Genomic DNA, 224,055 nt, shown 5'->3' on the forward strand with positions numbered 1-224,055 from the left:
TATATCCATTGTGTCACAAGCGTTTCAGGAAAGCTTTCTCCATCATACTTCAACTAAGAAAGTAAACAGTTAATGTTGGGAATGTGTCAAGCACAAGAATTCTGGTGGATAAAAAGGCACAAAAATAAGGGTTTGTTACTTTGGCGCTTATATTGACTTTTTCACCACTTACTCCACTTTTGAGTAGCTGGAAAGCGTGTATGTGTAACCTATGTAACTGTGTGACCACTTCAATAAGGATGTGACATAGAAGGTGGAGTAAGATCTCAGGACAGAAGGGTTTGGCTAAAAGACACGCCAAATTTATCAAACGTTGCGCAAATTATAGCAACAAAGACTCCAGCAAAACTGACTTTAAATTCTATCTCATGATAAAGTTCCCCAATGTGGTATTGTTTAGAAATGAGAAAATACAGCTTTAAGCAAATGTTTGCTTTAATTCACTTTGTCCTTTTAAGTTACAGTATATTTGGATACATAGAAACAAATAGAATAAAAACATATTAAACACTGAAATTGGAGTGTTTTGTCTGAATGAAGATATGATAAGATCACATCTACACCTAACACCCTTAGTTCCAATGGTCACAATGTAATGATGAGTAGATGTAGTGACAATAGACGCTGGAGGCACTCACCCGCAGTTTATAACGTTTTACTAGGAAGTCTTCTCAATATCAGGAATAACAATCATGAACAGAATACATAATACTTGGTATTATACAGGGTGTCCAGAAAGTAAGTACACAAAATGAAAGGGTGGAATTTAGCCGGTATATGAAGCATTTTTTATTAATAAACATGTGAACGGAAATGCACCGTTGTGGCGCTGCAGGTAGACTGAGATGGTTTCCTATCCCTCGCTGTGCCATGTGAAATGAGAAATGAAGAAGAGAAAGCGCTTTAAAGGGGCTCTATCACTGGGAAAAGTCATTTTTAACTAATCACATCCTTGCATAGCCTTTAGAAAGGCTATTCCACACCTACCTTTAGTATGTAGATTGCCTCAGTGGTGTCTGAATAAGTCCGGTTTTATTCATATGCTAATTAGACTGTGTGCACGATGCATTGTGCACCCCTTTTACTATTGTTTCCTATGGGTGTAGACCGAACAGGCTCCTGCTGCTGATGATGACTCAGCTTCCTGTTTATACACACACATAGGAGATAATAGCAGAGACGAGTGCTGCTGGGAACTTCCTGTGCTGGCTGGAAGCTCATTAGTATATGAATAAAAACGGACTTATTCAGAAACCACTGAGGCAATCTACATACTAAAGGTAGGTGTGGAATAGCCTTTCTAAAGCCTATGCAAGGATGTGATTAGTTAAAAATGACATTTCCCAATGATAGAGCCCTTTTAATGGGAAATCAGTTTAATCACTGTTACTTATTACAAGAATTGCTGGAAGTACTGGCCGCCTGCCTCAATGCAAGCAGTGCAACGCAGGGAGATGGATTGACGCACCCATTCACAGAATCCTGGCATGGCCCTCACCGCAACAAACGTAGCATGGATGCGGTTCACGAGGTCTTTGCTGGTTGGTACAGGCATTGCGTACACAACAGACTTGACATGTCCCCATAAGAATTACTGTTACATTCACAATTACAAGCTTACATTCACTGTGTCGTCTACCTGCAGCTCTGCCACGGTTCTTTTCCAGTCACATGTTCATTAATAAAAAACGCTTCATACATTGGATGAAGTCCACCCTATACCTGATCCCCATCCTTGCATCTTTGATGGTATATTTGTTGGAGGGTCTCCCAAGGTCCCATCGACGTGTTGAAGAAAAATAAACGCAGTGGAAATGCTGCGATTTCCAAAACCATTGCATTTTTGGAAATAGCAGCATGTCAATTACACCTACAGAAATGCTGGCGGTTTCTCTATAGGTATAACAAACAGAAAGGGGTTTTTTTGCTACAGCCCGCTACGTGGGGCCTTAACCTTACAAATATATGTAAAAAAATGGCTTGTTCTAAAGATCTGATTTCCAGCATGGTATATCCATAGGAAGCTGCCATTGCAATAAGTCAGTTCATGAAAATACTTCCCGTTCTAATATTCAATGATCAGCTGTGAGTGGTATTACTAAAAAGTGGAAGAATTTAGGAACCACCGCAACTAAGCCTAGGTTCACACCTGCGCTTTCTGTATGTTCGGGGGTTTCTGTGCCCGAGTCCGCTTGAAAAATGCAGACAGAAAAGTCCTGTTTCTTTTCTCTCTGGACTTTTCTGCATTTTTGTTATAGTCTATGGGGTCCACAGATAACCGCTTTTTGAGCGGATTGGGTTTCTGTTTTTCTGGTCCCCAAGCGGACCTGAAGAACGGAAACCCAAATGCAGGTGAGAACCTAGCGTCTGCTGACTCAATAGCTACAGTGTCCCAAACCTCCTCTGGCATTAACATCAGCACAAAAACTGTGACATACCAATATACAAACAAAAACAACATTGGTCATACATACAGACAGAAGGAAAGCATGCATCCAAACTGCAGGTCATTACACTGAAAACTGAAGCAACCAGAATAGAGCTTTGCTCAGCATACAGACAAAAAGATGTATGTACACAGGGATAAATAGCAGAGGCTGAAGGGCTGCTTGGCATTCAGACAGATAGAGACCTGGCAATACGCAGTCTATCCTGCTATATAGACCTAAAACCCAGCTATATTTTGGTCTATCTTGTTACATAGACCTACACTGAGATGTGGATCTATTAAGTCTCAGCTGTTTGTTGGGCCAGTTTGACTCCTGTGTGCATAATACAGGGCTTTGTCTGCTATATATTCCTATGTATTCCACCTACATATGAGATACCCCGACATATATTGGAGGGGTTTCAAACACATATTGTATCAGAGACAGAATACTGTTGTCCTTTGTTGTATTTGCCTCTGTGTATATCCAACTTTCAACTGTGTTGGATATCTACTATGGAGTTGTTTTTAACTCTTTAGGGCTAGTTCACACGGACACAGAGCAGGCGGATTATGGCGTGGAATCCACGTCATAATCCACCCCCTCTCAATGGTGGTCTATGGTGGTCTATGGAGAAGCGAGCTGCCCTTTCTTCAGGCGGGTTCTGTGGCTCGTTGAGCTACGACGTCTGCCTCGTGTCAGCAACCTCCGAAGTCGGCCCATTCATTTGAGCCTACTGCAGAGGAGGAAGCTGCAACTATCGGAAGCCGCGACAGCCGTGGCAGGCATTTTTTGGCCCGAGAGTGACGGGGTCTTACTGTTTGGGATCATGTATTGCATATACTAAATACAGGACTTGCGCATTCTCATAGTCTTAGGGAGCACTTGTGTCACTAATAGTGTCCGTTTCACCCCATGTATAGAGTGTGTATTTATCTTATATCACACATATCATATACTAGCATCTGCCCGCGACTTCGTCTGCTGGTTGGAGTTGGCGCTGAGCCGCTGATATTTAGGCATTCGCCGTTGGTTATGATCCGCCGTGTGCCGCCACGTCCACTCCTGCGAGCCCCTGTCCCATTTGCTCCTCGCCTGTCCCCGCCGGCTCTTTACCAACCAGCTGCTCCTGGCTCCCCGTAGCCACCCTCGTCCCCCGTGCTCATGCCTCTTCCCGCCCCGGCATCCCCTGTCCCCCTCTCTCTAACATGGCCCCGGCCACACCCCCATGGCACCCCCTGCGCCCCCATCCTCTCCATCCCCCCCCCCCCGCGGCACCCCTGACCCCCTCTCCCTACCACGGCACCACTGTCAACCTCCCCACCCCACCATTTCCTGCAGACTCCCCATGGCCCCCACCTGTTGGGCACGCTCTGCACCCCCCCCCCCCCTTTAGCAGGACCCCCTCCGCAAAATTCCCTAACTAACCTGCCGACACATACACTGTCCCACTGCCGAATGACACGGCATACTCAGCAGAGCTAAGCTGGAGGGTCGGGAAGGCGCAAGACCAGTAAGTTGAGTGCCGCATCGGGGACTGTCGCGGGCTGCCAAGGACTTCCTATGCAGCGGTCTAGGCTACAGCCGCAAATTGGTGGCGTCCTGGAAGACGTTGTGAACATCGGCAATGTGCGCATACAGTGTAGTTGCTGTGGCTGGCCGGGCGGTGTCGCGGATCTCGATTGCGCTGGTATTTATGATACTGATCCCATTATTTATTTGTGGTATTTATATACCTATTAGGGTGAGGGATTATTTGATTTTTTTATTTTATCGATATTAAAGGTTATGCAGTACTTTAGCCTTATTTAGGACTCTAGTTACTTTTTTGTGACTCCATTTTTAATAGGTGGAACAATCCCTCTGTGATAGTAGTTCAGACAAATAGACAAGTGTGCATACAGAGATGCATAGGAGACACCGAACCATCAACATACAGACCACAATATCCGTGCACACGTGATATGTAACCGAGACTGAAGTATTGCTTTGGCAAGGTGAGGCTAGAGAAGCAGACTTATACACATAGACAATGATTGGCAGAAGGAAGCTTGAAGGTGAATTCACTAATTCTCACATAAAATCAGTCTTGGACAGATGGGAGGAATGCAAGTCCATAGTGGAGGAAGCTGGATAGGACCAGACATGAGATTATTATACCCTGGGGTCTCTTCCCAAGTCATATTTTAAAACTTCTTTCTAAATCAGACATGAAATGTAAAGATTGAGAGTCCTTAGTAGTTGATACATTTTTAATGGCTAACAAAAAATGATGACATATTGCGAGCTTTTGGAACAACTTGGTTCCTTCATCAGGCTAGTACAAAGATACATTTTTCTTATACATAAATTAAACGTATTTATAGGAAACTATCTTCAAAAAAGTGTTGGAAGAGACTAATTTTAAAAGATGTATAAGAGTATGAGGTTGGGGCTCCATGTGGTGTAAACACCTGGATAAAAACGTGGTGTTTTACAGTCACTGCAAAGTGGATGGGATTTTGTGGAAAAATACAGGGAGCGGACACGCTGCAATTTCCAAAACTGTCGCGGTGTGGAAATCACAGCATGTCAATTATACCTACGGAAACACTAGCGATTTCCCTATTGGTATAATGGAAGCAGAAAATCTGCAGTGCTTTTTTGTGGCAGCCCGCTACATGGGTCCTTAGCCTAAAATGTCACATAGTCAAAGAGTTACGTTAGAAAGGCTTAACCCCTGCCACCCTACAAGCTGAAATCCAAAGCTTGTAATCTTGTGGGCTGTTTTTTTTTTTTTATCTCCAAAATACATGTAAATCAATCATAAAAAGGGCTTCCCATGTGTATATAGTTGTATTATCTTGTATAAAAAAAAATAAAAAACTTGAGAGTCTTCAGTAGCTGATACCTTTTTTAATGGATAACTAATAATGATGAGAGATTACAAGCTTTCGAGGCTCTTGGCTTCTTCCTCAGGTATATTTAAAAACAATTTCTGAAGGGTACATATTTATGTACATATACCTGAGGAAGAAGCCAAGGGCTTCGAAAGCTTGTAATCTCTCATCATTATTAGTTAGCCATTAAAAAAGGCATCAACTACTGAAGACTCTCAAGTTTTTATATATATATATATATATATATATATATATATATATATATATATATATATATATATACACTCACCGGCCACTTTATTAGGTACACCTGTCCAACTGCTCGTTAACACTTAATTTCTAATCAGCCAATCACATGGCGGCAACTCAGTGCATTTAGGCATGTAGACATGGTCAAGACAATCTCCTGCAGTTCAAACCGAGCATCAGTATGGGGAAGAAAGGTGATTTGAGTGCCTTTGAACGTGGCATGGTTGTTGGTGCCAGAAGGGCTGGTCTGAGTATTTCAGAAACTGCTGATCTACTGGGATTTTCACGCACAACCATCTCTAGGGTTTACAGAGAATGGTCCGAAAAAGAAAAAACATCCAGTGAGCGGCAGTTCTGTGGGCGGAAATGCGTTGTTGATGCCAGAGGTCAGAGGAGAATGGCCAGACTGGTTCGAGCTGATAGAAAGGCAACAGTGACTCAAATAGCCACCCGTTACAACCAAGGTAGCCAGAAGAGCATCTCTGAACGCACAGTACGTCGCACTTTGAGGCAGATGGGCTGTAGCAGCAGAAGACCACACCGGGTGCCACTCCTTTCAGCTAAGAACAGGAAACTGAGGCTACAATTTGCACAAGCTCATCGAAATTGGACAATTGAAGATTGGAAAAACGTTGCCTGGTCTGATGAGTCTCAATTTCTGCTGCGACATTCGGATGGTAGGGTCAGAATTTGGCGTCAACAACATGAAAGCATGGATCCATCCTGCCTTGTATCAACGCTTAAGGCTGGTGGTGGTGGTGTCATGGTGTGGGGAATATTTTCTTGGCACTCTTTGGGCCCCTTGGTACCAATTGAGCATCGTTGCAACGCCAAAGCCTACCTGAGTATTGTTGCTGACCATGTCCATCCCTTTATGACCACAATGTACCCAACATCTGATGGCTACTTTCAGCAGGATAATGTGCCATGTCATAAAGCTGGAATCATCTCAGACTGGTTTCTTGAACATGACAATGAGTTCACTGTACTCCAATGGCCTCCACAGTCACCAGATCTCAATCCAATAGAGCATCTTTGGGATGTGGTGGAACGGAAGATTCGCATCATGGATGTGCAGCCGACAAATCTGCGGCAACTGTGTGATGCCATCATGTCAATATGGACCAAAATCTCTGAGGAATGCTTCCAGCACCTTGTTGAATCTATGCCACAAAGAATTGAGGCAGTTCTGAAGGCAAAAGGGGGTCCAACCCGTTACTAGCATGGTGTACCTAATAAAGTGGCCGGTGAGTGTATATATATATATATATATATATATATATATATATATATATATATATATATATATATTTTTTTTTTATTTTTTTTTTTTCATACCCACTGGCTAACACAGTACAAAAACAAACGTTTTTCTTGTATTATCTTAGTATTTGTGTGGCTGTATAGTCAAATAACCAACATGTGATGCAATGGGTTGACTTAGATGCACAATGAATTCTAAATTGTTGTAATTATCTTCTGCTAAATTAAATGATAACTATACATAATAAGCAAATCCTGCCAGGTCATTATATTTGATTGGATAAGTCTCATAAGGAATGATCCCTAGTTGAACCTTTGGGTTATATAAACATGTCAGACAAAGCCCCACTCAAAAATTATTAACAACTACAGGCTGCTCGAAGCTGTAAAATCTTAAGGTTCATTGAAATATGTGTATTTGTCTAGTAAGTTCTGTCTGCTGTATTAACCTGAATATTCTAACTTCACCATGTATGTTTTACAGTCAAGAAGTGACATCCATATCATGCGTGCCTATCGCAATAATGGATCCTGGGACTATGTTGGAGATAGTGTGATATTCACCAGCAGTAACGCTTCCAGCCAAAGTTACACTATGAATGATGTGACAATCTTCAGATCTGTTCTGATATCTTTCATGATCAGTGTGACGAGCACAGGCAATGCATTAGTTATACTTGGGTTCATCACCAATAAGAAACTTAGAACCCCAAGCAACTACTTTCTTCTAAACTTGGCCATCAGCGACTTTCTTACAGGTAAAAAAAATATATATATATATTATGTGTGTATATATATATATGTACTGTGGTTTGTATTTTTTCAAGATACCGTGCATATAGTGGGTAAGTTCACACAACGGAATTTGGAGCTGATTTTGAGGAGGATTCTGCCCCAAATTCAGCTTCAAATTCCATCCTGAATCTGCCTCTTATCATTTTCAATGGGAGGCAGAGACAGAAGATATACACTCACCGGCCACTTTATTAGGTACACCTGTCCAACTGCTCGTTAACACTTAATTTCTAATCAGCCAATCACATGGTGGCAACTCAGTGCATTTAGGCATGTAGACATGGTCAAGACAATCTCCTGCAGTTCAAACCGAGCATCAGTATGGGGAAGAAAGGTGATTTGAGTGCCTTTGAACGTGGCATGGTTGTTGGTGCCAGAAGGGCTGGTCTGAGTATTTCAGAAACTGCTGATCTACTGGGATTTTCACGCACAACCATCTCTAGGGTTTACAGAGAATGGTCCGAAAAAGAAAAAACATCCAGTGAGCGGCAGTTCTGTGGGCGGAAATGCGTTGTTGATGCCAGAGGTCAGAGGAGAATGGCCAGACTGGTTCGAGCTGATAGAAAGGCAACAGTGATTCAAATAGCCACCCGTTACAACCAAGGTAGCCAGAAGAGCATCTCTGAACGCACAGTACGTCGAACTTTGAGGCAGATGGGCTACAGCAGCAGAAGACCACACCGGGTGCCACTCCTTTCAGCTAAGAACAGGAAACTGAGGCTACAATTTGCACAAGCTCATCGAAATTGGACAATTGAAGATTGGAAAAACGTTGCCTGGTCTGATGAGTCTCGATTTCTGCTGCGACACTCGGATGGTAGGGTCAGAATTTGGCGTCAACAACATGAAAGCATGGATCCATCCTGCCTTATATCAACGGTTCAGGCTGGTGGTGGTGGTGTCATGGTGTGGGGAATATTTTCTTGGCACTCTTTGGGCCCCTTGGTACCAATTGAGCATCGTTGCAACGCCAAAGCCTACCTGAGTATTGTTGCTGACCATGTCCATCCCTTTATGACCACAATGTACCCAACATCTGATGGCTACTTTCAGCAGGATAATGCGCCATGTCATAAAGCTGGAATCATCTCAGACTGGTTTCTTGAACATGACAATGAGTTCACTGTACTCCAATGGCCTCCACAGTCACCAGATCTCAATCCAATAGAGCATCTTTGGGATGTGGTGGAACGGGAGATTCGCATCATGGATGTGCAGCCGACAAATCTGCGGCAACTGTGTGATGCCATCATGTCAATATGGACCAAAATCTCTGAGGAATGCTTCCAGCACCTTGTTGAATCTATGCCACGAAGAATTGAGGCAGTTCTGAAGGCAAAAGGGGGTCCAACCCGTTACTAGCATGGTGTACCTAATAAAGTGGCCGGTGAGTGTAAGTATCCTGCTTTGTCTTGCTGTAAGCCGTGTACCGAGGTGGGCTCCCCAGGATACAGCGAAGTCACGAATAAAGGAAGTGAGTCCAATTCAATTTAACCAAGATAGGGTTTTACTTAGTTTAGATAACCTCTTTTGTCCAAAAGAACACTCCCAGGTATTACATTTACACAGCCTAGAGGCTGGGACCCTGGTGTTATACAGCACGGTGCCCACTAGTGTGGCCTTCAATATACTCCAAGCTTTTACCTACCTGCAAGCTGCGCCTATGCAGCTGCCTGTTACCTGTTATTACCCTATTACACAGGAACAATTCAGTGTGTGTGACACAGGCATCCGGCGGTGTAACACCAGGGTTTACAATCTTATCACAATACTACTAAATTCCCCCCAAACCAAGTACAACTAAGCAAGTATAATGGTTAGTTAGCTTGCAAGCCAAACAGTGTAAAGTTAAACTAAATGTTGCTCCCAGACTTCCTTAAAAGTCCCTCTCTGGGAGATATAACTCTGTAGAAATCCTCTGTGACTTAGTCCTTTTACCAGACAGGTAGATAGTTCACCAGTATTGCAGCCTGGGGTGATGATTATACCTAACTAACTAACTACAGGCTTTTTACTCAGTCCCAGCAATATGGTGCAAAACTTGCAGTGTGGTGCGTGCACGCTTACTTCTGTTGGGTACCTTTTAGTCTCTGTTAGCATCAGGGTGAAGAGGAGCTCCTCGGACAGCATGCGGTCTCACTGACAGTCTCACTTCTCAGCCAAGTCTCTGACAGTAATCTTCTCCTTAGGATGGTGTCTGGACAGACTCTGAAAGTCTCAAATCCTCAGCTATTCTTGCTGTGGCTTCTCCCTCCAAGGACTCTCTCTGCACAGTGATGTCTCCACAGCTCTCTCTTCTCCTCTAGAGTCTAGCACACTCTGACTCAAAATGGCTCCTAGAACCTTCCTCCAACGATCAGGGTCTCCACATCAATCTTCCAGGGGCATGCAGCCTTTTTCCTTTTACTTGTTATCTCGCAACAGCGACCTCTTGTGGTCAAACAACAAAATGTCAGGTTATGAAAACACCAACTCAATTACACATTGCACATTCACTACACAGGGGCTGTTTCACCCTCTTACATTGCTATGAAATCTGCAGTAGATTCAGCAGCAGAACCTGCGGTGATACACTCTGCTGTATCTAAGACTAAACAGTGAGCTGCAGAAACCTGAAGCACTCCTTTGGCTTTCCACCATGGGAAGTGAAGGGTCATGCCATGAGTAAGGGATGTTTTGTTCCATAACGCGTAGGCTATCTGTGTATCTACCACTGAACCTATGGATTGTTGCCGTATTTTCTTTTTTATCCTACATGATTAAAAGTTACATTTTATTTTTATAATATCGAATATTGACTGCGTTTAACCCCTTGGTGTTCGGTCGCTTACACGCATTCCTATTGGAGTGAGGTATTCAATCGAATACTATTTGCTCATCTCTAAGTTCGGTGCTGATATACTGTTATCGATAAGTTGTGAGAATCCAACAGTCTTTTGTCCAGGACTTTTTTCGTGCACCGCCTCTTAGAATACGGAATTTACTCTACCACGTTGGTCAGTGAGCTGTGTTGTTTTTTTTTTTTGTTTTTTTTAACTTCATCTCAATTATGATCATAGAAAGTAGAGGGTAAAAGAGATAATGACTATAACACTGATCTGATCATGTCGCTAATTTACACTTATTATTGCCAGGATTGTACATTTTCGTTGGATCATTATGTAAAGTCAGCCTATATATCAAATCTATCAAGGTATTATGTGGGCAGACTATATGAGGGTTTAAGATATTCAGCTACTAAGCTAATATGCAGCTCACACAAGATTAACTCATCTTTCTGTAGTAAACAGGTTATACTGATACTCACATTTCAGGAAACTGTATCCCTGTAATGGTGCTGTGAATTTTTTATGATCCATACAAATACAAGCCAAAGCTTTCTTATTTTTCTGTTGATATAAGTGTATGAGGCTGAGTCTTCTTCTCTTAGGCCACCATTATGTCCTAATGATTATGGTGATTCCACTTTTATTTATTTTCTCTACTAATGCAGAATAAAAATACTTCTATTCCAGTCTGGTTATGTCTCACTGCATTCAGAGACCTATAGCCTACAATGGAGCTTGTAATTTTGTGGGATGAGCGGTAGTTTTCATTGATTCCATTTTGGGATTATACACTTTTTGCACACTTTTTATTGAATTAACAAAAAACATCACTTTTGGCATTATTTTTAATAATTTATTTTTAACAGTGTTTAACACTGTGCAGAATAAATAATGTATTAGTTTTATGGTACGGGTCATTAGAAATGTAGTAATACCAATTATGTATGAGTTTGATTTTATTCTTCCCCTGCAAAAAAAAAAAAGAGTAGAGGATGGTATTGTCCATCTACAGGGACTAAATTTTTTGGTGATCATATTCCGGTAAAGGCCCATCTCGATTTAAGACAACTCAAGGGTATTTTTTTTCCCTATGCAGAAGCAATGGTTTGTTTAGTAGTAAGGAAAAAGACATTCATTTCTGTCAGTTAGAGGAAGTTTTCCCAAGTCCCTTAAAGAAGTCATTCCAGGGATTCACCTGGATATTGTGGCCAGCAACTGAATAGATATGATTATAAACAATTTTCAGTTTTATAGCATGGGTACAAGTCCAGCAGATGTATAAGATGTTTGCTGATGATGGGCAATACCTGAATTACTTAGTAGGGTATCCAGGCATAGTGTGTATAATTCTGGTGGAGGGGGCAACACGGTGGCTCAGTGGTTAGCACTGTAGCCTTGCAGTGCTGGAGTCCTGGGTTCAAATCCCGCCAAGGACAACATTGGCAAGGAATTTGTATGTTCTCCCCGTGTTTGCATGGATTTCCTCCCATACTCCAAAGACATACTGATAGAGAAAAAAAAAATCAGACACCACCCAAACAAAGCTTTAAAAGAGGTCTCCAGCATCAGAATATTGGGGGTACAGTCTTCCACATCTGTACTTGTTGGTACAGATGGAAGAACCTAAATCTATTATTCTTTTAGAAATGGACCTGCAATCCTTATTTGAGCATTACTGTATAGTCTCTCTCCGTGTACTTGTATCTTTTCATATGTTTTTTTTTCTGTATAATCTAGCATATTCCAGCCATCTAACAAACTTCACTTCAAATAAATTTATAGAAATTATTTCTGATCATATGAAACCACAATTTGCAATAAGGTATCTTTACAACCTCAAAATATAACTTCTTGTGTTCCATCAAAATCAATAAGTATTGATCTGTCCATTGTCTTAATAGACAGCCAAGTACTAATTAGATGTAGGGTTTGGTTCTCGTTACTGAAATGGAGTCAGATGAGAGACCATTAATTACCTAAAAAATAGATCTGACAGTCCCTTTATAATATTTCCATACATATCCAACTGCAACTCACTGCCATGCCTCAACAGTTGTCTAGTGCACCATCCCGCTAGCAATGTTGGACATTTCCTGTTAGCCATGTACTATATAGCTGTCTTTTTTTTTTATAAATTCTTTATTTATGAAAACAAGGTCACAGAGGAGAGAAAATAAAAGATATATGACAAAAAGCAAACACCTGCTAGAACCGAGCTTAGCTAGCCCAAGCTCGGGCAAACACCAATCAGTGGGAGAAAACCCACTAGAGCAGGTCTCAGGGGCACGCCGCAGAATGCGCCCAGAGAGCCGCTAGAACTAACTAAGTGGGGGAGAGGTAGTTCAGAACCCAGAGCTACCCATTCCCACACCGGCAACACAGCAATAATGAAAAGAGAAAAGGGGGTCGCAATTGAAAGCCAGCTGAGGGGGCCAGCCACAATTATAGAGAAGCAAACAGCCCATACCCCGGCCAACCCGGGTGCCCCGTGGAAGAGGCAAACAAAAGGAGCACTCCCAAGCAGGCCACCGTACGGCGAAGCCTCAAAATGTAGAGACAACGACGCAGGGAGAGCATACACGGAGCAACCCTGGCAGGCCGGGGGGCAGGAAAGAGGGCGGGCAACGCCGCGAACACACAGGGGGGAGGGGGGGACAAGAATCCACCCCATGCACCCCCAGGGCACAAAACTTAGCATGAGGAACAAATCGCGGGGGAGACAAAGATACAATAACGATGAAATACAAAAGAGCATAAAACAACGAAAGTCAAGTGGCCTCGGAGGGCCCAGCACAGTCTAGACTATCGGCCCAGATGAAACGTTCTCCAGAGGGGCCCCCAAGGGGTCCATCCCACGGCGTCCCTGTCGAGGCAGTGGGGGTGAGGAAGGGCCAGCAGCAGATAGAGGAGACGGGAGTGGGAACTCCAGCCAGTCCGGCAATGTTAAGTCAGAGATGTCAAGAAAATGGGCGAGATCCTCCACCTGGTCAGGGGAATGTAAAGCGAGGTTGGCGCCATTTCGGCGGATCAGGAGATGAAAGGGGTGACCCCAGCGATAAGTAGCTCCAGAGTCCAGGATTTTGCGGAGAGTAGGCTTCAGAAGACGCCGCATCGCCAGAGTGCGGCGGGAAACATCAGGGAGAAGGGTAATAGAGCCATCTAGGAACGGAACCGGTCCATGGCGCCAGGCCGCCTGAAGAATGTCCTCTTTCTCTTTGTAAAAATGCACCCGGCATAGGACATCCCTAGGATCGGAGGAGGAGGTTCTTTTAGGTCCGAGCACGCGGTGGATCCTATCGATATTGATCTCTGTATCCATCGGTCGGGACAGAACGGTGTTGAAAACCGAAACTGCAATAGAGCGGAGCTCTTTGGTGGCAACAGCATCAGGGATGCCCCTCAGTTTAATATTGTTCCGGCGACCCCGATTCTCCTGATCGTCTACTTGTAGGATGAGATGGCGATTAAACGTGCGTTGAGTAGATAAAGAGTCCTCCACTGCAAGGAGTCGTTGATCGATAGAATCCGTGCGTTGCTGTTGAGACGTAACAGAAGATGAAAGGGAGTGAAGGTCCGCCTTGAACCCTGTCAGAATCTTGTCTTGTTTCTCCTCCACTCTGCGCACCATAGCCTCTATGTCTTGTTTAGTGGGCATAGCACGGAGCAATTCCAAGATATCCGATAACTTAGGGCGTTTAGGTCTCCCCTGAGACAGGGAGGCATGTGAGGAAGAACCAGAGGAATCAGAGTACACGGGGGCCCGAAGGGCCGCCGGAGTAGAAGAAAAATCCAAATCACAATCCAGGGGTCGCTGAGGCCTTTGGGGGTCATCCCAGGTGGATAGGGAGGAATGCAGAGTCAGAGAAACTGACCCAGGGGGGGTCCCAGGGGGGAGAACCGCAGGCAGAGTGGAGGAGGCCTGGAGGGTCAGAACCTGGGCCACCGGAGCCAGGGGATCATCAGGGCCAGGGACCAGAGCTGTGGAGGGGGCCAGGAGAGGAGGCAGACCAACAGTGTCCGGGGGGAGAGGGGAGCCATGTTCCTGGGGCATTCCACCACACTGGGGCACAGGGGCAGCAGGGATCGTCCAGGGACAGCCAGGGCCAGGCACAGTGGAGAGTGAGTGGGGGAGGGGGGCCGCCATGCGGTCAGAGGAGACAGTCCCAGATGCAAGGCATACCTTGTCAGTAGCAGCCCCAGGAGTCCCCATGCCAGGGGAGAGCAGAGCGGAGGCAGGAGAGGAGCCGGACAGGTCCGTAGCTGGAGCCGACCCAGACGGACGGAGCGAGGAGGGAGCCGGAGCTTCAGGCTGCAGGCAGGGGGCGCGCGCCGGCGCCATTTTGGAAGTCCCCGCTGGAGAGCTGGAAGAGGCTGCAGCGAGGAGAAACCTCGCTATCGGGGGATCCATGCGGGCCGGAGTGGAGGATTTTCGGCCCACCCGTCGGACCATCGCGTGGCTGGAGGCAGGAGAACGTTGGGACCGGAGAGAAGAGGTGAGTTGCCGACGGGGTCCGGGAGCTCAGAGAGACCGCGTCTTCACAGCGCCATGTCCTAGGCCACGCCCCCCTATATAGCTGTCTTATGTGCTAATAATGTAGCATTTTTTATTCCATAAATGGAACAGTCCACTAAAATATGAAAATCATGCGTTCCCTTATTTTAGGTACTTTCTGTCTTCCACTCTTCTTGAAGAATTTTATTATGAATAGAAGATGGGTCCTTGGAAAAAACATCTGCAAAATTTGGCTTACTGTTGACTGTACGCTGTGCCAGTGTACTATATATAATATTGTTCTTATCAGCTCTGATCGTTTCCTAGCTGTCACCAAAGCTGTAAGTACCTTTAATATACATTAACTATATAATAACTAGTATTTAATAATATTAATACTGAGGGAGAGGGTTCGTGGTTTGTGGCCATCAGAGATTTATGAGGGGTTTTAAATCAGAATTGGGCCACTTTCACACAATCAGTATTTGGTCAGGATCGATATAGAAAACACGTGAGTAGTAAAAATTTGTTGTTCATTTTTTTGGGGACCAAATCCTGGTTTCGACTTGATAGTACAAATGCAAATTACTGACCAAATAATAACCGAGTGACAACATTATAAACCATTTGAACAGTTTGCAAAACACCTGCACCAGTATAGATGCCAGTATATGCACCCTAAAGTGGTTGTCTTGGGTTACTTTTCTGCTTTCTTGCATAGACTTTTCCTAGAAATAAAACTACTTGCATATTATCTTAGAAATTAAATGTTCTCCTCACTTTATCATTTCTGACATTTCTTCTGCAACTGCAGCTCAGCCCATACATGGCTCCCTGCCCATACACAACATGTATAAGGAAAAATATACCTGTGTACCGTATTGGCCAGTAGATATGAAATATAAAGATTGAGAGTCTTCAGTAGGTGATACCTTTTTAATGGTTAACAAAAATGATGACAGATTACAACCTTTCAAGGCTACCAGGTCTCTTCATCAGGCACGGTACCATGCCTGATGAAGAAACCTAGTAGTCTAGAAAGCTTGCAATCTGTTATCATTTTTGTTAGCCATTTAAAAGGTATTAACTACTGAAGACTCTCAATCTTTATATTTCATACATAATATGGTAACAGATCTGCCTCTGTATAATTCCAACCCCTGATCAATTTGATAATATGGAAATTTGACAAGGTGCCATGCCTACTGAAATGTACATCGTACAGCGAGCAGCCATGTATGTGCTGAGCTGTAGCTGCAATATATATGTGAATTTCTTCATTCACAAAACCAAACATGAAACAGAACTTTACATTTTTATCTTAATTTTAGCATGATGATGTGCTCTTATACTCCACAGGTAAAATATCGAGATCAGCAACATAATCTGAGACCAGCTTTCATGAAGATGGCAGCAGTCTGGATTTTAGCCTTCCTGACTTTTGGGCCAGCGATCATTATTTGGGAGTATGTAGTGGGTTACAGTGTGATGCCAGATGGTGCATGTAGTCCAGAATTTCGCTTTGGTAGCCGATACTTACTCTATTCATCTGTTTTTGACTTTTTCACGCCAATGTCTGCAATTGCATTTTTTAACTTTAGCATTTATTTTAATATAAGAAATCGAACGAGGAGTAAAGTACAAAACACTGATCATATCTCAAATGATTTATATGAACACAGGAGAAGCAATAACATATACACTATAGATTGTACAGACAAACTTTCCAAATGTCCGCTATCTTCAACACAATGTAACCAAGAGATTGGAGCAGAAGAAAATAAGAAATTGAGAAATGAACAGACAAATGGAAATGGAGTTCTAGATCAAACCAAAAATTCTGCATTAGCCAGGGATAAGAAAATTGCTAAATCTTTAGCAGTCCTTGTGGGTACCTTTTGTATCTGTTGGGCACCAAATGCTCTTTTAACCATTATTTCGGAGGTGGTGTGTGCTTTTTGTGTGTCACCAGTTGTGTATGATATCACATGCTGGTTACTATTTTTTAACTCTTTAATTAATCCGTTCTTGTATCCTTTTTGCCACCCTGCATTTAAGAAAACCTTTCTACAAATGATCTGTATTAAAAAAAATATATAGGTGAAGTAAAGAATAAGTAATCTGTTTGATTTTACATTGTGTATTTTAGGCAATGTCATTTAGGACCTATAACTATACAGATATCACCGGATCTAGCAGCACCAAAAATGTATATATTCACATAAGGGGTGTCCTCAAGACAAACATTAAAACTTAACTTTTATTGTAAAATCAAGTAAAAAGTCAGGGCAGGCGGCCCCTATTGTTATAAATACAAGAATATTTTTAGGAGTGTGATATACATTCCAAACACTAGGGAATCTGGTTGTAGTCCCCTTATTCTGGGATTAAGACTGCCTAGTGAGTATATATTCAATTAACTTCTAGACACCTAATGTTATTGATAACAAATAAAACTACTTTGTACCATAGCCTAGCAATCTTAGCTCTGATACACTGTCTCCTATGCTAGTAGTGCTCCAGTGTTCCAATAGATTAACCCTTATATTCTCAGATCCACTCCCCTACTGATGCCTAAGGGAGATTGAGAGCCATGTGTTTTCAGCCCACACCCATCTCCTACATGGGGTTAACAATGAGTGTTCCTAGGTGCTAGAAGGACTCCAAAATCTAATCCCAGAGTCTGGTTATGATAAACCGGTATGGTGATATTGTTCCTCCCACCATTCTCTATATATTTGTCTCAACGCGTTTCTTTAACTAAAAATCATCAGGAGACAATAAAGTTCTTGATAGCACACGATGTGCGGTCAAAACCGCAGTTCTCGGGACCAACGGTCTGTTTAAAAACACAAGAAGGACTTTTCTCTCTGCATTTTTTGGGCAGAAACGCTTTGTCCCCATTATAGTCTATTGGGTCTGTGTATATAACCGCTTTTTAAGCGGATTAGGTTTCCGTTTCTCGGGTCCCCAAGAAGCCCTGAGGAATGGAAAGTCGATTGCAAGTGTGAACTTAGTGTAAGCTGGTGCTCCCCCAAACATACCCCATTCTCATATAATGCCAGTTTTTACTGGCTTGTGATAATATGGAGAAATCTTCCTTATTCTCCTTCCTGAGACATAAGAAACCTTGTTGCTCCCAGAATCCACCTAAAGTCAGATGTCTTTCAGCCTTGTGACACATGACTCCAATATAATGGAACACACTTCCCACCATAGCGTGTAAGTCTTTAGATATGGACATACAGTGAAAGTTTTCCAAGAGACCACCTCTTTGAGACTATCCCCTTTTCCTAACACTCCCATCATATATTATGCATTTTTTGTTACACTGTTTTTAAAAATATATATTGGCTTATGCAGTTGTATGGAAATCATCTGAAACTGCTTTCTAACAGCGTAATATTTACTACTTACATATTATATGCAGAGACTTGGTTATTAGTAGAGAAAAGCATTATGGAAAACTGTATTGTATGATAATGATAGTATGATTGTGAAAATGGTTGTCATATACAATAATTATTAAAAAGAAGCTATTTGTCACATATGGGGAGTCCTAGCACATGACACGGATGGGGCTGTCAGGGGTCAACTCACTCCAAAAATACAATTCAGAAAATCACATTGTATAAATTTTATAAATTTATTTGCATTTTGCATAGAGAAATAAGTATTTGAGCCCTCTGGCAAACAAGACTTAATACTTGGTGACAAAACCCTTGTTGGCGCGCACAGCAGTCAGACGTTTATTGGAGTTGATGAGGTTTGCGCACATTTGAGGAGGAATTTTGGTCCGCTCCTCTTTGCAGATCATCTCTAAATCATTAAGATTTTGAGGTTGTTGCTTGGCAACTCGGAGCTTCAGCTCCCTCCATAAGATTTTGTATGTGATTAAAAGGGCTCTATCATTGGGAAATGTCATTTTTATCTAATCACATCCTTGCATAGCCTTTAGAAAGACTATTCCACACCTACCTTTTGTATGTAAATTGCCTCAGTAGATTTTGAATGAGCCTGTTTTTATTAATATGCTAATTAGGTTCTCGGTGCACCCCAGAAGTCTCTTCGTGCACTGTGTTCTGTATATACAGCACAGGCTGCTGCTGACTCCTCCTCCCTGCACACAGCACAGGGAGAGGAGAGCTGGCTGACAACTTCTTGTGCACCGAGAACTTAATTAGCATATGAATAAATACAGCTTCATTCAAAATCCACGGAGGCAATTTACATACAAAAGGTAGGTCTGGAATATTCTTTCTAAAGGCTATGCAAGGATGTGATTAGTTAAAAGTGACTTTTTCCAATGATCGAGCCCCTTTAAGGTCTGGAGACTGGCTAGGCCACTCCATGACCTTAATGTGCTTCTTTTTGAACCACTTATTTGTTGCCTTGACTGTATGTTTTGGGTCATTGTTCTGCTAGAAGACCCAGCCATGAGCCATTTTTAATGTCCTGGGGGAGGGAAGGAGGTTGTCACTTAGGATTTTATGGTACATGGCTCTATCCAATCTCCTAATTTCCTTCACTATATGGTTTACAGGACACAGGAGGACCATCTCTTTTAATCAATACTGCCTAACAGACTCTGTGGAGCCTGAATAATCAGCAATATACATGGACAAACATCCCCCAAAGAGGGATGTAGATTAAAGGGCCATCACACTATTTATCTCTCTATGTAAACTACAAGAACCCCCCTCCTCCCTACTTATTGAACTCTGGTGTTGTCAGTACATTTGCAAACAATGGAACATACTCAAGCTCACAACTATGCAATCTCTATAGACAAACAGCAGCAGTATTGTTCCTAAGGTAAATAACTTTAACCCCTTAGTACATCATGGGTATAGAAGCTCTGCCAGTGAAATCAACACTGGGAATATGCTGGGACCAGAGAAACCCATGATCCTGAACCCTTTACATTAGTGATGGCCATTGGCCAACCTTTTGAGATTGGTGTGTCAAAATTCATACAAAGAAATCCAGCATAATTGCAAGCAGTACTTTTCTCTCCGCATGTTTCTAGCGGTAACCGAGCGGAAACCACAAGAACCCCATTATAGTCAATGAGGTCCATGTTGTTTCTTAGTAATTCTTAGTTTCTTTCTTTTTAATGCGTATAGGTTTCCGTTTGGGGGTCCCCAAGAGGACTGCCCGAACAGAATACCGAACACAGATGTGAACCAAGCCTAAGTGACTTTTTTTGTTGCTAAATTTCATTTGCTAAATCTGAATCAGGGATGGTTGGCAGGTATGTCATGCATACTGTGACCAAGTAAGATAATGGTGGTATCGGAAGATGTAGTTAGGGCACTTATGCCATCTTTATACCCATATTTACCCTCTTTCAACTCTTCCTTTTAACCTACAGTTAACAACAAAAAAATGTAGATGGAAGACACATGCAACTCAACACCCAGTATTAGTCTACAGGGTTTATTTGTCATGTGCTGTCAAAACATACTGTAGGTCTACATAGGAACTATACACACAAGATAGAATATTATTATTATTATTATTATTATTATTATTATTATTATTATTATTCAGAATCAAGACCATTTGCAAAACTTTGCAAAAAAATCTGTCTGCAGTTCTAGATTGTTGCCTGTAGATGACGCTGTAGATATGAGAAAATAAAAACACTCATGAGATAGCCGTAAACTAGCACAGGTTGTTCCCCAGTCTAACATTATCTAATGCTCACTAGTAAACAGCTATGGAAATCCCAGTCACCAGCAATCCCATTTGTTATGCTGAAGTCACATTACCTTAATCTTGGCAGTAATCCCATTAGAGATAATGAGTACCAGACATAGTCACAGTTATAATTCTACATAAATTCCATTACATACTATAAAGTTGTAGCAATAAACAGTATTGGTAAGTAATAGTTACTGAGTCAGAAAGGGTGTGTTAATGGAGAAACTGCAGCAAACGCACTAGAAACATGATATTACCCAGAATAAAGGGCATGTCTTGCGTTCTGGGATCTCAGCTAAGGTCACACACAGTACTCAGAAGCTGCTTATGGGAGAGCCTTATAATACTGTATATTGCCTTTCAAAGTCTATTATGCAGGGTAATTTTCTGTCTGACTTACACACATGGACAGAATTGTTGGTCCCCCTCGTTTAATGAAAGAAAAACCCACAATGGTCACAGAAATAACTTGAATCTGACAAAAGTAATAATAAATAAACAATTATATGAAAATGAACAAATGAAAGTCAGACATTGCTTTTCGCTTCAACAGAATTTTTAAAAAAAGCAAAAAAACAACTCAAACAGGCCTGGACAGAAATAATGGTTCCCGTAACTAAATATTTTGTTGCACAACCTTTTCAGACAATCGCTGCAATCACACGATTCCTGTAACTGACAATGAGACTTCTGCACCTCTCAGCAGGTATTTTGGCCCCCTCCTCATGAGCAAACTGCTCCAGGTGTCTCAGGTTTGAAGGGCGTCTTTTCCAGATGGCATGTTTCAGCTCCTTCCAAAGGTGCTCAATAGGATTTAGGTCAGGGCTCATAGACCCACTTTGGGTCATTATCCTGTTTCAAGACCCATGACCTGCGACTGAGACTAAGCAGCACATTTCTCTCTTGAATCCCTTGTTAGTCTTGAGATTTCATTGTACCCTGCACAGATTCAAGACACCCTATGCCAGATGCAGCAAAGCAGCCCCAGAACATAACAGAGCCTCATTCATGTTTCACTGTAGGGACAATGTTCTTTTCAAGATATGCTTCATTTTTCCATCTGTGAACATAGAGCTGATGTGCCTTGTCAAAAAGTTCAAATTTTTTTACCTTTTTATTTCCACGTCTGCCTTAAAAAGCAGAGAGGCTAGGTTCACCACTGTCTACAGCCTTAAGAACAGTAATACCGTTGAAGTTAATGGGGAGAAATTTAGAAATTTTAGTAGAAATTTGCATAAAAAATGGTGGTCAATTATTATAATTATTATTTTTACAAAAACAGCTCTGAGCATTAAAGGGGTTGTCTGAGCAAAAATATATATTTAAAAGAGGCCAAAGGAGGAGAGAAAAAATCCAGCGCTCCAGTTTCCTCCATGCGCTGTGCTGTTCTGCTGTTCTGGTGTCTTCTCAAAGTGAAACTGCTCACTGGCTGTGACTTCGTGGATCCCTTCAGCAGCCTCAGGAAGAGACCCTGAGATGTCACAGGTAGTGATGTCACATGCCCTTTTTTGCGGTCACTGATTGTGTGATCGTTTAGTTCAGCACATCCCCTTATTGTTTGATTAACATCTTCCTCTGTCACACTTTGCCTGTAGTTAGGGATGATTATCTAACGGAGAATGAAGCCCCAGCAGGAGAAGGAGCGCCCGTAAAGCCCTTTTAAGCTAATTTGCATTCTATACTGGTTTTTGTGAAAATGGAGCTGCAATGCAGAATAAGAAAGACATCTTTGGAAATTGTAGCAGCTGCCATAATAGATACTGTCATTAGTTTGTCAGTAGAAAAATCACTATCAGACTCCCTTTAAGAATACATATGATACATGAAGTATTGTCCAAAAGGGTTGACCAGGATAAATGATAAACATTATGTGTGACTTGTGGAGTACCCCTTTAATATCTTATACAGTACTTACCTTAAAATTCTTATTCTCGTACACATACTTTTTTCCATCCTGGTGTTAGAAACATTACCTATCAGGCACTCTCACCTGTGGAAATGTGCCAGATTTTTTATAACCACTTGGCACACCTTCTCACTGAATCAATATTTCTTTCCTTTATAAGTGATTAATGTTAGATAAAAACGGGTAGACGTCATATGTCACCACCTCGCGAGTAGTAACAAAATCAAATATACAAGGATGTTGTGCAAACTTTAAAGAGCAGGGCTGGGCTCATTTTACAGTGGTGTGATAAATAAGTCCTCCTCCAGACTCCTCCTCAGGCACCAGGGAAAGAAGAGAACAGCAGAGTAAATGCCCTGCAGTGCTAGGCAACATGAAGCTTGTGATGCCAATACACATTGTAAGAATATGATCACATGAGACATACAGTATATGCTTTGGATTTGTAATGCAGAATATCTGCAAATAGTAGCAGAAACGTGGATGTGATTTATCAAATTTCATCCTCATGCTAAAACTATGTAATACACTACATGTCAATGTAGGCAGCTGATTTTCATCAAGGATAATTTATTACATACCTGCATTTTTGGAATACATATTTATTCCACTACATATAATCTGTTCATTCCATAACCAGGAAGTATAAGGAATTCCTTACATGCATGTATATGTGGATTATGTGTTCATTGCACAATTACCTACATATAATCTGTTCATTCCATGTTTAGAAAACACAGATAAGGCTGTTCGTGAGTAATATGTATTTATATTTTACTATAAAGTACACATAAATTGTTCGTTCCAAGCCTAGAAAGCAGAGGGAATTCGCTACACGCCTGAATATTTGTTCATTCCACTATAAACTACAAGAATAACCTTTGCATTCCATGTCTAGGAAGAACAGGAAACTTATTACACTTGCCTTTTCAGTTTTGCCAATTAATAACATTTTTCATTCTTTTTTTTCAATTTCTTTTCTATTATGATGTGTTTTCGCTGTTGGGGATTTTAGGCAGATAAAAATAGGAAAATCTATAGCATATAACTTCTGGAGATGTCCTAAATTCCCCAGAAACAAGTAAATACCTTTCCTTGTAGGAATCTTTAGAATTACTTATACATTAACCATTGTTTACTTGTTGCTATCACATTGTGTTTTTTTTTCTTTTGCTGCAAGATTGTATCAAAACCGCCCTCATATGGCCACAGTCTGTAAACAATCCTCAAAGAAAGTGGATCAATGAGTAGCCAGGGATGGATTTAGGCTACCGATAGCCCTGGGCTGTATGAAGACCCTAAACTTCTTAAAATGATCTGACCATTGCTTGGAACCAAAGTTTACAAAAATGCAGGAATCTTACAGTTGGCTCTCCAAATGTTTAGATAGAGAGAACTGCAACATACTGTGTTATTTCCATCAAAAGAAAAAAAAATCCAACAGAAGAGTATTTCTGTTTTTACTTTAGAACTGAAGTCAATAATGACAGATGCAAAAGAAAGTCTTGTGTTTGTATCCATTCATCTGGAACTTTTTTATCCATTGGTCTGAATGTTTGAGAGATGAAAGACTGATGTAAAGATATTTTACTTTGAGCGCAATTTGCTCTAAGTATCACCGTATTGATGTCCATATTAATTAAGTTGGTGTATAAGCTAGCTTAGAGAAACACACAAAGCTATTGTTATAAAGTGGATTCTCCTACCTTTAGATGTCCTCTCCGCGCTGCTGTTCAGTAGAGATCCTGGTTTTTGTCTGTATGCAAATCAGTTCTCTCACAGCACTGGGGACGGTCCCCAGAGCTCAAACAGCACTGGGGGCGTCCCCAATTCTGCGAGAGAAATCTCCAGTGCCTCCTCCATCTTCTTTAGGAAGGGCCTCTTCACGCGTCTTCTTCCACAGCTGGGTTCAAACTTCTAGGCCTCAGGCAGAGCAGACCAGGCCTCAGGCAGAGCAGACCAGGCCTCGGGCAGAGCAGACTGTGTATGCCCACGGACACAAGAAAATGGCCGCTTACCCTTTAAAAACAAAGCCTGCAAGAAAGTTGCACAAATACAGTTTTTCTCCAGTTTCATCCTATTCTGATTTTGTTTCCCAGTATATTATATGGAATATTTATTGGTATCATTAGTAAGTACAATATGTCCTGCAAACAACATTAAATCTCTTGTCTATGAACAGAAAAATTAAAAAAGTTGAGGTTTGCAAGGTGGGGAGATGAAAGCTACCTGTGGCAGGAAGGGGTTAACTAATATACTGGCTGTAATAAACTGTGCCAGTCCTGCTATATGGCTGCCAACTGTACAACACCCCAGTGCCCTGCAAGACTGTCCAGAGGATATTACCTGTGACAAGTTACGGCTCGGACTGTAAGAACACGCTACAGAGGTTAGCATATCTCCCAACTTTTGAAAAACAGAAAGAGGGACCAATTGCACGTCGAGGCAAATTTAGCTCCACACACTTTTACATTGACTCCACCCATTCACACTCATTTTTCAGGTGCCCCCACACAGAATAATCTTCCTACAGTCACCCGTAAATTATATTCCCCCACATTATAATGTTCCCTTTCAACTGCCCCACAGTATTAAGTCCCTCTCCTGGTGCCTCAGTGTAAACTGGCGGAAACTAGAGGGGGGTATGAAACTGGAGCAGCTGGAGTGGGACATTAACAGTGGGGGTAGTTGGAGGGGGCAATGAATTAATGGCAGCTGAGCAGGACATGAAACTGGGGTCAACTAGATCCCCCTCCAGCTACTCCCACGATTTAATGTTCCCCTCCAGAGACCCCCATTGTTCCCCCTCCAGTTGTCCCCATTTTAATGTCCCTCTTAATCCCCCCAGTTTAATTACCACCATCATCTGTCCCAAGTTTAATTTTCCCCTTTCATCTACCCCTGTTTAATATCCCACCTTCATCTGCCCCCAGTTTAATGTCCCCCCATGTCTTCCCCCAAATTAATGTCCCTCCATGACTGCCCCCAGTTTAATGTCTCCCCTTCGTCTGCCCTCAGTTTAATGTCACCCCTTTGTCTACCCCCAGTTTATTGTCCCCCATCTGTCTCTGCCCCCAGTTTCATGTGCCCCCTCCATCTCTGCCCCCAGTATAATATCCTCCCTCTCTCTCTGCCCCCAGTATAACGTTCCCCTTCCATCTCTGCCCCTAGTATAATGTCGCCCCTCCATCTCTGCCCCCAGTATAATGTCCCCCTCCATCTCTGCCTGGCCCCCCAGTATAATGTTTCCCATCCATCTCTGCCCCAAGTATAATGTTCCCCTTACAACATTCCTGGATTCAGGGTCATGTCCTGCAGAATCCGGGACTTTTGGGACGTATGCTGATGTAGTCTTAAGAGATTAGAGAAAAATAAAAAATTGTAAACATATATAGCTGTGAAACCACCATGTGTGCACCAATGTCTGAATTCAGTGTATTGTCCGCTTTCTAGCGGTATATAAAACCGCATGTGCCTGAGGACATGAAAGGTCCTCTTTAATGTTTAATTCCTGGGTAGTAAAAGGATCACTGAAAGGGGTATTTTGATTTTATCTCTGGTACATGGCATCTCCAGAATAGGGCTTTCTTGCCCCACCTCCTGATATAGCGGCTATTGCCCATATCCAGGTGTGGGGAATAAATAAAGGGAAGGTCACACATATTCACATGTGTTCTTTATTCACATCTTTGGATGTCACAGAAACAACCAACATGCAACCAACAAAATATATACTGGGACCTTGTGCTATTTATGAGACACCAAGAAGTGACCTCTCTTTTCAGAATTCTCACAGATGTTTCGAGGATTAATAAGTATGATGAGATAGATATGCGATAAATGTCTAAGACTGGAATACACCCATAACTATAGCTGCCCTGGTGGTCTAAGTACTTAAGGGATTTATGCCAACAACCTTGATAGTCTACTGCATTGAAAAAGTCAAAGCACAAATCCCTGGTGTTGTAGGGCAGGGAAAGCAATAATATTAGCAAAGTGGTGGCTTAATCTAGGGACGGGGTTACCCTGGGAGAGCCCTGCATAGGGTCATTCGGGAATGGCAAGATGTGGCAAAAGTAGAGGACTTTTAAAAGGTTACACATATCCAGATCCAGGGGTTTAACAAGCATTGACTAGACCCCATAGCAAATTTTTGACTTAGACCCCCTCACCCCCTCATGGCATAGTGCTCCCTTTCCTGACCCCCACATGGTATAACACCATATTTGCACACACTACAATATCCTATAATGGCCCCTTCACCAAGAGACCCCGGAGGATAATATTAGCAGTTTAGGTTCGGATGTTATCGATCCAGAGGAATGCCTAACAAATATTCTTGCCGCGGGCCTGCAGTGCTGCATACATGTCCCTGCCCCTGCCCGCCTCTGCTTCCACTTCAATACTTTTTTTCATTAGGTTTTTTTTCTCTCATACCAAGCTTTTTCTTTCCCTGCATTTATGATTTATAAGAAATATCTCTCTATGCCAGTACATTGAATGCTCCGGATAAATATTATTAAGTATACAATGTACTGGCATATAGAGATCTCTGCACAAAAAAGCAGAAGAAGGGCAGAAATCAGACCTTACTGAAGATGATGGGGAAGACTCACCAAAACCGGCAGAGAAGTGAGCCCAGAAAATAGTCACTGCTAGAACTTGGGAGTCACAGAAAGAGGAAAAGTAGACTTGGACCTCCAACCAATCAAATATTTGCCAAACACCCAGTGGACCAATGATAAATGATTCCTGCTAGAGTCACACTTTAAGTCAAGCTAAATGGTAAAACAATGACAGGAAAGTAAAAGACTAGGTAGATTAGATAAGGACTATCGATGAGCAAATTGGTTCAGATTAGACCAGAGTTGACCTGAATTGTCCAAAAGTTTAAGGTTTAACTCCAACTCAAAACTGTAGGGGTTCGTCATCCCCCGAACTGGAAGTTATGTTATTATACTTAGGGGTATCTTCAGACTCCATAATATAATAGGTGGAGGCCCAGGAGAGGTGTTAAAAAAAGTACTAAACAGTTACCTTCCCTTACCTCCTCTGGCCTCTGCTGTCCTCCTAGGTGACATCATGTGCCCCAAGGTCATGGGGAACGCCAAGTGTCATGATTTTGAGCATAAGTGTAAGCGTTGTGATTGGTCCTCAGCGGTGATCCCAGGATGCATAATACAGTCCTATTAATCTTAATCATTTTTAGTTCTAAATATTTTGGTGTTTATAACAGCCATTTCAGTTTGATATATCTAATAACTGATGGACACAGTAATATTTCAGGATTGAAATGAGGTTTATTGTACTAACAGAAAATGTGCAATATGCATTAAACCAAAATTTGACCGGTGCAAAAGTATGGGCACCTCAACAGAAAAGTGACATTAATATTTAGTACATCCTCCTTTTGCAAAGATAACAGCCTCTAGTCGCTTCCTGTAGCTTTTAATCAGTTCCTGGATCCTGGATAAAGATATTTTGGACAAACAATTCAAGTTCAGTTAAGTTAGATGGTCGCCGAGCATGGACAGCCCGCTTCAAATCATCCCACAGATGTTCAATGATATTCAGGTCTGGGGACTGGGATGGCCATTCCAGAACATTGTAATTGTTCCTCTGCATGAATGCCTGAGGATTTGGAGCGGTGTTTTGGATCATTGTCTTGCTGAAATATCCATCCCCGGGGTAACTTCAACTTCGTCACTGATTCTTGAACATTATTCTCAAGAATCTGCTGATACTGAGTGGAATCCATGCGACCCTCAACTTTAACAAGATTCCCGATGCCGGCATTGGCCACACAGCCCCAAAGCATGATGGAACCTCCACCAAATTTTACAGTGGGTAGCATGTGTTTTTCTTGGAATGCTGTTTCTTTTTGGACGCCATGCATAACGCCTTTTTTTATAACCAAACAACTCAATTTTTGTTTCCAAAATGAAGCTGCCTTGTCCAAATGTGCTTTTTCATACCTCAGGCAACTCTATTTGTGGCGTACGTGCAGAAACGGCTTCTTTCTCATCACTCTCCCATACAGCTTCTATTTGTGCAAAGTGCGCTGTATAGTTGACCGATGCACAGTGACACCATCTGCAGCAAGATGATGCTGCAGCTCTTTGGAGGTGGTCTGTGGATTGTCCTTGACTGTTCTCACCATTCTTCTTCTCTGCCTTTCTGATATTTTTCTTGGCCTGCCACTTCTGGGCTTAACAAGAACTGTCCCTGTGGTCTTCCATTTCCTTACTATGTTCCTCACAGTGGAAACTGACAGGTTAAATCTCTGAGACAACTTTTTGTATCCTTCCCCTGAACAACTATGTTGAACAATCTTTGTTTTCAGATCATTTGAGAGTTGTTTTGAGTAGCCCATGATGCCACTCTTCAGAGGAGATTCAAATAGGAGATCAACTTGCAATTGGCCACCTTAAATACCTTTTCTTATGATTGGATACATCTGGCTATGAAGTTCAAAGCTCACTGAGGTTACAAAACCAATTTTGTGCTTCAGTAAGTCAGTAAAAAGTAGTTAGGGGAATTCAAATCAATAAAATGATAAGGGTGCCCATACTTTTGCACCGGTCAAATTTTGGTTTAATGCATATTGCACATTTTCTGTTAGTACAATAAACCTCATTTCAATCCTGAAATATTACTGTGTCCATCAGTTATTAGATATATCAAACTGAAATGGCTGCTGCAAACACCAAAATATTTAGAACAAAAAATGATTAAGATTAATAGGGGTGCCCAAACTTTTTCATAGGACTGTATCACCTATGAGGCCAGAAGAGACCCCAGAGTATAATAATAATAATGATAATTTCACTTCTGGACGTGACAAACTTTTTCAGCATAAAACAAATGTTTGTGCTTAACCCAAAACAAATCTTCACGCATCTTTAATAAGGACTGATGCTCCCAGAATAATTTTTGGAGAAGCCACTCATAGACCCAGTCCCGACAAGTGAGTTTATACGTCTGTTGTGGAGCTTTAATTGATAAAATTCCTGGCCTGCACTTTCATGTATCACTGACTACAGATATAAATGTGAGGTTCTTAGCGCACAGTTTCATGAATTGTGCGAGCCCATCTGCCACGTCACGGCGACCTCATTCAGATGGGTCCCTACACTAAGACTTTACTCCCCCTATAGCCAAGACCCTAGTGGTCAAGTTCTTAGAGACTGCCGTGTAACAGAGAGTATATAAGAAGGTCGTCTCCTGTCCTATATATAAAGTGTTAGTGTAGGGACCCATCAGAATAAGGCCACTAAGTGGTCGATGGGATCAAATACATCATGTAATGTGCGATATAAGATCACTATGGATCCTAGTTTATACAGAGGATCTATGGGGAACAACAAAAGACTCAGAGAAGATGTTTCACTGTAAATGTATTAGACTTTTTTTCCTATTTCTTAAAGTTTTATCCTACAGTAGTATGGGAATTCTCTAAATCTCAATAACCTTCTTAGAGGAATATATCATGAATATAACCCCTGCCTGTATGTATCGTAGTATATATAACGGTCTGTGACTTGGGTCCCCCTCCTATGATGCTGTGACTATCTTTAGGGAAGGGGTTATGTTCATAAAACACTATAATAATGTTATATTAACAGTCTACAATAACTAGTATACACTATAACTTAGCACTATTTTCTATCTTCCACCAGTCCACAGTTTCTGCAGTCCTGTCCAAGAGAAGCTACTTAATGTCAGTCTTATCTTATTTATTCTCACTATTAAAAGGGTTTTCTATGACTTATATATTGATATTATATCCTTAGGATAGGTTGTGAATATATGATTTCTGCAGGTCTGACACCCGGGACCCCCACCAATTAGCTGGTCAAAGAGGCTGCAGCTGCAGTTCTGATGAAACTGGGGCCTCTTCAATGAATACCAAGCACAGTGTCGTATATATCATAAGGACTGATTTGTAGTGCAGCTCAGCCCCATTCACTTGAAAGGGCCTGCGCTATTTTTATACCATGTGGCCAATGAACATGACATGATTGGCCCAGAGAAGAGGCTATGCTCATATATATATGTGTGTGTGTGTGTATGTATATATATATATATATATATATATATGTCCTGGAAAACCCTTTTAATGCTACTAGGTTCAAACCTGCACAGGTTTCCATTCTTTGGGTCCACTTGAGGACCTGGAAAATAGAAACTCAATCCGCTTACAAAGCGGTTACCCGTGTAAGCCTGCACACCCCATAGACTATATGGGGTCCACTGAGTTTCTGCCCTAAAAATGCAGAAAGAAAACTCCCGCTTACAGGACTTTTCTCTCCATACTTTTCAGGCGGAATGGGAGACAAAATCCCTGGACGGAAACCAAGTGCTAGTGTGAACCCAGGCTTAGTTAAATTCCCACTATATTTTATATAAAAGGTTGCACAGTTAGGGTTAAATTCTTATTACAATAACTATTACTATTGTATACTATATTATATTATATATTATTATATATTATATATACTATTGCATATAACATAAAATATTATATAACATTAAATATATAACATGCTCTTACTAACGTTATATAGCTTTATACACTACAACTAGCACTAGTATATTACTGACAGCCACGGCCCCTCTGACTTTTCCTTGCACATGGCTGCTCCAAACCAGACCCTGTACAGAGAACTGCAACAGAGCCCCATTCAGGTGAGTAAAGAAGAAGCTGCAGGAGCTACATAGGGCTGGGGCAGGAGTTGTAATGGGCAAGAAGAAAACCTACAGCTGTGCTTCACTAGTGCTGCAGCTCCTTCATTCACTATAGTGATAAGTGGGGAACAAGAAGTCCCAGCATCACTGACCAGCAAGCTATAACTTGTCCTAGTAATATACTATAATATATACACCAAGAAATGGGGAATAGATTAAGACTGGTGTATAAAACGTCAGTCTTAACAAATTCATCCTGAATAGAGGGTATATGTCCCATGAGTAAGGGACATATTATCTTGAAATGCGTAGGCTACCACTGCATCAATGTAATCTTTTTTTTTTTTTACTATGGAATTAAAAGATATTTTATTAAGTATATTTTGTGCATCTTGGTGCTGATTTTTACTTTTACCAAACCTAAGAATATATATATATTATTTTTCTGGAATTAGCCCAAATCCACTTTGCAGGTACTGTATAACGCAGCGTTTTTTTGATGTCGGGCTTCAGCCTAAAGGTAGTAAAAGTGTGAGTGTTGTGTATATATATATGTGTATATATATATATATATATATATATATATATATATATACACACACACAACACTCACACTTTTACTACCTTTAGGCTGAAGCCCGACATCGAAAAAACGCTGCGTTATACAGTACCTGCAAAGTGGATTCGGGCTAATTCCAGAAAAATAATTACAGCATGTCAATTATACCTGCGGAAACTATGGTGTTTTCCATATAGGTATAATAGGGGCATAAAGACCGCAGAGAAAAACTGTGAAAATGCAATTATTTATTTTTTAATTTGCCTACTTATGCAGTGGATAACGCTATGGGAAAAAAAAACGTGATGTGTTTCCACCGACTGTTTTTTCTGCAGCCTTTTTTTTTTTTTTACTGCGTTTTGCTACCTGAGGCCTTACCCTTACAAACGTACTAAATTACAGCTCTGTCTATCTATCTATCTATCTATCTATCTATCTATCTATCTATCTATCTATCTATCTATCTATGTAACAGTAAACACATCCTACACATACTGTATGCAGATATACTTATTTCATACGTGACAGTACTTACAGACATGTCTAAAAAATGGTTTACACATATATGAGGGATAAGTGAACTGGTTCAGATCAAAGCTGATTTGACCTGAAGTTTCAGGCTCAGCCACAACCTGAATCTTTTGGGATTTCTCAAACACGAAACACTATTATACTCTGGGTCAGGGTGAGGACACCTTGGGACATCCTGTGTACATCCATATATGATATACTGACATCCTGTACACATCAATATATGACATATGAACATCTTGTACACATACATATATGACACACGGACATCCTGTACACATACATATATGACACACTGACATTCTGTACACATACATATATGACACACGGACATCCTATACACATCCATATATGACACATGGACATCCTGTACACATACATATATGACACACTGACATCCTATACACATACATATATGACACACGGACATCCTGTACACATCCATATATGACACACTGACATCCTGTACACATACATATATGACACATGGACATCCTGTACACATACATATATGACACACTGACATCCTATACACATACATATATGACATACGGACATCCTGTACACATACATATATGACAAACGTCCTGGGTAGATAGAGAGGTATAACTAATAAGTGTCAGATATCAGTACAGAGTATGATAGAAGTCATAGTGGCCATACATATACTCTGTATACATGGAGGGGGGGGGGCAGTCATAGTAATGTCCTCTGGGGGTGCAGAGACCCCAACTACCATTAACTGTGGCAGAGAACAGACATAGACTCAGTCTGTGCCAATTCCCATTGACATGATGGATGCCACATATCTTCCCTCTTGTCTGATTACTTATGTAAGAGAAGAAAAAGTCCTTCATGCAGATGACAGCAACGGACATTAACAATGGTAGTGTGAATCCAGCCTTACTGTAATGAGTGCAAATGTTTTGTGTTTCTTCTGAAAATGATAATAATAATAATAGCAGAATAGCAGAGAGAAGTTCATGTGAATGGAGGCTAATACTGGACATTTACTAACAGTCGCCCCCTATCTGCCATCTGTGATGTGTTCTGTCAGTATTAGGATCAGACGCCGGTGTCTTACCAGTCTTCACCACTATGCTGAGCAGAGCCGATCGTGTAGACGTCCATCTCCTGCATTACTGAGGAGCAACTGACAGACGCCAGCTGTTTTATTGAAATTACATCCTGCAATCCTATTGGTTGTTGGTGGTTACCACGGTGTTATAAACAACCCAGAGTTTAACCCTTTAAGTTACAGTACTGATTTTGCATTAAGACCATTTATATATTTTTTCCATACACATCACTGTATGAAGCTTGAGAAATATTTATCACTAAAATAGTTTTATTATGTCCCCACATTCCAGGAGCCATATATTATTTCTATTTACAGCTGATATTGCCTTATGAGGTCTTGCTTTTTAGCAGATTGAGTTATAATGTTTTATATAACCTATAATATGTGTGTGTGTGTATATATATATATACAGGGCCGGCTCCAGGTTTTTATGGGCCCTTGGGCGACAGAGCCTCAGTGGGCCCCCTTGTAAAGGAGGTGGGGGAGTCGAGACACTGTGCGTTGCAGATGAAGCGAGTGACGTCATGCAGGAGTGTGGCGTCACCAACGCCATACCTCCCAATCTTTTAAAGAGTAGAAAGGGGGGCAAAATGTGTGGCGCGCTCTGCAAATTTAGCTCCACCCACTTTTATGTTGATTCCACCCATTCTCATTCATTATGTGCTCCCACACAGTATAATCCTCCTACAGTCACCTGTAAATTATATGCCCCCCCTCCATCTCTCCCCAGTTTCATATACACCCTTCCTCTGCCCTCAGTTTCATCACGTTCTCCCCCTTCATCTGCCCACAGTTTCATGTCCCCCGTCTCTGCCCCAGTGTCATGCCGTTCCCCCCCTCCCCTTCAGTATCATTGGGCCCCCTCCATCTCTGTCCCCAGTTTCATGCCGTTCTCTCCCCACCCCCTTCATCTTCCCCAGTGTCATGCCGTTCCCCCCCTCCCCTTCATTTGCCCCTTCAGTTTCATTGGGCCCCCTCCATCTCTGTCCCCAGTTTCATGCCGTTCTCTCCCCACCCCCTTCATCTTCCCCAGTGTCATGCCGTCCCCCCCCCTTAATTTGCCCCCTCAGTTTCATTGGGCCCCATCCATCTCTGTCCCCAGTTCCATGCCGTTCTCTCCCCACCCCCTCCATCTGCCCCAGTGTCATGCTGTTCTCCCCCCCTCCATCTGCCCCAGTGTCATGCTGTTCCCCCCTCCCCTTCATTTGCCCCCCAGTTTCTTTGGGCCCCCTCCATCTCTGTCCCCAGTTTCATGCCGTTCTCTCCCCACCCCCTTCATTTTCTCCAGTGTCATGCCGTTCCCCCCCTCCCCTTCATTTGCCCCCCAGTTTCATGGGCCCCCTTCATTATGTTTCACCTTAATATGTAATACAAAACAAACACTTACACTCACCTTCTATCACTCACCTTCCATCGTTCCCCCGACGCTCCTCTCTCCCTCCAATCACATACGCGATGCAGGAGCTGTGAGATCAGCTCCTGCTTAGCTCCGGACCGGCTTGCGTGTGTAGGCGTGATGCGATGACGTCATCGCGCATACACACGCAAGCCGGGCCGGAGCTTTAATAAAGCAGGAGCTGATCTAACAGCTCCTGCATCGCGTATGTATTTCAGCTCATCGGCGGACGGACGCCGATGAGCTGAAATTGTGACAGGCAAGTGCCGGGGGGCCCCCAGAGGCTCTGTGGGCCCCGGCACTTGCCCGACTATGCCGTGCGCTGACGCCGGCCTGTTGACCAGCTCATTATTTGACAGGAGACAGTAGTTTCTCATTGATGATACTAGGTCAGACCTCAACATCAATGATTCTTACAGCTACTATTGACTTCTATATTAGCTGGATCACGTCCTTTGTACTGAGCTCCCCCTATGGTGGCATTGGGCAGACAGAACTTTATCATCTATTATATGAAGGGACACGGTGGGTTTGGAGTTCACTAGGAGGAGGTTTATTAGTGGCTTTTAGAGGTCACTTATTTATTAACATTAAATCATTTATTTATTATATCTATTATACCTTTATACACCTTTTGGGCTGAATGTCATGTCCCAGACAGTGCCATCCGTAAAGGGGTTTTCTAGGAAAAGTCAAACACTTTTTTTTTGACAGCTAGGAATGCTATCCCCTCTCCTGGCTCTTCTATCATACCAATAGTGGGTCCCAGGTCCACTCTGTTTATTTGGTCCCTGACTCTGGGTTTCCAGCAATCATGTCAGTGATCATCAAAACTAAAGACTGGCAGAGAGGATGAGCACCTAACCAGTGAAATAGTGGGGAGAGATAGGTTAGGAAGGGGCAAAAGATAACACTGTTGTTTACTGACTACATCATTCCCAGAAATTTTGCCTGCAAAACCTCCATACCTGCTGCTTGGATTCACCTTCTGAATATATGGCCTGGATTTATGGGTCATATGTACCTTACTGACATTTTTAAGAAACTTCCACCCCACCATGGAAAAACTTGCATTGCAAAGGAGCAATGTGGATCCCAAACACTTACTTGGACTATAGCACACTATGGAGGATGTCAGCAACAACTGGAAAGTGGCTTGTGCAAAAGAAAATTGAGACTGACCGATACTGTACAGTTCCTTAGGCTTTTGCATAGGCGGAATACTGAGCGTGTCACAATGAAGCTCCTCAGTTGACAGGCTGGAACGATGACCTCACAAAGGACCCCTGTCTACTGACTGGCCATTATACAGTTAAAGGGATATTCCCACGTCGCATACTTACCAGCCTTCACTGCTGTAAAATCTTTCTTCCTGGTTTCTTGCGTCATTTGGTGGGCGGGGTTTCACATGCAACCTGCCGTTTAGCTCTGCCCCCAAATTAGCGTGTAGCTCCGCCCACCGCATAGCGTGATCCTATGGGGTGGCTGAAGGGCCTGTGATGTCATCAAAGGTCCTCAATATTGGACTATGAAGTACAGGCAGGAGCAACTCTATTCTGTGTTACATACAGAGACTGCCTGTCTCTGCCATAATGAACACAATTGAATTAGCTAGCCTGATAACTGGGAGAACAGAAGACGAGTTTAGAAATGAAAGCAGCTCCTCTCCCCTATCTGAGATTAGGAAGCTAGGTCACATGGTGTAGACACAGGAATAGCTAGATACACAGGCTCGCTCCCGTGTCCTTAGCCCCTCCTCCCTCCCCCTTGACAGCAGCAGATACATCACTCGACTTTTGAGCAGATAAGTCAAGGGCTGGGTCAACAATGAATTGAATAAAGTAAGATAGTGAACAAACAAAGCAGTTTTGCTGAAGCAATGTATTTAGGAAAAGTCTTAAATCCACATTAACAAGCAGTATAGATAGGATCCTTGTGATGGGACAACCCATTTAAATTATGGGGTATATAGCCATCCAGGGCAGCTAAGCCATCGCGGGTAGGGTGTAAGAAAGGGGCATGTGCATGTAAAACAATTAAAGGGTTTGTGCAGAGTTAATGGGACTGAGCTACAGTATTGCTGTGTGACCAAAGGATGAGAAATCACTTTCTGAGAACAGACGTGCAGGTTTCCTGGGTATCGGCCCCCCACAATCTTCAACTGATGGCCAATCATAAGGATAGGTCATCAATTAAAAAGTCTTGTAAAACCTTGTTAAGAGTACCAGACTCATGTTTGTTTATCCCACCAAGTAAGGCTCACCATACAGATTAGATTGTCACTGAATGAAATGGCAGATTCCGGTCATGTCAGCCAATGATTGGTTATAAAATATACCAAAAACAGTTTCAACAGTCAGCAACTGACTGTTACCTGCCGGAGACAGAGGTTGGCTACAAATACAAGAGTGCTTATGAGCAATCCCATAGACTGTAAGCCTTTGGGGAAGGTTTTCACTTGTATAAACAATCCCACCATCAATCGAACAGCTGCATCTCACCCATCCACACTGCCATTCTATGGGCCCAATCAGATAGCCAACATTTGTGGCTGTGGTACAATTTGAGACAGAGGGATTACCTGTACATGGACCTACTGATAGTAAATGGGGACCTATGCACATGACCACAGTTTTTTTTTATGCAATTGTGGGTCAGCAACTGTGAATAAAAGTATGGACCCTTTGATTTCTATGGGCCCATGCACACAGCCATAGTTATTGCAGATGTGGGTCTGGGCTGTAAAGAGCTGCAAAATACTGAGCAGCTCCTCTACCTGTCTGTATGTGCGGGTCAATGAATGGGTCAGTGTAAACTACTGATAACACAAGGTACCAATCCATGTGTCATCTGGGCCATTGTTACTGACCTGTACACTACACAGGCCTCAGACTTGCATCCACCTTTTTTTCAAAAAAATAAAAATAATCCTTTGTGGTTACTGGAGGCACCACAGAGCATGAAATTGTAATGTCTGGGAACACTTAGCGGACATTCTACTGTCTGGGGGCCAATGAGGGGGCATTATAATGTCTATAGACACTTAGGGGATTTTATACTGTTTGGTGGCCCAGTGAGGTTGCATTATAATGTCTAAGGACTCTTAGGGGACTTTATACTACTTGGGGGCACTAAAGTCTCATTCACATGGCGGAAACCTTTTCTGCTGTGTGACTGTTCCGCATGGCTAGCATTGCATTAACATATCGCTAATGATTAGGCCTGAATGAATGGGCCTAATCAGGAGCGAGTCTCGAGCCGTGGAATCCACAGGAAGATAGGGCATGTCATTTCTTTTTCCTGCTAGCTGAAAAAAAATCGCTTGTGGGAAAAAAAAAAAGCAAGTGACTACCATTGAAATGAATGGGAGATATTTTTGCAGGTGGAGTTTGAGGTGGATTACGCCTCAAACTCCGCCTGCAAAAGACTCTGTGTGAACATACCCTTTAGGCTGCGTTCACACAGAGTTACCGTATATATTCGAGTATAAGCCAACCCGAATATAAGCCGAGGCCCCTAATTTTACCACAAAAAAACTGGGAAAACTTATTGACTATAAGCCTAGGGGGGAGATGCAGCAGCTACTGGAAAATGTAAAAAATTAAAATGGTCTTAGTTTTTGGGTGCAGTAGTTGCTGGGTGCTGGGAAAGGGGAGGGGGTGTTTTGGTTGTCTGTCTGCCCCTTCCCTGAGCTTGAGGACTGTTTTTTCTTCCTCCACTTGGAATTCAGCCTGGCTGAATATAGGGGATCTGCAGTGCTCCTATTATCCCCTTCCCCACGGAACAGGAGCACTGCAGATCCCCTATATTCAGTAGACCGGGCACTGTCAGACACAGAATACCTAATGTGCAGCGCTGCACATCTCATGAGGCGACGTGAAGCGAGCGCTTCAGGTGGCGCTATGTCAGGGCCCCAGGGAGGGCGGCATTTTTGCTTACCTAAGCCAGTCCAGGACAAGCTGTCCTGAACTGGTTTAGCACCGAGCGGTGGATTGGGGAGGCCGCTCCAGCAGAGAGCAGGTCCTCTCCCTGCCTGCGAACGCTGCTAAGTCCCGCCCCCTTCGCTTTGTCCTGCCCCCTTTGCTCCGTCACGTCCCCCTCCTCCTCCGGGGGGCGGCTTTCTGACGTCCGCCTCGGGCAGCGAAAAGGGCAGGTTCACCCCTGCTAATGTGTTTGTGTTTCACAGTCATTCTCTACTTTTATATGTGTTCTAGGGAAAGGAGGGATTTAGAACTTTTATTTTTTAAAATCTTTTTTTTTTTTTCTCCACTATTTTATGGGTGATTCTATACATTAATATTGTGGCTGGTCATAGACCCACCCTCCTAAAAAAAATAAAAAATTTTTTTTTGCTGACTGGAGTATAAACCAAGGGGGGCTTTTTCAGCACAAAAACTGAGCTGAAAAATTCGGCTCATACTCGAGTATATACGGTCAGGAATCTGCCTCAAAAGCCTCCTCCAAAAAACGCCTCACCATACAGTCCTATGTACCCTGCTTTTTTTTTCCTGCTAGCAGAAAAAAAGAAGCGACATGTCCATTCTTCAGGCGTTTTCCGCAGCGGCTTCTCCTATATACGTCTGACCCTGTATATACCGTTAGGGTCAGTTCACACGTGAAAACCGCCTAGCTTATTTGTGCGAGGTAAAAAACCTCGAGGAGTTTTTTTGACGCTGTTTTTTGCATTCCACGCGGTTTTTGACGAGGTTTTTGACGCGGTTTTCGCTAGGGTTTTTTTTTCTTATATGTGCTATAGAAACTGCAGGCGAAAACCGCGCGTTTTTTTGCAAAAAAACGCGCGGTTTTGTGTGCAAAAAACCGCGCGGTTTTTTACCGCGCGGTTTTCGCCTCCCATTCACTTCTATGCAATTCTTCAGGCGTTTTCCGCCTGAAGAAAGGTCATGTCGCTTCTTCAGGCGGAAAACGCTAGGAGGAAAAAAAAAGCTAGTGGTCTACATAGACCACCATGTTAAAGGAGAGGTTTTTGAAGCGAATTCCGCTGTCAAAAACCTCCCCTTTGCCCACGTGTGAACTAGCCCTTACACTTGGACGGGACTATTAAAGCTTAGTTCACACTTGTGTTAGTATTTTATTCACATATCAGACGGAAAAACTCAAGAACGACAGGACGTATGACAGAGCTGGGGATTGGTCTATAGATTCTCAGGAGTCCCACAGAAGCTCAGCAACACACACAGACTCGCGGGAGGACACCCCGGCACCCCCGCCCCAGCACCGATACCACACCACCCGGGTATCACACCGCCGCCCCCTGCCAGGCCGCTCACCCCACCACTCCTCCTCCTCCACTGATTGGCTGAGGGCCTTGTGACGAGCCAGGGGGGGGGGAGCGCTGACTGGACCGGAAGAGGAGGAGCTTGTGCAGTCCTAGTCCAGTGTCAGTAAGGACCGGCCAGGGAGCGGCTTCCTGCTCACTATACCGAGTGCTGTCCGTGTGACTGCTGTGAGTTGTGGTACTACACAAGCATGGCGGTCTGCAGGATCGTGCTGCTCAGCCTTTGCCTGCTCACACTGCTACTTCTTCCTAGTCAGGTACGTGCTGTGTTATGGTATGGGGTGTAGTGCGTGTGTGTAGTCTCTGCTGTGGTATTGGGGGTTGTGCCTTTATGTGGGCTCTGCTATGTTACCATGTGTGTTTGTGGCGGCGACCGTCTGTTCTTACGGGTAGTCTCTTCACCTTATAGTCATAATCCATCTGTGTGTGTATACAATGTTATCTGTACGGACCAAAGTCTATTAGATGTCTGACTCTATAATGTCTGGGCACTTCTAGTATAGCACTGCTTATAAACACATGGCAGTGCTGCTCGTGGTGGCTAGCTCTCCCTAATACACAATGTAAATATAGGCAGAGGACACACTGGGGGGTGGGGGTGGACATGAGACGCCGTGTGCAAGTGTCCAGACCAATAACCTACAAGGGTCCACCATTCTTGTGACAATAAGACATTGATCAACTCTCATAAAGAAGTGATTTGTCAGTCACATAGAAGTGTATGGAGTGGTGGTCACACATAGGCAGTACTGCTCCATTCATACTGGGGGATTGGGAAATCCTGTTCATGTGAGTACAGTGCATTCCAGTGATCAGACACTGATTACCTATCCTGTACTGTTTACTGGCAATATTCCCATCATAACTCAGCAAATGGATTTAATGTGAACAAAACTTAGTTACAATGAATAAGAAATAGTTGTTCTCACCAGCCATCACTCTGTAGGACTTGCTGCATAACAGAAACAGCCTAGTAAAAATCCTACAAAGGGGTTACAAGCCTTGATATTGATGAGCTAACCTGAGGATAGGGCTTAAGTATCTGATCTGTGTGTGGCTTGACACCCATACTGATCAGCTGTTTTCAGCACACTGTATGGGGTCAGAACCAGGTAATTCCGTAGTGAATGGGAGCTGAGCACAAGAGATGAGCGAACACTATTCGAAACAGCTGTTTCGAATAGCACGCTCCCATAGAAATGAACGGAAGCGGTCGGCACACCGACGGCTGGACGCTTAACCCCCGCGTGCTGGCTACGTCCATTCATTTCCATGGGAGCGTACTATTCGAAACAGCTGTTTCGAATAGTGTTCACTGATCTCTATTGAGCACAGTGTATGGCCCCATTTTTAGGCCAGTTGCAGACGACTGTGCTGCAACCGGCCTGCTGTAATTTAAAAGCATGGGCTGGACATGGGGATATCCCTGTGTGCTGCCGTGTTTCATTGGCTCCTTTCATTAAATTAATAGGAGCCAAGGAAGCACAGGCCACAAAATAGGTCAGGAATAGGACCTGTCCTATGCGATACAGGACTGTGGAAATCACTTTTGTGTGTACAGACCCATAGAAAGGAATGGAAATACGTGGACAGCACACTGACCTACAGCCGGCCTCTGCTTACAGCTTTGTACACTACCCTGAAACCTGATTGGTTTATTGGTCTTCTCTGTGTAACTGTAACTCTGTGAGTCCCATGATAAATCCTTGCATACTCATCTCAATTGTATGTACATTCACCCTGCCAGGGTCATGCCCCTCTGGATCAGTGAATATTAGTTTAGTACTGTCTAGTGCAGTGTTTCCCAACCTTTCCAGGCTCTGGACACCCGTTGAAATTTTTCCTTGGGGCACACCTACCAAATAACTTTTATCAAAAGGCAAATAACTACAGTTTTGATGGGGGTTTTTAGCACAGTTTTTGGAACTGCAACTGAATGCATTTATCTCTTGCAGTTTTGATGCTGTGTCCTCAAAGCTACACCATCCTATACTTTCCACCCAGCACTTAAAAAAAATCACTTTTTTCCATAATCAAGTACCCTTTGTCGTCCCATATAGTATTATATTCCCCAGTGACCCAACATGCAATACATACTCCCTAGTGGCCCTCAGGCACCAAGTAATGGTGCCCAGTGGCATCCCGGGCAAGCAGTAATGGCACTCCGTGCAAGTGGTAATGTCGCCCAGTGGCAACAACTGTGGTTGTGCTGCATAAATACAAAAACAAAACACCACTTACCCCTCCCCTGCAGATTGATGTAGCAGGTCTTCAGCAGGCATCACTAGCTGATGCCTAAGTAATAGAACAGTAAGATAAAGCCTTGGTGCTCCATTATATTCCACTGCATTGACATTTGTCTGGGCCTAATCCACAACAGAAAGCAGCAAAGGAATGCAGTTGCCCTGGATCATCATCCCGTTGCGGGTAGCCCGAAGCCAAATATGGCGGTGGAAAATGAAGACGAAATCCTCTTCATTTTCCATCGTGTGAATGTATCCAAGGGAGAATAGCTCTCTAAAGAGTCTGATGAAGCATGGTATATATAGTTTTTATTTTTTCTATTGGATTTGTAAAAAAATAAGTCTTTGAACTGTATGTACCACATGTAGAATACATTACATCAGAGGGTCATAGACTTCTTTGGATGACGTATTACACCCCTGAGTATGACTCCTAAATGTTATACTATTGCCAGGCACTTGTATTGTCTATATTCTTCTGGTACACCTGTATAAATACATTTGCATAGTAACCCTGGACTATGTATCGTTGCTCTACTAGCAATCTCATAATACTGGTTATGCTTGTAGTTCTACTAGCCTGCTGGTAGGGGAGGAGAAATTGTTGGCCTGGGTTTGGCGCTTTCTTCTATTGGGTCCATGTTTTGATTACTCATCGCTTTGATGTCCAATACATAACTTAATCTTTGTTTAATAACTCAGGCTTCATTCACATTTGTGCGGGGTCTGTTGAAAAAAAAAATTGCAGAGCGAGAACTTTTTTTTAATATTTTTTTATAATGTAGATTGTGAGCCCCATATAGGGATCACAATGTACATTGTTCCCTATCAGTATCTTTTTTTTTTTTTTTTTTTTTTTTTTTTTTTTTGGCATATGGGATGGAAATCCATGCACAGGGAGAACATACAAACTCCTTGCAGATGTTTTTTTTGCCCTTGGCGGGATTTGAACGCCAGGACACAGCGCTGCAAGGCTGAAGTGCTAACCACTGAGCCACTGTGTGGCCCCTGAGACAATTTTTTTTTTTTTGTCCATTGATTTCACTTAAAAGAAAGCGGTAGCTAATGGACCCCATTTTAGTTAGTTCGGTCCTTCAAGCTCCGTTCTTGTCTGTTATTGTAGGGACCTGTATTTGTCCATATTTCCATTCTCCTTGTCTTCCAATTTATGTAAGAGAAAGTTTTAACCAATAAAGAGGCTTAATATAGGGATATTATAGACACTAAACTACTGGTTATAAGGACCTGCTAATAGTTTTGTGTTCCCAGTTACATGGTGGGTTCCCTTTAATGAAATCTGTAAACATGTTGGACTCCATATGAATCAGTTAGGAAAAAGAAATGTGCCATGTAAGCCCTAGACTGGCGATGCGTCAGGTTTTGTCATCTGACTGATCCAGGATTACTCAACTAATTTTAGTAACCAAACAAAAAGAGGGAAATGTTCCACTCCGTTAACCCTACAGTGTAAGCTTGCTGCTTTTCCAGTATCCTATAAAAATCTACATATAAATCATATATATGTGTGGTGTTGTGATGGGCTGCAGTGTAGTCTGAGGTCCAGGGTGATTGTAATTGCATTATAAGCTGCTGGGGTATGAGTCCATGTATTTCAGCTGACAGTCATGTGCCCTGCTGTCACTGCTGACTATTAAAGAACTGCAATTCAATGGGAGCAGTGTTTGTGCCTAGTCACTGCTTTCTCAGCCAGGGCATGACGTTTGTTAACCATCCTTTAACCAGTTCTATACACTTTTTTTAAAAAATTTTTCTTAATTCTTTTGAATGCAGCACATATTAACATTAAAGTGTGTGTACTACGTATCACGCTGTTCTTCAGTGAAGCAGGTGGAGTACACTTCGCCTTAAAGGGATTGTCCAGGATAAACAAAGAATTAACTCCTGATGTGCAGAAACCCCTTCCCCTAGGGTGAGGGGGGTTCTGCATCTCAGGAAGGCTCACCATGTACACAAATGCACAGGATGCCAGCAGCTCTGAGAGACACCCAGCAATCACGAGCCTTGTACCTCCGGCACTTACGCAGTGAAGTCAGGGTGTATATCCTTGGCTTCACTGAAGAACTGCACAGACGCTGGGAGCACCAGAGTACTTTGTTAGTATAAAGGTCTGTTTTCTTTTAATTGCAGGTATGGATGGCTTTAAAATGGCGATTTGGGACGCTAAATCTCAGGTCTATAAGGATCTGTGGGTGGTTTGGTGTCCCAACTTGACCTGACAAGTTCTCTTTAAGACACTTATACAAAATACAGACCAAATCAGCAACGTGTGAAAAAGGCCTTATAGAGTATTTTCAGTTCAGCTGGCTACAACAGTCTGTTGGTTGCTATTTTAGGTTAAGGCTATATATGGCAGTTCTGATATGCATAACTCTCCCCAATACAGCTACCCGTTGGAAAAGGTAGCCAGAATTGGCTATAATTTGCCAATGGTTTTAACCCTGTATTGGGACGGTTTTAAAGGGATTCTACCGATAAAAACTTTTTTAAATTTTTTTTTTTCTCGTTGACATGGCTGACTATCCTTAAGAAAGGCTATTCCCTACCTTTTGATGTCTTCTCCGCCCCACCGTTCAGTTAAAATCCCGTTTTTCTTCGGTATGCAAATGAGTTCTCTCACAGCACTGGGGCTTCAAACTTCTAGGCCTAGGGCAAAGCCGACTGTGCATGCCCGCCGGCCACAAGAAAATGGCCGCTCACACAGTATTGTAAGTATTCCGTCGTGTCAACGAGAAAAAAAAAAAAAGGGGTTTTAATGGTAGAATCCCTTTAAGCCTTTGTATTGCAAAAGTTGAAAACCATGCTGAACGCGCAAGCAAGAAATTGAGATGCTGCAGGTTCAGCAGTTTTTCAATCGGACTTGTTTAAATCCCATCCACTACACTCTGTACTGTACACGCAGCATCTTAGACACCTGCGATTCATCCAGAAACTAACCTGCAACTATGCAATGTCTGCCCCCTGACCTTAGGATAAGAACACAGGATTGAAATGCTGAAAATCTGCATAGTTTCTACACAAAATCTTCTCCAGAATAAATGCACCGAGTGTTACGTTATTTGTTGCAAATTTTGTTTACGAAAAGTAGAAAAAATCCATATGCTAGGTTCCCACCTGTGCCTGCCCCCCACTGGGGGATTCCTTTCCATTTTAAAAATGTGGAGAGAAGAGTACAATGAGCAGGGCTTTTCTCTCTGCGTTTTTCACCCTTTTTGGGTGGAAACCTGGCGGACCCAATTATAGTCTATGGGGTCTGCGGGCTTCCGTGGATAACTGCTATTTTTTAAGTGGATTAGGTTTTTTCTTCAGGGGGTCCCCAAGCGGATCCATTACATATTCTAATGATGCCTCCAGTGTGAATAGACTGTAAATGCAGCTTCACTTCCAGCAAGATCAGATAAGTATTAGGAGTATGAATGTGCAGTTTTATTTTGCTATTCCCATGCTTAGTTTTTCTGTATTTTTATTAACATTCTATCATTTTCCTCTGTTGGAACTTTTTAGTGGGCAGGCAATGTGCTGTGGTCTCCAGGAATGTTACTCCTACCATGTTTGTCTATTATTCCTTGAGTATGTAGCATTGATGCCTATTCTGTGCTGCTCCCTCTGTAAATGCAGCCATGCTGGGGATCAGCCACATACTCTGCTGCTGTTACCCCTGATATTACCAAGGTGAACAGTGGACGGATATGTAATATATGGCCCTGCCAAGCAATCCAGAATGAGGTGCACGCTTTCCAGATAAGGACTTAGTATGATGTTATACTTACACCCTCTAGACAACCTTTTACAATGCCTCCTTGTTCTATCCAGTCAGTAGGAGCCAGTGCATCTGCTGTCTATTGGAACCTGTCACATGTAAAATGCAGGCCCCTTGTTTTAAGGCAGGAATTTCTCAGTAGTTTAATGATATGGTTTTGTGGGAGAAGATTATAGTGTATAGTATATAAATAAGTATAATTTGTCTTTGCTCCCTCTATGCTTAGCAGTCATCTAGTGATGGGGCGGTCCGATCAGTGATTGACAGCGATCTCTGTGCACATTGCGGGCTGTCAATCACTATATAGCACCACCCTCATGACTAGATTATGGTTACAAAGGATAGATAAAACAAGTATATAAATGACTGGCTGTACTGCCCTGTATATCGAAAACAAAAAGAAAGTGACTGGGGCACCAGAAATAGTCAAAGTACAAAAACTTTATTAGACAAACCGTTTTAAAAATTGTAAGAGGGAGGACAGCATACCAACAGACTGGAGGACCGACTCAGGTAAGTATAAGACAAGTATATACGTAGGTAAGTACGGTATATGGAAAGTGATTGAATATAGCAACAATGATGCACAAATGAGTGAAGTCCAATCCAATAAATATATAAAACGGTCAGCAGATCCAAAGATGTACGGTAAACATCATACAAATAAGCAGACAAAAGTTAATGAATATATGGTTAAAAATCCTGTATCACCATATTCCAACACCACACAAGACCAAATAAAAAGGAGAGCAAGTAGAAAGTCAAGTGGTAAAGTAGGCTAACAGGATCCACAAGAATACCCCAGAATTAAGAGATTTATTTAAGCCTCGGGGAGACAAAGTCCCCAAGGTCCAGATCCACCTTGCCTCACAATGGGCAAGGTGTCTTTTCATATTACCCCCCTTCCCTCGTGCTGTTAGAGGGATACAGTCAATCCCTCTAACCTTCAGACCGGATGAATCACTTTGGTGACAGAGAGCAAAGTGTTTGGCAATAGGCAATATCAGTCTGCTCAGCTTCACCTGCTCTATAACATGCTGCCTGGAGGTTGCATTGCATTTCCATGTGACAGATTTCCTTTAAATGTAATCTGCTGCTATGGTCCATGTTATGTGCACTGGTTGTCAACAACCTTTTACTCTGTAGGTGTCCATGGTGGGAGTGTCAAAGGTTGCTGACCTCTGACGTACAACACTATTACACAGAATTGTCACAATTCCTCTCTAGTGTTAGCATTGTGTAAAACTGGCAGTAACATGAAGTTATTACCTTTTAGTTTTCTACATAGGCCAAAGGATACTCTTTGTACTGCGGTGGTTGTACAGAGTCGTAATGTCAGCATTAGGACCTAATTGTGACATACACCATACAAACCATTACTGTGACGTAAAATGGGCCTAAGATTATTTTCAGGGCTTTGGAGTCCAAACCTGTTATTAACTCCTACTCAAGCTCAAAAAATGGTTTTAATTCTACTATACAATTATTATTAGATACATAGTCTTAGATACTGTATTTACTTTCATAAGACTTCAGTCACTGGCTTTTTACTGAATGAGAGGAAGTTCACAGATTCTGACTGACCATGGTGTCGGCCATTTTTAAAGGAGTCTGAGTTGACTTGGAGGAGTTGGTGCTTTGGCCTGCTGACTCCACGGCCCTGCTTACATCTTTAGCATTGTTCTTAGTAGTGTTTGGATGTATATGAAGATTCAGGGTAGAGACAAATTTTGCAGTGGCTAAAGGTGGATGAACCTGGCTTCTAAATTGTTAGTTAATAGCTACATGTATTATTTTTGCTGATTATACTGTAATTTTACATGAATATGTAACTATTTGAGAACCAGCCTATTGTATGTAGACTTGGCCCCAGCTCGTATCCATACTCGGAGCTATGAATGGACACTAATGTTAGATCAGTGTGCACTGAGCCTGCTTCACTACCATATGCGAGCACTGATAGTTCCTGCACGGGAAGGGGAAGTTTCCCTTTAAATATAGCAACAGTTATCGAAATGCCAATGTCCTTTATTAAACATACAAGGACAAGAGGGGGCAATTGATGCCTTGTTGTAGACACAAGTACCTTTGCTAAGTATTTTGCAGTCAAAAGAATTACTGTTAAACATTTAAGAAATTGCTTCTGGTGCCCATATCTTCTAGAAACCACTTTCTGATGTCTGGACATCTCTAGGTTGTTATACTTGGCTCAGTTTTAAAAATGTTGAAACTGCACATTTTAACTCTTCAACCACCCATGAGATCTTTGTAGTCAGACTCCCGCCTGTCAGCTATATATCCTCTCTTCTATGGCTAGAAGATAAATATTCGATGCAGCATAACCCCTTTAAGGCCAGTGACTCGTTGGGTAAGTTCACAATAAGTTAGCTGCGGCAGAATCGTGTGGTGGTTAATCCACTGAGCGAAAGTATTAGTCTGATGTACAGGATTTACACACACTGCAGAAATAAGCCAGAGGCATAAAGTGTCTTGTGCTGCAAATTTAGGATATGGAGTATGTCAGATTCTGCTGCATGTCCTCCGTCCCCACTCCTCATACGTTGTTTGCCATGGTATGTCTACTGTGGACATGCTGCAGCAGACCCGGTACATGGGGAATCAACTGTAATGTGCCTTCAAACCACATTTCACAGATTACTTCCACATAAGTCGTAGTAACTTTGCAGATGCTGTGCCTTCCTGTCTTTGTTCCCTTTTTTTTTTTTGTACTTTGAGTTATCCATACATGTTCTTAAAAATCTATACTATATACAATAACCATATTTATACAGGATTAATAAAGCAATGTATTTAAATAATAAGAGACAGTGAAGCATGGGATATTCAAAAAAACAAAACAATTAGAGATGAGCGAACAGTGTTCTATCGAACTCATGTTCGATCGGATATTAGGCTGTTCGGCATGTTCGAATCGAATCGAACACCGCGTGGTAAAGTGCGCCATTACTCGATTCCCCTCCCACCTTCCCTGGCGCCTTTTTTGCTCCAATAACAGCGCAGGGTAGGTGGGACAGGAACTACGACACCGGTGACGTTGAAAAAAGTAGGCAAAACCCATTGGCTGCCGAAAACATGTGACCTCTAATTTAAAAGAACAGCGCCGCCCAGGTTCGCGTCATTCTGAGCTTGCAATTCACCGAGGACGGAGGTTTCCGTCCAGCTAGCTAGGGCTTAGATTCTGGGTAGGCAGGGACAGGCTAGGATAGGAAGGAGAAGACAACCAACAGCTCTTGTAAGAGCTAAATTCCAGGGAGAAGCTTGTCAGTGTAACGTGGCACTGACGGGCTCAATCGCCGCAACCCAGCTTTCCCAGGATCCTGAATGGAATACACTGTCAGTGTATTCCCGTATACCCGATATATACCCCGATACCCGTTCCAACGGTGTGCCCCCCCACCTTCACCCCAGAAATACCCTGCAAGTCCCCTAGCAATAGAATTGGGGCTATATACACCCACAATTTTTACTACTGGTATACAGTGCCATTGTCTGACTGGGAATTCAAAGAATATATTGGGAATACAAATACCCTCATTTCTTGCTACTGCCATATAGTGCCAGTTTCTGACTGGTAATTCAAAGAATATATTGGGGTTACGTGCACCCACAATTTTTACTACTGGTATACAGTGCCATTGTCTGACTGGGAATTCAAAGAATATATTGGGAATACAAATACCCTCATTTCTTGCTACTGCCATATAGTGCCAGTGTCTGACTGGGAATTCAAAGAATATATTGGGGTTACGTGCACCCACAATTTTTACTACTGGTATACAGTGCCATTGTCTGACTGGGAATTCAAAGAATATATTGGGAATACAAATACCCTCATTTCTTGCTACTGCCATATAGTGCCAGTGTCTGACTGGGAATTCAAAGAATATATTGGGGTTACGTGCACCCACAATTTTTACTACTGGTATACAGTGCCATTGTCTGACTGGGAATTCAAAGAATATATTGGGAATACAAATACCCTCATTTCTTGCTACTGCCATATAGTGCCAGTGTCTGACTGGTAATTCAAAGAATATATTGGGGTTACGTGCACCCACAATTTTTACTACTGGTATACAGTGCCATTGTCTGACTGGGAATTCAAAGAATATATTGGGAATACAAATACCCTCATTTCTTGCTACTGCCATATAGTGCCAGTGTCTGACTGGGAATTCAAAGAATATATTGGGGTTACGTGCACCCACAATTTTTACTACTGGTATACAGTGCCATTGTCTGACTGGGAATTCAAAGAATATATTGGGGTTATAAATACCCTCATTTCTTGCTACTGCCATATAGTGCCAGTTTCTGACTGGTAATTCAAAGAATATATTGGGGTTACGTGCACCCACAATTTTTACTACTGGTATACAGTGCCATTGTCTGACTGGGAATTCAAAGAGTATATTGGGAATACAAATACCCTCATTTCTTGCTACTGCCATATAGTGCCAGTTTCTGACTGGTAATTCAAAGAATATATTGGGGTTACGTGCACCCACAATTTTTACTACTGATATACAGTGCCATTGTCTGACTGGGAATTCAAAGAATATATTGGGAATACAAATACCCTCATTTCTTGCTACTGCCATATAGTGCCAGTGTCTGACTGGTAATTCAAAGAATATATTGGGGTTACGTGCACCCACAATTTTTACTACTGGTATATAGTGCCATTGTCTGACTGGGAATTCAAAGAATATATTGGGAATACAAATACCCTCATTTCTTGCTACTGCCATATAGTGCCAGTTTCTGACTGGTAATTCAAAGAATATATTGGGGTTACGTGCACCCACAATTTTTACTACTGGTATACAGTGCCATTGTCTGACTGGGAATTCAAAGAGTATATTGGGAATACAAATACCCTCATTTCTTGCTACTGCCATATAGTGCCAGTTTCTGACTGGGAATTCAAAGAATATATTGGGGTTACGTGCACCCACAATTTTTACTACTGGTATACAGTGCCATTGTCTGACTGGGAATTCAAAGAATATATTGGGGTTATAAATACCCTCATTTCTTGCTACTGCCATATAGTGCCAGTTTCTGACTGGTAATTCAAAGAATATATTGGGGTTACGTGCACCCACAATTTTTACTACTGGTATACAGTGCCATTGTCTGACTGGGAATTCAAAGAATATATTGGGGTTATAAATACCCTCATTTCTTGCTACTGCCATATAGTGCCAGTTTCTGACTGGTAATTCAAAGAATATATTGGGGTTACGTGCACCCACAATTTTTACTACTGGTATACAATGCCATTGTCTGACTGGGAATTCAAAGAATATATTGGGAATACAAATACCCTCATTTCTTGCTACTGCCATATAGTGCCAGTGTCTGACTGGGAATTCAAAGAATATATTGGGGTTACGTGCACCCACAATTTTTACTACTGGTATACAGTGCCATTGTCTGACTGGGAATTCAAAGAATATATTGGGAATACAAATACCCTCATTTCTTGCTACTGCCATATAGTGCCAGTGTCTGACTGGTAATTCAAAGAATATATTGGGGTTACGTGCACCCACAATTTTTACTACTGGTATACAGTGCCATTGTCTGACTGGGAATTCAAAGAGTATATTGGGAATACAAATACCCTCATTTCTTGCTACTGCCATATAGTGCCAGTTTCTGACTGGTAATTCAAAGAATATATTGGGGTTACGTGCACCCACAATTTTTACTACTGGTATACAGTGCCATTGTCTGACTGGGAATTCAAAGAATATATTGGGGTTATAAATACCCTCATTTCTTGCTACTGCCATATAGTGCCAGTTTCTGACTGGTAATTCAAAGAATATATTGGGGTTACGTGCACCCACAATTTTTACTACTGGTATACAGTGCCATTGTCTGACTGGGAATTCAAAGAATATATTGGGAATACAAATACCCTCATTTCTTGCTACTGCCATATAGTGCCAGTGTCTGACTGGGAATTCAAAGAATATATTGGGGTTACGTGCACCCACAATTTTTACTACTGGTATACAGTGCCATTGTCTGACTGGGAATTCAAAGAATATATTGGGAATACAAATACCCTCATTTCTTGCTACTGCCATATAGTGCCAGTGTCTGACTGGTAATTCAAAGAATATATTGGGGTTACGTGCACCCACAATTTTTACTACTGGTATACAGTGCCATTGTCTGACTGGGAATTCAAAGAATATATTGGGAATACAAATACCCTCATTTCTTGCTACTGCCATATAGTGCCAGTTTCTGACTGGTAATTCAAAGAATATATTGGGGTTACGTGCACCCACAATTTTTACTACTGGTATACAGTGCCATTGTCTGACTGGGAATTCAAAGAGTATATTGGGAATACAAATACCCTCATTTCTTGCTACTGCCATATAGTGCCAGTTTCTGACTGGGAATTCAAAGAATATATTGGGGTTACGTGCACCCACAATTTTTACTACTGGTATACAGTGCCATTGTCTGACTGGGAATTCAAAGAATATATTGGGGTTATAAATACCCTCATTTCTTGCTACTGCCATATAGTGCCAGTTTCTGACTGGTAATTCAAAGAATATATTGGGGTTACGTGCACCCACAATTTTTACTACTGGTATACAGTGCCATTGTCTGACTGGGAATTCAAAGAGTATATTGGGAATACAAATACCCTCATTTCTTGCTACTGCCATATAGTGCCAGTTTCTGACTGGGAATTCAAAGAATATATTGGGGTTACGTGCACCCACAATTTTTACTACTGGTATACAGTGCCATTGTCTGACTGGGAATTCAAAGAGTATATTGGGAATACAAATACCCTCATTTCTTGCTACTGCCATATAGTGCCAGTTTCTGACTGGTAATTCAAAGAATATATTGGGGTTACGTGCACCCACAATTTTTACTACTGGTATACAGTGCCATTGTCTGACTGGGAATTCAAAGAGTATATTGGGAATACAAATACCCTCATTTCTTGCTACTGCCATATAGTGCCAGTTTCTGACTGGTAATTCAAAGAATATATTGGGGTTACGTGCACCCACAATTTTTACTACTGGTATACAGTGCCATTGTCTGACTGGGAATTCAAAGAGTATATTGGGAATACAAATACCCTCATTTCTTGCTACTGCCATATAGTGCCAGTTTCTGACTGGTAATTCAAAGAATATATTGGGGTTACGTGCACCCACAATTTTTACTACTGGTATACAGTGCCATTGTCTGACTGGGAATTCAAAGAATATATTGGGGTTATAAATACCCTCATTTCTTGCTACTGCCATATAGTGCCAGTTTCTGACTGGTAATTCAAAGAATATATTGGGGTTACGTGCACCCACAATTTTTACTACTGGTATACAGTGCCATTGTCTGACTGGGAATTCAAAGAGTATATTGGGAATACAAATACCCTCATTTCTTGCTACTGCCATATAGTGCCAGTTTCTGACTGGTAATTCAAAGAATATATTGGGGTTACGTGCACCCACAATTTTTACTACTGGTATACAGTGCCATTGTCTGACTGGGAATTCAAAGAATATATTGGGGTTATAAATACCCTCATTTCTTGCTACTGCCATATAGTGCCAGTTTCTGACTGGTAATTCAAAGAATATATTGGGGTTACGTGCACCCACAATTTTTACTACTGGTATACAGTGCCATTGTCTGACTGGGAATTCAAAGAGTATATTGGGAATACAAATACCCTCATTTCTTGCTACTGCCATATAGTGCCAGTGTCTGACTGGGAATTCAAAGAATATATTGGGGTTACGTGCACCCACAATTTTTACTACTGGTATACAGTGCCAATTTCTAACTAGGAATTCAAAATGCGCAAGGCTCCCGGAAAGGGACGTGGACGAGGCCGTGGGCGAGGTCGGGGGAATGGTTCTGGGGAGCAAGGTAGCAGTGAAGCCACAGGGCGTCCCGTGCCTACTCCTGTGGGGCAGCAAGCATTGCGCCACTCCACAGTGCCAGGGTTGCTTGCCACATTAACTAAACTGCAGGGTACAAACCTTAGTAGGCCCGAGAACCAGGAACAGGTCTTGCAATGGCTGTCAGAGAACGCTTACAGCACATTGTCCAGCAGCCAGTCAGACTCTGCCTCCTCTCCTCCTATTACCCAACAGTCTTGTCTTCCTTCCTCCCAAAATTCCGAAGCTTTACAGAACAATAACCCAAACTGTCCCTGCTCCCCAGAGCTGTTCTCCGCTCCTTTCATTGTCCCTCAACCTGCCTCTCCACGTCACGATTCCACGAACCTAACAGAGGAGCATCTGTGTCCAGATGCTCAAACACTAGAGTCTCCTCCATCTCCGTTCGATTTGGTGGTGGATGACCAGCAACCCACCCTCATCGACGATGATGTGACGCAGTTGCCGTCAGGGCATCCAGTTGACCGGCGCATTGTGCGGGAGGAGGAGATGAGACAGGAGTTGGAAGAGGAAGTGGTGGATGATGAGGACACTGACCCGACCTGGACAGGGGGGATGTCAAGCAGGGAAAGTAGTGTGGATGTTGAGGCAGGTGCAGCACCAAAAAGGGTAGCTAGAGGCAGAGGCAGAGGTCAGCAGCTTAGGCGAAGCCAGGCCACACCCGGAATCTCCCAAGATGTTCCAGTTCGTACCCAGCCCCGAAAAACTCCCACCTCGAGTGCACGTTTCTCGAAGGTGTGGAGTTTTTTCAAGGAATGCGCCGAGGACAGATATAGTGTTGTCTGCACAATTTGCCTCTCGAAATTGATTAGGGGCTCTGAGAAGAGCAACCTGTCCACCACTTCAATGCGCCGTCATTTGGAATCCAAGCACTGGAATCAGTGGCAGGCAGCAACGGCAGGACAAAGGCCGCCTGCCGTTCACGCCACTGCCACTGCCTCTGCCACTGCCTCTGCCTCTGCCACTGCCACTGCTGACTGTGCTGGCGATGCACTCCAGAGGACGAGCCAGGACACCACTTCATCTGCCTCCGCCACTTTGTTGACTTCTACCTCATCCTCCCCTGGTCCTGTCTTATCTCCTTCTCCTGCACCATCAAAGGCACCATCAGGCGTTTCTTTACAACAACCCACCATCTCTCAGACATTGGCGCGGCGGCAGAAATACACTGCTAACCACCCACACGCGCAAGCCTTGAACGCCAACATCGCTAAACTGCTGGCCCAGGAGATGTTGGCGTTCCGGCTTGTTGAAACTCCCGCCTTCCTGGACCTGATGGCAACTGCGGCACCTCGCTATGCCGTCCCTAGCCGTCACTACTTCTCCCGGTGTGCCGTCCCCGCCTTGCACCAGCACGTGTCACTCAACATCAGGCGGGCCCTTAGTTCCGCGCTTTGCACAAAGGTCCACTTGACCACCGACGCGTGGACAAGTGCATGCGGACAGGGACGCTACATTTCACTGACGGCACACTGGGTGAATGTAGTTGAGGCTGGGACTGCTTCCCAAACTGGCCCGGTGTACCTCGTCTCCCCGCCTAACATTCCTGGCAGGGACACGAGAAGAACACCCCCCTCCTCCTCCTCCGCCACCGCCTCCTCCTCCGCCACCGCCTCCTCCTCCGCCACCGCCTCCTCCTCCGCTGTTAGATTGACCCCAGCTACGAGTTGGAAACGTTGCAGCACTGGCGTTGGTAGACGTCAGCAGGCTGTGCTGAAGCTGATCAGCTTGGGGGACAGACAGCACACTGCCTCCGAGGTGAGGGATGCCCTCCTCGATGAGACGGCAATATGGTTTGAGCCGCTGCACCTGGGCCCAGGCATGGTCGTTTGTGATAACGGCCGGAACCTGGTAGCAGCTCTGGAGCTTGCCGGACTCCAACATGTTCCATGCCTGGCCCACGTCTTCAACCTAGTGGTGCAACGTTTCCTAAAGAGCTACCCCAATGTTCCAGAGCTACTGGTGAAAGTGCGGCGCATGTGCGCCCACTTTCGCAAGTCGACAGTAGCCGCTGCTAGCTTAAAATCTCTCCAGCAACGCCTGCATGTGCCACAACACCGGCTTTTGTGCGACGTCCCCACACGCTGGAACTCAACGTTTCAGATGTTGAATAGAGTGGTTGAGCAGCAGAGACCTTTGATGGAATACCAGCTACAAAACCCTAGGGTGCCACAAAGTCAGCTGCCTCAGTTTCACATCCATGAGTGGCCATGGATGAGAGACCTTTGTGACATCCTACGGGTCTTTGAGGAGTCCACAAGGAGGGTGAGCTCTGAGGATGCGATGGTGAGCCTTACAATCCCGCTCTTGTGTGTTCTGAGAGAATCCCTGATTGACATCAGGGATAACTCAGATCACACAGAGGAGTTAGGGATAGCATCCGATCCGTCACAGCTGGAGAGTAGGTCCACACATCTGTCCGCTTCACTGCGTTTAATGGAGGAGGAGGAGGAGGAGGAGGAGGAAGAAGAGTTGTCCGATGATGTGATGGTGATACAGGAGGCTTCCGGGCAACTTCGAATCGTCCCATTGTTGCAGCGCGGATGGGTAGACATGGAGGATGAGGAGGAAATGGAGATTGAACTTTCCGGTGGGGCCAGAGGAGTCATGCCAACTAACACTGTGGCAGACATGGCTGAGTTCATGTTGGGGTGCTTTACAACCGACAAGCGTATTGTCAAAATCATGGAGGACAACCAGTACTGGATCTTTGCTATCCTTGACCCCCGGTATAAAAACAACATCTCGTCTTTTATTCCGGTAGAGGGGAGGGCCAATCGCATCAATGCTTGCCACAGGCAATTGGTGCAGAATATGATGGAGATGTTTCCAGCATGTGACGTTGGCGGCAGGGAGGGCAGTTCCTCCAGTAGGCAACCAAGTTCTCACCGGTCCACACAAACGAGGGGCACACTGTCTAAGGTCTGGGACACCTTGATGGCACCCCCTCGCCAAAGTGCCGCCACGGAGGGTCCTAGTGTCACCAGGCGTGAGAAGTATAGGCGCATGTTGCGGGAATACCTTTCCGACCACAGCCCTGTCCTCTCCGACCCCTCTGCGCCCTACACGTATTGGGTGTCGAAGTTGGACCTGTGGCTTGAACTTGCCCTATATGCCTTGGAGGTGCTGTCCTGTCCTGCCGCCAGCGTCCTATCTGAGAGGGTGTTCAGTGCAGCCGGTGGCATCATCACTGACAAGCGCACCCGTCTGTCAGCTGAGAGTGCCGACCGGCTCACTTTGATAAAAATGAACCACCACTGGGTAGAGCCGTCATTTTTGTGCCCACCTGTGTAAAGCACCCCAACATGAAACTCCATGTCTGTACTCAACCTCTCCAATTCCTCCGCATCCTCATACTCATCCACCATAAGCGTTGCACAATTCTGCTAATACTAGGCTCCCTCCAACATGATTTCCCCCAACTCTGCTGGTTAGAGGCTCCCTCCACCCTGATTTCCACCAACTCTGCTGGTTAGAGGCTCCCTCCACCCTGCTTTCCCACAACTCTGCTGGTTAGAGGCTCCTTCCACCATGAATTTGCCCAAACTGGGCTGTTTAGAGGCTCCCTCCACCATGAATTGGTCCAAACTGGGCTGTTTAGAGGCTCCCTCCACCATGAATTTGCCCAAACTGGGCTGTTTAGAGGCTCCCTCCACCATGAATTGGTCCAAACTGGGTTTTTTAGAGGCTCCCTCCACCATTAATTGGTCCAAACTGGGCTGGTTAGAGGCTCCCTCCACCATGAATTTGCCCAAACTGGGCTGTTTAGAGGCTCCCTCCACCATGAATTTGCCCAAACTGGGCTGGTTAGAGGCTCCCTCCACCATGAATTGGTCCAAACTGGGTTTTTTAGAGGCTCCCTCCACCATTAATTGGTCCAAACTGGGCTGGTTAGAGGCTCCCTCCACCATGAATTTGCCCAAACTGGGCTGTTTAGAGGCTCCCTCCACCATGAATTTGCCCAAACTGGGCTGGTTAGAGGCTCCCTCCACCATGAATTGGTCCAAACGGGTTTTTAGAGGCTCCCTCCACCATGAATTGGTCCAAACTGGGGTTTTTAGAGGCTCCCTCCACCATGAATTGGTCCAAACTTGGCTGTTTAGAGGCTCCCTCCACCATGAATTGGTCCAAACTGGGGTGGTTAGAGGCTCCCTCCACCATTAATTGGTCCAAACTGGGCTGGTTAGAGGCTCCCTCCACCATTAATTGGTCCAAACTGGGCTGGTTAGAGGCTCCCTCCACCATGAATTTGCCCAAACTGGGCTGGTTAGAGGCTCCCTCCACCATGAAGTGGTCCAAACTGGGGTGGTTAGAGGCTCCCTCCACCATTAATTGGTCCAAACTGGGCTGGTTAGAGGCTCCCTCCACCATTAATTGGTCCAAACTGGGCTGGTTAGAGGCTCCCTCCACCATGAATTTGCCCAAACTGGGCTGTTTAGAGGCTCCCTCCACCATGAATTTGCCCAAACTGGGCTGGTTAGAGGCTCCCTCCACCATGAATTTGCCCAAACTGGGCTGGTTAGAGGCTCCCTCCACCATGAATTGGTCCAAACGGGTTTTTAGAGGCTCCCTTCACCATGAATTGGTCCAAACTTGGCTGTTTAGAGGCTCCCTCCACCATGAATTGGTCCAAACTTGGCTGTTTAGAGGCTCCCTCCACCATGAATTGGTCCAAACTGGGTTTTTTAGAGGCTCCCTCCACCATGAATTTGCCCAAACTGGGCTGTTTAGAGGCTCCCTCCACCATGAATTTGCCCAAACTGGGCTGGTTAGAGGCTCCCTCCACCATGAATTGGTCCAAACTGGGGTTTTTAGAGGCTCCCTCCACCATGAATTGGTCCAAACTTGGCTGTTTAGAGGCTCCCTCCACCATGAATTGGTCCAAACTGGGGTGGTTAGAGGCTCCCTCCACCATTAATTGGTCCAAACTGGGCTGGTTAGAGGCTCCCTCCACCATTAATTGGTCCAAACTGGGCTGGTTAGAGGCTCCCTCCACCATGAATTTGCCCAAACTGGGCTGTTTAGAGGCTCCCTCCACCATGAATTTGCCCAAACTGGGCTGTTTAGAGGCTCCCTCCACCATGAATTGGTCCAAACTGGGTTTTTTAGAGGCTCCCTCCACCATGAATTGGTCCAAACTGGGCTGGTTAGAGGCTCCCTCCACCATGAATTGGTCCAAACTGGGGTGGTTAGAGGCTCCCTCCACCATGAATTGGTCCAAACTGGGGTGGTTAGAGGCTCCCTCCACCATGAATTGGTCCAAACTTGGCTGTTTAGAGGCTTCCTCCACCATGAATTGGTCCAAACTGGGGTGGTTAGAGGCTCCCTCCACCATTAATTGGTCCAAACTGGGCTGGTTAGAGGCTCCCTCCACCATTAATTGGTCCAAACTGGGCTGGTTAGAGGCTCCCTCCACCATGAATTTGCCCAAACTGGGCTGGTTAGAGGCTCCCTCCACCATGAATTGGTCCAAACTGGGGTGGTTAGAGGCTCCCTCCACCATTAATTGGTCCAAACTGGGCTGGTTAGAGGCTCCCTCCACCATTAATTGGTCCAAACTGGGCTGGTTAGAGGCTCCCTCCACCATTAATTGGTCCAAACTGGGCTGGTTAGAGGCTCCCTCCACCATGAATTTGCCCAAACTGGGCTGTTTAGAGGCTCCCTCCACCATGAATTTGCCCAAACTGGGCTGGTTAGAGGCTCCCTCCACCATGAATTGGTCCAAACGGGTTTTTAGAGGCTCCCTTCACCATGAATTGGTCCAAACTTGGCTGTTTAGAGGCTCCCTCCACCATGAATTGGTCCAAACTTGGCTGTTTAGAGGCTCCCTCCACCATGAATTGGTCCAAACTGGGTTTTTTAGAGGCTCCCTCCACCATGAATTTGCCCAAACTGGGCTGTTTAGAGGCTCCCTCCACCATGAATTGGTCCAAACTGGGGTTTTTAGAGGCTCCCTCCACCATGAATTGGTCCAAACTGGGGTGGTTAGAGGCTCCCTCCACCATGAATTGGTCCAAACTGGGGTGGTTAGAGGCTCCCTCCACCATTAATTGGTCCAAACTGGGCTGGTTAGAGGCTCCCTCCACCATGAATTGGTCCAAACTGGGGTTTTTAGAGGCTCCCTCCACCATGAATTGGTCCAAACGGGTTTTTAGAGGCTCCCTTCACCATGAATTGGTCCAAACTTGGCTGTTTTGAGGCTCCCTCCACCATGAATTGGTCCAAACTGGGGTGGTTAGAGGCTCCCTCCACCATTAATTGGTCCAAACTGGGCTGGTTAGAGGCTCCCTCCACCATTAATTGGTCCAAACTGGGCTGGTTAGAGGCTCCCTCCACCATGAATTGGTCCAAACTGGGGTTTTTAGAGGCTCCCTCCACCATGAATTGGTCCAAACTTGGCTGTTTAGAGGCTCCCTCCACCATTAATTGGTCCAAACTGGGCTGGTTAGAGGCTCCCTCCACCATTAATTGGTCCAAACTGGGCTGGTTAGAGGCTCCCTCCACCATTAATTGGTCCAAACTGGGCTGGTTAGAGGCTCCCTCCACCATGAATTTGCCCAAACTGGGCTGTTTAGAGGCTCCCTCCACCATGAATTTGCCCAAACTGGGCTGTTTAGAGGCTCCCTCCACCATGAATTGGTCCAAACTGGGTTTTTTAGAGGCTCCCTCCACCATGAATTGGTCCAAACTGGGTTTTTTAGAGGCTCCCTCCACCATGAATTGGTCCAAACTGGGCTGGTTAGAGGCTCCCTCCACCATTAATTGGTCCAAACTGGGCTGGTTAGAGGCTCCCTCCACCATGAATTGGTCCAAACGGGTTTTTAGAGGCTCCCTTCACCATGAATTGGTCCAAACTTGGCTGTTTAGAGGCTCCCTCCACCATGAATTGGTCCAAACTTGGCTGTTTAGAGGCTCCCTCCACCATGAATTGGTCCAAACTGGGTTTTTTAGAGGCTCCCTCCACCATGAATTTGCCCAAACTGGGCTGTTTAGAGGCTCCCTCCACCATGAATTTGCCCAAACTGGGCTGGTTAGAGGCTCCCTCCACCATGAATTGGTCCAAACTGGGGTTTTTAGAGGCTCCCTCCACCATGAATTGGTCCAAACTTGGCTGTTTAGAGGCTCCCTCCACCATGAATTGGTCCAAACTGGGGTGGTTAGAGGCTCCCTCCACCATTAATTGGTCCAAACTGGGCTGGTTAGAGGCTCCCTCCACCATTAATTGGTCCAAACTGGGCTGGTTAGAGGCTCCCTCCACCATGAATTTGCCCAAACTGGGCTGGTTAGAGGCTCCCTCCACCATGAATTGGTCCAAACTGGGGTGGTTAGAGGCTCCCTCCACCATTAATTGGTCCAAACTGGGCTGGTTAGAGGCTCCCTCCACCATTAATTGGTCCAAACTGGGCTGGTTAGAGGCTCCCTCCACCATTAATTGGTCCAAACTGGGCTGGTTAGAGGCTCCCTTCACCATGAATTGGTCCAAACTTGGCTGTTTAGAGGCTCCCTCCACCATGAATTGGTCCAAACTTGGCTGTTTAGAGGCTCCCTCCACCATGAATTGGTCCAAACTGGGTTTTTTAGAGGCTCCCTCCACCATGAATTTGCCCAAACTGGGCTGTTTAGAGGCTCCCTCCACCATGAATTTGCCCAAACTGGGCTGGTTAGAGGCTCCCTCCACCATGAATTGGTCCAAACTGGGGTTTTTAGAGGCTCCCTCCACCATGAATTGGTCCAAACTTGGCTGTTTAGAGGCTCCCTCCACCATGAATTGGTCCAAACTGGGGTGGTTAGAGGCTCCCTCCACCATTAATTGGTCCAAACTGGGCTGGTTAGAGGCTCCCTCCACCATGAATTTGCCCAAACTGGGCTGTTTAGAGGCTCCCTCCACCATGAATTTGCCCAAACTGGGCTGTTTAGAGGCTCCCTCCACCATGAATTGGTCCAAACTGGGTTTTTTAGAGGCTCCCTCCACCATGAATTGGTCCAAACTGGGCTGGTTAGAGGCTCCCTCCACCATGAATTGGTCCAAACTGGGGTGGTTAGAGGCTCCCTCCACCATGAATTGGTCCAAACTGGGCTGGTTAGAGGCTCCCTCCACCATGAATTGGTCCAAACGGGTTTTTAGAGGCTCCCTTCACCATGAATTGGTCCAAACTTGGCTGTTTAGAGGCTCCCTCCACCATGAATTGGTCCAAACTTGGCTGTTTAGAGGCTCCCTCCACCATGAATTGGTCCAAACTGGGTTTTTTAGAGGCTCCCTCCACCATGAATTTGCCCAAACTGGGCTGTTTAGAGGCTCCCTCCACCATGAATTGGTCCAAACTGGGGTGGTTAGAGGCTCCCTCCACCATTAATTGGTCCAAACTGGGCTGGTTAGAGGCTCCCTCCACCATTAATTGGTCCAAACTGGGCTGGTTAGAGGCTCCCTCCACCATGAATTTGCCCAAACTGGGCTGTTTAGAGGCTCCCTCCACCATGAATTTGCCCAAACTGGGCTGGTTAGAGGCTCCCTCCACCATGAATTGGTCCAAACTGGGGTTTTTAGAGGCTCCCTCCACCATGAATTCGTCCAAACTTGGCTGTTTAGAGGCTCCCTCCACCATGAATTGGTCCAAACTGGGGTGGTTAGAGGCTCCCTCCACCATTAATTGGTCCAAACTGGGCTGGTTAGAGGCTCCCTCCACCATGAATTTGCCCAAACTGGGCTGGTTAGAGGCTCCCTCCACCATGAATTGGTCCAAACTGGGGTGGTTAGAGGCTCCCTCCACCATTAATTGGTCCAAACTGGGCTGGTTAGAGGCTCCCTCCACCATTAATTGGTCCAAACTGGGCTGGTTAGAGGCTCCCTCCACCATTAATTGGTCCAAACTGGGCTGGTTAGAGGCTCCCTCCACCATGAATTTGCCCAAACTGGGCTGTTTAGAGGCTCCCTCCACCATGAATTTGCCCAAACTGGGCTGGTTAGAGGCTCCCTCCACCATGAATTGGTCCAAACGGGTTTTTAGAGGCTCCCTTCACCATGAATTGGTCCAAACTTGGCTGTTTAGAGGCTCCCTCCACCATGAATTGGTCCAAACTTGGCTGTTTAGAGGCTCCCTCCACCATGAATTGGTCCAAACTGGGTTTTTTAGAGGCTCCCTCCACCATGAAGTTGCCCAAACTGGGCTGTTTAGAGGCTCCCTCCACCATGAATTTGCCCAAACTGGGCTGTTTAGAGGCTCCCTCCACCATGAATTGGTCCAAACTGGGGTGGTTAGAGGCTCCCTCCACCATTAATTGGTCCAAACTGGGCTGGTTAGAGGCTCCCTCCACCATTAATTGGTCCAAACTGGGCTGGTTAGAGGCTCCCTCCACCATGAATTTGCCCAAACTGGGCTGTTTAGAGGCTCCCTCCACCATGAATTTGCCCAAACTGGGCTGTTTAGAGGCTCCCTCCACCATGAATTGGTCCAAACTGGGTTTTTTAGAGGCTCCCTCCACCATGAATTGGTCCAAACTGGGCTGGTTAGAGGCTCCCTCCACCATTAATTGGTCCAAACTGGGGTGGTTAGAGGCTCCCTCCACCATTAATTGGTCCAAACTGGGCTGGTTAGAGGCTCCCTCCACCATTAATTGGTCCAAACTGGGCTGGTTAGAGGCTCCCTCCACCATGAATTTGCCCAAACTGGGCTGTTTAGAGGCTCCCTCCACCATGAATTTGCCCAAACTGGGCTGGTTAGAGGCTCCCTCCACCATGAATTGGTCCAAACTGGGGTTTTTAGAGGCTCCCTCCACCATGAATTGGTCCAAACTTGGCTGTTTAGAGGCTCCCTCCACCATTAATTGGTCCAAACTGGGCTGGTTAGAGGCTCCCTCCACCATGAATTGGTCCAAACTGGGTTTTTTAGAGGCTCCCTCCACCATGAATTTGCCCAAACTGGGCTGTTTAGAGGCTCCCTCCACCATGAATTGGTCCAAACTGGGGTGGTTAGAGGCTCCCTCCACCATTAATTGGTCCAAACTGGGCTGGTTAGAGGCTCCCTCCACCATTAATTGGTCCAAACTGGGCTGGTTAGAGGCTCCCTCCACCATGAATTTGCCCAAACTGGGCTGGTTAGAGGCTCCCTCCACCATGAATTGGTCCAAACTGGGTTTTTTAGAGGCTCCCTCCACCATGAATTTGCCCAAACTGGGCTGGTTAGAGGCTCCCTCCACCATGAATTGGTCCAAACTGGGGTTTTTAGAGGCTCCCTCCACCATGAATTTGCCCAAACTCTGCTGGTTAGAGGCTCAATCCACCCTGATTTTCAAAACAAATGTTGGTGCCAACCTCAACTTACTACATGGGCCAAATTCACTGCTGGTGACAAGCTCTCCTCACTGCAAGTGCCAAATACACATGTTTCAAGGTGTTTTCCTACTGTCAGAGAGGTGGTATTGAGTGTGTAAAGTGTGTAGTTGTTAGGCTGTGATGTTGGGGTAATAGAGGGTCTTTGGTGTGTTAGATGCCCCCAGACATGCTTCCCCTGCTGTCCCAGTGTCATTCCAGAGGTGTTGGCATCATTTCCTGGGGTGTCATAGTGGACTTGGTGACCCTCCAGACACGGATTTGGGTTTCCCCCTTAACGAGTATCTGTTCCCCATAGACTATAATGGGGTTCGAAACCCGTTCGAACACACGAACATTGAGCGGCTGTTCGAATCGAATTTCGAACCTCGAACATTTTAGTGTTCGCTCATCTCTAAAAACAATCAGACTTGGTGAAAAGAAATCCAAAGTAGTTTATTTTAGGAAACCCAATATAAAAATATCAAAAAAATAAAATAAAATCAGAAAATATCCATATTGTGTACAACCAAATCCTCAGGCTATTGCAGTCCCACAGATATTCACTATGTTAAATCCACCAACAAGGGGAAAAACCCCCCAGCACCAACCCAGATTGCTGTCTGAGACATTTTCCATAATGCTATGCAGTTTTCTCTATAAGGCTGGGGCCCCACAACACATAAACGCCACGATTTGCCCATGGCGGAAATGCTTCGGGAAAAATCATGTCTATACACAGGGCAAAGTGGATGGGGTTCTAGAGAATATCACGCATACTTTGCGGATAAAAACCGTGGTGAACCTCAATTTCCAAAATGGCGTGGTTTTGGAAATCACAGCATGTCATTTATACCTACAGAAATGCCGGCTGTTTCCCCATTGGTATAATTGTAACAGAAAGTCCACAGAGGAAAACTCAGCAAACTTTCTGCCTAAAGCACTGTGGGAAGAGCTGCGAAGCGTTGCTGCGCCTTTTTTTTTTTTTTTTTTTTTGCTGTGGGATGTCCCTTGTGGTGTTAGCCTAAAACACTGCTCCAGACTTGCCTCTTATAAGGTCACGGCAGACACACCCTGCTCCACTATTGCAGGTAACTAAATCAAAACACCTCTTTATTAATCCATATTGTTATGAACATTTCCTTAGTTTTGATACTTCGTTCCCAGATGACAAGACCAATAAGGAAAGAAAGAAAGAAATGGTAATGGAACATCCACACAGATTTTTCTAGACCTGGGGAACTCTTGTACCACAGCCACTAGGTTCACACTAGTGTTTGGGGACCATTTGGGAACCCAAAAAAACGGAAACCTAACCTGCTTAAAAAGTGCTTACCTACAGAAACCTGCGGACCTTTTAGACTATAATGGGGTCTGTCGAGTTTTTGCCTGAAAACTGTTTTTTAAAGCTGATTCTGGGATAGAAACCCCAAACGTAGAGCAGAGGTGAACCTAGTTTTACAAAGCGGAAAGCTGGTGTAAATCCAAATCAAATTTTTTTTAACCTTCTCACAGGGACCTTATACTTGACTTTATTACAGATCTCTATCAGTTCTGTGCATCAAGGATATGGTCTAAGGCCCTGTTCCCACAACAGAAGCTTCCACCAATTTCTATTTTTTGTGGGGAAATTTGTCCCAAAGTCTGCGTCAAAATCCGCCCTGACTCTGCCATTCCTACTCAATCCTTCCAAGGGGGAATGGGTAAGAGGAATCTGTGGTGGATATGGAGGTTTATGTATTTCTATATGCTGCTGAATCTTTCTGCAGTCATATCATTTTTTTTTTTTTTTTTTTTTTTTAAAAACTACCCTCAATGTAAATGGAATTTAAGAAATGTTATCTGTTTGCAGGTCCATGAGAGAACTCTACACATGTACCTATTTATATTGAAAATATATTTTCTGTTTTACATTTGATACCCATACTGAGCAGATATACCGTAGTTTGGTGCAGTTTGCACACCCACACAGGGTTGAGCATGCACTCATTCATACAGTCATGTGCATAAGCCGTGAGTCACTTCTCATATGTTCTTATTACATACTCATATACGGATGTGTAAGGAATGCATTGCCAATAGAGCCTTCCCCATAGAGATCACTGACTTTTCACCTTATTCTGTGCCTCAGAGAGGTTATAGCCCTTATGGTTGCACATATTGCCACAGTTGGGGATATAATACAGTGCAAGGCAGCATTTATTTTATATAGCATGTGTCTGCTTAGTACACTGCTTCTTAGTGTTACTTACATAAAACCCTCTGAAAAATGTTCCTTTCCCAGTATTCTGCCATAAAAATTACCATCAGTACGATTTTTCTGAGCCCGAGTAGTTTTAATAATCTGATGACGGGTAATTTGTGATTATGGGTTCAGCCTTTCTATGGAGGTAGGACGCCAGTGACTGTGTTATATGCTTACACTGTATACCCTCCTATCCCTGCTACTGTGCATCCTGAGAATCAGGGACCGAATTGTAACCAATTAGTTGGTATATGATTTGGTTAACTAGTATGTAGTTTGTGTGAAGGCGACGTGCTTTGTCGCACAGCATACTCCATTGTGGCTCTGCAGTGACACACATTCTGGCTTCACGCTGGCTTCTAATTTTATGGCAGGACAATGGCTGTACACAGTACTTGTATTGTGTGAAGCCATCTCCTCTCCTGAACAGACAAGTGTTGTGCCCCCCCTCCCTTCAGGGGTTGACGATAGCTTCAGTGATTCTCCCATAGACTACAATACAGCTTCAAGCCTTTTTTAATCGCACGCACATATATATATATATATATATATATATATATATATATATATATATATATATATATATATATATTAGAGGAAGTGCCAGCGTTTCTGCAGGTACTAGTGACATGCTGTGATTTTCAAAAACACAGCTTTTCGCAGTAGATACTGTAACATGCTGCGTTTTGCTGTGGTATTTCCATCGTGGCCATAACGCTGCATTTTCACAATGTGAGGCTCAAGCCTTATTACGAACTTTGAAAATTTTTTCCCAGAAGAAATATGACCTGAACTCTGCATGTACGATATTTTTATGTATGTATATATATTATATGTATTTTCATAAATCTGCCCCATTGTGCATTATGAAGGGATTTACTGCCTTTATCAGGAGTCTCTTCTTGTTTCTATACAAAGTAGTTACAGTATGTGAGGTAAAATATAAGGAATATATGAGGAAAAGCTTTAACTATTCTCAGGAAACTGGTACACTCTGGCACTAGTAAAGCAATAAGGTATACAATAGCTTACAAGCCTGTCAGCCTATATATCTTACACCGTGCCGGCCTGTGTCAGGACTATACATATAGATTAGGTTCCCTTTCTGACTCATGGTTTACCTGCTAGAAAATATTTACACAGGTCAAGTAGGTCGCTCCAAAAGTTACGGACCAGCCACAGTAGCCTGTAGTGCCAGCTCCACCCTGTTACATGTAAGCCTGGCTATATACTGCTGTAAATACGTGTGATTTCTCCTGTGAGCAGCTCCTACGCGCACTATTACCACCTGCGATATATGTACCCTAAATATTGGGGCAGCTTGTAGTGTGCCATTTCTGGGAGACGTCTGTGTGCCAGAAACTGAAATTTATGACGGCTAGATACTGGTGCTGGCCATAAATAGTAAATGACTTGGGGTTCGTGCTGCCTTCATGTTCTCTCCGGCCACTTTTTTACCCCTTCAGCACCGGACCACCCACTATTCCCCTTTCTCATTAATGGGTCCCGACTCAATTTCCTCTTTATTTCCTTCAGGCTACCTGTGGTAGAATAACGTAGCAGAGTTTCTCCTTTCAGTCACTGATAGGGCAGATCATCTTGACTCTTGTCACGGGGCCCACGGCAAGCTTGAGAAGGACTGTTATTATTTCAGCATCCACCCATCTTCCTCCTGTTAAATTCCTCACATGTATAAGCTGTATGAGTATTGGCCGGCATTTCATATATATTAAATTGATTGACCAGTTTTGCTGTGACGTTTATGGCTTTCTTAAATTTCTAAACTTAAAGGGATTGTCTGGGAGTAATAATTTACCTACCTGGTCCTGAGGATCTCTGATGATGGACCTGGGGGTCCTGGTGATGTCATGTGATCTCATATGTTACCTGTTCTATGACTAGTGTATGGGGCATGTATTTGCTTCTTCTTTATGTGTAGTTTCCTCACACTCCACAAATGTTTACTGACTTTCTATGACCACGGCACGTATCCCCTTTTTAGAAATCGCCATTACAAGAAGAAACTATTAGCACTGCAGACGAGTGTCTTTGCTTATCCTTAGTGTATTGCTCTCCTCTGCAGGATTTCAGGCTGTGATGACCAGGGGAGGATTTTGTTGTGCTAAGCAATAATAAGAATCAGTACTTGTGTGACCTCCTGATAGTCACATGTACAGTGTTGGCTGCTCTGAGTTTACTTCTGTTACTAGTGTTTTTATATAATGTGCCTATAAGCCAATGACCCTTTTACTATTTTTGGTTTCCATAGGGAAATAGAGCCATAGTTTAGGTTTATATCCATTTTTACTTTAAACTGGAGTACTTGCTTCAATAGAAAGTGTGTTGGCGAATGGATGCCAGTGTCCTGTAGTGCAGCCTATTGGCATGGGCAGTGTCATTAATATTTCATTTTAGGGACAGAAGGATGGAAAAAAAAATCAGCTAAATATATACACACTCTCAGCCTTTGTCTTGTAGGTTGTTATGGATGTGGCACTAGGATTGTTCTACAAAAGTAAAGGTCACTCAAGTTAAAAATTATCATCTGTTTGTCATGTTAAGTGATACTTGTCATTTCTCTTACACTCTATCCATACACTGTTATATCCGTGTGTCTATGTAATGTAAGTGCTTATGTACTGTTTTCTGGGACACTTGCAGTAATAACTTTATCAGAGGAGCAATGATCTGTAATGGATCTGTTATTTGTGCAATGTACATAATCCTTTCACCATGTAACTTGTCCTTAGTTCCCTGGGCTGATATTGATGATTATTCTTATCTTTAGACAAAAGGGAATAACTGAGTGTTTACATGTCTGTTTGTTAGACCTTGTGAGGACTGATAGTTGTGGATGGTATGGGTCAGAAGTACACTTGTGTTATCAGACCTGACTAGATAAAAGTGTATGTCTGGGGAGAGACTTGTTGTGCTCCTTTGTATATATTACATGGGTACAGATTTGGGCATGGATCTATACCCAGGCTTTTTCTCCTGACGTCTGCTGTTATGGGGTGTCCTCATACACAGTAGACAGTTTGCTGCACTTGCTGAATCAGCTGGGAATGGTCAACTTTTATCTTGTATATGGAAATCCTAAAATGTACCAGTGTTTATAAGTTTCTGTGGGTGTGATGTGGGTTGTAGAAGTCTAGGTTCACATCCACGTTGGGGCCAAAAATCAGTGGAGAGAAAAGTCCTGCAAGGAGTACTTTTCTTGCTGCCTATTTCGGTATAATCCCAGCAGACCCCAATATAGTCTGTGGGATCTGCTAGTAACTGCTTTTTAAGTGGACAAGCTCTCCTCTCTTTGGGTCCCCATGTGAACCCGAATGGTGGAGATCCAATACTAGAATGATACTAGAATAACTATTTTGTGTAACTAACCTTTTAATGTGAATGATATGTAATAGATGATAATGTGGATGATATGTATATAGAGAAATCCAGACCAATAAATTTTTTTTTTCTGTATTGTAGGTATCTTCCCAGCATTGTGTCTGGTATGGAGAGTGTGGACAAGCATCAGAGGGCAAGAGGTACAACTGTGAATACCTTGGCCCTCCAATACCCCTACCCGAAGAGGGGCATGAACTTCTTCAGGTATGCTATCAAATCCTTAACTTCATGACTTTGGTCTGTATCTGCTTACTGGGCAGCACACGATTGCATTGAGACAGAAAAAGTTCAATTCACACAATTCACTATAGGAATATTTTCCTGCCATTATGTCCCCGACTTATTTCTGGATACAGGTGATTTTTTCCAGAAATAAATGATCATAAATGGCAGCTGGTAAGAGGAGGATATAAAGACATTTTAAGGATAAAGGTGCATTTGATTGTGTAATTTATGGTCTACACTTTACTCCTAATCTATAGTGCACATAGGGTAAATGTAAAGTCATTTCTTGGCATTGACAGATAACTGGCAGCAGATTAATTTTGACCCATGTTTTACAGCAACTGTGCCCGTCCTTATACTATGGGAATAACAGCCTGTGCTGTGATGTGCAGCAGCTCCACACTCTGAACAACAACCTGCAGCTGCCTTTACAGTTCTTGTCCAGGTAAGTGCTGATGGTTTTCTAGAGCTGAATGAACCCTGTAAATATTTCCAAACAAATTGCATAAGAGTAAAAAAAAGAAAAAAAAAATCTAATGAAAATGCACAAAAACACTGTTGCACCTTGCATGAAAGCTTTATCGTTTTGAACACCTTTTACTCCATAGATTTTTGAGGAGGTGGCATGACTTAAAGGCTATTATCCCCTCCACTAACTTTGTTTTTTTCTTGTTAAAGCGGCTCTATCATTGGGAAAAGTCATTTTTAGATATGCACATCCTTGCATAGCCTTTAGAAAGGCTATTCCACACCTACCTTTAGTATGTAAATTGCCTCAGTGGTTTTTGAATGAGCCCGATTTTATTTATATGCTAATTAGCTTCCAGCCAGCACAGGAAGTTCCCAGCAGCCTCCTCTCTACTATTCTCTCCTATCTGTGTGTGCAAACAGGAAGCAGGAAGTAAGCAGCAGCAGCTTGTGCTGTATACATAGGAAAGAATAGGCAGAGGGTGCACGATGAGACTTCCGGGGTGCACCGAGAGGCTAATTAGCATATGAATAAAAGCGGGCTCATTCAAAAACCACTGAGGCGATTTACATACAAAAGGTAGGTGTGGAACAGCCTTTCTAAAGGCTATGCAAGGATGTGCTCCTTTTAATAAGCTCCCCTCCACTATTTCCAGCTTAGAATCTTTATTATCAACAAACCTTTCCTGAACAATCATTTCAGTTTCAGCGCCTAATATGCTAATTAGGGTTTTTATTGTCAGGTGGGTGGTCCCTGGATCCCTGCTCCAGCCCAGGACTGTCATCTGACAGTAGAGAGCCTAATTAGCATATTGGCTGCTAAAACAGCACCAATTTCTCTAGTCCCCACTGTTGCTGCGCAAGAATTTTAATTGCATCGTAATCTATTGAAGGTTGCAAAGAAGTGGCATTGTGCAGAAAAGCCTTGCCAACAAATATATGGTGCAAGGTTGCACTGGAAAGTAACAATGTGCCAGATTTATCATTCGGCATCAGTCACTGTGATACATTTGGCACAGTTTACATTGCCTAAACATTAGTATTAGTTGAGATTATTACTAAATCTGCCCCTGTTTCTCTCAGCTTTCACTTTCACGTGCATGTTGTGCAGTCTGCTGTATTCGATGTTAGTGTCGTTCCAAATCATATTACTACTGGGTAACATTTATTAAAGCATTTATTTTGCCTAGTGCAGGGCCTGAGGGGTACATTTGGTGAAACTGTCATGCAGCTTCCCTAAAGGCTGTGCTCTTGTGTCTGGCTGAGCTGCAGCATAGGAACATAAGGATCATAGGATCCTGAACATAAGAGGGTAGTAAAAATAAGCCAATGTAATAGGAGTATGCTCTCCATTTCACTCAAACTCAATAACAGTTTGTAAACCTTGCATCATTGCTCAGACCACACATTCTTTACTTAAAACAAGCCCAGAAGACCCCTATAAGGGTAGGTTCACAGCTGTGTTGGTGACTCCATAGGATCCACAGAATCTGCTTTAATTGGCGGAGGAGGACATTTCTCACTGCAAGTGTCAGTATAAAGCTAGCGGAAACCCAGCGGACTCCCCATTATACTCTATGGGGTCCATGGGTCTCCGTGTGTAACAGCATTTTAATCGGACATAGTCTCCCATCTTTCAGGTCCCCTTTCAGACCCAAACTATGGAAATCAGAAAGCTAGTGTGAACTTAACCTAATTGTTGAAGTCCCTTTCCTTACTAGGGATGTGTATTCATATCAGTTATATGTAAGTGAGTTTTTGTAAGATGGCAAAAATTTAAAACTCTCCATTTTTTTTTCCTCTCCCCCCCCCCCCCCCCAGGTGTCCTTCTTGTTTTTACAATTTAATGACTTTGTTTTGTGAGCTGACCTGTAGCCCTCGACAGTCTGACTTTCTGAACGTTACTGAAACCATAAACTCTACCAGCGTGGCTTCACGCAAAGAGAAAAAAAGTATTACAGCAATGGAGTACTACATTGGGCAGAGTTTTGCTAATGGTAAGGACTACAAACAATACAATCCCTGTCTGAGTGGGGTTTATCTAATGTTTTATGCAAGAAATGGTTATGCTCTTTAAGACTTGCATTCCATCTTCTAGCTAAGTACTGTTGATTATGTGAATTATATGCAAGTTTTTAATTTTTTTTTGTTCTTTCCCTTTCCTTTGTGATGTCCTTCAGCAATGTACAATGCTTGCAAAGATGTGGAAGCCCCATCAAGTAATGTGAAAGCCCTGGGTTTAATGTGTGGTAGAGAAGCCAAAGATTGCAATGCCACTAACTGGATCGAATACATGTTTAATAAGGACAATGGACAGATTCCTTTTACCATCACTCCGATATTTTCAGGTAAAGCATTTTTTATACAACTTTTTTTTTTTTTTTTTTTTTAAACTATCTAGTATGCAGCCATGCTCACAAGCAGCAGACAAGTTAACAATCACTAGTTCATTTGCTGAGCATGTCTTTTACATGGAGTCATCTGATATTGGTAGTACATTGCTGTTATGTGAACATGGATGGCTGTCAATATCAATGAAATGGTATGCACTCGAGCAATTGCACGAACTTTATTCAGCCACTGAAGTTTGCCCCAGGTCCTTTGCAATATATAAACCTGACATTCTTGCAGATAGAAATGCACCAGATATGACACGGGCCTTCCTTTAACACTATGCTCTAATTGGGATTTGTTAACTACTAGAGATGAGCGAGTAGTATTTAAAACGGCAGTTTCGAATAGCACGCTTCTATAGGAATGAATGGGAGCGGCCAGCGCGCAGGGGGTTAAGCGGCAGGCCGCCGGCCCTGGCTGTGTGCCGGCTGTGTCCATTCATTCCTATGGGAGCGTGCTATTCGAAACTACCGTTTCGAATAGTACTCGCTTATCTCTATTAACTACTCCTTTTAAAGTAAAAGTTCTCCAATATATTATGGAAATATCCCCCCTTATAAACAGGAATAACATACAAAGTTCATAACTTTTCGCATCTGAAAATGTTTGACTGCACTGTGACGAGTTTTAGCCTCTCCAACCTAATATAGGTCAGGATTGATGGAGCATATTTTCAGAAGCTTGATAAGATCCTGACTGTAGAATTCTACATTTACAGATGAACCCTTCCTTCAAATGATTCCCATGAATAATGCAACCAAAGGATGCAATGAGTCAGTGGATGAAGACGGAGCCCCATGCAGCTGCCAAGACTGCACGCTGGTGTGTGGGGATAGGCCTGTACCTCCTCCAACTCCAGAGCCATGGATGATCTGGGATTTTGATGCAATGGTTGTCATCATGTGGATTTTCTATGTTGCCTTTTTGTTGATTTTCTGTGCAATTGTCCTCATAGCTTATTGTTACAGGTATGTGTATATGATTTTTAGGTTGGACCTGTATTTGGGTTAATGGTTTGACCCTCTTTTTATGAGATGTTATGTGAAATGCAATGTTTTGAAAGATACTGTAACCACTAAGACAAGAATCCACAACCTTGGGCACTCCAGCTCCAGAATCTTCACTTCTCTTCCTTAGCAGTTGTCATAACTCCCATAGAAGTGACTGGAGTCTGCTGAGAGTTGTAGTTTCACAACAGCTGGGATGCGAAGGTTGCTGATCCCTGCATTAAGATAGTGGAGTAAGACTCTTGTCTGCTTGAATGTATGACCATTGACCTCAGAAGCTGTTTCTAACCCTTGTAAGCTTTCTGGTATTTTGGTAAGCAGTGAAGGGGTTGCTGGGATTTGATCCCTCACTAATAAGGGTGAGGTTATTTTGGCTATAGTATAGCCCTTTTTCATTATTCAGTAGCAAAAACTGGAAATACAGATTATTACAAGGATTCAATGTACCTAACACAGCCTCAGTTTTTTTTGTTTTTTTTTTGTCAATGGAGATGAGCGAGTGTGTTCTGGCAAATGGATCCCCATCTCTGGCAGTGGTTGTCCTGACTTGTACAGGATGTGAGCTATTGCATGCACCTGTTTGGTGGGGGATGTGAAAGTGTCTGCAAATACAGCTATTAACAGTAACCTTTTAATCTTCATAGCTGTCAGTGTGATTTTTATTTGTCATTTTCTTTTGCAGAAAAAGGAAAATTGTTTCCGAGTACGCCCCAATTGACAGCACTTTAGCCTATTCAGTCAACGCCACTCCTACATCAGGTATGACTAAAATACAGAGCTGCAATTCTAGAGTAGTTAAGTGTGATCAAAGGCCTATAAATGTTAATCCCCATGTGCTACACCATGACATAGGAGAGGATTGGCCCATGCATGTAATTCCTTACTGTTTTGTAGGAAAGAAATCCAATAACCTATGTTAATCTCACACCAGCACATCAGATACAAAGCATTTTCATAGCCGTATATATTGGACTTTGTATTTACTGTACTTGTATTTCTGCAGGTGAGCCGTCATGCTGTGACAGATTTGGAGAGCGACTTGAGAACTGTCTGCGAGTAGCTTTTACAAAATGGGGCTCCTTCTGTGTCCGCCACCCCTGGATTGTTATCTTCTTCTCCCTTGCTGTTATTGCTGCTTGCTGTTCTGGGCTGAAGTATATGCGTATTACTACAGACCCTGTAGAGCTGTGGTCTGATCCACAAAGCCAAGCTCGCAGAGAGAAGGAATACTTTGATACCCACTTTGGACCTTTCTTCCGCACAGAGCAGTTGATTATCACTGCTCCTAATAGTACAGGAGATATCTACTCCCCATTTCCATCTGGGAATGATGTGCCATTTGGCCCACCTTTAACATTTGACATTCTGTCCCAGGTAACAAATTTTTATTCTCCTGATAATACTTGTCTATGGGCGAGCACTGTGAGTAGAGGGAGGGGGCGTTCCTCCCCGCTCACACTGTACAGCGCGATAGGCTCTGCTGTGGAGAAGGACGTACCTGACTGACTGTCAGGAACGCCCTTCTGACTGTAAAGAGCTACAGTACCGGGACCGAAAGCTCTTTGTCCGGGGCACAGATCAGGAAAGCCGACAGTGCACTGAATTCAGCACACTGTCAGCTTTCCAGCAGTATATAGATCCGCCTGTGCCCCAAACCATGAAAGGTCCTCTTTAAGCTGTGACATTTTTCCCCTTCACTGTTGGCAGAGTATTCACCAGTAATACTTTGTCTTAGCTTTAGTCGTAGCTGACCAGAGATTTGGCCAAGAGACTGAGCTATTCTATTCATCTGATCTCTGCACTGAAACTGAGGAGGATTGTGTTGGACTGTTCAGATTGTCCTGCTCAGTAGGATTGTTAGGGGCACATCCACATCATATCTTGACTATCTGTTTAGTGGGTCCGGTAAAAAATGGATCATATTGAAATGGCATTAGTTCAAGTAAGGTTCTTGTTAACCATGACGGTTACAGATCCTTATTCATTTTCCTTTTTTTAACACGGACCCCTCTATTGGTGTTTGAATCAGGTTTCATGGATAAACAAAATGTCATGAGAACTTAATAGAGATGAAAGAAGACTGGCTGGATTTACAATATCTGTTTTTTCACCTGTAAATTGTACACTTTCTATATAACTTGAACTTTGTCGAACTAGTATAAGAGTTGCCCAGTACTTTTCATGTAAGTCGTAGCATTCATGTGAATGGCAGCAAACATATTGGTGAATCTAATTTTGCGTCCACTCATGCGTCATATTTTTTGGTTTTTCTATTGCAGGTTTTAGAATTACAAAATGCCATTGAAAACTTAACTGCTGAATACCAAAATGAGACAGTGATGCTGAAAGACATCTGCTTGGCTCCCCTGGCCCCGTATAATAACAACTGCACAATCCTGAGTGTGCTGAACTATTTCCAGAACAGCTACTCAGTGCTGAACCATACCTTCCGGGATGATTTCTTCCTTGAGGCAGACTACCACACCCACTTCTTATACTGCGTACAGTAGGTTATTTTTACTTCTATGTATCTGTCTGAATTTCCTTTAATTCCCCTAATGCAAACCAATTTGTTCTGCTATTGCAATGTTTATTATAGATAATGTAGAGAATAATAAATGTCTTTAACCGTCCTTGTGACGTCAGCAGTGACCCTGGTGTCCTTCACTAGCAATTTTCTCATGAAAAAAATGTTCTGTGACATAGGCTTTTATTTTTTTTCCCCCCAAGAAAAGTAAATCTGAAGAACGTTTACTACAATTTAGCAGAGTTTTTACATATGCCTTTTACTCTGCCAACTTCTCTTGCTCTTGTACGACATTTGTATATTGTTTGCCTTGTATTACAATTAGACCTCCTGCACTATGGGGATGTACGTAAGCGCTTTTTTTTTTTTTTTTTTTTTTTTTTTTTTTTTGTAATCCTGCAAATCAGCCATATGCATTAACTACCCAATATAATGACTCATTTTAACCACAGCATCCCTATTCTTTGCAGATCTCCTGCATCGCTGAATGATACTTCTGTCCTTCATGACCCGTGCCTGGGTACATTTGGTGGGCCAATCTTCCCTTGGCTTGTGCTTGGAGGCTATGATGGTATGATAGATGTATTATATAACTTTGTTCATAGCTTGCATGTACACTTGGCTATGCTTATATGTACTGTATGCTGTCATTTACATGGAAGTATATAGAAGTAGCCTTGTATTATTTCTTATCATGGATTATATGTTATGAGCTGTCATTAATGTTTTATAACGTTACTGTTCAATATTGTCTTTTAAGAATTTGCAACTTACTGATAAGGTGTTTTTTTTTTTTTTTTTTTTTTTTTTTTGTTAACCACGTTACATCTGGAATTTTAGCTGTTTGTCAGTAGGGATTTACATATGACAAAGCAATGCATTTTTCCATTACATCCCCATAACAGCATTTATACACCATTTCTTGCAGGAGAGAATTACAACAACGCTACAGCGCTTGTGATTACATTCCCTGTGAACAACTTTCACAACGACACAGAGAAGATCAATAAAGCGAAAGCCTGGGAGAAAGTGTACGTATATTCTATAGTCTAAGTAGTGTCATTGACCAAGGGTAACCTTGGCTCCAGTTATCTGTCACTTCCTGAATCTTGGAAAAACATAAACTTACAAAAACACATTAGCACAGCTGTTTTTTTTTTTTTTTTTTTTTTACACATACAAAACCCTTTTATTTTTCTTGACTTTTGTTTTTTACTATATTTTTCTTTTCAGATTTATCGAGTTTGTTCAAGGTTACAACAACACAAATTTATCAATAGCCTTTTCTGCCGAGAGGAGCATTGAGGATGAAATAAATCGGGAAAGCACAAGTGATGTCACCACAGTTGTTCGGAGCTATGCGCTGATGTTTGTATACATCTCCCTTGCCTTGGGTACCATTGGCCAATGCAGCAGCATCTTGGTATGTGTCGTATAACCCTGGTTAGCTGTAGGTGCTGTTAGAAGAGGAACCTGCAACCTAATAACGTTTAACTGATAATTTTTAAAATTGTTTTTTTTTTTTTTTTTGTCATTTGTGCAGACAATTTTATTGCTCCAATACAATGAATTGGTTTTGGTTGAGTCCTCACTTGGGAGGCTGTGTGCCTACATGGTCTTGGGTGGTCCCAAAAAATACAAATTCTCCACAAACAGTAAAAAAAAAAAAATTAAAAAACTATCCACCTGGTGATTAGACATGCAAGAGAAAATGTAGAACTGTAAATGGAGAAAATAAATCCAACAGTCCTGGATTCTTCATGAAAGAAGCCTCTATTAAAAAGCCCGTGTGTACATAGCCACTCCAATTCATTTCTATCAGACACTGCCCTTAGGCTGGAGGTTGCTTTTAGGTGGAGGACTTGTATGTGAGTCCTAGTAATGGGACCAGCTGTATAAATGTGGACAGCCTTTAGTGGTAGCACAAGTTGTCTTCTGAAAGAACCCTATAGCTTTTAGTAATGCCTGAAGAGGGGCCGACAATGTGATAAGTTTCTTATCCACATAGTACGCTAGCAGTATTTGATGGTATCTGATTTACCACAATAAAGTAAAAACATGGGTTTGCTGTCCCAACCATTTATGATGGATTACTGCGAAGGAGTTCTTCTGAGACTTTGTACCCACTACAGAGTCTGGAGAGATCTGCTACCTGCTAAATACAGATTATTTCTAGACTCTCTTCCCTATCAATAGCCTCCTCTGAGAACACAACATAGCAGCTCTTAAAGAGGACCTTTCATCAGATTGGACACAGGCCGTTTTATATACTGCTGGAAAGCTGACAGTGCGCTGAATTCAGCGCACTGTCGGCTTTCCCGATCTGTGCCCTGGGTAAAGCGCTATCGGTCCCAGTACCGTAGCCCTTTACAGTCAGAAAGGCGTTTCTGACAGTTAGCCAGGGACGCCCTTCTGCCCAGCAGTGCCTATCGCGCTGTACTGTGGAGCGGGGAGGAACCATTTAATGACAGAATAGGGTCAGACTCTAAATGAGAAAAATTTGTGCCTCTGGCTTGAAGCGGACACACAACCTGAAAAAGGGTTCAGGCCAAAAATACCTCTAGGTCAAGACCCCACGTAGTGAGTCTTAGCCGAAAAATGCTGCACAAATACAACAGCGGAAACGCATAGCGTTTTCTGCAACGATTTCCACAAAGTCTGCTGTTTTCTTCTGCGGACTTTTTTTTTTCTTTTATACATATAAAACACATACAGAAACCGCCAGCATTTCCGTAGGTATAATTGTCCTGCCGTGGTTTGCAGAAACACTTGTGATTGCCACATGAAGAAATAATTTTTTTACAATCCTATATTTCAATTTTGTTTCTTCATCTTACAGGTGGACTCTAAAATCTCACTTGGTATTTCCGGCATCTTGATCGTCCTGGCGTCGGTGGCGTGTTCTCTGGGGGTCTTCAGTTATGTCGGTATCCCACTCACTCTCATAGTAATAGAGGTCATCCCGTTTTTGGTTCTTGCCGTTGGAGTGGACAACATATACATCATTGTACAGACTTTACAGGTGCAGTAAAAAATGGCAAAAATAAAAAAAAAAGTTTATGCAAGATGTATGTTGTATCACTTTTTTCTGATTAAAATTTTGTTTTAAGATGTGTCTTTGGCAAATAGTACTTAGGTTTCTAAAACAGATTTATTTGATTCTAATAAAAATGCATTTATTTGTGTAGTACAGTATCCCTGCTCTTGCCATTAAAGGGGTCTTCCAGCCATGTAAACTAACCAGACAACCCTCAATCTTCTGACCATCAGGGATGAGTTTTACTTGCCTTACCATTCCTATAGTAATACTTCCTGATCCTCACGCATTTCTGTAACCTGGCCTCAGGAGTATAGTCCTGACAGACACACAATTCACTACAGCAGTGTCAGTGTAATGCTATTTGGATCTTGCCACTGGAGCAGAAAGAATTGAGACTACAAGAAAACAGAAAAATGAGCTGTGTTTAAAAAAATCTTTCACACCCCTTTAAGGTGAAAAACCCCAAAAACTGCAATCCTGTTAGACCCCATTGTCAATAGACTACTGTATATCAGAATGCTTTGAGACCAGTTAAAAACCAATTCTTCAAAGCTACAATTGCTCTGTGACATTAATGAGAACAGAGTCCAGTATTCCTGACTGGCATTGGCATGGGGCATTTCCTTTTACATTCATGAACATGTTTTCTTTACAGAGGGATGAACGACGTGAAAGGGAAAAACTTGATCAGCAGATTGGCAGGGTCCTGGGTGACGTAGCTCCAAGCATATTCCTGTCCTCCTTCTCTGAGACTGTGGCCTTTTTCTTAGGTAATATGTCATTGCGTTATCCATTTCTGGAAACTAAGAATGTCCTTTTTCGGCACACTCGATTTATCATCTTTTTTGTTTTTTTGACATAAACCTACATTACTGAACATCTTGTGTTAATTTTAACATTCTATTCCTCTAGGGGCGCTGTCGTCCATGCCAGCAGTGCGAACTTTTTCCCTCTTTGCTGGGATGGCTGTCTTTTTTGACTTCCTGCTCCAGATCACCTGCTTTGTGAGCTTACTTGGCTTGGATATCAAGAGACAAGAGGTGAATATGGGAATAGTTAAGGCATGAACAGACTAATAATTATTTAAAATGTTTGCGTTAAATTTTTCATAGCAACATCTATCTAGGTTAATTTATAACTAATGATGTTGCTTACTGCCCCTAGAGGCAGGAATAGTAATCTATCAATTTATTGGGACCTGTAGACCCCCACCAATCCTGAAAATGTAGAGGGTGCAGACTTGGCTCTGTGTCCTGTTTGCAGTCTTTCCCGGCACAGTGGAAATTCCCCCAACAATAGTAAAGTTGTGACATTTCCCAGCAATATCTGTGAAGTATATACAGAAACCAAAAGGTTACAGATACCGCTAGGAGTTCACTGCAATGCCTTAGTTTTAAAGAGGGATGAAATTTACAGGAAAGGGTTTATTATATATTTATTTTTAAGGGGAGTAAAATCTTCATAAATGTATGCCTGGGGTTCAGTCAGGACATGGGAAGTTCTGTACATTTTCTGTTAAACACGCTTGTAGGCTAAAAGTGCATATTATTGCTGAACATTTTTTTGTTCTTTGGTTGTATCGTGGTTCAGTTTTGTAATTTCGCAACTGTCTAAAGTTGTTACTTCCTCTGTCCTTAGTAGCGAGTGGCTTTTAGTTGTATCTGACGTTGATGGGTTTCCAGCAAAGGTTGATGCAGACACACGTCATAGAGATGTTACCATAATTCACATATCTTATCCATTGCCATCTTAGGGCACAGACAGCTGGGTGTGGAGTAAATCACCCCGGTTCCCCTGAGCTTTATAGAGAGTAGCTATTCCATAGAGCAGGCCGAACTCTCCTGCAGCCACTCACAGCTCCCTTGTTGCTGCTTGTAGATAGATTTTTATTTTTTCTGTATATTACAGAGAGTCTACACTTAGTTTTAAGACATATTTACATTAGTATGGAAACCTTTTCATATACTATTGAAACTAATGGTTCAGCAGGTTAGGGATGGTCTAAAAAAAATTTTTTACCGCTAACCCAGTGTTCTTTGTCCACAGAAAAATAGATTGGATATCCTCTGCTGTGTCCCAGGATGTAAGAGAGACCGGAGCTATGAAAAACCAAAAAGCTGGCTTTTCCTGTTCTTCAAAAAGGTTTACTCCCCATTCTTACTTAAAGACTGGGTGAGACCAGTAGTGGTAAGTATTGTACTCCTGCGTAAAGATATTCTGAAAATGTATTCATGTGCCAGGCATATAATATGGCTGCTTACATCTGCTTGGTAATCTCTTACAGGTGTCGGTCTTTGTAGGAATGCTTTCCTTCAGTATTGCAGTGGTTAATAAAGTAGACATCGGTTTGGATCAGTCATTGTCTATGCCAGATGTAAGTTTACACTCACTTTTCCTTTTAGATGCCTGTGACTATATGCGGTTGTATTACATCATGTTTCTATTATTCTTATAGGATTCATATGTGCTGAACTATTTTGACTCCTTGAATAAATACATGCACAGTGGTCCGCCGGTGTATTTCGTGGTGGAGGAGGGACATGATTATAAGTCAAAGGAGGGGCAAGATATGGTGTGCGGTGGAGCCGGCTGCAATAACAACTCCCTGGTACAACAAGTATATAATGCAGCACAAATAGACAACTAGTAAGTAATGCAGAAGCTGTAGACTTCATCTTTTTTATCCCGTATAGAATTCTGCAAATCTTTACTTCGGTCATAGAAAGGGTAACTTTGTCCTTAAATCTGTTTCAATATCTTTTATATCATTGTAGCACAAAAATCGGCTACGCCCCGTCCTCCTGGCTTGATGACTACTTTGATTGGGTGAAGCCTCAGTCTACTTGCTGCCGAGTGTATAATAACACTGAAAAGTTTTGCAATGCTTCAGGTATTATTGTAGCTTATATTACACCTCTAAAATTCCTATTATATTGTCCTGGAGGTCAGCCTAACAAATATATGGTTAGTCATTGGAAATATTTCTATAGAAAGTTATAGATCTTGTATGTGAAAGGTTATTTATCTTGTCGTCATTTCATATAAAGTGGAATAAAATGCATGAGAAACCTAGAAGTGGTTTATACGCTGAATTGTACCAGGCAGCGAAGCATCTCATAGATGAGGTGAATATTAATGCAAGTAATTGCAACCGTTGTGCCCTCAACTACTGATAAGCGACCATTTTTTCAGATGGATGACATTAAAACTAGTCTGTCTAGTCTCCATTTAATGTGCAGATGCATGCTGCTCCTTACATATGTGCCGTGCTTTCAGTATATGTATAGCTATTACCTTATAATCTTATGGTCTTTTAGTTCGAACCATCTCTGAAGTTTATGTATGATGTGGCTCAATAAAATGGTGCCCAATGATTACTCTACTCTTTGTTCTAGTTGTGGATCCGTTATGTGTTAGGTGTCGCAGCTTGACTCCAGAAGGCAAACGCAGGCCGGAAGAGGAGGACTTCATGAAATTCTTGCCCATGTTTCTTTCTGATAACCCCAATCCCAAGTGTGGTAAAGGGTAAGTATATGGCATACACCAGTATTAAGACACAGTCAGATCATGTCTTACTAGTGTCTGATATTCCTTTATTTATGCTGTTGAGATGTTTCCCAGTTCTCTTACAACTCTAAAGAGGTTCCAGAGTTATTGGTGCTGTTGGTTTCATCTGCCGATATCTCTACACAGAGGGGCGGGTCTCATGGCTCAGTGCCCTTTAGGGTACAATACTAAAGGAGTATATTGGGGGGGGGGGGGGCATACCTCACTACGCTACAATGATGCTGAGCTGTAAGGCCGGCCCCTCTGACAGTGCAGCGATATTGGAAGCTTAAACTAACGGCGCTGACATCTCTAGAATTGGGGCAAATTGCTTCTAAACTGAATGGCATTGCCAGCTTTGTGGTATATAACATGGCCCATCTTAGAGGATATGAAAGGTCCTATTTAAAGTGGCTCTATCATTGGGAAAACTCTCTAACTAAGCACATATTTGCATAGCCTTTAGAAAGTCTATGCAAGTATGTTTAGTTTAAAAATGCGTTTTCCCAATGATAGAGCCCCTTTAAATGAATTGTGAGATTTATTTCTGGAACAGAATGTCTGGCAATCCTTCTGTATTGGAGAAGTGCTCTGTAAACAATTAACCCGCAAGTGGGGGAAAGTTTAGATACAAGGTTGAGCTTAAGTTTTAATGTCAAAGGTTGGATATTGTTGTGAAGCGGTGAGCAATCTGATTCAAACACTAGAATAAATCTATATATAATATGTATGTCAGGGCTACATATCAAAGCAGCAAAACTTCAAGTATTTCCAGTGTTATAAATCACACATGTGATAATGTATATAATCTTATGAAGATGGAGCAAGCCCTGTTTGGGTGCCATTCTCCTGATTGCTGGGGTTCCAGCCATCATACTACTAATGGTTACTGTGGTTTCTCTGATTTAATTTTTCCCCTTGTATTCTATATGTAGGGAAATAAATCACAATTCCACAGCTAAAATGAACATGGGGCTATTATGAAAAACGCAGCGTTTCCACTTTTTTTTTTTCTTCCACAATGTGTGGATGAGATTAGTGAAATTTCATTCACTTCTCTGGTGCTGTAAAGCTCAGCGTTTTTGATATGAGACCATAGCCTACAGAAGTCCTCCCCGCCGCAGATGTTCTGCTCAAGATGCAGAGAAACTCACAGAATGCCTGAAGTGATATAAGCACAACGCTTTAGTAACGGCACTGCTACAATGGCGATTATTGGTGTATAACTTTTTTATTTTGTTTTTAGCGGACATGCAGCGTACGGCTCTGCGGTTAACTTGCTCTCCAATAACACGGACGTTGGGGCCACGTATTTCATGACTTATCACACCATCCTACATAACTCCTCGGACTTCATTGACGCTTTACGAAAAGCACGAATAATTGCACAAAACATTACCGAGTCCATGGATGCTCCAAGCAAGAATTACAGCGTCTTTGCCTACAGGTAGTTCCCAAGATGATGTGTTTTGTCTGTGTTGATTTGTGTTATTTGTTTGACTTAAAGACTTTGTGGGAATTAGAGTTGTTTTTTTTTTTGTTTTTTTATAAGATTGTAAGCCCTGTATGGGGCTCACAATGTACATTTTTCCCTATCAGTAGGTCTTTGGAGTGTGGGAGGAAATCCATGCAAACATGGGGAGAACATACAAACTCCTTGTAGGTGGTTTGTCCTTGGCAGGATTCAGGGTACACTGTATGGACAGTGGTCACCGTCCATAATGCAGGCCCACACTTGGTACTCCAAACTGAGAAGACCTCTTGGCTAATAAAAGTGTGGTCTCAGCATGGGGCTCTCTATATAATGTGGAACTTATGTAAACGGGACAACTTCTATAGTTAGAGAACATCATGGATGAAATGTCTGTGTATTTGCCTTGCTTCTGTGCACCTTTACTGTTAGAAGTTACAATCTCTGATTTTCTCCATTCTTTGCAGTGTTTTCTATGTATTTTATGAGCAGTATTTGACTATTGTGGAAGACACAGTGTTTAACCTCTGCCTGTCGCTGGCGGCCATATTCTTTGTGTCTGTGATCCTGCTGGGATTTGAAGTTTGGTCGGCTGTTCTGATGTGCTTCACCATAGCCATGATCCTTGCCAACATGTTTGGGGTCATGTGGCTATGGGGCATCAGCCTAAATGCGGTTTCTCTGGTGAACTTGGTTATGGTGAGTTTTTTTTTTTTTTTAAACTTTTTACATGTTGGATCTGAACTCTTGATCACACAAGTTTAGTTGTGCCCCTAGTAAACACTTCCATGTACCTGCACACTATTTTTTAAAAAATATAATAATTTATAGGCAACTGGGTACAGTACAGAATGACCTAAATTAAAGTTGCCTCAGTAAAAAGATATTAAAAATTCCAGGAAACGTCCTACCCAAACTACTAATGATCTAACTATATAAAATTTAAAAAATACATAAATAAATAAAAATTATATATATATATATATATATATATATATATATATATATATATATATATATATAATTATTTTTCTATTTTATAGCATAAAGTACCACTGAAATGAACTTTAATTTCTAATTTGTGGCCCCTTTCCATTATGCATTATGGGTGGGTTTACACAGATGATATGTCTGGGCTTTTGGGGGGGTAGGACTACTAGGACCAGTAACTGGTTGTGATAGCAGACTCTCCTCTCATGTAGATGCAGGAGTTCTGTGCAGAGCTCCGATCCATGGAGACACATTTATAAGGCATCTCTTTAGGGTTCTAGATTAGCCCAATGTCTGAAGATGTCGAGTGGTGACCTAGAAGTTATAAAGCATATTTTGGTCTAGAGGAGTAGGGAACAGCTGCAGTAAAGTTCTGAAATAGACAACCAAACCTTGTTAGATTTGTACAAGCAGTGACCATCGCGTTTCTCTTACAGTGTTGCGGTATCTCTGTGGAGTTTTGCAGTCATATAACAAGGGCATTTTCAGTGAGTACAAAGGGAAGTAGAGTGCAACGTGCTCAGGACGCCTTGGCACATATGGGCAGCTCGGTGAGTGTATCCTGCAATGTTTTGACATTGATTCACTTTTCATTTACATAGCTGAACTTGCAACACAGCAGCCGGGGTCTGGTCAGGTAACTGGATGGAATCTATAACACATTAGCACTAAGGTGCAGCATTATTACAATGGCTGCTCACCTAGTCCTGTAATCTGGTTATTGATAAGGCCTGCACCCTGCTCTGTGATGTAGAACGCTTGTATTTCTTATGTAAGGAATATGTCTCTGATTTTGGTGTTTCTTCTAGGTCTTCAGTGGGATCACTCTGACAAAATTTGTAGGTATTGGCATGCTGGGCCTGTCCAAGTCTCAGATATTCAAGGTCTTCTACTTCAGAATGTACTTGTCCATGGTACTACTGGGAGCTGCCCATGGCCTCATATTTCTGCCAGTTCTACTTAGTTACGTAGGTGAGTGTGAGAACTTCGAGTGTGGGAATTGTGACCTGTGGATGTCCCCAACGGATGTATATTTTGCGTAGCTCATAAAAATTGCATTTCCCTATAGACTTTTATCACTGTAAAAATAAAGCAAGTATATGTCATTGCAGCCCGGAGAAAATGTATCTCTAGTAAGCTACAGTATGTATGAGGCAGATTCCATGACCTGAAACTTAGCTGCCGACAAATGTCTTCCTGTAAAGCCAAGGATTTTGTTTTATTACTTTGTAATTTTCAAACCTTACTTTGGCATTAAACAGTACAAGGAAAGTGGGTGGGATTCAAGCAAGTCCTATGCCCAATTTGTGGTAAAAACCATGGTGTGGACATGAAATCACAGCATGTCAATCACATGTATGGAAATGATAGTTTCCTCTTAGGGCCCCTTCACACTACGGATACGCTGACTGATTCTGAACGTTAAAACACGTTCAGAAACAGCGCGTATAAAGCAGTGCCCATTCATTTCAATGGGAGCCGGCATACGAGCGCTCCCCATAGAAATGAATGGGCTGCTTTTTTCTCTACGAGTGCTCCCATTGAAGTGAATGGGAAGCGCTCGCGTGTACGGCTCACTCGGCTCATTCCGAGCTGTACATGCGAGCGCTTCCCATTCACTTCAATGGGAGCGCTCGTAGAGAAAAAAGCAGCCCATTCATTTCAATGGGGAGTGCTCGTATGCCGGCTCCCATTGAAATGAATGGGAACTGCTTTATACGCGCTGATTCTGAACGTGTTTTAACATTTAGAATCAGTCAGCATATCCGTAGTGTGAAGGGGCCCTTACATATAATTGTAACAAAGTCCCACGGAGGAAAACTGCAAACTTTCTGTTTAAAACACTGCCGGAAGAACCGTAATGCGTTGCTGCCGCGGTTATTCTCGCAGCACTTTTTAGCTGCAGAATGTCCCGTGGGGCCTTAGCCTCAAGAGGTTTTCCAGGCAGAAAATCTCTGGTTGTTGCTGGCATCCTTTTGCATTTGTTTACATGGTGTACCTGCCACATTAGTTCCCTCTCACTTAGCCCACCCTCCTATTATTCTGTACCACCACCCCCCTCCCTGTCTCCCTAGCTAAACGGTTCCACCCACTACTAGCTCCTCCCTGTCTCACTAGCTAGGCTATTCTGCCCATTACTAGCCCCTCCCACCTTTCCTCAGACTCCCTAGATAAGATATTACACCCATTACTAGCAGAGGGGAAGAGCCATTCCTGGACACAGGAAGACTGGTAAGTATTGATGGGAAGGGGGGAGTAATGGTGACGTTCTGCTTTGGAAGTGGTGAAATAGAACGTCATCTGATTATCAGAAAGTGTCCCTGGGGTGGTCACATAACTGCTCCAGAGATATGGGTACTTACAGATTGTGTGTTTTTTTTTTTTTTTGTTTTTTTTTAATAATTGAACTAAATTAGAAGTTACGTGGGGGAGGGGGGATTAGTTTATTGGTTAATTCTTAATTTATCCCGGACAAACCCTTAAGTCAAGAGGTTGTGGATCTGACATTGTATACAGCCATGACTCTACATGCCACCTGGGAATATGGGAAACGGTATGATAGAATTTTTCTACCTGGAAATAATTTACATAAAGTGCATGTGTCCATAGAACCCCCCCCCCCCTTTTTTTTTAGGGGGGGTGTCACTTTTTCTTTAAAAATGTTTTATTTAAATTTAATATAAGTAATGTGGAAGATGGCATGGCAGCAGAGCAGACCCAAACAGACAGTGCCACAAAATCTAGTGAAGATGGGTTTTACCCAGTTATGTTTAGTTTGCAAAAACAAAATACAGCCTTAACTTGCCTTAACTTCAGGCAAAGCATATATGAAAACCTGCTCGTCTGAGCCCTAATACAGAACCAGACCTAACTATACGTGTGGCTTGCTTCAGCCACATGAACAGAACAAAATGGCATACAGCTCTCACCAGATACTAGTCCTCAGGACAGATCCAGGCGCCTCCTCTAACTCCCAGGATCGCTCCAGAATGTAGGTTTTTTTTTTTGGCCCAGATATGACTCCTGACACGTGTGGAACCTGGGGGAATACATAACATGACTCCAGCACCCTGCCTGTCAGTCACCTTCTCACAATATATGTAAAATACATGTTGTGGTGATGGGGTGCCATTTAAAGTGACCACCTTTTTACACCCTGCCAACTTTGGTTTAAAATTCACTTCAATGGAGCTGAAGTGCAATCCATGGACCGGTGTGCTGCTGTTTTTTGAAGAAAGTTTCTTATCCTGGACAACACCTTTAAATTCTTAATACAGTTTTATGGGGGAAGTTAAACATGATTTGTTTTTGTTTGTTTATTTTTGCAAGGGCCTGAGGAGCGTTATTGCCCAGGGGAGTTCACACTATCAGCATGAACATGTGCTCTCATCCTGACTAATGAGCAAAATGGACAAAGGACTATCGTAACATTAGTAGAGTGACTGATTCATATGGACGCCCCCCCCCCCCCCTCCTCTATCTGAATCTGTTCCTATTGACCTGCACAAAAAAAAAAACCTACTGAAGCTTTCTCCTATCATATGTTGCCTCTTGTAACAAAGTCCTGATGGAGAAGAGTTAAAAAAAAAAAAAAAAAAGGAATAGATTTTGGGGGTGCATCAATCACTCTTTTATTATGTGTTGCTCAGCATATGACTTGTGAACCTACCTTTACTGTTTGAGCTGAATATACTGTATAAACTATATGCAGTTGGCTCTTAAGCTCCCCCTGGTGGTCACAGGTATGTTAAGATTTAAATCTACAGCCATGCAGGGGATTTGGAGCGCTAGATATCCGGTACATAACAAGTCCATGGTATATAAAAAATAAATAAAAAGGAAGAATTTTTTTTTTTTTTTTAATAAAAATCTAATGCTTTTTCCCCCCCTAATCTATATAATCCATCACCACTGTCCCTGGAAATATTCTTGTTTGTGTGAAGATCCCCTCTTTACTAGTCCTGCACACACAACTGAGTGCGTGTTACAGAGTATCAGAAGAGATTCAGGGAAAGTTTAGCTCTTAGAGTCCGCAGCAGTTTGTTAGGCGCCGTTCCCACGGAGCAACGCATTGCGCATTCAGACACGTATACACGTGTGAGAGCTTAAAACAGATCCCATTCACTTCAATGTGTTCCGGCTCACACATGCTACACCTCGAAATCAACGAGTTAAAAAGCCTTCCATTGATTTCAAGGTGTAGAGCCCGTAAGCCGGCACACATTGAAGTGAATGGGATCTGTTTTGAGCTCTCACACTCTGACATGTGTATATGTGTCTGAATGCGCAGCGCATTATACGTGGGAATGGAGCCTTACAGTGCAGACATTCCTCTGTTAGGACGAGGATCTGACAGGTTTTCAGCCTGTGTGGTACTGACGGTGAGGAAAGGATATTTGTCGCATAATATATTACAAGCTGCATTATTTCATGGAATAATTATTAGCGCCATTTATGTAAGGCATAACACTAAGGACTAGAGCTCTATGAAAAGTTTTATGTTCTGTCAGGGAAGGGGGGGAGAAGCTGCAGCATGTTACTACCCTCTCCCTGGTGTACAGCCTCCAATGACCACAGGAGCGCACTGAAATGTTCATGTTATCACCACTCTCTCCAATCAGAACTATACGCCATATATCCTACTGAGTTACACAGAAAAGTGCATGCAAAAACCTGAAAAAGTGCACCTTAAGCCTTTCCCACCATATCCATTTTTTAAAAAGTCCATTTACAAAACTTTGAGGGCTTTTTTTTTGTGGGACAGGTTTTAATAATCCCTGCAATGTCCTGGGACACTGCAAAAACAAAAAAAACCTGGGGCATGTTGGCTTTTATTTTTACGGTGTTAACCGAATAGCCAAATGACATGTTCCCTGTATTCTATGGCTTATGATTAAGATGATTTTTTTTTTTTTTTTTAATGCTCTAACACCTTTTAAAAAGCAAAAACTTTGGAGAGTTGCCACACTCTCTGACTGAAGACTTGATCTTTATTTTTTCTCACGCTGATGTTCACCATATTGGAATTTTTTTTTTGTAGCAGTTTATTTTCATTTATCTAGCTTGATTTACATATTTATAATATAAACTTTTTTTTAAATGATCTATACTCCTCCCCCATAACTCCATTACATTTTCAGCCTACAATTGCTAGTATAACTGCTTTACTAGTGAAAAACTACATTTACCAGGTGCATCTTGCTCTGAGTATTTCCATTACCCTACATTTTGCACCTGAAGCGTTTTTTCTTTTCATGGATCACTCACATATTAGTGTATTAAGGGGTCTATGAAAGTAAGACATGACATTTTGACTATTTGCTAAAACTGCTCATGTGCATAGACCCAATCCAAAAGAGAAACAGTATGATAGTCCTGGATCAATATGGGCTGTAGAATGTATCTAGTGACAATAATACCACTGAATTCTGGTTAGTGACCTAACAGCCATCCTGATGGTATACAATAAGTCACAGATTGTTTAGCCAAGGGCATTAATGCAAAATTGAAATGGTGAGTGAATTCATATTTACTAACTTCCCCAGCCCTAGTGCCTACACTTCCCAAAGTACCTTTATATCAATGACTGCTTGTGGGAATATTCTTTTTACGGTAGTCATGTAAAGGTATGGGTATGATGACACAAGTGAACTCTTCACATCTTGAACTTTTTGAGTTTTCAGACTTTAGTATCAGCTGGTAACATGGTTGTTCCCCTATACTTCTCTTCTCCCTGTGGATAAGTGTCACACTGCTCAGGAGAATGAAGTATCAGGGCTGCTGGAGGTTATAGTGTCAGGAGCCCTATAGCAGTGTATACAGTGCACACTGGATGATCAATCTGTTGGATCCAAGCCTCTCTGGGTAGGGAGATAAGTGTCTGTAATGGGACAAATACTTTGAGGGGAAAAAAAACCAGAACCCTGACTTATTCAAGTCTATGCACATCCAGACTGTGGAGTCAGTAGGCTGAGCATCCAACCCCTGTTTTTTCCTAGAGCCCTGCTGGATGTACTTTATGCAGCAAGTCTCATTTTTTTTTTTTGTTTTGTTTTTTCAGTGCTCATGATGGGCCCCAGCTATGTGCTCTATACAGAGACAGATGCCAAATTGTGAACATACCTGTAGATTCACCAAGATTGTCACATACCATTCCAATCTCTAATGGGTCCCTTTCCCTTGCAGTACATTGTTAGTGAACCATTATATTACACATATGCCTGCCGCTTGGTTTTGAAGTGTCAGTACTAATTTTTCACAAACTTTTTTTCTTCCAGGGCCACGAGTGAACAAAGCTAAAGTACAAGCTGCCCGGGAGAGATTAAGAGGCACAGAAGAAGAGCGACTTATAATCCATTAGGGTGACAGTGCACAATGCAGATTTCTATCACTGGGAAGAGTGCATGAGCCCGTAGGGGTTACATCCACTGAACAAACATTGCCGCTGTCACTCAGGAACAGACTCTACCAGGACAGCAGTGTTAGAACATATATGCAGAGTTTTTCACCTGTAGAAAAGTTACATTTTGGTTTTTTTTATTCATAGAATAATTTATGAGGAAGTCAGATGTTTTATAAATGCAAGAACCAATGCAAGTTCCCCTGCCCCTTTTATTTTACATTCGTATGTTTCTCAGACACAGATGGTATATTTTACTAATTCAGTTGCTAAATCATTAACTATTTTACATAAGAAAATATATGCAAGACGAAGAAAAAAAACAAGAGACCACCATTTTATACCAGACTGTGCATGGACTTTTATTAATAAGAGTAATAAATAAAGTTTCTACAGCTTTTGTATGTCGGCTAGGACGCAGCGCTTTTCAGCAGGGACTGTTCACCAAAGAGTTGTTTGAAGAAAGTGATGTGTTCTTCACAGTGTTCTCCTGGACGGGACACAAGAAGATGTGAGAAGAGCGGCCCTGTCTGACCACCGCATGGCCTATCCGCAGTGTTTAGAATGAAACTCTAGAGTGGATGGACACTGACCACACGTAACTTCCAATTTGTTTCATTTTTAAGGGAAACTAAACTTGTATAGTTTTTTTTTTTTTTTTTTTATTAAATAAAACCTGTGAACTGAACAGTCTGCTCTTCATCATTTACTGGATGGGGGTAAATAGCTACATAACACTACAGTATTAGATAAATTTACCAATATTGCAAATACTATACATTGTGTACACCACTTAAAAAATAATATATAGCAATTATGATAAAGCATAGATGCAATATATTACTTAGGCTCCTAATGACACACACTGACTGTAATGGGGTCTGTAGGGCATCAGTTACTTTCTCACAGATATCACCAGGCAAACGTTAGACTTGCAGGACTTTTACACCCATAATTTCAGACTGTATTAAGCTCCCCCTTGCAAGGAACAGATTCAGAACTAATTGCATGACCATGTACATTGAGGATTTAGGAAAGGGGGGGGGGTTAAAATGGACAGAGCTTAGTCCTCAATTCATAAAGTGAGAGGACAAACTAAAAACATTCCATCAAAAAAACCTACATGGTCTCAAAGGAAACCTTTCCACTCTTCTGTTTACACTCCCCATTTCCTAGCCAATAACTGCAGACTGGGAAAGATTCCTTTGGAGATCAATTTTAATTTTTTACAAAGTGTCTTTAGTTTATATTGTAATGCTGTTCTGAACTAGTCAGATTCTTCTCCCAGGAAATTTCAGATTTGTGGACTAAGCTCAATTTTTCTACTCCAAACTTTTCCCACATAACTGTATGACATATGCATTGAAGATTAAATTCTGCATCTTTTGCTCAGGGAAGCTTAATGTGGTCTGAAATCAGAGATGAAAAAACCTGCAAATTCATCTTTTTTTGGTCTGGTGATAGCAGTGAGAAAGTTATTGACACCCTGCACATCGCTTGTGGTTTTTGTTCATCATTAGGCAGACTAGTTCTATGAATCTATTCTTCTGGGCCTGTGACTGACCAGAAAAACAATGAAATGACACCCTTATAGAGATCCCATTGTACCCTGTCCACAGTAAGCTCCATCTAGTGGCAGCTACATGCTCCCAGTTATATCATTTAGACCTAGGTTTCAGGAAGTGGTTTGTTTTGGGGGGTTTTGCAACTGAAATCAGGTTAATTTCAGTTATAGCATTACAGATGTATTGTATTCCGTGTAATCTTTTGGGCTGCAGCTGCCACTTATTTAAACCAGTGCTGTAGAAAGTCTGTGTAGCTCAGGCCTCAACTTTGACTGTGGTAATGCTGGCATAGAATATGAAGGTCTGAGCACTACAATAATCTTAACGTAGCATAGCTCTATTTAAATGGGAACACACAACTAGTACACATTTTACGATATTCACGGGTGTCCATTGGAGGACCAGGACACACAATATGGACTGTTAAAACTGCAGACATCAGTGGCACCTGACAGACCCGACTGACTATAATAAGATCAGTCATGGGCGGTTTTTGGTTTTTTTTTTTTTACCACAAACAAATACTACTCAGTCCAACTAACCTGGTGTGAAATTAGGATTTCCACGAAGACGCAGATTTCTTTGCTCAAAGAAGCGGAAGACTGTATAAAATAGCATGTCATCGCTGGTCTGCTTCGCTGCATCAAGGAATTTACGGGCAGAGGCACTGTCATGTCCTCCAATACTGCGCACAAACCTCAGCGCTGCCAGCACTTGATGTTTTGATAACAAAACTTCTACAATTTCATCATTGGCTGTGGAAAGTCTCTATTTAAAAGGGGGAAAAAAAAAAAATATATTAACTGAAAATCTCCTTCTCTTCTAGGTATCATGGTTATAGGCTACAGATAAACCCTCCTTGGGCTTATTAGTATTTGGTGACTTAATCTACTGGTATCAAAATTTGATTATGATCCAGAGACAAAGTGAATGGTCTGACCATCTCCATTTTACCTTTAACATGTCGAGTGAAAGCTGATGTGCTGGAGGATAGACACTTTCTAATGACAACAGGAGACAGGCCTGTGAACAAAGAACCATAGCACATTAACATACTGGAGCCCATTAAATGCACTTTATTTCAGCTATAATATAGAGAAATGGCAACTTGTAAAGCCACAGGAAAATAGTGACCATAATAACCAAATGGCACGCATCTATAACAATCTATCGTATGCCAAGGAAAGCCAGACAGGAATAACTTCACTACAAGGATCTACCCCTCCTAACAGTAGAGTTCATAGCGCTGTACTGTCAGAGGGGGCGTTCCTTACTGCCCAGCGATGACACGTATTGTTGCAGATAAACTCATTTACATAAAGGAGAGAGAAGATATTTCTCAGGAACGGCGGCACAGATCAGAATAAAGGTAAGAGAACAATAGACTTTCTGAAGGCTATCTCTATGTGTATTTAGTTTAAAAAGGGAATTCTAATGATAGCATCCCTTTACAGGTGTTGTACCAGCAATGGCAAAGTCTCTAAGAGTACATACCAGAGGCTTGGAGTCGCTGAGCACGTGATACTGCAGGAACTGATGAAGCATGTAGAAAAGGTTGTGTTGCACCAGCGTTTTGATCACCAGTTCATATAGATAGTGCTAGAACAGACACACACAGACTGAGTGTTATAATATGAACGACTTTACAAAGGGCATGAAGTTAGTTGATGACATTAATAATGACCTTTCATATACCATTTCTATATATCTGTACATAATTCTGGATATTGGCACGTGTACGTGCTGTACAAAGTGGCTGTACAGAATGCAAATCATAAGGACAATCTTTTTGTAGAAACTTAAAAGGGAATTTGTTAGAGATGAGCGAGCACTATTCGAAATGGCCGTTTCGAATAGCACGCACCCATAGGAATGAATGGAAGCTGCCGGCACGCAGACTTTGCCGGCGGCCACTTAAATCCCTATGTGCCGGCTGCATCCATTCATTCTTATGAGTGCGTGCCATTTCAAATAGTACTCACTCATCTCTAGAATTTGTCAGGTCCAAAATGCCTCCTAAACCAATAGTAGTATTGAGTAGTGGCCTTCAACAGAAGCCACCACATACTGTACTTTTGTGCCCACAAATTGATGAAGCAATGCCGATATAATCATCTTTTTATGTATATGCAAATCAGCCTACAAAAGCATCGGGATGGGGCCTGATCTGTCAGATTTGCCTACACACAGTTGCAAATGCTTTAGTTTTTCCCTGGAATTGGTGTCCAATGTCTTTAGGTATAATTGACATTTTCAGCCTCTGCCCACATCACAGCTGTCTTAAGGCTAATCTGGTAAATCAGGCCACACCCCTAATCCACATTCAGGCCGATTTGCATATCCATAAAAAGATGAGTATCTCTGCATTGCTTCATCAGTTTGTAGCCCATAGGTATGCTTCTGTTCCTATAAAAGGCCCCTAAAACCATTATTCGTTTGGGTGTTATTTTGGATTCTTTTAAGTAAGGAATGCTGCATCTACTGTGTTTCCCTGAAAATAGGTCACCCCCCGAAACTAAGGCATGCCCAAAAATCTTTGCAGCCGACTGAACACTGCGATGTGCTCGGTGTGCACAGGAAATCCGGCTGCTGCCTCTGCTGTTGTGTCCACTGTCCCTGCTGCTGTAGCTCTCCCAGCTCATCCCAGAGGCAGAGGCAGCAGCCGGCTTTCCTGTGCACACGGAGCTCAGAATCCAGAGCTCAGAATCCAGCCAGCTGATGTGTCAGTGAAGTGAGGATCGCAAAGCCCTGCCCACGAAAGGCCCGCTAAGTCCCACCCACCAATGCTGGGACGAACAGCAGCACCAGCGCTGCTACGAAGATGGGAAAGGTAAGTATGATACCTTCCCCCCTTCCACTACCTACAACCGGCAGTCATGCTGACACTCCGCTAAGGAAGTGCCAGCATGACTGCCGGTTGTCATAAGATGTTCCCCCGAAAATAAGACAGGTCCTATATTTAGGACGACAATTTAATATAAGACACTGTCTTATTTTCGGGGAAACACTGTATGTACTGCAATACATGATAAAGTGAAATAACTAACAGATAAATATGCAAGATATGTATTTACAAAGATGTTCAGACCCTTTTTGTAGAATGACTGTAGATGAAAACTATAAAAAGAGACATCAATGTCTGACTGACCCAATTTATAATTCAGCATTGTATAAGGAATAACACTCGTGAACATCTGAACACCGTCTATTATTTATAGGATTTATCTTATAGTAACGGTAAGACCAGTGTATACAGACCACCAGTGTATACAGACCACCAGTGTATACAGACCACCAGTGTATACAGACCACCAGTGTATACAGACCACCAGTGTATACAGACCACCAGTGTATACAGACCACCAGTGTATACAGACCACCAGTGTATACAGACCACCAGTGTATACAGACCTGTACAGGAATCTGGAACTGGTTCAGAGAGCGGATGTACTCCATGAGAACAGCAATGATGAACTTATGTGGCGCCTCCTGATCAGAAGGAAAAACATATGAATACATTCTGCTCCTCATACATCCTCAGGAAGCTATGAACAAATCCCTTCTAACTTTTCAATGATTTTTCATTGGTTTTAGTTGTCTTCTGTGATAAACAGCAGTTTAACCAATTGCAGAAGTTCAGGTTGAGCTCTGCTACATCTGTCCATTTTATTGTAATCAGATTTTATGAGTCTATTGAGGGATACGAGAAATCACATGTTCTAGAATTTAAAGGATTGGTCGCATGGACGATTACAAAAAGACAGAGTGAATAGATCCATTATTTTCTATGGGGCTGAAAATGGAGGATGGTTCTGTATAACTAAAGAAGCCTGAGAGAAGAGGAGGATGAGGAGAGGAGTCTAATAGGTGGAGGGGATAGGGTTAACACCAAGCGTCCATCTAGGAAAGAACGCTAACAGGAAACCGAAGGTAGGGACAGAGAATGTGGAAAACAGGAACAAAGAGAGGGAAAAAGAGGGGGGATGGAGAGAAGGAAACAAAGGGGAAAAATAGAACAAAAGAAAAAAAGAAGAGCGAGAGAGGGGTGGTCAAGGGAGCCGTGGCATAATCTGCGCCAGACAGCAGGGACTCTGTGGCACAACCACATCTCCCATATTATAGCATCTACAAAATCAGGTATATTGGACTCCTGAAACAAAGCCATGGCAGCCAAACAGCAGTGAGTTTGGACTCCTCTGACCCCTCCAAAGAGTCCTCTGCCAGCAATGCCTCCATGAAACATATTTCTTTAATAAGATATATTAGAATATATATTACAAAGGTTCCTATATATACCTACACTATTGAATTATGAAATGTGGTGTTATAACTGGCGGCACACATGAATGTATACAGTTAGGATAAAACATCAGGAAATCTCCAGACATCAATCCTAAAAATGTAACCCCCATTTTATATATTTTTTGCTATTTTGTTGAGGGGGTTAAATTAATGAAATCTATCAGAAAAAGGTGAACTTTGTTTTTAAATAGATACAAGGCAGTAACCTTCTCCTTAGTAACTCTAACTGAGCTCTTACTATGGAAATTACACAGTTGTATTTCCAGTATGGAGAAACCTAGAAAAAAAGATTCTGGTATAACAGGAAAGCTGAGATTCTCATCAGTCATGTGCCACTGAAGTACTAGCTTATAAATGAAGCCGAGATATCCCTAGTTAAAAACACATCTGGTAATTTGACCTTATTATGTCTCAATAGGTCAGCTTTCTTGTGATACCAGTGTGATTCTCTGTGCTATAAAACCAGAGATAGAGCCATTTGTAGTGTCCAGTGGTAAAGGCTTCAGCTCTAGATGCTACACTGAGTACAGGTATACAGGACAGACTCTATAGAACATAGCATTGTAAGTGGGAACTCTACAGCCTGTTTTCTATTTTTTTTTTTTTTTTTTTTTTTTTTTTTTAAAGTTAGATAGGGTAATAAAGTGTATTATGTTAACCCCTTCTCTCCCTAGCAAAAAAAAAACCCCAAATAAAATGGAAGTTACACTTGCAATGCGTCCAATGTATGGTGTTTTGACCGATGTAGGTTTTATATGATTTCTAGCCAAGGTATTGAACAGTTTTTGAATTCTGAATGATGGATGTGCTGGTCCATAGGCTTAGTACTGAATCAGATGAATCAAGGTACTTGGTCTTAGAGTGTCTGTGTACGTCTTTGCCATAATTGTACTCACCTTCAGATCTGTGAAGACAGATAACACATGGGTGTACATATCAGACTGATCTATGACAGCCTGTCCTCGTATGGGTCTCTTCATAAGTGTATTACTTCTCCCCTGACTGCTCTCCACAGCCTGCAGCTCAGAAATAATAAAGAAAAGCTTGTAAATATCTGTATTTATTCAATACATAATCCAGAAGCCTGAAGAGGGTTGATGTGTCAGAAGGAAGAGGAGAACATTTTTCTTACCACTGTGTAGCTGTGCTCAGCTTCCAGATATTTCTTATATTCGTAGTTGAGCTTATCAAAGACTGTGGCAATGACAGGCAGGGACGCTCTATCCTTCTCAGATAAAACTGAAGAACAAAAGCAATTAGCAGAGAGCGCACCCCTACACAAATACACCTTGTCACAAAGAATAGACGTGAACACTTACTCTGGGAGCAAACTGATAAAATGACAGATTTACAGTCTTTGCGCTGTAGCAGGAAATCCATCAATCGACCTTTGTCTGTAAGCAAGTGTACAATCGGCTGAAGTTTGATGCGCAAGTACCAGAGGTATCCTGCGTATAAAAGAGAAATAGGACATTTTATACATAGGTAGGATATACTGCAACACCTCCCACCTGAGCATTTCTGGCCTCCCTGAGTTGGCTGGGAAATATATAAACTGCTGAATGTGGCTGCTCCATGTGGTTTATGGGCCTCTCTGGTAACCAGGAGTCAACTACTCTGTTTCTGTAACTTTCAAAGCCGTGAAAGCAGGACATCTTATCGTACTCCACTGTTTCTTATAACTCAAACTTACTTCCATGGGAGTTATGGAAATAGCATAGACAGACTCACACGACTATTTCCAAAACTCCTACCTTGGTGGTCAGGTGAAGGAGCCGCGTACTCATCTCAGCCATATCTGGCTGAGATAGGAATAACCCTTCAAGGCAGCAGTTACTGGACTACTCTGACGTGATGATGTTGCAGAACATAATGGCTTCATGTCACCACTGAAAAAGAGCGGAGGACTTCTACAGGGGTCCATGCCTGTCTCTATTTCCTGGTCCATCTTGACACAGACACGTTGGTCGCTGGCTGCAGATTTGCTCAGTAGTGACCTTTCCTATCTTGAGAGGGACCAGTAAACAAGACCTAGCCATGGATAGGGGCAGCACTGTAAACCAGTATAATAGCTTCACGTACCCTCACACATTGTAACAACTCACATCTGCTACAGTAACATGTAGTCAGTATGGCTGAAAGTTTCCATCCCATGTATGAACAAATACTATGAAGCGTACCAAGACAAGACATGGAATATCTATTCAGTTTAGAATTGGTTTTCGTCTCAGACATCCATGACAAGTTTCTGGTAGAAAGTGGAAGCCCAAGATGTTATCTTTCTGGTCAGTAACTGGTTATCAACATCTCATGTATGTAAAGAATATTTTAAGATATTTTCAAAACACATAAAATCACGTCCTACCTTCACTAGCGCTGATGATGATGTCTGGCTGAAAAACAATCCAGGAAGAGGAATCTGTTCCAGTGGTTAAGAAACGGTTTAATAACACATCCACATCACCTTAGGCACAAGGGCTGGGTGGCGTCCACTACTCACCTACTCCATATAGCTACAGCCTTAACCGTAGCCATGTTACTAAACTTATGGACTTTTGCTTTTCAAATCAAACAAACTAAGATACAGTGATATATAAGTATAAATACCGTATGTATTAGTATCGAAAACATTCTCCTCTAAATCTGTAAGTGCAAGCTAATAACTGATGGGTTTAAAGCAGTGGTCCCCAACCTTTTTTCCACCAGGGACCAGATTCAGCAAGACAATTTTTCTATGGCCCGGTGGGGGCGGGAAGGGGTGTGGTTGGGGCAGGATTAAGCAAGGGGGTGTAGATTAGAATCATGTACATATGAAAACACAAGAGAAAGTGCAAACTATATAATTTATATTATTTTTTAATGTGACTCAAGTCACCATAAGGCAGAATCAGTGGGATTTTGGGCAGAGGTGTAACTAGGGGTTCGGCACAGGGAGGTGCTAAATGCCTCAGTGGGCCTAAGTGCGCCTAAGATGGCTACTGATGACGGACTGCAGGTTATGAAGATGGATACTGATGACGGATATCACTCCTAATGCTGCTATTAACTTCACTACAGCTACATTACACATCACAGGGACCAGTGATGTGTAATGTAGTTGCCAAAAGTTTGGTAGGTGAGTGCGGGGTGGAGCCAAGACCCGCTGCATGTCCTGCATAGTACTAGAATCCCGGACATATTGCAGGTCACGGCTCAACCCCGCAGTTTGCTCACCTTATCCAGATGAGCAATAACTCCTCACCGCCGATACGCAGACCGGTGCAACACGCCCCAGTACTGGTCCGTGGACTGGCAGTTGGCCGTACATGGCTGGATTAAAGGATACATAGCTTACACTGTATAGGAAGCTGTGCGGTCACAGCTGATGGACCTGCAGGGATACAAACGTGTTAGTTTGTAGGTCTTAAGAGGAAGGTTTAAGCACAAGTGGCTGTAATACAAATTACACTTATTCTCTATCCATAGAAATAGGGGCTAAAATTCAGGGATACGACTGCTGGGACCCCCAATAATCAAGAGAATGGGGACCAGAAAGTTTCTCTGAATGCTCCATATCAACGCTCCATTCATTTCTATGGGGTTGCCAGCCCAGATCCCAATGATCTGACCAGTTCTCCCTTATCCAGATGATACAGGATAAGTGTTATTTGGGATGGCACAACCCTTTTAAGGAAATACATTTATGGATGGAACTGAAGTTACCATAATTTTGAAATCCCACAACAAAACAAATGTCTATTGTATCCACTACCAAAAACTGCTATATGTTCCTTAGCTTTGAGAGCATGGTAGCACAAATGTATACCTGCTATGGGTATCTGATACGGGTGTATAGAACGAGCAGGAAGCACTGGCTGGTGTGAGGTCACTGCGCCATCAAAGTCCCCCCGTAAGCGGATATCAAAGATTACAGATGACTGAAAGAAGCACAAACAAGAAACAGTTATTGTCAACCTCTGTCAACTTTACAGCAACATTTATTACCTAAATCTAATGTACCTCTGTATCTTGGTGATGGACAACAACCAGGTTATCAACAACATTCAGGGCAAATTTTCCTGTTCGGTTAAGTTTCAAGATGTGCATCTTTTTACATGGGCCCTCCCTAAGAGAGGAAAAAGGGAAATGAAACTATTCATACAGATGAGATACTAAAACTTGATAAAAGAGGAACCGCTATGTATCTGCTCAAGGACATCCCCTTTAAAAACTGCATTTGTAAAAAGCCACTTTGAGAATTAAATCTTGCCTTTTTTTGGGCAGAGCCAAATTCCAAAAGAAAATGTTGTTAAAATCTGTGTTGACGGAAGTAATTTCTGCCTCCTATTCATTTCAATGGGAGTTCTCAGGTGAAATCCACCTTAAAGGTGTTGTCCAGGAGTAATAGAAACTCCTACTCTAATCAAAAAACCCTCCCCCGCCTACTTTCTAAATTACATAATTCAGCAAAAATGTATAGTTACCCATATCCCCGGGGCGGTCACGTGAGGGACATTTTCTGATTATTCGGTGACTATCTGTTTCTGGAAACGGAGCATCTCCAATACCCCCCTCCCCAGTGACAGTAGGTACAGATAAAAAGATAAAGGTAAAGAAAATAGTAGAAGGGATATCACAGGTTAAGGATCTTTCATTTCCCCGTATGGAGTGATCTATGCTTAGCCAGGTGTTGATTGGACAGCCTAACCGCAGTGAGGAGATAAGACTTCCGATAGCGCTCCTTCTCACTGAAGCAGCTGGTCACTGACAGAACTGCCCAGTACTATCATGATCTCATACATGGGATGGGAGTTATTCTCTAGCATGGAACTCACCATAGACAGTGTCCTTCTGTCACCCACCCACCTGTACTGGGTCCAGGGGCTCCCCAGGACAGAGCTGGCCCTTCTAATCAGCTTGTCGAGCCTATTCCTATCCCTGGTTGGTATGCTACCCCCCAGGAGGCCACTCCAAAGAAGACGGCTGATGCCACCAGTATTACAGTGCTACAGTGCTGAAAAAGGCCCTAAGAAGTGTCCCCTGGACTCCAAAGGCCCTCAGCCTCCTAAGCAGGTAGAGCCCACCCAGGTACTTATAGCTGTTCACTATCCCAACAATGCCTGTCCCCTGGATGTCCACTGGTTTTGGAGCATATCTCCAATTGTGAACGTCCACCACTATCTTCTGATAATGGCATAGTTATGGCAACAACAATATATTGGGAAAAAAACATGAATGCACAGTTGTTGTACTGATCTCAAAAACTAACTCCTGACAACCCCCTTAACATATGCAGTTGTCAGCCATTTTCGCTGACAAAAGTCTAATATGTATGGCCAGCTTTAGCTCTGAGCAGAAGTTTTAAAGCAGCTCTTGGCTAGATTATAGGATTATTACAAAATAACTAATGCTAAGTTGCACAATTACAATTGAAAATTAATACAAAAAGGTTGGAAAAACAGAGAACACATTACAGCACAAGAATGAACAGGGCTGATAAAAATAAGAACAATAGTTACCGAGGTAAGTGGTAGAGGACAACCTCAGCTCCCGGGCTACTAGATGCTTTTGCATGATGTCTTAAGAACAACACATAAAGCTGACCATATCTGAAAATATGAACAAACAGCAACAAATGAGCAATAACTGTATGTAAAAGGCAACAATCTAGCTCTGTACAAACCATGACCTGATCTTGCAAATCTCATGACCAAATCTAACTGAATTAATGGACTAAAGGATCATCATTTCCAACAATAATTCAACTGTTCTGGAATTTATGAAGAAAGCAGAATAAAGTAGATCTGATACCAGAAAATGATTTTTTAAGCACCGCATAATACACAGTCCAGTCATGTTAATGTGCCCACCGCCTACTTTTGACGTAAACGTTAAATAACCAATCTCAGAAGGCACGTGTCATCAGTCATCTTGGTGCACTCATCATTGTGGAAAGCACGATGGATCAACACAAGTATGCATCTATCCTTGCGGACCATGTTCACCCCTACATGCGAATTGTTTCTCCTCAGGATGATGGCATCTACCAGCAGGTCAATGCGACGTGTCATAAAGCTCGCAGTGTATGTGCGTGGTTCAAGGAGCATCAGGATGAGTTTACCGTACCCCCTTGGCCAGCAAACTGTCCGGACTTGACCCCAATCGAGAATCTGTGAGACCAACTCGATCGAGTTGTTCAGACCATGGATGCTCAACCGCGTAACCTAGCGCAGCTGGCTATGGCACTGGAGTCAGCATGGCTCAACATCCCAGTGAACATCAACACAACAGCCCCTCTCTTCCTGCACGTCTTGCAGTGGTCCGCTCTGCCAAAGGTGGTTAGTCTGGATTCTGACAGGTAATTTTAATGTGAGTGGACTGTGTATAATAACAGGCCAGTGTGCTACTACACATAACCAACACAAACATATCCAACACAGCTTGGTAGAAAACAAGGAGCCACAATTATCTGAATGGGTTACAATACCAGGCCCAGTTACTCTGTAGAACGGAGATGCTTCATAAAGCTGCAGTGCTGATATAGGGGATGTGGGAAAAAAGTAGCTAATAAAACTGGCATTGTAAGGGTGTTACTAGTGATCTGTTCACCAGCAGACATTGGCCACACTTGTCTCATCTATTATCATATTGAAATAACGCTACAATTTGCCAATTCTTGTCAAGTGGGCTAATAAAAAAAACAGAGGCAAAACCAGGAGAAATGCAGGGAGTTACTGTATAAACATAACCATGAAGATTGAGTTGGAGCCAATGGAGTCGGACTACAGAAAAGGTAGGTTTGGCTGACCAACCCCACAGCCCTGCATTTATCATTCCACACTCACATAGTCGCCATTGCTATATCTCTTTCAGAAATCTTTGCCATCTTGGCTGTAGACGCTGGCAGCTCTATTTCAAACTTTGTCATTTTTGCCACTGTTCCACTCTGTAAGAAACAAAACAGAAAAATAAAATTAATATTCTACAGCAACATGATAGTTATCAAAAGGTTTGGGTTTTGAGAGTTTTAGCTTGTAGGCCGTCATGTCACTACATTCATTTTCAGTACTTGCAAGGAAGAATATGCAACTGATCTTTAGCCACAAAATGTGGGTCACAATCCAAAGTCAGTGTGTAGCCCTAGCCTCAATAATAGATACCTGTTATCAGCAATCACAGGGGGTGACTACCAATCAAAAAGGGTATTCACAAAAATATTCAGTTCTCAAAATCAAATTAAAATATAACTTTTATTAGGAAATAGGCTAAAATAGTATCCATACATATATATAATGCTAATTGAGCAAACTGTACAAGTCAGATAAGGACACACAACTAGTTTTTGTTTTTTATTGACAGCTCCGAAACTGTGCAAACATTACACCCAGTGCACGCAAAAAAAGTGGGATTGCCACAAAAAAAAAAGAAAAAAAAAAAAGAGAATGGGCTCCTAAACAAAAGGCACCAAGAGGCCTGGGGCTACAACTGCCTCCTGACGAAGCAGAGAAGTGACCTGCGAGGGACTCCCATTTAAATGTGGCAGATTTTGAGGCGGAAACAGCGTCAAAATCCACCTGCAAGATACTCCGTGTGAACATACCCTTAGGCAGCATTAGTTTTTTTTTATTGAAGCTAAAGCTTTAATGCTTCTGACTGACCATGGCAGTCAGCTATTTATGAGAGGAGTTGGAGCCGCAGTAGAAGCAAGAGTGCTGGGGGCTATGGAAAAATAGAGTCAGTGGAAGTGTCGAGATCATTTTATGGTGTTCATTATTTTACCAGCAGCATGCTGTGCCATTTTATCCTACACATATGATGTAATCTGCAAGGGAGGCTTTGAATGGAGCCTTCAGGACAAATGTGAAAAGAGCCAAGAGTGGGATTTAGTCTTTACTGTAGAGTTGTGAGCCTCTGACCTTTCACCCTACATGCTATCATGGAGATTCCTTTGGGAAAAGTAAATCAAAATAATATAAATAAAGGAGATTAAAAGCATCAGGCTCACCTTGAAATGAAATGGCTGCAGCACATTGCAGAGGTTAGCAGTAGACAGCAGGATGACGCAGCTCTCAGGACAATACATGTACCAGTTCACATTAATACTCTGACTCTTTAAGAGCTTTAAGGATCGCTTCTCAGCCAGTACCTGAAACAAAAAACACTATTTAATAGAGGTGACATATGAATAGTAAAGGGCTCAACAATTTCCTATAGCCGAATTATACATACAAGCAGTAAACAACAGACTAGTCAGAAGCTTCCAATATGAATATATCATAAGAACGTTAAAAGGAAAATGTTTGTTTTGATACCGTGTTAGCCAGTGGTTATGAAATATGAAAAAAAACAAAAAAACTTTTTAAGTCTTCAGTAGGTGATACCTTTTTTAATGGCTAACTCATAATGATGACAGAATATGACGTTTCGAGCTACCTCTGAGCTTCTTCTTCAGATAACTAAAAACACCTTCTAGAGGCTGCATATTTATGTACAACAGGACACATAGGGGTAGAGTTACAGGAGGGAGGGGGGGAAGAGGCTTATTACTATATACTTATAACAACAAACAATCAATTGCCAGATCCCAGGTTATCTTAATGGCGGTCTTAATGATTTGTATAAGAAGACATAAACCCACGTGAGATGTTAATTCCATTGTCCAGCGTCTGGAATAGGGTCATGGCCTTGTACTCATAAATCAGTCGCTGTTTCCTTGATTTAAAGTTCCCTTTTAAGATCAAGATTTTCATGTCATTGATGATGTTGTGGTCTTCCTGGCAGAAGTGTTTTGGCACGGGAAGATCAGTTCTCTGTTGTTTGATTGTATGGCGATGTGAATTAAATCTCATTCTGAGTTTCTGTCCAGTCTCTCCAACATACAGATTTTCAGTGGAACATTTGGTGCAAATGATCAAATACACCACATTAGGTGTGTTACAGGTGAACACACCTGGGATTTTATATTCCCTGTTAGAGTTTGGTATCTCTATCCTGTCAGTGGTCAGTATGTGCGGGCAGGTCTTGCACCTCTTCTGTCCACATGGGAATGTTCCTTTGTTATTTGGAGGTGACATACTGACCACTGACAGGATAGATACACCAAACTCTAACAGGGAATATAAAATCCCAGGTGTGTTCACCTGTAACACACCTAATGTGGTGTATTTGATCATTTGCACCAAATGTTCCACTGAAAATCTGTATGTTGGAGAGACTGGACAGAAACTCAGAATGAGATTTAATTCACATCGCCATACAATCAAACAACAGAGAACTGATCTTCCCGTGCCAAAACACTTCTGCCAGGAAGACCACAACATCATCAATGACATGAAAATCTTGATCTTAAAAGGGAACTTTAAATCAAGGAAACAGCGACTGATTTATGAGTACAAGGCCATGACCCTATTCCAGACGCTGGACAATGGAATTAACATCTCACGTGGGTTTATGTCTTCTTATACAAATCATTAAGACAGACATTAAGATAACCTGGGATCTGGCAATTGATTGTTTGTTGTTATAAGTATATAGTAATAAGCCTTTTCCCCCCTCCCTCCTGTAACTCTACCCCTATGTGTCCTGTTGTACATAAATATGCAGCCTCTAGAAAGTGTTTTTAGTTATATCTGAAGAAGAAGCTCAGAGGAAGCTCGAAACGTCATATTCTGTCATCATTATGAGTTAGCCATTAAAAAAGGTATCACCTACTGAAGACTTAAAAGGTTTTTTTGTTTTTTTTCATATTTCATAAGAACGTTAGTAAATCACAATTTACCAATATATGATGAGATTACCTGCCTAGATTTTACTAGATCAAGGGTTTTTTTCAATCCACAGTTGGGATGATACTGACTTGGCAAAATCCCACATCATTACAAATAAAGGCTTGTTGGAAAGTCCGGAATGATGTTCAAGAGAGCGGCTTCCAATAGAGGGCAGCATACTGAGGCAGTGTTTCCTATTTACATCCTTGGAAACACATTTGCATATTCTTCCCACTATATTTTACTAGTGTATGAGCCAATTTATCTGACCATGTGTGGCCTGGGTATTGTGATACACATGACGCCCTCACTTCCCAGACCAACTGTGGTTCATTTGAACTGAATTTGTTGCATGGTAGTGACATTGGATGCTGTAAGCTCTAGCCTCACCGCAGATTTAATATCCCTTACTCAAATGATACTGTGAGTATGAGACAAATACAATTGGCCTGGAACTCAGAGTATTATAGATTACTATAATGTAGAGAGATCAGCACAAACCAGCCACAATCAGAATGGGAAACATGGTCATCACACAGACCACATAACCACAACCAAACATGGCTACCTGAATCCCAGAAACTGACCCAAAATTATGCAGTGAACTTCCATACATAAAATGACTGTGTAGAATTTGCCTTTAAGGGTTCATTTGTAAAAACATTGATAAATCTAGAGAATCTGATTTGTTTTCTGCCACGATGCAGAATCCTAACTGAATATCACCCTACCTGCTGTACACCAATCCAAAATATCCCTAATGGATTAGCAGTAAAAACATCCATACCTGATAGAACTCAATTCCTTGGTCTGTTATGAATACAATTTCTGTAGCGCTGGTCCAGCAGAATCCCAGAATCCTAGCATTTTTCGTCTTATGAAAAAATAAAATAAAAGGGATAGAATATTAAAATGTTCTCAACCAATATCCGGTTTAGAAGAATTTGTCCAAAATTAACATTTATCTGTAGGATGGGTTATAAGTATGTATAAAGCCCTACACTGGAACCCCCAAGAGCGCCAATCCCCAATGTCTCCTCACTGCACAACGCTGTAATGAGCAGTGTGAATAGAGAATACAACCTACCACACCATTCATAGACTATGGGACCGAGGAGATAGAAGGGGATTATACATCTGTGATATTCTCAATATGTTACAGTCCATTTACTACTATACTGAAATAACATAATTAACATGCTAAACAAGTTATAAAATGCAACCTCTGGCTGTGACCCTCAATAATGAAAGCCCTTGATCTTTTGAGCAATGTATAAAACATGAAAGGCAGATATTGAGATTATAGATTTTGTTCAGCTTACCTTACATTCCTGAGAGTATTCCAACTGAGAATAGTCTTGAATTAAATTGATAAAATCCTGTAAATGGAAACAAAGTACACCCAAAGATTAATTCATATATGGAGGCAAAAATAAGAAATGACTGATGTTGAATCATCTTCCTCTGCTGCCATCCTACAGAAGAGCTCTGCATACCTGCATATATACTTCATCTTCATGTATGTATACCTTATCTTGGATATTTAAGCATATAACATCAGTCATGTCCCAGAGATCTGCTCTCTGGATACAAGTCACATAGTACATATACTGCTTCCTTTATCTATTATAGTTATGAATTGCAGCAAAATATCATGACAGCAAGACGTTCTATTACTATGCCACAAACTACAGACCACACACTCACCACTGTCTTATTGGTCCTTTGTACAGCCAGAATTTTGTTTCCCAGAGAAAATTTGATGCACTTCACCTCCCCTTTGTCTTCCATCCTATCAAAGATCAAAAAGTGATATTAAACCAACTGGACAATACAACCACAGTATATGGAAGGGTGTACTCTGACTATGTGTCTGATTATGGCTCTATATCTTTATAGCATACACTACAGTGCTGCACTGTCTTCTCAGAACTAGGCACGTGTCCTACATGGGTTTTTTGCCAGTAATTCTATGAATGCACAGAACAGTCAGTAAGTCACCAGGCTGAAGTGGGCCAATACTTTACAAATAAGTAAGAAGGAATTTCATATCTCCGTAGTCATAGTATAAATGGTAATTTATGTAAAATGATCATTTCCAAACTTTACACATGACTTTCTGGAGCCATAATGTTACTGGTCTATACTTAAGACAGGCCATGAGTATCAGATCAGCAGAGGTCTATTTCCCCCACCCCCTCTGTCTGATGAGCTGATTGAAGGAGTTGCAGCCTCCTTATTGCTCACCAGGCACAGCTGATGTTATAGTGGCTGTGCTTGGTACTGCAGTACAGTCTGTTTCACTTAAAGGGGTTGTCCAGTTTTTATTTATTTATTTTAATTGATTTACACATCCTGAGGATAGGTAATCAATAAAAAAAAATCTATGGGAGTCTAACACCCAGGGCACCACTGATCAGTTGTGTGAAGGGACTGTAGCACTTGTGCGAGTGCCATAACCCTTCACAATTTACATCACGTTCCCCTGAATCATGGTGGGGGTGCAATATAATTAACGCCTTGGCCCATAGAAGTGAATAGGATGAGGCTGGAATTACATTGTAAACAGTGAGGCAGTCACAGTGCTTACAGGAGTGGCTGCTGTCCCTTCAAACAGATGATCAGCAGAGGTCTGAGGTGTCAGACCCCTCAGTGACCTTTTATTGCTGACCTATCCTTGGGATCGGTCATCAATAAGAAAGAATTGGACAATACTTTAAATAGGACCAAGCACTAGACACACAAACTATACAAAGAAAGAACGGCAGCCAATTCAATTAGCTGATCATCGGGGTGCTGGGAGCCACAACCCCTCTGATATTGATGGCCTATCCTAAAGACAGAGTCTACCATTTAGCAGTTTCCCATGATACAGTTTTATTAGAGTATTTTATAGACCCATATAGAGTACCTCTAGTATTCAGGAAGCCCTCTCTCGTATTCTAGAATTTGTGATATAATAACATGAGGCAATAAACAAACAAGTATGTTCTAGCACTGGAACAACATTACCTGAAAGAGATGGGAATTCTGTCTTCTGGCCCCTTCACCACCACACCAGTGGCTCCTCCAGAGCGCACAGCAAATACCTTCAGGGGAATAATGTTCTTGTTATAGCAAAATCCATTTAGCATCCTCTAAACTATACACGACAGCCTATAGCAAGTCACATACAGCTCATCCGCTGATAGTAAATAGATTGTAGAAATTAAAATTGGTCACTCGAAAAAAAAAAAAGCAGACAAAAACAGTTTACCATCCTAGACCACCACAGGGGTAAATATTAAAGGGTAACTCCTAGCAAAGCCAGTGTTTAATACAGCGATATGTCTTCAAATGTGTACACGCACCAGATCACAATTTTGCTAAAAGATTCACTTCACCACCACAGATTTATACCGTTAAATTCTGATGGCAGCAACGGACATGATGCTGGCACTATTGTTTGTGGAGTCACTCTGCTGGCACTACTGTGTACAGGGAACACTCAGCCGCAATGGAGGAGCATTAAGGCTAAGGTCCTCGCTTTGCAGATTTTGTGGTGATTTTTTTTTGAGCCAAAGGCCGGAGTGGCTTGATCAGAAGGAAGAAGTATAAACATTTCCTATATATTTCCCATTTGGCGGAAAAAAAAAGCATAAAAATCTGCCACAAAATACACAAGCTTTCTGCAAAATGCGGCCTTAGCTTAAGGCTGGGGCCCCACGGGACATAAACGCCGCGATTTGCCTGCAGCGGAGATGCTGTGGGAAAAATCGCAGCGTTGTACAGTGCAGGCAAAGTGGATGGGATTCGTGCGAATCCCATCCCCACTTTGCGGAAAAGATTGCAGCGTGTAAGCCGTTGCGGCTTTGCAAATCGCAGCATGTCAATTATATCTACAGAAACGCTGGTGGCTTAGATATAATGTTAAGAGAAAGTCTGCAGAGGAAAACTGCGATCACGCAGCGGTTCTTCCTGCAGCGCTTTATCACTGCGTTTAAGGCCCGTGGGGCCTTAGCCTAAAGGAGTTTTCCAGAATTGCGTTTTGAAAGAGCTTAGTATTGCACTTCAATGGGACTGAGTTGCAAACAAGCCATGTGAGGAAAGAGATCATGTTACTGGTCTGTAAGGCAGAAGTAGTGTTGCCAATTCAAACAATTGGATCTCCTGTGTGTCACATCTCCTCCGATCAGATATTGGTGTGCTATCCTAAGAACAAATCATTATTATAAATGAGAATTTTCTGTTATTGGCATCTATGGGGACCCTACCTGTCAGTATTTGGGTATCTTATACTACTTTGTACAGAATGGCTGTGTTTATCTTTACAGCATGATGGCATTAAAGGGGTTATCTGGTTTCTAACATTGTTGGCCTCTCCTTAGGATACACATTAGATCTTCAGAGTCCAACTCCCATGACCCCTGCAGATCAGCAGTACCCAGAAAGAGCGGTAGATACTGCAGCGCTGTCCTATTAAAATCTATAGTGAGAGATGCACTGTCTGGGTACTACTGATCCTGGGTTCAGGCCATCAATGTTAGAAAGCAGATAAATCCTTTTAGTACAGCATGGCAGTGTATTTTATGTGTATGACATTATGTACAGTATTATATGTACATTATGACAGCTATCACTATATGATATCAATATGTAACCCACTGAGGGCTAAGCTTGTGTCCAGCGGTGCATTCACAACACAAGCTTAGTAAGTCAGTCTATCCTGCAGGTTATCAGACAGGTCACTTTGGAAGTTACAGGCTCTTTCCATGTAGTCTAGGGGGCGTTAGCCCTAGTTGTAGCTGCGGGGGTTTGTGTTGTGTGTGTATATACTGTATATATATATTTCACACACACACAATGTACAGCACACATGTTGTCACCTGTTTATAAATATATAGTCACACACAATGTACAGCACACATGTTGTCACCTGTTTATAAATACATATATATAATTCACACGCACAATGTACAGCACACATGTTGTCACCTGTTTATTGGCCTCATCGAAGAAGACGCTGTTCACATTGGTGGCTTTTTCAAACAGCACCGGCCTGTCACTGAGCTCCAGGTAGAAGTCGTGGCTCTCCATAGCTGAGTAATGGCTCCTCACACCGGGTAAGTCACGGGCTCTGGCTGCAGGGATCACGGCGCCGCCATACACAGCCCACAGCTACGGACAGGCGCTCTCTCCAGCCCCGAGGAGACCCGAGGACTACACAGTCATGCGCCACCCCCTCCACAGTGCAGGAACCCAGATGACGGAGAGTCACATGACCGGCCTCTTCCGCGACTCTGGAGTGTCACGTGACCGCACTGACTAGACCGCGCGCCAGTGTGTGGGACAGTCCACTGTTGTCCCAGCTGTAGGGGGTGGTTGTTATGTCTTCTCTGATAACTTAGTCTATCTTAAGATATTTCCCTTAGGTACAGCACAGAGAAGAAGCCATTGGAAGACTAGGGTTACATGGCGACGTTGCTCCCATGCAAGTAGAGCAACCAAAATATGTACGTGCAGCTTGCTGTTGATGGACTATTTTAGACTGAAAAACAGGTAAAAATCGCATGTACAATCATATGCAACTTATATTGAGGTGTATGATGGCAAAGAAGCTTGCTGCAACAAAAACGTATACAGGTTTGGTTGTGCTATAATCATGTGTTGGAACAAACCATATTGCAGAGGATTCAAATCTACAAAAGTGGCGTAAAATAGTCACAAATCAGAGACTGTAATGGTAGACGCTAGAATGGTGTAAGTAGAATGAGGCTTCAGATATTGCCCACTCCATTCTAACATCTACCGTAAAATCAGGTACTGCCAGGTATGCTGTGCATATAGGAGGTGGCCACTGGCCATGACTATTTAATGCCACTTCCAACTAAAATAGTCACCACTACCCTCGCCATATTCATAAACATGTACACCACAAAGAGGCGTAAATACCGCCACAATCTACGATAGCCATAGATTTGTGCCTAGGTGTAACGGTGCCAGATGGAAGTGCCCAATTCATGATGTAGCGTCATTATGAACTAAGAGCGCCCTCCACTGGTGTGGAAGACATTGAAGGGGTTGTCCAGGATGTGAACATTTTTCATACTGGTCAGCAGTATCAGATTGGTCGGGGTCTGACAACCAAACCAAATACTTAGTACACAAAGTGAAGAATTTGTGGCACTCGAGAAAATATATTGTAATTCTTTATTATACACAGAACACGTGATCCAGACATGGTTCAGGTGTTATTATATGCGTATGGGAGCGGGTGACCTTCCAAATAGGAAACATATATAAAGAGAGAGTAAACGTTCAAAGTCCCAAACATTTCGGTCAGATGACCTCCTTCAGTGGTGGGTATGTCAGGATTAAATCTGTAAATAATCATGGTGGGTATTAAATATGATAATCAAAACTCCATCACCCTAAAAAGCAACCTCATTGGGCAGTGTGCTACAGAATCAACCAGTAAAGGCAGTGTTATATGTTATACACGGAATAGGACAAATGGCACGTTAAATTAACTCTTTATTGTGTCATCTGTTATATTCCGGTCAGGCCAACTGGGGGAGCTCAAATGTTACATGCAGATACCCCAAGCTATACAAGATAATTCACAGATGGTGCGAACATGTCAATATCTTTATTAAATGAGCGGTCTATTATGATATTCACTGAGCTTAGATACCCTTCTGTCCCCCATTCCTAATTTATGGATAAAAATAGACCCTTCCTGAAGTTAGGAGAAGACACTAGGGGTTATCTATCAAATGCGCCTCTTCTGGACAAAACTTTGCACAGTTACACCTTGTGTGTGTCCTTTCAGTTTCTGGTGTGATTCACTAATTGGGCACAAACAGTTTATCAATTTCATGCACGTCCTCACCATGTGTCTTGTACCAACATAATAATTAAGGCGCTGACATAGAACAGAATTGTATTTAAAGAAGCAGAAACAAGAGACTTCTGCAGATCTGAAAAGATGGCTTCAAATCCATTCAGCTTGTCCAATGAAGAGAGTGTCTCTGATTTTTCTGTCTTTAAAGGGGTTGTCCAGGATAAAAAAATGGAACGTCACCATTACTCTTCCCACCCTTATCCCCATCAATACTTACCAAGCCTTCCCGTGTCCAGAAACGGCTCCTCCCCTCTTCTTCTCTGCTAGTAATGGGCAGAATAGTTTAGCTTGGTAGATGGGGAAGGGTGAGAGGGGCTAGTAATGGGGAGGGAGGGAATCGCTAGGCTAGAGAGACTGGAAGGTGGGAGCGGCTAGTAACGGGTAGGATTACTAGGCTAAGGAAACATATAACGGTGGAATTATTATCTAGGGAGACAAGGGTGGGGGAGTGTAATGGAGTTAGAGAGGAGGGGCGCAGAGTGAGAGGAAACTAGTGTAGCTGCTACACAGAAAGCTGCACAGCAGGAAGCTACAACATGTAAATAAAAGCAGAGGGTGCAGCCAGAGACACCCAAAAATCACTCCAAACCAAAAGATTTTCTGCCCGGAAAAACAAACTTAAGCAAACTTTGGCAATCAAATCAAATATGAAAAAGATTTTCATAAAAGCAGCATGTGGTCCAGTCCGCCACACCCTCTATCGCTTCTGCTCTGTATTCTTGATTCAGTCTGTAGCCCTGCAATTATCCACTTGAGTTGGCAATACATTTTAGGATATATGATTTGGGGAATCCCTTTAAAAGCCGTACAATGTCAGCCATTTAATATTAGTGGGAGAAAACGGACAGTTCTATGATGAATTCAGTGTGGTTACATAGGAGTGAGATATATTGTATATTACATGTTTTACTTATTTTTTATATCCCAAGATGTGTGGTTGAAAAAAATAAATAAAAATTTGTGATTGTGTCACAAGACGTCCATCCTATAAGTGTCTATTTTCAACCACCCAGTGGTTGTGTTAAGTGGATGTGAGCTAATAGTAGGGAAGACACATCTGTAATAATAATAATAATAATAATAAAAAAAAAAGGCCTACAGCCAGAGACAAGCAATGCTTAGAGTAAATGAAAACAGACAAAAAAAGCCAGTTTTGGTTTTAAAGATTTATTTATTTCTCAATCCTATTACAGGCCTTGTACACAAATGACTCCACACAAAGACTGAAGCATTTAATAAATGCTGTATGATCACATTTGCCACATAGAGCACTACCTGCACATTACAACAGGCCGCGTTTCATTATCAATGCAGTTAATGAAGCTAAATATGTTCCTATCTCACATAATGTGGCAAATGTCTAGTCCAGGTCTGACTGATGGCAGACTATTTAAATCTGCCAGATCTGCTGTCAATAAAGAGATGAAGAAGACACTTTTTCTGTTGAGAGCCACCCTAAATGCACAGCACTCTATTGATCCCTTTAACATCAAACACCACCATTTTAAAGCATTTAAAGCATTATAACTAAGCTTTCATTAAAAACACACAGCACTTTTTGCTGCTTGCACCATCTCATTCTCATTTTGTGTTCAAGTTAAAAACATTATCAGGAGTTTTGTTCTCTAGGGTGTACACAGATCTGGTTCACCTCTTCCATCCCGCCTTAGGCGGGACGTTGACCGCTGTATTGATGCTGTAGGAATACAGCTGGCTGGTTTTTTTTCAACTTTTATTTAATGCAAATGAACCATCCGGGTTATTCATCAAAGATTGGTGGAGGGCCGTCATCATCCTTCTGGAACATGGAAATCTTCTTTCCTCGATTCTGGACATGATCTTCATTTGTTTTCTCCAGAGCTTCAATCTAGAGAGAAAGCAAGAACTTTTAGAAGGACATATACATTTTAGTCACTACAACATGGTTTACTTCACATGCAAAAACCTCCTGGCTTATTTTGGTCCTGAAAAAAAAAACGCTTCCTAATTAGGAAGCTTTTTTTTTTTTTTTTTTTACCTTGAGGCGGTTTTGACCTTGAGACGTTTTTCACATCCCATTCACTTCTATTGCTTTCCATTGCAGTATCCATAGACCACCATTGTATGGAGGCAGATTTTGAGGTGAAATCTGCTGTCAAAATCTGCCTCATTGCCCTCGTGTGAACTGGCCCCAACACCAAAGTACTGTTTCCTAACTGTATGCACATAAAATACATAGCCAATATAGAGGTGTCCATCCTTACCCTTTTCCCTTGGTTGGACATGCCCAGGTGTATGTTACAAAATGGCCAAAGGAAGGAGGGGAGGGGGGGTATATTTATCTGAGGTCTATACCCATATACCCAATTTACTACAAAGGCTCAACTGTGTAAATTTCGCGCAAATTTACCTCAAGGAAATTTTTTATTTTATCACTCAGATATCTCAGCCTTTTATGCTGACCATGTACCACTGTCACTTTTTTTTTTTTTTTTTTTTTTTTAAGGCATTGTAAAAGGTTTTACAGATCTACCATGCCACTTCCCCAACTAAAGTGATGAGCCTTGAGTAAAAGCCTTCAAAATTGGTGTAAAGGGGAAGAATTACAGGGAAAAAAAATATGGCCACCAATGTTTCATGCTGTTTGAGTATGTGTGACCACCTACTGGTTGTGAATTGCAGACGTTAAAAGATTCACTAGCATGCTGTGATCATATTTAGAAATTGTAGTCCTTAAATGGATTAACCGGGGTTTTTATTGCCTATCCTCAAGATAGGCCATAAATACCTGACCAGTGTGTCTGACAGCGATCCACCAGGCAGATCTGCTTCCAGTGGCCATATTGTACAAAATACAGAGCCAGAAAGACAGAAAGTTCCACCACCTATATAGCTGCGGGTGCCATTATTGCAGCTCACATCCCATTGAAATCAGTGAGACCTGAGCTGCAGTGACTGTACCTGAACACAACATAGACATCACGTTGAAGCTTCAATGGAAGCACAACTTTATCCTGTTCACCAAATGGTAATGTATAGTACGGATTAAATAAATTATTTACCTCTGCCATGAAATCCACTTGATTGTCAGATGTAATATTCAGACCAGACACCATATTAAATAGTGCACGTTCATTCGGAGTCTCTGAAACACCACATTTCTGGAAGAACTATGAAGGAAGGAAGAAAAAAGGTTACCAAGCAGATTCCACCTTGTGTAGGAGATCTCTTCAGTGGTTACCAATATTGTTACTTAGCTCCTCATTGACCATTACAATAGTTATAATTTACAGCACATACATAATACTAAAAATCTACCTATATCATACAGCACCAAATCATACAGCATTAAATCTGAAATATTCATCAGGAGCCCATAAACAAGTCATACATAACTTTGGGTCTCTGGATAAATAACACCTACATGAAATAATCATCCAAAAGAGGTTTATTATCAGGAAGATAATTCAGACAGGAAGCTAGAAAGTGTGCTGCATTTACTATACAAGTCCGCTGCTCCATTACAGTTACATTACAGATTTCTATCAAGAATTGTATGAAATACATGGAGGAGAAAAAAAAAATAAAAAATGGGAGCCACGGAAGCACGCCCATAAAACTGGACAGGAATGGGACCCGTCCTGAGTAAAGAGTTAACAAGATTATAATGAATAAAGCAACAGCTAAGAAGTGAGACCAGCAAATAACACCTTACAATATCACGGAACTTAAATATCTTAACCAAAACAGTATCTGTTAAAATTTCGGCTCATGCTTACCTGGGAAACATTCCTACAGTCTCTGTACAGAAACTCCAGGCCATGGGGGTGAGTGGGCTCCACAGACTGACTCACATCGATAAGCCAGACCTGCGCAGAAACAAGTGCTGTCTTAGCAATGTTCAGGATATCGCAATGTAACAATGCAAGAATTGGGTGCGCGGTCTTTACAGGTGAGCCATGTAAAATTAATCTGTCTGACCTTTATAAATCACACACATACATGTTGTTTCTAGGACATGGTCTTAACTGTACCTAAATCACTACATATAAAGATATCAAAGTAACTCCCATTGCATAAAGTTTTTAGTTTTTTTCATGCGTGCGTGTGTATGTTACTGGGAGTTTGGTGGTAAACATTTTTTGTGATATACTTTATTAATCTATCAAACTTTTGACACCTTTTAATAGAAAACAGGCAGCAAAGTTCCCTTTGCAATGCGCTAACTAAGCCGTGCCAGGAGTCTGTACACATGTACTCAATGTTGTACATACAGATGACGCATTGACGAAAAGGGGGTTGGTCCCTTAAAATGGCTGTATGTTCAGTTTTATAACACCTACAAAAATGGTTCTAGAACAGAATCACCTAACAGAGAATTTGGGAATTTCAGCTTAATATGCAGTTAGCTCACACTGCATATATAATCACATTCCTGACTGTATTTAATTAATGATATCTGAGATTCTGTTATAATTAGTGCTGAAATCTTGGCATTATATAAAAACTATGAATCTCTTCGTTCTTATGATACCAGAACCATGAAATGAAAACGAGTTTGTCAGAAGTAAAGTGACATGTTGACATACGAAATCTAAGTTTATTCGGTCATCATGTCACTAACCAGCCTTACAACAGCATAGAAGTGGTTAAGAAATATTTTTTGGTGACACTCTTTAATATGGTTTAGCGCTAACGAATTAAATTGTAATTGCAAGTCAATATGTATTTCTGGTCAGTTCTATAAATGTATTTCTCTGCCTGTTCTAGTAATGTATTTTTTATATATCATATTTTATAAATCTTCATGTACAATCACTAATGGGCAGAGACCACTTAATAAAACCTGACCAGTGAAGGATAATCTGTGAAAACAGGCAGCAGTTTAATATCTGAATCTACGTTCTTTCCGCTCCAAAAACTTAAGACAGTTTAACAAAGTATAGTTACCTTCCCATCGTGCCATAACATGTTATATTCACTAAGATCAGCATGTACAAGGTTGCACTGTTCATAGAGTTGCTTCATCAGCTGTAGAAGAAATAGTTACAGCTTTTTCAGAGCTTTACACAAATTATGTTTCATGAAAGATAAAATATTTCCACTGATCAATACAAAATCGACAAAGAAATCAAAATCAGCATGTATTCCGCTCAGTGGGGTACAAATGTCTTAAACATGAAGTCAGTATAAGAGTAAATTCAGGTAAAGAATGTTCTGTACCCAATAAACATACAGGAAGCTGTGCGTGCACATTCTTATTCTTTACCCCATGGTAATACAATGCTTACATATGCAACATTTATTCATTTATTTTTTCCCCCTATCAGTATGTCTTTGGAGTGTGGGAGGAAACCCACGCAAACATGGGGAGAACCTACAAACTCCTCGCAGATGTTGTCCTCGGCAGGATTTGAACCCAGGACCCTAGTGCTGCAAGGCTGCAATCGACTGTGCCTCCAAATCGGCAACATTTATATAGGGAATCCTTAATAGTGGAAGCCACATTCATATGTGGAATCGTGGATAGTTTGCAATTTCAGTAACAGTTACTATATAAAAAGGAGGTGTTCCAGGCTATAGACATTGTTGACCTAGCCTTAGGATTTGTCATCAATAGCAGATCAGTGGGTATCCAATGCTGCCTGTCAGCAGCTATGGTGCTGGACCTACACAACATTAGGGCCCACAAGCAGACTATTTGTAGTGGCTGTGCTGGGTTGCTACCTCTCATTATCTTGAATAAGAGCAATTAGCAATTACTAATGAATATCATCAATATCTAAACAATGCTACCCCCCCCATAAGTATAATGAAAAATATGGGTTACTTACAGCTAGCACCTGGTAATAAGCTGTTTTAGAGTCCTCCAAACCTAATTTTGCTTCTTTTAGTGTGGGAGCAGGTATCTGATCCTTTCCAATAAAGGACATGACCAGAATGTGCTTCTTTAGCATGACAACTTCTGGACAAGGAATGCCAGCCTTTTGCATTCTATTAAAAAAGAAAAATAAGCACTTACTCATAAATACACATCCGGAACAGCTTGTACCTGTAAGTGGCATTCTTTACAAAAAAAAAAAAAAAAAAAAAAAAAAAAAAAGGATTAAATATAACATGCAGGACTTTGCGTCTGTGCAAAAGAAAACTATTTTTAGTGGGAGAGGTCGCATATGGACACTGGCGGTCACCTTTACAAAAGCCATTCAAATGAAATGGTGAAATGAAACATCACTGGATTATCAGAAAGTGTCCCTGGGGGCGGTCACATGACCACCCCAGGGATATAGGTAATTATACTGGACAACCCCTTTAACTAATATAACTGGATAGACATTTACAATTAACATCAGTTGTCTATCCACTGATAGTTATTTGTGCCTTCATTATCAAGATATTCATCTACTTCGCAATTTTCAAACGAGTAGTCTGGAGCACCAAGGGCTATGACCCCGACCACTCTAATTTGTTGGGTCGGCACGAGCATGCAGGGCCAGGCGAGATTTCAGTATACCTCTCTGGCCCAGTCTCTCAAGGGAGGAGGGAATAAGGACATATTAGAGCAGTATAGGGGAAAATCAGGTTGGAGCAACAGAGCTGCCCCTCCAGACTGCTCATTAGCATATTGTGAAATAAGTATCTCTGTAATATGTATATGAGGCATTAGTTTACTTGGGGGAAAAAAGTGTTAGATGAAAAAAATGCCTGATCTATCTAACCGTGTGGCTGGTTTTATATGCTTCACCCTGTGACAGACTCCCTTTAAATGGGATTACTGCAGGTCCAATAACCAGACCCACACTAATAAGTAGTATGAAGGTACTGCAGTGTTCCAGGGTTCAACAGGTGCGCCCGTGCCTGTTACTGCAGCTCAGACCTAATCACATGGCCCTGTCATTCTCCTGATTTGTGAGGCTTCCAGGGGTCATAGTCCACCATTGTTTGTTTGTTTTTTCTATAGGTTACCAGGATGCAGTTCCATATATCAGCTTACCTCTTCAAGTTATGTTTTTCCTTTTCTGCCCACATGCGAATGATTTTACGTGGATTGAGCTTGCTGAAACGATCCTTGAATCTATAGTCGTCCTTGATATATTTATCCCGATTCTTAAACTCATTCAAGGTGGTCTTGAAAACTTTGATGGCACATTCAGCAGGTACTTCTTGATCTTCCATACTGAATAGAGAAACAAAAGCAAAGATAAGACAAACCCTAGTTAAGGCACAAGAGCAGAGCCACATAAAATCCATCCACCTATAAAACTAAAGCTCATCATCATCAGATACATTGCTCTTGGAGTCCATCATTCAATATTAAGCAAAGCCCATTTGCAATGAAGATAACATACCTTCCTCCATTTGCGTGAAAAACGACTGACTCTTTACCAGTACTGACGCAGCCATTGATAGTATCCAGAACCCCAGCATTTACCATCTTATACAACTGCAGTCTTGTCTTTGGGTCCACTACTTTCTCCTGTTGAACAAAAGAAGATAAGGTATTGCAATAAAGCAGTTATAAACAGTAAAGATCAGTCACAGGAAGAAGACAGCCATACTTACAGCAGTGGAGACTTCCTTCTTGTCATGGAGTCTGGCACTCTTACGCTGCTCAGAAATGGAGTGTTGCTTCAATACATTAAAAACTTGGTTGGACAGTTTTAAGTCCATTCCAATCCCATCTCCGACCTGAAATTCTGGAGTAAACTAGAAAAGACAGAATTTAAGTTAAAAGCTGATATTACAACTGGTCGTAGCCTCAAGTCTCCTAGATGAGAGAGTAGCATCTCCAGGCACGTATTCTTATAAGTGCAGATAAAACACCAGACTGGGAATCTACAAATACAACGCTGGGTTTTGAGAGGATCACAACTATTCACCATTCAGACTTACAAATTTCTATGCACTGAAAAACCAGTCCAATAAATTGTGCCATTTATACTAACTCACTAATATCTTTAATATTGCCACAATCATTGCTTATTTATGACTTTCTAATAAAATAGCAAGAATGATGAGCGAAGTGGATTTGGCATTTTTGGACAATTAGTTTACCTCATTCACAAGCCCCTCCAGTCATAACCCAAAGGAGTATAACAACATTTTTTTTTCTTCTTCAAAGTGATTAAAAATATGGTTTCTACTCTCTTAACCATAACATTCCCTTGCATTGCTGGCGCTGCCAGGCGGGGGTGGGTACACTATATCATGTTTTTTTGTAAGCATATGCTGATTGTGCCCTTTCAGAGGGAGGTCAAGCTCCTTATGGAAGCTCTTTTTATACAGGGTGTGCCCCTAGATCTCTTCATTTACTTGCTTGATCTCCCCCCTATACATTTAGGTAAACAGACTTCCAAATTGTTTTAGTTCTCATGCACTGCTGCCAAAATGTTAATTGCCCTTCATTGGAGGAAAACGTCCCATTCCACTGTTTCTGAGCTCATTGCCTTCATTATGTCCATAGTTCCTGACTGCTTCCCTTAACGGGCCTTCATTGCTGTATGGTCTTCCTGGGATACATATTGCACCTTACAAGGTCTCTGACTCCCCCCCTCTTCTTCTCCCTTGTCACTGTTTTAGCGTTGTTCATTGCTTATACTTTGCACTCTTCCTATATGGTTGGTGTGCCGTCTATATATTATGGCAGCTTGCCTTTTGTTCTCGTTTCCTTTATCCATTTTTCTTATTGTATGCCTTGTTGCAAAAAATAAAATATATATAAATATATATAGTTTCTATGACCTCTGTTACACAAAGACTTACATTTTCCATGCGAGCGGTGTTCTTCCTGCCACAGACCACTTCATCATGTTTTGTTGTTATGTCCTTCCCTTTTCCTATGAATCCTCTCTTTGGTGTGGTGGTGGGTTTATCTGCAGACACAATGAAGTGTCCAGTAAAAGATTTATCTCATTTATAGACTATACACACCTTGGAATTTTTACAAAGGTTTGTGGTTACCCAAAGTTAATGTTGCACTAAGTTTCAGGGTTCAATCTTGATTCATTTTCAGACCCCCTGATATTCAGTTTGGCAGCCTGCTTATAGTTTCATGTGGAGGGTCCCTCCATATAACACACACTGGATGAGAGTCCTGTGCCCCCAAGATACTGCTGCCTTTAATAGCTCTCATGTATCAGCACACTGTGATTCCTGAACTGATTTCTCTTCTGATCACCATTATGGGCTATAAAGAGTGTGTGATACTATCCCCAACCAGGCAGGAGTTCTCGCTCCTCTCTCCATTTTCATACAAAGTACATTGTGATTCCTTCCCCCTAGGATTTTTCCCTATGTACAGCCTGTGTGATCAGTCCTCCCTGATGACTTCAATCCTTCCCCCTCTCTCTATATTAGAATACGTAGAGTACAGCTTCCTCCCAAACACTGAAAGGAGAGGAGAGCAGCAAGCAGACAGACCATATCTGTATCCTTAAAAGAGGTTCTTCAGTTATGTAACAATTACTCCAAAAGGTACAGAATAAATTGGGCCATAGAAGAGATAGCTTGGAGGCTATTTTACTGAGCTCCACCATAAACGTGCAAACTCTGCCAAGTGTGCATGTCTATTTCACGTGGGAGAGGAGACTAAGCAGCTACCTGATCCCTCTATTTCACCATTTGTTCTTGGTAGATAGTTATGGGCCACACACAAACAACACCACATGCTCTGTGCAAAAGCTGCATTTATATCATTCGCCCTTGCACAGTACATGTTTTATCACAAGAGAAAAATACTTCCTGCAGTTATAATTTAAAGGGATTCTATCATTAAAATCAATTTTTTTCTCGATAACACATAGAATAAGCCTTAAGAAAGGCTATTCTTCTCCGCACCGCCGTTCGGTAAAAATCCTGGTTTTCATCAGTATGCAAATGAGTTCTCTCGCAGCACTGGGGGTGTCCCCAATGCTGCAAGAGAACTCTCCAGCGATGCCTTCATCTTCTTTAGCAACAGCCTCTCTGCGCACCTTCTTCCACAACTGGGTTCAAACTATTAGGCCTTGGGCAGAGCCGTCTGCGCATGCCCAAAGGCCACAAGAAAATGGCCGCTTACACAGCTTACTGTGTAAGTGGCCATTTTTCTCGTGGCCGCAGGCATGTGCAGTCGGCTCTGCCCGAGGCCTAGAAATTTGAAGCCAGCTAAGGAAGAAGCGCAGAGGCCGTTCCTGAAGAAGATAGAGGCGGCGCTGGAGAGTTCTCTCGCAGCACTGGGGCCCACCACCAATGCTGCAAGAGAACTCATTTGCATACAGATGAAAACTGAGATTTCTACCAAATGCCGGCGCGGAGAAGACATCTAAAGGTAAGAGAAGAATAGCCTTTCTTAAAGCTATTCCTACATGTGACAGAGAAAAAAAAAAAAAAAAAAAGTGATTTTAATGATAGAATCCCTTCAAGAGAGCAAACTGCAGTATAATATATTGTCTCCTACCTGCTTTGTATGGGTCATGGCGGGTGTCTTGCCAATCCACTTCATCCTCTGAACTCTCACTATCTTCACATGGGTGTACCTTCCGATAGTTTTCAAAAGATATTGAAACTAGAACAAGAAAGAGTCCAGTCATTGTAATAGCCATTTGTGCAGTGTACCTGCCTTTGCTTGTACTACCAGTTGTGTTCCTTACCTTTACTGTCGCCATTAAACTTCTTCTCCTCTCTTTTGAGTTGAGCATCGTATTCTTTATCAAACTGCATTTGTAGCATCTGCGCCAATACTGCATCACTGGAGGTATCAATGTTCTCAGAAGTCAGGAAGGGCCCATCATCTGAGCTACAATGTGACAAAGATCAGACATTAGGGTCCATCAATGTTGTCTAGAAGAACATGGTAAGCCAGGCAGGCTGAACTGGTTTTGTTAAGACTTTTAGGTCACTTGAACAATCTATAAATCTAAATTAATTTACTACCCCTCAAAATATTGCAACATCACTCATACACTTGTGGACCACTCATGAGACTGAAGGTATAACTTACACGACTTCTGGTGGGAACACATGGCTCTCTTCTTCTAGCTGAAGTTCTCTGGCGAGCTCCTCGCTCATGACATCTGCTAGTGAGCACTGGTTCACAGGTTTCGCAGGTAAACCCCATGGGCTCTGTAAGAGAGAATCACGTCACTTATACACAAATTCAGAAGAACCAGCTCCACACAAATGTAATAACTTACTAGTTCCTTATTACACAAATGGCAAAAAAACAAACAAAAAAAAACAACAAAAACACACACACACAAACATATCTTTATCTATATAAAAGACCACATAGTACACACAACATATACACTAATGATGAGTCATTAGTGCTGGAGGTTACATGCCCAAATGCTCTGCCCCTCAGCCCTATTGTGCCCCTCCACTATCATCAGAGATACCGAGCTTCAATCATAAAAAAGTGTAAATTCGCTCAACTTCCCCCTGATGAAGCCAAGAGTGGTGAAACGCGCGTCGAGGCGCGTGACCAGCTTAGATGGGTTAATAGGCAAAACACTTTTTTCATTTTTATACCTCATTGTTCTATATTCTTGCTTGTTAAATCTATGATGGTAAACTGGTTATTTATTTCATATTCTTCGATATGTGCACCTGTCCTTTATAGAGTGTCTTTATTTCTATATGAAACGTCCTTGTATCATGTATGGGCTCAGTGGCATATACAGAGAGAAATTCTTTCAAATAAAAAATAAAATATTCCATCATTTATAAGCTTATTATTAGAGAGACGACTTATGGTTTATACATTTCTTGCATGCTATATAATTATCCCCTAATGCTGGCTTGATATATTGTTTCCCCTATCCTACTTCATATGTGTGTTATGTACAGGACTTGTCATGTCTATTTAATAAAGTATTTATGTATTTTACTTATATGGTGGTAGTCTGCCTTTTTTTGGCATAGTGTAATATTATTGTAGTGTGAGCGGATTCCATGGAAACATTACAAACATCATTACTGACAAACCAGTTATAATCCAAGTGACATATTAACAAAAGACAAGCCCAACCTCTCCAGTGACAACGCTGCTATTGTGTAATGTCCACAGAGGAGCGATGCGTCATAGGCCAATAATGGCCGGGGGATTCTGGGTGGGGAAAATGTCACTGCCATTTGTAAACACTGGTTGTGAAGTGACATCACACAGTATATCCTGGCCTCTGAATGCTCATGTGGACACACGGCTGTCACATGGTGGTGAGACTCGGGATCAGAAACTTTATCACCATACTGACATTGGGATCCATGTTATTACAATAATTCTTATCACAATAATGACATCAAAGTGATATGTGCTAGTAACCACCCACCAATTCTACACTATATAGTACATGACAGCAGCCGGGGAGGGGGGTACGTCATGTCACACAGTGATACGTACTAGTCACTGCCAACCAATTCTGCGCTATATTTTATGGAATGGCAGTCTGCTGGGTACTCAGTGCTCACAAAATATGGGCAGGGACCACCGGACATACTTTCAGTACACAGACAGCAGGACAAGCGACCCACCCCGAGCCAACAGGACAGTGAGGAGGTTACCAAAAGACTGACCACAGCAGGACAAGAACATGGCTCCTAAGTGTTAACAAACATGACTATAGTGTCAGCGGTCACCATAGACGGAGGGGACCTGTATATGACACAGAGGTTAGTCACAGCTCACTAAACTAGCAATTAACAATACCAATAAGCCATCACACTACAAGTACCAGCCACTCCTGGAGCCAAGCTTTCATATCTATTCTAGATTGTTTTACCAGGTATAGAAAATGTCCCATCACATGATTTTAGGATCGTGCCAGCTCATCTGGGTATCACTCAGCTTTCCCAAATCAATAGCCTTATCTGTTCTGGTGAAAGACAATCATTTGGGGCTGTAACTCAGCTATTCTGTATTCTTGGGTAAGACAAACACTTCTAGCTTGGAACTGGTACGGTTTACTAAATACATTCCTGTCTAGATATGGCTGTTAAACATTTGACATAGCGCCCCCTGGTGCTCTGATGAGAAGTAGCCGCTTCTAGCGCTCTGATCGCTGTTCCCTGTCCTGTACAATACAAGGAGTCACATCTCAGTGACGTCACTGAGCTATGGGGCAAGTGTGTCTAATGGTGACACACTAAAGCCCTATGTACATGGGACAGAAGATCGGCCACATTGCCTAGACTGAACCCAGTTACAGGAGTCTTCCTCCATATTGATCTATGGGATAGAAGAGCCAAAAGTATCCCATACCGTATATAGAGTAGGTAGTAGAGCCACGAGACGGCAGGGAATGCCATGAACACCAGGGGGCACCACAATACATATGTAAAAGCAATAGCTAAATAGTGAAATGGTTTATTTTATTATTAGACATATTCTGACTCTCAGTTTGCCAAATGCGTAAAATAATCTCCATACAGAGCCTCATTGATTTGAACGGAAAATACAGGTCACGGTTCATAATATATATATATTTATTATAATAATATACATATATTATATATGTGTATTTATTCACACACACATATATCCCTGTACTGAGAGATGTTCCCACAGCCCTTTATATAAGTGACAAGCCCCGACCCCCGGGCCCCTGTAAGCTGCCTGTGACTATCTATGGTCAGAGCTCTCCAGGCTTACTGTACAGTGTAAGGTGTCATGGAGGACACGACCCGACTACATGTGACTGTGGCAGGGCACTCACCGGCCGGGCTTCGGGTGTCATGATTCCCACTTGCTCCATCTTCTCATTCAGGCTTGGGCTGGTGCTGGGGAGGAGAAGGCTGGATGACTGGAGTTATAGTCTGCGGGACCGGAGGGACAGAGAAGCGATGGCTGTGTAGTGTGATCTGAGGTCGGGATGTGCCCGGACTTGTCAGAGAGCAGAAGCGGCCTGTGGTACGGTCAGGACTCCCGGGAGGCTGATAGTAGGATGCTAGCACGGGGCGCTGTGTACGGTGACTGGATGTGACCTGTAGACCGGTGTGACCAGGACAAGCTCCGCTCTCGGCTCTTCCGCTTCTCTGTGCTCAGCCTCACCTCTCCTGCCGGTGTATTACCAACTCGCGCGGCGCCTGCTGGGAGCTGTAAGCCCTGCACCGCCTCTTAGCCGCCCCACGTGACTGCCAAATCAGTTCTGTCATGTCTCAAGAATGTCAACTTCAACCGCTAGAGGGAAAATAGTGTCACAACTAAATGTATTAATAGTGTCTGCTGAAACAGGTTGTTGTTTTCTCCCATAACTACCATAGACTCCTATTCCAGTCGGTATAATGTGTACATATCCATACGTTTAGTACAATTTACGGGTACCATGTCTATGTTAGGTTGTTTAGACATTTGTTTTTAAACAGATATGATGTTTGAGGACTCGTGATAGGCTTCAGTAAAATGGCGGCCGTGCGGACATTCTGTATAGTAGTGTGTTCTCTAGCAGAATGACGTCATTCAGAGACTATCGGCTGTAGACAGCCCGGGCTTGAGAAGTAGATAGGAGCCTGTCATAAATAATAGAGCACGATTGGTTACTATGGATATTGGTGACGTAAATGCTCTCGGTAGATAGGGAAGTTTTGGTGAGGTCACTAGTTCCTGAAAAGCTCTTGTATTGACTCACCTGTTGACCTAGTTTGCCCATCTCTATACATGTTCTGTGTATGGCTGTGGACATGTCAGAACATGCCCTGTGACGGCGGAACATGCCTCTGCTCAAGCCGTACACGCCGGCACTTCCCATTCACTTCAATGGGACTGCTCGCAGTGAAAGAAGCAGCCCATTCATTTCTATGGGGAGCGCTCGTATGCCGGCTCCCATAGAAATGAATGGGAATGTTCGGCAGCCCTGCTGTAACGCCGGCGTGTACGGCTGTGATACACGCTGGCGTTACGTAGTGTGAATGCCCCCTAAGCTGGTGTAAGCAGCCATTTTCTTGTGGCCACTTATACAGTAAGCTGTGTAAGTGTCCATTTTCTTGTGGCCCGGGCATGCGCAGTCGGCTCTGCCCAAGGCCTAGAAGATTGAACCCCAGGATGGAAGAAAAAACAGGGAGAGGGCATTCCAGAAGAAGATGGAGGCGGTGCTGGAGAGTTCTCTCGCACCATTAGGGACGACCCCGCAGCTGTTTGAGCGCTGAATAATAACAAGAATAATGTGAAACATAAGCCTCTCCATTTCTGTAACTCCTGAAGTTTTGTCATTGTAGTCTTTAGCCCTCTATTCACATGAGCCTGATAAATGTCCATCCCACGGCCGCATTGAAATAGATTTATTCTGATGGCGCTATTCAAATGACTGTTTTTGTTTGTTTTTTAAGGGAATGTCTTATCCTTTGAGGGTTTCTTATACGAGTGGGTTCTCCTAGGAAGTAAAAATATCAATTTTTCAGGACTATTTTACATTCTGGTCACCTTAACAGAGTCTTATACAGAGGAATCACAAGGTCGTAGTCTTCTGATGTCTGCCAAGCAGTATCAGTGATAGTTTGAGCGCTCATGATCTGTGTGACATTACTTCAATATTAGAGAGGGACAGTATTAGAGGGACGATCCACACTTTGGGACCACTAAGTCCCTCAGTATTTAACAGGGAAACCTGCCAGTAAGCATTCCATTTTCCTGTAGCGCCAACACAGAATAAATTAATGGGGTTGTTTAGGAATTAGGTATTTATGGTCTATCCTTTGGATAGGGTATAAATATATGATTGGAGGGTAGCCAACTCTGGTGCCAGTACTATACACATCCCAGAGACAGTTGGCGCCATGCCTTGCATAGTGGCCTGGTGCTGGTACTGGAGCTCAACTCCCATTGAAGCTGCTTATGACCTGGAGGTGGGCAAGATGTTGAAGTATTGCCATATGCCTGTACCCAGCGGGCCCTGGGCTGGTAGAGTGATTATGCTGCCAGGAGGAAACCCAGCAGCAGACCCCGAGGGGTAAAGGACAATTGGGAGGAGAATAGACTCCATGTTGCCCAAAAGAGACTGAAGTTTAAAGGGATTCTACCATTAAAACCCTTTTTTCTGTGGCTAACACGTCGGAATAGCCTTTAGAAACGGCTATTCATCTCCTACCTTTAGATGGGATCTCCGCCGCGCCGTTCCATAGAAATACCGGTTTTTACCGGTATGTAAATTAGTTCTTTGGCAGCGATGGGGGCGGGCCCCAGCGCTGAAAATGCAATGAGGGCGTCCCCACCGCTGCCCAAGAACAGGATCTTGCGCCGCCTCCATCTTCTGCTGGATCCTCCCCTATGGAGGGATAACTATGTCAAAAAAGACAGAAGCATCTCATCATAATATATATAAAAATATAACAATTTTTATTAAATAGTACTCAAATGATAAACATTAAATACAAATACAAAAAAACAGGGGATAGTTGCTTCAAAAATACAGCGGATGGTAGTGGTAATAAATGACTTATAAGTCCAGGGTCAGTATGCTGTATGTGTTGTGGAGAAATTACATAGGTCTACAATGCTGTTTGTAATACAAAGAGTGTGTACCAATATACAATGACAGCTATGAAGGTAGTCAGAAGTCCCAGAGCTCTCCACAAGCGGAGCTGACGGGGCTCATCGATGCCAACAACACGCTCGTTATATGGCGTCCCAGCGAGCTACTGAGATGCTGAAATAATCACAGGCACAGTGCGAGGAATGTGTTCTGCGGCAGCCCACCTTGACAGCTGCTGAGACGCCAGAGCAGGCGGATTATCAATGCCAACAACACGCTCATTATATGGCATCCCAGCGAGCTGCAGAGATACCGGAACAATATCAGGCACGGCGTGAGGAACAAGTACAACAACAGGACAGCTTAAGAGCTGCTGAAACGCCGGAGCAGGCAAACCATCAACGGCAGGAATTTGCAATTTTGATATATCTTCTGTCTCAGTGTGACATTGACGTTCTCCCTTGCTGCCAATAGGGGGAGTACTCCACTTCAGCTAGATTATGTCTTGACCTTCTTACTGTTCTTCAGCAGGGGGAGCCCTCTAGTTCAGATATTTTCGGTCTCAGTGCAGTGCTTGTAATGAAGTTCTGTCTGTCGTCCAGCAGGGGGAGCCCTCTAGTTCAGATATTTTCAGTCTCAGTGCAGTGCTTGTAATGAAGTTCTGTCTGTCGTCCAGCAGGGGGAGCCCTCTAGTTCAGATATTTTCAGTCTCAGTGCAGTGCTTGTAATGAAGTTCTGTCTGTCGTCCAGCAGGGGGAGCCCTCTAGTTCAGATATTTTCCCCGTCCGAGTTGCTGTGATTGCCGTTCTGTCTGTCTGCCGGCAGGGGGAGCCCTCCATACTCGGCGCTCCTCACGCTCCTGAGCGCTGATTGGAGCCGCTGTAGGTAAACGTGGAGCTGTCATGGCTGCCCGCAGCGGATGGCTTCCTGTGCCGGTGCAGGATATAGTTGCAGGCTGAAGTTCAGGCGCTGTGATGACGTGTGATGCGGTGACAGATGTATTTTCGGGGGCCCGCCGTGGGTCTCACCTTCTGCTCCTTCTATTTGGCCTTTTACTTCACCAACAAGGTAATGGCAGGCTGTGTATGTGAGCACGTGACCTGGGATCTGCTGGCGATGTATCGGGGCTGTCACCTACATTAACCCCTTGTGTCCATTGTAAGCTGCTGTGCTCTGTACTGTATACAGAACGGCAGTAACACACTGGCTTTCTATGATATGTGACTAGGCAGGACTCAGGAGAACCATTAAATCTAGCAAAGCCTTAGAGAAGACCTTTCACCATCTCCTTCCTCGTCTTTGCATCAGTAGCTTCTGCTCCACTGTCTCAGGGTTCTCACTAGCATTGGCTGTCTGGTGGAGGACCTGAACAACAAATATCAATTCCCTATGTTGTCCCGTGGCCCCCCTGACTATGATGGGGTCTGTATGGCAGCCGATGAGAAGACTCATGTGAGCAGGATCCTTTGTGTTTGTCGATTTCAAGCAGATGCCATGATGGAGTCTCCTACTGAGACCCCCAATGTAAATGTGAATGTAGCGCGTATCACATTGAAAGCAATAGGGGAAAAAACCCTCCCATTGATTTCAATGGGGAGCTCACGTATGCCGACTCCCATTCAAGTCAACAGGAGCTGCTTTTTATGCCGTCATTCTGAACGTGTTTTTACGATCAGAATGAGCGCAGCGTGACTCCGTGTGAAGGCTCCCTTAGAGAGGAAAGGGACAAAGTGTAGTATTTTGAGCTCGTGTGCCAAAGATGTTCTATTGATGGGTCAGATGTCTTTTAGTAACTTCCTCCTTGTGTTTTTTTTTTTTTTTCTCTCTCTCTCTTCTTGTTTTGATGTTTTAACTTTTTGACATTTGTCCAATTAACCTGGTCTTTGTTTTCCAGTATGTTCTGTCTATTCTGAAATTCACCTATCCTACCCTTTTCCAAGGGTAAGTATTCATATTTGCATGAAACAGCTTAAAGTTTGTTGAAAGTTTCATATTTAAAAGAAAAAAAAGTGCAGTTCTGATTTCGTTGGCTTGTCATGACAATATCTTTTGCTCAGTACAGGGTTGCAGACGACTAAAAATAAAATCTCAGGTAGTGTGATTATGGATTTTTGTTTCTATTCAAAGACACTTAAAACTGTTCAGTGCACTAGTAAAAAATATGCAAATCTATTCTCCAGGATGTAATTAGGAGAACAGTGCCTCTGTATGTTGCCCTCTAGGGACAGCCCCCTTAACATCATGCATGACTCAGTTAATAAGTCTACTGACATGATGCGGGGTTTATTGCCAAATTAGTATTTCTATTCCAAAAGGACCAGATTCCCAGCCCAGTGCACTAGAGCCATTCATATTTGTAGGTTTCCTTGTTACTGACTACAGTGAAGAAATTGTTGATCACAGTTTGTGGTGGGAGGAGAGAGCCAGCATGAAATATAATAGACTCTGTGGCGGGGCTAATACAGTATAGTGTGCCTCCGAAATGGCAAATTCTGTCTGTGTACTGCAATTTCTACCTCTTCATAGAGAATATATCGCAGTGAAGGGGCTCAGGTGAATGCTTCTGCCCTTTGTTACAACAATTAAGGACAGTTTCTGCACCTGAACGCTCACCATTGAAGACATTTCACTTTCTACAGATACTCCAGGTCAGGGATAGGAAACCTTGGCTCTCCAGCTGTTGCAAAACTACAACTCCCAGCATGCATACTTGCTCTGCAGTTTTTGGAACTACCTTGGAAGTGAATGGAGCATGTTGGGAGTTGTAGTTTCACAGCAGCTGGAGAGCTGAAGATTCCCTACCCTTGCTCTAGGTACTTTAAAAGACTCACTGAGCAATCCTTAGGTATGTCCGTAGACCTGCTCAGTCAACAGGCCTTAAAGGGGTGTTACAATGACGATTTATAGACGATTAAAAGTTAAACATTTTTGTAACTATAAATAATTACCAATGGATATGACCATGAATGCATGAACTACTAAGATGGCTAGAGGACATATTTAGAACTCTGTAAAACTTTTAATTATGTCTGTTTGTGGGAAAGTAAATGTTAAAGGGAGTCTGTCGCCTGAACCCAGCGTATCAGCCCTGCAGTTAGGTAAGCTAGGGTCATCTGAATTGAATGGTGGTTTCCCATGGAATCGGTGCCCCCTATTGCTGTTTTTGTCAGTATGTAAATTGGCTCTTTAGAGCAGTTAGGACTCCAAAGAGGTAAGTGGCAACTGTTTTGTTGCTCCAAAGATCTAATTTATGTATTGATCTAAACTGAGATCTCTCAATAATAGAGATAGATTAGGGTCACCTGAATCTCTCACAGCAGAAAATGAAGAGGAATTCCTCTTCATTTTCCGCTGCCGACATATTTTCCTGCGGTCGGCTGGGAGCAGGAGCTGATGCAGTGCATCGCCTTTCCGTTTTGGCTTCCCACTGCTGATTAGGCTCAGATGAATGGGCCTAACCAGCAGGGAGTCTAGAGCTGCAGGCTCCATGGTGAATCAGCCTTGGAATCCGCGGCAAGATCGAACAGGCCGTTTCTTTTTCCTGTATCCTTTCACGATCTCTGCCTCCCATTGAAAACAATGGGATGTGGTTTCAGGGCAGAATCTGCCGTGGATTCAGAAGCAAAATTCATGGCAAATTCCGTTGTGTGAACATACCCTAAGGCCCCATGGGACGATAAGCAGCGTTAAAGCGGTGCGGGAAAAACCGCGACAGGAACGCATCCTGTTTCTTGCCGCAGCGCTTTGAACAGAAATTTCAGAGTTTTCCTCCGCGGACTTTCTTTTCTTTTTTTTTTTTTTAAAGGTAAATTATGAGCCTTATATGGGGATCACAATGCATTTTTTTTTCTTGTCCTATCAGTATGCCTTTGTAGAGTGGGAGGAAATCCACGCAAACACGGGGAGAACATACAAACTCCTTGCAGATGTTGTTCCTGGTGGGATTCGAGCCCAGGACTACAGCGCTGCAAGGTTGCAGTGCTAGCCACTGTGTTGCCCCTCCTCCGCGGACTTTCTGTTACCATTATACCGGCGGGAAAGCCGCTGGTGTTTCTGTAGATATAATTGACATGCCGCAACTGCAAAGTGGGCATGGGGTTCGCATGAATCTTATCCACTTTGTAAGTACTGTAAACCACCACAATCTTTCCTGTGGAGATTCTGCTGTGGGCAAATCCCGGCATTTCCAGCCCATGGGACCCCAGCCTAAGGGTTTCCACTTGTGATCCATCTGCAGGACTATATTGATATTCTTGGTTCTGGTGACAGACTCTTTTTAAAGGGCCTATTGTGCAGCTAAATTAATTTACAAATTGTCCTCTCATCAACCCTGTATCACTGTGATCTGCCAAGAAAGACCCAAGTGCTATATTGTTATGTGCTGTGCTTGAGTCCGGGGCCCCACGGACCAGAAACACCGCGATTTGCCCATGGTGGAAACGCATGGGAAAAAACGCAGTGTTATACAGTACTTGCAAAGTGGATGGGATTCATGGGATCCTCACTTTGCAGAAGAAATCGCAGCGCGGACACGGAAAAAAATCGCAGCGTGTCAACTATATCTACAAAAACGCTGATGGCTTTCCCGTAAATATAATGGTGAGAGAAAGTCCACGGAAGAAAACTCTGTGAACTTTCTCTTCAAAGTGCTGCGGGAAGAACTGCAATGCGTTTACAGCCCATGGGGCCTTAGTCAAAAGGTATTTTCTGGGCAAACACTTTAAAAAAAAAAAAAAAAAAAAAAAAAAATCTTTGTTAGGGCCCATTCCCACAATGTAACGCAGCGCTCATTCTGACACGTAATCATGTGTCAGTGAGCCCTTCAAAACAGAATCCCATTGACTTCATTGGGTTCCATCTTATGCACGCTACACATTGAATTCAATGGGAGGCTTTTTAACCCATTGATTTCAATTTGTTACGCGTGTTAAACGGAACCCATTGAAGTCAATGAGATTCTGTTTTGAAGGGCTCACTGACACATGATTACGTGTGGTAGTGCAATGTGTGTATGTTGTTCGCAAGTGTGTGTTAATGATTTATCTGCAGCTTTGCAACCTGTTTGTGAGGAGAATGGCTTTATCTGCGTCCTCTTTTGTATCAAAATGTCTTCAAGGTTCTTGACTCGTCTTGTTTGTTACTGGACTGTTGTGTATAAAGTGGCCATCACAGATCACTGACCTCCACACCACTAAATTCACTGGAAATGGTCTAGATTCCTACTATGTGTAAGAAATCCCTTGTCACGTCAGTTCCATAGCTTGTGGATGTGTGATGATCCAAAATATAATACTAATAATAGTTACAATGTGTGTAATGTAGTATTAAAACTTGCAGACAACTTTTTTGTTTTTGTGCAGTGTTATGTGGAATGACCCCCTCTCTGCTCCTGAGGCATTCAGTGATTCCTGTGTGAGCAGAAGATCAGACTCTCATTGCAGGCTTAGAGCCTTTATTTGACTCCCATAGACCTGCGTTGTGAGTCTGACCTCCTGTGTGCAGAGAGGAGCTCATTGCTTCAAAAAGGAGCATACGTATTTACCAAAAAGCTGTCCGCAAGTTATTCAGTAAGGCCTCATTCACACAACAGAGGAAAGGGACAGTGTATTCACTTGTCCGGTTCCTTTTGGACAGAAAAAAACGGTTAATAAAATAAAAATCAATAAATCAGTTTCCAGATCAGTGATTTGGTTTTAAAATAAAAACAAAACACAAAAAAACCCAGACCAGTGAAATTTAAATTATATATATTTTAAATAAAAATAATAAAACTTTTCTTTATTAACTGATGCAAAATTAATTAGAGGACACTCAGCCATTTAAAAAAAACAAACAAAACTGAATGGATACAAAATGGCTGTCAAAAACGACATGGTCAGATGAATAAGGCCTAATACTACAATACACGTACACCCTTTCGCATGGTTGAGACATATAGATTCTAAGCAAAGCCAAGTGTTTCTGAAATTGACCAATTATGCTTTAGTGTTTTGGGGTTTATTTTTTGTTTTTTAATCGGTTTTGAACCTTCCTTTTCTGTAGGTGGCAGACGTTAGTGGGTGGCGTCTTTCTTCACGTATGTTGGAAGCTGGGCTGGGTGGAGATTACCTGCAGTTCCAGGTAAATTGACCTCTTTCTTTGTGTACAATGTAATGGGCAGAGCCTTTACTCTCCATATACCTTGTCCTTATACTGAGCTTGTTTGTAAATAAACGGGAAGAGGAAGTGCCAGACACATTGTCATATACTAATGGTGTGTATTTTCCTGTAGTGTTGAGTAAAATGACCGGTATAAATGGTAATAAACTGTATGTCTGATGTTCTCAGTAATAAATGGTATAACATAACGCAAGATACAATCGTTGTGGTGTCGTCTTTCTCGTCGAGGTCTATTACATATATAGTTTCTGAGTATGTTGGTTATACTTCTAGAAGACATTTATGCCATTTCCTGTGGTTAGGCCTTAAACTTCTCAGATGGGGAAACCACATTAAGCAGAGAGTCTAGTCTCTCATTAGGTGCCATAATATTCTCTGTAGGAAAATAAATTCATATGGAAATGGTAAATACATTTTCAGCTGTTCTCTTAACACTGGATACTTCTTATGAGAAACTCTAGATCCCTTTATTACCACTGATTGAATATTGCTGTAATGGGCTTATGCCAAGTTGACAGTATATCACCTATACACAAGTATCTGTGCAGTTAATGCAGTCTAAATGGAGCAGCGCTCACCCTGCCACTCTCTTCATCTTTATATGGCTGCTTTCTCACTAAAGCTACATACACACAAACTGGGTCAGGTGTACATAAATGTGTCTTTGGGATGGCATGGATGATATTTGTGTACTGTTCATTCCTTCACCCATCCATTTCATGTAGTGATCCCAGGCTGTAAGACAGACAAGTGACATAGAGGCTGAGAAGCCCAACAGTGCACTAAAATGCCTCTAGTTGAGGGTTGTTTTGAGCCACTTTTGAGACACTTCCCACTTTAGTAAATGTGGACCAATAACCAAAGCTACAAATTTCCTTTCAATTGGAAAAATACTTTTTTGGGAAACCTGACACTATGGTACACAGTTTTTTTTTTTTAGACTACTTAGTCTCATTTAATAAAGCATGTGATTCTGAGCAAAATGTATTGCATTGTTATCACTAATGTTGCTGCTTTCTGCCTGAAAAACTTCTGTAAAGTTCCTGCCACTAGGTGTCTCCCTTCTAGCTAATTTGCTGTTCACTCCCTATTACTAGGGAAGTCCTGTCTATAGATACTATTAAACAGCGAGATGACTTCACAGTGAGAGGAAGGGAATTGAAAGGGGAGGGATTGTTTTTCTTCACAACCTTCTTCATAGATTTGCACGCTGCTTACAGTTGGGAACTGGTGTAGGCTTCCTGTCTAACTCTCATTAGAAAACTAGTATGAGCTATAATAAATGTCAGGCAGTGTCCCTGCTCTATTCCATCCATAATAACTGAAAGGGGCGAGTGTGGGATAGAGGATGTGTCACACATTTGGCACTAAAAAGGGCCTTGTGCCAAATGTGCACTGCATCATCACCCATCTATGTCTCAAAAGTGGAATAAGAGAATCTAACGTCTGTAGTGCTGTCTACTTAAGAAAATATGTGTCTCCCAAAGCAGATAAGATAGGTCAAGCACACAGTTCACACAGATGCCCCTCCAATAACTTGCACAGTGCTGTATGGATGTGTGTGTGCTTATGTATAATATATATGAGAGCTCAAGGTCCGTGGCTCTTATCTGTCAATGGATGAGAACAACGGATAATGAATGAAAGATGCAAATGAAGCAGCCTCTGTTGGGTGTCCATCTGGATGCACCCGAATGTAGCAAAATTGACGGAAGCTTTTGTCTAATGGAAGAAATTCGCACCTTCAGGACTTCATTCTTCCATTACAAAAGTATACAAACATGATGGAAGACGGTGTCCGCCATGTTGTTTTACATTAGTCAGTGGAAACTGACACAGGTGAGAGCTTCATCTATGTCTGTTACTCTGCTACCATTAATGTCCTATGACAGCAACAGACATTAATAACTAGTTTGAACACAGTCTTTTTCACACACCGTATGTATTTTATATGTTACGTTCACGTCTGTAGTGAAATAATAAATGCACTTTTATTTTCACACATTGTGCTATTAATGGCCGAAAACCTTTGAAAATGTGACACAATTTTAACCCCTTAATGCTCTGCCCATAGTGATTCTATGTTAGCAGTGGTGCAGTTAAATATGCTGTACGCTCTGGAGCTGTGGGTAAGAAACTTTTGGAAAGCAGGGAACTTAAAAAGGAAGAAAAAAAAACCTCACGGAAAAATTATTTGCCGTTAAGGGGTTAAAAAAAAATCCATAAAGTTTTGTAAATGACAGGGATTACAATATTTATTACTATCACGCTTAATGTTTTATAATGGGAATCAATAATAGTAGCAGAAATGACTTGTGTGAACCTTTATGTACTAGGTATCTGCAAACATAATACATATGATTTTCAGTTCACTTACAATAAATAGTTCTCACGTCCAACGTGCGTCTTTCTCATGTTCTTCTTCGCTAACCGTAGTCAGAAGATTTTCCTCTTACAGAAGCCCCCTAAGTGTACGGCCGCTCACAGAAAAGACTCCAATATCCTTATGGAAGCAAATCCTAAAACCTAAAATACAGAAACTTTTCAGTAGCATGGGTATCTTCGTATATACAAAAACTGAACAGAAAAACTTGGGCGAAAATCCTTGGGCATATGGAAGTTGTTAATGTGCCAGAAGACGCGGTGTACTTTGTTTTCAAGGACTCACTTGAAGTGCTGATAAGTGACTTGGCAGTTTGTATGCAGCTGAGACAGCAAAAACTACTGGAATGAAGAGAGAATTATTATTGTTGTGTTTTGGATGTTATAAACTGACTCCTCAATAGTATAAGATGATCTATACAGACTAAAGTAACACACTGTCTGCAGCGTTATGTGTAAACGGTATCTGTCAGCTTGTGTTCTGTTTGCAGCCAGCAGAGGGCAGTATGTGGCAGAGAATCCCATTGATTTGCACTGCATACTTTAGAACAATGGTATGTGGTAATAAATATTAGAAAGTCACCGAGTATAAAGTGCGCAGATATGCACACTGGGAAGTCAAGGAACCGCTCTGTGGCCAGTCACACTTTGTTTTGTCTTTGGCTACGGATTTGTTAATGAAGTTGCGATCTAGAAAATCTATTATGTCAACACTTCACTTTGTTTTTGCAAAAACAATTGTAGTCCTTTTGAAGAAAAATACATTCTGCCTGAGGTTTTCCTAGGCCAAAGTAACATTTCCTCGAAATTCTTTAAACATTATTTTTGTTTGTAGACTGTGAGCTAGAACTGTCTGAATCAGAAATGTAGAGGGCGAGTATATCGTCTGAGCGATTCCTCGCCAGTGAAAGTTTCTTTTCAACATCTTACAGTGAGTTTCAGATGTCTGCTGCTTTACATAATATTCTTTGTGGTGTAATGTGTGCTGTCGGCAGAATATAGGTGCTGGTTATGGTACATTGGACCTGTGACAGAGACTGCTGCAGCACCATACACAGATTACAGGCTGCTGTAAATGGGGTTTATGCCATTTTTCTGTCACTTTCTGCGCCAAAATTTATTGTGCACATTATTAAAATGCACCAAAAATCCCCAGTAATGTAAGGCCTAGTTCACATCTGTGTTTGGGGAGTCCACTTGGGGGTCCCCCCCCCCCCCGGAAACCGATACGCATGGAAAAGCAGTGACCTGGGAAAACATGCGGGCCCCATAGGCTATAACGGGGTCCATGTGGTTTCCGTGCAAAATATAGGGAGAGAAAAGCGCTACTTTCAGGACTTTTCTCACCACATGTTTCGTGTGGAAACGGCATGGACCCATTTATAGTCTATGGGGTCTGCATGTTTCACAGGTAATAGCTTTGTTTTTATTTTATTTATTTATTTATGCATACTGGCTTCCGTTTGGGCGTCCCCAAGCGGATGCCCCGAACAAAATACCAAATGCAGATGTGAACTGGGCCTAAGACAGGCTAAACACTCCTCAAATGCATCAGAAATAGGCATGGAGAAACAAGAAAAAGTATAAAATGGTGTAAACTTGGAAGATTCACTTCTATAGAAAATATAAATGTTCTATCTATACTATATATATATATATATATATATATATATATATATATATATATATATACAGACACACACACATTTGGATTATCTATGTCAGATACTATACCTTGGAGATATAATATCAGTACTACAAGTATATAGTAAAATGGTTCAGTACTAGCCCGAAACACAAAGTAATGTCTGCTTGTTGCTTCAAAACATTAAAATGTACTCTTGAGGCCCCTACACAATTGGCAATATAGTCCCATGAGTAGCTCATACACACCCTCTCCATGATCCTTCATTTCTGAAGTATTACATGTGTTGTATTTATGTGGTAAGACCTTCCAGTTCGGCATGTGAGACAGTTTTTGTGCACGTAATTTATGATGGTCCATGTTTCAAAATCCTAAATATATTTAAAACTACAAATAACCCAATGTGTATAGTTATGAAATGGTCCCCTCCTTTGTAGAGAAACCACTGCAGCAGTGTGGTGCACATGGTATAGGCATAACATGCATATGTGACAATAGTATGGCACCCTCTGACTTAGTTTGCCGGATTTTAATTAACAGATTCACATGTATTTTACCAGTAAAACATCCCCAAACTGGATCTCCGTGTCAAGTGCATGCACAGTCTGACTTTATATATTGAACATGGTTTTTCTGGCCTTGGTTACCGTTTACTTATGCTGTCAAATAGACATCATAAACCATATCCATCACAGTAATATGGGATCATCCTGCATCAACATCCTTCTCTTTTTTTCAGACAGCTATGGAGTTCTCAGGCAGGTTGTAGGTTGAGTGTTTTACCCTACACCCGACAATTGCCTATTGCTGCCAACATCCATAAAGTTTAGAGAAATGAGCTCTACCTATAAAGTCATGATAAATGCTAATCCTAAAAACCATGTGCAAGCAAAGCAACAATTGGTTGCACCCTGCATACAACTGTTTACACTTGTCTGTGTTGTTCACGGATGAAGAACTTTCAAGAATGATTCATCCTTTTAGATACTGCGAATTGAGAATCTCTCACTGTGGTTCCCCTCCTCCTAACCACTGCACTGCCTGATTCTAAATAGAAAAATACATTCTTTTTTATTTCTCTACTGCCTGGTGTTACTCCATAGCTGGCAAGCAAAAGTTCTGTACACTGTATTCTAATGGATACCTGTGACTACAGTCTAGGGGCTTCAGCACATGGACTGTGCACTGACCGTGGTATTGCCATGAAGTACAAAGATAAAAACTACCCACTCGCTAAGTGAAGACTTCCCATTCCTCAGTATTCACGGCTGATCTAGACCCTTCAGTCTCCCAATGGCGGTAAAAAGCAAAAATGTTTGTATCCTATCAATCTATCCATACATACACATTAAGATTAAAGGTCTCATCTTCAGAGTCTACTTGAACTGGTGCTGGACATGGAGGTATTGCAGGACAGGACATACTTTGTGTCCATCCCCTATGAAGATGTCTTATTCCCTACTTGGTTAGTGCTTATTGGTACTGAGGACATTGATTATCAGTGCACTATAAAGGAGTTTGGATTAATAATTGCTATGTTCTGTCATCTAATTTGGACCAATAGACTGATCTGTATTAAGAGAAATGACTAATAGGCATTCACGCATTCCTGAGACCAAGGATTGGCGCTATTGCTGTAACAAACTATGGAATCGTTTAAATCAGAATATCGGTGATGGTCCAAACACTCTTACCATTGTGACCCTGTGACGTTTGTGAAAGCCGGGGATATGTACATTGCATGTAATACCCTCTTCATCATGACCTGTTCTTAACTGTTTTGCAGGGCTGAAATTGTGTCATGGCTTCCAGCAGCAGCATTCTTTGTGGGCATTATTTATGCAGGTTCCAGAGCTCTCTCAAGGCTGGTATGTAACATTGCTTGATGTCCTGTTCTTCCATCTTGGTTACAGAATTTAAAAGGATTTGAGGTTAAAATAATTCATGACCTATTCTAAGCATAGGTCCTTGATATCAGATCAGTGAGGGATCGACACCCAGAACCTCCACTCATAGCTGATACATGGAGAATGGAGCAAGAAGCCGACAACTCCATTTCCTGTGCAAGGACTGTAGCCGCTGTAGTGTAGTTTAGATCTCTTTCAAGTGACCTAGTCTGGCCGCCATACAGAGAACATAGCTGTCTGCTTCCTGTTCCTTTCTCTGTGTATCAGTCACTATGAACAGTTGTCCATTCGGGTGTCAAACATTCACTGTCCTGATTTTGGATAGGTCATCAATGGTTCATAGCCACTCTCTCTTAAATATTGATGACCTAGCCCCACAATAAGTTATTAGTATGGGGTTGCTGGGGGTTGAACAGGTGGCACCCCTACTACTAAACTTTTCGAAGGGGAGCATTGCATTGTGTGAATGGGGAAGAGTTACAACACCAGGCGCAGCTGCCATACAATATACTGCACTATGCTTGGTAAGCAATGAAGAGGCAGCAGCCAAACATTGCAGTGTCTTCTGATCGGTGGGTGTGCGGGATATCAGACCCCCACTATGTCCCAGAAAACCCCTTCATTGAAATAAACTTTTATTTATTTTCCTTTTCTTTGTAGTCGATTCCTGTATTCTTGACGTTGCATAATGCTTCCGAATTTGTGACCTATGTAGTCCAAAGAATTTTCTGTAGAGAGGTGAGATGTCCTTGTTTCTGTTTTATTTTCTGTTTTATTTTTTTATTTTTTTTTGCTTGGGTAAGTTGTTTTAACCCTTTATTTTCTTGGCTAGCAGATGCATGATATAGTAGTCCAGTATATATTGTGTAGTATAAGAGTCTACAGTTCTCTTCCATTATCGTGAAATAATAAAATGCCAGATTCTATCTATCTATCTATCTATCTATCTATCTATCTATCTATCTATCTATCTGTATATAATATATATGTATATATATATATATATATATATATATATATATATATATCCTGATACTTCCAGTTATATTCTCCTAAGGATAAAGGCTTGCATATTTTATTTTAGTATTAAACCTAATTTGGTTTATGGCCAGTTTAGACCTCTGCTATTTAGTAGGGGTGATGTGCTGCTTAGAGGCGTTTTGCCTTACAAACTTAGCCCTGCCTCTTTAGCTAAGCTCCACCCATTTGCCATCTGTGGCCAAAGATGGAACAGCCCAGCAGTAGATTAACACCTTTGATTTTCATGATCCTTCAGAGAACATTCTTAGAAGTGACAATGGGGTTAAAGGGGTTATGCAGTTTTAAGAAGCATGGCTGATTCTTGTAGACCTCCACTTCCTTTTCTCAGAAAGTGATACCATGTTCTTTCATTAGATGGTTATACTGCAACTTAGTCCTATTCAAATAAATAGGACTGAACTGTAGCATGATCACGTCACCGACACACAGGCTGTCACTGTCTAAAGCTCTTTCTGAAAGAAAACCACTATAGTTTCTAATTCTGGATAACCCAAAGTATTACAGATGTAATGTGGACTTTTTGTGAAATGGTTAAAAATTCCCATTTTGTTTTGCTCAAAACCTTACAGCAATCTAAAAATGTACATATATTTTTTTTTTTTTCTTTTTGACATGATTTTTTTGTTTAAATTTTGCAGCAAAGTTCTTACACTCGACTGTGCAGGTGAGTTTCAGACAGCATTTGTTTTTAGTGTATCACTTAGTAGTTTCTACAGTTGCTTAAAGAGGATCTGTCACCGCCTGGCTTCGTTGTTTTAGTAGATGGCAGCACCTATAATCTCCTCTACTAAAAGTACAGTAGGTGAGCAGCACAGTGCTTGGTATGTAAATAATGCCAGGAGCTGTTTGCACTAGGAAACTGCTGATCTGCAGGAGTCCCTGCCAGTCTAAAGTTAATGGTATATCTTAAAAGGGTTGCCTGGGCTTAATTTTTTTTTTAATTTTTTTTTTTAATGGCCTATCTTCAAAATAGGCCACAAACACCTGAGTGGTAGGGGCCAAAACGCGGTCCCTGGACTGATCAACTACACGGATCCGCTTCCAGTGCCCATCTGATATACAATAGAGGGTCAGAATTAGAAAATCTCAGAAATCTGTCTGATTAAACAGGACAAAAATGCCAATAGTGTCCTTGTCCTTATCAACATTTGGGTATATATGATTAAACAGGACCTTTTAAAAGTAAGGAAAATAAGGGGAGCGGGCACTTTGAACAGTTATATAATGTAGGTACATGCTTCAGGTGTCATATGAAAGAAGAGAATACAGTTTGATCTGTATTTGCAGAGATATCATCAGTTAAAACACAGTCAGCATAGGGACAGCTGCGGCTGCATGTAAGTAACTGCTGATATCTCTGGAAATAAAACAGATAGAACCATAGAGAATCACGTCTTTCATATGACACCAGAAGCAAGTTTCTAAGTTTTAAAATGGTTTACAGTTTTGTTATGCTTTAAATAAAGTGGATATGATAATCTGACTTCCTACAGATCCTTGTCTGACATCTTGCAGTATTAGTCTTTATAAAAGGAAACAAAACCTTTGTAGGTATCAAGTAACATGCTGTTTCTATTAATGTTCAGTGAAATAGGCTGTAGAGTCAGAAAGTTACTGACTCGGGCTTCAAAGTTCAATGCTTATTTTTAACTATATTATACAATTATTGGTATTACCGTGTATACGTTATACGTGTATAAGTCGAGTTTTTCAGCACAGTTTTTGTGCTGAAAAGTGCGCCTCGGTTTATACTCGAGTCAATACGGTAATTTAAAGAAGACATCCCTGTGCAAGACATCTGTGGGAGGCCGCTGGAGCAGTGCTGCTGCCGATAGGTGAGTGGTTAGGCAGTGCTGTCTCCAAGGCCACCCCAAGATGTTTCCAGAGCGTCTTCTCTGCCTTGGAAACATTTTAAGGTGGCCCTGGAGACAGCGCTGCCTCACCACCCACCTATCGGCAGCAACGCTTCTCCAGTGGCCGCCCACAGACATCTGTGAAAGCCTTATGGTAGCAGTAACAGCCTGTTGACATACAGGCCCAAAGCCTGTGCTAGCAGTAACAGGCTATTACTACTAGGACAGGCTTTGGGCCTATATGGTACTGCTAGCACAGGCTTTGGGCCTATATAGTAATATCCCACGTGACGTCTGGGACATTATCATACAGGCCCAAAGCCTGTTAGGATTAACATGAGCACAAACAGAATGTCATGCATTTTCCCCCCTCGGCTTATACTCGAGTCAATAAGTTTTCCCCGTTTTTTTGTGGTAAAATTAGGGGGGTCGGCTTATATTCGGGTCGACTTATACTCGAGTATATACGGTACATTAATTAGATTTACCCAAAATATGGAGAGTCCTATGTGTATAGCCATATAATACCTATCATGGAAAGCATAAAGGAGCAGTGCATGTATAACATTGTCCTCCTTTTAAGAAAATAAAGAACTTTAACGGGGTTTTCTGCTTTGAACAATTCCAATTTTTTTTTTTTTTTTTTTTTTTTTTTATATAGAAGTATCAAGTATTACATGATGACCAGGTCCTTTAGCATGAGAGATCTCAAACTTTCTAATCAATCTTTGCTCCAACCAAGAGAATACTGAATAGGGAACTACTTAGAATTTAGTAGTGTAGTATAATTTCAAGAGGGAATTACGGTACTTTAATTTAGATTTTTAATTCTATTTTTTTTTTTTTTTATAGAACGTAATTTGTTAAGTGTTACAGCTTTTCTGTGGTGACAAATTAAACCGCTGTAATGAAAAAGCATGTGTTTCTTGGAATAAAGCCATTTGTCTTGGAAAAACAAAAAAACTGCTTACAGGACATAAAATGTAGCTGAGGATGGAGCAATAATCTGTGCAAGATTTATTAGACAAATAAGAGTCTAAGTATAGGTTTTCAATAAAGTGTTCCTTCTAAAAGCTACTAAATGTAATATGTAGGTTTGTTACCAGAGTATACATCAATTGCTAATAACACCAACATTTGTGTATGTGAAGTCAGATTTCTGCTTCTATTCACATTTGGTATGTTTCATCCAACAATTTTCTCTTCTGCAAACTGAGTTTCCTGTTAGTTAGTAAAGGAATGTCCCTCTAAGGAAATAATATCTGCCTAAGTGCTTGAAGAGTCCAGTGAACATTAAAAAAAAGGGCTACATGAAATACAGAAAATGCGTCAGTCTTTATGCCTAAGGCACTGTCCACTCTTGCATTATATCAGGTTACACATTGTCTAGAACAGCTTTTGTGTACAGTTCTGTACTACACAAAGTATCACGTACATAGGAGAAAAACAATGCAATGTACAATGGGGCAGATTTACTACTGTGATTCCAGCTAGACTGTCATAATATTCACCAAAATGTGGCGTATGTAGTTTAAGAGACGAGTGTTTCCAATCCTTTTCAGATTTAGGGCACCACTGGAAAATATAAAAATCCTCTATCCACCACTACCAAATAATTTTTACCCAAAAAAGTCTGCAAATAATGACTTGACGGATTGTGCAGGTCTTCCCAACCAGAAAGTTGCAGCTGGGAGTAGCTGTTAGACAAATGAACACGACATCACAGTAAATGGAGTGTGGCTTAAAGAGGTCCTTTCACCACCTCCACCAACTACATTTCTTTGTATTCTACAATAGTCGCCACTCCACTGATTTGGGTGCAGTTGGATTTTTTTCTCTAGCCCCTACTGTTCCTGAGGAATCAGTGTTAATTTCATGCATGTGCAGTATGATCCCAGGTGCTGGAGATATTGGTACCGTTATCTTCAGCACCGATATCTCTCCACTGTCAGAAGGGCGGGCCTTACAGCTCAAGCATCATCGCTGGGCTGTGAGCAACACTTACACAGTACTCTTCCATAGACTTGATCTGTTGGGAGGGGCGTTCCTTTCAGCCGAGCCATGAGGCTGAACTAAAGGACCCGCCCTTCTGATGGTGGAGAGATATAGGTGAATTGAGCGCTTTGTCGGCTTTCTAGCTGCACATCTATGACAAAGTGAAAGGTCCTTTTTAAAATAGCATCAGCCAGTGTGATAATTCTGGAGTATTTTCACTGTCTTATTAGTAAATATGAGCCAATCTTTTGGATTTTGTTTGGGTTTTGTTATGTTTTTTTTTACTGCCGTAAATGTAAGGTTTGTCTCTTAAAGGAGGCCTCTTAGTTGCCTGACTGTTCTAATGCCGTATAGGCCAACTGTATACCTCCGTTTATATGATATTCGATAGGACTTGCCATTGATACATGAGATAGTGCCAGGTGGCATCTTATGAATGTTTTCTGGCATTAGACAGAGTTTGACCAGCTTTTACATGTGTTTCATACAGTATGGATTATATGTTGAAGAATTATAGGATTGTTTTATCTGACTTTTTTTATTCCAATGTTTTATCTTTTTACAAAGTAATAACTTTCTTATGTAATGTAAATATATAAATATATTTTATTTTTTCTTCTGTTAATACTCCAGTGTCACTCTGTTGCTCATCTCAGCCGCATATCTTCCAGTTCATGACCAGCAGGTAATGTTACTATCTTTTTATTTTTACTTCTCTCAGTTGTTAATGGTTTTTATGGATGGATTCTTGTACAGGCTCACATGGTACCTCCATTTTTAGCTTTTGTAGCTCCTCTGTGTCTCCGTACGCACAGGGTTTTTCTGCTGTCATAATATATTGGTCCAGTAAGTATGTATATATAAGTCAAATATTTCTTTCCAATAGTAAGCATGTGCAGTTTACATATTATAAGTGAAAAATCTTGAATCACAACCCTAGCAGTCTGTTTGACTTCAGCACAAGACAAAAGCTGAGATTTGAGAGGAGCGTGGCTTCTTTGAAGATTCACACATTCTAGAAACAGCACTGAAATAAGACTAAGTGTAATAGATAATATTACGAAGTAAGGTATGTTTTATATTCTATAGATATTCGCCCCCAACATATCTAAAGGAAAATCTGTGTTTTAAATGGGAAACTTTGTAACACAGAGCTTTCCATTACACAACTTCACATTGATTTTTATTTATGGTCGATCGATATTTGTTGTTACCCATATTGGGCCCTTCGGCCGCTTACTGTTGTTATTGCTTGGAGGTATAGTTATCAATATCTAAAATGTGTAAATGAGTCTTTACCTCCATGTTTGTTACTTCTGTTAACTGGAATTAAAGGTAACCTGTCATACAGTCCTATCTGTGGGCAGTATGATATTGAGCAGGTGGTGCTGAACAAGGTATAGTTTTGCAGGGAAATGTATAAATTACTCTGTTGTGTTTTTTTGTTTTTTCCCTGCCTAAGAGTCAAGTGGGCGGCCCTACTTGGTGATTGACAGCTATCTCTATATAAACAATCTTATGTAGCAATTTGTCAATCACTTAGCTATATATCTGCTCAGCTCGATTGCAGTATAGGGTGCCACATAAGATCAGATATAACAGGTTCCCTTTATCTGGGTTATGCCATGAGGTAAGGACAGGAGCTCCTCCCATTCACTTCAATAGCCATTGACATTGAAGCGAATGAGAGCGACGGAGATAAGAGTGCTTTACTTGGACTGTCTCCAGTGTTCCCATTAAAGTGAATAGGAACACCGTCCACCACATACCCCACATACCCACGTTCAACATGGATGTGGTCAGGCTGAATACACAGAGGGGGGAAAAGGACCCACCCCAATGATCAGGCAATCCTCTATCCTGTGGGTAGAGGGTAAATATTTTTCATGGCATCACCCCTTTAAATTGACAAAGAAAAGATTGAGCTATTATTTTGTGTTTAGAAGGCGGATGAAGAAATCTAGCAATATAGGAAGTCTCTAATGTGGAAACATTTAGATAGTAGGAAACTCTGTAAGGTAAGATATGCACATAGGGTTAAAACCTGAAACCCTGAGTAAATGCTTTCAATCTGCCTGTGAATTGGCTTGGTTGTGTGCCCGCTGTGGTGCTTACCTCACCCATGGTTTTATTTTCGGGACAGTGCTGTGTTCTGATCACATCGATACTGCTGGCAGATGGCTCTTTTAATACACCTCATGCCTCTACAGATTAACTTTCACCAGAGAGCCCTGAAATGGAGATTTTATTTTGTTCTGTAGTATTAAACAGAGGCCGCTAAATGGACCCAGACTGCAGAGACCGCTTTCCTTTTTCCAAGTGTAATGGAACTTACAAATCATATTTCAGGAACAGCCATCTGTATTTTATTCTCTCCAGAGGAGAATCTTTCATTTAGTAGTGACTGCGGCCACTGTATACATTACATCTGATATCATGAGATCTGATAGATAGCTGTGTGCATGGAGCAAGCGTGTAAATCATCCGTATAGTTTTAATCATCTTAATGCACTATACTTGTCATTTACTATAATAAATTATACTCTGCTCTGCTTCTCCTCTATATTTATTTGACTTTCTTGTATATTAGTCTTACTGGAGTTTTGTGAAATGTTCTTATTCATTATAATGTAATTCCAGATACCTTATTATATATACAATAGCTTAATTTAAACTCCAATTGGCTCTCTGCTCATGGAATTGTATGGGCTGTCTGTTCTTCCAGGAGTTGTACTGGGCGGGTGTTGGCGTTTGCTCATTTCAGCGATCATGGGAGTCCCAATGGTCACTAATTCATTGGGGAGACGATACATGTTATTGGCTTAACTATTTAATACACAAAATCGCTGTGTGTCTTCAAAGTGTTGGCAACCTCTTCTCTAGAAGTTTGTTAGCCGCTTTTGAACAATATGGTTGGTGTTTGGCCACAGTAAGGGCCCGTTCACAAGGGCACAGAGGGGGCGGATTATGGCGCGGAATCCACGTCATAATCTGCCCCCTCACAATGGTGGTCTATGGAGACCGCTAGCGTTCTTTTTTTCCTCTACCCAATTCCGCCTCAGGAGGTCAATAGAAGTGAATGGGAGGCGAAAACCACGTCGTGGTTTTTGACATAAACCACAACCAAAATCCGCAACACCTTTTTTTGGGGCCCATTCACTATCCGGGAGGGGAAAATCGCCTGGCGTTTTCTGAAGTGGTTTTTACCAGAAAACGCTCCAAAAAACGCATCAAGGTTCCAAAAACAGCTTCCTAATTAGGAAGCGTTTTTTTTCCAGACCAAATGACGCCACACATAATTCATGTGTGAACTTAGCTTAAAGAGTAAGCCATCTTTTGACCTGCTACCCAGTGCCAGTAATGCTATTGTATCCTTGGAATCACTAGTGCATAATAGTATTATAGAGCCACATAACTCACTTGAGCCACAAGATGGGCATAATGTTAAATGTAATTTATATTTCTTCTTTTCTTTGCATTTACATCTAGTATCAGGAAACAGTAACACGAATTGTAGTATTTAATGCAATATAAATGAATTTCAAGCAATATTTTAGTATAGAGATTAAAGAATTTGTACCTACAGGTAAGAAATAAATAATACATCTTTTCAAAAATTCTTCAGAAAACTTCCCTTCCATTTTCTTGCTGTAAAATCTGTGCAACTCCAATACAAAGTAAGATGTTCTGCTGCTTCTGACATACAGTAGATCTGACAGAGGCCCAGCTATATTTGCTGTACTCTACTTTACTTTAAGGGTCGATTTACACTAGCTAATGTGTTCCGTCCTGAAGGATTCCACATGAGGACTCCCCGGACGGAATACAAGCACAACTGCAAGCGCTGTGTAGTTAAAGTGCATGGATCCCATAAACTATAATGGGGTCCGAGTGGTTGCCGCGCACTGCCCGCATGAATCATTCGTGCAGGCAGTGCGCAGCAAGCACACGGTCCCCGTTATAGTCTATGGGGTCCATGCGCTTTAACTGCACAGTGCTTGCAGTTGCACTTGTATTCCGTCCAGGGGATGTCCTCATGCGGACTGCATACTGATGGAACACGTAAGCTAGTTTGTACCGGGCATAAGACTGAGTGACCCACCATTAGAGATGTGAGCAGGAGAGGGGAGCAGGTTGTACATTGTAGTTCAAAGTTTAAGAATGGAAGACAGCATCCACGATTCAGGGAGGACATCACAAAGGGTGTATATATCAGAAGCAAATATATTGACGTATTTGTGCCATATTTCTAATGTAAATACACCTGAAAAAGTTGCTCTTTTGGCCAGATGTTATATCTATAATCTTAGTGTTAGAATATCAGATTTCTTATGATACCAGAACAATTTTTCTAGGTGGTTAAAAAAAAAAAAGCTGGAGATACAGCGTTTATTTTTTTTACCCATGTACCCAAACAGTGCCACACTGGAAAAAAAAAAGTGCATAAGGATGAGATCCATCACAAGCCCTCTCTGAGAAGAGAAGGGCCCCCCACCCTCCGAGCCAAAAGACCCTGAAAGGCACAAACGAGATACAACTATTTGTGACCTCTTTGGTAAATGCTACAGTCTCCCTAGCAATACTTAGTTAGATCTTTGCTAATGGGAACTGTAGAGCCTGTTTTCTATTAAAAGGAAGCTAGATAGGTTAATAAAGTATATTTCAAAAATGTTTCCCACACCCCCCTGACACAATAGCAAATAAAAATAAAAAAAATAGGAGTTTAAACTTTAAGCAATCTTAATTAATTAGTTAGTGACCACTCAAGTGAATACTATGTTAGCTGTGTTATTATCGTGTCTATTATATTTGCAAAAGCTATATGCCAATTTTACAAAAATGATGGCATGTATACTGTATAAATGAAGCTCCAGGTGGTATTGTACACCACCTTTTCAATGAGTTTGTTCACGCAATAAATAAGCATAAAGCAAGCAATATATATTTTATACACTGTAATAAAAACATTTTATTTCACGTGTGTTCATTGAAACCAGAAATAGAGGCAGAATGTATTCCTGGTAAGCCGTATGAAGTGGCAATTATCCAAACTGCATGTTGTACTGCAGGGAGTTCTTCATATGAAACCACACAAATTACCTTTTGCTAAATTACCATGTTTATTCTGTGCTTTATAGCAATGCAAAGGGCGCCACATGGATTTCCAGTAATTAAACAACAATTTCAACACTGCAGTTTCCGAAGATTATCAGAATACTGATTTCTTGTCTTTAATTTCTACAAACTTCATGGAGAGTAATAATAGGTGATGAATAAGTATAAGAATGTGGTTAGAGCAAAGGCATGTCTAAGGTTTTTAATCTATAAAACAAGGGGTTTCGTTTTAGATTTTCAGTACAGGTAATCTGTTAAATTAGGGAATTTATCTGTGTAGTCCTGTAAATGTGCGCTGTTCAAACTGGCTATATGTTGCATTGCATATGCCAGTCCAGTCCTCTGCATTGGAAGCACTCAGTTAAAAAAAAAAAAAAAAAAGCTCCTTCTGTTTGAAAATGAGCCTGTGTGTAGTGTAATGCTATTGAATAACACACCGACAGCATTATTGTGAGGTTATATGCTCCCTTCCATAGTACTCTGCCTTCCTCACTGCTCCTGTGATGTACATAGTGGTTCCCCACATGAATAGGAGGTCAAACTCTCAACAATGCAAGTCAAGTAGAAAACCAATCTGACTCTCATAGAGCTGCATCCTGAGTTTGACCTCTTGTTATAGGAAACACCGTGTACATCAGGGTGACAGTAAGCAGATCAGTGCTCCAGAGGAAAGCACCTAACTTCATAATAAAGTTGTCAGTAAGTTATTCAATAACATTACATTACACTAAACACAGGCTAATTTTCAAACAGTACAACTTTTTTTTTTTTTTTTTTTTTTTTTTTTTAAGTACCGTACTTTTTTGTTGCAAATAACCCAGTTGTAGGGTCTGAATAATATAGATGCATATCTCGCTGTTGGGATGTAGTGTATCTGAGTCATAAACACTAACAGGAGACCTTTACATTACAGTTCTCCATTCAATAACCACCATTAACTGGGGCTCTGATCATTCTGCAACCTCTTTTTAATTTCTTAAGGGTTTTGGAGGGTTTTTCGCATTTGTTATGAGCTTGGGCTGGTGTCTAGCATCAGCTTTCTTTACTACCGATATCATCCGCTTCCGGTGAAATGGACCTCCTGCACCTTTACCAAAGCTAGTGACTCAAGACTCAAAGGAGTTGTCCAGGGAGTTTAGATTCACTTACCCGATTCGGCAGATTCTTGATTATGGGTCCGATCAGGTAAGTGAATCTAAACTCCCCAGAAACCCCTTTAATGCTTAATATAATTAAGATGTTAAGGAATTTTAACCCCTGCAATTAGCTGAGCTGATTGTCTTGCCGACACTGAGTAACTGACTTCACTTGTCCTATCTCACAGGTCTGTGCTTATAGCAACACTGTGTAAACAATGGGAGGAATAAGTCCACGTAGCAGACAAACAAAGCAGCATTCAAAAAGCAATATATTTAGGAAAAGTCTTCAATTTACATAAGCTACCAGTATAGATAAGCTTTCTTACTTTTAAAAGGTTTTAGGTAGGCAAGGAAAATGTTACCAAGTACTGTGTGTAAACATTTTATAGCATGTGTGATTATATACACATAAATTCATATTCATGTAGACTTGTGTGTAATACACTACACTAATACAATCTACTTTTCTCTGTAGTTTGATGTAGATGGCTACTTCTGGGCTATCATTCACCTGGTTTGCTCAGGTAAGTCACTGTATTCATAGTCTATTTACTGTGTGCTACTAGAGTGTATTGTATTACAATATATATTGATCCACCTAAGCCACAATCTGTAGTCAGCAGTGAGCAGGTGTAGTGGAAAGGTCCTCAGTCATGTAACAGATCCGTATCACCAGACAGACTCTTTATTGTGAGGGCATCTATAAGTGAATGTTTGTGTAGCCGTACGTAAGATGGGTGTGAGCCCCTCTGTGTGTACTCGCTGCATTCATAGGTCTGTCTGGTAACATACTACGCTTTAAATTTCTGTGCAAGCCCGACCCTTTAACAATATATTGACACCTTATGTAAAACTAATGGGCTGTGAAAATTTTAATCATTTCTGCTTCTATTTTCCTGTTATCAGGATGTTACAAAGTATTCCAGAAGTATCATAAGTCAAGTTCACTCAGGTAAGTGGGTTGTGCCCAATAATCTGACAAGTATGCAGAAACACTAGACGCAGGGCGGATATAATCTTGTCTGGTATTTTGGTATTTTTTTTGAAGACTGTTTTGGTGGAGTTAATATTGTCATCATTATTATTGACAAATTTGTCAAAATGTTGCATAGTGTTGATACATTTTGTTGCAAATGTAATCCTATCTTTAGATGTTCCTCCAATATTTACACCACCTACCTATTCTACTGAGATTCAACAAAAATGTTGCAATTCCCACTTTCACCTCCAAAACTTAATGGTCAATAGCATGGTGCAAAAAGGGGAAAAACAATTTGGAAGTGAATGTGAAATGTAAAGAACAAAAGATTCAACAGTACAATGTTGTAGACAATGGCAAATAACTGGTGTGATAAGTTCCCCACAAAATCTTATGTAGAGCACAGCTTTGATTTAGACTTGTTCTTCTCTTTTACAGTGAACTCGATCAGCAATATATAAACTATTTTTTCAGGTATGTGTAATACTTCTACAGTACAAAGAATTATGTAACCAAAGGATGTCCAAACTTCTCTGAGCCATATTGGAAGAATAGTTGTCTTTGGCCACACACTAAATACATAAACAATAAAGCTGATGACAAAAAAGAAAAAGTCGGTGCATAATTTTTCTGTTATTCACCACCAGAGATATGAGAAACACCATGGTATGGAAATACCCTTAATAATGAAACAAGAATGGTTATCTGATGTCTAAATAACATTAAAGAGGTTGTCCAGGAAAAACATTTTTACTGGAAGTGCGGGAAGATGAAAATCAAACAAAAAAAAACAACACATACCTCCGCTGTCTGGTCCCATGATATCCTGGGACTTGTTCCAGTGAAAGTGCTTGCCGCTTATGACCGCTGAGGCTAATCGGCGACCTAAGGAAAGGACCCAGGACGTCAAAGATGACCTATGTGAGTGACGGCCTAGATCTTTTCCTTAGGCTGCTGATTGGCCTCAGCGGTCATGTGCTACGAGGGCTTCTGCCAGAACAAGTCGTGGGCACCACTGGATCAGACAATGATGGGAGAACTGGAGCACCGGGGACAGACAAGTATAGGTTTTTAATTTTTCACACTCCCCATATTTCCTGGACAACCTCTTTTAAACATCTAATGTTGCCATGGTAGGTTGAAATATTATTATTAATAGCTGCCTCACCAAGTCACCGTGCACTCATGTAACATCTAATGGAATCAATTCTCATGTCTGCACTTGGAAAAATAATACACCAGAAGTTGCACACCATCGTAAATTTGAAGCGATGCATATAAGTAGCCAAAGCAAATGTACATTTTCCTTGCATGACATTGTGACACATAATCACCAAATGAAAAAGCTCATAATGATTTTGTTAGGTGCATTATTGGCCATCCTGGGTCATGGGTTGGACAACCCTGGGGTAAGAGCTTGTGCAGATTTCCATTAGTAAATAGTTTTTATATGTTACAGTTTTATTAGCATTGTTTCTGTTGGTGAATACATAGTAAAAGGTCTAGTGTGCAAACATTCCCTGTTCTGTGGATAGGAGAGAAGTGCCCATATCGACACAACTCCATAAGAGAGAAATGCCCATTCGTAAGATCTCCTAGTGATCAGGAGGACAGAATACTGAAGGACCCCTTTATGGCTCCATGTGGAGGGAGATCCAGTGCGTTTTTGGTCCCCTGCCCTCCTGATCGTGGAAACTTATAATAAGTATATAAATGTATATAACTGTACAATCCTTTTAATGGTCAGATACAAAAGGCCTTACCTTGATATTGAACAGAAATGGGGACAACGCCAGTATTCATAACCCTTCAGCTGGCGGAGGGTGCACCTTATTTAACTATCATAGTTGTCCAGCATCATGTACACCACTTTTCTGGAGTAAATGACAGATCTTGCGGGGCCAATGGCCACATCATGTGCACAACCTCACCACACTCCATTTTGAGAAAATTGGTAAAGGCATTGCAGAAATGAAAGTCCCTTTTTGCGCAACATCACTATTTTCACGAAAAAACTGTGGCTTTATATTCCTTGTATACGTTAGAAAATTGGCATTCTAGGTATAATAAATTTGCCCGACTACAGCTTATAGAAGCACAACATTTAAGTCTTGTAGCACCATTTCTTGAGGCTCAGTATCCCTATGATGACACTGATCTTCCAGAACATATTGAAAGAAGTATTGACTCACAGGAGACCACAGGAGATCTACTTAAAAAGTGGTTACCCAGGGACCCTATAGACTAATGCAGGACTAATACGCCCAAGCAGGACTTTTCTTTCTGTGTTTTTCAAGCAAAATGGTGAACGGAATCACCAAAAGAACTGGCCGCAGGAGAGAAGCTAGTCTTAGACGGCTTCAATAGTACTAGATTTCTAAATAGCCAAAGGGAAATAATTTCTAGAAAATTCTGACACGACTCTGCACAGTTTTCTCTTGGTCTTCCGACTCTGGTAAATGGTTGACCTCGCGCTCTTGTAGCTGAAGTTATGAGGTGATATCGCAGCAGTTGTATCAATTTGCAGGGATTTCTTATTAATAGATGATGGACTGTGTGATTGCTTCGGACCACAGGAATGTGTAAGGATTATAATAATCAGTGTAAGGAAATGGCCCTGAGTCTATCGCAGGATCTCATGTTTGTTTAGGATTTTTATTTTACGTTCTCGCTAAGGGATTTCTATATTTAAAGGGGAAGTCCAGATTGGAAACTCTAGGCTGGAAATACCAACTTCAGTTAAATAAAAATTAAAACATTCTTTTGTATTTATATTATACAGTTATTGTTATAATATATTTAAATACATAGTTTCTTGAATATTTACTTTTTTTATAGCAGTTCAGAAACTGGCTTTTTAATGAATTTGAGGACTTGTACTGCTTCTGCCTGGCAGCCATTTAGGCCTTAGGAAAATAGAGACTTCCTAGTCAGTGGTTTAGGCTACCAACATGAAACACGAATCCCAGGTAGAATAAAAAAAGAGCGAAGCAACTCTAGCAGATACTGTCATTAGTTTCATATCGATTTTCCTGCTGACAGACTCCCTTTTAATAAAACCCTCTTATGTGGCTCTCCACATGGTTGTATCATTATCATGTTACAGATGGGCAGCCTTTATTACTACCATGTTTTCCCTACGATTTATGGTAGTCTGCTAAAAAATATATCCTTGAAAAATGATTGCAGGGACTATAGGTACTTATGATATATATGATATATGATAGCCTTCCCAGTAGGAGAATGATGAATACAAAGATAGCGGTCAGTAATTAGATAACTGTCCATCACAGTCAGTTAGACCGCCAAAACTACATAAATTTAAGTGACGAAAACACAGGTTATAGCCTAAATATTAATGTGCATGGTTTCTTCTGCTCTACGATCCTCTCCCTTAAGATAACACTGCTGGACAGCTTCCCTTAAAAGTCTACAGTTAGAGGTGGTTCACATGGTGAAATTTGATGCTAAATTTGTCAAGTAAAAAAAATGTTTCTGCTTGACTAAAATTGATGTAGATTTTGATGCTGTATTTGGAGAAGAGTGCCACTATAGGTTAAGGCCTGGTTCACATCTGCGTCCGGTAATCTGTTCAGGGAGTCCGCATGAAGACCCTACCCCCCCCCCCCCTTCCCCCCCCGAACAGAATACCGAACGTATTGGCAAGCGGTGAGCTTATGAAAGCACACGGACCCCATAGACTATAATGGGATCCGTGTGCTTTCTGCGCGGTCTCTGCATGGAGCATGTGGACAGAAAAGTACTTCATGAACTACTTTCCTCTTCGCACGACTCGTGCAGACTCCGCACGGAAAGCACATGGACCCCATTATAGTCTATGGAGTCTGTGTACTTTCACCACTCACTGCTTGTCAATGCATTCAGTATTCCTTTTGGGGAATCTCTATGCGGACTCCCAGAATGGATTACCGAACGCAGGTGTGAACCGGGCCTGACTATCTTGCCTTTGTTGGGCAGGGCCAAATTCCACAAGCTGATTTTGACAAATTCTTGTTCATTCATGTTCAATCCCACACCAATGGAAAAAGGTGTATTTTCCGCCTCCCACTTACTTCAATGGGAGCTCTCAGGCAAAATCCACTTGAAGAACGAGTAAGAAAATATCAGCTACCACCTCCCTTAGAAATGAATAGGAAGGTGATTTTGAGGTGGATTGTGTGTCAGATTCCTACATGTGAACACTCCCTTTAGGTGTGCAGGTATGAGAAACTTGCAGGGGTAGAGTACAGAGCCAGATTTCCCAGAGATGTAGATTCCAAAGAATACAATGGAGACTAACAGACACTAAAGATGGTAGGCTGGTATGTGTGGCTAATTTGGTGGCAACCAGTGTCACTAATAATGGCGTGGTGTGTGTCTTGGTGTGTACGTTCTAGTTAGTCAATAATGGAGAGTGTACTTTCTAGGGCTTTACTATAGAGCGTGCAATTGTTTGGTTCAGGGTATGTTTAGAGGGAACAGCAATCCTACCCTTTAGAGACAGTTAAACTATGGTTACCATCACCCATGGTAATTTGACGAGGGGCTACAAAACTTGGACTAGAGGCTAACTATTAATATCTCTCCAATTTTGTGGCTCTGTTTATTGTAGTAACACCAATTGCTAATTACATTCACCAGCATTATTCGAGAGCATGTTTTTATAACTATTTACACAATATTTTTAAGAATAAATTAATAAGTTACATTTTTTAATTTATTTTTTTTTTTTATTATTTGGCGATGTGTATTGTGTCATAGTCATAATACAGGCTGCCATAAGCAACTGTCCATAATCTGCTGAATAGACGAAATACTGATATTAGAAGCTCACTAAGCTATTGCTGGGTATGTAGCTGTCAAGCTACAGTCCTATGAAAAAGTTTGGGCACCCCTATTAATCTTAATCATTTTTAGTTCTAAATATTTTGGTGTTTGCAGCAGCCATTTCAGTTTGATATATCTAATAACTGATGGACACAGTAATATTTCAGGATTGAAATGAGGTTTATTGTACTAACAGAAAATGTGCAATATGCATTAAACCAAAATTTGACTGGTGCAAAAGTATGGGCACCCTTATCATTTTATTGATTTGAATACTCCTAACTACTTTTTACTGACTTACTGAAGCACAAAATTGGTTTTGTAACCTCACTGAGCTTTGAATTTCATAGCCAGGTGTATCCAATCATGAGAAAAGGTATTTAAGGTGGCCAATTGCAAGTTGTTCTCCTATTTGAATATCCTCTGAAGAGTGGCATCATAGGCTACTCAAAACAACTCTCAAATGATCTGAAAACAAAGATTGTCCAACATAGTTGTTCAGGGGAAGGATACAAAAAGTTGTCTCAGAGATTTAACTTGTCAGTTTCCACTGTGAGGAACATAGTAAGGAAATGGTAGACCACAGGGACAGTTCTTGTTAAGTCCAGAAGTGGCAGGCCAAGAAAAATATCAGAAAGGCTGAGAAGAAGAATGGTGAGAACAGTCAAGGACAATCCACAGACCACCTCCAAAGAGCTGCAGCATCATCTTGCTGCAGATGGTGTCACTGTGCATCGGTCAAAAATACAGCGCACTTTGCACAAGGAGAAGCTGTATGGGAGAGTGATGAGAAAGAAGCCGTTTCTGCAAGCACACCACAAACAGAGTCGCCTGAGGTATGCAGAAGCACATTTGGACAAGCCAGCTTCATTTTGGAAGAAGTTCCTGTGGACTGATGAAACAAAGATTGAGTTGTTTGGTCATACAAAAAGGCATTATGCATGGCGTCCAAAAAAAAACAGCATTTCAAGAAAAACACATGCTACCCACTGTAAAATTTGGTGGAGGTTCCATCATGCTTTGGGGCTGTGTAGCCAATGCCGGCACCGGGAATCTTGTTAAAGTTGAGGGTCGCATGGATTCCACTCAGTATCAGCAGATTCTTCAGAATAATGTTCAAGAATCAGTGACGAAGTTGAAGTTACGCCGGGGATGGATATTTCAGCAAGACAATGATCCAAAACACCGCTCCAAATCGACTCAGGAATTCATGCAGAGGAACAATTACAATGTTCTGGAATGGCCATCCCAGTCCCCAGACCTGAATATCATTGAACATCTGTGGGATGATTTGAAGCGGGCTGTCCATGGTCGGCCACCATCAAACTTAACTGAACTTGAATTGTTTTGTAAAGAGGAATGGTCCAAAATACCTTCATCCAGGATCCAGGAACTGATTAAAAGCTACAGGAGGCGACTAGAGGCTGTTATCTTTGCAAAAGGAGGATCTACTAAATATTAATGTCACTTTTCTGTTGAGGTGCCCATACTTTTGCACCAGTCAAATTCTGGTTTAATGCATATTGCACATTTTCTGTTAGTACAATAAACCTCATTTCAATCCTGAAATATTACTGTGTCCATCAGTTATTAGATATATCAAACTGAAATGGCTGTTGCAAACACCAAAATATTTAGAACAAAAAATGATTAAGATTAATAGGAGTGCCCAAACTTTTCATAGGACTGTATTGTTTCTCTAAGGGCTGCACATCTGACTAGCTGGCATTTCTTCATTTACATGATACAAGGGATATGACCTGCATTTATGGTGTGCATGTCTGATCAGCTTACTAATGTACCAGGTTCTGGTACAACTAGAGGCTCCTGGGCCGCAATGTGCAACATGAAATGGCCCCCACTTACTATATGCTATGTATGACACTGGTGTCTTATTATGCTATAATGAGGTCTTTGGGGGTCCCCTCAGCCTTTGGGGGCCCAATATTGACTCTGCACCCCATACAGCTTCACCCTGATCTACACACCAGCACTACCATAAGCTCTGTTCATGTGACTGAATGTATTTGAGTAAAATGCCTGAATGCTCACTTGTACCTCTCCCTTTCCTTTAGTCCCTTCTTTCCTGGGTCACAGTTTACGTTTTCTCATATTTTTTTTCCCCCCTCTGGAGTTTATTCATATTTTCCCTTTTTAGTTTACATCTGATAAGGAAACCACATTTGCTGCATTTTTTTTGGCTTTGCTCTTTTTTACCATTTTACTTGTGGTTTTGGAGCATCAATAAACAGAAGGGACATGCCAAGTATGTAATAGGATGCCGTGCACACCTGGTGCAGACTGCCCGGGCGTATTAGGCTCATGCTGCCATTCATGTAGACATCAGCACATTCACTCTGCTGCATTATGACACATTGCTCACACCCTTATAAAGTCTGATGCAAGTAGACAATATATTCATGTCTGGAGGTTGCTGCATTCACCAAGATGTGAACAGAGAAGTGAGCAAAGACAACATAGCATTAATTGACTTGTACATACTTGGATGAACTATAGTTTTTTAGACTGGTTGTGCCAGATTAGTTTACATTATTTAGGTTTTTCCACCATACTAGGATTCAGACAGCAGGTTTCAGGCACCTACTCCTGAAAATTTTATGTCTGTTCAGAAGTAAATTTGTCTATTTTTAGAGTAACATCTAATTTTCTCTAGCCTACAGCTTATGTGATGAGGATGGCAAATAACATCTTAGTCTCAAAGTTTGCATATTATATATCTGTCATTAAAATTACATAAGCTTCTATGGATGAATTGTGAATAAGTGTTTTACTTGGTTGTGCAGTGATGGTTTTACATTGATGAGCAAAAGGATCACAATTTTGGCTTTCAGGCTCCATACACATCCACTACAGCTTCGATAGTGAGACTGCCATTGCATTTGACTTGCAGCTACTTAGGATATGATTATGCGGATTCTTGTCATATATCTGCATTGTTACTATTTTCTTCAAAAAATCACAATTTCAAATTTTTATTATTATTTAAATCCACCTTTTCACTTTCAACAATTCCTGAATCCTCCTGGGCATGCTCTCAATCAGATTCAAGTATGTCTCAACCAAAATTTGATCCTAGGTCTCTTCTACACATTGTCAATGTTGTTGTATACTGACTGACTCACTTCAGTACGAATACAGCTTTTTTTTCAACTCAAGAGTGGTAGAGTGGGTTCCAACTCCTTGCAGATGTTGTTCCTTGCGGGATTCGAACCCAGGACTCCAGCACTGCAAAGCTGCCGTGCTAACCACTGAGCCGCCGTGTTGCCCCTCCCCAATACCAATCTTAAACTATCCACTGTTTTTACTTTTCGAGCCAAATTTGAATTAATGCTGGTAATTACTATATTGCAGTTGAGTCCTCTTCACCTTTTTGCGGGCCACCATTCCAGACTTGTGTAACGTGTGTTCCATACATAGACACATGTGAATGGATGTTTGTGAACTCACTATTATAAAGCATACAAGCCATCTCCACTACTGTTTGTTGAACCAGAACTGATAGACCTGGAGATGACCATGACCTGACTTGTTGTCTCCAATATTTTACCTGGATGTCCACCTCTTGGCTTTTGAATGGATGGGCGGACTTCATTTTGTATTCTTCCAGCTGTCATGCCACTCACATGATGCAGTTTGGCAGTTTTCTTGGCCGAAAGACCAAAGTCTATGAGCTGGATGATGCTGTTTCTCTTTTCTTGGGCAGTGACTTTTCGCTTGGTTAATCAACCTAATAACACACTGAGCTATGAGAATGTGAGAACAGGTTGTAATTTGTAGTATACAAGAAAAAAAGATTGTTTTTTTTTCCACTGCCAGGAACAAAACTGTAACAATGTAGTTACATGGCAAGAATCTGCATAACTAATCGTATGCTAAATAGCTGCAAGTGAAATTTATGTATGAGATAGCTAAGAAGATTGTCTATAAAATGATGGTAGTCGGTAGTCTCACATTTGAGGCTGCATCGGATGGTGAGATATGGAGCCTGAAAGTCAAAAACTCAAAACATTGTTACCCTTTTGCTCGTCTGTGTACATAAATGTTTTATAGAGGTATTTTTCCTGCTTTTCTGTTACTGTGACGCGACACCTTTAATATGGATGGTGCTGCTGCAGTAGTCAGCAGTTCCCAAGACCCCTGTACACACCAGGTGAAGTATTAATATTCAAATGAATTTCTAACCCTATATTTCATAAGCAATCTAAGTCCGCCATAATGATGTAGTGGCCTTCCGAACTGTCTTATATTCATTGGTGTTATGATATAAAATAATAGAATGTTTTCTGTAAATACAGAATTATGTAAGTCCATGGTTTTCATCGTGAGCAAACCGGTGACATATATTTTTATTTTATTTTTTTTTAACTTTCTGCAGTGTTGTATTCTTGGCCTTTGCGTCACATCCTACTGGTGAGTACACTACAACACCCTTTAAAACCAAAGAAATATTTGGTAGCAAACAAGGTCTCATCTAACACTTGATGTATTTTCTAGTTGCTGTTGCTCCGTAGAACTGACATAATTTAGCGGGGCCGCACGGTGGCTCAGTGGTTAGTACTGCAGCCTTGCATTGCTGGGATCCTGGTTTTCAAATCCCTCCAAGGGCAAAAAAACATCTGCAAGGAGTTTGTATGTTCTCCCCGTGTTTGCATGGATTTCCATCCCATATTCCAAAGACATACTGATAGGGAAAAAAATGTACATTGTGAGCTCTATGTGGGGCTCACAATCTACAAAAAAAAAAAAAGAACTGACATAATGCAGCAGAGTATTGTAAAAGGTTTTTTTTTCACTATAGACACTATATTCCAAAATACGCCATAAACGTCTAATCTGCAGAGAGTCGGACCACAGGAACATTTGGGCCCTACATGGAGGAGGAATTTGGACTAGAAATACAGTCCATACATCAGCCAGGTTTTCTAGACTCCCTTTATGGTTGTCACTAGAGTTCATGTAATTGTGAAGGGGAACTTTAGTATTGTGTAACTTTCTTGATTATTACAAAAAAAACTAACAGTTAAAAAAGAGGAAAATAATACTTCCTGAATAAACTGTCCCATGAAGTAAAGCTTTGGTCACATAAATACGTCTAGAAGACGTAGATTGACACAGAAAAGCAGGCAAACCTAATGTCCTCGTTCCTTCTAAACATTTAGTGAACGTCTTGGGCCAGTCACTAGTGATCATGCAGTGAGGTGGAGTGTAAATGGCAAGCAGGCAAGCTACTATATGGTACTATACTATATACTGTATATACTATATGGTGGTGCTCAGCCATCTGCATCAGTCTCATAGACATTGACAAGTGCAGTAGAGTCTATAGTGAGGAGAAACAATAGTAGTTGGTGAAGGTTCAGTTCTATGCCAGTTTTTTCCTTCAAAAAGGTTTTTAGAACTGCCACAGACGGCATGTGTTCCCTCTCTTAGATCCAAATGAATTCCAATAATAACATTGTATGAAGAAGTTGCAGACTTTCACATCCGTATTGTATTATTTAGTTATATTTTTGTAAACTTTAATGGAGTCTAATATCCTGAAAGTGGCTCTGAAATAAATCTTTATTTTAAAGGGAACTTGTCATAGCAGGCATGTTATAGAGCAGGATGAGATGAGCAGATTAAAGAGGTTGTCCGGGTTCTAGGGCTAGTTCACAAGTAGGCAAAGGGGCGGATTTTGACAGCGGATTTCGCTTCAAAATCCGCCCCTTTACAATGGTGGTCTATGTAGACCCCCGGGCTTTTTTTTTCCGCTAGTGGTGGGCTGCGACCTGCCCTTTCTTCAGGCGGAAGCCGCGCGGCTTCCGCCCCCGGCAGCTCCCTCCTATGTTGGCTCATTCATTTGAGCCGACAGCGGAGGTGAAAGCCGCGACCGCAATGGTCTCGGCAGGCGGGTTTTGACAAGAGAGACGCGGCTCACCGCGTCTCTCTCGGTGTCAAAACCCGCACGGGCAGTTCACGTGTGAACTGACCCTAACATTGATAACCTGTCCCAACGATAGGCTATAAATACTAGATCTGCAGGGGTCCGACACCTGGGACCCTCACAGATCACCGGTACAGAGACAGGGTAGTTTGCAGCATTGTTTACACACCATGAGCCGCCCTATTCACCGAACTGTAGCGCTGAGTGGGTATTGCAGTGTTGTCTCAATGTATGTAAACCATGCCTCAAACAGCACTGTCTTGGTACCAGTGAACTATGGGGGTCCCGAGTGTCAGACCCCCACAATTCTATCCATCAATGTTATAAACCGGATAACTCCTTTAATTTATAGTTTTGTGGGAAAAGACTCAGTATAAACTGTCACTTACCCATTGAAATCTCTGCTCTATCTATGCTGAGAAGTCAAGGGGGTGGTGTTGAGAGGGACTGACAGCTTTCCCTCTGTAAGGGCGGGTTCACACCTGCACCCAGTCTCCGCTTTGTGGGTTTCCGTCTTCTGCCCAAGAAACTGGACAGGAGACGGAAACCCACGAGACAGAGTCCGCCCGTGAGCACCTTGTGCTTGTCCGCGGCGAAACTGTTTTTTTTTTAACCAGACACAAAGTCATATGTCCGACTTTGTGTCCGGTTAAAAAAAAACGGTTTCACCGCGGACAGGCACAAAACATTCATGGGTGGTCACTTTGCAAACCCATTCAAGTGAATGGGTTTGAAAACTGACTGCCGGGATTCAGTCTCCCGGCCAGTTTTTCAGGCAGAAGAAGGAAACCTGCAAAGCGGAGACCAGGCGCAGGTGTGAGCCCGCCCTAACTGTGATAGCTGTCAATCATTGATAGGACCACCTCCTAGACTACCCAGCATATAACATGTTGTGGGTTTTCTCTGGATTCTCCATTTTCCTCTCACTCTCCACAAACATACTGTTAGAAATGCTATATTAGGGTGCATTCACACTGAGTATATGCCCAGCTCAATCTGAACGTAAAACATGTTCAGAATGAGCGTGTACAAAGCAGATCCCATTCATTTCTATGGGAGTCGGCATACAAGGCGCTCCCCATTGAAATGAATGGGCTGCTTTTTTCCCTATTCCCACATTTCAATGTGATACGCGCGTATACAAGGGCAGGTGGTGAGGACCCTAAGAGCGCGGCCTAGTCGGGTATACCATAACGACTACCAAGCTAAATGCAGATAAACTATTCAGTGTGCATGGCTTTGGTTAAAATGACAAAGAATGTAATATTTTGATGCATGTTGACCAAATGATGGAGAAATGGGATCTTTGCTTTCTGTGTGCTGGTGTAGGTTTCCATCAGCAATTCTACCATTTCCACATAAATCTGGCCTACATGAAAGTACACTTGCTTCAGAGACCATGTCCACTTTTCTTGTCACTCTTCGGATTTTGTGGTTAGCGAGACTTTAGCAGATTTGGCCACTAAAATATTCTATGTCAAAAACTGATGTACACCGCTTCATAAATGTGTGCCATTGTTTTCTATGCCGTCTTGCACATCCTGACAATCCCTTGCTCTTTGCATACGGTTTATGCAGCCTTCTTTCTTATATATTCAGGTGATCTCTTCAGTGCCTTGGAATTTCCCTTCCTCTATTTCCATACATTTCACGGCGGATGTTGTGCCAGGTAATCTGCCTGCTGAGGAATTTTATTATGTTATATTATTATTAATTTTATTATGTTACACAGATAACAGAGGTGTCTGCTTTCTTCTCCATTCTCTGTGTAACTGCTGATCGGTATAAAACCCCACTAATCTGATAAAGATGACCTATCCTTAGGAAAACCCCTTCAAAGACTGGCCATTTTCTCCTTGGAGTTTTGCAGTTTACAGTGTATCTGTCCTGTGTGGACATACACTTAAAGAGGACCTTTCATGTCTTCATGCATATGCGGTTTTATATTCAGCGCACTGTCGGCTTTCCCGTTATGTGCCCCGAGGCTAGAGATATCGGTGCAGTTAATTTCGGCACCTATCTCTTCTGTCAGAAGGGTATTCCTAATACTGTAGCATCATCGCATGGCTGTGAGGAACGCCCCTGACAATTAATTTTGGCACCTATAACTCCAGCCCCAGGGCTCATAACTGTAAAGCCGACAGTGCGCAGAATTCGTCACACTGTCGGCTTTCTAGCGGTATATAAAACCACATATGCATGAGAACATGAAAGGTCCTCTTTAAAGGGGTTTCCAGCCTCCAATTAAGTTTTCTTACTCATGGCCTATCCACAACATATATCATCAGTCTATCAGTTGTTCTGGCAACCTCTAGGGATGGGGAGCGCATGTAGACATGCTTCTATTTAAGTAATTGGAGCATATCTCTCTCCTCCCGCTAAATTGTGAAGTGAAATAGGAGTCCACAGTAAATGCTGCATGTAATGTGGGAATTTTGTCATGGGTTCATCAGAGGTTTATCTGCCATGGCATTGAAGGGGTTTGTCCTATCTTAAGGATCCTATCTATACTGGTAGCTTATGTAAATTGAAGACTTTTCCTAAATATATTACTTTAGAAATGCTGCTTTGTTTACCTGCTATGTGAAGGCATTCCTCCTATTGTTTACACAGTGTTACCATAACCACTGACCTGTGAGATAGGACAAGTGATGTCACTCACTGCTCCGCCGGCAGGACAATCAGTTCAGCTAATTTCAGTTTGATGATAAAGAGGAGTCTGTTATCTCCCTATGTAAATACACAGATAACACTGAGTCTTCTCTACAAACATGTGCATATTATCTGATCTGTATAAATATTGTGATACCTCATAGTGTTGTTCAGCAAGGTGTGGGGGAAGGGGGAGAAATACAGGAAGTGAGAAGAGAAAGCAGGCAAACTTCTGAAACAGTGAGATGGGAAAACCCAATTAAGTCCTGTGTAAGCATACTATAATGATACAATAAAGGGATTCTAATATTGATGATTAGAGATGAGCGAACACTGTTCGGATCAGCCGATCCGAACAGCACGCTCCCATAGAAATGAATTGGAGCACCTGTGATGCCGGCCGGCCGCCGGCAAAGTCAGCGTCACAGGTGCTTCCATTCATGTCTATTGATGATCTATTCTTAGAACTTAATCTTTGGTCGCCTGTATAAGATTGATCAGGGTCCGACACCCAGGATGTTCCCCATTTAGCTGTTTGAAGAGAATAGTGTGTTACGGCAATGGACTATGCTTTATATTGCAGCTCATTCCCATTCATTTAAACGAGACTGGGCTGTACACAGATCATGTGACAAATAAATGTGCTGTCACTGGACACTAGTGGGTGGACATGTCAATCTGTGGTATCAGAACCCCCTGATTAGTCATTGATATTGGATCATCAATATTTATTACCCATAAAACATCTGAAATGAAGAGATAATATTTTCAGCTGAATTCTCTGTAGTGTGAGCTGTTCTTTTATACAAGGAAGATGGATGCAATTTCATCCAGAAACATGTGCAACAATATTATTTCACTGCCTCATTATTAGCAGGATAACCAGAATTTTAATATGGCTCTTGCAGTGGAGTTTTTGGGTTCCTGCTGATGTTGCTGTCTGTGAAGTTGAGGAGCAGTCTCTCTCCTGCACATCATCTTTCATGGGGATTCCTGGCTAAGGTAAGACATCTGCTGAGGTTATTGTGATGAAGTTATAGCCCTGTATATGCATGTCTGGATACAAGACTGTTTACAGTATCCAGAGTCCTGGGTGGTGTACTGTGTGTGGATAAACAAGGTGGGTCCAACTAGAAGTCTTCTGAGTTTTGTGGAGTCTTGACATCGCAGTTCCAGTAAGTATTGCTCTGTAGACAAATACATACATTTCTATGGATGAAATGAAATACAATAAAATTCTAGCAGATTTTTCTCACCATCAGATTATACCTCTATTGTTTTATAGTTAATTGAGATAGACCATCAGTTTTAGACCATAGGGGCTTCGACTTTCAGCAGTCCTACTGATCAGCTTTATGAAGGGGCATGGAACCATATACAAGGGTTGCAGATTCTTAATTGTTACATTGGGTGCCGGCACCGCCAGTTCTTGGAACACTGTATGTTTCCTAAAAGCTGTTCAGGATATTGCAGTGGTGTCCAACTCATGAAAATTAGAGATGAGCGAACACTGTTCCGAACAGCACGCTCACAGCACTCTCCCATAGAAATGAATGGAAGCGGCCGGCACGCAGGTGCTTCCATTCATTTCTATGGGAGTGTGCTGTTCAGATCGGCTGATCCGAACAGTGTTCGCTCATCTCTAATGAAAATGAGACAGAACTGGCATACCAAGGATGACCTGTAGACAGGTGCGACACTGTTACAGGAAAGAATTTATTTATTTATTTTTCTAAACCTGGACAACCTTTTCAAAAGAGGGCCTTTTATCACCTTCACAATGTCCAACTCTTGCATCATTCAATAGGCTCTGCTAAACTAATGCCAGTGCAATTGAAATTATTTCTCTATCACCACACCATTCCTGAGAAATCAGTGCAGTTAGTTTCAGCACATAACAGGTTAGTTATAATAATATAATTAATAACGTAGGCTAAAGTAAAGTAGGTGGTCCTAGATTAGAGCAGACAGCCTGGGGCTGTGCTCCTGACAGTGAATAGTAACCAGCATATTGGGTGCTGAAAAAAACTGCAGTAATTGCTCAGGAAAGGTGAGGACTAGAGATAAAATTACAACTATGCTGGAATCAGTGGAGCAGCGCCTATTGAAGAGTGCAAAGAGGTGGTGAAAGGTCCCCTTTAAGAATAGACCAATAATTATAGAAGTTCGGTTAATCCCTTTTATGGGGCACATTCACATTAGCTAAAACTTTGCCATATCCACTCATTTCATATGGATTGGCCAATGACATAACATTTATGGGATTCTCTGATATTAGATGTGAAGGGGAAAAAAAAGGATTGGGGATGTTAACCTCTTAGTTCTCCCCCCCCCTTTAAATTATGCAGATATATCTTTATGAGTGGAATTGATAGTCTGTTAATGCAGCCGTGGTAACCCCAGAGCAAGCAGTAGCATTGATAATACATAAGTTGTCATTCTTATGGATGACAGATATACATTTGTAGGTGCTGTAACACATCTATTGCATTAGCTATGTGATTTAGATGTCTTGTTGTTTTTATAGAACACTGTTCACAGCTGCTCATGTTTTATTTGTTTGCTGTGTGTCTGTACACTACTCTACTACTTTACTTCCTATGTGATTTTGGGTTTGGTTTTATTATATTTGCTTGATACATTTAAGCCAGGAAAGATGAACAGACAGCTAGCGCTCAGTCGACCACTAAATATATATTGCATTAGCTTGTAATGTAGTTACTGTAGTAACAGTGTGTTTTGGTACTTCCAACAATAATTATACTGTGGAAATACTGAGACTTTTTACTGTATAATCCTTTTAAGATGTTTTGCTATTTCATATTGCCAGCGCGCCACAAGAGCACATGGACGGTGCTCTCGGTGTTACACCGGGCACTTCTGAGCGGGCAGATAATGTTTCCTTCATGTCAAATAAGTTTAAAGAAATTTTTATTCCTTTCATCCTAAAGATAAATAAGTAAATTCTCCGACTCCATATTATCCTGTACAAAGGCCTCAGTGTTGGACATCATAGATAGTAATGTGGATTGGTGATCAGGTCCTTATTGCAGTCAGAATCCACCATTTGCACTTCTGAAGTTGGACTACATTGTATTTTTCTCAATGTGAATGGGGACTATTGAGGTTTCATTGAATCTTTTAGGAATATACTCTGTATGGATGTGAAGATGCCGCATTTTTAAAAGGAATATGTTTAGCTTAGAGTTTTTATATTGTAACTATATTACAGCCATTGTTAGGGCCGGTTTACATCTGCGTTCGGACCCTCCTGAACAGAATACTGAACGCAAATGTGAACCGGGCCTTAAAGCCATGAATGTGATGTACCCTCTGTTTATAAGGATGGGAAAACGGGGATGTTTAGTGAGTAGTAGATGCAGAATGAGCGCCCCTTATGCATTCTTCTCAGACTTTTATTAGTGAGAGACTCCTCTGGCTATAGATTATCTTCCTTTAGTACAAAGGATTGGGCATGACGGAATCCAATTCTATGTCTGCCCCCCACCACCCCAAAGACGGAGGGGAATAAGCTGATACCATACTTCTCTGGTTCTTTTGTGATTTACCAAAGATTAAGCATGTTGAATCCCAGCATGCCTGATCCTTCTTTCCACTACCATTTGCTGTTAATGAAAAGCCTGGACATCCTCCCCATTAGATAACGGACCTGGCATATTCAGTAGGCTCGACTGATCGCCATTTAATCTACGTGACTACCTTGAGACTTTTTTTTTTTGTTTACCCTAAACAGATGCTCCCCCCAATACATTATTTCTAGTTACCATATTTTATATCAAATAAATGCTTATGTTATTAATATTAAAGCTATTATTCTAATGGAATTATATTAAAGTAGTTGTCCAAGTCTGAAAATTGATGGCCTATATTAAGATTAAGCCATCAATATCAGTATAATGATGGGTCCAATATTTGGTACCCCCACCGATCAGCTATTCAGAGCACTGTGTATGGAGCTGAAATCAGATGGCTCCATACACTGTGTAGTCACTGAGTGTTATTACAGCTCCAGTCCCATTCAAGTGAAAGAGACGTGAACTACAAAAGCAAACCCATCAGTCTGGTCTTGAAGACCTGCCCTAAGGATAAGCCTTCACTATCCAGCCTTGGAGCGCCCCCTCATACATGCTTCTTTGGGGATTCTAAACTTGAGAAATGTATTAAGACAAGATGTGTATACACTTATACCCTTCTTCAATGCAATAAATGTTTCTGCTAAATGAAGAAAAACCTGCAATAAAATAAGTACCAAAACTACACCATGTAAATAAGGACTGATGCTTCTTTCTCACTACTTTTTTTTCCCCTCCTCTTCTCCCTATTCTTAAAAGTAATCCTCCCTACTTCAGAAAATGCCATTCCCGAGGCTTGCACATGCCACCAGAGAGTGAAATGTGGGAGCGTTTCTGTTGTCTGTCCTGACTTATGGTGTTAGAGAATTGTTACTTACTCTGTGCTGTTTTTTTTTCTCTTTGGTATGAATAATTCTTTTTTCTTTCTTAAAAAAATGGTATTTGTTTGGAGATTGCAAATCCCCCAGAACCACGATTTTCCAGTCTCTAATTAACATGCCTGTTCTTTCCATGACATCACCGCTAAAACAGTGTGAACCCTATAGACGTCCCAGGCCCTGCGCTCTGGTAGGCAGCGTGGAATCAGCTCTTCTCCTCTGTTTACTACACAAATGAATTTATATTCTACAAGTCACAAATATCAATTGAACCCTAAGGAAATAGGAAATATTTTAGTGCTAGAGTCACACTTATGTGCTATTCATAGACTGTCTGTGCGAGGTGTGCCACACTGTTAACTCATTCTTGTGCTTGAGACCCTGAACTCTAGGAAGGGGTTAAACCACTTCATTACAAGCAGCATGCTCCAGTTTTAGAAAACAAACAAGTTTCATGTACACTTTTTGGGAGCAATGACCTGTCCAAAGATTTCAGGGATGCGAAACTATGAGAACAATTTAGTTTTTGGACTAGCCCAGAGTATGTCTTTCCGCTCCCTTTGTTTTAATATAGACACACAGACTCCTGTGGAGCCATGTGCTTCATTATTTTACAGCTTTAAAGGCAAGGAGAAGACATACGTGTAAGTGTAGCGCAGATTTACTATGTGTTAATGGTTTCTGTAGGAAGTTATGTCCCAGTGGTATTATTGTTTCTGAGTCTATGGTATTGTTAATGGGGAGTTTTTGTTTTGGAGGTTTTTGTTTTTCACATCAATATCAAAATTGCAATTTTACGTGGTGTTCATTTGCAGAATATATTTTTCTGGAAAATAACATTGTGTTTTGTATTGTTTGTTTGTTTGTTTTTTTGGGGGGACGTTGCAGCTGTTTTTGCCTTACACCGATTTTAATTCTTTGCCATTTTATGTGCTTAATTTACTAAAATGGTGAAATTGTGCCTAGGGGTGTAACTATAGGGAGTGCAATGATAGCAGTCACTACCAGGCCCCAGACCTTGAGGGAGCCTACCAGTTATATGGTACAAGTTAAGCACAGAAGCTTCTCGTTACACCTCTGAGTCATAAATCTTGTGCAAATTAAGCTTATAGAAATTGTCTTTCCAAAAGCTCTTTTTTAAAAATAAATAAAAAATTAAAAAATTGCTTATGTCCTTGAGACCCCATCATAAATGCCCACTTTCAAGTGTCAAGCCTTATGTAAAAGCCTTCAAAACGGCCTCAAACACATGATCGTGTTGGTGCCCACAGCATAAAGCTTAAAAATTCTTTGCAAGATTAAAAGAAACAAACCTCAGTGGGGGAGATATAGCAAGTTAAATATAGCATTTCCTAACCTACAACGCAGTGGGACAAAAATGTGTCAAAACTTTATAAGCCAACTAATAAGAGGTGTAATGTTAGACTAGACTGTCTAACAATGTACCACATTTATCAAACACCATCAGACACTTTGATAAATCTGGTGCAGTTTAGTGTCTAGTCTAACTTTGACACAATTTCTAAATCTGACCCAGTGTGTGTTCCAGTAGATGCCCCATTTCTCCAAAAAATGCAATTTGTCAAAAAAATGCAAATGAGGTTCAAGTGCATCGGGCTTGTCAGAGCTGCCAAGGACTCTATACAGGTTTCAGTACTTGAGGCTCTGTATTCCCCCATTCCACTTGTCTCATTTGCATATTTTACAGAAACAGTACTAGTATTGGACTATGTGAAGGTATCGTGACCCTCGGCATAGTGTCCCTTCTTAGCACCTTTACTTGGGTTCTATAAGGATACCGTACTTCTAGCGGGGAATATACTTTTGTATGCGACTATTCATGGAAATCCAAATACAGTAGTAAGCATTTCATTATTGGGGTATGTTCACACAGTGGAATTTGGCACTGATTTTGAGGCAGACTCCACTTTTTTAAAATCTGCTTCAAATTCATTGTGAAATCAGCTTCCATTGATTTCAGTGGGAATTAGACGCTGATTTTTTTTTTATTTTTTTTTTCAATGTTCAAGCGGATTACTAATAACTCCCATTGAAGTGAGTGGGAGGTAGAGAAACTCTGCCTGGCATGTGAGAAATTTTGGTCTAGTGGAGAAATTCCGATTCAAATTCTTGAAATTGACTTTTTCAGTTGAAGCAACCATTTAGCCCCAACTAGTGTCTTTACATGCTCAGTGTTCAATCACCCGGGGTATTGGAAATGGAAGGGACACTTGTGGTTTACTAGTTTCAGTGAATTAATCTTGTTTGCTAAAGTTATACAGTTTTCTAATAATGTTGATCTAATAATGATCAGTTCATGGTGAATGATGGACACACAGCTGCACAGTCACATCAAAGTGATCGAAGTTGATTGCAGACAACTTCATTGCCCAGCTAGTAGAAGAAAACACGAGAGGAACATCCATTTTGGACTTAGTCCTAACCAACAAAGAGCACATGGTTGAGGGACTACGGGTAGCAGGGACACTGGGATTCAGCGATCATGCTATACTTGAGTTTGGGGTTGCAAGAAGAAGAAGACCTGAGAAGACACAGACTTCAAGGCTCGACTTTAGCAGGGCAGACTTCAAGAGCCTGAAGGCAAGGGTTAGCAGAATTCCATGGTGCAAAATTCTTAAGCACAAAAATGCACATGAAGGGTGGGAAATCTTCCGTAGGGAAATCATTAAAGCACAGGAACTAACAATACCTAGAAGGAAGAAAAATGGGAAGCACCTAAAAATATCAGGATGGATGACCAAAAAATTACATAACCTGCTAAAAAGGAAAAAGGAAACATACAAAAAGTGGAAGATGGGAACTATACCTAAGGAAGAGTACACAGCAGTCTGCAGACTCTGCAAGACAAGCATCAAAGGAGCTAAGGCTGAACACGAATTGAAGCTTGCAAAAGAGGCAAAGAGTAAGGTAAAAGGATTTTGGGGATATGTTAAAAGCAAAAGAAAAGTGAAGGAGACCATTGGAGTCCTGAAGAATGACAAAGGAGAAACAGTTAACATGGTGGAACAGCAGGTGGAGCTACTAAATTCATATTTTGTATCCGTCTTCTCCCAAGAAACTAATGGAAATATCGACATTAATGGTGATGGAGATGAGGGGAAGGAGGAATCCAAGCTGACTATAAGCGAAGGTCTGGTAAGAGAGCACTTAGCCAAGTTACAGGAAACCAAGTCCCCAGGACCAGATGATTTACACCCTAGAGTCCTGAAAGAGATAGCAGAGGAAATAACAGAACCCCTTGCTATAATCTTCGGTAAGTCATGGGAAACAGGAGTGGTCCCTTTAGATTGGAAAAGGGCAAATGTTGTCCCCATCTACAAAAAGGGGAAAAGGGACGATCCAGGAAATTACAGGCCGGTAAGTCTGACCTCGATAGCAGGAAAAATCTTTGAGCAAATTGTCAAGGAACATTTACTTCGGTACCTGGATGGGAAGGCATTAATTAACCAGAGCCAGCACGGCTTTATGACCAATAAATCTTGTCAGACTAACCTGATTTCCTTCTACAACAAAATCACTGAATGGTTGGACCAAGGGAATGCCGTGGACATAGTATATCTTGACTTCAGTAAGGCATTTGATAAAGTATCACATAACCTTCTTATTGAAAAAATGATTAAGTATGGCTTTGACAAAAAATCAGTTAGGTGGATTCACAACTGGCTTAATGATCGGGCACAACGAGTAATACTAAATGGCTACACATCGAACTGGAAGAAAGTCAAAAGCGGGGTGCCGCAGGGCTCTGTTCTGGGTCCAGTACTTTTTTAACATCTTTATAAATGATCTGGACGATGGAATTATTGGGGAACTCATAAAATTTGCAGATGATACGAAGATAGGAGGAATAGCCAACACTAGAGAGGAGAGAGAGTGTATTCAAAAGGACTTAGACACACTGGAACAATGGGCTGAGGCGAACAAAATGGTATTTAACAGGGACAAATGCAAAGTTCTACATCTGGGTAACAGAAATGTAAAAAACATATATAGTATGGGAGGAATAGAACTAAGTGATAGCATAGGGGAAAAGGACTTGGGCATAATAGTAGATCACAAATTCAACATGAGCCAACAGTGCGGTGCTGCTGCAAAAAAGGCTAATAAAATTCTGGGATGTATTAAGACAAGCATTGAATCTAGATCAAGAGAGGTCATTATTCCGCTGTACTCTTCCCTGGTCAGACCACACCTGGAATACTGTGTACAGTTCTGGGCGCCTCAATTCAAAAAAGACATCGATATATTGGAGCAAGTCCAGAGAAGAGCAACCAAAATGGTGGAAGGTCTGCAAACCATGTCCTATGAGGAGCGGCTAAAAGAACTGGGATTGTTTAGTTTGCAGAAGAGAAGGCTGAGGGGAGATTTAATAGCAGTCTACAAATATCTGAAAGGTAGTCACAGTGCAGAGGGCTCTACCCTATTCTCATTAGCACAAGGAAGTATAAGAAGAAATGGGATGAAACTAAAGGAAAAGAGATACAGATTAGACATTAGGAAAAACTTTCTGACAGTGAGGGTAGTGAGAGAGGCTGCCACGGGAGGTGGTGGGCACTCCATCAATGGAAATCTTCAAGCGCAATCTGGATAAACATATAGCTGGGATGATTTAGGAAAACCTGCACTCGCAGGGGGTTGGACCCGATGGCCCTTGAGGTCCCTTCCAACTCTACCATACCATACCAAGATTGTCACATGAACTCGGGCAGGTATTAGGTATAAAAGAGTCCGCAGAAGTCCCGGTTCAGATGTGTCTGGTTTCTTAGCTAACCGCTTTTTAATGTGTGTAAGTTTCCGTTCGGGGTCTCCAAGTGGACTTCCCGAACAGAATATTGAACGCAGATGAAAATCGGGCCTAAGCTGTGCACGTGGGTTTATAACATATCACCGTGGACTGATTTTTTATTTTTTTTTTAAACTACTAGAAGCAAGCAGAGAGCTAGAAAACCGTGAAGAATCGATATAGAAAGTCTATAGGAGAAATTGTATAGATTTTCATAACACACTTATGAGCAAACCAGTAACAACGACTTGAGCTTTTGCCTATTAGGCTTCATACTGTATCTCACCATCCACTACCTCTTCGGACATGAGACTACCATTATTTAGTATATGATTAGTTATGCAGATTTTTTCTTTTATGTAGATTGTGAGCCCCATATAGGAATCACAATGTACAATATTTTATTTTCCAATTTTAAGTATGTCTTTGTAGAATGGGAGGAAATCCATGCAAACACGGGGAGAACATACAAACTCCTTGCAGATGTAGTTCCTGGCGGGATTCAAACTCAGGACTCCAGTGCTGCAAGGCTGCAGTGCTAACCACCGAACCACCCGCAGATTCTTGTCATGTAGCTGCATTGTTACTGTTTTGCTCCTAAAAATCTAAATTAAATTTTTATTAGTATTTTGTAAATCTACCTTTTGGCTTTCAGCACTACTTGGATCTTTCTCGGGATTCCCAGTTCTCTTCTACACATTGCCAATTATTGTTGAATACTGGTTGACTCAACTGGGTGCAACTACAACTTTTTCTTCAGCTCTATTGACAAGTATTCGATTGGGCTGAGATCTGGGGACTGTGGGGTCAGTCCAGCATCTCTACTACATTGCCGTTAAACTATTTCTTTGCTAATCCTGATGTACGGTATGCTTTCGGTCATTGTCCTGCTGGAACATTGTCATCTTTTTCATACCCAAAGTGTTCGAGTGTATAAAGCAACTTGTAGGATATTCACATATAGCTCACGTGATGCAGTTTTTTGGGGAAACATTTGAACCAGTGACTGTTTGCTTGGTAATCAACCTTATAACACTCTGACACTGACTGCCCAAGAAATTTAAAACTTGACTTTTATTTGATTGTTTAAAAAAAAAACAAAAAAAAAACAAAAAAAAAAAAAAACTAAATTAAAAACTGCTGACAATACCCTTCAGGGTGAATTCTGATTGTGAAGTCATACACAAACCATTTACTTTGAAACATGTGGGGGGACCTGTCTCTGAGTAATCCCTAGAGACTGAGAACACCTCACTCCCTCATACACATGTCCTGCGGGGTATAGTATTGCCGAGCTGCGTTCACGGGACCTTGCATAAGGCTCAGCGAGCTCCCCCTCCTCCCCTCCGAGGTTACTGGCCTAACGCCACGCCAACAGAGGGAATGGAAGGACTCACTGGCCAGGTCACCTATTAAAGCAGCCGGTATATTTCAACTCCCGCACTAGATATTAATCTCTGACCCTACGCGTTTCCTCCTATTATAGATTCATCAGGGGTCACTAATGTAGATTTCACAGTTAAAAGCAGTCACAACTGCTCTTTCAGCGGTATAATGGGCTGACCGCCAGCAGGACCGCCGCTCCACATTCAGCGCTGAATGTGGAGCGGCGGTCCTGCTGGCGGTCAGCCCATTATACCGCTGAAAGAGCAGTTGTGACTGCTTTTAACTGTGAAATCTACATTAGTGACCCCTGATGAATCTATAATAGGAGGAAACGCGTAGGGTCAGAGATTAATATCTAGTGCGGGAGTTGAAATATACCGGCTGCTTTAATAGGTGACCTGGCCAGTGAGTCCTTCCATTCCCTCTGTTGGCGTGGCGTTAGGCCAGTAACCTCGGAGGGGAGGAGGGGGAGCTCGCTGAGCCTTATGCAAGGTCCCGTGAACGCAGCTCGGCAATACTATACCCCGCAGGACATGTGTATGAGGGAGTGAGGTGTTCTCAGTCTCTAGGGATTACTCAGAGACAGGTCCCCCCACATGTTTCAAAGTAAATGGTTTGTGTATGACTTCACAATCAGAATTCACCCTGAAGGGTATTGTCAGCAGTTTTTAATTTAGTTTTTGTTTTTGTTTTTGTTTTGTTTTTTGTTTTGTTTTTAAACAATCAAATAAAAGTCAAGTTTTAAATTTCTTGGGCAGTCAGTGTCAGTGCCCTTCCGTGATATTTTTGAATAAGAAATTTACACGATTTACATGAATCGTGACTCTCTGTGAGTTAGTGTTATAACACTCTGAGCTATTAGGGAATGTGAGAACAGGCTGTAATTTGTAGTATACAAGAAAAAGACTTTTCCACCACCTGGATAAAATCCGTAACAATGCAGTTCCATGACAAGAATCTGCATAAATAATCATATACTGAATAGTTACAAGTCAAATTTATGTAAGAGATAACCAAGATGATTGTCTATATAATAATGGTAGTCTCACATTTGAAGTTGTAATGGATGGTGAGATGGCCTGAAACTCAAAAAAGTTGAAAACATTGTTACCCTTTTGCTTGTCAGTGTTTAACCCATAACATTTATTTGCTGAAATTGGACAACCTGTTTAGCGTTTCCTTGCAGATCCAGTTTCCCAGATAAATATTGGGCATGGGGGCATTATGGTCACTTCAGCAACTCTATCTATCTGCCAGTGTCATGATGTCTTATGTGAGGACATATTAACCTTTTCTCAACATCCACTGTACTATTACGGCGGATGCCAGATGTCAACAGATAGCAGCTGCACAGGAACTGGGCAACCGCCATAGCCACCGGGTGACTATTTAATACAGCAGACACCTGGTGTTAATGCCAGTGATCAGTGCCCACACCGATCACGGACATTAACCACCTCGGAAGCGTCAGTCAAAGCTGACTGAGGTGCCATTTTACTGGAATCATTTTGCTGGGGATCGCCGTCATCTAGAGCAAGCTCTGGGGCCAGTGTCCTGTTGTTATGGAAGCTGAGAGCCTTGTGAAGGCTCCCAGGCCTGTCATGCTATACTTTCTACATTCTTACTACATGGAGTAGCCTGCAATAGAAATACCGGATTTTTGCAATGCATTAGCATTGTAATGCATTACATTAGTGATCAGACCCTGTGGGGATCAAGACCCCTAAATAAATGTGCAAAAATAATACAAGTTCAAATCAAGCCCCTTTCCCCAGAACACATATAAAAGGACTTAAATACTGTGAAACATATAGATATCATATATCTCTGTGTCTGAAAACGCCCGGGCTAAAAATCTATAAAAATATTTTTCCTGTACGGTAAACGCCGTAATGGGGGGGGGGGGGAATCAAAAGTGCCAAACCGCCATCTTCTCACTGTTTTACAGGTGTCAGAATATGGCGACTTTTAGGGGGAAAAAAATTGTCACAGTTTTGGATTTTTGTTAAGAGGTTAAAATGTAAATAAAACCATATAAATTTTGTATCCTCAGAATCATACAAAACCTAGAATACAGGTGACAAGTCATTTTGGCTGCACAGTGAACGCCCATTGTTTGGTCAGACCTGGAGACATGCTAGTAGGACGCGTATGTGATATCCTTCAGGCACTGTATGGTTTGGGATGGGAGTAAATAGAGTTGTCAGATTATAATCGTATAAAAGTGAAACATTGAATCCATGGTATTGATTCTAGGACGCGGTATATAAGGATGTTAGCAGCCATGGAGAAGTTTTACGGTCCAATAAACACACAAGGCCATAAACTGTGTTTTCTCTAAGCAGTCACTCTGATCTTTGCAGTCTTAGGCTCATATGAATTATAATATCCCATGTCTTTAGCTTTTGTTAGGATACAGGAAACAGGCATATTTTGCATTTCCAGACATTTGAAGTTCTCGCTGAGTCAGATGAAGCAGTTTTGTGTCTGTATTGTGCAGGCCCTCTGTAGTTAGTCATAGGAAGGGGAAGTGTGTTTCTTGGACATTATCTAGTAGAGGTGCTGCCACATGCTTCTTACTTGGCTGACGTTCTCTTGTTACCCTTCACTTGCTGTCTGGGTGGAGTTGTTATTTAGAATCACATGTGATCTAAAAAATGTTCTACCAAAGCTGGGACTGGATCATTAACCTCTTCATCACCTCTTACAGTTGTCTCTAACATATAATACATTTTTTTCAGAAAGATTTATAGATGACAATTGAAGATCTGTAATGCTAAAGCATAAGTCCAGCTCATATATTGTAGCATTTGGCTGGTTTAGGTCACAGTCTCAAGTAGAAAATTTTGAGGTGCTGAGAAAGTGATCACCTTCTACATCTTTTTATAGCAGTCTAGAGCAGTTTCTCAACACGTGTGTTGCCCCCAGTTGTTGCGGAGGCAGTAGAGAATATTTAGTACATAACTTTCGGTGGTTGATAGAATCTACATTGCACCATAACTCATTTTCTGCATACTTGCACGCTGGACATTGCCAATCGGGAATTTATTTCAGTGTTAATGAGGGAACTAAGTCATTGCCAGACACTCTGGTATGGAAGGGTTGGATATGTTGAGATTGTACCTGATTCATTCTAGTTTCCTACAACATCTGCTTTTTGGGAACTGTTCAGAAGCCACCATACACATTAGTTTGTCATCCAATTCCCCCAGATTTGGCTACACATTGTCCAGGCATTTAATATATATATATATATATATATATATATATATATATATATATATATATATATATATCTCCAACTGAATATGCTTGTGAAATGGATTTCCTGTTATTGATGAATCTGCCGTACCAAGCTGACCACATCATAGCGATCTATCCTACATCACCTTCACATGTGAAAACTCCATATATTTAATTCTCGTGACACAATGTTATCCTTGTTTTGTGCTCTGCCAATGTGCCAATGAAAGTAATGCATTAAGCTCCAGTTTTGTAAGTGAAATCATAAAACCTGCGCCAAAGTCATGTGAGGGAAGGGCAGCGAGTCACTTTTATAAATACATAAAATATTGACAAATCTGTTTTTCATTGTCTTTGTGTCCTCATAGCAGAGTGATGATCAACATTGAGTTGCTGCTGACTGGTATCTCTCACAGACTCTTGGGTCTAGTACAGAGGTCTGCAACCTTCGGCTCTCCAGCTGCTGTGAATCTACAAGTTAACTCCCAACATGCTTCATTGACTTCCATAGGAGATCCAAGAACAGCAGAGCAAATATGCATGCTGGGAGTTGTAGTTTTACAACAGCAGGAGTGCTGAAGGTTGCCTACTCCTGGTCTACAAGGCTAGAAAGTTTCTGTCCATACATTGGTTAAATCTGCTCTCTGCCCAAGTACTTACATATCATGTAAATGGAATTATTTTTAGCAAGAAGTGGCACTGAAAACATTTGGGGGCCCGTGGCTGCTACTGCCTCTTCATGTAATCTTAGGGATCCTAAAGTTACTCAGGGTTTGACTTTATGCACTATTGACTATACTGTAGATCATGGAGTGCAGGGCAATGGATGTGTGGGGACTGTGGCTGTACATGGTGTTCATTGTCAGGGGAAGGGAGAATGGGATTCTATTTCTATGGGGTGTTTGTTTTTGTTTGGACCGGTTTGTTCTAAAAAATGTAAAACCTGTCATTATGGTTGAAACTGTCATTTTTCTTTTTTTATAAATTATTTATAAATCTACAAAAAGTAGGCGAAACAAAACAGGTAATCAGCACGGCTGAGGCACAGCAGCCCATAACAGCAAAGCATACAAATGAATACGTCCAGATGGACAAAACAAAAACCTAACACACAAAAGATAGCCCACAAGGGTAAGCATGGCAGACAAAGACAGGGAGAAAAACCAAATCAGGAGAAAGGAAAAAGAGGTAAAGGGAAGGAGGGATTGGGGAGCAGCTCTGAGCGCCGACCAGGTAACCAGCTGGCACAAAAGGCACAACAACCAACCAGGCCTCAACAGCGGAGGATACCTTGAAAAAGAAACCATGGGGTACTAGAGTCCACATAGACCTCTCGTGCAGGTAACTATCAAAACTAGGAGAACTCGGGATGAAAATGAGGAAGTGCGACAGGAGTAAATAGGAAACTACACAAAGCAGCCAGGAAGGCCACAATATACTATCAGGTGGCAGGGCGAATAAGCCACAAACCGGACCCCCAGAACGAAGAGTCAGGGCATCAGCCATGATGCGAAGCAAGAGATCTAGAGAACGATAGGATGAGGGCCGAACCTTCCCTAAAATGCGGATCTGGAATAGAGGCTATGAGGAATCACACATCCCACAGTAATGGAGGCAAAAAAAAAAAAAAAGAATGGACGCTGCACCGGAGTACGGAGACCATAGTCGTGGTTGCGAGCAGAGGCCGCAGGGTCCAAGGACGGCAGCGGGAGCAGAAGGGAATGGAGGAAGGGGAGGAGAAAAAGGATAGAGAAAGGGTAAGGAAAGAAGGAGGAACAGGACGAACACCGGGTAACTAGACAAACACTAACTGGAGAGGCAAACAGAGAAGGGGGAACACAAAGCCAAGAAGAACAAACAATATCATTAATCCCGAACCAAGCTAATCTCAGAACGGGTAGCAAACCAAAGCTGGGCCCAGCTAGTCCGGGCACGGAAAACACCAAACAGTGGGGAAACCCACTAATGCAGGTCTCCGAGGCACACCGCAGTATACACTCAGAGAGCTGCCGAACCCATCCAACCCCTCCAGGGAGGGAGGGGGGCGAAAAACACTGCCAGAGGCCACCACAGGACGGAGCCTGTAACCACCGCCGGCAGGGCCAGACACTTAAATCATGAGGTATAAATAGGAGAAATGAGCAGAACGGTGAGCAAATCAATCAAAGGTGATAAGCAGAACTATCAACGGAGGACAGTCTCAGAGATGGGAAACACCACAGGAGGCCTCTACGGTGCAGCCAGCAAGGAATCAGCAGCCCAGCCCCGCCGATGAGGCAGAGAAGAGGAGGAGGAACGCGCAGTGGAGGCAGCATCAGGGAGAGTGTAGTCCAACCAATCTGGAAGATGGAGAGCAGGCAAGTCCAGGATTTGGGCCAAAGCAGCGGCCTGGTCAGGGGAATGAAGAGCGAACACAGTTCCATTACGGCAGACTTGGAGATGGAAAGGATGGCCCCATCTGTAGGTAGTCCCAGCATCCAGAATCAGCTGCAAGACAGGCTTAAGAAGGCGTCCCATGGCCAGGGTGCGATGAGAGACATCAGGAAGAAGTTGTACCGAAAACTCCTGGGAGGAAACCGGGCCATGACGCCAGGCAGCTTGCAAAATGTCCTCCTTCTCCCCATAGAAGTGCACTCCGCAGAGGACGTCTCTTGGCTCCGATGCAGGCGTTTCACGCATGCCCAAGACACGATGAATCCGGTCGATGTTAATCACAGTTTCCTGTGAACGGCCCAGCACAGTGTTGAAGATAGCAGTTGTGACCTCACAGAGCTCAGCAGATTGAACAGAGTCCGGAATGCCCCTCAGCTTAATATTATTTCTGCGCCCTCTGTTCTCCTAATCATCTACTTGCAGTAAGACATGGCGATTGAACAAGTGTTGGGAAGCCAGGGATTGCTCCACCGTAGCCAAGCGGTGGTCCAGGTCAGCCATCACCTGTTGCTGTGCGGTAACCTGCATCAACAACGACTGGATCTCAGTTTTAAATTCTGCCACAATCTTTTCCTGCCGCTCCTCGACCCTGCGGACCAGGGCTCTAAGTCCCTTTTAGTAGGCAAAGCATGGAGAAACTGCCATATGTCTGACAGTTTAGGACGCTTAGAACAGTGCAGTGGCGAATGAGCGTTCTGCTGTGAAGAATCAGTAGAGTCAGAGGGAGGCAAGGTGCGCAGGGCAGCGGGGGTTGAAGAGTAATCAGGGTCCATGTCGGAGGAGGCAAGCAAGGGAGCCGCAGAGGTAGAGGTCACTGGGGTGTACCCCTGATGTGGGTAATGTGGTGGCATGGCATTCTCCCCAGGAGGGGCAGCTGACACAACTTCAGGAGGTACAGAAGAGGGAGCAGCAGGAAGAGGTAGATTAGCAACGGAATTCTCTTCTCCGGCATCAGGGTGCACTAAATGGGCTTGCAAGCTATGTTGCCTATGCAGATAAGACAAACTAGCAGCAGCAGGGGCTCAGGAGGGAGAGGAGATATACCCAGGGAACCAGTCAGCTCTCCATGGCAAGAGGAGGAGGGAAGCAGACGCTGCAGGGGCACTGCTGGGTCCTGGAGCCGGAGGGGGAGGGGAGGAAGCTGACTCACCGGAGCGGCCGCCTTGTAGTGGGGCCGGGGAGATCACAGCCGGCAGCAGACCTGTTGGCACAGCGCTCAGACCCACGGAGGCCTGGGGGGCCGGCGCCAACTGTACCACTGGGGAGGAGGCAGGAGCGGTAATGCGGGAGGACCCTGCCGCCAACGGCTGTGCCTGTGGAACAGCTGCAATGCGCGCCGGCGCCATCTTGAAGTCAGCGCGTCCTGCAGGAGGGGAGGCCGCAGCCATCAAGAACCAGGCCATCTGCGGCTCTAGTGTAGAAGAAGGGGTCTTTTTTCGGCCTATGCTTCTCACCATCACTGGCAACTGGGTAAAGGTGAGTAAAATCCCTGTAGGACAAGGTTAAACTGCCTGGGTGCCTGGGAGCTGCGCTGATATGTGTCTTCACACCGCCATGTTCAAACCACGCCCCCTCAACTGTCATTTTTCATCAGTGTTATTCCAATATGTATGCGCACCTTAAGCCTAAAATAGTACTATGCTGAAGGGGTAACAACCATTGTACATCATAACTGGCTGTCTATAGAGAAAACACATTGCCAGTCCCAGTCTAATGTAGAAGAAGATATTGAAGATTCCATTTAATTTATTATAATCTCCATTAAAAAAAAAAAAAAAAAGCTTTAATGTCACATAATTGTTAGTATTCTATAAAATAATAAACACAAGAGATGCCTTTGTGGCCACATTGTAGTGATTAGAGGGCAAATGTCCCTGGCTGTGCAGCAATACATCTCCATATTCTGGAATTTGTCTGCAATTGGTTGTTATGGTTCACTCAGTGCATTATAGGGTTAACCAGTATCGCTATTCAATACAGATGTATTCATGGAAAATATAAAACCACTCAGCGGCTGATACATACTGGGCATCATAAAAGCAATTCTGCAGTGTTTGAAGGCGTGACGTGCCCAGAGTAAAATTTCAGCATAACCATTATCAAGGTGCACATTATTCACTCCCCCTGCCCTTGGATGGCTTCTTTCTTGCACGCAAACAACAGTTGCTGTATTGGTTAGTTATTGGAGGCGCTTGTGGTGAATGCCCAAGAAAGTATTTACTCACTGTCTGAGAATACAGACAGCTGGCATTCCTCAGCCAATGTGTGTATGCCTGTTATTGTTTTTTCAAGACACCACTCCAATTCACAGATAATATTGTGCAACATTATACAGACGTTCCAGCTGTGATCTGTGTCCTCCAAATATAAAGCCCAGGGAAGAACATGATGTTTCATGAAAGTAAATAGAGATAAATCTCTGTGTATATGGTTGTCTGTGTGTATATATAATATATACTGTGCAGTTAACATAAAATGCTTGACGCGAGAGTATAACGATGACATCTTCCTATTCATTCAGACTTTTTTGTGTGTGTGTGTGTGTTCACATAGTACAGAATGGATCCTGCTTCATTCTAGAATGCTTGAAAAGGCTAAAATGTTACTATACCCTGTATTGATAAACAAGATATGGTTCTGTTTTTTGGTGTGTGTGTTTTGCATGTATACCAGTAAAGCTCCTAACATACACAACAAGCTTGAACATGGTTGTGTACTTTGTCCCACTTCCAATGGCCACAGCTTCTGCTATCAGCCGATCATGAAGTACCAGGTGTTGGTCCCCACTGATCTGAAGGACACGTCATTAATATGTACCGTAATTTGAATATCTAAATTTTCATCACATGGCGGACTCCACTGTACTCTGTGAACCTCCAGTCAGAGTAGACCAGAGTAGGTGACATCATAGAGATCTGGAGAAGTAGCAGGGAATACTAAGGAAGAAGACCTCAGCCCCTCCAGCTGTGCTCTACAAAGGTAACCATGGACATGCCAGGGGACCGTCTGCTATACAGTAAGTTTATACAGTGCCGTTAATACAGTGTAAAAAATATATATATATATATATATATATATATATATATATATATATATATATATATGGGGATAGTACAGTAACAGCCGCAGAGCGGACCTAAACAGTCACAGACCGTGACACACAATCTGGTGAAAATGGGTTTTGCCCTGTTATGTTTACTTTGAAAAAATAAAGAAATAATCTAAGCTAAACATCCACCCCTCCCCCCCTCACACACACACGCACGAACCATTTACCTTCTAAATTGCTTCGTGTAGCAAAAATCTATAATTTCCTACATCGCTGGCACGTTTTCCGATTAATTTTACCCATCCCCACCTCCTGCTGACATTCCATTTCTGGAAGGAGGGAATTGGAACGTCACCAGCCTTTTTATTTGCCCCAGTGATGAGCCCAGCCATCACAGTTGGTCTGAGGCCTACTCTCTAGCGGCCCTGGACCATACCAATCCCAGACATGTGAGGAACCTGAGGGATTCATAACATGATTCCAGCACCCTGCCTTGTCACTTTGTCACTAAAAAAAAATTATATGGCAGAGTAATAAAATATAGGCAAGGGTGACCGCGCTTCTCCAAGGTCTTGCTTGGCGTTTGATAGATAGGTGAGTGTCACAGGTGCATATAATTGCACCAGAATATGCTGAGTAGGGATTGCAGTGTTGACCAATGACGACACCAAGTTAACTGGTAGGTATTGGGGTTGATCTACCTCTCTGGTTCCTCTTTCCTGGCTCACTTCACAGCCTCCTACACATGGTGGAACGTCTATATCTGATGAAGGGGTACAGTATCCAGTGTGGCTCTGTACCCCGAAACGCGTCATCTATTCCTAATAAAACAATCACAATTCTTGAATTGAGAATCACTGATTATTATTGCCTAACCTGAGTGAGCGCGCTGACTGACCAGCCAGATTGGGACACCCCAATACCTACCAGTTTAAAAAATTATATATATATTTATTTACACATCCCCACATTACCCCTTTAAAGCTCCTCATCCGTCATTTAAAGAAAAACAAAAAACCTTCAGCCCTTTAAATACAGAACTGTATGTTACACATTCACAGGCACTTCTTCTTGGCGTGTGACTCTGCGGGATTTCTACAAGATCGTTTTAGGAACCCCCACAAATCCAGCAGATTAACAGCTTACTTGTATCGTTCATTTCTAGGTTTCGTGATTCTTTGGGAGATCACATGTTGGCTTTTCTTTAGAAAACATTTGAGTTTAGTTTTGTTTTTTTATTACTATTATGCCTAATGTTGCAGAGCCCTTAACATGCCCCTCGCTACTCTCAGGAGGCCTTTAGATTCATTAAACAGTGTCAAGGGTTTAGGGACTGAATCTTTTTGGCTTGGAGACCTTATTCATCCCTTGGGCACAGTTAACTGCCCTTTATGCTGAATGTGTATGAACTAAACATAGTCACCAGCTGGTATTCGCTTTATCTTGTTTTTGCTATCTGGACTTGAAAATGAATTACATTTTTGCTGCTGGCAGCGTTCCGAATCTAGTGTGGCTGCTATAAAGTTTCTTTTCAGTATGTTGCCTTCTATCCCTTTCCCATTCATTTCATGGTTTCGACTATATTTTTGTCTAAAATACACATTTGTATTTCATTTTATTAGGTCTCATTTTTGTTGTCTTGTGTGCACTTGGCAGGACATTAAAAACCAACTCTGCTCTCTGTATGTAAAGACATTTGTAGTTGGAAGTCTTGAGTTTACATAACATTGGCAGCCACTGAGAATTCCTTGAAGCCTTCTGGATTTTGTTGAATTTTATTTTTTTTTTTTTTTACTGTTTCTCTTTTATTTTTAATAACTTGGAGACTTTCAGGGGTAGAACACTTCAAGTCACTTTCACTTTGGAAGTCAAAGTAGTCACACTTAATCGGATGGGTTCTGCTTGGAACTGTGTATAGAGAAACGTAGTGAAATCTCACATCCATCCCGCAGCTTTGGTTTATGGTGATTGCCTTGGCCCTTTATAAGATCTGCTGTATGATAATGACTCTATGGTACATGTGAATTTAAAGGGGCTCTATTATTGGGAAAAGTCATTTTTAACTAATCACATACTTGCATAGCCTTTGGAAAGGCTATTCCACACCTACCTTTTGTATGTAAATCGCCTCAGTAGTGTTGAATAAGTCCGATTTTATTCATATGCTAATTAGCCTTCTCAGTGCACAGGAAGTTGTCAGCCAGCTCTCCTCTCCCTGCTGTGTGTGAGAGCAGGGAGGAGGAGTCAGCAGTAGCCTGTGCTGTATACACAGCAAACAGTGCACAAAGAGACTTCCGGGGTGCACGGAGAAGGCTAATTAGCATATGAATAAAAATGGTCTCATTCAAAAACTACTGAGGCAATTTACATACAAAAGGCTATGCAAGTGTGTGATTAGTTAAAAATGAATTTTTCCAATGATGGAGCCCCTTTAATACACTTATAACTTATTAAGAAAATCTATTTCCTTCTTCACTTATTGGGCTACTCGCCTCCTCCTTTTCTTCCTTCAGACTGTTTGTATACATAGCATCTGTATCTATAGCCAGTTTAAATGCATAACTCTATGGAGAGGGGTGGCGGAAGAAAAAGTTGTGAACTGATGTATGGTATCACTCTCAGCAGTGGTAGGCTCTCATCATGAAACATAGCTCTGTTTGAAGGGATCCTTAACTCACAAAATTGCAGAGTATAGCAGCTATAGCTATTTGTGTACATCTTCTTGCAGCCACCCCCTCCCCTCTCCATAGATTAATGTATGTCAAAATTAACTTGGCCTGATAAGTGGAGAGAGAAACATGAAACTTATGTTTCAAGATAAGAGTCTACCACTGCTGAGAATGAACCAATAAATCAGTTAACAGCCTTTTCTTCTTTCCACACCCCTTCATAGAGTTCTGGTATGAGCTATATAGATATAGATGTAGATGCTATGTAAACAGTCTGCAGCCTGGTTCACATCTGCGTTGGGTATTCTGTTCGGGGAGTCTGCTTGGGGACACTCCAAATGGAATACTGAAGGCATTAAAAAGCGGTTAGCTAAGAAACCACATGAACCCCATAGACTATAATGGGGTCCATGTGGTTTCCGCACAGTGTCTGCACGAATCATGCGGAGAGAAGAGTACTGCTTGAAGTCTTATATTCACCTGTACTATTTATTTATGAAAAGTCGTTTTATTATTTGAGGTGCACTTTACAGTGACTCAGTTGACCGTCTCCTTCCAAGATGTATGATAAACTCTTTAACAAAGGAGAGGATTTATTACATGCCATCTCCTTATCACTAATGATTCAAGGTTGTTTTTCTACAAGGGCACCAGACATACACTTGCATTGTTCTTTGACTAGGATATTACAGATATGACCTATTATTGAGAAGACCACTAACAAGTGAAAATATTGAATCTCCTGAAGAAAAAATAAAAATAAATGATGTTTTTCTAGATCCTCCCAAAACAGTTCAAGCAACCATTGTGAAAATATTTTAGTGGAAACATCTGAACAATCCTTTGGCAACTTTCCTCATTTAGTACAGAGGCCAAATAACTTCTTCTGCCAACATTTTCTAATTGTATTTTCTAAACAAGAAGGCACATGATCTCGCCTGGCCTCAACCTGGGATCCTTTCTTGTGAACTGGCATCGGTCAGGAAGTCAAACAAGGACACACGAGACCAATCTGTGCCTCCCTGTCCAGCCATTGTGATAATCTATTCTTTTTCCATGTATTATAGGACAGAAGTCACAGTGGCCTAGATTTACTATTGTGGTTACAAATAGATATTGGCGGAAAAATGGCGTAACTAGGTTGGGCTGAATGTGTTAGAAAAATCAGAAAAATGAGACGCGGATTAAATGTGCTACAATGTGGTTCATTTCTAAAACTCTGACTCAAGCTAAGCCAAGGTAGTATAAACTTATAGACTAGAGATGAGCGAGTAGTACTCGATCGAGTAGGTATTCGATCGAATACTACGGTATTCGAAATACTCGTACTCGATCGAGTACCACTCGCTATTCGAATGTAAAAGTTCGATGCAGAACCAGCATTGATTGGCCAAATACTATACAGTCGGCCAATCAACGCTGGTTCTTCTCCTACCTTTAGAAGTCTTCTCCGTGCAGCTTCCCCACAGCGTCTTCCGGCTCTTCATTCATTCTGCCAGGCATCGGGCCTTGGTAGAGCTGACTGCGCATGCCCGCTTGTAGTGCGGGCATGTGCAGTCGGCTCTGCCCAGGCCCGATGCCTGGCAGAGTGAATTCATAGCCGGAACACGCCGCGGTGACGGTGCAAGGAGAAGACTGCTCGGAGGATCCAGCCCGACCCTCACTCGTGGACTTGGTAAGTATAATTTGATCGAATGTTGCCTACCCCTGAAATGAGCATTTCCCCCATCGACTATAATAGGGTTCGATTTTCAATTCGAGTAGTCGAATATTGAGGGAATACTCGAAACGAATATCGAACCTCGAACATTGTACTGTCCGCTCATCTCTATTATAGACTAGATAGACTAAAGAGACAGCAGATTTATCATCCAGCATCAGTCACTGTGGTCAATCTAGTGGATTTTCAAACTGTATAAATTTACACTGTCAGGCCCAAATCTATTCCTATTTCTTCATATTGTACAAGATCCATAATGAAGTACGTGGTCCATTATGTCTGCAGAATTACTGCCATGAATAATGAATAAACTTCCATAATTTGGACAAAACCTCTCAGATGGGAAGTAAAAACAGGTGTTACAGGTAGACACAGGCACGTTTCTTTAGCGAAGGGTATTGCAAAGTTTCTTCTCTTATATGCACTTACTGTGTTACTAATACTTTAAGACTTTAACAAGGGGAATGGAAACTTTGTCAATTTATTAATTTCATACATTTTTTGGAGGAATAATAGAGGAATGGAACAAGGCAGAGTTAAAGATGTCCCAGAACTGTTAATTCATGGGGAACGCAAGTATACACTAAATAGACATGGCGGGTCCTTTTTGAAGTCACGTGTCTGTTACCGGAATGTGTTTTTGATGAGATTTTCACTCTATTTTCTGTTCTCGTTTTAGGTTCTTACAGCGGTTATATCACTGCTTGTATTTGAAATCTCCTTGAATGTTCCTCTAGCTATATGGTAAGGATGACATATCTGTTATATACATTGTACAGTGCTTCCAAGAAAATGGCAATCCTATTATTCCTTATGTAATCGTGAACCTCCAGAGTCTGGAGTCCAGAGATGAACACTGAAATAATAATGCAGAATTCACCCCCATGACTTGGACTCTGGCCCCCACTGAGAGTACACACCATTGTTTGTAGCTTTAAAGCGTAACTAAACTTTCTGACAACTTTTGATTTTCTGGCAGTATTTGTGATGTTAATAAATGTTGTAATACACTTTATTGAAAGATTTTGTCTCCTTTCCATGAAATCCTGTGCTGAAATTCACTTCTATCCCTTCTATATTCTTTGCCTTGTTTCTTTCACTTGCTTCTGACTGGAGTGCAGGCTAATAAAGCAGGGAAAGTGAGCCTTAATCGGCTATATCTCAGCCACTATAACACATAGAACATTGCCATTCTACTTGGATTATTTCCAGAGAGATCACCAGTTGACACCAGTCGGGATTGGCATATGGGTGCTATGGCAGCTACTCCCAATCCTGACTGTATATACCTAAGATTTTATCAGGTAAAAACAGATAGACAAACCGTATCTCATCTTTCATATGGTACCAAAGACAGGGTTCTATGTTTAATAATGGTCGGGAAATAGCTGTTCAAAGTGCCCACCCCCCCTTTCCCCCAGACTTGCTTAACTTGCTTTTATTTGAGTCCATATACCTGTAGTCCCATGAGAAGTCAGAGTGAGAAACCAGGCAAAAATTCAGAAGAGACAGAATTGATTTTCAGTGCAGGGTTTTATGAAATCAATGGGAGCCTCTCAGGTCTTTTTTTCCAGGAGCCGTTTCTTCCAGCTCCCGGAAAAAAGAAGTGAGATGTTCATTTTTCAGGCTGAGTTGCCTTGCGATTCGGCGTGAAGAAACTCCCTCCTCGGACTAGGTCCATTCATTGGGCCTAATCTGTAGCAGAGTGTGCGGCTGTATGCCGGTGCAGTGCATCAGCTTTCAGTCGTGGCTACCCGGTTTTTGGATCAGAACCTGAGGCGACCTCTGCCTCAGGTTCCGATGCAAAAAAACCTGTGTGAACTTACTTAACTTGGCTTCTCTTTAAAGAGTCCCTTGGCTTGGCACTAGTAAGCGTCAGCTATCCTGCAGTAGCCTTTGTGAGCTGCATATACTGCATGTATACTCTATCCTATCACTATACTATATATACAGTACTGCTATAATAGTCTGGAGATCTACTGTAAATGATTCTTCTGCTCAGCAGCCTGCATTATTAACCAACATGACTATTAGTAGGACCAAAGAATATTACCGTGTTTCCCCGATAGTAAGACACCCCCGATAGTAAGACGTAGCGGGGGTTTTAGGGAGGTCGGCTAATGTAAGACATACCCCGAAAGTAAGACATAGTGGGACTTTCGGGGTAAAAATAATGTAAGACACTGTCTTACTTTCGGGGGGGGTGTTACTACTGTATCGGGGAAACACGGGGCTCCGCTGTGCTGTGAGAGCCGGGGGGGAACGCCCCCTCCCTCCCTGATAATGCTCGTCTATGGACGAGTACTGCGAGCAGAGGGAGGGGGCGTTCCCCCCGGCTCTCACAGCACAGCGCTGTGAAGAAGGACTTTTGCCGGCGGCCGTTTAACCCCCCGCGTGCCAGCCGCTTCTATTCATTTCAATGGCACGCTTCCATTGAAATGAATGGAAGCGCTCGGCACGCGAGGAGTTAAAGGGATTCTTCCATTAAAAGAAGTTCTTTCCACTGACCACGTCGGAATAGCCTTAAAAAAAGGCTATTCGTCTCTTACCTGTTCCCATAGCCAGCGCCGCCTTCTTCCTCAGCTGCGTCCGCCCCGTCTATGTCCCCGTCGGGCCTCATGGATGACGCATGCGCAGTCGGCTCTAACAGGCTCTCGCAGCCAGAGCCGACTGCGCATGCGTCATCCATGAGGCCCGACGGGGACATAGACGGGGCGGACGCAGCTGAGGAAGAAGGCGGCGCTGGCTATGGCAACAGGTAAGAGACGAATAGCCTTTTTTTAAGGCTATTCCGACGTGGTCAGTGGAAAGAACTTCTTTTAATGGAAGAATCCCGTTAAGCGGCGGCCGCCGGCAAAGTCTGCCTGCCGCTTCCATACATTGCAATGGGAGCGCGCTATTCAAATAGTAATCGCGCATCTCTAACTTCAATTGTAAGAAGTTACAATTGAAGTTAGAGATGAACGAATACTATTTGAATAGCGCGCTCCCATTGCAATGTATGGAAGCGGCTCGCAGACTTTGCCGACGGCCGCCGCTTAACTCCTCGTGTGCCGCCGCTTCAATCCATATGATTGATGGGGGGGGGGGGAGAGTGTGGTTGGTTTTCCCAATATAAGACATACCCCGAAAGTAAGACATAGTGGGACTTTTGGGGGTAAAAAGAATGTAAGACACTGTCTTACTTTCGGGGAAACACGGTAGTTTAGTTATAACATTGGGGTTCTCCTTATTATTGAAGTTCCTCTTTAACAAGACTTGGTTAGTGATTTTGCCTTACAGTCATATTAGAATTGCAAACATTATAGAATTGTGGTGCAGTTACTTTTATTGCTGGGATGGGTTCCTTTATGTAATCCTTGTGAGTAACTTCTATGTGATGGAAGGCAGACGACTTGTCCATCGTGCTTGGCAGTGTGCACAAGGCCTTAAATTCAAAGAGTTGTTTGAAAGTGTCAGAAAGGGTCTTTGTTGTCATGTCAGGAAGTCAATCACAACCCAATACTGGCACACGCTAAAATAACACTTTGTTTTTCCCTCTTGACTTCATAAAGATTCCTTTAGTTGGTGACGACGTGTGACTGATGTATTTTTTTTTTCTTCCATGTAACACAATCGGCAGAAATCATCTGACACATTCTAGTCAAAGTGAAACGCCCGTGAGATCAAACCAAAAAGCTCTAAAAGCCAAAAGAAATAGGTTGAAGAATAGTATCAGGTTCCAATAATATTAAATATATTACTAACCTAACTAGTATAATAATGATGATAAATGGATAAAGAACAGACAACCCTGATAATAACATCATGGCCGCAGACAAAGAAGTCAGCACAGATTTTACCTAAAATAACAAACCCCAAAGAATACAGGGAATTGGCAAAATATCCCCAAAATTAATGACAGATTCTGTCCACTGGTTTCAATGGGAGACAGAGATTGTACAGGATGCTATAAAAATAAGTGTCCTGCTCGATCTTGCCACGAAGCCACTGACTAGAGACTCTCCGCAGATTTAGGCCCATTCATCTGGGCCTAGTAAGCAATGGAAAGCCATGACTGAGCATTCCACCATGGGCAGCTGGAAAATGAAGAGGAATCTGAGAAAGACATTTGCCTAAATTTCCCTCTCGCTTTCCAATGTCTAAATAAAGCCTTAAATGGGTTGACCACCTTCAGACCAATATTGACAAACAAATGTACAATAAAAAGATATACAATTTTCCAATATACTTTCTGTATCAATTCCTCACAGTTTTCTAGATCTCTGCTTGCTGTCATTCATTCTGTTACTTCTAGAGGATAAAAGTCTGACCATGGTCATGTGATTTACGGTCCATGGTCATGTGATGAGCACACAGGTGCTGCTCGTTATAGTCACAGCACAGTAATCAGACATCCGCCTGGTAATCAGCTGTGCACCTGTGTACATCACATGACCATGGACCGTAAATCACATGACCATGGACCGTAAATCACATGACCATGGACCGTAAATCACATGACCATGGACTGATTTTTATCCTCTAGAAGTAACAGAATGAATGACAGCAAGCAGAGATCTAGAAAACCGAGAGGAATTGATACAGAAAGTATATTGGAAAATTGTATATCTTTTTATTGTACATTTGTTTTGTCAATATTGCTCTGAAAGTGGCCAACCCCTTTAAGTGTACCTTTAGTTATAACTAGCTCTTGTTATGTTATTGCCCTGGGTAAGGGTCCATTCACATTGAGTTTTTTGGCGGGGAAAAAAAATCCGCTTCAGGAATTAGGAAATGTTTTTTTGCTCCAGCACAGTGTATGGACCTTGAAAAAACCGCTAGCTGTTTTTCCATGCAATTTTTGCTAATTCCATATGGATTTTCCACCTCCCATTGACTGCATTGGGCTTGCAGGCTGAATCCGCCTGAAGGAAGCTTTTTTTCCGCTAGCGGAACCCATAGAACTCTATGCGGAGGGGTTTTTTCTTCGTGGATTCTGACATGGATTCTGACATGGATTCAGCGCCAAAATCCTTGCCAAAAAACTCCATGTGGATGGACCCTTATAGAGGTCTCCCTTTAAAGGGACCGTCCAGGAATTACAGATTTTTGCCAGGAGTCACACTCAGGGGCTTGTTCTGGCAGAAGTCCTCGCTTCACATGACCGCAGAGGCTAATCAGCTGCCTAAAGAAATGAACCAAGATGTCACAGGTGATGTATGTGAGTGACACTCCGGGTTTTTCATTAAGGCAGCTGATTGGTTTCAGTAGTCATGTGCGGGAGCAAACCCCGGGAGCAACAGGACCAGACAATGGCGAGGGAAACCTGAGCGCCAGGGACAGGTGAGTGTGTATTTATGTATGTATTTATTTCATTATTATTATTATTAATAACAATGATGATAATAATAATCTGTTTTTATTTTCCCCTTTCTCCAGGCCTCCTGCCAAAAATCTGTAGTACTTGGACAACCAATTTAATTAAAAATGTGCCCATTATTGTTCTGCCCACTGCTAGGTTCTCTTTAGTCAAGATGGCTTCATCGCTATGTCTAGATCAGCAACTTCTATGTTATAGGGGTTGTCCAGGACTAGGATACTGAGCTCCACTTCCTCTTCTCAGGCCAGTGACCTCACATCCCTTGGTGTCATGACCATCTTACGGCTCAGTCCCATTTATTTGACATGATGGACATGTCACTTCCTGAGAAGAGAAAGCTCCATATCCTGGACAACCCTTTTAAAATAACAAAACCATTATTTTCCAATTCAGGAGTTTTTGAGTTATACTTTTGTATAAGTGTGTATATATATGTATGTGTGTGTATATACACACTGTATATATCATACTGTATATGTACAATCATTTCTTAATCTTTCAAACATTTCTTAATGCAAATTTTCATCTTTTGTAGTAAAACCTTTTATTCTTATCATCATCTTCAAGTTCTAGGCAATATAATCTAGTTACTAGTTGAGAGTGACCAGAAAATGTCCATATGCAGACACCTTAAAAGGATTGTGCAGGAACACGTTCCCCCCTGGTCAGGTAGTAGTTGTGGAGAGATGCCACTGCATCGGTATCGTCGCTGAGAGCCATCCAGTGCCCGGTTAGTAGTTTATAAAAGTGGTGTTATAAGAATTGGACCCATGAATGAATCTTAAGTAAATGACAGAGAACACTTCTCCTTTTCACTCAATCCATATGTGGTGTTACCGTTACTGGCCATTACACCATTGTCCAAGCAGCTATCCCGCTGAGCATTCAGTGGCATCTTTTCATGCCTGTGTCAGACCAGACAGGAGGATTTACCTGCACAGCCCCTTTAAATCATCCGCCTATGATTTTTAATTTCTCCTTCTTTCAGTCTATTACCTCCTGCAAAGTTCAGTCTTGTCAGGGGATGACATTAGGCAGCTCCGTGTAATGTATTTGTTGTACAGAAGCTTTGACTTGTGGTTTTCTAAATCCTGGCAGGCCTACTAGACTGGGAATCTCTTTATAACTTGTATACAATGTGAGGGGTTCAGACATGACAGTGTTTCTTTTACATTCTTACTGTGGATTAGCCAGGTGGAGCCGAAACCTCCTCATATTAAATAGAGGATCCAGGAAATCAAACTTACAGCTCTTGACAAAGGGTAAAAGTGTAAAAAAAAGTCTTCATGTAGATGTTTTATCCATTATTCACACATTTATTCCCATTTTACTGTGTTTTTGTAATATTACATGCTGCTGGTTAGTAGCACCTTCACAGTCTACCTTTACATGCATGCACACTGCTCATGAAGAGTGTTTAGTCCTTGTTTTTTGGGTTTAAGACTGGGGCCCCATGGGTCGGAAACGCCGCAGGGAAAATCACGGCATTTTACAGTAATTGCTAAGTGGATGTGATTCTTGCAAATCCCATGCACACTTTGTGGGAAAAACCGCGGTGGTTTTGGTAATTGCAGCATCTCAATTATATCTACAGAAATGCCGGCAGCATCCTCGTAGTTATAATGCCCCCATACCCACACATCCCAAGCAAGAACGATGAGACCCCAAGAACACACAAAGGCCCAAATCACCCCCATCTCCCACCCCCCAACCACTCTTTCCTTTGGCAATACCAAATGTTTTTCTTCGGTTATGCTAATAAAGCCGCTTTGTATCTTGTATAATGGTAACAGAAAGTCCGCGGAGGAAAACTCTGTGAACTTTCTGTTGAAAGCGCTGCGGGAAGAACCATGATGTGTTCCCACTGTGGTGTTTCCTGCAGCGCTTTAGTGCTGCATATCGTCCCATGGGGCCTTAGCCTAAGACTTATTTGGAAGTCGATCCACATCACACTTGCACCGGGCTCTCCGTTGTTCGGGTCCACCAGGGAACCTGAATGAGGGTGGACCCGAACAACAGAGAGCCCACAGATTATATTGGGTTCCCTTTGGTTTCCACCATTTTTATACTACTGATTGTCGGTGGAATCTGTGGCAGAGTCTCCAACGGAGACAACACTTTGAATTCAGTGGATCTCTTCACTTGTCCATTTTTTTTTTTTTTTGACAGTCTGTTTTTCATGGCCATCAAAAAACTGACCTGCACTATCTTTCTCTGTTAAACCAGACAATGATGGAGCCATGTGAATAGACCCATTGAAATTCATGGGTTTTATAATGTCCATGTGGCAATTCAAAAATTGCTGTCATGTGGCCATTATTCACGGCCTTGTGAACAAGTACCATCCGTCAACTTGATTAGACCCTTTTTTATGGACATTAGGTCCATGATAAATGACACAGCTATGTGCATAAGACATTAATCTATATAAATAAAGGTAAGGAGGAGGCAAGGAGTCTAGTAAGTGGAGAAGGATACTGATCTCTTTAATAAGTGTATTACGGAGCTTCTTATATTCACTTGTATTATTCATTTATTAAAGTTTTTATACAGTTTGGAGGTAAGCTGTAAACCGCTCTGACTGTTGCTGTACAACTCCTGTAACTTGTTACAACTTTCCAAGTGCTTTTGAAAATGATATCTAGGATTGCAAAAAAAAAAAACAACCCAAAAAAACAAAAAAAACGTGCACTGATGAAAAGCAGAGTGTGAATACTACTAGGTATCAATGACTGACAACAGTAAGTTGCTTTCCGAGAATACAAGGTTGTGTCATTTAAAGGAATGTCTTCAAACAGGGAAACATTTAGTTGGTTACGGAAGAAACTTTTTCTGGAAGGAATTTTTATATTATTTCAAGAGTTTCAGGGTTTTTGTTACGGCAAATGACATACACTTAATTGCTGGCATATGAAGAGTTAAATCTGCACCTACAACCAGGTCAATGTATATTAAAGCTGGTGGATCAATGTAAAGATTTTCATCTCGTGTTATGTAGACCCCATTACTCTGGCGTGTCTGAGAAGGGCTTCTTCTCACTTGTTTCGTGAAGCAATACAATCCTGCCGCTCTGATCAGCTCTAATCTACATGACTTGTATCTTGGCTTCTTTCCCAGGCACGGAGCTCAATGAAGGAAGGAAAAAAGTTACAAAGGTCACGCATAGTATGTAAAGCTCTTGAGCTGCAAAGTAGGAAATCTTTTGCTGAATTTTGTCAGCATTGCACACATTATTTAGTGTATTGCCTTGAATGTGAGGAGAACAAACAAAAAATGGTGTTCAAGGTTGGACATGTTATATACTTTAGTGTCTGCATTCTTTTATCTCACGTTACAGTGGTCAGATCTCCATTCTTTGTAGGATAGAACACTAAATTTATAAAATTCTGAATGACTTCTGTCACCCCTAGGGGGAGCTCAGGAGGTCTCTTCATACTGATTATTGAACATAATAATAAAACCATATTCAGTAATACCCCGAATAGTGACTACAGACAGACAGAATCTTATTACCGGTAATTCAGGGGAATTTGGGACACTGTAACAGATAATTTAGGTTTAATATAAAGAAATTAATCTGCATAGAATGTTGCACCTAACACTACATGGTGATAAACACTTGAGACGTAAGTCATATAGTGGCGGGTCACAGGACTCACTTTCCCAGTAGGTTAGGATGCCAGAACTGAAGCCCACATCAACCAGCCGCCTCCCCCCATCCCCCTTCTCTACTGCTCTGATATTGATGGCCTGTATTAAGTGGAGATCATCGATATTAAAATCTAGAAAATCATAATCTATAATTTGCATAAATTAGTATAAGTATTAATCAAGTCCATGTCAGGATATAGTTTATGGGGAGATTGTCCCCCATGTACCAAGGATTATGGATTCATATTTCATATAGGCCTGCAGAATAGCAGCAGAGACTTCACAGGGATCCTTATCATGATTACTATTATGTAGATGGCAGCCAAGCATGAAATAGGAAAACTTACAAGAGGTTGACATGCTGTGAAGGGCTGAGTGCCCAGACACAACTCTCTCCAAATTACATCTACAGTTATTTCATAGTAAGGCGCTTTATTGTTTCTTAAGTCAAGTAAGATGTAAGATTTAATTCCAAGATTGCTTTCATATTGGTTTTACATGGAGTTTGTTATGCAAGACATGGAACCTGGCCAGGATCAAACTGGCAAACACATTAAGTGCAGAAAATGTTATTAGACGCTTTTAGGATAGGTTATGTTTTATGACTGAAGCTCCAGTGTTGTTTGTCATGGTGTGCACAGTACTGTCATATTATGTAGTTCATGCCAAAACACCCAAATATCAAGTCACTAGAGGGGCATTAGTTACCATACTGTGTATTTGTGTGGTGCTATGGTGTACAGATATGGGGGACTTGCAAACTGTATATAACACCAGCCTAGACCCTATCCTGAAATGCAGATGACATGACAAGGTAATGTATGCTACTCAATGGCTTTTAAGGGACTTTGGTATTGATGGGCTATCCTATAGAGCCTGCTGCAAAGGTCACTGAACAGGAACGCTTGTTCACCCTGCCATTGGCGCTCATTTGGATGTTGGCAGATCCAGTCTTTTAGGCACATACTGTATATGCTCGCTGTTTGTCACCATATCTACCTGTGTAACTGGGATGTCCTGTGATATGTAACAGTATGAGGAATAGACAGTCATACAAACAATTGTTCCTCCCCCACTGCTGTGTGCATAGGCTATAATACATTTTCTTTAACTAGCGTCAACATATTCCACAGCACTGTACAAATTGTGGGGTTAAAGTACAGACAAAAAGATACATTACAGAGAAATAGTCACTTCCCACAATGGGACTGAGGGCCCGACTCACAAGAGCTTACGATCTATGAGATAGAGGGGGTAAGACAAGAGGTAGCAGGGTGGATTGGCTGTGAATAAATACCAATTAACATGCTGTATAGTCAATGAGCCGTTATGAAATGCTGGTTCTTTCCCGCTATAATGGGCCATCAGTGGGGTCCTGTCACTCCCAATGGTCAGCTGCATAAAGGGACACGGTACATTTTGTAGCTAAATGTCCCTGTTCAAGGTGAAGCTGCAATACCAGACACAGCCACTACAAAATATATGGCACTGCACCTAGTTAAAGGGGTTATCTCATCTCCCGGATCATATTTAAACTTGATTCTTAAAGGAGTCGTCCAGGATCTGAAGATATTTGATGCACAGTGCACAGGATCAGCTGGAAGCCATACACTAAGTATACGGCTGTAAGCAGTCCTGCTCCTATTCAAGTGAATAAGATTGGGGCTGCAGTTTTCTAGTTTGTTGCCTAGGTTTCACACCACCTTTGATATCTAGCTCTAGTGGTCAGGCTGATGACATCAGTGTCTGTTCTGGACCATCTATTTTCTCTTCACCACCACTCTGCAAAGTGCTTTGAGCTGCGGAGTCCTGATTAAGGGATAGAACAAAATTTGAAGTAAAAAGTGAGTCTCGCTTCGCCTATCCTTTGTGGCTTACATAGAGACATCTCTGGATCTTCCTTGTCGCTCCTGACACACAGGAAATAATTGCTCAGCCCACCACTACCCCGCCTCATACAGTAATGACTGACAGGTCAATTCTTTGGGGTTTTTTTTTTCTAAAGGATAATCTCTGTATACCTGGAAAATATCTGTATAAAAATCTGTCATTCAATAATATGCTGGCAATGAAATAAATTCTCCAAAACCAGAATACAACAGACATTGGGCTAGTTGTGGTGCTTTATATAAATAACCTCTGTGAAGGGCTTTTTTTTCCCCTAATTTATTTTTTGTGTGCTTTCTTTTCAGTTTCCTGGCGTGCGCTCTTGGAGAGGCTCTTCTTGTATATACAGAAAAAATGGGTGCATGACAAGATATTCACCATTCAGCTCTTTGCCAGATCTGGATTTGACATGACTTCATTGAGCTTGCCTGAACTTGTGTTTTATCCTTTACCTGCCTTCAGTGGCAATATGACTGTTTCCCAACCCGGCTATCTGTACTGGACGTCTTTAGCCAGTTTTGGCCAATCACAAGTGGCCATGCCGATCCCCAGCCAACTTGCCCAGACTCCCTGCATAGACTGATCGGCCAGCTTAGTTGTTGATGGGATCGTTCCAGAATCAAACTTGTATCATGCTGCAACCAACATGGAAGAAACCTGAACACTAACCAATGGCTGCTATTCACGATCTTCACTGAATACTGTATCACCATAATGACATTCAGCCTCTGTGTTGAGGTATATATCCATGTAGCATGCTAATGGCAGATGTTATTGGAAGACTATGCTGGTTATCTGTTTTTATACAGCCAGCCTGCTGATGGCATCCTTCTCACAGCGGACAAGGAGACTATCTAGGGTTCACCATCCCTCACTAGCTTGTGTATGAAGGAAGTGTGTTACTCAGCAGAAGTTATGTTTTATGCTTAAATATCAGTTATTTTTATACCATATCCAAATGTCAGCATAATTGAATGTTTGTGAACACCATTATTTATCCGTTTTTCCCTCCCCCATACATTCCGTCCACTTACTAAGGCTTTGTTCACACCTGTATAATTCATTTTGTTGTTTTTCTCCATCGTAGTAGCAGGATGCCAAAAATGATGACAATTCTGGATCCTTCACATGATTGTTTCCATTATGGTTTGTCAGGCCACATAGCAGAGTATGTGGAATTATTTGTACCTGATATTTTTGACACAATCTGCAACAAAGAGTTGTAACAAATTCTCCAACATGGATATAAACACATCGTCTATCATCATGGCTAGCTATGAAATATGCCAACCAAATCTTATTGAAAAAGTCTTTATTAATTGCGTCCATTTTGCCTTAAATTGCATGACACACAATAAAGGGAATTCATCGAGTCTGGCGTTACATATGAACTACGAGCTGGAGTGATGGAAATCTCCTCTTTGTGCTCCATAGAGCTCACCTATTCACAAGGGATTAATCCCTGTTTGATTCAGACGACCCTGACCTATCCGTCTATAGGGCTGGGTTGACATCCTGGGTTTTGGTGATAGACTCTCTTTAATACATGAGGGTCATCTCTGGCCCCCTATGTGGTGTTATGACCAGAAATTATAATGAATTTTTTTGCGCCATAGTAAGGCTATGCTCCCTCCTGCTAAGGAAAAAAGTGGTGAAGGAAAGGAAAAAGTGACAAATTTATGCAAAAACGTCAAACATAATACTTAATGCCAGAAAACTGGTGTATGATGAAAGTGATAAATTTATCTTTAATGTAAGCTATGTAAGAGGGAATTTTAATTGACATAATTGACATCAATTCCAGTTCATAGCATCCACTAATAGTTGCTCCAATGATTCCAGCACAGTTGGAAATTTCTCACTAGTCCCCACCATTCCCAAGTAACAAGTACAGGTAGTTTTGGTGGCTTATATGCTCTTTAAAGGGATTGTATAGAATAACCACTTTTTTATTTTTATATAAGGCCGGGGAAAAAAGATCTCCAGTAAAAGGCAGCCAGTGTCAGAGCTCAGAATCACACCCCGTGCCTGCTCCCTCCTGGCAGTACAGAAACAAAACTGACAGCATTGATTGCACGGGAAAGGTGGGGGTAGGGTTGAGCCGATCTTGAGATTTCAGGATCAATTTTAAAATCCGATTTCCGATCATTTTCCAGCCAATCCTGATCGTGAAATTTGCTCGATCGCCAATCGGAATCCGATCTTTTCTGATCCAGATCCTCAACCCTAGTCAATGCTTCTCTATTGAGAAAAGTCATTTTTAGAGTTGAGCCGATCTTGAGATAACCTCCGACAACGATCCCGCTGGAAAAGATCGCCGATAGGAATCTGATCTTTTCCGATTCCGATCGCTCAACCCTAGGTGGGGATTAGAGAAAAAATTCCAGCTCTGTTTGAATCAGTTGAGAGGCTCCTATTGGTGTGAAGAGCTGGACTTGTTGGAGCTGGTGAAAGGTCCAGTTTAATGCTATGATCATGCCATATGATTATAATCAGTATAAACATTGAATGACCCTTGACCCTGATTTCTCTTCAAGGTGTCTGTATATTGTCTATATGTTTATCTAAAAAAAAATAATAATTTATTTGTATTTCTGTGTGTGGAAGATTTCTGCTGTCCAATAGCATATTTTACTAAAGACATACATCTACAGTATGTATTGATTAAAATATATTTCTTACTTATGTGTGTCAGTGTAAGTTCTGTTTTTACCCGCACCGCAGTGACTGCACGTGAATACCCAAATGAGTGTTACTGGACAGACCTTTTGCAAAATCAGTGTTTAGGGCTCGTTCACACGGAGTTAACACGCGCGCATTCTGACACGTATACACGTGTCTGAGTGTGAGTGCTCAAAACAAATCCCATTCATTTCAATGTGATGGCTTACAGGCGCTACACATTGAAATCAATGGGAGGCTTTTAGCCTTCACACGGATAACGCTCCACGCATTTTGCCACAAATTGCACGTGTAAAAAATATACGTGTAAAATGTAGTAAGCCATTGAGTTCAATGGCTTTTTTTTTTCTTTCGTATAACACGCGTTATACGCCTGTAAGCCGACACATTGAAATTAATGGGATCTGTTTTGAGCACTCACACTCTGACGCGCGTTAACTCCGTGTGAACGGGCCCTTAAAGGGGTTCTCCAGGATAATTTGTTTTTGGTAAGGAGACCTGTGTATATAAAGTGTTTAGTATTTTGATAATGTATCTGATATATGACATGGGAGTATGGGGTCTAGTAATGCAAGTCTATATCCACAGATAGTCTGTGCTTAGTTATTTCAGAAACTATCAATTCTTCTAGATACAAGGTTTTTTGTTTTTGTTTTAAAGGAGAAGGGCGGTCACACCAAATATTGACATGATTGCGATTTTTAATTTAATTGATAAAAATAAATTTATTTAATACTTCTATATCTGAAAACATTCTTAGGCTCCGTTCCCATGGAGTAACGCGCCGTGCATTCAGACACATATACACATGTCAGAGTGTGAGCGCTCAAAACAGATGCCATTCATTTCAATGTGTGCCAGCTCACGCACGCTACACATTGAAATCAATGGGTTAAAAAGCCTCCCATTGATTTCAACGTGTAGCGCGCGTCTGAATGCACGGCGCGTTACTCCGTGGGAATGGAGCCTTACTTTGCAGCATTTTTTGCACACGTGCCTAAAATGTTTGCCCAGTACTGTGTATTCCAAAAGTCTAGCCCTGATATATGTAACTGTATGGGGTACAGTTACTGTACGTACATCACCTTTTACCTCGTATTAAAGAACCAGTTCCCATCACAATGCAGACAAGCCACAATGTCAAATAATGGAGGTCACACAGGTGCAAAATACTGATCAATCTCCCTTTAATGTCATCTAGAAGATTTACTCCTGGCTCATATCTGCGTTTGGTATTGTGTTTGGGGATTCCGCTTTGAGACCCCCCGAATGGAATACCAAATGCATTAAAAGCGGTGGGCAATGAAAGCACATGGACCCCATAGACTATAATGGGGTCTGTGTGTTTTCCGTGCGGTGTCCGCATGTGTCATGCAGAAAGAAAAGAAGTACTTTAAGAACTACTTTCCTTTCTGCATGACTCTTGCAGAAAACACACAGACCCCATTGCAGTCTATGTGGTCCTTGTGCTTTCATAAGCTCACCGCTTGTCATTGTGTTCAGTATTCCGTTTGGGGGGTCCCCGAGAGGACTCCATTAATGGATTACCAAATGCAGATGTGAACCGGGCCTTATTCTAACTATGTAGTCATCTTTCTTTCTCCCATGTGAAGTGACCTCACCTGACCAGTATTTAGTAGAATGTTAATCACCTTTGCCATTCTTAGCAGCCCAGCAGATAATACAATAGGTTACGACATAATCTGTTTTGTTTACAGTGGAAAACTACAATTTGTAGCCAAGTTAGCACATGCCTAGACATGCTGCGACTAAATACATTTCAGGAAAATATTACCGCCTACCTTTTGTCTTTAGAAATCCTGTCATTTCAAAAATTTTGCCATGATTTTTTTGTGTTCTGATTTATTTCTGCATATAAAATACATATACTGGTATATGCGCTATTCACTCTGGCATTTGATATTGGCACACCAGGATACATGCAAATATTGTTATTTTACAGCATGCTGTGAAAATGAATAGAGGCTCGGTGCTAGATGCCAGATCTGCTGTTGGATTCTAGATAAGCAGCCGTCACATTGCCATTGTATAAGGACTCATCTTTTGTTAGCACTCTATGTTCTCCTTTATTTATCCTGAAAATGTGTGAATAAATTGACAATGGGGTATTTCCATTTTGCAGAGGGGTATTGTCCCTACATAAACTGGTGTGCAGGGTACATGTCTCACTAACTAGGAAATGGTAACACCCAGTTATCAATGTAATTTATATAAATAACTGTGGAACAACATAATGCAATGCAGAGTCAAGAGAAGAGCTAGGTCTTTCTCTGAAATATGTAGCTCTTTTAAAAGAGGACCTTTCACCACCTCCACCAACTCTAGATCCTATTATCTGTGAATAGGTGGCGTTCCACTTCAGTGCAGTTGAAATTTTTCCTCTGGGTCCCACTGTTCCCAAGCTATCAATGTAGTAAATTTGGTGCCTGATATGCTACTTAAAGAGGATCTTTTACCACCTCCACCAATACTACTTCTTAGTATATGTTATTAGGTGCCACTCCACTGATTCCAACACAATTGGAATTTTTTTTTATCTAGCCTCCACCATTCCTGAGCAACAAGCGCAGGTGGTTTTTGTGCCTGATGTGCTATAAAAGCTCCATAATGTCAGAGGGGTAGTGTCAGGCAGGGGGTGTGATTCAGAGCTCCAATCGGAGACAGCCAGTGTCAGAGCTCAGTCACACCCCTTGTCTGCTCCTGCCTGACACCGCCCTCCTGACAGTACAGAGCCTAAATAACATATCAGGCACCAAAACTAGCAGCAGTGATGGCTCAGGAATGGTGGGGGCTAGAGAAAAAAATTAAAACTATGCCAGAATCAGTGGAGCACAAGCTATTAGGGTGAGTTCACACTGAGTATACGCCAGCTTATTCTGAACGTAAAACACGTTCAGAATCAGCGGCGTATAATGGAAGATTATATAGATAATCTGTTTTCCCTTAGCCCAAACAGCAGCACAAGATGGGGTATTCCTGCCCCTGTGTACTGTTAGGACAGGTGGAACTTTTAATAAACTAACAAGTTCCCTCCCATAAAAGGCCCAGGAGACCTCCCCCTCCCTGTGTTAGTCTCCAAGTACCATATAGCCTAAGACCACATATAATCTTAACAAGCCAAGGGAGGGAGCTTTGTGCTGCTGTTTGGGCTAAGGGAAAACAGATTATCTATATAATCTTCCATTCCCCCTACGCCCAAACAGCAGCACAAGATGGGGACTTAACAAGTAATACCCCTTCTAGGGAGGGGGATCCTGACAGGCCGAGGTCAGGATTGAGTAACCAAAGGACTTCGCCTTGGAGGTATGCCAGTCCAATCTATAGTGCCTGGCGAAAGTCAAGTGGGAAGACCAAGATGCAGCCGCACAGATCTGGTCTACTGAGAGGGACTGCCTCTCTGCCCAAGAGGCCGCTACCGCCCTGGTAGCATGGGCTCGCAAAATTTCTGGGACCGGCAGCCCCTGTGTCTGAAGGGCCACTGAGATGGCTTCTCTGATCCACCTTGACAGAGTAGTCTTGGACGCCTTATTACCCCTGTTGTGACCAAAAAAATTGACAAGTAGGTTTTCTGACCTGCGGAATGGACCTGTCCGGTCCAGATATATCCGCAGAGTTCGCACCAGATCCAAACTATGCATTTTCTGTTCCCACTCCGAGGAAGGAGAGGGGAAGAAGGTAGGTAAGGTTATAACCTGGTTTATGTTTTCCACTGAGGGAACTTTAGGCAGAAACCCTTGAATAAACCTAAGCTGGACTCGGTCCGGAAAAAAGGTCGTGTATGGCTCTGATGCCGCCAAAGCCTGGAGCTCTCCTACTCGCTTGGCAGATGTGATTGCCAGAAGAAAGGTTACTTTCCATGAGAGGTATTTGAGCTCCACCTCTGTCAAGGGTTCAAATGGAGGGCCGCATAGTCCTTGTAGGACCGCACCTAGGTCCCATTGGGGGGCCGGGGGCCGTACCGGGGGTCGGAGCCTAGAGGCCCCTTTCTGGAATTGCCTTATGAGAGGATTCTGAGACAATCTAGTCCCCAATAGAGCGGATAGCGCCGAAACATGCACTCTCAAGGTGGCCGGGGACAGTCCCTTGTCCAACCCCTCTTGTAAAAACTCCAGGACTGATTCAATGGACGATGTATCACACTGTCTCCTGGCCCCCCAGTCCTTAAATACTCGAGCAATCCTCTGGTAACTGCGATTGGTCGAGTCCGCTCTAGAGTGGGCCAATGTTCTTAAGACGGCCTGGGATAATCCTCTGTCTCCACGTACGGTGCGGTCAACCTCCAGGCAGTGAGGTTGAACCTGTCCAGGTCCTGGCAGAGCTGACTGTTTAGAGTTACCAGGTTTTGGACACACGGAAGCCTCCAGTAGGTCCCTCGACTCATTACCATGAGGTGGGTAAACCATGCCCTTTTCGGCCAGAACGGCATAATGACAATGGCCGAAGTCTGGTCCTGCCTGAGTTTCGCCAACACCCTGGGAATCATTGGAATCGGAGGGAAAACGTATGCTAGTTTGAAGCTCCAGGGTATTGACAGGGCATCGATCGCCAAGGGATTGCCGTCCCGATACAGGGAGCAGAATTGTCCCACCTTGGCGTTGTGTTGGGTGGCCATCAGATCCACCTCGGGGAGACCCCACATCCTGGTGAGTTGTTTGAAAACTTCCGGGGACAGAGACCATTCGGCTGTTGTTATTAGTCCCCTGCTTAACTGGTCTGCCAGGACGTTGAGGTGGCCCTTGATATGCACCGCTGACAGCCGGGACAAGTTCTCCTCCGCCCAGGAGAATATCAGGTTGGTCACCCTCATCAGGGAGGGAGACCTGGTGCCTCCCTGTTTGTTGATATATTGGACGGCCGTTGAATTGTCTGTCCTTATTCTGACAGCCTTCCCCTGAAGGTGGGGAGTCAGAGTCCGTAGTGCCAGATAAATTGCCGTAAGCTCTCGCCAGTTGGAGGAGCGAGTTCTCTCTTGTTGGTTCCAGGTTCCTCGTATTAGGGTCTCCCCCAGATGCGCTCCCCAGCCTGTAAGGGAGGCATCTGTGGTCAACAGGGTCCAGGAAGTCTGGACCGTGGACCTCCCGTCCTTGAGTTGAGACCACCATTCCAGTGATCGACGGGTACTGATGGAAAGCTGGATAGGCTTCTGAAGTCCCGAAGGACTGTGGTTCCATACTCTCAGGATCTCGAGTTGTAAGGGGCGCATATGCCATAGTGCCCAAGGAACTGCCTCGATGGTTGCGGACATGAGACCCAGGACCTTCATCGCTGTCCTGATTGTAACCTTCCTGGTTCGGGATAGGTAGTGAACCGCTCGACCAATCTTCTCCTTCTGAGGAGAGGGCAGGGAGATCATCATACTGAGAGAATCCAAATTGAACCCCAGGAACTGAATCCGGGTTGATGGAACCACTACCGACTTTTGCCAGTTTACCAGCCAGCCCAGCTCGCTCACAAAGGCCACTGTGATATCCAACTGTGTGGCCAAGACCTCCCTTGACTGAGCTTTTATCAGCCAGTCGTCTAAATAAGGGACAATAAATATCCCCTGGAGGCGCAGGGCGGCTATGACCGGGGCCACTACCTTTATGAAGGTGTGGGGGGCCGAGGATATACCGAACGGGAGAGCTGTAAACTGGAAGTGATGTAATCTTCCGTCTAAATACGTGGCAATCCTTAAGTACTTCCTGTGTGGAGGATAAATGGGGATATGGAGGTATGCGTCCCTCAGATCCAAGGTGACGAATAGTTCTCCTGGCTGCAGAAAGGGGAGAACCGATCTTATGGTCTCCATACGGAACCGGACCTTGCGGATGAATTGATTTACATACCTCAGGTCGATAATCATGCGCCACCCTCCGGTGGACTTTGGTACTAGAAACACGGGTGAATAAACGCCTTGACCCTGTTCGTCTAGAGGGACGGGTTCCAACGCAGCCTTGTCCACATACTCCTGCACGGATCTTTGAAGATGAAGCTGTTTGGTGCCCTGAAGAGGGCGGGTCCTCCTGTATCTGTCTGGAGGGGGGGATAGGAAGCTTATTTTGTAGCCTTCCCGTAAAAGCTGGAGAACCCATGGATCCTGGATATGATGGTGCCAGGCGGCTAGATGTAAGGAAAGCCGACCCCCCACCTTGGCCCTGCAGGCGAGGGAATCGTGATAGTCAGAAGGTGGATCTTTTCCCACCACCACGGGAGGAACCTCGACCGCCTCTAGGGCCAGAGGGGCGCCCTCGAAACTGGCCTCTTGACATGCCTCTCGCGGGGGCGTAGCCACGAAAGGATCGTTGCCTGGATCCTGTTGACTGAGGTAGGTTCTTACCTTTCGAATCGGCCAACCCCTCCATTAGCCGGTCAAGTTCACTCCCGAATAGCCTGCCTGGCTCAAAGGGCAGGGCGCATAAATTGAATTTTGAGGCGTTATCTGCCTTCCAGGGCTTGAGCCAGAGGGGGCGCCTCGCGGCGTAGACAATGCCATGGTTCTCGCTGCCAGCTTGGTCTGATAGAAAGCGGTCTCAGAGAGGTAGTCGGACATGAGGCTAATGGTTGTCATAGCCTTTAACAGATCGTCCCGATGGACACCAGAGTCGATGTCCCTCTCCAGATTTGAGACCTCCAATCGCAGTTTAGCGACTACCTCACTAGCCGCGATGCCCACCGAAGCTTGAGCTGAGGAAGAGGCGTAAATACGCCTCAGGGACCCCTCCACCCTGCGATCCATCACATCCTGGAGGTTAGAGCCATCCTCCGCTGGCACTACCGTGCGTTTAGATAATTTGGAGACCGCTATGTCGACCTTAGGCGGGGGGCCCCAGGAGCTGGACTGGGCCTCGGCCAAGGGAAAGAGCGCCCTAAAGCGCCTAGAAGTATTGAATGGACGTTCTGGGAATCTCCATTCAGCTTCAAACCTCTTGACCATATCAGGGTTGGCCTTAAAGGTTTTGAGGGAGGTGGACGGAGACTCCTCCGTGGCCTCCTCTACGTCCTTGGCCCGTAAGACCCTAAGCAACTTAGGCATCCTATCCACCGGGAAGACCGGCTTAGTTGGGTCCAGGTTGTCCTCTTCTGAGGAAACCTCGTCCAAAATATGCAGCGCCTCCATAGGTGGAAGCGAAGGGGGTGATGACTCCATGCGCGGTCTCTTAGACAGCTGAGAGATTGAGACCTTGATTTCTCTCATTGACTCCTCAACGAATTCTCTCACCCAACTAACCACGTCACGGACAGAAGTGTCTTCTGAAGGCGGACCTCGGCATCCGCGACAACACTGGTAGGCGTAGCCGTCCGGTAAAGGCACCTCACACTTAACACAAGCAAGGTGACGCCGTTTGCTAGAAGAAGCTTTCCTCCTAGGATTCTCCGCAATAGAGGAGGAAGATGACATCTAAAGAGAAATATATTGCTCATTATTCCTCTTACCTTAAAGCTTCTACCCTCAGGCCCCACCAGGGGGCATACATCACCTTGAATATAGTTCAGAAAATCTCCAACGTAGGGGAAATTCCGCCTTCTGGTTCTGGCTGCCCAGGAACAGTAGGAACCTGCAAGCTAGAGCTGACAGGCAACCTACACTGGGCAACCCAGAGCTAAATAAGGGAGAAGGGGGGGCGGAGTTATGTTAGCTCCGCCCTCTATCCCTTTCTTGCCCCCTACAATGGCTGAGGATTGCAAAACCTTCCCCCAGCCTAACCTAATTACAGACTAAGGCAGGGGGGGGGAACCTGTCCCCCTGAAACAGCCTTCTAAGAAGGCACTGAGCGCAGCGACGAAGCGCCCTGGACTGCGCATGCGCGAGCCGGCAAAGCCGCGCATGCGCGAAGCAAATTCCCCCGCGCATGCGCGGAGAAGCGGAAGTCCGCGGCGCACCAGATAGTGCCTGCGGCAGAAACTTGTAGAGCGCCGCGAGGTTCCTCCTCCCCCGGCCGCCAGCGCCTCTGCACATCCAGGCGGCGGGGGAAGCGCGGCGGGACAGGGACCGCAGTCCGAACATCAAGGATGCGCCGCAAGACTCACTCCCCCCCCCGGCCGCCGGAGCATCATTACCCAGGCGGCGGGGGAGCAGAAAGCGAGCGGAGCCGCAAGGAATCCCCCTGCCCCAGGTAAAACCCAGAGGGGGAGGGGGAAACCTAAAATCCAAAAGGAAAGGAAATTTTTAAAAATTGTGGGAGAGGAAAGGAGACCTCTCCCTCCACCTGTCCTGGTCCACAGGACAGAAAAAAACACAGGGAGGGGGAGGTCTCCTGGGCCTTTTATGGGAGGGAACTTGTTAGTTTATTAAAAGTTCCACCTGTCCTAACAGTACACAGGGGCAGAAATACCCCATCTTGTGCTGCTGTTTGGGCGTAGGGGGAAAGCAGTTCCCATTCATTTCCATGGGAGCCGGCATACGAGCGCTCCCCATAGAAATGAATGGGCTGCTTTTTTCAGTACGAGCACTCCCATTGAAGTGAATGGAAAGTGCTCACGTGTACGGCTAGCTCTGCTACGGCTAGCACCAAAACTAACATCAGTTGCTCAGAAACGGTGGGGGCTAGAGAAACAACAGTGTTGGAATTGATGGAGCAGTTAAATGATGCAGAGTTGAATTTGGTGGACGTGGTGAAAGGTTCTCTTTAAGATGAGATCATAAGTTATATGTATCTAGTTAAAAATGACAATAAGTATACAGACTTATTCACGTAACCGGTTTCCAGTGTCCAGGCTATGATGGTATTTGTACACACAGTTGTTTTCTGCCCATACAGTACCTGACGGATCTGGCTATTGCACTGAAGTAATGCGTAAATTACTTTAAAGTAGTGGGATTGACTATAAATCTAACCTAAAATACATTTAGCAGAGACTGAAGACCAGACAAGCTAAGACAAACCCCCAAAGCTCCTCTCCCCTAACTTGTATTTACGTGAAGGTGGGGCTGAATAATAGTCATATTTGGGAACTGTAGAATCACCTCCTCTCCAAGGTACTGGGATTAGGTTTATAACCAATTTACTGCAGACAGACTCCCTTTATAGTCTGCTTATAGGAGAAGGAGCCGATGTGCCGTAGTGTAACCTTAGACAGTAGACATTCCTGTCCAAGCCTGACAATCTGGGGTGTTCTTTCTAAGGACTGTAATACAGTATGATGTCATCGTGCCACTGCACCTTTAAGTCTCTGATTTCAGACCCTCACAAGTTTAGCGTATCACTAGTAATACATAGTCATAGTTCTGAGCACAGCGTGAGGGATAAGCTGCTTCTCGCTCTCAGGAATTAGAGGCTGTCTCTTCTGGTAAGGCTGATCTGGATGGAGGGAATTTCCACTACTTACAGCTGCATAGCTGAACTAAATGTTTTGGAAGGATCTCTAACCACAAGTGTGAATTCAGCGGCAAACATGCTGGCAGACCGAGTGAGCCACAGCACACATGCGAACATGTCATGTTTCTGCTGGGCTGGGAGTGTTTAGAGAGCAGAGTGCTCTGCCTCCGACTAAGCGGCCTACAATTCAATATATCGGAGTGGAATATTTTGGATATGTCTCGAATATTTTCATGGGGGATCTCAATCAAGATTATCCTCCCTTCCTCCCATTTTCTGAAAAAGCGGAATCTCAGCTTAACAAACCAGACATAAAAGGATTGGGCCGTTCACAGCTTGTTACACAGAACCTAATCTGAGTGGTCCAAAATGATTCATTTTCTTTTTACTTTTATTTGAGGGACTTTGTCCCCACTTGATTATTATATATATGACTGGGATTTCTCTTTTTATGTAAGCGATAAGGAAACACTGGTCTACAATACGACATTTTCACTGCTGATGTGTTTTCAAATCAAATAAAAATCTGAAAAGTGTGATGTGCAAAAGTCTTCACCCCCCTCCCCTATATAATACTTTGTAGAGCTGCCTTTCTCTGCAATTACAGCTGCAAGTCTTTGGAGGAGGTCTCTACCAGCTTTGCACATCTAGATACTGAGATTTATGCCATTTGTAAAATATCTCAAGCTCAGCCAGATTGGATGGAGAGCGTCTGTGAACAGCAATTTTCATGTCTTGCCACAGATGCTCAATGGGATTTAGGTCTGGACTTTGGGCCATTCTAACACATGAATATTCTTTGATCTATGCCACTATAGCTCTGGCTGTATGTGTAGGGTCATTCACTTGCTGCATGGTGAATCTCCTTCCCAGTCTCAAGTCTTTTGCAGCCTCAAACAGGTTTTCTTCCAGGATTGCCCTGTATTGAGCTCCATCCATCTTCCCAATAACTCTGATCAGCTTCGTTGTCCCTATTGAAGGAAAGCCTCCCCACAGCATGATGCTGGCCCCACCATGTGTCACAGTGGGGATGGTGTGTCCAGGGCGATGAGCAGTGTTACTTTTCCCCACACACACATAGTGCTTTGCGTTTAGGCCAAAAAGTTCAACTTTGGTCCCATCTGACCAGAGCACCTTCTTCCAGGTTTGCTGTGTCCCCTACATGGCTTGTGGAAAACTGCAAATGGCACTTATGTCTTCCTTTCAACAATGGTCACTTTTCCATAAAGGCCAGATTTGTGGAGTGCACAACTTATAGTTGTCCTATGGACAAATTCTCTGTGGATTTCTGCAGCTCCTCCAGAGTAACCATGGGCCTCTTGTTTGCTGCTCTGCCCAGTGCTCGATCGGTCAGTTTAGGTGGACGGCCATATCTTGGTAGGTTTGCAGGTGTAGAATACTTTTTCCATTTTTGGATGATGGAGTGAACAGTGCTCCTTGGGATACTCAAAGGTTAGGATATGTTTTTATAACCTAACCCTGCTTTAAACTTCTCCACAACTTTCTCTCTGACCGGTCTGGTGAGTTCCTTAGTCTTCATGATGCTGTTTGTTCACTAGTGTTCTCTAACAAACCACTGAGGCCTTCCCAGAACAGGTGAGACAATTACACACAGCTGGACTCTTAGCTAAAGTTTACTTCTGAAGTCAATTAAGTGCACTGGATTTTATTTAGGGGTATCAGAGTACAGGGGCTAAATACTTTTGCACATCACACTTTTCAGATTTTTATTTGATTAAAATTTTGAAAACCATGTATCATTTTCGGTCTGCTTCACAATTATCTGCTACTTTGTGTTGCTCTATCACTGAACAAGTGATTATGAAGATAATCTTGTTTCCCTTAGTCCTAACAGCGGCACAATGTGGGGTATTTCTGCCCCTGTGTGCTGGTAGGACAGGCGGATTTTTAATTAGCCAATCAAAAATGCGTGGCTGGCCCTATAAGAGGGCACAAGAACCTCCCCTCTGCGTGTAAATACAAAAGTACCTCCATAACATTTATATACAGTTTTATACATAAGATATGATTCCCAGGGTGGGAAATCTTGTGCCGCTGTTAGGACTAAGGGAAACAAGATTATCTTCATAATCACTTGTTCCTTGTCGTCCGTACCAGCGGCACAATGTGGGGATATAGCAAGTAGGCCCCAAGATGGGTGGGATTATTCCATGACAGAACTTAAAACGGTCTGGGCGAAGGCAGAGGAATCTGCCACCTGGTCCTTCAGGCAGTAATGCCGAATGAAGGTGGACTCAGATGCCCAGGAGGCAGCTGCACATATTTGATCCACAGACAACGCACTCCTCTCTGCCCGAGAGGTGGATACTGCCCTGGTTGAATGGGCATGAAGAAAAGATGGAGCCGGCAGCCCTTGGGCGGTGTAGGCGACCTTTATAGTCTCGGAAACCCACCGGGATATTGTAGCCTTGGCGGCTTTGGCGCCCTTGTTTTTCCCTGTGTAGTTGATTAACAGGTTCTCGGCCTGCCTAAAAGGGCGCGTGCGCTGCAGATAGATTTGCAGGCATCTGACCACATCTAGATTGTGCCATCTTTCCTCTTCAGGAGAAGAAGGGGAAGGAAGAAAAACTGAAAGGGAAATTGGTTCCTATTTGCAGTGGATGGTATCTTGGGACGAAACCCTGGGAGGAACCTAAGCTGCACATGGTCAGAAAAAAAGATTGTGTATGGCTCTTCAGCAGACAAGGCCTGTAGTTCACTGACCCGTTTGGCAGTTGTGACTGCCAATAACAGCGCCATTTTGCCAGTTAGTAACTTAAGGGAAACTTCTTCCAGAGGTTCGAATGGTTGATCACATAGAGCTTTCAGGACCGGAATAAGGTCCCATTGGTGGACAGGGGTGTTCACCACCGGTCTCAGCCTAGTTGCCCCTTTAATAAAGGTGCTCACTAAAGGATCCTGAGACAAACGCCTCCCCAGATAGGCGGACAGGGCCGCTACGTGTACTTTGAGTGTGGCCGCAGCAAGACCTCTGTCTAGTCCGTCTTGAAGGAAGTCCAGGATCGCCTCCGTGGGGGGATCGGTGGAGTCCACTTGATGTTGCAGACACCAGGCATTAAAGATGTTACTTATTCGACGGTAATTCCTGTTAGTCGAATCTGCTCTGGCGCTGGATAGGGTCTTCAAGACGGCTTGTGACAGTCCTCTATTTCTCAATAGGGACTGGTCAACCTCCAGGCTGTCAGGTTGAGTCTCCTCAGATCCTGGCATCTCAGCTCTCCTTGGGTTACCAGGTATGGGAGAGGGGGAAGCCTCCAGTATATGCCCTGACTCATTTGTATGAGCTGAGAAAACCAAGCCCTTTTTGGCCAGAACGGGATTATGGCTATCCCCGAGGCTTGGTCCTGTCTTACTTTGATCAATACCTTCGGTATGATTGGAATTGGAGGGAATATGTAAAACAGCCTGAACCTCCATGGGATGGACAGGGCATCCACTGCCAAGGGATTGTCCTCCTGGTATAGGGAGCAGAAGGTCCCTACCTTGGCATTGAGTCGGGTAGCCATAAGATCGACCTCCGGGAGACCCCATCTCTGGACGATCTGTTGGAACACGTCTGGATTGAGAGACCATTCTCCTGATACGGTAATACCCCGACTCAGATGATACGCTACTATGTTCAGGGAGCCCTTTATGTGAACAGCGGATAACTGGACCAGATTCTTCTCTGCCCAGGTGAATATGAGATTCGTCTCTCTCAACAAGGTTGGTGACCTGGTGCCCCCTTGTTTGTTTATGTAGACTACCACCGTCATGTTGTCTGACCTGATCTTGACAGACTTGCCCTTCAAATCTGGGGCAAAGTGTACTAGGGCCAGGTACACAGCTCTGAGTTCCTTGAGATTGGAAGACCCCAGCTCCGGACATCTCCATCGTCCTTGTACAATCTTGTCCTGGCAATGGGCTCCCCATCCCCACTGGGATGCATCTGTTGTCAACAGGGTCCACAATGTCGGGACCGTGGACCTTCCGTCTTTCAGGTGTATCCACCATCTGAGGGAAAGACGGGTAGCGGGAGAAAGGCAGATCTTCTTGTGCAGTCCCCGTGGAGACCTGTTCCAGGTTCTCAACACTTCCATCTGCAGGGGACGCAAATGCCATAAAGCCCAAGGGACTGCTCTGGCCGAGGATGACATTAGGCCGAGGACTCTCATGGCGGTGCGGATAGTTACCCGCCGGGTGTGCAATAGAAAACGTGCACTGGCCTGGATCCTTTCCTTCCTTGGGCTGGAGAGGAAGATCTGCATCGCTTCTGAATCCACTATGAACCCGAGGAATTTCCTCCGTGTGGATGGAACGATTTCGGACTTCTCCCAGTTGATGATCCATCCTAACTCTTGTAGGAAGCTGATGGCAAGGTTGAGCTGCTGGAGGAGAGCAGCAGGAGACTGAGCTTTCAGTAGCCAGTCGTCTAGATAAGGAACGATGAAGAGACCCTGCAGTCTGAGGGCCGCGGCGACCGGAGCGATCACCTTGGTAAATACCAGGGGGGCGGATGTGATGCCGAACGGCAGAGCTGTAAATTGAAAGTGCTCCCTGTGGCCGGCCATAGAAACGGCAATCCTGAGGAATTTCCTGTGGGAGTGAGCAATAGGGACATGAAGGTAGGCGTCCTTCAGGTCGAGGGTAACCATCACGTCTCCTGGCTGGAGAAAAGCAGTCACGGAATCCACGGTTTCCATATGAAATGACCTCTTCCTGATAAAGCGATTGAGGTACCTCAGGTCTATTATCATTCTCCAGCCCCCGGTGACTTTGGGGACCAGAAAGACGGGGGAGTAAACTCCCCGACCGAGGTCTGAGGCTGGGACCTTCTCTAGGGCGCCTTTGATAACATATTCGGCGACTGAGGCCTCTAGACTGGCCTGTTGAGAAGGTGGAAGGGTTCTGGTGGCAACAAACCGATCTGGAGGTGGAAGCTGAAAATCGATAAGATACCCGTGCTGTATAATTTTTAACACCCATGGATCTTGAATATGGGTGACCCATGCTCTGAAGAAAGCAGAAAGACGTCCTCCCACAGGAAGGGGGGCCACAGGGAGCTGCCCTGCGTCAAAACTCCGGCTTCCTCTTGGTGTCTTCCCTGGAAGGGCCTCGTCCAGATCCCCTAGGACGATATCTGGAACGCCTTTGCTGAGCCGGGCGTCTATAATTAGCGGCAGAACTTCTGCCTCTAGAGGGAGCACGTCTGCCCCTGGATGCTTGAGGTAAGGACTTCCCCTTACCTTCTGCTAATCCCTCCATGATGGTATCCAAGCCTTGGCCAAACACTCTTCCTGGCTCAAAGGGGAGAGCGCAGAGAGCAGCTTTGGATGCGAAGTCTGCACGCCAAGGCTTTAGCCACAGGGGTCTACGGGCCGCAGTAGACAACGCCATCGATTTGGCTGAAATTTTTAACTGATGGCGGGAAGACTCCGCCAAAAAATCTGCAGCCCTATGAATATTCTTCATGGACGCCAAGATGTCATCCCTGTCCACGCCGGAATCAATATCCCGCTCCAAGGTGGCTAGGCGGTTACGTAGAAAATCGCCCACAGTGGTAGAGGCTATGGCTACTGAAGCTTGGGCAGAGGAAGCAGAGTAAACCTTCTTCAATGTGGCGTCAGCCCTACGATCCAGAGGATCCTGAAGATTTGATCCATCTTCAAGGGGCACCAGGGTTCTACGAGACAACTTCGCCACGGCTAGATCCACCTTCGGGGGAGGCCCCCAGGAATCCCATTGAGCCGAATCCATAGGGAACAAGGTCTTAAAGATCCTGGACAGTGAATGTCCCTTTTCTGGCTGCTTCCACTGCTGCCCCATGAGGTCGGTCAGCGTGGCGTCCGCATGGAAGGCAATATGTCCCCCAGAGGCAGACGTGGAGGCTTCCCCGTCAACATCTCGGCCCACTGTAGACCGGATGGACTTCAGCAGCCTGCCTGTTTGTTCATAGTGGAACACAGGTCTGCTGGAAACTACTGAGTCGTCCTCGGAGGAATCATCCTCTGCCACCCGTTATTTTCCCCGTTTCATGTCCCCCCCCCCTCCATCTCTCCCCCAGTTTCATGTCCCCCCCCCTCCATCTGCCATCTCTGCCCTAGTATAACATTCCCCTTCCATCTCTGCCCCTAGGTTACTGAGACACATATAGACAGACACACAGACACACACACATATAGACAGACACACATATAGACACACATATAGACAGACACACATACAGACACACACACATATAGACACACATATAGACAGACACACACACATACAGACACACATATAGACAGACACACATATAGACACACATATAGACAGACACACATACAGACACACACACATATAGACACACATATAGACAGACACACACACATACAGACACACAGACAGACACACACACATACAGACACACATATAGACAGACACACACACATACAGACACACATATAGACAGACACACACACATACAGACACACATATAGACAGACATATAGACACATATAGACACACATATAGACACACATACAGACACACATATAGACAGACACACATATAGACAGACACACATATAGACAGACACACATACAGACACACACACATATAGACACACATATAGACAGACACACACACATACAGACACACATATAGACACACATATAGACAGACACATATAGACACACACACATATAGACACACACACACATATAGACACACACACACACATATAGACACACACATATAGACACACACACACACACACACATATAGACATACACACACACATATAGACACACACACACACATATAGACACACACACACACATAGACACACACACACACATAGACACACACACACACATATAGACACACACACACATATAGACACACACACACATATAGACACACACACACACATATAGACACACACACACACATAGACACACACACACACATATAGACACACACACACATATAGACACACACACACACACATAGACACACACACACACATAGACACACACACACACATAGACACACACACACACATATAGACACACACACACACATATAGACACACACACACACACACACATATAGACATACACACACACATATAGACACACACACACACATATAGACACACACACACACATAGACACACACACACACATAGACACACACACACACATATAGACACACACACACATATAGACACACACACACATATAGACACACACACACACATATAGACACACACACACACATAGACACACACACACACATATAGACACACACACACATATAGACACACACACACACACATAGACACACACACACACATAGACACACACACACACATAGACACACACACACACATATAGACACACACACACACATATAGACACACACACACACATATAGACACACACACACACACATATAGACACACACACATATAGACACACACACACATAGACAGACACACATATAGACACACACACACACAGACACACACATATAGACACACACACACACATATAGACACAGACACACACACATATAGACACACACACACATATAGACACACACACACATATAGACACAGACACACACACACACACACACATAGACACACACACACACACATATAGACACACACACACATATAGACACACACACACATATAGACACACACACACATATAGACACACACACACATACAGACACACATATAGACACACACTCTCTCTCTCTCTCCTCCCTGCAGCTCACCTTACATCTCTCTGTACTTTGACACGCTCCACATGTCTCCATCTTCGGCCGGCACTAAGACACGCCCCCTAGACACCCCCCCCCCCCCCCCCCCCCGACACGCCTCCCTAGTCAAAGCTCTGCGGGCCGGACTGAATCAGTGAGAGGGCCGGATGTGGCCCGGGGGCCGGACTTTGCCCAGGTCTGGCATAGGTGATACAGCCTATAGTCACAAGGCCTTGTGGACGGTATAGGTGATACAGCCTATAGCTACAATGTCTTGTGGATGGCGTAGGTGATACAGCCTATAGTCACAAGGCCTTGTGGAAGGAATAGGTGATACAGCCTATAGTTACAAGGCCTTGTGAACGGCTTAGGTCATACAGCCTATAGCTACAAGGCCTTGTGGATGGCATCTGGGGCTCTGACACACTTGCAGCAGCTGGCTGGAGTAGTTACTGTCGGGGGTGTCAATTGGAGTCAAATAATAATTTGTCTGCCCTGAGCATAGACAGAACAGGTACACTGTTTGCAGCTTAGGAGATTTTAGTTTCTAATGACACTATTTCTGGAGCAGCGTAGTCTCTTTATTACCTGGGGCAAACATCTGCTGAATTATTACTCCGATTAGAGACAGCTCCATGGACTCTGCATGCTATAATTTGTATCTCTATTGCATCTAGACTAGTGGATATGACTGACAGCATGGTGAGCCTGCAACATATGTTTTACATTGCACTGAGCTCTCAGATAATGTATGAATAACTAAGCCTTTTGTAGGGTTTATATTACTAATCCTCAGGCTTTCAGCTATTAACCTATATATAAATACAGTGAAACCTCTCCAGAAGACTTTTCAGAGAGCAATTTTCCTCCTATTATACTCTATGGAACCTGACTCTCTGCAAAAGGAAAAAAATAAATAAAATAAATAAATAAATACTTGCAG

The 224,055-nt window shown here is 42.5% G+C and overlaps 6 protein-coding genes across 6 annotated transcripts in view; 4 read left to right on the forward strand and 2 right to left on the reverse strand.

Moving 5' to 3' along the window:
• The window catches only part of LOC142201148 (histamine H3 receptor-like), a 6,397-nt gene extending 6,332 nt beyond the window's left edge, over positions 1–65 (forward strand). The window contains exon 3 of the mRNA XM_075271972.1: positions 1–65. This exon is cut by the window's left edge and continues 679 nt beyond it. Coding sequence (XP_075128073.1) covers positions 1–65 — 65 coding nt within the window.
• Positions 66–7,325: 7,260 nt separating this feature from the next.
• Positions 7,326–17,192, forward strand: LOC142201149 (histamine H3 receptor-like). Its single transcript, XM_075271973.1, has 4 exons — positions 7,326–7,578; positions 15,107–15,276; positions 16,295–16,822; positions 17,085–17,192. Exons 1-4 carry the CDS (start codon positions 7,326–7,328, stop codon positions 17,190–17,192), a joined length of 1,059 nt encoding a protein of 352 aa, XP_075128074.1.
• Positions 17,193–40,181: 22,989 nt separating this feature from the next.
• On the forward strand, positions 40,182–92,459 carry NPC1 (NPC intracellular cholesterol transporter 1). Its single transcript, XM_075270603.1, has 25 exons — positions 40,182–40,355; positions 70,133–70,255; positions 70,615–70,721; positions 72,566–72,741; positions 72,925–73,092; positions 73,857–74,106; positions 74,828–74,904; positions 75,149–75,519; positions 76,425–76,651; positions 77,143–77,243; positions 77,601–77,703; positions 77,906–78,095; positions 79,512–79,694; positions 80,368–80,482; positions 80,625–80,752; positions 81,759–81,899; positions 81,997–82,086; positions 82,168–82,358; positions 82,487–82,602; positions 83,108–83,237; positions 84,505–84,705; positions 85,197–85,428; positions 86,157–86,270; positions 86,529–86,691; positions 91,998–92,459. The coding sequence occupies exons 1-25, from the start codon at positions 40,290–40,292 to the stop codon at positions 92,078–92,080; spliced, it is 3,846 nt and encodes a 1,281-aa protein (XP_075126704.1). The 5' UTR covers positions 40,182–40,289; the 3' UTR covers positions 92,081–92,459.
• RMC1 (regulator of MON1-CCZ1) lies at positions 92,386–113,014 on the reverse strand. The gene is made up of 20 exons (XM_075270605.1): positions 112,707–113,014; positions 110,745–110,821; positions 109,440–109,524; positions 109,055–109,111; positions 108,520–108,606; positions 105,971–106,111; positions 104,811–104,911; positions 103,485–103,574; positions 101,986–102,091; positions 101,792–101,903; positions 101,312–101,356; positions 100,352–100,405; positions 99,306–99,434; positions 99,119–99,225; positions 98,883–99,002; positions 97,096–97,173; positions 95,179–95,283; positions 94,639–94,707; positions 94,227–94,452; positions 92,386–92,609 (listed from the first exon to the last, which is right to left on the reverse strand). Exons 1-20 carry the CDS (start codon positions 112,806–112,808, stop codon positions 92,530–92,532), a joined length of 1,971 nt encoding a protein of 656 aa, XP_075126706.1. The 5' UTR covers positions 112,809–113,014; the 3' UTR covers positions 92,386–92,529.
• Positions 113,015–115,778: 2,764 nt separating this feature from the next.
• RIOK3 (RIO kinase 3) lies at positions 115,779–128,658 on the reverse strand. Its single transcript, XM_075270606.1, has 13 exons — positions 128,286–128,658; positions 125,573–125,694; positions 125,223–125,368; positions 125,030–125,137; positions 123,358–123,467; positions 122,158–122,301; positions 121,944–122,071; positions 121,589–121,771; positions 120,429–120,588; positions 119,545–119,625; positions 118,374–118,463; positions 117,657–117,764; positions 115,779–116,482 (listed from the first exon to the last, which is right to left on the reverse strand). The coding sequence occupies exons 1-13, from the start codon at positions 128,322–128,324 to the stop codon at positions 116,375–116,377; spliced, it is 1,527 nt and encodes a 508-aa protein (XP_075126707.1). The 5' UTR covers positions 128,325–128,658; the 3' UTR covers positions 115,779–116,374.
• A 3,286-nt stretch (positions 128,659–131,944) lies between these two features.
• Positions 131,945–205,972, forward strand: SLC35D4 (solute carrier family 35 member D4). Its single transcript, XM_075270622.1, has 15 exons — positions 131,945–132,104; positions 132,931–132,977; positions 137,079–137,156; positions 143,009–143,090; positions 143,790–143,867; positions 144,809–144,834; positions 148,652–148,703; positions 154,748–154,796; positions 155,179–155,224; positions 155,690–155,725; positions 164,475–164,509; positions 167,625–167,694; positions 169,586–169,679; positions 193,132–193,196; positions 203,658–205,972. The coding sequence occupies exons 1-15, from the start codon at positions 132,033–132,035 to the stop codon at positions 203,716–203,718; spliced, it is 891 nt and encodes a 296-aa protein (XP_075126723.1). The 5' UTR covers positions 131,945–132,032; the 3' UTR covers positions 203,719–205,972.
• Positions 205,973–224,055: the final 18,083 nt, after the last annotated feature.

Source organism: Leptodactylus fuscus, chromosome 4, assembly GCF_031893055.1.
Source record: "Leptodactylus fuscus isolate aLepFus1 chromosome 4, aLepFus1.hap2, whole genome shotgun sequence".
Classification (NCBI taxonomy): Eukaryota; Metazoa; Chordata; class Amphibia; order Anura; family Leptodactylidae; genus Leptodactylus; species Leptodactylus fuscus.

Bases quoted from the DNA above. Each gene is read 5' to 3' on its own strand.
- LOC142201149 (XM_075271973.1), top strand. From the start codon at position 7,326: ATGCGTGCCTATCGCAATAATGGATCCTGGGACTATGTTGGAGATAGT. The intron at 7,579-15,106 runs GTAAAAAAAATA...CCCTTATTTTAG, and splicing joins CATCAGCGACTTTCTTACAG to GTACTTTCTGTCTTCCACTC. The intron at 15,277-16,294 runs GTAAGTACCTTT...TATACTCCACAG, and splicing joins TCCTAGCTGTCACCAAAGCT to GTAAAATATCGAGATCAGCA.
- NPC1 (XM_075270603.1), top strand. From the start codon at position 40,290: ATGGCGGTCTGCAGGATCGTGCTGCTCAGCCTTTGCCTGCTCACACTG. The intron at 40,356-70,132 runs GTACGTGCTGTG...TCTGTATTGTAG, and splicing joins TGCTACTTCTTCCTAGTCAG to GTATCTTCCCAGCATTGTGT. The intron at 70,722-72,565 runs GTAAGTGCTGAT...CCCCCCCCCCAG, and splicing joins CCTTTACAGTTCTTGTCCAG to GTGTCCTTCTTGTTTTTACA.
- RMC1 (XM_075270605.1), bottom strand. From the start codon at position 112,808: ATGGAGAGCCACGACTTCTACCTGGAGCTCAGTGACAGGCCGGTGCTG. The intron at 106,112-108,519 runs GTATGGATGTTT...TTTTTGTTTCAG, and splicing joins AAGGAATTGAGTTCTATCAG to GTACTGGCTGAGAAGCGATC. The intron at 101,357-101,791 runs GTATACATTTGT...GTATCCCTGCAG, and splicing joins GTATCAGATACCCATAGCAG to GTCCATCAGCTGTGACCGCA.
- RIOK3 (XM_075270606.1), bottom strand. From the start codon at position 128,324: ATGGAGCAAGTGGGAATCATGACACCCGAAGCCCGGCCG. The intron at 125,369-125,572 runs GTAAGTTATACC...GTCACATTGTAG, and splicing joins GTGTTCCCACCAGAAGTCGT to CTCAGATGATGGGCCCTTCC. The intron at 122,302-123,357 runs GTAAGTCTTTGT...TGTCTTTTCTAG, and splicing joins ACACCGCTCGCATGGAAAAT to TTTACTCCAGAATTTCAGGT.
- SLC35D4 (XM_075270622.1), top strand. From the start codon at position 132,033: ATGTATTTTCGGGGGCCCGCCGTGGGTCTCACCTTCTGCTCCTTCTAT. The intron at 167,695-169,585 runs GTAATCTGCCTG...TGGCTCTTGCAG, and splicing joins CACGGCGGATGTTGTGCCAG to TGGAGTTTTTGGGTTCCTGC. The intron at 193,197-203,657 runs GTAAGGATGACA...CTTTCTTTTCAG, and splicing joins AATGTTCCTCTAGCTATATG to TTTCCTGGCGTGCGCTCTTG.